This window comes from Callorhinus ursinus, unplaced genomic scaffold (assembly GCF_003265705.2).
Source record: "Callorhinus ursinus isolate GAN/ISIS: 27379988/994484 unplaced genomic scaffold, GSC_fseal_2.0 scaffold134, whole genome shotgun sequence".
Classification (NCBI taxonomy): domain Eukaryota; kingdom Metazoa; phylum Chordata; class Mammalia; order Carnivora; family Otariidae; genus Callorhinus; species Callorhinus ursinus.
In genome coordinates, this window is record NW_027397196.1 from 69,441 (window position 1) to 347,434 (window position 277,994).

At 56.3% G+C, this 277,994-nt stretch overlaps 11 protein-coding genes across 39 annotated transcripts in view; 3 read left to right on the top strand and 8 right to left on the bottom strand.

Moving 5' to 3' along the window:
• ERFL (ETS repressor factor like) overlaps positions 1-9,943 on the bottom strand; it is an 18,153-nt gene extending 8,210 nt beyond the window's left edge. Inside the window, exon 1 of one of the 2 annotated variants that reach the window (XM_073890248.1) lies at positions 9,837-9,943. The gene's annotated coding sequence lies outside the window, so the exon portion shown is untranslated. Of the gene's footprint in view, positions 1-2,475; positions 2,773-9,836 lie in introns of those variants that run through there. The other variant, XM_025850073.2, reaches the window with a different exon arrangement.
• A 22,051-nt stretch (positions 9,944-31,994) lies between these two features.
• RABAC1 (Rab acceptor 1) lies at positions 31,995-34,649 on the bottom strand. The gene is made up of 5 exons (XM_025849977.2): positions 34,485-34,649; positions 33,949-34,161; positions 33,556-33,653; positions 32,325-32,426; positions 31,995-32,241 (listed from the first exon to the last, which is right to left on the bottom strand). Exons 1-5 carry the CDS (start codon positions 34,538-34,540, stop codon positions 32,153-32,155), a joined length of 558 nt encoding a protein of 185 aa, XP_025705762.1. The 5' UTR covers positions 34,541-34,649; the 3' UTR covers positions 31,995-32,152.
• A 3,913-nt stretch (positions 34,650-38,562) lies between these two features.
• Positions 38,563-57,886, bottom strand: ATP1A3 (ATPase Na+/K+ transporting subunit alpha 3). 2 transcript variants are annotated; one of them, XM_025849720.2, is made up of 23 exons: positions 57,736-57,886; positions 53,356-53,445; positions 53,157-53,216; positions 52,628-52,831; positions 51,316-51,429; positions 51,069-51,203; positions 50,483-50,600; positions 50,075-50,343; positions 48,378-48,576; positions 48,191-48,300; positions 47,974-48,108; positions 45,890-46,082; positions 45,417-45,592; positions 45,192-45,328; positions 44,747-44,897; positions 44,497-44,665; positions 41,831-41,985; positions 41,631-41,754; positions 40,693-40,838; positions 40,175-40,305; positions 39,723-39,824; positions 39,159-39,250; positions 38,563-38,980 (listed from the first exon to the last, which is right to left on the bottom strand). In XM_025849720.2, exons 1-23 carry the CDS (start codon positions 57,739-57,741, stop codon positions 38,952-38,954), a joined length of 3,045 nt encoding a protein of 1,014 aa, XP_025705505.1. In that variant the 5' UTR covers positions 57,742-57,886; the 3' UTR covers positions 38,563-38,951. The 2 variants fall into 2 exon arrangements, with proteins under 2 accessions (XP_025705505.1, XP_073746334.1); XM_073890233.1 differs by having other exon boundaries at positions 53,356-53,484.
• A 4,078-nt stretch (positions 57,887-61,964) lies between these two features.
• GRIK5 (glutamate ionotropic receptor kainate type subunit 5) lies at positions 61,965-118,181 on the bottom strand. 5 transcript variants are annotated; one of them, XM_073890242.1, is made up of 20 exons: positions 117,822-118,181; positions 110,422-110,550; positions 109,954-110,118; positions 107,385-107,482; positions 107,123-107,288; positions 105,075-105,253; positions 103,610-103,663; positions 103,347-103,508; positions 101,732-101,884; positions 101,235-101,339; positions 101,019-101,126; positions 94,411-94,614; positions 81,260-81,376; positions 80,956-81,065; positions 80,304-80,477; positions 70,218-70,383; positions 68,707-68,932; positions 66,717-66,845; positions 66,500-66,621; positions 61,965-62,963 (listed from the first exon to the last, which is right to left on the bottom strand). In XM_073890242.1, the coding sequence occupies exons 2-20, from the start codon at positions 110,498-110,500 to the stop codon at positions 62,535-62,537; spliced, it is 2,946 nt and encodes a 981-aa protein (XP_073746343.1). In that variant the 5' UTR covers positions 110,501-110,550; positions 117,822-118,181; the 3' UTR covers positions 61,965-62,534. The 5 variants fall into 5 exon arrangements, with proteins under 5 accessions (XP_073746343.1, XP_073746342.1, XP_025705639.1 ...); XM_073890241.1 differs by having other exon boundaries at positions 117,763-118,181; XM_025849854.2 differs by lacking the exon at positions 117,822-118,181 and adding an exon at positions 113,997-115,001.
• A 190-nt stretch (positions 118,182-118,371) lies between these two features.
• On the top strand, positions 118,372-124,209 carry ZNF574 (zinc finger protein 574). 6 transcript variants are annotated; one of them, XM_025849860.2, is made up of 2 exons: positions 118,372-118,594; positions 121,225-124,209. In XM_025849860.2, the coding sequence occupies exon 2, from the start codon at positions 121,245-121,247 to the stop codon at positions 123,933-123,935; it is 2,691 nt and encodes an 896-aa protein (XP_025705645.2). In that variant the 5' UTR covers positions 118,372-118,594; positions 121,225-121,244; the 3' UTR covers positions 123,936-124,209. The 6 variants fall into 6 exon arrangements, with proteins under 6 accessions (XP_025705645.2, XP_025705642.2, XP_025705640.2 ...); XM_025849857.2 differs by lacking the exon at positions 118,372-118,594 and adding an exon at positions 118,601-118,685; XM_025849855.2 differs by lacking the exon at positions 118,372-118,594 and adding an exon at positions 118,611-118,754.
• Positions 124,210-130,188: 5,979 nt separating this feature from the next.
• Positions 130,189-205,546, bottom strand: POU2F2 (POU class 2 homeobox 2). 12 transcript variants are annotated; one of them, XM_025849679.2, is made up of 16 exons: positions 205,490-205,546; positions 188,898-188,958; positions 157,193-157,258; positions 157,053-157,087; positions 156,853-156,909; positions 153,445-153,627; positions 139,196-139,301; positions 139,007-139,098; positions 137,414-137,575; positions 137,036-137,177; positions 136,799-136,947; positions 136,544-136,720; positions 135,261-135,327; positions 133,805-134,006; positions 133,594-133,667; positions 130,189-133,338 (listed from the first exon to the last, which is right to left on the bottom strand). In XM_025849679.2, exons 3-16 carry the CDS (start codon positions 157,248-157,250, stop codon positions 132,995-132,997), a joined length of 1,848 nt encoding a protein of 615 aa, XP_025705464.1. In that variant the 5' UTR covers positions 157,251-157,258; positions 188,898-188,958; positions 205,490-205,546; the 3' UTR covers positions 130,189-132,994. The 12 variants fall into 12 exon arrangements, with proteins under 12 accessions (XP_025705464.1, XP_073746329.1, XP_025705467.1 ...); XM_073890228.1 differs by lacking the exons at positions 188,898-188,958; positions 205,490-205,546 and adding exons at positions 152,923-153,207; positions 164,448-164,515 and having other exon boundaries at positions 137,414-137,527; XM_025849682.2 differs by lacking the exons at positions 188,898-188,958; positions 205,490-205,546 and adding an exon at positions 164,448-164,515 and having other exon boundaries at positions 137,414-137,527; positions 153,445-153,561.
• Positions 205,547-221,934: 16,388 nt separating this feature from the next.
• Positions 221,935-237,538, bottom strand: DEDD2 (death effector domain containing 2). Its single transcript, XM_025849561.2, has 5 exons — positions 237,398-237,538; positions 236,413-236,782; positions 234,774-234,896; positions 231,403-231,543; positions 221,935-223,138 (listed from the first exon to the last, which is right to left on the bottom strand). The coding sequence occupies exons 2-5, from the start codon at positions 236,738-236,740 to the stop codon at positions 222,747-222,749; spliced, it is 984 nt and encodes a 327-aa protein (XP_025705346.2). The 5' UTR covers positions 236,741-236,782; positions 237,398-237,538; the 3' UTR covers positions 221,935-222,746.
• Positions 237,539-239,011: 1,473 nt separating this feature from the next.
• ZNF526 (zinc finger protein 526) lies at positions 239,012-244,056 on the top strand. Of its 2 annotated transcripts, none has more exons than XM_073890246.1 (3): positions 239,012-239,177; positions 241,177-241,276; positions 241,378-244,056. In XM_073890246.1, the coding sequence occupies exon 3, from the start codon at positions 241,397-241,399 to the stop codon at positions 243,425-243,427; it is 2,031 nt and encodes a 676-aa protein (XP_073746347.1). In that variant the 5' UTR covers positions 239,012-239,177; positions 241,177-241,276; positions 241,378-241,396; the 3' UTR covers positions 243,428-244,056. The 2 variants fall into 2 exon arrangements, with proteins under 2 accessions (XP_073746347.1, XP_025705768.2); XM_025849983.2 differs by lacking the exon at positions 239,012-239,177 and adding an exon at positions 239,202-239,286.
• A 2,291-nt stretch (positions 244,057-246,347) lies between these two features.
• GSK3A (glycogen synthase kinase 3 alpha) lies at positions 246,348-255,893 on the bottom strand. The gene is made up of 11 exons (XM_025849754.2): positions 255,499-255,893; positions 253,438-253,625; positions 251,964-252,047; positions 251,696-251,806; positions 249,995-250,125; positions 249,786-249,892; positions 248,711-248,808; positions 248,541-248,636; positions 248,004-248,190; positions 247,588-247,680; positions 246,348-247,037 (listed from the first exon to the last, which is right to left on the bottom strand). The coding sequence occupies exons 1-11, from the start codon at positions 255,779-255,781 to the stop codon at positions 246,964-246,966; spliced, it is 1,452 nt and encodes a 483-aa protein (XP_025705539.1). The 5' UTR covers positions 255,782-255,893; the 3' UTR covers positions 246,348-246,963.
• A 4,026-nt stretch (positions 255,894-259,919) lies between these two features.
• ERF (ETS2 repressor factor) lies at positions 259,920-270,981 on the bottom strand. 2 transcript variants are annotated; one of them, XM_025849962.2, is made up of 4 exons: positions 270,822-270,981; positions 262,643-262,877; positions 262,145-262,260; positions 259,920-262,036 (listed from the first exon to the last, which is right to left on the bottom strand). In XM_025849962.2, exons 2-4 carry the CDS (start codon positions 262,672-262,674, stop codon positions 260,751-260,753), a joined length of 1,434 nt encoding a protein of 477 aa, XP_025705747.1. In that variant the 5' UTR covers positions 262,675-262,877; positions 270,822-270,981; the 3' UTR covers positions 259,920-260,750. The 2 variants fall into 2 exon arrangements, with proteins under 2 accessions (XP_025705747.1, XP_025705746.1); XM_025849961.2 differs by lacking the exon at positions 270,822-270,981 and adding an exon at positions 267,287-267,453 and having other exon boundaries at positions 259,921-262,036.
• A 4,804-nt stretch (positions 270,982-275,785) lies between these two features.
• The window catches only part of CIC (capicua transcriptional repressor), a 26,839-nt gene continuing 24,630 nt past the window's right edge, over positions 275,786-277,994 (top strand). For 3 of the 5 annotated variants that reach the window (XM_025849594.2, XM_073890274.1, XM_073890275.1), the window contains exon 1: positions 276,575-276,708. The gene's annotated coding sequence lies outside the window, so the exon portion shown is untranslated. Of the gene's footprint in view, positions 275,923-276,574; positions 276,709-276,979; positions 277,271-277,994 lie in introns of those variants that run through there. The other 2 variants (XM_025849593.2, XM_073890273.1) reach the window with 2 other exon arrangements.

Below are 277,994 nucleotides of genomic sequence, written 5' to 3' on the forward strand. Positions count from 1 at the left end.
CACACACCCTCAGCCAAGTGACACACACACCACTGTCACACACAACACACATCACACCGTGTGATGCACACGTCAACAATATCGCATGCAACAAGACTGTAACAACCAGCACACAGCACATAGACCCACACAGCAACCTAGGCTCATGTTCCACCATGTCCTACACAATACGCGGACATACAGGTCCACACAATCACACGCTTCATGACTGTCACACACACACACACACACACACACACACACCAGGATGGCCACAGATATTCACAGAGAAACAGACACGCGGTTCTAGACACACATACAAGACACACACCAATTCAACGCCCCACAGAAACAAAGACACACAATCACCAGTCGTGGACAGAAACCCACTAACGCAGACACGTAAGGACACACTGAGGCTCACAATCAGAGGCAGACCTACCGACTTACAAGCACACGCTGACTCGATGCCACACAGAAACAGACGTACCGGGACACATACCCCAGCACAGCCAAGGCAGTGCCACACACGTGACACACACCGAGGGTCCCACAGACAAGCACCAAAGGCCCGGCGTGCACACTGCTCCAACACACACGGAGCCAGAGATGCCACGTGACACCAATACAGCCACCATGAGACCACAAACACACGTGGACACACACACACACACACACTCAGACCCAAAGGCCAACTGGTTGAAGGGCTGTGTCGGGGTGAGGTGGGCACCGGGAGCTGAAGCCACCGCGGGGCCCCCGCTGCTCCGGCCACCATCTGTGCAGCTGGCTGAGTGCCCCCCGTTCTGTGCACTTCGCAAGCCTGTGTCGGCACGTGTGAAATGGGCACGGGCTCGGGCTCGGGCCTACTTCCGCTGCCGGATCTCCAGGGACGGCGGTCCCCAGCCGCCTTCAGGCCCACTGGGTGCCAGGGTCCCTCGCACGGAGGTTTTTGTTGTCCTCTCTGCCTGCCTCTAGCTCCAAAGATCTGTTTCTGATGTGCTGTGTTTCTTGTCTCTGTCTCGGGGCATCTCTCTCTCTCTCTCTGGGTATCTCTGGCTCTACACGTCTCTCTCTGTCTCTGTCTCCTCACCCCCCATCACCCTGGCCCCCTGGGCTGGGGTTTAACCAGTTGTTTTGATTTCTCTAAGCTGCTCCGGCCGCCTCGGGAGCCGCCTCAGGCCTCACCCCCCCCCCCCACAGCCCCTTCATCCCTCACCCAGTACCCCCTCCCCTTAACACAATCTGCACAAGTGGAATGAAAATTGATTTTTTTTTTAAATTTCATATCTTCTCCAGGGCTCTGTCTAAAGAGGAGAGAGACACGGCCCAAGACCCTTCTCCTGCCGCCACCCCCCGCCCGTGTGCGCGCACGCGCACACACACACCAACAGGCAGACACATCACGCCTGGACACACACACTCGGACACTCATCTGCCCCCACCCCAAGGACACACCCCTCCCTACGCCACACACGCACGTAGGACACAGCTGTGCACACAGCAGACACACAACAGACTCCTGTACACACGCTCTAGACGCCCCCCAAGGAGGCACACATCACACACCTCGTCCCATCTGGGCACACAGAGCACAGCGGCCTGACCCAACATAGTGTGCATGTTCTCACACACACGCACACACACGCACTCCTGTCCCTACAGATTATGGCCACGTCCATGTGCACACAGGCTCAAGGGCGGCCCCACTGTAGGCACCAGGGAGGCCCCTGGGGCCGTCCCGGGGAGGACTGGGTCAGGAAGGTGACAGTGGTTTTCCTGCCTGGACTTGCCCCCCCCGAACCCCTAAGGTCACCCCACTCCCACCCCAGCCTGCAGCAACCAAATGCTCTGGCATGGCCCAGGGCGGAGGTGTCTCTGTGCCTGGGATGTAGGAGTGCCTGTGTACGTATGTACGTACGTGTGTGTAGAGAAAGACACACACACACACACACACACACACACACACACACACACACACCACTCACTACTCCTTTCAAAGCCACACACTGTCATCCCCACAACAGGCTGGTGTATACGAGAACTAGCCCATCCCCACACGGGGCACACAAGACCCACGGACAGAACCACACACACAGGCCCACAGAATCCACACAACACACACAGCAGCACCAAACACGTGGCCGTGCCCACACGTCATCACAGACACGCGGCCTCACGCATCCATCGCCGGGCGTCCTCCGTTCACACAAGTAGGGCACACATGTCCCATCCGACAGTCACACACAAACCCGCAACCGCAAGCACACAAAGCCCTCAGCACCGTCTAGGGCACACGCAGGATCCTTTCGTGTCTGATCCCAGACGCACACAGGAGCCCACAGGCTCAGAGACACAAGAGCAGCCCCAGACCACAGAGCACACCGCCACACCGGCCCCCATCGCCAGCCGTGATGCCCAGTCTGGGGGGGGGGCAGGGATTTTTGTGAGCACACCCCACAGCTGCCCCTTCCCTGTGTTTCTCCCACGCACACTCACCAGCCCGGCGCTTGGGGTCTGGCAGCCCCTTGGTCCTTCCACCACGCCTCCCTCGGCCTACTCGGTTCCTTGCCTGCACACAGGTGCGCTGCCCCGGTCACTCAGACACGCCGCCACAACTCCAGAGTTTCGGGCGGTCACACCGGACGCTCACAGCCAAGCAGCACACGGCAGTCACGCACATGCTCACAGACGCGGCTCAGATGGCTTCTCACGGCCCCGTGGTCTCACGCTCCCACACTCGCTCACCTGTGCTCACACACACACCACCACGGGTCACACCTGCTCGGCCTGCAACACAAGTCCCAGTCACACGAAGACAGTCAAGCCCCCCCCCCCCCCCCCCCCCGCGCAGTGTCACACACACAGTTTTAGACACACCCGCACACACCCCGGAACCTCTGCCGAGGCTGCGCTCTGCAAGAGAGACAGAAGGACAGACTGGCAGACAGACAAGGCACCAGCTTCCCAGCCTGGAGAAGGTGTGTCTGTGACACGCGGTTTGGGGTAGTTGGGAGGCAAGGAGCCAGGGCAGGGATAGAGACCTCCCACCCACCCTCTCCCTGTCTCTGCCTGCAGCTGGTGTCTCTGCCTGTCATGTGTCTCTGGGTCGGTCCCTCTCTCTCCCTCCCTCCCTCCCTGAGTCCCAGTCTCTGCACGAATGTCCCTGGGGCTGTGGCCAGCACGCGGAACCATGTCAGTTGGGGGGTGGGGGGGAGCATCCCCAGGGAGGTGGGAGCCGCAGTGCCACGCACCCCGCCTACCAAACAGCACTGGGGGAGGGGAGGGGAAGGGAGGGGAGGGGAGGGGAGGGGAGGGGCGCAACCATGGATGTGGATCCAGAGCTCAGGCTGCTTCCCTACCCCCTGCCCTTGCTCTCAGAGACCCCAAGAGATGCAGGAAGCGCAGGGGGTGGGGGGGAAACAGAAGGAGAGATATCTGGGGGGGGGGGGGGGGGGGGGGGGGGGGGGGGGGGAAAAACAGGGGGAGGGGGGGGGGGGGGGGGGGGCGCAGAGACAGAAGCAGGAAGCAACACCTACCGGAAGACAGATGGGGAGAGAGACCAGAGAGACACGGAGAAAAGATGGGAGATCAGAGAGTCCTGCGGAGATGGGAAAGAACAAGACCCTGAAAGAGAGACAGAGTGGGGAGGGCGCGGAGCTAGGGAGACCCAGAAAAGGGGAGTGAGTCAGAGCAGCTTGGACAAAGTGGATTAGGGAGTGGAGGTCGGGAAGAGTGCTGCTCCAAGGAGGGACCCCAGTCAAGGAGGAAGGAGGGGCAGAGATGCGGAAAATTAAGGGATTAGGGCAGAGGCAAAGGAGTGGACAGGGAGGGCAGGGGCTGCTGGGCAGAGGCAGGAGTGAGGGGGGAGCATAGGTGGAGGTTCAAGGCCACACCCAGCTGCAGTCCTTGGAGGGGGGTTCGTGTCCCAGGGGCCTGACCCGGCTCCTGGCTGCCACCCCAACTCCTGCCCCTCCTCACCTCCACTTGGCCCATTCCCACCTCCCGCCTCATCCTGAACCCCAATGTCTTCCCAAGGCTCCTCAGTCCCAGCTCCCTCCCCTGGCTCATCCCCACACCCCAGGCCCCACCCAGCTGCAGGGCTGGACCTTTTGGCCCCAAGCCCCTTGTACTAGAGACAGTGACACACGTGCAGGGCCAAGACTGTGACTGGTGGTGGAATCCAGGGACAGAGAGCTGAAGGCAAGCGGGGCCAGCTAATCCCAGGAGCCCAGAGTCCCAGAGCCCCTCTGGGCTGTCACAGCCAAGAGGCAGGGGCACTGTGTATCTTGTTCATGGGGCTTGGCACCGAGTATGTGCCCAGGAAATGTTGTTTAAATGAAATTCAGATCAAAAGAAGCAAGGCCGGGAGACAGAGAGATAGTGAGTCAAGGGGCAGAAAGCCAGAGACCAAGGGATAGCAAGACCTGGGGTGAGGGGCCTAGAGACGGGGGACAGGAGGAGACAGGAATGAAGCAGAGAGGCAGGGGGACGGGTAGATGGAGGACCGACACACGGGAATCAGGGGGACAGGGAAACAGATGGGGGAGAGGGGTGTGAGGGAGGGTCAGAGAAAATGAGCAGATAAATGGGGTCAAAGACCCAGGAAGGCAAACGCAGAAAAGGAAGAGAGCGGTAGGGAGACAGGAGATCGGGGGCAGGGCCTGATAGCCCGGGGCCAGGTGTGGGGCCTGGGCCGGCTAGAGCTGGGAGCCTGGGCTGCAGGGGATCCCATGAGGGCCAGAGAAGGGCCGGGGTCCGGCCGGGCTGGGGGAGGCTCGGGGCTCCAGGGGCATCGCATGGTGCTAATTCAGCTCCATCGATCAGACGGGATGAGAGCAATAAATTATTGTGACAAGATGCAATCCTGGCCCGCGCACTGCCGCCGAGGCGGATCGATCCCTGTCCCCAGCCCCACACCGGGGCCCATGCCCAAGCCCTGGGCCGGAGGCCTCTACCCATCTCTCTCTCCATTCCCCCACCACACACACTCCCACTGACAGCCAGGTGGGGCAGCAGCCCTGGGAAAGAGACGGGGACAGAAAGGGAGCCTTGGCGGGAAGACCAGCCCCTCTCTGTCCCAGGTCCTCTTGGTTCCCCTCACCACCCCATCCCTCACCACGACCTGGGAGGTAGCAGCTACCAGGACGCCCATTTCACAGATGTGAAAACTGAGGCTCAGATAGGGAAAGTAACTTGGCCAAAGTCCCACAGGGGTGGGTGGTGAGGCCTGGACTCAAAAGTGGGTCAGCATGACTTCAAGCCCCCCCCCCCAAAAACTTGCACCGTCAGAGGAGAGAACAAGGGACCAGGAAAGAAAAGGGAGGATGCAGAGAGAGCCTGAGAAAGAGACAGAGTACAGGACACAGAGAAATAGTCAGACACCAGAAAAAGTTAAGATACAGAGACACCGAGAGAGAGAGACAGAGGTGGAGAAACACAGAGAACAAGGAAACAGGGAGGGAGGGAGGGAGAGACAGAGAGACACAGACTCAGCTTCAGAGACAGGCAGCGGGGAGGTGGGCAGCCTGAGGCAGAGATGGAATAGAAGAAGCGAACAAAGGCAGGGTGGGCAGAGAGGAACGGAGCTAGGAAAGAAGCCCGTGGAGGGATGGGTAGTTCCGGAGAACACGATGTGTCTGAGGGGACAGGTGTGTGGTGGCAGGAGCTGGGCTGGCTCCAGGCAGCTGGGAGGGCAGGTGGGAGTGAGCACGCGGATGGCGAGCTTGGCCCCGGGAGTCCGTGTCTGAAAGAGGCCAGGTGTGCGGGCAGGAAGGTGGGGCGTGTCCGAGGGCAGGAGTGGGGGGAGAGGGGGAGGCTGGGGTGCAGAGAGCTGGCAGCGTGATCCAGAGACGCTGCCCAAGCGACAAGGCGGACAGAGGTGTCCGCGAAGGAGGAGGTCACCTGGTAGCCAGGTGTGGAGCTAAGGACACCTGGATGACTGAAGTCAGATGGCCTCTGAGATCGCCCAGTTCCTGAGACCTCCAAGAAATAACTCCACTTCCCCGGGCTCAGTTTCCTTCTCCGTACAGTGGGGCTAAGAGAAAGGACGTGCTTCATATGGTCTGGTGAGGATGAAAGGAGACCGTGGTTAGGAAGAACTGAGAACACTGCCTGTCAGAGAGACAGGCTTAATAAGCAGTAGCGGGATGGGGCGCCTGGCCGCGACTCTTGATCTCAGGGCTGTGAGTTCGAGCCCCATGCTGGGCGCAGAGATTACGTAAAAATACAATCTAGGGGGGAAAAAAAGCACTAGCTGGGAACACGGGCCGAGTAGGTAGCTGCTACTCCAGGGGTGGTCCATGGACCTGCAGGAGCAGCACCTGGACCTTGTGAGGCATGCAGAGTCTCAGGCTCCACCTGGGTCAGACCCACCGCACCAGAAGCTCTGGGGTGAGGCCCAGAGCCGTGTGTCCCAGTAGGCCCTGCAGGGGTTCCCGATGCCCGCAGAAGTCTGAGAACCTCTGGCGTAAGGGAGTCCGTACAATGCAGCGGGCAGGTGTGGGGACGGCTGGGAACAGTTGTCCGGTGTGTTTAACAAATGCTACAGGTGGTACTTACGCCCATCAAGAAAGGTGTTCCCTGAGAGATGGCTGGTGACGTGTTCTGTGAAAAGGGACAGGTATTTCCAGAGGGGAGCAGGCTGGAGACAGGTGTGAGGGACCTGAGGGGTGGGCGCTAAACGTGTGGGGGCGACAGCTTGCGCGAGCAGCTAGTGCGGATGGGCTGAGAGATGGGTACACAAAGTCTGCAAAAGGGGGGCACCTGGCCGTCTGTCAGTAAAGCCTATGACTCTTGACCTCGGGGTCCTGAATTCAAGCCTCGCACTGGGTGTTGGGCTTACTTTAAAAAAAAAAAAATTTTTTTTTTTTAAAGAAAAAGCTATGAAAGGACAAGTTACATGGATGTCATGGGGGGAGGAGCGAAGGGGACTTGATGTTGGTGCACGTCTGTGGGGCAGGAGTGGGGACAGGCTGGGGACACCAGGGGGATGGCAGAGACCCACCGGAAGAGAAGTAAAGCAGAGAGAGATTAGGGAGGGGCAGGTGGGGACGTCTCAGCACCTGTTTGCCAAAGAAATGAGGCGGGGGCGTGGACCTGGAGCAGGCGATGCCTGGGGCAGACAGCTGAGGAAGGGGCCAAGGTGTAGAGAGATTGGTGTGACCTTGGGCAGCAGGGAAGGAGGAAGTGAGAAACATGGGAAATCAGTGGTGTGGGTAAAGAAGAGAAGCAGACATTACCCAAGGGACAGTGTGGGGAAACAGGTATACAGGTCAGGCAGGTGTCTGTGGCCAAGGACAGAGTCCCTGCCCCAACCTGTGTATGTGGGAAGCCGCGTGGTGTGGTTGTGTGTCGTGAGATAGTGAAACGAAGAGAAGCAGAGACAGAGAGACAGTGAGAAGGAAGGAGGTGAGCAGCAAGTGTGGAGGCGAGACAGGGGACTTTCAGAGGACAAGGGCTTGTAGGAGGGGGACATGAGGAAGGAAGATGCACCTGATACCCAGGGACCATGGCATGTGTGAGCAATCAAGCCGTGCTGAGGTCAGGAGACAGGTGGGGCAGGTGCACATGTTGTCTGGGATGAGTTACCTGAAATGACAAGTGGGAAAGAAAGAGGTGGAAGTAGGTACCTCTGTGTAGGGGGATGGGGGCCGGCAGAGGGCACGGGGTGAAGCAGGTGTGTTCCCCGGTGACACGTGCGCGGGCAGCTCCTCGGGAAGGACGGGGCTGAGGGTGGCCCGAGGTTAGCGCTGTGAGGGAGAAGTCTGGGACAGGAGGGGAGGGAGGGGGCAGGCGTTACCTGAGGGCAGATTCAGAGAAGGCACGTGTCAGTGCTTCCGTGCGGAGGGGTGTGTGTGTGCGTGTGTTCGAAGATGCGGTGAACAGGTACTGCTTGAGGCGAGGCAGAAGCGAAGAAATGTGACTGTGTGAGAAATAAGTGTGTCTGGAGCTTTAGAGGACAGGTGGGATGATGCAGGGGCAGGTAGGAAAGGGGGACTATGGCGCGAAATGAGACAGATGCAGGGATTCGAGTGGGAGGGGTAGGTCCTGGAGAACAGGTGTTACCTGGAGGGGCAGGTGAGAGGGGACATGTGTTGTTACCTGAGAGACCGTGGGCATCTCTGGGGCAGGTTCAAGGGACAAGTGTTACCTGGAAAGGCAGGTGAGAGGAAACAGGTGGTACCTACAGGGACAGACGAAGAGGAGAGGTTACCTGCAGGGGACAGGTACAAGGAGACTGTCACCTGCACGTCCAGATGTGGGGAACTGAAAGGGAAACGTTAGTGTGACAGGTGTGTAGATAGGCAGGTGGGCGTGAAAGGTGTTACCTGAGGCCACAGGTGTGTGCAGCATGGCTCTTCAGGGTGATCTGCTGCCTTGATTTCGCTCACTTCCCTCCCCTCGCCTCCCCAGGGGCCAGTTCTGGCGCTGGGAGCCCTCCCCCGGCTTTGGCCCCGGACAGGGCAGGCAGGTAGCTCCCCGCCCATTAGCTCTGGGCTCAGCGAGGTCGGCAGGCCCTGCCGGGCAGCCGGGCTCCTGAGGCTGCTTGGCGATGCGGAGCGCGTCTGGGCCTCGGCGGGCCGGCCGGGCAGGGGGAGCGGGCGGGGGGGCCGTTTAGCCGTGATAGATCCGCGCGCCGCTTGTCTCTTAATCTCCGGAGCGACCGATCGATTCGCTATTTCCCTTTGTTGCCAGAAAATTCGATCCTGGGCCTGGAATTAGGTCCCTGGCTTAATCTGAGCGGAAACCAGCGAGGGGGAGACAGAGACAGAGATGCTGGGAGAGACAGAGAGATAGTAAGAGACAGAGAAAGGCAGAGACAGAGAGACAGAAAGAGATGCCGAGAAAGACACGGAAAGAGAGAGGCACAGAGATCCTGAGAGAGTCCAAGAGTTGGACCCAAAGAGGAAGAGAGAGATGCTTTGAGAGACAGAGAGAGAGAGTCAGAGAAAGAGAGAGAGAGAGATTCTGGGAGTTAGAGGCGGACACAGAGATGCCCAAAGAGACAGAGACACGGTAAGGAGAGACCCAGCCAGGAAAGAGATGGCGGAGGTGGCCCAGCACGGCCCTGGGACGGTTGTGGAATAACAGAGAAGGTAGGCAGCATACTCAGCCACCTGTCCCCAGAAGGACACAGCCCCCCTCGAAGGTCAGGGCTAGACCTGGGCTCCCAGCCCCAAAGTGTGCAGACCCATTTATGTTGGCCCAATGTCCTTCCCACAGGCCCTGTTGACCCCCATACACCAAATATCCAGACCCCAAACATCTAGAGCCAAACGTGCAGACCCTCAGCCTTGAACTCCAGCTCCAAATCCAGACCTCCCAGCTCCACCCCCCCAGCCAAACCTCCATACTGACCACAGCCCCAAATGTCCACACCCCTAGTCTGACCCCCAGCCCCAAACAGCTCTCAACCCTAAATATGCAGTCTCTTGGCTCTGAACCCCCAGGTCCCAAATTTCAAGCCCTCAGTCCTGGCCCCTAACTCCACCCCCATACCCCCTACCGCCCCAGGATTCTAATCCCAAAGGCCCAGACCACCCTCAGGTGTGCCCGCCAGCCGGGGTTCCCCAAACAGACCCGGGTCTCTCCCCGGCCCCACACGTCGCACTCCCTCACACGCTCCTCCGCCCCCGCGTCCCGGCCCCCTGCCCCGAGCGCGCACCTCCAGCCCTCTCCCCCTCCCACCTCCCCGCAGCCGAGCGCGGCCCCTATCCGCCGCCTCCGCCGGGGCCGAGCGACCCCGCCCGCCTTCCCCGCCCCGGGCTCGGCGGCCGGGCTCCGAAGGTCCCTCGGGAGCACCTCCCGCGCCCCGCCCCCCATCCCCGCCCCTGCGCCGGCCCGCGGCGCTCACTCACTTTCCGGGGTTTGCGCCTCCGCTCCGGTCCGGCGAGAAGTGTTTAAAGTTGGGATCCCGCAGCCATGGCCCCCGCGGCGTCCTGGGGAGCGGGCACCGGGGCGGGGGGGGGGGGGGGGGGGGGGGGGGGCCCGGGGCCCCGGGGGGGGGGGGGGGGGAGTGGGGGGGGGAGGGGGGGGGACGGCCGGGGCCCCGGGGGGGGGGGGGCCGCACAGGGACCGGGAGACGCGGAGAGAGGCGCGCGGGCCGCCGGGGCGGGGCGCGGGGGCGCGGGCGGCCGGCCTGCGGAGCCTCCTGCGCTTCCTCCTGCGCTTCCTCCTCCTCCTCCTCCTCCTCCTCCTCCTCCTCCTCCTCCCTCTGCTCCTCCGCGGCGCGCCGCGCGCCTCCGCCCTCGCGGCCGCCCGGCCGGCTCGGCGCGCAGATATATGGAGGCGGCGGCAGCGGCGGCGGGCGCTGCGGGGGAGGGGGCGGGAGCGCGATCGATGGAATATAATTTTCCTCAAACTCGGAAAATAAAGTTCAGAGCTGATCAAATTTGAAAACAGATGTCGAATCGCGACTCTAAATAAGGTTCGATCCCGGGACTGAAGGAGTGGGGGTGGGGGCGGGGTGGGTGGAGAGACCCCCCCCCTCCTCTCCCCGCCCCTCCCGAGGAGGACACGCGGACAAACCCACCGGCGGGCGGGAGGTGTAGGTAGCAATTACGTGGCCGGGACCCCTGCTGGACACGCGGACCCACGGCCTGGAGAGCAGACACAGGCCCACGGACGTCGGGGCGCACGGATACAGTGACCCAGACAGTGCCAACACACACGCAGGATCCACAGCCCAGCGGGCACTGGGACACACGGAGCAGCATATACACGAACAGACGGACACACGAGCTGCACACACACACACACGTACCTCGACCCACTGCCCCACACACTGGACACACAGGCACACACACAACCCTGGTGACGCACAGCTACGCTCCACCTAAAAACACAAGCCTTTGGCGGCACACAAGCCCGGGGCGTACGGACAGACACACCGACATTCCCCTTCACAGGCCCACGCGGTGGCAGGAACTCACCCACACCTGCAGCCACAGGGAAGGGCGGGGATCTGCTCCCCCTGAAATAACAGGGGGATAGCCACTGGCCTCGGGGCTCTGAGGGCAGCACCCCCAGCCCCCCGAGTCAGCCCCCTCCTGACTCCCTGGCCTAGCCTGACCTTCACCCTCCCCATCCACTCTTCCTTCTCTTGTGCCTTCCCCTCCCCTCCCCCCTCCCCTCACTTCTGTCCCCCACTTTTTTCTCCCATTCTCAGGTCAGGCTCTGCCCCCGCCCCAGACCCAGAGAAGCAGCAGCCCTTGGAGTCACCTGCCTCAAGAGGGCAAGTGCCGGGGGCAAAACGACCGTCCCCAAATGAATATGCTGCGTCCCGGGCAGCTCTGCAAGATCACACCAACCCCCACTGACCTCAGCGAGGCGGTGGGGGGCGCTGAGACCGAAGGAGGGAGAGGATCCCCGAGAACCTCAGGCTCCAGCTGCACCAGCCACTGTTTACCATGCACTTGGGCAAGTTACTAAGCATCTATGCATGAGTTAGCAAGCACGAGCCTCAGTTTGCTCAGCTGCAAAACAGGGCAGTAGGGACAGCTACCACCTAGGCAGGCCCGCTCACTGGGTCAAGCGCCACACAAAGCACTTGCCGTGAGCCTTGCTGCTTCAAAATAATCACGTTAAAAATACTAACCTCTGCTAGAAAATGAGAATCCCCTCCCTTGTTTCTACGTGGAACAGCACCCTTCCACGGAGCCAGCAGGAAGCCCCTGCTCTGGGTGTTTCTACCCCTTCATTAGGCCATACTTGAGAACCCCTCAGGAAAGCCACCATCCTCTGGGGGTCTAGAACCACCCCCGACTGTACACAGCACCCTTGGAGATAGCTCACCAGCTAGACTTGTACCTCTTGGGTGTCTGTGACACCCACCAGACTGCGGGGAACACACCACCCAGCACCCACTGGGAGGTAGGACTCCTCGTTTGCACGTGATGCCGTTCGGGAGTGAGACAACAGCCTCCAGGTGTTCCAAGAAAGCTAGAACACTGGCAGGACATCACGAACACCAGCTGGAATGTGTTTAATGGCCATTAAATGCACGGCACAACACCTGGGAGGAGAGAAGGCACACCTGAACAGAAAGGACCCAGTGGAGTATATGCTACACCTGCCAGTAAGAGCCCACCCTCTGGAAAGGCACCATTTTATCACACTGCACACAACACCCTTCTAGAAAATTCAACATCCTTGGGATGTCAGCAAAGAGCACCAGCCCCGAGGGCTTTCACACTCTTTATCTCTAAGCCCCGCCTCTGGGAGAGAGGAGGGCATCCCAGGGTGTCAGATTATAAGTGACCCGTGTGAGGGGCTTCCGTTGTCCCATCAGAGGTTATGGAGGACCCCCGGGGGAGGGGAACTCTGATGCCCTTGGTAGCCAGGGCCAGATCGGCTGAACAACCATGCCCATAGGCACGTGACACACCCCCATCTGCTCAGACTCCCCCCTCTGCACCGCCCCCCCAGGAAACACCTTCCTGATTTCGGTAAGACCTTTCGGGCTGTGCATCTTTGGACAATCCATGTTCCCTCTCTGAGCCCCAGGCGGTTGGGAGGATTCGTGAGGATGTCAGAGTGTGGCGCGTCCTGTAAGCACGTAGGAACTCGAGGGAAGCGAGAGTTCTTACAGTCAAGCACTCCCAGGGAGGGGGGCAGTGACCAAGGCAGCCTCTCCAATCGTTAGCAGAATTGCCAACACCTACCTGACTGAAGGAAGCAGCTCACAGGAGGGGGACCATTAAGCTGCAGTTAACATCCCCAGGGAGGCTGCACTGGTAGACTAGTGTAGTTAACACCCCACTGAGACAGAACACCCTCAGGGTGTTTAATGCCCCCTGGAAAAGAGAGAGAGAGGGAGAGAGAGACAGGGCACCCTCAACCAGCCTGTAACACCCAGTGGACTGAATTCATTACCCAAGAAGCAGAGAACACCTCTGGGGTCCGTAACAGCCATTAGACTCTTTTTAACCCCCCAAGGAGTGCGAGGGCCCCTCTGTTGCGGCGAAAGCCTCCCTTTAGATCGCTTATAACACCCTTGCAAGAGGTGTCCGGGTGCAGCAAATACCACTAAGCGTGACAGAGGGTGACGCCAGGATGGGCATAAGCAGACCGTGCCCCTCAAGAAGCCACCGCCTAACCCTCGCCCTGCACGGCTCTCCCAGAGCCACAGGAGCTCAGGAGAGGGGTGGACAGAACAGGGTCTGTGCGCTGTTCTAATGGCTATGACAATGAACCCTTTACTGGTGTTTGCTTGGGGCCGGGCACTGGCCCAAACCCTGCACGGAGATGAACTCCTCTAATTCTGTCAACGACAACCCTACGAGGTAGGTGCTGTTTCGCATTGTGTCCATTTTACTGATGAGGAAACCGAGGCACAGAAGTCACTTGCCCACCGTTAACACAGCTAGTTAATGGAAGTGGGACCTGAGCCTAGGCAGCCTGGCCGGAGGGGGCGGGATCTGTTTTCCTAACCCCCAGGCTGGCTAGACCACCTGCTGCGTACGCGGGGCGGGGGGGGGGGGGGGGGGCACATGTTAGACTCTGGTCTCCAGCTTGGACCAACATGGCCCCACCCCGGGTCTCCCTCTGCACTTCCTCTGCACAGTTCGACATCCCCACCGGCAGCCCCCGGCTGGAGGCTCCCTGAGGGCAGGGCCTGGGTCGGATTCCTCTCCGGTTCCCCAGTGAGGGCAGAGCCTGTCACTCAGGGACATGGGGAGACCCAGGGAGGGGAGGAGGGGAAAGACAGCAGAGAGGGGTGCGGGGAGGAGGGCAGGGGAGGGGGACTAAAACTGGGCCAGGCCTTACTGAAGGTGTTGGGGAGTGGGAGGGAATCCAGAGCCAAGGGGAGGCAAATCTGCTGGGGGGCTGGGGAGCAGACAGCAGCCCCACCCCTCCCCCACTCCTCCCCACCCCCACCCCCTGGAGGGTGGTAGAGGGATGCTGGCAGGGGATGGGGCAGGACAAACAGACCACCACACGGGCCGACAGGAGAGCAGGAGGCAGCGAGCCAGAGTGTGGGCCTGGGGCGTGGGGTGGGGGGGTCAGACAGCTGGACAAGAGTGGGCTGTTGAGAAGACTGATGGACAGATGGGGGAGGGCTCCCAGGAGAAGAACAGGCCGACTTAGGGCTTGGGGTTGGGCAGAGGGGACAGACAGACAGCAGAAGAGAGTGGCCACGGTGGTGGGGGCGGTGGACAGACGGAGGACGGCAGGGGACTGGCGGACAGGCGGGTGTGCAGGGCCGGCAGGTGCTGCCCGCGGGGCCAGGGCCAGGCCGAGGGCGCGCGCGGTGGCGGCCGGCGCAGGGAGGCGGAGGCCGGGCGAGCGGCCGTGTTTGGGGAGCTGTCGGCTGCGGTGGAATTATGAAAAATAGCAGGCATCGGAGCCGGCCTTCAGCTTCGATTAGGGGAGATGGGACATGACAGGTGCGATCAATACGCAGCCGTTCTATAAAGTGTCAAGTAATGAATCAATTTCGACTAAATTTTCCATTTTTCAGAGGCCGTTCTCCGAGAGAAGAATATCCTCTTTTGTAAAGATATTATTATCGATTTCGGCGGCAATTTGACATCAGGGGTAGTTAATTCCACTCAGAATAAAATTGAAAACACTTGAGAGAGAAAAGAGAGAGGCGAAGAGTGAGACAGAGGGAGAGGGGGGAGGGCGGGAGGGGCCGGGAGGAGAGAGACGGATGGACAGAGAGACAGAGACAGAGACCTAGGGAGAAGACAGACAGCGCGGCCCGGGGAGCCCGGGGCAGGGACGCGTGCAGAGACACGGAGACAAACTGAGAGGCTGCGAAGCGATAGTTAGCGGGGGCGACAGAGACTGACAGACATTCGGAGAGAGACTGGGGGGGGGCAAGACAGCATGACAGAGAGACAGTGTCTCTGAGATGAGCCCCGATGCTAGAGACTTGCCACAGAGGCGCAAAGACGTGGACAAAGACAAATTCAGAGAAAGGGAAAGATGGCAAAAGAGGCAGGGGAAACAGAGAGGGGAGGGAGACAGAAAGTGAGAGCCGGAGAAGGGCAAGTTAGGGGGCTGGGGGGGGCGCCGCTGAGCGACTGGAGGGACAGGGCACGGGGTGAGCGGGGGCAGGGCAGAGGCGAGAGAGGTCCCAGGGCTGAGGGCACGTGCCCAGATGGTGGTCTGCCCCGCTTGTGCTGTCCCTCAGAGTCACTCTGAATGGGGGAGGGGTGTGTGTGTGTGTCACAGTCCCAAACTGTGTGTGTGTTGTGTGTCCATGAGCTTCCCTGGCAGCGAGGGCTCTGACCCAGGCTCCTGGGGTCCGCCTGGGGTTGTGTTGCGGGTAGGGGGGTGCGTGCCCTTGCACGCTGTGACTGAATCTGATGACCTGTGTGTTCCCTGGAATCCTGCGTGTGTCCCTGTCCCTGCGCACGCTGTGAGTGCCTGGCCCTGCAGCCCCGTGGGTCTCAGCAGCAGGCAGTGGTGAACCTGCCAGCCACTCCCCCCCCCCCGCCGGCTGAAATCTCCATCCCCCCAACCTGTCCTCCCCGCAGCAGCTCACAGGCTGCCTGAAGAGAGGAAAGAGGAGGCTGGAGGACAGGAACCCCTGGATTCTGAGAAGATGGCTGGGGACCCCGACTTCTGAGTCGGAGGGGGGAGGGGCTGGTTGGCATGGACCCTCCTGAATGGGATGGTGTGCGCGGAGGCGAAGGGGCTGGCTGGGAAGCTCCTCGGCCACCCCGTCAGCCTCCCCACCGGAAAAGCCTGTGCCTGCTGCCCCCTAGTGGACGTGGAGATTGAGCTGGCCAGGGACAGGGAGCGGACAAGGTCAAGGGAAGGCAGAGGGACAGACCCACAGGGGAGCAGAGACAGATATGGATGGAGAGACAGGTGAACACAGGGACAGTGATGAACAGGGGACAGAGAAGTAGACAGAGGGGCAAGGGTCGGTGGGGCAGAGGACTGATGCTGGCTGAGAGAGAGGAGACTGGGCATGGAGACAGGCAGAATCAGGGGTGGGGACAGAGTGGGGACAGACTGCTGTTGGGCTGGTGTGAAGCCTCGGGTACAGCTAGTTCGAGAGACAGGAGCCATGTGGACAGAAGGACAGTGTGACAGGGGGTGGCAGATAGATCTAGAGAAGGGAGTGAGGAGGAAGAGGAAACCCGGGGAGCAGGCAGAGAGAGGACAGGTGGACAGAGACAAGGACAGACAGGCTCAGAGCGAAGGGCAGAGATAGAGACGGGCGGACACTCATGAAGAATCATAGGGACACACAAAAACAGGCTGACGCACCCAGACAGACAGGCAGACACACACCGGAGACAGAACAAGGCAGGTGGACAGAGGGGTACAGAGGAGCCAGGGCCCCCAAAGCCAAGTGGACACCCCGAGATGGAGCAGAAAGCAGTAGGTGGGGGTGAGGCTGAACCCAGGATTGCGGGAGACCGTGGCCTGGTGGGGGTTCCAGGCTGAGGGGCCTCCCAAGGCACAGCTTAGGAGTGAAGCTGGGGATGGGGCTCCCCTGGCCAGGGTCTTCGCCCGCCACCCCCTCCTAATCCCCCCCCCACCCGGCGGGCTGCCCGGCGGAGGCGACAGATTGAGCGATGAGACGCATTACGCACTTAATCCGCCTGATTGAATGTTTTGCTTTCGCCCAAATTGAAACATTAAACAACACGGGACGAGAAGAGGCGGCCGCAAATCACTCATGAAAGATTCATCTTCTCCGCGGCAGCCACCACCGCCCGCCTCCACCGCCGCCGCCCACCCCAGCCGGGAAGCCTTGGGGTGGGGGTGGGGGCGGGGGCGGGGGCAGTGCCCCTGCCCACTGTGTGGGGCCCCCAGCCCTCACGGCCCAGGGAACTTCTCTCCCCTGTCCAACCTCCATCCCACAGGTGGTCTGAGACTGGGACCTCAGATCCCTGGACCAGCCCTACAAGCATGACCTTGGCCCTGTCCCTCTCTGGTGGGGAACCCTTTCTGTCCCCTCTGGAGTCTATCTAGCTCCCTTCCTGGACCAGCCCAGGACCCCAGGGCATGGTGGGGCCTGCTCAGTGTTGGTTTGGGGCAGGGGGAATGAGGTCTGAGAACCTCGTCTCTGTTCAGGTTCTAAATCCAGGACTGGGGTGGCATCTGGGGTGAGTCAGAGGGTGGTGGCTGTTGTGTCAGGATGAATGGAAATCGGGGGACAGGGAGCCTGTGTGTGTGTGTTCTTCGCCACTTGGAGCTGTGTGTCTCTGTGCTGTGTGTTGACTATAATTTCTGTCGCTGTTCTGCTCTGTTGCTGTAACCTGCCTGTGTCTCCATATGTGTGTCACACCCCTGTGCCTATGTGCCCCTGGGTGTGTGGCTGTAACTCCTTGGGGCCTATGGATGTCTGTCTGCCTGTCTGGGTCCGAGTGTAACTTTCTCTGTGGGCATCCTGTGTGCAGTATTTGGGTGTGAGTGTTTATGTGACTTTAAGGGTGTGACTGTGTGGGACTTCCTCTGTGTTTATCTGTGGGTGCCTGTGTGCTTGGGTCTGTCTGCTTGGATTTGTGTCTATGTGCTGTTTGCTCTGGGTCTGACTTGGGTCTGCGTTTAACTGTTTCACATCCGGGTCTGTTTTGTGCATCCATGTGTCTCTGTGACTATGTTTCTCTCTAAGTCTCTGGGTATTTCTTTCTCTGTCTCTGGTCATGAGGGCACCTCCTGGGGACAGAGACAAGTCACCAGAAGTAGGGCTGGGGTGAGGAGAAGCAGGGGAGAGAGGAGGCAAAAAAGACAGAGAGAAAGACAGGACAGTGGTGCTGCTTGAGAGCAGGGAGCAAGCGTGGGGGAGCTGGGGGGGGGGGCGTAGTGGGCGCCACGGCCGGAGCGGGTGATCAATATTCGATTTAGGTTTTAATTCCGGGGCTTTCGGAGCCTGTCAGCCCTGATGTATGAGCTCACACTGGGGCCGCCCAGCCAGCCACCCCACGGATGCCCATGGCCTGGTGGCCTGTCCTGGCCCCAGCTCCTTTGCCCTGTTGGCTGCTGGCTATGGAAGGGGGAGGGGGGAAGGGCCAGTCCAGAGGCACAGGGAGGGGCTGCACTTTCACGTGAGCACGAGTTCACAGTCAAGTTCACACCTGGTCCCTTACTTACCTAGTACACCTGCTGATCTGCTCCTTCCTGCCTGTGTTGGAGGGAAACAGGAAGGAGACCCAGGCCCTGTCCCAAGGGACCTCACTCCCTGCTGGAGTCCCACAGCCTGCCTCCAGGCACTGGTCACACACGTCCTGATGCACACACAGCCCTGGGTTCAGGCATACCTGTGCATGCACAAACATTACCATTCACACGTCCACACATGCCTCTGGACTCCAACACACATGTGCACACACACTCTGACACACACAACCAGACGTGTATCCTCTGACCTATATGCTTGTCCACATGCAAAATCTGATGCACAGGTGTCCACACACATAACCCCAGGGCACACACTGACACATGGATAAAGGTTACACATGAATGGGAAGTAGGATCAACATGGGGGACAGTGTTCTGGCAAGAGAGCAAGAGACGGGGACAGAAAGACACAAAAACTCAGAGACAGACTGACACGGTGCCAGAGATGGAAGAGACACAGGCAGGTCGAGAGAGCCACAGAGCCAGACTCAGACACTGAGGCAGAGATGTGCGGCGAGAAGGCAGGGGAGGCCGTCAGGACAGGTGGGGACCGCTGGTGGGCGGCAGTCAGTGTAGGAGGGGGATGGGGAGCTCTCCTTTCTTCCCCAGATGCCCCCCCCAAACCCTGTCTCTCTCTCAGGAAGATGGATCCACCGCCCTCCCTGATGACAATGCTGTCTGCGCAAACTTTAATTAACACTTTGAGTTAATTAGTTCGAGATCATTTAGGAGTAAAATGTTTTTATTAGGGAGGCTGCGAGCCTGTTGATGGATGGGGCGCGATTCGCTCTTCCGCCCGCGGGGACAGCCGGTAAACAGAAATCAATCAGGGGCCTCCCAACCCAGCCCCCCCAGTGCCAAGCTCCCAGCCTAGGGCCCCAGAGTCAGGACTCCCAGCCCCCTCTGCCTCCCGGGGCCCAGGAGTCCTGGTCCCCAACCTTCTCCTCTCTCAGGATCCTGAAGTTCATGTCTGGAGCCCACTTGTCTCTCCGACCCAGGCTCCCGCCCTTCCCCCCTCCCCCAGCTCCATCCTCCCCCTCAGACCCACGAAGGCCTTGACACCTTCTGCTTCGGCGGGAGCCCCCATTCCCACTCCCTCCAGGGCTCCCCGGCACAGAACTGGGGGCTGACTGACTGCTGGGGGTGGTGATCGGACCCTCCCCTCGCCTCCCTCCCCGGGTCCCTGACTCAGGCGTCTCCGGAACTTTCTCTAGGTCGCCTTCCGTCTCGCTCCGGCTGCCGGGTCCGGCCCCAGCCCGCCGTCCCGGGTCGGGCTCCCGCAGCCCCTCCCGCCCCGCTGACGGCTTCATCAGGTGTCTGGGCGGCGGGCGGGGAGGCCGGGCCGGGCGAGGGGCGGCCGGGGGGCGAAGGGGCGGAGGGGGCGGAGGGGGCGGGGGCTCCGGGGCCGATAAATCTTCATCAGGCGGCGGCGGGGGGGCCATTAGGCGCTAATGGGAAGATGGAGGGGCCTGTCGGCCGCGCGGGCCGGGCCTCATTTGTCCTGCTTCCCGCTCCATTGGCCGCCGCCCCCGCCCCTCCCCCCGCCGCCGCCGCGCGCGCCCCATTTCCGCTTCAAACCTTTGGAAGGGATGGGAGGGGGTTTGTGGGGGGGGCGCGAAGAAAAAGGGAGTTGGAGCGTAGGGACCGAGTTGGAAATGGAGGAGGGAGCCCAGCACGCGGAGGGGAAGGGGGTTAGGTCGCAGAGGCAGAGTTCAGAACGTGGGCGACTCAGCTGGAAAGCAGGCGGAGGGGGGAGCAGAAGGCTGTGGGGTGGGTCAGAACGAGGAGAAAGTAAATAGAACTCCCTGGAGGACGGAAGAACTCGGGAGGGGGGCGCACAGAACGCGCGGGAGGGGACCTGGACCGCGGGAAGTGGGGGAGGGGGGGCAGGACTGGAATTAGGGGAGAGGGTCGGATCACCCTGCCCCGGCCTGGGGGGCCAGGAGCCCAGGAAGGCGCGCGGGCGGCGTCCCTTGAGGCAGAGGCGCGGCCCCCGCCCGCCGCCGCCACCGCCACCGCCCGCTCCCGGACTCGCGCCCCCCGCGCGTCCACTCTGATTTCTCGGCCCATTTTTCTTCCTCTCCTGTCACTCCGGCGCTCGCCCTCCCGCCGCCGGCTGCCCCGCCGCGCTCTGCTTCCCGCGGGAAGCCCCGCCGCAGCCAGCCCCCGGGGCCGCGGCCGGCCTCTGCGCCGAAGCGCCCCCCACTCCCACCCCGCCCCGGTCCCCTTAGGCCCCATCGGAACCACGTATTCCGGGCATGACACCCCCAAATTGGTGACCCCCGAAAGTGGACTGTCTCCTTGAACACCCACAGGAGGGTCCCAGCCTTGGGGGCAGCACTGGGGGTGGGGACTCCAGAGCCACCGATCAAGTCTTTAGCACTTCTGGTCCCATCTCAGATTCCCCAAAAGGCGGCATCTAGATAGCCACAAGCCTGGTAGGTGAACCCCCACCCCCACCCTCCTTCAGAGATCCCCGTGCAGACTGAAGACCCCAAGGATCAGACCTCTATCTTGAGAAAGGTCACACCAGGCCTCATGAATAGTAACCCAGACTCAGAAACACCAAGGACTGTACCCCCCCACCCAGTCCCAAACACCCCAAAATAAGGATTCTGGGCCCTAGCCCCATTCACTCCAAACCTCCAGCTCAAGAAAATGATAGGGTAAAGGAGATGGGCCTTAGCTCAGTCACCCCAAAATAAGCATCAGCAACTCCACAAGTCATCCCTAAAATATGCATTCGTTCTCCCGGACGCAGTACCCCCAAATTAGGCATCAGGAGGCCCCAGAGTTGGCACACCTAAACTAGACCTTCCTCATTGAACCCTAAGCAAACATGAGGACCCCAAGATAAATCACGATCTAGACAAATGGGTCTTCAGCTGCAGCCATCCCACTCAACATGTGACCCCCCCATTCTCAATACAAACTAGGAAATGGGACTGAAACTCAGTCACCCCTAAATTGATCTACCCCAATCTTGATCCCCAGACTCAATCAGTCCCAACTCTGGATCTGGGCTGTCAGCTTAAGACCCCCCCCCACTAGACGTGTGGCTCCCCAGACTCATTGGTACTACACCAGGATGAGGAATCCCCCAGCAAATCACCCTGACATTAGTCATCCGGGTCTCTACGATCACCCCAAACTTTGCACTGGACTAGGCATTTGAACAACCAGCCATTCAAACAACTATCTGGAGTACCAGATGTTTCCCAACTTGGCATCTAGAACCCCAGCATCAGCTGCCCTTAAAATACACACCTGAGCTTCCCCCCCTCAGAGCTCACCGCCCCCCCCCCCACCCAGTCATAAGGGTTAGGAACTTTTCAGTAAGTTAACCCATCATCTAGGCAGCTAGCCTCCCAACCTCAGACACTCCAATGATAGGACTCTGACACTGAGGCTTAGTGTTCCCCAAACTACCTTTGGTCCCCAAACTTCAGTTACCCCTAGACTAACCATTAGAACCTCATAGGCTCTTATCCTTCCAAAGTAGGCAAATCAAGTAAAAAATCCCCAAATCAGGAGCACCTGGGTGGCTCAGTTGTTAAGCATCTGCCTTCGGCTCAGGTCATGATCCTAGGGTCCTGGGATCGAGCCCCGCATCAGGCTCCCTGCTCGGCGGGAAGCCTGCTTCTCCCTCCCCCACTCCCCCTGCTTGTGTCCCTCTCTCGCTGTGTCTCTCTCTGTCAAATAAATAAATAAAATCTTAAAAAAAAAAAATCCCCAAGTCAGTCATCTGGAGCTGACCCTCAAGGTTGATCATCCTAAACCAAACTCTGGGAGCCCCATAATCAGTGTGACTCAAACTCAGAATTTGGGGTGCCTCTCTCAAACACCCCTGTAGTGGGTTGATGGTAGCCCCCCAAAAAGATACATCCATGTTCTAACCCCAGAACCTGCTAATGTGACCTTATTGAGAAAGGGGTGTTTCAGATGTGATTAAGTGAAGGATCTTGAGATGAGATCATCCTGGATTACCTGGGTGGGCCCTAAATCCAAAGATGAATGTCTTTTTTTTTTTTTTAAGATTTTTGAAAAAGATTTTCTTTATTTATTTGAGAGACAAAGAGAGCATGAGTGGGGAGTGGGGTGAAGAGGGAGAGGGACAAGAAGACTCCCTGCTGAGCCTGAGTGGGGCTCGGTCCCAGGACCCCAAGACCATGACCTGAGTGGAAGTCAGAAGCTTAACCAACGGAGCCACCCAGGCGCCCCTAAGGCTTTTTTTTTTTTTTTATTTTTAAGCAGTCTCTACACCCAACGTGGGGCTCGAACTCACAACCCCAGGATCAAGAGTCGCATGCTCCACTGACTGAGCCAGCCAGGCACCCCTGAATGTCCTTATTAAGAGACAGAAGAGAAGACATGGCGAGAGAGAAGGCCATGTGGAGACAGAAGAGGGAGGGCGGCAGTCACCAGCCCCGGAAGGCCCGAAGGCCCGCGGCCACCAGAAGCTGGATGAGGCAAGGAAGAATCCTCCCCTAGAGCCTTCAGCGGGAGTGTGGCCCTGCCACACCTTGATTTTGGACTTCTGGCCTCCAGAACTCTGAGACAATACATTTCTGCTGTTTTAAGCCACAGGATACTAAGACAGTCCCCACACCCAACCCAAACCAAGCCTCTGGTATCTCTAGACTCCGTGGCCCCCCAAACTAGGGATGTGGGCCCCATAGTCAAGTGCCCCAAACTAGCCTCTATTCCCCAGACCAGGCTTCTGGATCTCAGACCAATTACTCACCATTGTGGCCACAGAGACCCACAGCTGGGTAACAAATTTGTTAACTAGATCCCAAGGCTCATTCCCAAGGCACCATCACCATTAAATAAACCTCGGGATCCCCCATAGACAGTAACCTCCAACGTCTTCACCACCACAGCCTTGACACGCACCTAACATCGAGCTCCTCCTGAAGGGGCAGCTGGGACTCCAGTGTCAGCACCTCCAAAATGAAAGAAGCATTAGAACCCCTCTAGTTGGTTAACCCTAAACTCAGCATCTGGGCCCCAAGGTTAGTCCTCACTAGGTATCAAGACCCCAACTTCAAGCCACCTCTAATCCAGGCATCTAGGCTCCCCAAGGTCTGAGGCTCCATGTCCATCACCCCTAACTACCTGGTTGATTAGCCTCAGACACCCCCATACTAGGCAACAACACCCCGAACTCCATCACTCCTAAACCAGGTACAAGGAACCCCAGTGACAGTTACCTCAAGCCTTGGAAACTAGGCCTTGATGATCAGTAGCCCCAAATTGTATTAAAGTATTAGGAAATCTTCATTAGTAACCCCCAAACTAGGCAGCTAGTCCCGCCTCTCAAATGCCCCTCCAAAACCAGGCTTCTGATACACAAGAATGACAGTTCCCTCCAGGGAGGCATTGGATGACAGAGTCAACCTCAGGTGACCTAGGGAGTCGCCGCTCAAGTTGGCGTTTGGGTCCCGTCCCAGCTCTCACATACAACGTGGACTCCCAGTTGGTCATCTCAATATCTGGGCAGCCTATAGTAGGCACCCTAAACTAGGCATTTGAATGGCTTGTCTTAGCTACCCCCAAACCAGTCATTGTCAATTGGACCACTGAGTCTCCAAACTCACTCCAATCTTGACAGGCAAAGCCCCACAGGTGGGCAGTCCCTTCTGGTCTAGGCAGCTAGGCCCCATGGTCATTGCCAAGGCAAGCCTCAGGAGCCCCCGACGTCCCCGTGCGAGCCCGCACTATCACAGATCCAGAGCCTGGCTTTAGCACCCCAAATCAGGAACGTGGGCTCATAAACACCCAGAACTTGGCAGGAAGGACTCTGGTCACCCCAAATTCAGTATCTGAAACCCAGCATCCCATCTCCCCCCAGGAGGGATCTGGGTCCCCCCATTTTCCTTACCTGCAATAATGAATCTCAACCGCCATAACCATTTGCCCCCTGAACTGAATTTTGACCCTGGGGACCCTGTTGTGTCCGATTAAGACAGCAAAGCCCCTCCCATCCCCCCAGCCAGAAAGCCCTACAGCCCATTGAGCCCTGGCCTCAGAGACCCCTCAGCCTAGCACTCAGGCCCCAGCCTCAACTTATATTGGCTACCTCTACCCCAGGGCCTGTCACCTTCACATTCGTGTGAGGACTCCAGCCTTGAGAGCCATTGACTCTTTGTGCCACTGACACCCCCAAACCCAATAAGGGACCCTCCAGTGGATCCTGGGTCCTGGGGTCCTGAGCCCCTGGCTCCCCAGTTCCAAATGCCCCACGCCCAGCTCCAGTAACCCCTAAACAGGGCTCCACACCCATAGCCACGCCCACTCCAAAGTCCACATGTATCTGGCAGCCCCCACATCTGGGTGCAGGAAACCCCTGACTCAGTCACCACAGGAACACTCAGGCATCAAGCGTTCTCAGACTCAGCTGCATTTGGAAGGTTCTAGGGTGCTGGGCTCTGCACCCCAAACTAGAAGACCAGAATAACAGTCCCTGCCACCACAAACCAAGAAGGGCACCCCCGAGTCTGCGCACCCCTAGCCACACCTCCACTCTCTGCCCCAAGCCAGTCAGCGGCCTCCCGTGTAGCCACGTGCCACACAGCTGGACTCCTGGCCTAATGCCCCACACCAGGCCCTGGACCCTAATCTCTGTCATATGAAATGGGGCTCCCACACCCATCATACCGCCCCAAATAGCACCAGACCCTTGTTATGAAAACAGTGTCCCTAACACCAAGCATCAGCTCAAATCAGGCCATCAGATCCCCACTCTGCTTCTCCAGGCTAGACAACCGAGCTTACTGTCACCCCAAAGTAGATACCAGTCTCTGAGACCAACAAGGCACCCCTACTCTCTGTCATCCATAGGAGACAAGCTGACCCCCATCTCAACTCCTTCAAACTACTCAGTTTCTGTTACCCCGTCCCATCATCACATCATCCCCAGATAGATCATGGGAACTCCAACTCTTCACCCCAAGCTAGATGCCTGGCTCAGTCTCTGAACCTAAACTGAACTGTTGTTCACACAAATTGGCCCCAGACCCAGGGACAGGCAGTCTCTGTCACCTGGAACTGAGAGACTGAATCCCCCATGGATGTCACCCCAAAGCAGGGCCCTCAACATCTGGTTTCATTGCCCCAACCTAGATGACTGATCCCAGTCTCCATCTCCCCAACTGGACAACCGAACCCCCATCACTGTCAATCCACACTGGACAATAGGGCCTCAGTCACTGTCACCCTAAACTAGAAAATAAGACCACAGTTTGTCACCCTATCCAGACAACTAGACCTACAGTCTCTGTCACCCCAAAGGTGACAATGGGGGAATGAAGTCTGTCACTCCAACTGTCTTCACAAGTTAGCAAGCTGAGCACCAGTCTCCCCCCCACCCCGAGTATACAACCAAACCTCCAGTCTTAACTGGTTTGTCACCCCAAAACATCCTGGGGACATCACCTTCAGTCCCATAAAACTAGATAATCAGACGTCAATCTCTGCCACCCCCAAAATATTCTGAGATCTGTCATTATCCCACAAACTAGACAACCTGACCCCCATTCTGTCACCCCAAAACACCCTGGGACCCCAGTCTCTGTCCTATAAAACTAGACAACAAACCTCCAGTCTCTTTGCCCCAAATGCTCCTTAGTACCTCCAGTTTGTCACTCAACACTAGACAACCAGACCCCAGTCTGTCATCCCAAATATCCTCACGGACCCTAATCTCTGTCCTACAAAACTAGGCAGCCAGATTTCCAGAGTCTGTCAACCCAAATGGTCCCTGGGACCCTGGTTTCTTCCCCACAACCAAGCCTTCAGTCTCTGTCAAATATTCCCGGAATCTATTCTCTGTCCCACAGTACCAGACACCTGACCCTCAGACTCTCCACCCCCAGACAAGGCAACAGCACCTTTAGGCTCTGCTATTCCACACTGAGCAAGTAGGTGCACGAGGTTATCACCTCAGACCAGAGCAGGGACCCAAAGCCCCTCTAGCCTTCCTCTTGTCCGTCAGACTCAACTGTTGCCTGAAACTGGACACACAGACCCCTCACCCCTTCATGCCAAACCAGACGTGCAAACTCCCATTCTCCGTCACCCTCAGCTAGACCCTAGAATCCCTGTCGTTTCATCCCAAAGTGCACAACTGATCCCTAATCTCTGTCATCCCAAACTAGACAAATAAGCCCCCACTTATTTTTTTTTTAAAGATTTCATTTATTTAGGGGCCCCTGGGTGGCTCATTCAGTTAAGTGTCTGCCTTTGGCTCAGGTCCTGGTTTCCGGTCCCGGGACGGAGCCCTACAGCAGGCTCCCTGCTCAGTGGGGAGTCGGCTTCTTCCTCTGTCCCTCCCCCCTCTCTCACTCTCTCTCTCAAATAAAATCTTTAAAATATATTTTATTTAATTAGAGAGAGAGAGTGCATGAGCAAGGGGAGGGGCAGAGGGAGAGGGAGAGAGAAAATCTCAAGCAGACTCCTCACTGAGCACAGAGCCCAATGAGGGGCTTGATCTCATGACTTGGAGATCATGACCTGAACTGAAATCAAGAGTCAGACGCTCAACCAGCTGAGCCACCCAGGCGCCCCTGAACCCCCACTTCTTATGTCCAAAACCAGACATCTGGATCTCCAGTGTCTGGCCTCCCCATCAGAAAGAAACCTCACAGTCCTCTGAAATCCCAATCATGACAACCACGTCCCTAATCTCTGCCTTCCAAGCCAAACAAAAGACCCTAGTCAGTCTCACACCCCAGCTAGGCGACCAGACCTATAGTGTCTGCTGCCTCAAACTAGTCAAATGGCCCCCCAATGTCTCTTACCCCAAATCAAAGCCCCAAACCCACTGTCATCACCTAAACAGATAACCAGTCCTTTGGTCTCTATAACCCTGAACTGGACAATTGGCCTGTGCATCCGACACCCCAAATGAGATGACCACAAGCCTCAGACACCCCAGTGGAATCCACCAGACCCCCAATTTCTGTTGCTCCAAACTAGTCACTGAATGCTCAACCTGGCATCCCAAACCTTAAAATGTTGGAATCCTAGCAACTAGATAACCATGTCTCCCCAAACTTGACCTTAGAATCCCAGCCCCCATCACCCCAACCTTGACAAGGCCCCCCATCTCTGACAGCAAGAACAACTCCAGTCCCAGCCTCCCCCAACCAGACAAGAGTCCCTAATCTGTCACTTACAATTTGAGAACCAGACCCATTGTGTTGATTCCTAACTCCAAACTACACAAGCTGACGTTCCCCAAACTAAAAAAATGCAACTCCCCAGTCTCTGTCACCTCACACTAGCCAGTGAGACCCCTCAATCTCTGTTGTCCCAAGTTACACAGCAGGACCCCCAGGCTCTGCTACTCCACACTAGACGGCGTGGCCTGTGTTGCCTGCATCAAGGAGACAACGCACCCGCCTCAGGTCGTTTCCAGCCAAGGGGACACCCTACCTTGTCATCCCAAACCAGGCTCCTAGACTCCCAGGGTCATGCCCCCAAATTTGCCACCTAGATACGCACACCCCTTTTCTATCACCCAAAGCTGGACAAATGACCACCCGTCTCTGTCACCTCAAAGCTGATAACAGATCAATTTCTATTACCCCAAACTAGAAACTGTCACCCCAAATAAGACAACCAGATGCCCCATCTGACACCTAAAATGAGGTGTAGGCACTCCCTGGCTCTGTCACTCTGCACTAGACAACTACTTTTTTTTTTTTTAAAGATTTACTGGGGCGCCTGGGTGGCTCAGTCAGTTGGGCATCTGCCTTCGGCTCAGGTCAGGATCCCGGGGTCCTGGGATCGAGCCCCGCATCAGGCTCCCTGCTCAGTGGAGAACCTGCTTCTCCCTCTCCCTCTGCCTCTGCCTGCCACTCTGCCTTCTTGTGCTCTCTATCTCTCTGTCAAATAAATAAATAAAATCTTTTAAAAAATAAAAAAGATTTTTTTATTTGAGAGAGACAGTTGAGTGAGCATGTGTGTGGGGAGGGGCAGAGGGAGAGGGAGAATCTTAAGCAGACTCCCCACTGAGCGTGGAGCCTGACATGGGGCTCAATCTCACAGCCCTGAGATCATGACCTGAGCCAAAATCAAGAGTTGGATACTTAACCGACTGAGCCACCCAGGTGCCCCTGCACTAGACAACTAGATCCCTTGTCCCTGTCATGCCAAACCTGGACCCACAGGCTCTTTAATAACGAAGTCGACAATCAGACTCTCAATTTGTCACTCCCAACCAGCCAACTGGACTCCCAGGATCTGTCACCAAAATAGACGACCAGACCTTTGCCCCCTTGATGAGACACCAGGCCCTTGGTGTCACATCAACCCCGCAACCCAGGGTCATTCAGGAGGGGTGCACAGGGAATGGGCCTCCAGTCTTGACCACCCCCATAGAAACTCTGGTCTGAGGCATCTCAATAACCCAGCATCAGAATCAGGGACCTGTAGTCAATCACTCCCAGATGAGGCCTCTGGACTGAGTCTCTCTATCCCCCACCATCACCCCCCAGCCCCAGGCTGCTGACCACTTGCCTCAGTGATCTCAGTGCTGGTCCTTGGGCCCCTGGCCTTGTCACCTCCAAACAAGGCAGCCTGACCGCATTCCTTCCAGGCTCGGCAGTGTAAACTGGACGTAGTGACCGCCCACCCTATGGGCACGAAGACTGTCTCCCCCGGGACACCGGCATCTCCATCAGCCGACAAAACGCCTTCCACTACCCCAGAAGTGGGACTGGGAGCCTGGCCTTGTTGTAGACCCAGGGGCCTACCTGGGCCTGGGGATCCCAGATTTTATCTCCCACAAGTCGGCTCTGGCGCCCTCCCTGGAGAAGGTCCGCAGGAAGCACTTTCCCGCCCTCTGGTGGCAGCCACTGGAAGCGTGCCCCTGGTGACTGGGACCAACGTGGACCCAGCCGCCCAGGCCCCCTGGTCTTCCCGTCTTGCTGGAAATGTCTTGCTGGAAACCGAAGCCCGGGGCTCATCCTTGCCTGCTCCCTCCCACTCAGGTCCCATGCACATCAGTCACTAAGCTCCTGGTCCTGAATTTGTCTTCCATGTCCCTGCCTCATCCTCCCTGGCCCCGTTCCCTAGATCTAGCCCATCCCCGCACTCAACCCTAAAGGGAGATTTCTAAAATTCACACCTGGCCCTGTCCCCACACTGGTCATAACCGTTCCACAGTCCACACTACCTTAAGCTAAAATCCAAAGACTTTCTCAATGGCTTGCAGGTCCTGTGTGATCTGGTTCCAACATCCTCCCCACCATCATCTACAGCTATTTCCTTCCCTCCCTTCACCCACCCACAAGCGCTGCCTTGTCACTGAGCAGGCCCCCCCCCCCCCCCCGCCCCGGGGCCTTTGCACTTGCTGTTCTCGCTGGCTGGAATACTCTTCCCCCAGACCCCCAAGGAGCGATCTCCTCCTCATCCCAGCAAGGCCCTGCCTCACCACGCTGAGTGAGCCTTCTCCTTCCACGACTCTCTAGTCTCTCCCGGTCCCATTTTATTGGCTTCACAAGCTTATCACTTTCTGAGATTCCTGTTCACTGGGTGTTTGGTTCGTGTATTGCTTGCACCTCTGCCACTGAACGTGACCCCAGAGAGGGCAGGGGCCCATCTGTTTGCAGGGCTAGTTTGTCCAGCGTGCCATCCAGCGTGTCAAGTAGACTTCAGGGTACGAGGCACAGATGTCACTTTATATTTTCTACCTAATCACATTTTAAAAAGTGAAGAAAAGAGTGGACAGAATAGGAGCGCCTGTGTGGCTCAGTTGGTTAAGCATCTGCCTTCAGCTCAGGTCATGATCCCGGGGTCCTGGGATCGAGTCCCATATCGGGCTCCCTGCTCAGCAGGAAGCCTGCTTCTCCCTCTCCCTCTCCCCCACCCCCTGCTTGTGCTCTCTCTGTCAAATAAATAAATGAAATCTTAAAAATAAAAAAGTGGAAATAATAAATTTACCTACAGGGCGCCTGGATGGCTCAGTCCATTAAGTGTCCAACTCTTGATTTCAGCTCGGGTCATGACCTCAGGGTTGGGAGCTCCTCACTCAGCAGGGAGCCTGCTGGAGATTCTCTCCTCCTCTCCCCCCAAATAAACAGGGGCGCCTGGGTGGCTCAGTCGGTTGGGCGTATGCCTTCGGCTCAGGTCATGATCTCAGGGTCCCGGGATCAAGTCCTGCGTCGGGCTCCGTGCTCAGCAGGAACCTGCTTCTCCCTCTCCCTCCATGCTCTCCCCTCTCTCTCAAATTAATAAACAAAATCTTGAAAAAATAAATAAATAAGTCTTTAAAAAATAATCATAAACTTACCTAGTAAATCCAACATACTACTCTTCCAACATATAACCAGTATAGAAAATTATTAGTAAGACATTACACCATTTCCCGCTAAGTCTTTGAAATCTGGTGTGGATTTTACACTCACGGCACATCTCGGTTGGGGCCAGCCATGTTTCAAGGGCTCAGCCGCCACACGAGGCAGAAGGATTCCAGAACAACGCTGAGTACTCTGTGGGCACTCACTAAAGCGCCTGCTCGATGATCGGCGAGCAGGTGAGTTTTGGTGACAACCTGCGAGGTCGGAGAGGCTAGGGGACTGCATTGCAAGGTCTTGGCGCTGTGGCCCGGCTTAGGCCACCGCACCCACCGCTCTGCCTGTGGCCACCTCCGTGTCCCTCCGGGCTCACAGAAATGTCGCCTCCTCAGAGAGCACTCCCAGACCAGCCCCCTCTGGAGTGGCTGCTCAGAGCCCGGCGCCTTACTTTGTTGTCGCATCTGTCCCGTGTTCGCCCTGCCAGGCGTGTTCCTCGGTCGTCAGCGCTCCCGCACAGCAGACTGTGCGTTATGGTGAAAAGCGGGTTCTGTCCCTCCCACATCACTCAGGGGAGAACCAAAGCCCTCACGGAGGCCTGCTCGCCCTCCGCGTCCCCCCGCGCGTCCTCTCCAGCCACAGGGGCCCCCTCCCTGTACCCTCACCCCCCACCCCGGGCACGCGGCCGCTTCCCGGCCTTTGACCACAACATTTTCCTCCTGAGGATCTGCAGCTGCTCCTTCGCTCAGCGGCAGGGCCTCAGGGAGGCCTTCCTTCACCTGTACCTCAGCTCCAGAACTTTCTCTATGCAGGGGAGTTAACAGAGTAGGCCGTCCTGAGAGAGGGCTGCTGACATAGTTGGCCCTCAGCTGGTGTCTGGGAACCTGGATTCCAGAAGGCCTCTCCCCGGTGTGTCCTTGAAATGAATGACTCACTGTGGCTACACTGTTTGTGCAAATGATACTGTTTATGCCGAACACCTGCCTTCCTTTCCGGGAGTCTGGAATTTCCCTACATGCTAGACCTAGGGTGCTTACGGGGCCACCTCCCAGCAGAGAGCCCGGGCACCGGGGGCCTCATGAGCCTCCCTGGCAGACATCCATACCTGCTGGAGGAATGGAGCACAGCGTGTGGGAGGCCCCTGGGAAGCTTGCGCCTGGCCGTCTCTTGACTTTGCCCCAAGTGTTTTTTACTTTCCCTGATTTTGCCTACTTGTAGCCTTTCATGATGAATTACAGCTGTAGATCCAACTATATACCGAGTTCTTCTAGCAAATCACTGAACACAGGAGGTGGTCTGGGGTACCCCTGGCTCACTCTCCCCCCAGAACTTACCGCCATTTGCCATCCTATCATGTATTTTTAATTAATTAATTATTTAAAGTAGGCTCCACGCCCAGTGTGGAGCCCAACCCAGGCTTTGAACTCACGACCCTGAGATCAAGACCGGAGCTGAGAACAAGAGTCAGGCCTTTAACCGACTGAGCCACCCGGGCGCCCCATCCTCTCCTTTTTAGTGATTTATCTTGCTTACTGAACTCCCCCCACCCAGAGGACCCCTCTATCTTGGTCTCTGCAGCCCCCCCACGCCCCCTGCCCAGGCCCACAGAAGACCCTGGGAGAGATCTGCTGAATGACAACTGTTAACAGTTTTATTTCCATAGCCGGAATCCCTCCCCGGGCTTGGGAAGAGACGGACGCCTTTGGCCAGGACCGCGGGGCCATGCGGGGCAGGGGCGAACAGGGCCGAGGCAGCGGACTCGGGAGGCCCGCGGGTCCGCATGCACCTCACACAGGCTCCATCTGCAGCTCTTCCCCGTCCACAGCCTCGGTCTGGTGGAAGGCGGCGTGGGAGCCAATGACCACGAGGGTGGCTCCTGCAGGAAGATGAGCGGCTCAGGGCCTCACTCCCTCACCTGCTCCCCACCGCCCAGCCCGGCCACCCAGAGCCTGTACTCACCCAGGACCCAGAAGACGGCAGAACCGGCACCAGCCAGCCAGAAGAACGGAAAGGAGACGCCCCCGGCCAGAGCATACTGATGGGCTGGGGTTACCTCTCGGCCTGGGGGGCAGACAGTATTGGGGCAGTTGTTCCAACACACGCGCCCTCTCCCTGAGGAACCCCTGATGTCCCCGCGCCAGTCCGGTGCCACAAGCTCCGGGAGCCTCAGGATCGTCCAAACTCCTCATGCCAAGGCCCCCCAAGCCCTGACCTCACCCATTTCTCTGATGTTCCCACCTGAACAGAGCACACCTTCCTTACTGCAACCCCCCCCCACAACCATGCCTCACTGCTCTTCAGCCCCACTTCTGCTTAAGCTCCCCGCCTCCCACTGCCCCAGACCACGGCTCTCCTGCTCCCACCTGCACTCACATAGACCAGGAGTCTCAGCCAAAGGCCAAATCTGATCAGTGGATGTGTTTCTGGAGTCTGCACAATGTTCCCCAAGAATCTGATTTGTGGCTGTTGGATTAACTGAGTGATTGCACATAATAACGTAAGATTTCTGGCTTCTTGGGGCAGACGGGAGGACCGGGTCTACACGCCCTGGTGGCTTTGCTCCAGGCGCTCCCTCCATGCCCTGTGCCTGCCTGACATGCCCCTCAGGTGCCAGCCCACCCGGCTCACGGACATAACGAACAAGCCTCTGAAAGACTCTGACTTAGGTCTTCCTGTCTGATCCCAGCTCTTCCGTATGGCCACTCTGAACCTTGAGCTTCCCCTGGGCGGAGACTCAAGGCCCCTCTTTCTTCCCGGTGGTGCCCAGGGCCAGTCTGGGACTTCGGGAGCCACAAACCTCAGCTTCCCTCTTGGAACAGTCTCAAGATCTTTCTGGCCCCGCCCCACAAAGCGGGAAAGGACAGGGACACAGATCTAGGCCAGCATAAGGTCGCCACCTGGCGTCCAATATGGGTACGGAAAGCTGGTGCTTTCTGCAGAGAAGTGAGGGAGAATGGACGCGAGGGAAAGTGGGTTTAAAAGACAGAAGCCAGGTGAAGAGTAGGTTCTGGGTTATCTCCAGCTTTGAGAAATATCAGCTGGCGGGGGGGGGTCTGAGATTTTAACGTATCGAATTAGGGGAACTAGTGTAAATCTATGCTTGGGCAGACCGGGGTTTGGGGTCTAAGGCTTATGTTCCAAGACCAGGATTTGAAGGCTCAGGGAACCGTCTGGACAGGGGATTTCTCACCAAAAAGCACAAACTTGGACTGCAACGTGCGCAGGTAGAGGATGTAACAGGCGCCAAAAAAGACAGCCAGGGCCACCAGCAGCATGGGGGACGTCACCCTGGAGAAGGGTAGGGAGGCACCGGTCAGGCAGCTGGGAATGAGCCAGCCAGGGGGTCCCTGACCACCTACACCGGTGGACGGCAGGCTACGTCCCTGAGGCCGCGCAAGACCAGGTCACATCTGGTCACGCTGTGTCCCGGCCAGGCTGAGGGAGCAGTAGGGTCCCGGGCCTTGGGTGAAAAGCTCTGGCCGAGCTGTCCCGTGGGGGCGGGGCCGACCAGGGGGGGCAGGGCTCTCCGGTGGGGACGCGGCCTGGCCGGTGGGGTTGAGTGCGGAGCGGGCGAGGCACTCACACACAGTACAGGATGAGGCCCAGGAACACGAACACGTAGTTGCTCTGGTAGTACTCCACGTTGCGTACGAGGCGCTGGCACAGCTCGCCCAGGTTGCGCGGGCGCGAAAAGCGCCGCTGGTCCACGAAGGAGCCCCAGGGCCGGATGGTCGCGCGGCGCCGCTCCAGCCACTCCCGGCCCGCGCCGGATGGGATCAGTTTCGGCAGCAGGGTCCTGGCGGGCGGCCCCGGGTTAGCGGTGGACCGGGGTAGAGCCCGGACCCCCCCTAGCCCCCCAACCCCAAGCAAGAAGGGGGGCCGAAGGGGGCTGGACTCTGGGGCCCTGGGGGCGGGGGGAAGGGTCCAAGACTCCTAAATCCCAGAGGAGGAGGGGGCGGAGGGTCCAGGCTGCAGAGTCCTCGAACTGGAGAGCAGGAGCCCAGACTCTAGTGTCCGGGGCCCGGATTCCCGGGCCCCGAGGGAGGAGGGGGCGGAGGACCAGGGCTCCCGGGTTTCGGTCCGGGGCGGGGGGGAGGGGGCTACGGCCGGCTTGCTCACGTGGCGCTCAGCCCTTCCGGCTCGGCATCCTTCTGCTGGTCCTTCTCGGCCGCCATGTCTGCGTCCTGAGGGGTAGAACCGCTGTAACGAGCGGCCCTGCAGACCCCCGCGGCCTCGTCTGAGCCCGGCCCCACCCAGCGGAGCCGACGTGGCGCCGTTCGGGAGCCGCCGGGGGCGGTGGTTCTGCCGCCGAGCACTGTGGGAGTTGTAGTCCTCCTGATGCTCGCGAAAACACTTTGGGGGACGCAGTCGCGTAAAGCAACGCTAAGCGCCTCTGGGTATTGTGGGAATTGTAGTTTCAGAAGCGGGGCGTGTGGTGTCGGGGAGCGTGGGTCGTCAGGAGTGGGGGGTGTCATGGCAGATCTAAAGGCAGAAGCAGGCGTTGTGTACTCCCTCCCCTGCAGGGTACAATGTGGCTCGTGGAGAATTGTCGTCCTGACTCTAGGGTGCATAAAAAACACCTAGAGGGCTTGATAAAACACTCAGACGTTCTGACTCCGCAGATTTGGGGTGGGGCCCATTAATCTACATTTCCTACTGTTCCTAGGTAGTGCTGATTCTACTGGTTCATGGACCGCATTTTGAATGGCGAGACTAGATAATTGGTGGGAATCTATTCCTTCCCCAGGGGCAGAGGCTAGTGAGAGGTCTATGATTGCTGGAGGGGGTAGCCGAGGTGGAGAGCAAAGCTCCCCCACCCCCCGCCCACAGACCTTGAGCTCCCAGGGATGGATGAGTTGGGACTAGGGACCTTAGGATACCCCTCTCCCCTCAGATAGCAAGAGGGGAGTTGGGAAAGGGTTGAGAATTAATTATTTATTAGTTAATTTATTTATTGAAGGCAGGGAAGGGCCGAGGGAGAGAGAATCTCAAGCAGGCTCCATGCCCAGCGCAGAGCCCAATGTGGGGCTCCACCTCAGGACCCGGAGATCATGACCTGAGCTGAAATCAAGAATCAGATGCTTAACTGCCTGGGCCACCCAGGTGCCCCCAGGTTTGAGAATTTTTGAAAGAGGGAGTTGTTATAACTGAAAGAGCTGGGATTCTGGAGTCAGAGATGAAAATCTAGGCTGTGATGACCTCCCCCAACCTCAGTGTCCTCATCGGGACTGTGGATATCCTGATAGTACCACACTCACTCATGGGGTAATGATGATTCGGTTAAATGGTCCACGTACGGTGCTCAAAAGAGTCTTGATACTTGATACTCTTCAATAAATGGTAGTCGATGTTATTGCCACCACAATATCATGTTTTGATTATATCTAGAGTTAAACCTTCTAAAAAAATTATTTTAAGTCATCTGCATACCCAATGTGGGGCTTAAATTCACAACCCTGAGACCAAGAGTCCCTTGTTCTGCCAACTGAGCCAGCCAGGTGCCCCTTGCCTTCCTAAATTTAACAGTAACGTTAGGAGCTGCTGGCCCTTTGGATGTCCCAAGGCATGGCTGGTGTCAGAGCCATGGGCCTTTCTTTTCCCTGGTTCCCACAGTCATGGCTCCCTCTCAGTTTTCACCCCTGCCCCTGAGTGAGTTGTGGGTAAACGGCCAGAGTTCTAAAGGGGTGCACCAGAAGAGCCTCAAGGAATCTATCAGGAAGCCTGGGCTCCCTTACATGGACTGGAGTTTCAGGGCTGGGTGGGACTGAAGACTACCCAGGTAGAATATCCAGGTGACTCTTAACCCCAGCTGTCTTCTGAGACCCTCCTTTTGGTCTGGGCTTTGAGGCCTGCTGGAGGGCATTCCCATGGGGTGGGAGAGACAGCCCCTGCCAAAGGGGCTGGTAGAGCGGTAGGCAGGGAGGCCCCCTGTGTGGGGAAGGTCCCAAGCTGAAGCTAAATGAGCCATACTTTGAAGATCAGATTGGCTTGTTACTGTTTATTTCCCCTTGGTCAGCCCCAGGCCTTTAGTAGAATCTTGTTCAGGCTTCCCACTTAGGTCTAGCTAGTTTCAGGAAATCAAAGGAGGGCTGTGAGTGCACAATTAGCCCAGAGCGTTAATGGGAGAGCAGCAACTGAGTTCAAAGCGAGGGGGGCAGCAGAGGTGAGCAGAAGAGCCCCCAAGAGGGAGATGAATCTTGGGGAGCAGAGAGTGGGAGGCTTCCTCCCACAGGCAACCTTGGGAAATTTGGGTTTGGCTTTTGTTAGGAGAGCCGGTTGGGTTTCTTTATAGGAGATATCGAGCAGCATGGGCTCTGGACAGTGGTGTCCAGAGCAAGGATATTGGTGGGGGGGCGGCCCTCTGGGTGGGGTGTGGGGAGCTTTGAATCAGGGGACTTCAGGAGCTGGGGCCTTGGCACAGGGGCATTGCGGGAGAGGAGCCCCTTGAAACAGGGATTGTGGGAGAGATGGGAGGGTCCTTGAGGCAGGGGGATGGTGGGAGATAGGGGGGCCCTGAAGAGACTGTGGGAGATGGGCCCGGGCCCTGTGCTCCCTCCAGTCTGAGGTCTCCTTCCCGCCTCTTGGATCCCCATAGGAAGTGGAGCTGGGAACTTAGGAAGAGCTCAGCACAGTCAGAAACCAGGCTTATATCCCTGCTCTGTGACTTCAAGGAAGTCCCTGCCCTGGGCCTCAGCTGTCTATGTGAGTACAGGTTGCCCCTACTCTCCCAAACGGGGCGTTCCTCTGAAACCTTCCGTAAGCCAAAATGGTGTAAAGTGAAGAGTATCCCCCACTTTCCAGAAGTTCATGCGATGCCACTTCGCTTTTACAGAAGACCCACATTAGCACCCGTCTTCACTAAATGAAAGAAATCCAAAGAGACTTTTCGCTTTTCCGAAAAAGACCACTGTGCACTGACGTGGGTCAGTGTAATTGCCGGGTGCGGCGGGCGCGTGCGCACACTCACACTCACTGACTCCCTAGGCTCGGTCAGGAGGTCGGCCTCAAGCCAGGGGGCTACTGCAGCCCAACCAGGACGTTGGAAGTCGAAGATTAACGATACCGGGTGGGAATGCAGAATGACCCCAGAGCTCTGGAAAGAGTGTGGCTCTTTCAAAAAAAAAAAAAAAAAAAAAAAGAGTGTGGCTCTTTCTACTAAAGCTAAACATAGTGTGTGCCACGATCAGCAATCCCTCGCCTAAGCACGAGCCCAACAGAGATGCACACGTGTCATCACCAGACACTGTTAGAACGATCCTATTTCTAGCAGCTCCCAAAACAACCGATACAGGGGACAACGCGGGTGACTTTCACAGGCGTGCCGAGGACCAGAAGCCAGACACACGACACAACGTGCTTGTAAGATTTCACTTATACCAAGTCCAAGAACAGGTGCAACTAAAGGACGATGACGGAAATCCGAGCAGCCTCTGGAGGGGGACGGGCGCTGACTGGAGAGGGGCACGGAGGAACTTTCTGGAACTTTCTGGGGGAAATGTTCTGTACCTCGATCTGGGTGGTAGTCATGCAATGTAATTTTTTTTTTTTTTTAAGTAGGCTCCACGCCCAGAGGGGAGCTCAATGCAGGGCTCAAACTCTTGACCCCGAGATCGAGACCTGAGCTGAGATCAAGAGTCCGATGCTTGACTGAGCCACCCAGGCACCCCGCGATGTTATTTTAAAACTCATTGAGCTGTACCCTTAAGATGTTTGGACTTCACTTGAAAGTTTATCTCAATAAAAAGAGCGAGAGAATAGCACAGTACTTAGAGGTTGCACAGCTGAGGTTCACATCCCAGATTTGTCACCTCTCAGCTGTGTGGCCTTGAGCAGGTCACTTTCCCTCTCTGTGCCTCACACCTTGTAAGGAATGAATGAGCTGAGGCACGAGAGGGCAGAGCACAGAGTGGGCACTCCGTGAATCACCATCATCACCATTGTCATTGTCACCCCTTTCCCCTTCCTCCTCCGATAGGAGAGGATTCTCAGTCTGACCCCCCTGCTCTCCCCTGTTCTGACTCCATAATCCCCCTGCCTGCTTATTTGAAGCTGCTCTCGCTGTAACCTCGGTTGGGTCTAAAACCCCATGACTCGGTGACTCTGCGATTCCATGGCTCCTGGGGTTATGTGGCTCACCCTGCCACGGGTGCCAGCACCCGGGACGCCACCCGCCCCCACCCCCGGGGCCAGAAAGCAAGCACAACACACACACACGTGCTTCTCTCTCCCCACTGATATATTTGATAATTGTCCAGAACCAGAGATGGCATCAGCCGGGGGGGGGGGGGGGGGGGAGTAAAAAAGAGCCCAGGGAGGGGTGCAGAGAGCGCAGGGAGAAAGGGGTGAGGAGAGGGAGAGGAACAGTGACACAGAAAAGAGAGAGGGGGAGAGGGGGGCCGGGGGGGGGGGGAGAGAGAAGCCAGCCAGAGTGGGGAGCGGGGGAGGCAGGAGATAAATTGAGAGGGTAGGGGCCAAGGTGGGGCCACGGGGAGAGAAGGATCCCCCAGAATACAAAATGGGAGGACTGGTGGGGGCTGTCCTGGGCTTGAGGGGCAGGGAAGAGACGGGCGATGTGGGGGGGTGAGGTCAGTAGTAGGTTTCCTTCTCCACCCAACCTGGAGACAAAGAAAGAGAGAGAGAGAGACATGGAGAAGGGCACAGGACAGAGACAGAGACAGCGAGGAGGGGGGGACGTGGGGGAGACAGAGAGGTCAGCACAGTGCTCCACCCCCCCCCCCCCCCCCCCCGCCCCCCCCCCCCCAGCCTTGCCCTCCACCCGGTGAGCCCCCTCACCCCCCGGGTTCCTGCGCAGGATGAGTTTGCGGATCTCGTCGTAGACGAAGATGAGGAAACTGTAGGGGAAGGCACAGAACCACCAGCTGGGCCTGCAGAGACGGGAGAGCGGGAGGGCGTTGGTGAGGGGTCGTCCCGGGGGGACACAGAGGCTGAGTCCGGAGAACAGGAGGGCCACCCTGGGGGGGATTCTCCCTTGCCCTCTGGCCCGGGGCTGCGGGCTGGGGCCCGCCGAGTGCCCCCCTGTGAAGATGTCCACGGGGGAGGGCTCAGTGGCATCAGAACAGAGACCGTGGGGCGCCTGGCCGGCTCAGTCGGTGGAGCGGGAGGCTCTGGATCTCAGGGTTGTGAGTTTGAGCCCCACACTGGGTGCAGAGGTTACTTAAAGATAATTAAATCTTTGAGAAAAAAAAAAAAAAACAGGGACTGTGATGGGGGGGGTCCCCAAAGAGACAGCGGGAGAGGTGGGGCTTGAGATCCCCGTGGGGTCTGTGAGCATGTCCCACAGGGAAGGCTCCTCGGAGGATCCTGGGGCAGGCAGCGGGGAGGGCGAGGGGCACTCACTTGAGCGGGTACATGCGGAGGGCCACGTCCATCCCAGGGCAGTAGGACAGGAAGGCGGCGAGCGCCGTCTCCTCAAATAGCCCGAAGATCAGGATCTTGTTCCTGGAGGCACAGGCAAGGCTGGACTCAGAGGACCTGACCCGGCCCCCAGCCCCCCAGGGTCAGGCACAGCCAGAGGTGGACGGAGACAGACAGCCCCGGGGTCACATGGACAGAGCGACGAACAGGGAGACAGGAAGATGGCAAGAGAAGAAGAAAGGCAGACTGACAGAGACAGCAACACGCCGACAGGCGTGGAAGGGGGACCCCAAGTGGCACCCTCGCCCCAACACACACGGAGGGACAGGCGGAGAGAATCCACGATAGATGCGACCACTCGAGAGGGAATCACTCGGGGGCAAAGACAGACACGCGGATGGGACGGAACGGAGCCCCGCGCCACCGGCCCTCACTTCATGCCCTGCTGGAAGACCGAGTTCCTCCGGGTCTTGCAGATGATCAAGTCGGCCCACTGGACGACCACAATGCTCACAAAGAAGGCCGTGTGGCACGTGAACTCCACCACTTTCCTCTGCTCGTACGTCTGCAGGAGCGATGACAAGCATGCGGGGTGGCAGCCAGCGTGCCCGCAGCCCAGCCCCAGCCCGGGACTCACATGCCCCCCCATCCCCCAGCTGCGCCCCCTGTACCGGCCCCAGGGCAGGCGGGGGCTCTGTCCCGATGAGGCCTCCCCTCTGTGGCTGGTGGGGCAGAGCATGGCCAGAGGTCACGAGCACTTCGGCGGGCTGGGCCAAGAGCGCCAGGAGGCCCAAGCCCCGGGCAGGGGTCTCGATGCTGCTTCCGGGGCAGAGGGGCCGTCCTAGGAAGCAGCCCCCCATGGCTGGGACAGCAGACGGGAGCTCCTGCCTGCTGTGGGCAGAGGTGCTGACTGGGACCGCCCCCCTCAGTGCTGCAGGGCCCACCCACTCACCCACTGCTGCCCGTAACTGTCCTCCAGGTCATTGACGGTGCGGTCGTCCCAGTTCAGCCGGATGCCCACCAGGTTGCTGGGCAAGAAGCCATTTTCTGCCAGGATCACGAAGTAGGAAAAGAAGCCGCCGAGAGCCTGGATCATTCCTGGAGCGGGGAGGAGATGAGGAGAGGCTCAGGTCGGGGCAGCAGCCAGCCCAGTGCACCTGGGAGGCCCTGTGAGACTCCCACTGGGATGTGGCAGCGGGGGGGCACCTCAGAACTGCGGAGCATCCTCTGAGGCTGGGCTCCCGGCTGGCCACCTGAGAGCGCCACCTGGTGGTGAGCGCCTGCCATGGGCCACCTGGGGCAGGAGCCTCTGGGAAGGGACTCACCTGGAGGCTCTCTCCCACCCGACACAGGCCACCTAAATAAAACCCTGCCCCCCCCCAAGGTTTTGGTCTGACAGGCTCTCCGATGCAGGGATGATCTCCCCGGGCCTCTGACGACCACCACTGAAGCCTCTGCTTTCTGGGACACTCCCAGCAATGGGGAGCTCAGCACCTCCAAGGCTCTGCACATGGCACCCCCAGCATCAGGGTGAGGAGGAGGTGGCAAGGGATGGGGGTCACTCCTGCCCTCAGAGCGCTCACGGGCTGATGTTGTCTTGCCCACCATGGAGGGGGATTGAGCAGGGGGCTCTGCAGTGGCCAGCCGGGCGCCAACCCTGATCTGCCACTCAGTGTCCCATGTGCTCCCCAGATGCACCCCCAGGCCCGTCCTCCACCTGTTCTGGCCCTGCCTTGGGGAGCACTACTCATCTGCAAGTCACTCCTCCCAAACCTCCAGCACCAAATCCTGCTTTCACCCCACTCATCCAACACAAGGTTCCAGAGTGCCCACTATGGGGCAGGCACTGCGCATCCAGCCATAAACCAGGTGGGGTCCCCCTGTCCTCACCAATCTGCCCATAGGCCATGCTGATGAGCCTCTCATTGACCAGCTTGTCAGTACGTGGGTTCCTGGGCTGTCTCTTCATGATGTCACTCTCTGCAGCCTCGTATGCCAATGAGATGGCAGGGACCTGGGCAGGAGAGACCATGTGAGCAGGAAGTGGGGGACCCTCCCCTCCCAGGCCCCAGAGGGTGGCTGGGGCTCACCATGTCAGTGCCCAGGTCGATACAGAGGATGGTGATGGTGCCCAGAGGCAGTGGGATGTTGGCCATGATAAACAGCAAGAAGGGTGTGATCTCAGGGATGTTGCTGGTCAGGGTGTAGGCAATGGACTTCTTCAGGTTGTCAAAGATCAGGCGGCCTGAGGCAGGGGCAGGCTCAGATCCCGTCCCGGGCACCCTGGCCCCCACCCCTTCCCTGCTCAGTCCCCGAGTCCTTTCCAATCCACCCTCCCACCTGACCACCTTCCCGGGCAAACATTCAACCATGGCACCCTGTTCAAACGTTCTTGGAATATAGCCACTTGGGAAGACTGTTTGGCAGTTTGTATTAAACACCCCCCTACTCTATTGACCCAGTAATCCTACTCCTGGAAGTGTTTATGTCCACCAAAAAGCAAGTACAAGAAGGTTCACCATAGCGTTAGCCCCCATCGCCAAAACCCAGCATCGACCCCAATGCCCATCAGCATGGAAGTGGATAAATGAACTATGGTCCTTCCATACAACAGAATACCACTCAGCAAGAAAAAGGAATGAGCTACTGACACGCCCAACTCCACGGATGAATTTCACAGATGTCATGTCGAGTGAAAAAAGCCAGACACAAAAGCACTCATATCGCATGACTCCATTTAGATGAGGTTCCAAACTATTGTCTGGTGTTAAAAGTCAGGATACAGTTTGTTTCTGGGGAGGGAGGTATGGGCCGGAGGGAACCTGACAAAACCCTAATGGGGCTGGAAATGTCCTTTCTCTTGGTTGGGGTTTGGTGGTTACATGGGTGTACAAGTGTAAAAATCCATCAAGCTGCCCAGCTTACTGTACGCATGTCATATCTCAATACGAACTCAATCAGCCCAGTATGTATGGAGTAAAAAGAAGCTAGGGGCACCTGGATGGCTCAGTCAGTTAAGTGTCAGGTCATGATCCTGGAGTCCAGGGATCAAGCCCCACATCGGGCTCCCTGCTTGGTGGGGAGCCTGCTTCTCCCTCTGACCCTCCCCCCTCTTGTACTCTCTCTCTCTCAAATAAATAAAGAAAATCTTAAAAAAAAAAAAAAAAAAGAAGCTAAAGATTAACCCAGCCAGCACCGCCTCCCACCCTCCCGGGTGCGCTGAGAGGCATGAGCAACAAGATAATGTCATTCATGTGGAACAGAAAGGCAGGCTGCACAGTGGTACGAATGGTCTGATCACCTTTGTGTAAACGTAAGACCCACTCTTTCCTATTCCTGCAGGGCATCCTCTGCTTTTCACAAACTAAACTCTCTTCCTAAAGTATTCATGGAGGAAATGATGATTGAAATGTGCTTCAACATAATCCAGTGTGTGTGTCGAGACGAAACAAGATGGGCCATGAGCGGTGATGGAGCTGGGGCATGGGGACGTGGGGGTCCACTGTGCTCTTTGCTCTGCAGTATATCTAGAATTTCCCCTACTGGAAGTTAAACTTTGTGGGGTTTTTTTTTTTTCCCCACCTCCAAGAGGCCTGCCTTGCCCACCCTTATCTGGGTAGGACCATGGTTATTATCTATCATGCACCCCACTTGTTGGCTTCTCAGCACTTGCCACAATTTACAACTATGTTCTGTGAGGATTCATTTGTTAACTTGTCTAAAGCTGCCCCTCCCAGCTGCTGGGGGGAAGGGACCCTGTCTGCTCTGCTCACAGCTGTCTCTCCAGCACCAAGCAAGAGACACAAGGTAGCAGCCCAGTACATGTCTGGAAGGTGTGACCGATGCATCCATAAGAGTGTGCACTGCATACACATAGATGTCTTGGGGAAGAAGAAAGGATTAACCACGATGTCTTCTGGGACAAGGAGGCAAGGGATAAGAGCATTTAATTTGTCACTTAAGGCTCTCTTTTATCATGCATTATTTTTTTACCCTGGGGACATTTCAACTGGGAGAGAGAAACTGGAGGAAAATGCACCACAGCATGAATAGTGATTACTTCTGGATGGTGAGGTTATGTGTGATTCCAATTTTCTTCTTAATGCTTGTCTACATTTCCTATAATTATCGGGAATTGCTTTGATGATCAGAATAAAATTAAATGTGAACAAGCTCCAACTGTGGTCACATCAAGGCCCGTCAGGAGGCGGCGGTGCCCATCGGCTCCGCAGTCTGGACTCGGTGTCCCCGGCCCCAGACACCAGGTCCGGCCCCACACACGGGCTCCCTCACACACACCTTGCCTGTGCACGCTCTGTTCCTCCGCCCGCAGCTCCCTTCCCTGGTACCCCTGTACTTGTACGTTCCGACTCGGCCCTTGGGACTCCGCATAGTGATTCCTATCCACTCTAGAAGCTTCCTTTGCCCCCCTGACCCCAGGCTGGGTGAGGGGCCTCCACAGGGCTCCCGAAAGGACCCTCAGATTCCCCATGGTTGCACTTACAGGCATTTTAAAAATGCTTCTACGTCTGCCTCGCCTGCCAGACTGGGCCCCAGAAGTGAGTCAGCTCAGCCCTGCCCCCAGGGAGCCACCAATCCCACTGGGCAGAGGACAAGCTGCAGGCTCCACTGGGGCTCGGAAGGATTCTGGTGTCTCCCTACCGTGCATTCCGCCACAGCCCTGGCCGGTTCCTCTTGCCTTTCTCGGGGCGTCCGGCAGGAACCCCAGTCTCCAGGGCCTCCCTGGCCAACTCACCCTCCTCCACACCCGTGACAATAGAGGCAAAGTTGTCGTCCAGCAGAATCATGTCCGCTGCCTGCTTGGACACGTCTGAGCCGGCAATGCCCATGGCCACACCGATGTCAGCCTTTTTCAGGGCGGGGGAGTCGTTCACACCATCCCCGGTCACAGCCACGATGGCTCCCTGCAGGGAGAGGGGGTGAGGGTGACGCCCAGAGGCCTGGCCCCAGCCCCCTCCTCCGAGGCGGCCTCAGCCCAAGTGCACCTGTCTCTGGCAGCCTTCCACAATAATGAGCTTCTGCTGGGGGGACGTGCGGGCGAAGACAATCTCCGTGTGGTTCTGCAGGATCTCATCGATTTGCTCCGAGGTGAAGTCCTTGAGATCGGTGCCATGGATCACGCAGGCCTTGGCATCCCTGGGAAGAGCAGAGGGCTGGTCAGTGTGCGTGGGGATTCACGGACAGACGGCCAGGCAGGCCGAGCCCACAAACAGGAGAGGCAGGAGGACCGGGCTCTGAAACCGAGGCTCAGGAGGTGTAAGTGACTTGCCCAGGGTCACACAGCTCGTGAGCAGGGAAGATCAGAGGCAGCCCTGCCCCACGCTGCCGGTGCTCACACGTGGAGGGGGCGCGGGAGCCAGGTGCCGAGAGCCAGAAGGAAGGGGGACAGGCCATCCTGGAGGGCTGGGGGGGGGCGGGGGCGGGCCTCACCGGGGGTTGACCTGGCTGACGGGAATGTTGAGCCGGGCAGCAATGTCCTCCACCGTCTCGTTGCCCTCAGAGATGATGCCCACGCCCTTGGCAATGGCCTTTGCCGTGATGGGGTGATCACCCGTGACCATGATGACCTGCGGGCATTGTTCAGGGATGGTCCAGCCTCACCGCTGGCCCCCCGGGGGGCCCCGCCTCCTCCTCCCTGGCTGCCCCAGGCCACACCTTGATGCCGGCGCTGCGGCACTTGCCCACCGCGTCGGGGACGGCCGCCCGGGGTGGGTCGATCATGGACATGAGGCCGACGAAGCAGAGGTTGTCCGTGGTAAAGTTCACGTCGTCGCAGTCGAAGGCAAAGCCCTTGGGGAACTGCTCCTCGGGCAGGTAGTAATGGCAGAAACCTGATGGCAGGATGGGGTGAGGGCATGAGGGCTCCAGCCTCGGACGGCCACCCTCCCCGCCCACAGCTCTTGGCCGCCAGGGTCCCTGCAGTCAGGGCAGCCCCAGCCGGGGGCATAGTCTGTCAACATTCATCCCCTAAAGATGCCTTCCCCTCTTGTTCATACACACACTCGCTCATTCATTCATTCATGACGCATTCTGGGAGGGCCTATTCTGAGCCAGGCTCTGGACAGCCTCACACACCTCTATACCCTCAAGGGCTCCCCCACCAAGTCAGCCCCACCCGAGGTGCGCACCCAGCACACGCTCGCCCAGGCCGCCGAGCTCCAGGTAGGCGTTCTGGAAGGCCTCTTTCATCTCCTCGTCCAGGGGCTGCTCCTTGCCCTGCAGCAGGATGGTGGAGCAGCGGTCCAGGATGCGCTCGGGGGCGCCCTTCATCACCAGTAGGTACCGGTTGTCGTTGGGGTCCTCAGTCTCGTGGATGGAGAGCTGTGGAGAGCGCGGGGGGCGGGCATGCCTGAGCCTCGGCGGGACCCAGCTGGGGGAGGGGACGGCCCCCACCCTCCACCCAGAGCCATGGGAGCCAGGACAGACCACAGCTGGGGCTCCCCCAGAATGCAAAACTCTCTGCCCTAAACACTCTACCCAAGAGATCTCCATCTGGTTCCCAAAGTCTCTCCCAGAGATCCCGGCTCACCCCTGCCCATTTCTGTCTCTCCATCTCACAGATGTTTCTGCCCATGGGGCTCGCTCACAAAAGTCACAGACATCCTTAGGATACATGGCCCTCTCCCTGCCTTACCCAGATTCCTCTCATCCCACATCTGACCTATCACCAAATCTGCTCAGCTCACCTCTCCAATACACCCAGATTCTGACCTCTTCTTACCTGCCCCCTGCCCTCCCCGTCTGGCCACCCCCATCTCTCATAGGGAATATCACACTGAGTCTCTGTGTCTGCCCTCCCCAGCCCATAATACTTCCTCCCCACGGCAGCCAGGAGGATCCTTTAAGAAACGTGAGTCAGTGGAAAACGGGGCAGCCACTTTGGCAAATAGTCTGACAGCCCCCCAAAAGGCTACAAGTAGAGTTACTATATGAGCCAGCCATTCCCAGGGACACACACACCCGAGACACACAAAGTGTGTCCACACGGAAACGTGTGTGTGAAGTTCCCAGCAGCATCACACACAGTAGCCCGAAGGGGCGAATGACTCCAATGTCCATCAGCAGATGAAGGGATCAACAAACTGTGGACTATGCAGACAACGCAACATTACCCAGCCACAGAGAGGTCCGGAGTACCAACACACACTACAACGTGCGTGAACGGACCTTGAGAACATCACACGAAGTGAAACACGCCAGTCACAAAACACCACGTTATCGTAGGATTCCATTTATACGAAATGTCCAGAATAGGCCAACTCAATAGGCCAGACAAGAACGTAGATGAGTGGTTGCTTAGGAATCAGACGAGATGGGGGAGGAGGGGGAAAATAGCTAAGGAGTGTGAGGCTTCTTTTTGACGTGATGGAATGTTCCATAATTGTGGAGCTGATTGCACGTATCTGTGAATATACCAAAATGCTGAATTACGCACTTTATGTGGGTGATCTATGATATATGAATTATATCTCAGTGAAACTCTTTTTAAAAACATGAGTCAGGTCCCATCTCTCCTCCACACAGAGCCCTCCTGTGGCTCGTGTCCCTCTTAAAAGTCCACACCTGAGTCTTCTCCACGGCCCATGAGCCCAAGGGGACCTGGCCAGGTACCCAGTGCCCTTACCTCCAGCACACTCCCTGGCTCCCTTCTCCACCATCCTGGCTGCCTGGCTGTTGTTCAGACACATCAGTACCCTCCTGCCTCAGGGCCTTTGCACATGCTTATGCCCACTGCCTAGAACACTCTTGCCCCAGACACCTGCAGCCAGCATATTCTGTACTTCTTCATGCTTTTGTCACCATCTGTCTTCTAGCACTAGACTGTCAGTTCCATGTCCACTGTTTCACTCACTGCCAAAGGTACCCCAGCACCTAAAACATGCTCCTGACATGCGGTGGCTGCTCAAGCAAATATTTGTGGAATATTTGCCGTTTGCCGCTCTCCGGCGGGTCCCCGCTCTCTGCTATAAGAAGATCTTTATTCCTCTGCCTCCCACTCTGGGAGAGACCTTGCTCTCACTCCCTGGGTCAGCCTGTTCCTCACCTAACCAGGTGGACACTATCATTCCCATTTCACAGATGGTGAAACCAAGGCTCTGGAAGGTTAGTAACTTGTCCAAAGCAAGGGGGGCAGTGGGGCAGAGGTGACCGCTTACAGGCACGACCGAGACACTGAGGGCCAGGCTAGCTCTCCTAGACAGCCTGGGAGTACCTGGTATTTGTTGGTGGAATTGAAGGGAATCTCAGCCACTTTCTTGTTACGTTCGCGCATCAGCTTCACAGAACCAGACGACAGTTCGATGCACTTGAGCAGGGCGGACTCAGAGGCATCCCCAGCCACATCCCTCTGGGGGTACAGAGGGCCGTCAGAGCAGAACAGTGGCGGTGGCCATGGGCAGGGCCAAGGCGAGGGGGGCAGCCGGACCCACCTTGAGCACAGGGATGTTGTCCTGACCTCCCTTGAAGACGGCGCGGTTGCAGAGTCCAGCAATGTGGGACAGGGCCACCCAGGTGTGTGAGCTCTTGTCAAACGAGGTGCCTGAAGGAGGCACGTGTCCCCTGTCACAGCGCCTCAGGGCCAGACCCCCTCGGTCCCCGCCGGGGCCCCACCCTCACCTGACTGGTCCTCTGTGGTGTCGGCCTCGTGGATCTGGTTGTCAAACCACATGTGGGCGACCGTCATGCGGTTCTGGGTGAGGGTCCCTGTCTTGTCCGAGCAAATGGTGGATGTGGAGCCCAGGGTCTCGACAGCCTCCAGGTTTTTCACCAAGCAGTTCTTCCGTGCCATGCGCTTGGCCGTCAGCGTGAGACACACCTGGGGGGGCGCAGCGGGGGCGGGCCAGTCACAGGGACAGCCGGGCGGCAGGCTTGCACCAGCAATGCGAGCGCCCGCGACCCACCCTGGGTGGCCCGTACAAGGAAAGAGCGCTGCCCCCAAACACCAAGCAGCAACACGACAGACGCACACACAGAAGAGTGTTGCTGTCCGGCAACTCCATCCCATGGCACGGACCAACAAAAGTGGGCTCGGATGCGCCCCCAAAGGCAACTACTGCTCTGTGCACAGCAGCAATCTTCATAATCGTCCCGAATGAGAAACAACGTCTACTAACAGCAGAAGGGGTAAATAAACCGCAGGAAAAAAAAGGTAGAATGATATACAGCAATGAGAAAGAGCAGGCTCCGGCTTCTTGGACCTTCAAGGATGAAGTTCAAGAACATCGTGTCCAGCATAAAACTGAGCCCGAAACAAGGGTTTGGACTCAATTATTCCATTGCTAGGCAGTACAGCGATGCTGCTGGAAGCCAGGGTAGCGGCTACCTTTGGGTTGGGGGGAAGAAGCCGGACAAGGTCTGGAGGGGCTTTCTGGGGAACTCAGTCTGCGTGCCGCCCACCTGCACACGCCCAGACTCACAGCCGGGGATTCCATATGAGTGACCCCACATCTGTAAAAAGCCTTTGACCTACCCTGGCTTTGCACATGCTAATGGAGAAAACGCTGCAGGAGATATTAAGTAAAAAGAATCAAGCAGCAGAAGAGAATTCCTGGGATGGTCTGGTCTAGGTACTGTCAGCACTGAGCCACAGGCTGGAATACGCCCACACCTGCCCCGGAGCGGTGTAGACGATGCACGTCTATGGTGGGGCTGACCGCGGGGCAGCAGGGCAGGGCGGGGGCGTTATTTTATTTTTTTATTATTTAATTTATTATTTAATTTATTCTTTTTTTTTTTAAGATTTTATTTTTAAGTCATCTCTACACCCAACATGGGGCTCGAACTCACAACCCCGAGATCGAGATTCTCACAATCCACTGACTGAGCCAGCCAGGAGCCTCATGAGGGTGTACTTCTTAATTGTGTAAGTTAACTTAGATAATGATAGGACTGACGGGGCGCCTGGTGGCTCAGTCAGTTGAGCCTCCGACTCTTGATTTTGGCTCAGGTCATGATCTCAGGGTCGTGGGATCGAGCCCTGTGTCGGGCTCTGTGCTGAGCAGGGAGTCTGCTTGGGATTCTCTCTCTGCCTCTCCCTCTGTCCCTCCCCCTGCTCACTTCCTCCCCCCCCCCCTCTTTCTCCAAAAAAAAGGAAAGAAAAAAAAAAAAAGACCGTGATAGGTTGTTAGCCCTTCATGCTTTGCAGTGTGCCTCAAGATTTTTGTTTGTTTCGTTAAGAAGGCCTTCTGAGTCCGCAGACCCAGTCAGTCAAGACCCAGGAGGCTCGGCCCTCAGTGTGCAAGCTGTCCTCCTCAGGAGCAGGGCAGTCAGGCCCCCAGCCCCGCCTCCCCCAGACGTGGGGGTCCGGGCCTTACAGTGACGGTGGCCAGCAGGCCCTCTGGGACATTGGCCACGATGATGCCGATGAGGAAGATGACAGCCTCGAGCCAGGTGTATCCGAGAATGAGGGACAGGATGAAGAAGGAGACACCCAGGAAGACGGCCACGCCGGTGATGAGCTGGATGAAGTGCTCGATCTCGATGGCGATGGGCGTCTTGCCCACCTCCAGGCCTGAAGCCAGCGTGGCAATGCGGCCCATGACAGTGCGGTCACCCGTGGCCACCACCACGCCGCGAGCCGTGCCTGGGGGGCCAGAGGGGGGTAGGCTGAGCTGGGGATGGGGTCTCGGCGGGGTTTGGGCGGCCCCGAGTCCCAGATGCACATCCCTCCGTCTGGACCAGCCCTGCCCCAACCTGGGTGCCCCCACTACACCCTGCCGCACCTTCCACGCAGTTGGTAGAAAAGAAGGTAATGTTCCGAGTCTCCAAGGGGTTGTCGTGTGTGCAGTCAGGAGAGCGGGTCTGAGGTTCTGATTCGCCGGTCAGGGAGGAGTTGTCCACCTGAGGGTGGGTGAAGGGACAGAGGGTCAGCCCTGGGGTCAGGGAGCACTTGTCCACAGGACCTGGGGCTGAGGCTGTATCCATGGAGGTCATAAGGAGAGGCCTGGACACCTGGGTGAATGAGTGGTGGCCGGGGGGCTAAAGGTTGGGCTCTTGAAGGTGGGAAGCAGAGGCTTCTTGCCAAGGTCTAAGGTATTGATGCATCTGGGGGTGGGGACCAGGGGCCTGGACTCCTGGATCCTGGGGGAGGTGGGGCTGGGGGCGAGGGCTCCTGGTCTGAGGGAGGAGGGGGCTGGGGGCCTGGACTCTTAGGTCTGAAGGAGGAGGGGGCTGGGAACATGATTCCTGAGTCTGAAGGACGGGGGCTGGAGGCCTGGACTTCTGAGTCTGAAGGAAGAGGAGGCTGAGGGCCTGGACCCCAGAACCACTCCAGGAAGGACAGAGCTGGGCCCCAGGTCCTGGTCCCACCTTGCAACCATGGGCTGAGATGATTCGTAGGTCGGCCGGGACTCGGTCTCCACCCTTGATCTCCACCAGGTCCCCGACGACCACCTCCTCAGCGTTCACCTGCATCTTCTCACCCTCTCGGATCACCAGGGCTTGCTGGGGGCCGAGTGGAGAAGAGCCAGTGCCCCTGCTCTCCACCTGGGCTTGGATGGCACACCTCACCCCCAACCGCCTACTCCCACCTGACTCCTTCCGGGAACCCCCTCACCTGGGGAACCATGTTCTTGAAGGACTCCATGATCTTGGAGCTCTTGGCCTCCTGGTAGTAGGAGAAGCAGCCGGTGATGATGACCACAGCCGCCAGCACGATGCCCAGGTACAGCTGTGCGGGGGACACAGGGTCGCACCTCAGAGCCGCTCCCTAGCAGCCTCACCCCGAGATTTGTGGAATCCGGGAAGGGAACGCTGAGTCAACAGGAGCGGGTGGGGGGGGGGTCGTATTTATGTGTCTGACCCCAGGTTGTGTCTACTTGAGGGTCCATGTGTCCATCTGCCTGTTCACGTTTGGGTCCCTCTTTCCGCACATGGGGTGCGTTTGAGTCTCCAGGTCAGCCCATCTCTCGATTTTGTGTGTCCACCTGTCTGTCTTTCTGCCTGAGTTCGAGAATCTGAGTGTATGCTATTATCCATCCACGTGTCTGTCTGTGCTTAAGTCAGTGTGTCTGTCTGACAGTCTGCATGCCTGGCTTTAAATTTATGGGACTGTTTGTGTTTGAGTCTCTGTATGTGGATCTCTGTCTGTCTCTCTCTACCTGGGTCTAAGACTCCATGTCTATCTGCCTATTTGGGTTTTAATTTTTTTTTTAAGTTTTACTTATTGGGTAATCTCTACACCCAATGTGGGGCTCCAACTCACAACCCCAAGATCAAGAGTCGCACACTTCTCCGACTGAGCCAGCCAGGCACCCTGGGTTTTAATGTCTGGGAATACGATCTGTCCGTGCTTGACTCGCAGGTTTGTCTGTCTGTCCCCAGGCTAGACTTGCAGCTCTATGTATGTCTGAGTTCCTGTGTCTGTCTGTCTACGTCTGTGTCCGTGTCTGTCTATGTGAACTAGGCGACTGTGTCTGAGTCTGTGGCAGGCGTGACGGTGTTGAGTCTACATGTGTGTGCATGTGCGTGTGCAAGGATCTCCACGTGGTCAGGGTGCAGGTCTGTGTTTACGCACACTGTGTCCCCCTGTGTGTCCCCTGCATTGGGGGATGGGTCCTGACAGATCAGCAGCTGGATGTCTGGCTCTCTACACCAGAGTCCTGACTTTTGCGGGGGGTACCTTTCAGGCCATGACCACCTGGTGGTGCCTGTCCTCAAGGCCACCGAGCTCACAAAGCCTTGGGACGGAGCCTCAGCTCACACACCCCACATGGCACACAAGTTACTTGGCTTTGCTTTTATGCAGGTCCGATGACACAGAGCTGGCGAGTGGGCTTTCAGAAGCCAGAAGGTGCAGGAGAAGTGGGGCAGGGTTTTCGTCCCTAAATGTCCTGGCCTTGGTGCAGGACACGGTGGAGGGCACTCACATTGTCGCCCGAGGGGTCGTCCTCTGTGCCCGCCTGGATGCCATAGGCCAGGAAGCAGAGGATGGCTCCAATCCACAGCAGGATTGAGAAGCCCCCGAAGAGCTGGCGGCAGAACTTGACCCATTCTGGGGTGGTAGGCGGTGGTGTGAGCGCATTGGGCCCATCCCGGGCCAGGATCTCTTGGGCTTTGCTGTGGGTCAGACCCTGGGGGACACAGGACTCACACAGGACCCTCCTGAGCCAGCCTGGCACCCCAGTGCTTCACAAGCACCCCAGGCACCCAGGAGTCAGGCCCCCAGCCCCTCCTCCCTCAGACCCAGGAGTCCAGACTCCCAGCTCCCTCCTCCCTCAGACTCAGGGGTCCAGGTCCCCCAGCTCCCTCCTCCCTCAGACCCAGGAGTCCAGGCCCCCAGCCCCTCCTCCCTCAGACCCAGGGGTCCAGGCCCCCAGCCCCTCCTCCCTCAGACCCAGGGGTCCAGGCCTCCAGCGCCCCCTCCCGGAGGCCCCCCTCCTTTGGGCCCAGCCGCACCTGCACGCAGTCCGTGTTGTATTTCCGGCACACCTCTTCCACGGACATCTTGTGCTCTGTCTGAGGAACAAGAGTGTTGGGGGGGAGGCAGTAAGAGCCAAGGCCTTTTGGGGGCTGGGGCAGGACCTGAGAGCCTGAGGCCCAGCCCCAGCCACATCTCCGCTCTGGGAGGTGCGCGGGCATGAAGGGTGGGGCTTACCATGGCCACCTCCTTCTTGAGGTCATCCAGGTCCCTGCGCTCCTTGGTGCCCTTGCTCTTCTTGGGCGAGCCCTTGTCATCTTTCTTGTCCTGCGAGGTGGCCACACGATAGCTGTCAGAGCCCCCAGACTGCGGGCGAGAAGGGGTTACAAGGGGGACACCGGCCTCCCGGGCCCCACCCTCACCCTGGCCTGCCTCCGCCCCGGGCTGGGGGCCGCCGTCTGTCTGTCAGCATTCGCCTGCACCTCCTTGTCTCTGCCCCGTGTCTCTGGGCGGTTGTCTCTCAGAACCCGCGGGTCTCGTCTCTTTGACTGGCCTCACCGTCTCTGGTGCCGTGGTATCTCTGGGTCTCTGTCCCCGAGGGTCTCTGTCCGGGTCCGTCTGTGCTTCTGTCTCTCTGTCTGTTTCTGTGCCTGCCTCTTGCTGTGTCTGTCTTTCTCTGTCTCTGGAGCTGTCCCTCGAGGTCTCTGTCCCCTTCTGTCTTGTTCTTTTTTGTCTGTCTCCTACCTCTTTCTCTCTCCATCTCTGTCTCCCTGCTCTATCTCCTTCGTCTCTTTATGCCGTCTGTCTCTCCGCCTCTGAGTCTCTCAGCATGTGTCTCTAATTCTGTCTGTCTGATCTCTAGCTCCGTACATCTCTCGGTCTCATACAACGTCTGGGGAACAAGACACACACACACACACACACACACACACACACACACAGAGTGTGCATCTCTTGAACCATCTCTCCCCACGTCTGGCTGAGTCTCTGGGAGAGTCGATGTGTCGCGGGATCTCAGACTGTCTCTGAGTGTCGGCGTTTCCGCCCCCGTGTCTTTCCCTGCCCTGCTCTCTGCCTCTCTCTGTCATGAGTCTCTTGTCTTCAACTTTCGAGCTGTGTGTGTCCTCCTCTAGAATGCTCGGCGCGTCTCTCCCTCTCTGCCTCTCCTGTTTCGACAGCCTTGTCTGTCTCTGGCTGTCTTACTCTGCGACCTTCCCGTCTGTCTGTCTGTCCGAGCATTTCAGTCCTTCCAGCTCCAGGTCTCCCCACTTCTGTCACTCTCTCCATCTTCTCTCCCCGGCTCTTTCCCTGGGCCTCTTTCCCCAGTCCCGTGGGTGTCTCAGACTCTGCCTCTCAAAGGACCCAGCTAATCCCGGGAGACCCTACAGGCCTGGTGGGGACAGAGGAAAGGGCACTGCAGGTGTTGGTCACAGCTGGGACAAAAGCCCGGGAGGCAGCCTACTATGCACAGGGATGGCGGCCTGGCTGGACACACAGCCAGTCCCGAGGGTCTTGACTGACAAGCTGGGGGCCCTGGCCTCTCTCTCGGGGGTTGGTGGCAGCCACAGACAGCTCTGAACAGGGGATGGGCAAGGTCAGGTCTCTGGAGGATAGACTAGGAGCTGGCTGGGATTTGGGGTACAGACCCAAGCCCCAGGCCTGGCCTGAACTGGATGTGGTGTGAGGGGGTGAGGGAGGTTCCAGTCTGGGGGGCTTGGGCAAATGGGGAAGGCGGTGTCCCCGGAGGCTGGCAGGAGGGGTGGGGCGAGGCCAGGTGCTGGAAGAGGGCTGCTGACAGATCCTGCGGGCCCAGGGCCAAGCCGGGATCCCAGGCTCAGGCAGCTCAGTGCTAATCCCCTCATGACCTTGTAGCGGGCTGAGCTGCCTGCTGCCGGCCCCCAGACCCAGGGGCTGAGCCTGGGGGTTACTGCAGCCTGGAGGCCCGGGAAAACCCTCTGAGAGGGTTTCAGAGGGTGGGAGGGAGGCTTGGCCCTGGGCCAGCCCTGCAGCAGCACTGCGTCTGACTCAAAAGCACGGAGGCCTGACGACAGGCAGGGCACGTCTCCACTCCCTGTGCCAGGAGGGGTCTTACCTGCCCACGGGGGTGGCCCCATGGATGGAGAGATGTGGAGATAGAAGGTCATGGGGTCAAGGCAGAGAAATGAGGGGGAAGGCAGGAGAGGAGAGAGATGGGGGCCTGGCAGGAGTGGGGGAGAAAACCAGCAGCCCACCCCTGAAACCTTAGGGAAGGCTGGGAGCTGATGCTTGGAGGAAGGAGGGGCTGAGGGTCTGGACCCCTGGTCTGAGGGAGGAGGGGCTGAGGGCCTGGACCCCTGGGTCTGAGGGAGGAGGGGCTGGGGGCCTGGAACCCTGGGTTGAAGGAGGAGGGGGCTGGGGGCCTTGGACTCCTGGGTCTAAGGGAGGAGGGACTGAGGGCCCTGGACTCCTAGGTCTGAGGGAGGAAGGGTTGGGGGGGCCTAGACTCCTGGGTCGGGGGAGGGGGGGCTGGGGGCTCGGACTCCTGGGTCTGAGGGAGGAGGGGCTGGGGGCCTGGACCCCTGGGTCTGAGGGAGGAGGGTTGGGGGGTCTGGACCCCTGGGTCTGAGGGAGGAGGGTTGGGGGGCCTGGACCCCTGGGTCTGAGGGAGGAGGGTTGGGGGGCCTGGACTCCTGGGTCTGGGGCAGGAGGGGCTGGGGGCCTGGACCCGTGGGTCTGAGGGAGGAGGGGGCCGGGACAGCCCCGTCCCTGGCAGGCAAGCCTTGGGTCCTGCGTGCCCTTGCTATGACCAGACTCCCTTGGGGGCGGGCTTCCATCTGTTGGAGGGGGAGCCGAGGCTTTCCCAGTCAAGGCAGGAGGCCCAGATGGGCGCACTGCGGGGCGGGAGCACCTCTGAGGGTGGGGGACACGCCTGTCTCGCTGCAGCCAGTCTCTGCGTCTCCTCACCATTTCCTGCTGTCCGCCTCCCCCTGACACCCGCCAGCTCACGCAGCTTCTGCACCTTGGCCAGCCTCTCGCGGGGCCCCCGTCTCAGGGTGTCTGGGGCCTTCATCTCTGAGCATCTCTCTCTCTCCACCTCCCCTTTTGCTTTCTGCCTCCTCCTCCCACCCTTCAAGCTGACTTTGGTCGTCTCTGGATAGGAAATGTCTGTCCTTGGGTCTCCTAATCGCAGACTCAGTTTCTCTCCTGGTCTCTGTATGTCCCTCCATGTCTTTGTCTCACCATGCCTCTGCATGTCTCTCTGGCCATGTCTCTCTTTGTCTCTACGTCTATGTCTCTTTCTGTCTGTCTCTTTCAGAGCATCTCTCTCTGTCTCTGCCTATTTCTTTCGCTCTTTCCATAGGGTTCTGCCCCTCTTTTTGCAACCCACGTCTAAAGCGCCTCTCTTCTCCTGTCCCCTCTTCTTTTCCTAATGCGCCCTGTTCCTTCCCTGGGGCGTTAGGTCTCAGTCCCCTCCAATCGGCCCACACCTCCCTCGCTCCATTCCACTTACCTGGAGGCCATCACTGGCTCTCACCTCCCCCCCTTCTCTCCCAGTCCTCTCCCGTCCAGTTCTTCTCCCCATCCCCCCTCGCCCACCCCAAGCCACAGATCTGCAGCCCCACCCCCCCACCTCCATCCCTGGGCCCATCAGCCTTCATCCGCCATCTTTCTCCCCATCCCTCATGTTCCCTCTCCATTAGCCGTTCCCATCCCCACCCTCTGTCTTCCTCCTACCCAGCCCACCCCTCTCCATCTCCCACTCTCCCCCCACGGCCCCGCCCCAGACACGCAGGGAGAAATCCAGGGCTGCAGAGGGGATCGGGTGGTCAGCCAGGGAAGGAGGCGGCATCTGCGGGAGAGACTCACAGACAGACAAGGACACACGGACACAGAGGCAAGGGCATAGCCAGACATGCACCCTACACTCCCCCCGCCCCCCACCCCCGACATGTGCACACATGCGCCCTCAGCCAGGCACTCAGTCTCCCTGCCACGGCTCTCCTGCTTCTCCCAGCCGCCCCCCCATATCAGCTTCCTCAGATTAGGGGATGGACACACACCACAGTCCCAGGCCACCCGCCGCACTGCGGAGCCCACCCCCACCCCCACCAATTCAGGCCTGGAAGGAGAAAGAGAGGTCATCTGGTGTTCATCTCATAGCCTGGACCTATCCTCACCCGGCCAGGGAAGCAGAGGGGTTTCAACACCCCCAGACACAAACGCCAGCTCTCAGACACACCCAGACACGAATGCATACAGTCAGACACAACCTGGGCCACACGATCCCTGGCAGACGGTGCTGGCAGGACCTGACAGAGCCAGGAGCTCACACACGCGCACACGCACACATACGATGGAGCGTGCAACCGCACCAGGGCAGGCAGAGATGCCGAGGGCCGGTCGGTGCCCCCACGGACCCCGCACACAAAGACACGCCAACATACGCCACAGACCCCGCGGCCCCAGGCGGCCCCGCGCACACGCTCAACCAGCGGCACAACCAGACGGACGGGCCGGGTCCCGCGGACGTGGCCCCGGAGCGCAGGGGTCCCGGAGCCCCCGCCCCCCGCAGACACCCGATGTCACTGGACCCACAGTGTCGCACACACGCACGGCCCGGCCGGCCCGAGCACCTACCCCCATCTTGGCGGCTCCGGGGGAGAGGGGCGGGCGGGCGGGGCGGGGGCCGGGGGCAGAGGCCTCAGGGCGGGCTCAGGCGCGGGCTTGGGCTGGAGGGCCTCTGCAGCGCCCGCGCCTCGGTCCGCGCGTCCGTCTTGCCGGCAGCCCTCCCGCACAGAGTCTGCGGCGGCCGCCGCCTCCGCCTCCTCATATGCCCGCGCCCGCGGGGGGGCCGGCGCCGGCCAATCAGGAGCGCCGCCGCCCTGACGGACGGCCCGCGGCCCCGCCCCCGGTACTGCAGCTGTCCTCCCCGCCCCCCAGCCTCCGCAAAGTGGCGGCATGGCCGAGAAGGGGGAGCGCTGCAGAAGGGGGGATCCCGGAGACCCCGCAATGAGGAACCTGGAGACCCTCGCAGTGGGGCGCTGAGGGAGAGAGCGCCCCGAAAATCCCCTCACTGTGGGGGTGTTGCCAGAGGCAGAGGGGTGCGCTGGGGGAGGTGGACACCTGGTGGGGGGAAAGCCCCTTAGACCAACAATAAGGCGGGGGACACAGCGGACGGGTGGGGGGGCTGGAGACCTTGTGGGGGTGTCGTTCAGGAGGGGGAGCTGGAGGGAGCCTAAGAGGCAAGGAAGATGCTACAGTTAGGAGGGGTGCTGCAGAGGGGAAATGAGCCTTGAGCCGCCTCACTAGTGTGCCCCCCCACACAATGGCAGTTATACAGGGAGACACAACTGCGAGGGTACACAGAGGACACATCACAGCCTCACACTCACACACAAGCATCACCCAGATAGCCGAGGTGGGGAGGACGCACACATCCACCACCCCATCACACACCAGCACAGTTTTACCATCACATTCCAGAACACACCAGCGTGGATCCTCACACACATACTACACTACCCCATCACATAACCCCAGAGATTCACCAACATGTAGAAGTAAAAGGCACCCCCCCACACACCACAACAGAATTACAGTTGCTATCATAAAGGGCCGTGTAGACTGGCTCACACCCTACGAACACTACATCACAGACATGCACATCACACACTCCACCGCACCTGGCCTTGTACCATTTCACATAGAGACCCACAACCATGCAGCCCGTAAACCCACAGACCAACGCATATTCACACTAGGCACCATCACACACGCACAGGCCTCACACTCCCTCACACACCCCATGAGCCTTTGTGGTCCCTGCTGCAGTCACACAACAGCACACACATAACCACACACACTCCTCCCCAGGGAGCAGAAGTCCACAGGGCACAATTGCCAAAGCGTCACTAATTGTGAATGACAGACAAAAAGGTGCACGCACACTAACGCACAGAACAATAATTCACAGAAACAGATCTCACAACACTGTCCCCCACACTTCCCACACTGCTCACATCACGTATTGCAGTGCTAGACACTTTGCTGCACCTGCAAACACGCCCCAGTGCCCCCACCCACATGCCATGCACACCCCAGGCCCGCCACATACACACCACACCCCAACCGCCACCCATCGAAGCCTGAGCAGTCACAGTCTCTCACCCCCACTCTTTGCTGAGGAACACCTCAGACTTCCCCTGGGGATTATAGAAAGGGCAGAGGGCAAGTGAAAGCCTGTCCCTGTAGCTTCCTCAGAATGTGGGTATCCTCCCCACCTGTGGGAGTGGAGGCGTGGGGGGGACACAGGCAAGGGGCACAGAGTGAGCCTGGTGCGCATGGGGGGTGGGTGGTGAAGGTTAAGGGCCTGATTAGGGAAATATGTGAAAGGCTAAAAGCCAGAATGACACACACACACACACACAAAAGATAAACAGAGAGGAGACAGAGATTCAAAGCTGAAGAGAGACAAACATGGACAAGGAGACAGGACCCGGGAGTAAAGGGGGGCAGGCAGTCAGCTTCCCTGGCTTTCCCCAGCACCCAGAGCCTTGGCCCAATCCTGTACTCTGACCCATACCCATCCCTCCCTGCTGTCCCTTGTTGCCATGGTAATAGGGAGGCCGAATATGCAGCAAAGGAGGCTGGGCCTGCAGACCTGGCCTGTCTCCATGGAGACTGGGGAAGGGAGGGGGGGAGCCACATCTTCTAGCCCAGGTGGTTGGCCCCCAGATCCCCTCTGCAATTCTGCCCCCTTCCTGGGGGTGTGTGTGTTGGGGGGAGGATCTGTCAACATATTTTCTCTCCCCCCATACACCTTGTCTGTTTCTGGCAGGGATGGGCCTGGACCACGGGCAAGGGGGCTGGGGGGACGGAGATGCCTAAAGGTGTTTGGATCCTAGGAGATTTAGGCTCTCTCTCTCCCTGTTCTCCAGTTTGGCTGGGGGAGACCTCGACCCCCCACACGACACCCCGGATACAGGCTTATGTCCCCCTTTATGCACTCCCTCCTCAACATGAGCCTGGAGAGACTGATGACTGTGCACCGTGCTCCCAGCGCGAGGCTCTGCGGAAGTTGGGGGGGAGGAGGGAAGACTTAGGAAGGTCACAGGGATGGACGGGGACAGGGGAGCTTGGTGAGAGAGACATAAGGAGAGACTCAGGAGGAGAAATGGACACAGTTCAGAACCAGGTAGAGGCAGATACAAACAGACTGACAAAGACAGAGAGACAAGCAAAGACAGATGAGAAAACAGATGGAGGGAAGCAACAGAATTACTCGGTGAAAGAGAGAGAGAGCCACAGGGACATAGAAAGCCAGAGAGAGACACATTTGACAAACTGGGGAGACTCAGAGATAAAGACCAGGGAGATACTTGGAGCAGAAACAGGGAGGGGTGGGGAGACCCGGAAATGGGGAGAGACCTCATAGATCAGCTGCATGGTATGGGGACAGAGAGCTGGAGAGACCAGAAATGTCTGCAATCATATTCTAGTCACCTCAACAGACTGAGAGTCCGGCCCAAGGGCAGAGACATTGATTAAAGTCTGTGCAATAGATGTGGGGACAACAGAGACCCTGAGACAAGCTCGCCCCCCCACAGCTGTCCTCGAGGGGCACACACACAGCAAGAGCCAGAGACACAGAAGGGGCCGGGTGGAGACTGGGGGTGCTGTGTACCAGGCGGGGTCTCCTGGATGTGGCCCGCCCAAGCACCGCGAAGGCAGGCCGGCCCCGCAAGGGAGACAGGGCAGGGCGCGCCAGTCCCCATCAGGCCGGTGCTGAACGGACAGCTCCTGGGTTCCGGCAGCTTGCCCGAGGGGAGGGCCCAGCCTCCCGTCTCCCAGCCCGGTCCCACTCTTTCTGGCATTCCTCAGCGCTCCGGCCCCCTCCCCTCTCCATCTAGTTTTCTTTGGCTTCCTATCTCTAGGCTGCCTCTGTCGCACCTCGATCTCTGCTTCTCTCAGCCCCAATTCCCCGGGGTCTCTTAACTTCCCTGCTTCATCTGTCTCCCTGCCTGTCTCAGTCTCTTGACCCCTTCTCCATTCCATCTCACCTAATCACGGCGTCTCCCTCTGCCTCTCCCCGTCCCCCTCGGGCCCCTCCTAGTCTCTCCCCCACCCCTGCCCCATCTCTTCCTCTCTCTCCCCATCTCTGTCTCCCCCTTCTACTCGGCCTCGTTATGGCTCTTGCTGTGTGACCTTCACTCGTCCTTTCTCAGCTGCAGTTTCCAGTGGAAACCTCCAGCGGGGCGGGGGGGGGGGGGGCGGGGACAGAAAGCAGACCCCCCCCTATCCCTGCTCAACCAGCCCTGCCGCCACCACCCCCCCCCCCCCGCACTGGGATTTCCCACTTCCTCTCTTGGGGGCTGGGGAGGCACACTTTCAGCAGAAACACGGGGTCACACTCACAGAGTTGAAGACGGCCTCACGGGCGCACATACACACACATGCCCACAATTAAAAAGTCACCAAATCACCCTGGCCCCAGCACACACTTGTCAAGGTGTGGCCGCCCCAGGCACCGCCACACTAAGCAGTTCACTCACCCTCCCCTCCCCCCAACCCCATCTGGTTTCTGTCTTTCTGTGTCTCTGTTCCCTGGTGTCTCCGCCTCTCCAGATCCCTGCATCTTTCTCCATCTGTCTCAGGGTCCCTGTCACAGTCTCCCTCTGTCCTGAGAGAAGGTCAGTGAGAGGAGCCAGCTGCCAGGACCCGGGCTGACCTGCTGCCTGAGGGCAGGGCCCAAGGGTGGAGAGAGTCCAGGAGTGACCATCCCGTGTGTTTCTCAGCAGACTCTCTGGGGAGCCCGACCCTTTCATGCCCTCACACCCCCAGGAAATGAGACCCAGGTATCCCCAGTTTTGGGATTTTGTTCTTTTTTTTATTCCAACAGGGACTGGGGTGTGGCAGGGGGAGGGATGGGGGCCCAACTGACCTCCTCCCTGGGGGGGTCTCATAGAAATTCCGAGGTTTCTCCCCAAAAAAAAGAGAGAAAGAGAAGAGTTGAGGGGCGCCAAGGGACACCCATCTGCCCAGAGGCCCTCCCCTCCTCCAGAAGTGGGGAGGGCTGTGTCAAGTCTTGGGGAGCCTGAGCAGTCCCAGGTTGGGGCTCTCCTCGCGGACTGCTTTCCGCTTCTGGAACGGCCCCGCAATCCCGGGCCCCCTGAAGTCCTCGGTTCCTGCGCTCTTGTCCGCAGTCGGGGGCGGAGTGCAGGGTCCGCGGCACCCTCTGATGAGTCCACTAGGGGGCGCAGGCAGGCTCCGGAGCCGGGCCTCGGACTTCACGGTGAGCCGAAGGCAAAATCGCGGCGTCCGGCGCACCGGGGGCACAAGTCCCGTCCCTTGTCCACTAGGGAAGCGGGGGCGGCCCGGGCCTGGGGCGGGCCCCGTCCCTGCCATCAGTCCGGCCGCCAGCCCGGCTCCGCCCGTGGTCACTCGTGCTCGGCCAGCTCGCGGGGGCCCGCGGGGCCGGGCCGCGGCCGGGGCGGACTGGTGGCTTCGGCGGGGGCGCCCAGGCCACGCGGGGGCGCGCCAGCCCCGGACGCCCGCAGCGCCTGGATGCGCCGGCACTCCTGGCAAACGCGCACGTGGGTGCAGGGCGTGGGGGCGGAGGGCCGGGCCCCGCCGGGCGGCCCGGGGTCGTCCAGGAGGCGCTGGGGGCCCCCGTGCGCGCCGCCCGAATCCCCGCCCGCGCCGGCCGAGTAGAGCTTGCCGTTGCTGAGGCGCATCTCGCGGACCGCGCGCAGCGACAGCAGGGCCCGGCTCGGGCCGCCCGGGCGCCGGCGCCGACGGGAACGCGACGTCTTGCGGCAAGACACCGCGTGCCGCAGCTCCTGCAGCATCTCCTGGCACACCGACACCTGTGGGCGGCGCAGGGCGGGGCGCGGTGGTCACCGGCCGACCCGCGAGGAGAGCGCCCTCCTCGCCGCCGCCCCCTCGCCCGGCTTCTGCGTCTTCTCTCCCCTCCCGGCCTCCCCCAGCTCCACTCCTCCTCTCCGTTCCTCTCTCAGCCTCGGCTCTTCCCGGGCTCTGCCTGTCTCACCTCTCGGCCTAGCCTCTCCACTCCTGTCTCTCCGCTTCTCTCTCCCCTTCCGTTCTCCGGGGTTCTCCCCGAGTCCGCCCTTACCTCCTATCTAGGCTCCTCTCTTTCCCTCTCTTATCACTCCCCAGTCTGACTACCTCCTGCTTGTCTTCCATCTTCTGCCTCTCATTCACGCTACCATGATTGCAAGACATTTACTGAGCGCCTGCTGTATGCAGAGAACAAAACAGACGGAAGTCCCTGCCCTCATGGAAGTTGATTTCCAGCGTGCAGAGACAAAAATAAATAAATAACAAAGCTGTAAATGTAGGTAGCAGGTTAGCTGGTGATGAGTGCTTTGGAGAAAAATAAAATCGGGAAGAGAGGTGGGGTGACGCTGCATCTAGAGTAGGGACGTCAGGGAACACTCATGGCGAAGAGGAGCTTCACTGCGACTGAAAGGCAGTGCTGGGTGAGCCCTGGAGCCTGGGAGGAGAGCAGGCAAATGCCTGAGCCGGACAGAGGTGCTGGGGGGTGGGGGGAACCACCAGCAGGGCAGGGGGGCTGGAATGGGGGACTCGGGAACAGAGGAAGAGGAGGTCAGAGGAGCAATGAGGCCCCAAGACTGCTGTAAGGCTTTGGCTTTTATTCCCAATCAGGTGGGGGGCACTGGGGAGCTTTGAGGACTGTGGTACTTCCACTGTGTTGAGAACAGACTAGGGAGGCCAAGGGCAAGCCGAGTGGCAGTGGCCAAGCAGGTGAGAAGGGGCTGGATTCTGGGTATGTTTTGAAGGTGAAGCCAACAGGACTGGCTGAGAGCGAGGGGAGAGTGAAGGGTAATCCCATCTTGGCCTGAGCAACGGAATGATGGTGGTGTCTGGTGCATGGGCAGGAGCTCTGCATTGGCCACGTGATGTTCCATGGGTTATCTGTCAGACATCCACGGGGAGGTGTGGAGTATGGGGCTGAGTGTACAAAGCTTGGGTCTGGGGAGAGGTCCCTGTGAGGGAGGCGCCTGCGGGGGTTAAGGCAGGCGGCCTCCAGGGTCCTGCCGTCCAGTGTTCCCGCCCCCCCCCCCGTAGTCCCCTCTGCCTTTGTATCGGGGCTGCTGTGTGACCCTCAGAATACAGCTAGTCAGCTGACTAGTCAGCTGATGTTTTGACCTCTGCTGGGTTCACCCTTGGATCACTCTCTCTGGGGGAAGTCAGCTGCCATGGTGTGAGGACACCCAAGCAGCCCTATGGAGAAGGTCCCTGTGTGAGGGCTGGAGGCCTCCCGTCAACTGCCAGGGGAGTGTGTGTTCCTCCTGTTCTTTACTCTACCTCAGGATGTTCTGACATCTTAAGAACCTTGCTGGCCAGGGCGCCTGGGTGGCTCAGTTGGTTAAGCGACTGCCTTCGGCTCAGGTCACGATCCTGGAGTCCCTGGATCGAGTCCCGCATCTCGGGCTCCCCGCTCAGCGGGGAGTCTGCTTCTCCCTCTGACCCTCCCCCCTCTCATGTGCTCTCTCTCTCTCATTCTCTCTGTCTCAAATAAATAAATAAAATCTTTAAAAAAAGAAAAAAAAGAACCTTGCTGGCCAGGGAGAAACTGGCCCTCCCAGAGCTAGACAATTCTCAGGGAGAGCAAAGGGCTGGGAGCCCACCTTTCATATACAAACCAGCCAATCCCAATACCTCTCCCCTCCCCACTCACTTAACCTAACTCTCACGCCCAGCTGCCCTGAATCACCCAGGACCAGGTCCATACCACTAGAGACCACCCCTCTAGCCCAGAGCCCATCAACATTAGCCACACTGGCCAATTCTGAGCTGCTTTCCCTGCCAGCCCTGCCTTTTCGTGCAGAAACCCCAGTGAGGTCCGAGGCCTAGGCGTTCCCCCAGCTCCAGCTCCCGACAAAGCCCGGTGCTTCCCCTGCGGCCCGGTGCCGTGTGGCATGAGCCCTCCTGGGAAGCGTAAGTGATACAAATCTCCTTTCAATAGCACTGGCCTCTCTGTGTCATCACTTAGTCACCATAAATCAAAATCCTGCAAGTGCATCTGGAGATGGTACACCACCTTGGAAGCAGACCCTCTGGCCCCAGGCAAACCTTCGGCCAACGGCATGACCATGACCTCCCTAGCGACCCTGGTAGCCAGAACCACCCAGCTAAGCTGTTCCCAGATTTCTGACCCATAGAAACTGTAAACTGATGTAAGTGTGCTGTTTGAAGCTGCTAAATTTTAGGGTGTTATATGTTAATAAATAATGCAGGTCATATAGCACATCGGTGGCCCCACAAACCATTTGGCTGGATGGGATCCCCAAGGGGCTGGAGAAAGCCAGAAAAGGGTCCAGGAAGGAGCCCAAGAGCCCCTTGACAAAGGACTGGCCGCAGAGGAAGGGGAAAAGTGAGGCATGAGCCCTGAAGAGAGGGTTTTGAGGACAGTGATCAGCTGTGCTAAAGCCTACTGCCACCTCACATATGGTGAGGCCTGAAACCTGGGCAGTCTGGGACGTGGGTCGCTGGGGTCGAGTGGCTTCAATGCGGGGGTGGGGACGACAGCTGGACGGGCATTCCTTCAAGAGTGAATGCAGAGGGGGAACTGAAGCAGCAGGGAGACATACTCTTTCCAGGCTGTAAGGTTAGGGGAGAAGTGGAGTGGTGTCTGGGAGGGGAAGGGGGGTCAAGAGATAATTCTGGAAGATGGGGGAGATGACAGCACATTTGTATGCGGACAGCCCTGATCCAACACAGAGGAGGAAACTGCCAATGGGGGGAGGGATGTCCTTGGGAGGGCAGGAGAGGAGATGGGGGCACTGGGGAGGGCGCCTCAGCCGGGAGTAACCGACCGGCTTGTGGAGAAAGCAGATGTGGAGAGGCCTGCATGCTCTCCTCAGACTCCTCTAGGTGGAAGCAAGGTCATCAGCCCAGGTGAGGAGGGGGAGAGGCTGGGGGCTTGGGGGGAGGGGAGGTGGAGCTCACAGGGCCAGCCGTGGGGCTGAGAATGGAGGAGTGTCACTGGGCAGCTGCTGAGACCAGCCGGTCATCTTCCAGCCCCACCCACCTCTCATTTCTCCTTGCTTCACCCCCTGCCCCTCCCCCCATCCTCTCTCCTCCTTTCCCCTTCACCCTCACCTCTGTCCCTGCTGCTTTTCCTCCTCTGGCCTTCCTCACACTTGGCTCCCTTCTCCCTTCTGTCTGCACCCACCTCCTCTTGAACCCCCTATGGTTCCACCCCGGGGGGGGGGTCTCTCAGGTCCTGTCCCCTCCCCACTCCCAGCTCCTCGCTGCCTCTGACGTTCCTCCAGGAAGGCTACCGAGGCCATGATCTCCATGCCCCTCCACTGCGGGCACCCCAGTTCTCCCCCACCCCCTTCACCAACCCCCTCACCTCTTCGGACTCCGCCGACCTCCGCGTGGACCAAATGAATTCCATGACCGCCACAAAGACAGCAATGATGAGGCCACAGATGAGCACGACAAAAATGCCACCAATGTTCTCCATGCCCAAACCTGGGGGTGCAGGGGGAGAGCCACGGGGTCGGGGCTGTGTGGGCACGGGGGCTGCAGGGGGCTTCGGGAATGGCACGGTGTGCGGGGCAGCTGACCTTTAGCGCGATGATCCTCCTCCTTGGGGCACCGGCCCCCCTCCCACCACTTGCGCTTCAGGATCTCCAGCCGGTTGTTCTCCTGAAGCTGCAGGATGGCCAAAGTGATCTCATCCCGGAATGGGGAGCCTGGACCAGACACACAAGGGATGGACTGGCCATTGGGGCCCTGGAGCGCTGCCCACCCAAACCCCCACCGTGCCCTCAGCATGGCCCCTTCCTCCTGCCTCCACCACATCCCCGGGTCCTCTGTCCACCTTCGAGTCTGACCACCGCTTGCCTTGACCTCCCCTGCGACCACCCTGGGCCAAGCCCCCACTACACCGCATGTCACATTCGTCACGGTCCCCTCCCTGCAGCTCTCCTCACCACCCACCCAGGCTCTTCCGAACACAGCAGCCAGAGGGACAACTTCAGAAACAGAGTTCTAGATCTCATCTCTCTGGTGCTCAAAATTCTCCAGTGGCTTCCGGATGCAGAGAGAACCCGGTCCTCCTTCCCTCAGCCTAGAGATCCTGTGTTCACTCGCCCCACCACCTGGGGCTTCTGCTCCCCCAGCTGCTCGCAGCTCCGGCCACACCAGCCTCCGGGCTGTTCCTCGAGTCCTCCAGACACAATCCCACCTTAGGACTTCTGCCTGTAATGTTCCTTCCCTCACGGTCACTCAGGGCTCTACTCACATGGTGCCTCAAGGGGTCTCTTCTGATCAACTTCCCTTAAAATGGCACCAAGCCCCCCGCCCCGCCGCCATCAGTCTCATCCCCTGAATTTACTTCAGAGCAGTTGTGACCACCTGGTATCGCTTAATAAAGCCCCGCGTGTTTATTGTCTACCTACTGCCTGTGTCCCTGGTGGAAGGCAGCAGGCTGGGGGCTCGGCGGCTCCCTGCTGTGGGATCCCAGCATGCAGCACTGTGCCTGGCACGCAGCGGGGCATCCGACAGTCTGCTCAGTGAATGAATCTCCTCTGCCTGGCCTCAACCCCTGACCCCCCCTCCTCCTTCCTACCCTCGGATCCTCGCCTTAAACCACCCTTAGGTTCCAAACACCCCACACATGTCCTATCCTGGACTCATTTCTTCATTCGCTATGACCCTTCTTAAGCACCTGCCAGGGGCCAGGAACCAGGGATATGGGTGAGTGGAGGCATTAGTATTTATCAGGCACCCACTATGTGCCAGATCCTTGGTTTACAGACATTAATTCAAGTCTCTCCTGATCCTGGTTATTACCAGGTGTTACCACCCCCATCCTCTGGATGAGGCAGGTGGCATTCTTGCCTAGGGTCATGCAGAGTCAGGGAGGGAGCTGGGATGTGAATGCAGGTCAGTGTGACTCCAGAGCCTGCCCCCAAAGCACCGGGCTACACTACTTCCCTGGCCCAGCACTGAGATAAGCCCAAAGCTGCTAAGATTTGAGGTAATTTGTTACATAGTAACAGATAACTAACACGGCAGTCAGCAGCAGAGACATGGATTTAAAAGCCAAGATGTCAAGATCTGGTGATAAAATTGGTGGGTTTCCAGCACTGGGCCCTGGAAAAGCATGTCCAAGTCTCCCTGGCAGATCCATCCATTCCTCCCTCAGACCTCCCTCCCTCTGTCCATCATCCATATTCTCAGCACTGCGCTGAGCCAGGCTGTGGGTGCCATGCAGAGAACGTGAGGCACATAAAACCAGGTCTTCACCCTCAAGGAGTCCTCAGGCCAATGGGGAAGGTGGCAAGTGTCACGGCCCATAAGTACTGGGTTGTACCCAGTCTCCCTGGGTTCTCCCAGCGGCGACGTAGGGCCGGAACTGACTGCTGCTAGACCTGTGTTTGCAGGTCGAGTGTGGAGGTCCAGGATGGTGACATGCAGCCAGGAGGCCGCGCATGACACGCACGACATACCCAGCCTGCCACAGGGAGGGCCTGGCCCAGCCCCCGGCCCGCCCACGTGGCCTGGTTCTGGCTGCCCCGTCCAGACACCCCCAGCCCCACTGCTCCATACCCAGTGGCATGCCAATGCCGTAGCCCTTGGTGTCGAGGAGGCCCCCGATCTGGGTGAGGTTGCAGTTGAGCCGCCGGTGGTACTCGTTCATGGTGGACTCGAGCAGGAAGGCGTAGCGGGAGTTGAGAACACGGGCGATGCCTTCTTCCGTGCTCTTGACAAACACACTGGGTTGCTTTGACTGCATGTAGTTCCACATACGCTGGTATGTCTGGTACCGTGAATTCTGGCCAGAGGGGGCACAGGGGAAGTCAGGTGAGGGTCTTTCCCCTCAGCCCTGTCCCCTGCCCTCCAGGAAGTTTCTCTCAACCGGAGAGCGAGTGAGGAGACCAGAAGGAGACAGAAAGAGCGAAACGCAGAAAGGGACGAGACAGACAGACGGCTCAAGGCCAGGTCCAAGGTATCCACATGCCCACCAGCCCAGCGAGGACCCTGAGGACCAAAGGCTTGGGAAGAAGGGGCCATGGCGGTCTATCTCCAGCCTGTCCTCTCTTCCACCCATGGACCTGGCTTGGCCTGACACCCAGCCCTGTCTTCCCAGCATTCCCAGGCCTTATACGCAGAAGCTCAACCCCAAATTTACCCAGGGCCCAGCCTGAGTCGGGGAGACCTGCATCCATGCCAAATAGGACAGTTTACTTTCTTCAGGCCCAGCAGGAACCTTCTGGGGAATGCCTCTACAAGCTTTGAGGGGGAGGCATGTGGAGGCTAGGCTCAGGATGACCACCCCCTGCCACTGCTTCCGACACCCCCTGCCCTCCTTCTTTGATCTGAGATCCAGACACTGCTCTCCCTACGTGCCCCGTAGGACCCTCCCCAGGGCTCAGCAATCTGTCAAACCTACTTTTCTGGTCTCGCAGCTGCACACCGGCCCGTGACCCACCTGGGAGGCCTGGGAATTCAGCCATCTTCTCCTTCATGCTTCAGCCAGGGGCCCCCTCCCAACCCCAGCCTCCCTCAGACCATTAGTCTACTCCCACCTGCCCCAGAGGGAACTTCCAGCTCTAAATGGGTCACCCCAGCTCAGTGACCATTCCCACCTCCCCACTTACAGGTTCTAGTCTCAGCCCTATCCTGGCATTTGGGACCTCTGCTATCACGCAGTCACCCAAACCTCCTTGCCAGGCTTGTTTTCCTTTTGATTCCTTCCCACTGCCCCCTAATACATAGGGACAGGCTCCTTTCACCTTGAAGGGCCTTGCCCTCCTCTCTGCTGGCCCATTCTCCCAGGCCTGACACTTCCAGCAGCTTCCATGACTCCCATTTGGCCTGTCTAGCACTGATATGACACCAGATCCTCTATCTGTTCCCTTCTATTCCCTGGGTGAGAGTCCACTTTCCCCAGCCAGACAGCAACACTCCCAGTGACACCCCAAGTGTGTCTTCTGCTCCCCAGCCTCCCTGACTGTTGCCACCATCAATCCCTTTGAGCCAGGAGGCCCTGCCCAGCCCCACCCTGGGCGGCTACACGTGGTGGGGGTACCAAGCCCGGGCAAGGTCAAAGGCCCCACCTGAAAGAAGGTCATGGTGGAGCCAGCATGGATGGTCCCATACTCAATGTTTGTCTGGTCGGCCAGGTCATCGGCTGACTCCACGGGCACCTCCATGCGCTGTACAGTGAGGAAGGCGGCCAGGTTGGCCGTGTAGGAGGAGATGATGATCAAGGTGAAGGCCCACCTGATGGGTAGAAAGAGTGAGCCATAGTCTGGAGCCATGCCTGCCACCCTCCCACTGTGGCCGTACACCCTGTTGGTGGTGTCCCTCTCAATGACCTCGGCATCTAGAAGGCTCAGCGACTGCTGACTTGTGAGAAGGCTGCAAGCACAGATGCTGGGGCCAGACTCTCTGGGTTTAATATTGCTTCCAGAGGCTTCCACTTCCAGAAATCAGAGAATAAGATATCCTGAAAATACCCTCCCACCGTGAACAACTAGAAAACTGGACAGAATATAGAAAACTATTTAAAGACACAGGACAATAGGCATCACAGGGCTGTAATCCCTGAAGGGGAAAAAAAACAAAGCAATGAAGTGAGATGTATCATTGCCCAGGCTGTCTGGCTGAATGTAATTTATAGACTTCAGTGCCAGGAAGGGAAACCCAGTCTGGCCATCTCACTGAGTTGCAGAAGTGGCGATCAGAGAGGCCCACATGGCTAGAATTTGTGGGACAGAGAATCCAAGAAGAGGGAGCTGCACAGAGAGAGAGGGTTCCAGAAATCTACACAGAGTCCCTTTGAACCTTTGGCTGAATATAGATCTGGGTATGCATAGGGTGAAACTCCAAGAGACCAGAGAAGAACTGCTTTCAAAGACAACAACTCGGGGTGCCTGGGTGGCTTAGTCAGCTAAGCATCTGTCTTCAGTTCAGGTCATGATCCTAGAGACCTGGGATCAAGTCCCACATTGGGCTCCCTGCTCAGTGGGGAGTCTGCTTGTGCTCTCGCTCTCTCTCTCTGTCAAATAAATAAATAAAGTCTTACACAAACAAAGACAACAATTCCCAAGGTTCACATAGGGCCAGGAATTTTTTGAGCTCTCTCCAGCCAGAGTAGTGAGATCTCACTGAATATGTGAGACATTCAGCAAAGACCCCAAAGGACAACACATTACAGAGTTAAGTCAGCCCTAGAATAAAGGCCATGCCAGACCTGCCCTCAAAAAGCTGAAAAACAGTCCTGGAAAGAATCAAAATTATCCACAAGAAACTTAACTGCCTGTCAGAGAAAGTCCAAGACTCTTTAAAGTAATACATTCAACAACGTAAACAATGTAAACTTCACAATGTCTGTCATCCAATAAAAAATTACCAGATATTGGGCGCCTGGATGGCGCAGCTGGTTAAGTGTCTGACTCTTGGTTTTAGCTCAGGTCTGATCTCAGGGTTGTGAGATTGTGCCTCGCGTCAGGCTCTGTGCTCACCTTGGAGTCTGCTAAGGTTTCTCTCTCCCTCTCCCTCTGCCCTTCCTCACGCACTCTCTTTCAAATAAATAAATCTTAAAAAAAAAAAAAAAGGTGCAGGAAACTGTGAGAGAAAAATCACTCAATTGAAATAGACCCAGAATTGGCAGAATGATGGAATTAGCAGATGAGGGTATTAAATAGCTATTATAGATATATTCAGAATTCTCAAGGATATAAAGAAAAACTGGAACGCAATTAGAGAGAAATATAAAAAAGGAGCAAATAGAAAATCTAGAGATTAAATATATGACATCTGAATGGGGAATTTTACTGGAAGGGATTACATAGATCAGAAACTGCAGCAGAAAAGAACAGAGAATTGGAAGACAGCAATGAATCTAACCACATTGAAGCCAGAGAAGGGAAAAAGTGACTGAAAATGAGCACAAAGCCTGAGTGGCCTGAGGAAGAATATCAAGTGGTCTTTACCTATGTGATTGGCGTCCCATAAGGAGAGAAAAGGAAGAGCATAACAGAAAAAAGTATTTGAAGAAGTAACGGTCAAAACTTTCCCAAATCTGATAAAAATTATAAACTGGCTGATCTAAGAAGCTCAATAAAACCGAAGTAGGATAAACACACATACACACAAAACACATCAAGTCACATTGTAATCAATCACTGAAAACCAGTGATAAGGAGAATATCTTTTTTTTTTCTTTTTTAGAGAGGGAGTACATGAGCTGGGAGGTGGGCAGAGGGAGAGAGAGAATATTAAGCAGGCTCTGTGCTCAGCGTGGCGGCTGACGCAGGGCAGTCCCACTACACTGAGATCATGACCTGAGAAAAATCAAGAGTTAGATGCTTCACCGACTGAGCCACCCAGGGGCCCCTAAAGAATATCTTAAAAGCAGCCAGAACTCTCTCTTTCTCTCTCAAATAAATACATAAATCTTGAAAAAAGAAAGTATAAAACGGGTGCCTAGGCGGCACCATCTGGTAAGCATCGGACTTGGTTTTGGCTCAAGTCGTGATCTCAGGGTCATGAGATCGAGCCCCACATCAGGCTCCTCACTCAGTGCTGAGTCTGCTTAAGATTCTCTTCTCCTTCTGCCCCTCCCTCCTGTGCTCTCTTTCTCTCTCTCTCAAATAAATCTTGAAGAAAAAAAAGTGGGGCGCCTGGGTGACTCAGTCAGTTAAGCGTCTGTCTTCAGCTCAGGTCATAACCCCAGGGTCCTGGGATCGAGCCCCGCATTGGGCTCCCTGCTCCGAGAGAAGCCTGCTTCTCCCCCTCCCACTGCCTTCCACTCCCCGTTTGTGTGCACTCTCACTCTCTGTAAAAAAATAAATAAAATCTTAAAAAAATAAAATAAAATATATATTTTAAGATTTTATTTATTTATTCATGAGAGACAGAGGGGGGGAGAGAGAGAGAGAGAAGCAGAGGGAGAAGCAGGCTCCCAAGGAGCAGGGAGCCCGATGCGGCACTCGATCCCAGGACCCCGGGATCATGACCCGAGCCGAAGGCAGACGCCCAACCATCTGAGCCACCCAGGCGCCCAAAATAAAATATTTAAAATAGCAGCCAAAGGGAAGGAAACATACATGAAGGATCAAAATAAGAGTGACAACAGACTTCTTGTCAGAGAGTCAGGAGACCACGCAACAATGTGCTGAAAGGGAAAAACAACCTGTCAATCTTGTATTCTATATCCATCAAAAAGATCCTCCAAAGAAGAAAATACACTAGCAAATTTTTCGTACAAACAAAAGCTGGGAGAATTAACTGCCAATAGATCAGCACTTCAAGAAATATTATGGGGGGGTGGTCAGTGCCTGGCTGGCTCAGCTGGAGGAGCGTGCGACTCTCAATCTTGGATTGTGGGTTCTAGCCTCACATTGGGTGTGGAGATTACTTAAAAATAAAATCTCTTTTAAAAAATGAAAGAAATGTTATAGGAAGTTCTTCAGGCAAAAGGCAAATAATACTAAATGGAAATTTGGATGCACATGAAGCAATGAAGAACACCAGAAATATTGGAAGTGTGGGTAAATGTAAAAGACATACTCCTCATTTAAAAAATCTCTTCACATTTTTAAAAAAAGATTTTGTTTTTAAGTAACCTCTACACCCATGTGGGGCTCAAACTCACAACCCTGAGATCAAGAGTTGCATGCTTCACTGACTAAGCCAGTCAGGCACCCCTGAAAAATCTCTTTTAAAAGACATTTATTGTGATGGAGCGCCTGGGTGGCTCAGTTGTTAAGCATCTGCCTTCGGCTCAGGTCATGATCCTAGGATCCTGGGATCGAGTCCCACATCGGGCTCCCTGCTCAGTGGGGAGTCTGCTTCTCCCTCTCCCTCTACCCCACGACTCGTGCTCTGTCTCTCTCTAATAAATAAAACCTTAAAAAAATAAAAATTAAAGAGATTTACTGCTTAAGCAAACACACACACACACATATAAACTTCACATGCCGTGCAGTTTGAAAGATAAATAGAAGTAATACATATGATAAGAGTAGCTCAAAGGATGGGAGAGATGGAATACTGCTGGAAGGATCGTCACCCTTTTTTTTAAGATTTTATTTATTTGACAGAAAGACATAGCGAGAGAGGGACCACAAGCAGGGGGAGTGGGAGAGCGAGAAGCAGGCTTCCCGCAGAGCAGGGAGCCCGATGCGGGGCTCCATCCCAGGACCCCGGGATCATGACCTGAGCCGAAGGCACACGTTTAACGACTGAGCCACCTGGGCACCCTAAGGATCTTCATTTTATGTGAAGTAGTAGCATGTTACTTAAAAGTATTTTGTAACAATTAAAGATGCATATTGTAAACCCAGAGCAAGCAACTATTGAGAAAAAATTTTTTTAAAAGTTTGCTTAATAAGTCAATAGTGGACATGAAACAGAATCCTAAAAAATCTCAGTAAGTCCAAAAGAAGGTAAGAAAAGAGTTGGAAAAGGGAGCCAAAAGAGATGGGACAAATTAAAAACAAGTAACAAGTTGACAGATTTAAACCCCACCATAACAGTAACTGCATTAAACGTAAATGATCTCAACCTGGGGTTGGCAAATGGCCCACAGGCCAAATCTGTCTTGCTGTCTCTTTTTGCACAGCCCACAGGCTAAGAATGGTTTTCACATTTTTAAACGTTTAAAAAGAAACTGAAAGAAGAACAATACTTCATGACATGTGACATATAAAATTCAAATTTCGGTGTCAGTGTCCATAAATAAATTTTTATTGGAACACAGCCACACTCATTCACATATGTATCATCTCTGGCTGCTGAGTACGGGCAGAGCTGAGTAGTTGTGACAGAGACTGGGTGGTCAGCAAAGCCTAAAATATTTACTATCCGGCCCAATATCAAAAAAGTTTGCCAAACCCTGCTCCAAGGCCTAAGTCTATGCTGCCTATAAGAAACCCACTTTAAGGGTGCCTGGGTGGCTCTGTCAGTTAGGCATCTGCCTTCAGCTCAGGTCATGATCCTGGGGTCCTGGGATCAAGCCCTGAATTGGGCTCCCTGCTCAGTGGGGAGTCTGCTTGAGATTCTCTCTCTGGCCCTCCCCTGACTCACACACACACACACTCTTGCTCTCTCTCTAAAATAAATAAATCTGAAAGCAAGCAAGGAAGCAAGGTGGAGTGGCTATATTAATATCAAATAAAGGTAACTTCAGAGCAGGCATGTTACCAGGAATAAAGAGAGGCATTATATAATGACGGAGGGATCACTTCATCAAAACAACATAACAATCCTAAACATTTACGCCCCTAATTACAGAGCTTCAAAATTCATGAAGCAAAAACTGTTAGAACTGAAAAGATTTCTCCACAATTATGGGTGGAGATTTCAACACCCCTCTCCCAATAATTGATAGAACAAGCAGACGGAAAATCAGTATGGACAGAGAAGCCTGGAATAACACCGTCAACCTCCTGGCCCTAATTGCCATTTACGGCACACTGCACCCACCAACAGCCGCACAGTGAGCATTTACCAGGACAGACCATACGCAGAGCCATAAAACAAGTCTCCATAAATTTTGAAGGATGAAAATCCTACGGAGAATGTTCTGACCACAGTGGAACTAAACAAGAAATCAATAATAGAAAGATCTCTGGAAAATCCCCAAATCCTGGCTCTCTCACTGCCTCGCCGTGTGACCTTGGACTCATCTGCGGTGCAAGTACCACGGCGGGCCGCCCCACGCAGGGCACTTGTAAGAGTGTGAGCCACAGCTGGCATGGAATAAGAGCCGTACCAGTGGATGTGCTCACTGTCTTGGGGACTTGGGAGAAGAGGCACCTGCTGACTGCGCCACGGAGCCCAAGAGCAGCAGCTTGTCTTACCCTGACCCTCTCTGTCCTCCTGCCTGGCAGGTGAGAGTGGCCAGGCTCCCCGCAGACGATACAGATCTGTGGGGCATGAAGACAGTGGGAGAAGCTGGGAGGGCCTCCCAGACCACCCACTCCCAGGGTGGATCATCATGAAGACAGCAAGCAGCTAACCTTCGCTGAGCACACATGCACAGCGCCAAGTTAGGCCCTGGGGTGGGGATGGAATGGAGGACAGAGGGATGAATAGACAAAACTATTCAGTGCCTGGTACAGAGGCAGGCACCACCTCGACCCAAAGGATACAGTGTGGCTGACCGGTGGTGGTGATTGCAGGGGAGGGGGGGGGGGAGGTCACTCCTCGTGGGGACAGAGCAGGGGGACACAGAAGGGGGGGTCTGTCTTGGAAGCAACGATGTATGCTTTGTTTTGGACAAGTTGTTTTGGGGATGTCTGTTGGACATGCATGGGAAGGGTCTGGAGGGGAGGACTCGGTCAGTGTCATTCTCGAAGCACAAGGGAAGCCCCCTGGGAGGTGTTTGAGGAAGACACTTGGTTAGGCATGGGGCACCCTGATGGCTCCTGGTGTCAGTGGATGGGGGCAGGTGTCCAGCAATGCAGCCCAGTCTAAACAACAGGGAAAATCCAGTACATGACTCTCTGAGCCTAACTCCTTGGTACATAAAAACTAACAATGTTTTTGCATGGTTATAACAGAAACCAAAGTTTCTAGAAACGCATCTGTTGTTCAGACTGAGGAACGACTGGATGTTGTGCTGGAAACTTTGCCAAGAACCCTTCACCGTTTGGAACTCGGGTCTCCAATGGCAGCCGTGCTCACGGTTTCTGAATCACCAAATCAAGACTCTTGGAAAAGTTGTATTAGGAAATCACCACGCTCATGGTGATTTGTATTTGTATCAACACACTCAATTACTAACCATTTTAAAGTGTCAAGTCTCAGGTGTAGACACAATTCTATTAAATGGTTTCACTTCTCCTCATTCCCGATGCACCTGCTATAAGTCGGTGCGGCTGTCTGACCCCTGCTTCCTGTCATTCGGGATAGCCCCTCCCAAGCATTGATGCATTGCTATCCTATTATTCTACCATAGATCACTTCCCTTTCTCTCCCTTGTATTGCAATCAGGGCATGTTACAGATTTGTTTTTAATCATGTGTAGGCAGGTGTGTAAGTAGATATATTACCCTTGAATTTCATCAGGGTAGGAAAGCAGATGTTAGAATATATTTGTCGCAAAACAAAAGTGCTGGGTCTTCAGGCACTGACACATCACCCATGTGGAGGGAGGAGCTCAAGTGAGAGAAGGCAAAGGGCAGTCACCTGCTGGTGCAAGGAAACAGGGTCCAAAGAGGAAGGACGGAACCAGAAGGCCACAAGAGCCTGGAAGCGAGGAGTTTCTAGAAGGAGGGTAGCTAATAATATGTATTGGACACATCGTAAAGGGGTCCCCAGTGACCTGGGTGGAGCTGGGGGAGGGGGAGGGGGAGGAGCAGCCAGGCTAAGGACTAGATCTGAGGTTGCCGGGAGGACTCGGAGGACCTGAGGAGGAGTTGAGGACGATGGCTAAAGAGTGGCTGAAGGCATGGCCTAGGAGCCTACCTGAGGTGGACGGACCAGAAAGCAGGCAGGTTTCAGAGAGCAGGAAAGAGGGAGGTGCAAGGAATACAGGAGTGCCTGGGGGCAGGGGGGCAGGGAGGGTGGGGCTGCGGTCAGGCAGAACCTCAAAAGCATTGACTTGGAGGCGGGGCTGTCCTGAATGCTGCCGAGCCCTTGGGTCCGGCTGTAGGGGGCTGTGGCCCCAATGGGCCCTGAAGACGAAGGGTCCAGGAGGCAAGTTCGGGCCCCACTGGCAGCCAAGTCCCCTAGGCTAGTGGTATTGGACTGCTGTGTCATCATGCTGGGGACCCAGTTAGAGACTAGGAAACATCTGTTGAGACCTCCACTGACCGAGTTACCGAGTAAAGGTGTGGAAGGACTTTGGGTGGAGAAGAGAGTGAGCTTGGGGTCAAAGTCCAGTGGGATGGGTGTGACTGGAGGCTTCTGGGGTGATGGTGATGGGTACAGGCAGAGAATGCCCGGCAGGGGAAGGGGTCCCTGATGGAAGAGCAGAGGGGACGGTCTGCAAAGAGGAGGTCACCAGTCCGCCACCTGACCTGAGGACTCGGCCAGATTTGTCACAGCAGGGCCACGTGCCTCCATAGACCGTCTGGAATGCTCCTCCATCTCCTGGGCCTGGACGCCTGTTTTAGCCTTTAGCGCTCAGCCTAGATGTCATCTCCTCAAGGAGGCTTCCCTGAGCGCCCACACTCCCTACTGTTCTCTCCCGCGTGCCCTGTTTGCTTTAATTGCAACCGGGGTATGTGGTAGGCAGAAGGACCCCTGCCGCCAGAAATGTCTCCATCCGAAGCCCTGCAACTCATGAGTACGTCCCCTTACAGGGTAAAGGGGCCTTTGCAGATATGATGAAGTTAAAGAATTTGAGATGGGGAGATTATCCTTGATTATCTGGGTGGGCCCAGTGGTATCACAAGGGTCCTTATAAGTGGAAGGAGGAGGTCAGAGCCAGAGAAAGCGGCCATAAGCTGAGGAATGCAGGTGGCTTCTAGATGCTCGAAAAGTCAGGCAAACAGATCCTCCCCTAGAGCCTCCAGAAGGAGCCAGCCCTGCCCCCACCTGGACTTGAGCCCAGTGAGATTTCGGCTTTCTGACTTCCAGACCTGTAAGAGACTAGATTTATGTTGCTTTAAGCCACTAAACCTGTCTTACTTGTTGCAGCAGCAATAGGAGACTGATACAAGGTACGTGACACTCAGAACGATGCCAGTCCCGAGATGTTAAAAAAAAAATGTCATCAAGGGGCGCCTGGGTGGCTCAGTCATTAAGCATCTGCCTTTGGCTCAGGTCATGATCCCGGGGTCCTGGGATCGAGCCCCGCATCGGGCTCCCTGCTCGGTGGGAAGCCTGCTTCTCCCTCTCCCACTCCCCCTGCTTGTGGTCCCTCTCTCGCTGTATCTCTCTGTCAAATAAATAAAATCTTTAAAAAAAAAAATTTCATCAAGACTCAAAAGGTGCAAAGCCAGTGGACCAAGCGAAATGCCAACAACTTGCTCTATGGCAGTCAATCCCACTTAGTGGGCAGAGCAAAACCTGCCACCCACTCTACGTTAGTCTTGAATGGGTTTTGAATTAGACACTGTCTTTGGGCTTCATCTATTCTTGGGATCAAATAGGATGTTCCTGTGTTTATCTGTTTAGCTCTTTCTGCTCGGCTTGTCTGCCTCTTGAGGCCGGATTCTTCACCTGAGTGCCTGGCACCAGGAGGGGCTCGAGAAGGTTCTGCTGCCTGGCTGTTGAAGCATGAATTCTCAGGGATAGGGATGAGGTGAGGAAGAAATGCTTTTCAGGAAGGGCCCGGGGAGCAGGGCAGGGCTTGGGCGGCACTAGAGCGAGTGGCCTGGGGGGTGCCTGGTCTCAGTGCTCTAATGCATGAACCCGGGAGAATGCCGGCTCATCTGGCACTACCGGAGCCCCCGAATTTTTTTTTAAAAGATTTTATTTATTTATTTGAGACAGAGAGAATGAGAGAGACAGCAAGCACATGAGAGGGGGGAGGGTCAGAGGGAGAAGCAGACTCCCTGCTGAGCAGGGAGCCCGATGTGGGACTCGATCCCGGGACTCCAGGATCACGACCTGAGCCGAAGGCAGTCGCCCAACCAACTGAGCCACCCAGGCGCCCCGAGCCCCCGAATTTTCAAGAAGAGTGAGAAATCTGGATTTGTGAGTGAATTTGCCCAATTTTTAAATGCTGCTAATTCAAAATTCTAAAAAAGTGGTGGGCCAAACAGACATGAGTTGACGGTGTCGGCTCTCCGACATGTGGCTTCTTGGAGCTCGGGGATAAAGTACGCTCTGTCCGAGTTACTGGGGTCCCCAGTGGACTTGAGGGAGCAGGTGTCCCTGGACAGCGAAGGCTGCCCCAGGTCTCCGTGACCGCCAGGGCACATGCAAGCCAGGAACAGCCGTGCTTGTGCCGTTCCAGGTACAATTCTCATGTCAGCAGAAGCACTTTTGCATAACATCCCAGCTGAATCCTTACAATCTGAGACATGGGCATTTCTATCCCCATTCTTCAGGTGAGGAGACTGAGGCATGGGGAGGGGACGTGGCCTACCCAAGGTCACAGAGCTAGCAGGGGGCAGAGCTGGGGCTCAGCTCTGCCCACCCCATTCCCTGTCACACAGCTGACGGAGGGGGACCGGAATCCACCAGGCCTCAGAAGGGGCCCTCCCCACCCAGGGTGGGACAGACAGAAGGCCGCTCACCAGACTCCACTGACGCAGCGCGTGGACAGCGCCCGGGGCATGATCTCCGAGCCCTGCTGCATGAAGCCCCCCACGGGGAACCAGAGGCTGTTGCCCAGCGTGTACTGGTTCTCCAGGATGTGGGGGCGCGCCCGCAGACATGGGTGGGGGTTATACCACTCATAGGGGCTCAGCCTGTGGAGAGACATGTGAGTGAGGGGCGGATAGAGCCATGGTAGAGAGAAAAAGGAGAGACACAGGGGAAAGAGACAGAGACACCAGGATGAGAAGAGATGGGGGACCGGTTAGGAAAAGGAGGGAAAAGAGAGAAGAGATGAGCAGAAAGAGACGCACACAGAGATATGAGGTAGAAAGAAACACAGAGGCTGAGAGACACACATACAAAGACACACAGAAAAGGCAGAAAGAGATGCACAGAGCGATACAGAGAAACAGAGGAAGAGAGAGAGAGTGGGAAGGGGACAGGCCCAGAGAAAGAACCGCAGAGCAAAAGTCAGAGCCACAGGGTGAGACAGGACACACAGACTGGGAGAGAGGGACAGAGGAGGGCCTGGGAACCCGAGGCCCGGCGTGGAGGCCAGGACAGAATGTGTGGGTCGGTCACAGATGCCCCAACCCGTGCCTGTTCCTGGGCAGCAGGCAGTGGACTCACCTTGCGGCCAGGAACAGGACGCAGCTGACGGCCAGGTAGGCGAGAAGCATGAAGAGCCACACAGCAGGGGAGAAGGGGTCCAGGAAGGAGAAGTAGCCAGGCTTGCGACCCTGCGGGGAGAGGGCGTGAGGCCCAGAGCCACCCTGACCTGCGTGCATCACCAACCCGTGCCCCGCCAGGCGCCCACAAGCCCGAGTGGCCCATCGCGGTCCAGCCTGCAGCCTCTGCTTCCCTTGGGGACAGAGGCATAAGCCCCACCACCAGCCCCTGCCCTGCAGCCTCCACATGTTCAGGGGAGTCGTACCATATGCACTCGGTAGAGGATGCTGATCCCCAGGGTCATGAAGGGTTTGGAGAAGTCGATGACCTTCTCCCGCTCGGCCGTGATGGTGAATGCCGCCACCGCCAGGTCCGCCTTCTGCTGGAGGGGAAGCAGGGCGGGGGCAGTGGGGCGGGCCAGGGAGACAGACGGGCAGTTAGGGAGACACGCACAGAGAGAGCTCCCGAGGGGCCGGCAAAGAGAAAGGAGGGGGACTGAAGGGGCCGGGAGCCCGCACTCGCTCCAGAATGGCACCTTGGGCCCAGAATCGGGCCCCTGTCATCTCACGTCTGCTGGACGAGGCTCCTGTGGTCCTTCCCTGCCCAGCCGCCCCTCCTCATCCTGTCAAGTTCATTGTGAAGGCCCTGCTGTTTAAATCCCCCCACGGACCTGCATAGCTCCCACCTTCCCCACCACCAGGTCGTGGGGAGAGCCTGACGTGGGCGCGGAGATGCCAGGACGCTGACCCACTCAGGGCTCTCTTCGGGCCTTGGTATCCTCTTCTATCTTGACAGCTTACGACATGGAGCATTTACTACGCACGGACTTTGCCCCAGGCTCTACGCTAGGTAACACTTTCTATGGATTACCTTGAATCCTCCTTCCAACAGCTCACGGAGGGCCACTACTAGCCCCATTTTATAGATGGAGAAACTGAGTCTCAGAGGGGCAAAGGCACTCATCAGTGAAGCCGGAGCTGGGGGACTGTAACGCAGAGATGGGACCTTGACTCCCCTGCCACCAGTAGGCCCTGGGGACGTACACATGTGCATAGACACCCCCCAGACACAGGACTGGTGCCCAGCTCAACCGAGAGAATGACCTCGGGGGGAGCTGCACGTGGTCTCAAGTGGGGGAGGAGTGCCTGGGGTCCAGGTCTAAGGTGGTGAGGGTGGGGAGCGGGTGGGGTGGGACAGAGAGAAGGGTTTGGGTTAGTGTCTGCCAGGCATACCCAGAATCCCTCATCCAAAAGGATCATTTCGCTCCAGCTCAAGTGGACTTAGCTGGCCTTGAGCTGTGGGCCAGACAGAAGATGGGGAAAAAGCCAGCACTTCACACACTGTTCCTGCCACACACGGCACACGTGGGCACTGTATCGGGTCCCATGTATGCCACCGCTGACTTGTGCTCACCACACCACACCCACACACGTGCTAAGACACAGGCTGGCCCAGTGATGTACCAGGCATATGGGCGCAGGCAGACAGACTCATGCCCTGGACACAGCGTAGGGAGGAGCGGAGACACACGGGGGAGGGGTGTTCCCTCGAGGCACGTGCATGACCGAGCAGGCAGGACAGGTCAAGGCACTGGAAAGGGCCCGGGGCGGGAATGGGGAGCTCCGACTCTGCCCTGAGTTTGCTGGGTGACCTCGGGCAGGGGTTTCCACGTCTCTGGGCCTCAGTTTGTTCATCTGCAAAATGGGAATGGGGGTTGGGAAAGATGTTTCACACAGCTCTCCTGGTCCTGGCGTTGGAACCTGGCTCCCAGGAGACCCCTTCCAGGCATATTGACTATCCCCCAGGCCTCTACCAGACCCCAGAACTGACTCCAAATTCAAGCAGAGATGACCCATAGGGCTGAAATAAGAGTAGAGGTCCTGGGGGCGCCTGGGTGGCTCACGAGGTTAAGCATCTGCCTTCGTGATCCCAGGGTGATCCCAGGGTCCTGGGATCGAGCCCCATGTCTGGCTCCTGGCTCAGCGGGGAGCCTGCTTCTCCCTCTGCCTCTCCCACTGCTCGTGCTCTCTCTCTCTCTCTCTCTCTGTATCTCTGTGTCTCGAATGAATAAATAAAATCTTAAAAAAAAAAAAAAAAGTAGAGGTCCTGTCTCACCAGCCTGGGAGGAGACACACACTCACAGGGAAGCAGCTGAGACAGAGCACACGGGGTAATACAGGTGTGGACAGAACTGGGGCACGGGTCAAACAGCTACCATGGGGTGAGGGACACGGCACCAGCCCCAGTGTGACTTGAGCGCAGAGAGCGGGCACAGCCCCGAAGCAGAATCCAGAGGCGGCAAACTGCGGCATGGGCCCAAAATGTGGCTGGCTTTGGGGCCTACCCTTGCAAATTCCGGGGTGGTGAGAGTAAGGAGCATCTTGCCCCTTCTTATGCACTTGCTACTCTTATGCCTAATATGTGAACTGCCAGGAACGACATCAGCTAATACAGGAATCCTATTACTTTGATGCACCCACAGGAGGTGCGCCCCGGGGAATGCCTTCCATAGGGGCCTGAGTCTCCCCTTCAGAAAGCAGGAGGCAGTGGCTTCGCAATCGGGGCTCAGGGGGGCGCTGCGGGTCCCTAGGCCCAGTGCCAGGAGCCCACTTCCTCCCTAAAGGGCTCCCAGCCCCTTTCTGTTCCCTCCCTTGCTCTGCTCCCTGGCCTCCTCCCCCACTCTAGACACCTGGCCTTGGGCCAGCACCTAGGCCTAACCCACTTCTTCCCTTTCCCGAATTCTCCACATCTCCTCTAGTAGCAAGGGCAGCAGCTCTGCTAACAAAACACAACTCAGATCTGTCCACTTCTGTCCATCCGCCCGTCCAGGCCCTGACCATCAGAGTCTCTCTCCTGACAACAGCATCAGCCACCTCACCGGCCCCCCCAGCCACTACTCAGAACCCCACAGTCCAAAGGGAAAGTCCCCTGCTAAAAACCCCTGGGTGGCTTTGCACTGCACCTACAGCAAAGCCCTTTCCTGGCCAAGAGGCCCTAGGTGATCTGAGACCCACCTGCCTGCTGGCCTTGCCTCATGCCCTTTTCCCTCAACCACTCGGCTCCAGCCACAGTGGCTGTCTTTTGCTCTTCAACACAGCAGGCTCATCCCCCACCCCAGGGCCTTTGCATGTGCTCCTTCATAGCTCTGCCTCACCATTTGAGGCTTAGCTCACACTTCACTCCTTCAGCCCTCCCCACGGCGGCCTCCAGACCCCACTTACCCTGACCCCAGGGTCCTCTCACTCGTATTACCCATTACCCTGTTTCATATCCTGCTTTGTGCCTACTAGAGATGACCCTGCTTGTTTGCTCATTAATGGACTAGCTTTCCTACTAAATTACCAGTTCTCTGCCTATCTGGTTAAAGGTGCACCCCAGAAGCTACACAGGGGCTCCCAACAAACACTGCTGGATTTTGACCAAGCTTGTCCTCTCTGACCGGCTCCCAGGGCTGCCACCGTTCCCCACCATATTCCTGGGCCTCAAGCCGTCTCACCCAGCTGTTTTCTGGCCTCCATATCACTGAACAGGGCCTTTGCCCGGGGCGTCCCACTCTGCCCTGCAGAACTGGATCCCACCCACCCCTACAGGGTCCCTTGCACCCTCCATCCTCTGCGGCACCTTCTCTGGACCCCCCAGTCTCAACACCCCTGGATCTACCACTGCATTTAGCTCAGTTTGGAAAACATCTGTTCGCTTCTCTGCCTCCGCAACGAAACCTGCAAAAGCAGGGCCAACTGGATGCATTGTGTCTCCTCTGCTGAAGAACCAGGAATGTCCCCCCTCCTCCGGGGGCCTCCCAGAGTGTCCCGGACAGAGAAAGGTCTCCTTCCCTGTGCTTCACGGAACCTCGCATGGGTGCAGAGGCTCCCCTCACACAGCATGTACGTACCTCGTGGCCACCATTTCAGGGTCCCCCCCCACCCAGAGTAGCTCACGTAGTCCCCAGAGCAACCCTGTCCGAGGGACCATCCTTCCCACCATTTCACACATGAAGAAATGGAGGCACAGTGAAGGTAAGCCCCTGGCTTCTAGCTGACCTTGGGATTCAGAACCAGTGCCCCTCTAGGGGTTTCGTCTGTCCACTGTCCCCACCCTCCATGGCCGGGGGCACTGGAGGTCAGGTTTCAGGTGTGTGACTCCTCCCTGGTCCCCCGGGAGCTCGGGAGATGGGCGCTTTGCACATGACTAGAATGAATGGGTCCTTGAATTCCTCATCAACACACAGCAAACTCAGCCCAGAACCTGTCCCCCAGGGTCATCCCAGGCGGAAGCCTCCACCCTTTCCCCAGCGTCATCCTTGACACCCCTCTTCCCCTCACCGCTTCCATTCTCAAGCTCTCCTGATTCTGCTCCCCAAATGCCTCTGGAGTCGATCACCTCCTCCACCTTCGCTGCCCTGCTCCTGCCCCAATCACCATGTCTCAGGACTGGAAAGCTCAGCCAGTCGCCCGAGGGACCCCAGAAACGACAGCCTCGGTCACAGCAGCCCTGCTTAAACCCGGCAACAACTCCCACTCTCCTTACACTGTCATCGGTACTCCTCACCCGGCCCTCAGAGGCCCCTCCCCGCCCAGCCCCCAGCCCACTGCCACATACTGAACGTTTGTGTCCCCCCTACAAACTCATCTGCTGAAACCTTAACCCCTAACGTGATGGTGTTAGGAGGTGGGCCTTTGGGAGGCGAGGAGGTCATGAGGGTGGAGGCTCATGAATGGGATTTAGTGCCCTTATGCTGTCCCATCCACAAAGCTCCCTCGCCCCCTCCACCACATGAAGCACAGCAAGATGGCCGTCTACGAACCAGGAAGAGGCCCCTCACCAGACACCCAATCTGCTGGCACCTTGATCTCGGACTTCTCAGCCTCCAGAACTGTGAGAAATAAATTTCTGTTGTTCATCAGCGCCCCCAGTCTGCGGTATTCTGCTACAGAAGCGCAAACAGACTAGGACACCCACCACCTTGCCCTGCATCCCCCCCCCCCCCGTTGCAGTCACTCTGCCCATTCCGTTTGTCCATCAACCCATTTACCTACTTGACAAATATTAGCGGAACACCCACCACCGAAGAAGCCCATGGTTCTAGCTTTGGGAATCCAGTGTTGAAGATAAACATAGAATGGTGGGTGGTGACAAGTGCTATGAAGAAAAATAAGGCAGGGCAAGGGGATCGAGACTGCTGGAAGATACTAGTTTGGCCGTACTCCCCGCTGCAGGGAGGTCTTGAGAACAAATGTGAAGGAAGTATGGAGCAAAGGAAGGGGGCTGGATTCTACTCCAAGGACAACAGAGGACGCCACATCGGAGGGTGTGAACGGGGGGTGACGTGATCTGGCCACCATGGGAACAGACCACAGGGGCAAGAGTGAAAGCAGGGGCCTTGGGGACCAAATGAAGTCCATGGAAATACTTGGGGTGGGGGGCTAAGTGGTTGTGGAAAGAGGTGGTCACATTTGGATTTCATTCCGAAGGGAGGGCAGACATTCCTTAAACCCTGCAAACTCCTTCTAAGGTCCTCTTAGAGCCTTTGGAACTCTCCTTCCTCCTCCTCCTCCTCACCCGAGATTTCCTATCAGAGTCACCTATTTCTTACAGAAGATTTCCCGGCACAGGGGGGATGCTGACATTTAATCTCTGGAATGAAATCAGGAAAAATCCAAATGATGAGCTCTGTAGAAATGATGGGGCGGGGAGACTGTCTAAACGCCGAAAAGCCAACTAGCGCGCTCGTCAGCATCCCCCAGCCCCAGACTCGCCCTCTATCCCAGCTCTGTGCAAACGACTGTTCTGCTTTGCCATCAGCTCCCTGTCAGACTCTGCCAGTAGGGGGCGCCAGCAGGACACTGCAAGGCGGGAAGAAGGCGAAGGCTCGCCTGCCTCGGTGCTGCACCCCCGCGGCCGCGGTTCCTCCTGGGGCAGCAGATGAATCCAGTTTGTGGCTTCCCTGCACCCGCAGAGCCGGCCTCTCAGAGACCCTCGGAGAAACTGGTGCCAGCCAGCGAGCACCTTCCTCTCGAGCACCTTTCTTTAAGTTTCCAGTAGTTTCCACTCCTCTCACTGTTCCTTCAGAACTAGGGAAGCAGCCATTTCCTGCCTTGCCACCTCCGCAATAGCTGAGAGTGAGGGTGTGCAAACTGTGGCCCTCAGACCGAGTCCAACGCCGGATTTTGTGAATAAAGTTTTATTGGAACACACCCATGCCCATTTGTGTAGGTATTGTCTATGAAGGCTCTCCATCCAACAAGAGAGTTGAATAGTGGTGACGGTATGGCCTGAAAGCCAAAAATACTTACTATCTGGCCCTTCGCAGAAAAAGTTTGCTGATCCCTGCGTTGGAGTTCCACTTTTACCCTCTTCGTCACCATGTTAACAACTTTATTCCTAGAAAGTAATGCTCTTCATTCAAACCTTTGGCATGCCTTCTCTCCTGGCAGGACCCTGACTCGTGCAGAAATGACAACAGGCCACGTGGGCACTCACTGCTCGGTCTCTAGGAGGGCCCAGTGATGAGCATTTTCTCAGAAGGAGACTAGTGAGCTGCAGAAGAGAGCACAGTCCGCTCCCAAACCCCAGAAGTCTGCACTGTGAGTCACCCCTGGGTGCCCATGTCCCTCTTTGCCACCAGCACTCTGCATATCTCCGGATCTGCTGGGTCATTGGGCCCAGGTGGCAGATCAGCTTGCACGCAGCTGGGATTTGCTGCAGAGCCTTCATGCACTCCGGGCCTCCCTCAAAATGAAAAGCCGTGTGGGTTGTTTGGTAGGTGGGTTGGAGCCACTCACAACTTAACATCCAAATCCCCAAGTCACCAAACGTCACCAGTACCAGACAAACAGTGGCCCCTCCTCAGATGCCCGAATTTCAGCTCCATGAGTCCCCTCATCTGAGTCTCTGAGTTTTTACCTTTCCAACTCCTTCCCCCGTCCCCTTAGGCCTCAGGGTGGTGGTTGCTTCCTGCACCCCTTACCTGGTGATCCCTTACTTTGCTTTCTACTCTTTCAGTCATCTGGTTAACCACTTGACCTTCTTTGTATCAAATTCACTCTGTTCAAGTAGCTGCTGTGAGTCTATTCAAGTGGCTGGTGCTATTTTTGTGTCCAGATTGGACCCTGACCCACAGATTTCAGCAGTGGGTTTCCTGCCAACCCCTTTAAATGTGACTTCCCAGGGTAGTGGACCAGCACGACCCCAGGTGCGCCGTCAAGATCAGGTTCTCTGCGGCCTAGGTGACGGCGGAAGGCGAGACGGAAGGCTTCCGGTGGGCCCCAGAAAGCGGGCTGGAGAAAACAGCGTTTGCCAGGTCAGTAGCTCAAGCCAGCTGCCAAGGGCTGTGTTGACTTGTTCCAGTAAAGAGACTTCATCTGGGCCAGGGACTGCAGTTGGAGTCACCGCCTGATTCCGTTTACAATAATCCCCAGTCATCGTCCAAGCTCCGTCTGCCTTCTGCACAGGCCGAACCGGCTAGCTGACCGGGGGTGAGATCACCACCTCTGCTTCTTTCAAGCTGTTCATGGCAGCACTGATCTCTGCGATGCCCCCAAAGGCCGCAGAACTGCTTTTGGGTTACTATCCTGGCAAAGACAGGGAATTCTAAGAGCTTCTGCTTGGTTCTTTTACCATAATGGCCCCAACTCTGCTGGGAGCCACGCAGTTCTCTTCCAAGTATACAAGTAGGATCTGGGAAAACTCAGGGTGGGTCTGTGGACCTCTCAGGCCCATTCTGAGTCAAACTTGGACTCAGACTCCGTCTACTGCCTGACCACATAAGGTCCACTGCGGTCCACCACGCAAAACAGGAAAAATCAAAGTGATCTGCCATTTATAAAAATCACCAGGGGGTGGGGGGACGGGTGTCTAAATATCTAAAAACCAACCGAAAACCTGCATGACCTTCTCTGCATGAGAAGGAGCCTGTATAGAAACCACTGCAGCTTTTCTGGAAAACGGTTCGACGATCTATAACAAAAGCCATACAGAGGGCCCTCTTCTTTGACCTAGTCACTCTATTCAGAGCCTCGGTCCTAATCAGCTTTCAGGCAAAGCTTTTGTGCATAAAGATGTTTGCTTATGGTTGTTTCTAACAGCACAAACAAATAAAAAAATGCCTGGAAGCAACTAAGTACAAAACCACTCTTTGATAAATTACAGTCTGTCCGCATGGGGATCAGTATATGCAGCCAGGTAACGTTCTGTTTAGGTGGGAACAATAAGGTATTATTTTTGGCCTTTGAGATCAGCAGAGGTTTTTTTTTTAAAGATTGATAATACCTCTCGTTGGCAAGAGTGTGGAAATGTGACATTCTCGTGCACTTTTGGTGGGGATACAAATCGGTGGAACCTTTCTGAGCATCCATTTGGCAGTCTCTCTCTGCTTAAAAAACATTCATACTCTCTGACCTGGTGCTTCCAGGGTTAGGAGTTTCTCCTTCAGGAATACGCCCACAAATCCACAGGCCCAGTGGATGGTGGCATTGTCTACACCAGCAAACACGGGAAACCACCCAGACAGGGGATGAGTTAAATAATTCATGCTCAGCTGCACAATGAAATCCATATTTCTCCTCTCGAATTTTGGATCGTCACCTCAAGCGATCCATGCCCAGAGACAATCCTTGTTTCCCCAAACCCACCAAACTGCGCCTCCCACTTCCTCCACAGGGTGGAAGCCAGCCTCACCACCCACCCAGCTGCTCAGGCCACGCCCTACAGTCACCCCTGATTCCTCTCTCCCTCTTGAGCCCCACCGCTCAAGTCTAAGCCCCCATCTTCTGTCTCCTGAACCTTCCGACAGACTTCTAATCTTAGCATCCTGTTTCTACTCTTGCCCCACTACAGTGATTTCTCCAGAGAGCAGCCTGAGTAATCACTTTGAATGATTTAAAAATTAACCAAGGTCATACGTCCATACAGTGGAGCATTATTCAGCCCTAAAAAAGAAGGCGGTAACTGGTCCATGCTACAACATGGATGCACCTTGCACACATGATGCTGAGCGAAAGAAGCCACACGCAGAAAGCCGCGTATCGGATGATTCCATTTATAGGAAATATCTAGAATAAGTCAACCATGGAGACGGAGAGACTGGCAGCAGCAGATAGCAGTCTGGTGGTTGCCAGGGGCTGGGGAAAAGGGGAACAGGAGGGAGCTGAGTGCTGAATGGGTGTGGGGATTTCTTTGGGGGTCACGAAAATGTTTTAGCATGAGGTAGAGGTGATGGTGTGGCACAACATCATGAATAGACTACCTGCCCCTGAATTATACACTTTAAAATGGTTAATTGTATGTTATCTGAATTTCACCTCAATAAAAAAAGAGAAAACAAATTAAATCACAGCACATCCCCTGCCTGAACCCTTCCACTGGCTTCACACACAGTGAAAATAACATCCCAGCTCCTTACCCCGCCTGGCCCCCCGTGATCCAGGCTCCACTCTGGGACATCGTACTTTCCTTCGCCCACCCTTCACCCCAAACTCTGTGAGGGAGGTAATATCATCCCCATTTCAAGAGGTGACACCAAGTCCAGAGAGGGGACCTGGCTTGTGGGGGCCACATGGGAATGCAGGCAACTGAAGCCGGCCCTGCCTGACCCACAACGAGCTCATGACTGTCGTGGCCATGGCGGATGGAGGCTGCTCAGATCCGCCCTCGGAATAGAGCACTCATGGCCCCAGCTGCTGAGCATGCTGGTGGCCGATCGCTCTCAGCTCGGTGGGTGGAAGAGCCTCCCTGAGGACGGCCCCCTCCACTGACAGGTCGGTGGGGCATAGAAAGGCCTACCCCCTCACCTCAGCTCCAGAGCTGCCTGGGGGTCAGCTGACGCCCAGTTGTGGCTCCATTGTAACTCTGCTCCTTCCTCTGCCCAGGCCTGCTCCTTCCCTCCCTCACGGGGCTGGTTTCCAAGGGGGCCTCCTGCCTGCTAATCTCCACCTCAGAGTCTGCTTCCCTGGAACACCCTAAGATAGCTGCTTTGTCCTTGAGGGTGGGGCCGGAGGGCACAAATTTTTATCCCGGGGGCGGAGAGGCGCTCTGGTGACAGCGCGTGAATGACAGGTCAGACTTGTACTGTGGAAGATCCTACTGGAGGACAAAGAGAGGTGGGAGGCCAAGAGGCCAGTGAGGAGGCTGGGAGAGGGGCCGGAGCCTGAATTCACGCAGTGAGGACAGGGAGAAGGCCAATTCCAGCAGTGGCCACTGGGGGGAATAAACGGACCATAATTCAAGACTGGCCTGGGGACGGGTGGGGTGACTGGGGAGATTCCGGTGCCCTGGGCTGGCTTCCATCTGGAAGTCACTCGTCAGCTCCAGGCCAGCCTGATGGGGGCCAGCCCTGGCTCTACCAGTCACTCGCCATGTGGCCTGGACACGGTACCTTGGTGTCTCACTCTGCATTAGAGAAAACTGGGCTAACACCAGGCCCTCCTCATGGGGTGGTGTGCATATGGTTCAGAATGCTTGGGCAAGGCCCTGGCATGGGGTGAGTGCATCATCCTGTCCGCCCTGGGCTTCCCAAGTCCCTGCTGGGGGTCAGACACACCTGGCTGCAGCCCCGCGGGGTGGGGGGCAAGTCCCTTTGCCTCTGAGCCCCAGGGCAGCAGTGGGAGGACAGTGATCCTCAGTCCCTTTAAGTAACACTCGAAAAGCCTCTGGCTTGTCAACAAAGGCAGCTGCTGCCGAGTACCCCCGTGAAGCTCCGTGTACTTGGCCATCCCACGGCAGGCAGGCAGGCAGCTGAGCCTCTGCAGGGCCAAGCCCCGCCCATCCTTCGCGCTCCCAGCCCGCTCCTCCTCCAGTGTTCTCTCCCTAAATGTCATCGCCATCACCCAGCTGCCCGAGCAACGGAGAGGCTGTCCTCTCTCCCGTGTCCCCCGCCCCAGGCTGTCACCAAGCCCTGGTGCTCTCAGCCTCCCCGTGTCCATCCTTGCCGTCCCCCTGCACGGCATCCGGCTGCCACCCCCAAACCCACCGACTCTGGTTCCTCACTTGAGCCAGTTTGAGACCTCTGGGGGTGCATGCCATGAGCCCCCTGCCGACAGCCAAGTCCTTTACCCCGCTCAGTTAGAGCAAGGCCAGGCCTGGCTATTGCCTCCCCAGGGTGTAGCACAGGGCCTGGTATACAGCAGGCCCTCAGTAGATGCTAGCCGGCTGGAAAACAGACCCGTGAATGTATGCGTATGCTGGCCGTGCTGGTAGAAATAACATTAATGAGAATGTGGATAGAGCACATGCTTACAGTACCCGCTACCTGCCGGGCACCCGTCCTAAGCCCAGGGAATAACTCGTTTTGTGCTCAAGACGGCGGTGAGTTCTAGCTCCTATTATTTCTCCAGTTCTACTGTTGAAGAAGCGATGTCACAGAGAGGTTAAGGAACTCGCCCAAGGTCACACAGCTGGTAGGCAGCAGAGCCAAGATATGAACAGGACTCAGCATCACAATCACGCAGCGCATTAGGAAAGCTCCCGGCCTTGGTGCTGTGCTTGCCCCAGACACCATCCTGCCCAATCCTCCAAACCCTCTGCCCAGCTGCGGGGCAGGCTTGAGGCTCCTCCCCAAGGTCATGCAGCTGTAAAGAGGACTATTCCATTACTTTTTCATTGATGAAGAAACTGGCATCCACTTTAGAGTGACTCTGGCTAGGGGCTACTCTCCCGCCGTCAGCCTGCTTCCGGGGACCCTGATGAATGCTCTGAACCCACGTGACTGAGGACTAGGATGTGGAAATGGAAGTCACAGGGGCAGTCAGCCAGTCGGGTGGGTGCCGGGCCGCCTGCTCTCCGTGCCCCTGGCCTTCTCAGATTCTGGCTTCGGGCCCTTCAAACCGACCCAGAACAGAAGCTTTCAGAGAGGCTGGCAGCCGCGGGGCGTGCCTCGGGCCTGCTCATGGGGTAGGGTGGGAGAGGCCTAGCCACCAGGACCCCAGGGACCCCCCCCCAGCCCTCCCTCCACCAGAGCCATTCTGCTTTGTCCCAGCTTCTGAGGGTGCCTTCAATGGGGGGGGGCAAAAAAGGTTCTGCAGTCAAAACAGCTTCTGAACATCAGTGCCCTAAGGAATAAATGCCCTTGTCATACAAAGTGGCCTTCTCAAGTCTACCCTGGTGACATTCGTGGGCTTGGATGCAGTGAATTCTGGGACAGAAGAGACAGGAGAGTGAGGATCCCTGATGCCCTCAGCCAAGTCCGATGTCAAGGCTTCCCTGAATGTTCGTGGCCCTAGGTTCCTACTCTGCACACCTGCCCTGGTTGGCTAGGGCCTGTGTGTCTCCCCTGGCACAGCCCTCCCTCCAGGCCCTTGCCCACATGGTTTCTCCTACCTGGAATAAAAAGAGGGACTGCATATTGAGATCTCCTGCCTCTGACAAGCAACATGGGTGGTGCTGTCCCTATTCCCTGAAACCCTCAGGACAGACCTGAGAGGCATCATCCCCATGCAAGGGAGGAGAAAAGACAGGTAAAGGAAAGAGAAACAACTCGCCTGAGCATTCAAACCCAGACTGGCCTGACTCCAAAATATTTTTTCCACACCACCCTCACCTCCCACCTCCCACACCCCTGCCTCTCTCCCTCCTTCCCCTTCATCCAAATCCCACCCACAATCAGGGCTCTTCCAGGGCACCCTTCTCTCTCTCACCCTGACTCCCCTTCTGTAAATGCCATTTACTCTGCTCTGAACACATACTCCTGCTCCCATACCCCCTTCACCTTGCTGACTCCTTCTCACTCTTTGGGAATCTATTTGGGGGGTCACCTCTCCTGGGAAGTCCTCCCTGGACTGGCTGGGTCAGGATCCTCCTCTGGGTCCCTCCTCGGAGTTTCCCCCATCACAGCCCTGAGGGTATCTTGTGGTCATTTGCTTTCTGGCATCCTAAGGACACCCTAACCTTTTGAGGGCACGGTCCAGGTCCACTGTGCTCACCATTCTATCCTATGCCCAGCATGGTGCAAGGCACACAGACAGTGCTCAATCAACACCTGAGTGAGCGGACTTGTGAGTTCAACAGGTAGCCTCGTTGTCGGCAATGTGCCAGGCCCTCCTGGTGGGTGCCGGCCACAGGGCACAAGCGAGCACCATCCCCGTCCTCCCAGCAGAGCCCTGCCTCCGATAGGAAGCCTCTTTCCACCTCCACAGTCTCTGTCCAATTCTAACTCCGTGTCTTCTTCGTCCACCCAAAAACTCCCTGAGCACCAGCTGAGCCAAGGGCATGCTAGGAGAGCATGTAGCAAAGCAGGGCACAGGAGGTGAGGCGTCGTCTCTCGTCCCCCCGGCCCTGAGCCAGCCCCGCGGCGTCCACCAGGCCCAGGAACACACAGCACCTGTTATGTGCCAGGCTGTTTGAAGCGCCGCAGGCTGCTCGCCAGCCGGCCTCCCCACGCCCACCTGGACCACGGCCCCTCCCCGAGACCCGGCCCGGCCGTACCCGGTTGATGAGCTCGCCGACCATGCCTGTCCAGGAGCCGTTGGGCTCCGGCGCCCCGTACAGCCCGTCCTCCACCAGCCGCAGACGGTAACGGAAGCGCAGGAGCTCGGCCAGCTCTCGCAGCATGTCCACGCAGAAGCCCTCGAAACGCTCGTTCCCAGACAGGGCCTGGAAGTTCGGCCGGCGCATGACGTACGGGTTCTCCTGGGAAGCAGCCGAGAAGCGAGGTCAAAGACTGGGCAGCTAGGGGCTGCTTGGGGAGCAGATCGGGAATCTGCCTCCACGTGGGACAGAGTCACTGCATCCGTTCCTTGCCTACAGATGCTCGGAGTGGGGAGTAGGCCTGGAAGCTGCCGGACACAGTCTCAGGAAGCCCCCCCCCCCCCCCCCCCCGCCCGCCGCAGATGGCTGGAAGCTGTTTTCATCTCCGCCAGCCAACCTGATGCTCTGTTGTCTCAAACTCAAATGCCTACCAGGAGGCGAGTAACCTAAGAGTGAATCACACTGGAGGGAGATTATGCCAAACTGGAGTAGGGACTTTCAAATTTCTGACCATGATCCATAGTAAGATACATATTTTACTTTGCAACGCAAGTCATCCACACGCATGCACTTAAATACTTTGTTCCTCAAAAGAGTCCTTACTCTTAGGGATTAAAGGCAGCAGACCCTGATTATTTTCTGTCCTGCTCTACTTCACTTTTTTTTTTAAAGATTTTATTTTTAAGTAATCTCTACACTCAACACGGGGCTCGAACTCACAATCCCGAGATCAAGAGTCACATGTTCTACGGACTGAGCCAGCCAGGCGCCCCTCTACTTCACTTTTCTACACGACCAGTAGCACCCACTGAACTGATCTGATGAGCTAGCAAGGGATCACAGGGTCTGCCCCACCAGGATTGAGTGCCAGCCAACACCACTACAAGGGAAGCAGGCCTGAGATGCCAGATGGCCCGACATCAAGAATTCTGGAATCCTCGGCTGTTTTGCAAAATGTCCTGATTATAAAGGTTAACAACAATTCACATTCTAAGACGATTCTGGTAATGCTTTGCAGGATAAACAAACACCTCAGACTCCGTACGGGTTTGCTACCCTGATGCTTATTTCTGAGGGGTTCCAGCAAACCTTACCAACCCCCAATGCACCAAATGAGCACAAAAGCAGGGAAAATGTGCCAAAGGGTTAATAAGATGAGGCATTATGAATTTGATGTCAACAAAAGGGAATCTTAATCTGGACACAGTTATTGTCTAAACTAGTGTTTGTATAGTGTCACTTCGGACTGAGGAACAAAGGAAGTCAGGACTTAGAACACAGTGGGGAAGGCTCTGGCAAGAATATCCACAATGGTGGCCATGCACTGAGTACCTGCTGAGTGCCAGACCCTCACTCCGCCCCTCGAACAGATCCCTTTAACTCCTGGCAGGTGATCCTACACCAGAGGCATTATCAGACTCATTTTACACATGTGGAAACTGAGGCTCACGGAGGTCAAGTGAGGTGATTTGTTCCCCAGTGACAGGTACGGTGAGGCCAAGTCTCAGTATAGGCTGTGGATTCGTGGACCACACCAAGCCCCACAGCTGAGGGGTAGTGGGATGGAGGGAAGTCAGTGAGTGCTTCTCTCTCTCCACCAAGCCGCCTTTCCAAGCCCCAAACTGTGGAACGGGGAGTAGGAATGTGAGATGATGCTAATAATAGCATCAGTAGCTAGCATTTCTTGTAGGCTTGCTGTGTGACAGCTATTCCGTCAGCGTGGGAGGTCGGTATTATTACCCCTGTTTCAGAGATGAGGACACCGAGGTCCAGAGAAGTGAAGCCGTAAGTGGCTGAGATGGACAAGCTGGGCTGACTCCAAAGCTCTGCTCTGAGGCCCTGTGCTAGATGGACCTCAAGTGAACAGAATCCCAGAGCGACGTGTGAGAAACCAGACAGACAGGGGACCCAGGCCGGGTATGAAAGCTGGAGAATCAAAAATCAAGACTTCTCTAGACAGGCACCAGCGTTAGAGCTGGAAGGTTCCCCCTGCAAGCTCTCTCGACATACTGAGCAGGAAACCGAAGCTCAGGGAGGTCAAGCATCTCGTCTGAGGCACAGTGGAAGCAGGGCAATGGCGAGGGGAGATGGGACAAAGCTGGGACTCCAAACCCAGTTGCTGTGCACTGTGAAGCCCTTGGTCCTTCCACCAAGGCCCAGCTGATCTCCAAGTCCAAGGCTGAGGCACTTGGGTTGAGGGTTTGGGTTCAAGGTCTCAGCATTGGGGTCTGAGCTTATTGAGGCAGAAATAGGGACTGGGGCCCACGAACAGAATTCAAGATCAGAGAACAATGATGGCCCCAGACCACTGGAACCAAAGGTCTGACGGAGCCTCTCATCCAGGGTTTTCCGACTTGTTGAGAGAGTCTTCTGCGGAAGTACCGCAGACAGTGGGCTGGTGCTAACTCTGATTCTAAGAATCCAACCCACAAATGGCCATGCATCTGTATGCAAAATGTACGCCCAACGGAATCATGGCAGGATGGCTCCTAGAGGGAACAAAGACTGAAACTGCCTAATTTGGGACAGGTTAAAAAGATTATTGATGTCATCAAAGACTCCTAGGCAACTCCTAAAATAACAAGTTCTATCGGATATATTAAGAGGAAAAAAAAAAAAAAACCCAAGCTACAGAACAATGTGTACAATATGCTACTCTTTGTGAAGGAAAAAACGAGGATGTGCTTGTATATATGCATAGATGTTTCTGGAAGGATGTGGCCTCTGAGGAAAAAAAATGGGTGCCTGAAGGGGAAGGAGTACTTTGGAATCTATTTTATGTAAGTTTGTGTTAATTTCTGTGTCTCCCCCAACGTGAATTTTTTTAATTAAAACTTTTAATATTAAATATTAAAATATTTAAAAATTTTTTGAAGCAGAGTATGTAAGTTTATACAGAAATGTGAATGGTCAGGAAGAGCCAGAGCAATCCTAAAGAAGAAATTGGAGGATCGACCCTATGAGGTATTACTACTTAGTTTAAAGCTATGGTATTTGAGACAATGTGGTATTAGAGCAAAGACAGATCGATAATAGAACAGAGAGCTTGGGGGGTTGGGGGGTTGGGGGGTTCCTGGCTGGCTCAGTCAGAAGAGATGTGACTCTTGATCTTGGGGTCATGAGTTCGAGTCCTACACTGGGCATAGAGATTACTTAAAAATAAAATCTTTAAAAAAAAAGTCCACGTGAAATAAATGTGTCCTGCCCCCCTACCTCACATGGTACATCAAAATCAATTCCAAGTGGATGGTAGATCTCACTGTAAAAGGTACGATTAAGTTTTTTGAAAACAAATAGAAAACTTCGTGACCTTGGGGTAGGCGAAAAATTCTTAAATTCTAAAAGCATTAATCAAAAAAGGGAAAAAATCATGGATAAAATGGACTTTAGTAAAATTAGATATCTTTTCATCAAAAGATTGGGAGCGCAGAAGCAAGCCACAAAGCACAAGGTATTTGCAAGACATATATCCAGTGACGACTGTAACCAGAATATATTAATAACTCACAAATCGATAAAAAGGTCCTATGTCCCAATTTTTTTCAATAATAAAAACTCAAATAGAGGACTTTCCAAAAGAAGAGTGTCAAATGGCCAAAAAACCAAAAAAGGTGGTTGACTTCCCTGTTAGGGAAATGCAAATGAGAAGCACAATGTGGTTGGTCTGGGGGATCATCCGGGTACCAGGCTCAGGGCGGCTGGGAAGACCGGATGACACAAGCAGAGGGCCTGGCCCGGCACTGAGACGTCAGCCTCGGTGGGTGCTCGTTTATCCAGGATGCGAGCTCAGGAGAGCATGCCTTCTGTGCTGGGAGGCCAGGTGGCTTTCTTACCGCATGCCATACCCCCACAGCCCTTCAAGATGGGATTTTACAGATGAAGGTAAAGGCCAGCTGAAGTGGTAGGGGGCAAAGTCATGAAGAGAGCGAGGTCCAGCCAACCCCAGAGCCACCAAAGAGAAGGATGAGAAGTCCCAGCGTGATGGAGACAATCACGGGGACCACGGAGTATTCTGGGAAACCTCTGCAGGAGGGAGCAGGGCTGGAGGCTGAGGGAAGGCCCCACACAGCCTCGCCTCCGTGGGCCTTCTTTTGCACCCTAGCTTCCTTATGGGGCCTCTGTCAATCTTGGTCCCAGCCACCCTTTCGGCTCCAGACCAGTGAGCTCCACCCCAGAGATAGCTTCACCCTTCCCCCATCTCGGACCTCCCCCTGCGCCCTCACTCCCAGCCTCTCTGCCAGCCTCAACACCCACGTCAGCTTCCCTTCCCTCTCCCTACAGCCCCTACATGCTCAGGCCTCGCCTCCCGACCTGGAGCACCTCTCCTCTCTGGAGCTTTTCTCACATCTAGGTCTGCCCCTGCCCCTTCCTGCTCAATACTCTCCAAAGGCTCAGGGAAAGGATAACTGCATCCTCCAGAGACACTCCCCCCTCTGCAGCCCCGCAGCCTCTGGGCCATAGAGCTGGGCCACAGCACTTACCACCCTCTGTGCTTGCTAGGTGCCAGGCACTGTTCTAGGCCCCTCGGACAGAGTAGGGAAGAAGGCAAAGCCTGACCGCCTTTTGTCCCAGGCACCCAGTTTGACTCATGCCAGAATCCCTAAATGCCCGACGCAAGCCCTGCCCGCAAATCCAAGTCAGAAAACATCAGTGAACAAATGGGTATGTCCCACTGTGCAGACAAGGCCGCTCCCTCCATGTCCGGTCTGGCAAATGTCTCCTAAGGCCCCTGCTCTTAAAGCTCATGCTTCTTGGCATGTCCGGCCCTTCCTTCTCTGTGCATCCAACTCCTACACAGCTTCTAAAGCCCTGTCCAGTGCCATCTCCTTTGTGAAGCCTTCCTCAAACCTTCTAAAGCTGAGTCAGCCCCTCGTTACCCTGTATTGAATGACTGTCCAGGTTGATGTCCTCCATCAGACTGGCATCCCCTCCCCCAGTGCCACTCAAGAGTAAGGAAACCACAAGACCACCTGTGACTATTCACATGTATCCAGCATTTGGGTTAGGCCTGGTGCACAGTGGATTCAGTAAATATTTGTGGAATGAATGAATGAATGAGTGAATGAATCCATCCATCCAAAGAGCAATGAATGTCAGAAAGAGAACCACATTGGCTCATGGGTCTTGGGGAAAAGGGGAGACAGGTGTGAGAAGGAGAGGAAGCCTCCAGGGTCATGGCTTGCCTCTCCTGACATCCCCTCCCTGACCTCTGTCCCTGCTCCCCACCGGGGACCCCATCTCTTTTGGCCCCAGGAAGCTTCTTGGTCTGGCCACACTGCCACAGGCATGGAGGTGTGACTTCTCCCAGCCAGCCTGGCCTGGCCCTCGGGGCCCCTCGGGGAGGCTGTTATAAAGCGTCTGCCTGTCTGCAGGCCATCTGGCCCTCCCCAGCAGGCTCACTGGCCCTTCTCCAGAGGGACACGAGGTCCATGATAGGTGGGGAGCTCCTCGGGGACTGAGAGAACAGCCTCTGGCGTCCTGTGACACCTGTAGTAATCCCCTCTAACCTCAGCATCCACAGCTGTGAGCCAGCGCGGCTCCCACTCTCACTGGGGGGCTCCCACAGACAGCGGCTGCCAGCACGCCGGGCACTTGGCTGTTCTGCAGGGAATGGCTGCCTGGCACACTGGCCTCCGGGCCCAGCTACTCTGGGCAGCCTCCTGCTCACCAGGTCCTGTGCGTCACCCCCGTCCTGACCTCCCGGCGACCCGTTGTGCCAGGTGGTAAGCGGCAGGGTGCAGGGGGAGAGGGCACAGGCTCTGAGCATGTCCCTCAGCTCCAGCTGGGATTCACCCTGTGGCCTGTTCTCCTCGCCTTCGAAATGAGGAAAGTAAGACAAGCCTCGTGGAGCGGCTGACAGGTTTATAGAGCAGCGCCTGGAAAGGGCCCAGCACAGTGGCTGGTGCAGAATGGGGCGCTCCGTGCGTTTGCTGCCTCATGAAGGCCACCTGGTCTCGGACCTGGTTAACTGCAGGAGCAGCACACACAGAGGCTCCAGGACCATGTCCCTGGCTGGTGCTCAAGTTCAAGTACGAAGGGACTGCGGGTGCAAAGCACAGCGGCCACGGCTCAGGCTCTGGAGCCTCAGGGACATGACTCCTGCCTGGCTCTGCTGTGTCCTCGCCATGGGACCCGGGGCAAGACGCCTCACCTCCCAGAGCCCTGCTTTCCACAACTTTAAGATGGACATGGAGTGGTCACGTGTCAACACCCTCAGGTGGCAAGTGTGGCCAAATGACTACTCTAGTGATGGTGATTTTCGGAGGTCTACCCTGGACCAGACACCGTGGGTGGTGCCCTGCCTGCGTGGCCCCATGGGCTCCCCATGACACCAGTCATTGCCACGTCTGCCATGTGACAGCCGGTTGGCAGAGCCTGTGTCTTCCCTCTTCCAGTGGCAATGAGGCTGCTGACACCCTGGCCACAATCAGGAGTTGCTGGGTCACATTCCCTGCTGGTCTGTGTGCTGCGTGAGCTGAGGCATCCCCCTCACCAGGACTGGGCTGGGGCACTGCTCAGGAAAGATCTCTCCACCCACTGCCCGGCCCCCCCCAAGTGCCACTCACCAGAATGGTCGTGACCACCAGCGTCTTGTTGGCCAGCGTCTGCGACAGGTTGATGTCCAGGGTGGTGGCATTCATGGCCAAGGTCCGGTTAGAGTACCATACCCCGATCTGGGGCAGAGAAGGGGCCATCAGCACGAGCCCGGCCTGAAGACGCCTCGGCCTGCTGGGCCTGCCCCCACCGTATCGGGACTCTGGACGTTCCCCTGGGCCGCTCACCTCGCGGTGGCCCTGCCGGGACTTCTCCAGGATGCGCAGGGTGTAGTTGGTCCTCTGCCCTTTGCTGTTGAACTCGACCCGCCCAGTCAGCCCATCATACTCTACCTGGCAGGGTGGGAGGCGGGCAGAGGGGGGGTGGCAGGGGGCCCAGAGGCACAGGCGGGAGAGGCCCAGAGGGGAGGAGACAGAGAAGGAAGAGACAAACAAGAGAGGGAGAGGGACCAGGGAGGACCACAGTTAAAAGAGAAAGACGATGTGCCAGCAAAAGAAGGGAGGTGGGGCGAAGCAGCAGGGAGAGGGCCGCGCAGACAGGCAGAGGAAGGCCAGGAGGGGAGGGGCCGCGGAAAGGAGGAGGAAGGGGCCCAGAGAAAGCAGGAGGGGGTGGGGTTGGTAGCAGGGGTGGGGAGAGGGCAGAGGGGCCACAGGATGGACACAGTGAGTGCCCCGGCCTGAGACGGACGGCCCTGCCCCCTCAGCCCGCCCCACTCCCAGCTCACCATGCGCAGGTAGTTCATCAGGCTGGTTCCGTGGGGCCAAATGTTGGCCGACGTACAGGCCAGCGGCTTCACGCCAATCTCTTGGCTACGGTTCAGCTCCCGGACGGCGCTCACCACCACGTGCACGGCATCAAACATCAGGGCCGCCGACAGCTAGGGGGTGGGGTGGGGGGAGGGCGGGGGGGAGCAGGACGGGGAAGAGGCAGCTTAGCCAGGGCACCCCGAAGCCCTCAGACAACGCCCGTCCCTCCAGGAACGTGGAATCAAGCCGGCGAGCAGTGAGGACGGGTCTCTGGGGGTCTTTCTCAGGGAAATCAAGTGGCAGTGGGGAAAAATGTGTGTGCTGCCCATGCCTCTGTGGGAGCAGCTCTCCCCGAGTCATGCAGGCACATGCCTGTTTGGGGACGGGCACGTCAGAGAAGGTTTGCCTGGATGGCCAGCTGGGTCACCTCCACCCGGAGGTGTCCACGGGCCTGAGGGTGTGTCCCAGAATCTGTGTCTGCGAGGCTGATGCAGGTGTGGGAAGAGGGCCTGCTGGCGGCGGAGGCGGGGCTTATGCATGCAGGCTGGACACACGCGCCTGTCTGTCTATACACGGGGTGGGTGTGGCATCTAGGGATTTAGGTGAGCGTCACGGTTGTGAGCCTGGGCCCCGGCAGCAGGCAGCTCTGAGCTGGAGGCCTGGCTCTCCTATTTCCATCTTGGTTTCCTTCCCTGTAAAATGGGGATAACTGTACCCTCTGCCTCCACGTTCTAGTGTGGGGATCAGACAAAGTAACACACGCACGAGCTCAAAACCGCCCGGCGCATGGTGAGTGATATACCCAGGGCGTCTGTGCACATGTGTTTTCGAGAGTGCATCTCCGCTGCATTGGTGTGAGGGTCGGAGGGGCTGTGTTGTGGAGACAGGTGCAGGGGTACACATGAAAGCACCTCTGCCCAGGTAGGTCTGTGACACCCGATGGCCCGGCTCCGTGACTGCGTGTGTGTCTGTTCAGGAAGAGTGCCTCCATGTCTTGGCATATGACTACGTGTCTGGGAACAGATACGCATAAGTACGCATCTTTGGTATGTCTGCATTTATTCAACACATATTACTGGACCCCTACCCTGAGCAAGGCTGATTCAGATGTTGGGGACACAACGGTGAACAAAGCAGAAAGAAACCCCTGCCCTCGTGGAACTTAAGTCTGTCTACTTGTATCTATGCCTTATCAAACTATAGAGCAACCGCATGGTGATTAGATATGCAAGGATGGTTGCTATGGAGAAAAATTCAGTAGGGAAGGGTGCTAAAGAGTGGGGAGTTTCTCTTTTTTAAGATGGGGGACCAAGGAAAGTCTTATCACTGAGGGAACATTGGAGCACTGACTTGGCAATGAGGGAGTGAGTCACTAGTTCTCTGGGGAAGTACAGGCGAAGCAGCGGGAGGAGCAAGTGCAAAGGCCCTGGGGTGGGCGTGTGGCTGGGGCAGCATGGGAGGTGGCACGGGAGGCCTCGCAGCATGTACTCGGGAAGCGAGTGGGGGCACCAGAGGGTTCTGAGCACCATTGGCTCAAGGTCTGAGGGGGCCCGCAGAAGTGTCTGTGTGCCCGGGAGGAGGGCAAGTGCTCACCGCAGGACCTGGGTAGGTGCTGGCTTCACAGTTCTCCCTCCAGGACATGTTGAGGCTGCGCACAAACTCGGGGTAGAAGGGATGTGAGGTGTTGAACATGGAGAAGCCCAGGATGTTGGAGGTGTCCTCCACGATCCCGTCCAGGTGCAGGATGGGGAAGTCCTGGGACCAAGGGGAAGAGGTGACGCCTGGGGCCGGGCCCCACGCAGGACAGACACCACGAGACGGGTGTGGGGGCTGGAGGGGCTAGATGGGGTACGCACCATGGTAGTGAGGATGTACTTGTAAAATGCTGAGGTCATCCCCAGCTCTGAGGCCTGGAGGACACGGGGCGGTGCGGAGGTGGCGGGAGAGGTGGAGACCCACGGGCAGAGCCGAGAAGACGCCGAGAGAGGAAGAGAGATTTAGAGACAGGCCTAGTGAAGACACCCGTGGGAAACGCAGTAAGAGACACCCCAAGACAGAGACAGGGAGAAGGGGACGCGTGGGGGCAGGGGAAGACCTCGGTCCCTGATGTCGTGTTGCATGGACCGGTGCCCCAGGTGGGATGAAGGTCTCGGTGGAGGAGCGAATGGCAACCTCAGATGCCCTCATTCCTCTTTAGGGTACTCACAAGACAGCCTTCTGGATACAGGCAGGCAAAGGGATGCCTTAGAAACAGGGCAGGCTGGGAGAGTACCCTGAGCCTTAACCTTCTCCCCACACTGCCCCAAAGCCCAGTGTGGGCTGCTACTGTGTGCGGCTCAGCCTGGTCATAGGCCAGATAACCACCACCTCCCCACCCACCCCACCCCCACCGCCGCAATCTTTAAGGGCACTTTGCAAGGCTTCAGCTGGAATCTCAAAATTCAAGTTTGGAGCCCCCTTCTTCCCAGTCCTCGAGGAGAACAAAAGGAGAAGGCCTCTCTCTACAAGGGGTGCGGAACCCCGTCCCCGCTACGGTCATTAGCACGGTAAACGGCATCCCAGCCTGCGTTGCCTGAGGGGCAGGAGTCATCATCGTGAGGTCAGGAAGTGCAGGCTCAAGAGGAAAGTGACCGCTGGTCACTAGGTTCACAGGACCCCAGCCCCGGCCCGCCTCCCTTCCAAGCCCGAAATCCTTTCTCTAAGCTTTCCTGCCTCAAGGGCCCTGTGGATTCTGTCCACACGTCTTCCTGTACGCTATGATCAGCAGTGACACATGGTTTTAATTAAAAAAAAAAACAAACAAAACTGGAAAAAATACATAATACAGATCAGATTACGAGGATGAATTAAGAGCACGGAAGGAATGAATGATGAATGAATATGGGTCACCGCTGGGGGGCATGTGGCGGGCCCGTGGGGCAAGGTCTGGGCACTATACCCCGTCTGGGTGCCCTTGAGCCAGCCCACCCCGCCCCCAGAACCCCAGCTCCTTCAGCCACAAAATGACTATCACACCCACCCCGCACGGTGGGTGGGAGCCAAATTCAAGTGCCTCCACGCAGCAGGACCGGCGCTCAGTGAAGATCATGGGGAGCTCCCAATGCAGTGACCCACCGAGGCAGAAACTGTGCAGAGAGGGGAGGGGACTCTCCAGGGCCCGACCAGGGGTGCAACCAGGAAGCAGCCGAGCTAATCGTCTGCACGTAGGAAGCAGGTCTCCACATCCCATGGGACCACTGAGGCACATGGGCATGGGGTGACTTGCTGTCACGCCACGTTTCCACCCCAACCCTGTAGGGAATCAGAGACTGGGGGACCCACCTTACGGAGGATGAGGTGGGAGATAGACGCATTGGCGTCAATGATGATGGTGGACACCTTGTCGTCGCGAATCTCCTTGAGCAGCGGTGTGGGGTCCCGGCTGTCGTCCAGCATCCTCACCGACAGCGTCTCCTTGGAGATGAGGAAGCCACGCACCAGCTCTTCCAACCGCAACAGGCCTGGGGGAGCCGGAGGGCCTGGGTCAGAGTCCCATGGCAAGTGCCCGGCGTAGGGGAGCCTGGGAGAGGACGAGGGCCACACCGCCTGGAGCGCGGTGGCTCTCTTGGGGGTTCTGGGCCCCGGGACCCCCTGCTCAACCTCCACGCGACTGTCTCCTGCCACCTTTCTGTCCCCCTGGGACGTGTGACAGGGATTTCACAGTTGGCTCGTGCAAGCCACATTCCACTCCTGCTGCCCAAGCCACCAGCAGCCTGCCTGGGGCTCAGGCCCAAACCCTGACAGCAGCCCAGCCTCCCCCACACTCTCTCTCACCCACACCCAACAGGCCCAGGCTCCACCTGCAGAACTCGGCAGAGCCCAGGGTGCCGGCCCCACCACCACCACCCTGACCTGAACCACTGCCTTCCCTCACCCACTACGACAGCCACACCTGCCCCCCACCCCGAGTCTGTCCCCTTCACAGCGGCCACAGGCAAGCACAGCAGAGGTGTTCCTCCTCGTGCCCAAACCCTCTCATGGCTTCTGGCTCTTTCAGAGCAGAGGCCCAAGTCCTCATAGCTTCTGAGCCCCACTCCCCCTGCCTTCTCCGTCTCGCACACACCTAGGCAGCGCTCTTGTCCTGTGGCCTTTGTGCTATAGCTGCTCCCTCTTGACCCAGATGCCTGCACAACTCCCTCCCTCACCTCCTTGTCACCTCCTCAAAGAGGTGGTCACCATTCCACTTCAGATAGCACCGCCTTCCTACTTCCTAGCTCCTGCCACAGAAAGCCTTGGCAGGCCGGGGGTCCTGGCCTGGCTGGAGCATGCACTGCTCTATCTCCAATACCAAGAACAAAGTCTTGGCAGGCGTTCCTTAAATATCTTTGGAAAGACGATTTCTCCTGGAGGTTACTGAGCATGCCCCGCCCCCCCTCCAGCTGCACACCCACAAAGCCACCGGCCTACCCGACACCTCCACTTGATGGCCACAAAGATGCCTCGACCCCGACGTGCGCCTCGACCTGACTGCTCCCTCCTTCTCGGGCAGGACCCAGTCATCACCTGTGCAGCACCTCTCCCTTTTCCCTCAGGACTCTCCCCAAACCCCTCGTGGCCCCTCTCGAGCCCACTGCCACCACCAGACACCTAAGCAGCATCGCATCACCCTGCCTGTCGCCGGCCTCCCAGCCACACCCTGTGGCCCCTCCAGTCCGTTCTCTGTGCTGGGGTCAGGGCTCTTCCTGCAGTGCACCCGGCCGTGTCCCCTGCCCCACCCTTTGTGGGAACCTTCCAGGGCCACAAGGCTGACACAAGGCCCCAAATGAGCATGCCTCCTGTACGTGCTGCTTCATGGCTCCCACACTCGGGCACCGGGCTCGCCAGGAGCTTCCTTGAGCCTCTCACTGGGGCCACACTTCCCCGGACCCTCAGCCTCTGCCCTGCCACACACTCCCCCTTCTCCCTGACCCCAACTCCTCCCCAACCTTTAGGTCCCACTCAGAGGCCCCTTTCTTGGCGACACGGGCTCTGAGGCTTCTGGACCCAGGTAGGATTCCCTTCTGTGTGCTCTGACAGTACCCCACAGGGCCACTGACAGAGCATGGATCACTCTGCGTCACAGCTGCTCGGCTGCCGTGTCCCCCACTGGCCCTGGAGTGACCTCAGGGACCACACCTAGTGCGCACCCACCAGGGCCTAGCAGGGGCCTTGCACACAGGTGCCAGTCACTAGCTGCTGACCAAATGATCTCTTTAAGGAGGTGGGCGGGTCTGGGTTCCTGAGGGGGAAGGATGGTGGGGGACGACGGGAGCTTGTGCCGTGTGGGAGACTAGAGCTCTTGGGCAGGGGAATTTGGGGGAATACAAACAAAACATCCAGTTCTCCCTCACACTCGGCCTTGGCGCAGATGAGGCTGGCCGAGGGGTAGTTGAAGGACTTGAGGATGCGGGAGACCGCCAGGCTGACGTCCTCATTACTGGGGTACAGGCTGACGGACGCGAAGCGCAGGTACTGCAGGCGCGGTGTCTCCTCGGGACCCACCTTGATGTGGGGGATCTGGACAGAGAAGGAGCCTTTGCTTCTGCCCTGTTGCTGCCTCCCCAGCCTTGCCTCCCAGGGACCCACCCTTACCCTGCCCTGCACTCGGCTCACCTCCTTCTCCCCACAGATATGGCTCACGGTGGAGGCAGACGCAGGGCTGGAGGAGGGCCCCAGGACGGACACGACCCCCTTGGGCAGGATCTGACACACTGCGAGGGATGGGGGGAGACAAACGGCAGTCAGGGGCCCTCCTTTCGTCCCCCACCTGGCCCGGGAGCACCTCTAACGCTTGGAGCTGCCCGATCCCCTTTGGCCACTCCAGACCCAGAGGCCCAATCCCCGACCCCACCCACTGCATTGGAGAAGACAGAGAGAGATGGGGAGAAATGGCAAGAGGGGTGGGTCAGACCAAGAGAGAAACAATGGAAGGACAAAGAGGAAAGAGCAGGGCCTCCTGGCTGCAAAGCTAGCACCTGCCTCCCCAGCCTGTCTTGCTCCTCCTTTCCTACCGTGCTACAGTCTGGGGTACAGCCCACAGCCCCTCCACCCCAAACCCACAGCCGAGGGCCCCTCTCTGCCCCACATCCCAACACAGTTCTCCTCTTGCATTCATTTGCTCCTCTTTCTTCTGATTTCTTTCCCCTTAAACACGTGCGCATCTCGACACTGGGAGGTAGAAGCTGTTTTTGCCTGCCTGGTGCCCATTCTCATGGCAAAACCCTAACTTCTCCTCAGGGAACCGTAGGTTTCCCAGGATTGCCCGGCACCCGAGCCAGTATCAGAACCACGCTGTCCTGGCCAAAGTGATTGGCGCAGAGATGGGGATGGGTTCAAACCAGGCCATCAAGAGCCTTCCCCAGGTTTCTGCTACATTTATCACTAGGTTTGCCATCCTGGTAAGATACAAGTTTTGAGCTGTTGGGCTGGGATATTTGGGAGAGTATTCCTGAAAATGAAACCAACTTAGAGGAGATCAGGGCCCACAGATGAAGACACAAAGATACCCGGGATATCATTTAAAGTTCCTGGATCAAGCCATGCCTGAAACAATCCTAGGCATCATTTGAGTATCTGGATCAAGCCATGCCTAAAACAATCCTGGGACATAATGTGAGAACCTGGATGAAGCCATGCCTGAAATTAGTCCCTAGGCCTTCTAGCGCCATGAGCGGATAAGTTCTCTTTTTCCCTTAAAGCAGCTCAAGTCGGTGGGTGCCTGGGTGGCTCAGTCATTAAGCGTCTGCCTTCGGCTCAGGTCCTGGGATCGAGCCCCGCATTGGGCTCCCTGCTCAGTGGGAAGCCTGCTTCTCCCACTTCCCCTGCTTGTGTTCCCTCTCTCGCTGTCTTTCTCTCTGTGTCAAATAAATAAATAAAATCTTAAAAAAAAAAAAGCAGCTTGAGTGGGGTTTCTGCCACATCCAACTAAAAGCATCATAGCTAAATACCTTACCTTCTAAACTCGATTCTTCTCTGCCTTCCACATTGGTGAAGGCCCCATTTCCACAAAGCAAATGCTTAGAAACGATTCTTGCCTTCAAGCCTTCTCTCAATAGGCAAATTAGTCACCAAGTCCTGTCTCTTTTTTGTCCTCAAATTTTCTCACATCTGTCCCCTTCTCTTTGACCCCCTCCTCCCCTGTCCTACTTTAGGGCTCTCACCTCAGGCATGCAACACCCTCCTCACTGATCACCCAAATCTAGCCTCCAGATTCACCTTCCAGAAGCCCAGCTCCCTGGCCTAAACCCATAGATGGCTCCCTTCTGCCTAGAGGTGAGGATGGCATCTTTCAGCCTGCTACTGTAGGCCTCCTTGAACTGATCTGCCCATCTGCCCAGCCTCACCTCCCATTGCTCTGTCACACTCCAGCCCAAAATTCTCTCACGATCCCTCCAAACATGTCCTGAGTCCAGGTAGTCGGGACAGGTGCAATCCCACACCCTGTTCCTTGACTCCATATACCCACCTCCTCACTATAGTCATATGCCTGGAACACCATCTGCCTCCTCACCTTCCATCCCAGCTTCTCCCAGTTTGTGTTCTGTGCTGCACCAGTCAGAAAAGTACAAGAAACACTGTACCCCATTCTTCCTCTCACTGATTTAAAACAAACATGAATATAACAAAGGTTCTGATAAGGCCTGTAAGAAATCAACCAGTCTGAAACACTGAAGGCAGCATCTCCTGAAGATGTACAAACTCAGCATGTCTGTTCAAGAGATACCTATTAACATTCGCTCGGTCTATGAGAATCCAACAAATACTTATGCACCTCTACTATATGGCTCCAGGGCATACTTTGAGCAATGCCACTCCTTCTATATCCTGCTCAACTTTCAGAGCTCAGAACTTTAGTTTAGCCTTCTCCAGAGTGCCTTCACTGTCCCTGCTCCTGAGGCTCCCTGGCCTCGCTGCCCAGGCCTGTCATTACTCAGCTCTGGGGACTATGTCCCTGGCCAGCTTATCTTTCAAATGAAGCCCTCAGCTCCTATAAGGGGTGAACTGGGGCTGGCGCTCTCCCCACCTCCCCATGCCCAGCAGCACCATCTCTAGGAAGGGAAAGGCAGAGCGGACATGAAGGAAGGAGCAGGTAAAGCTAGAAAGAAAGCAAGCAAGCTGAGGAACAGACTGAGGGCTACCAGCCTGCCCTGCCTCACCCCACGCCCCCTGTGGCCCTGCTCACTGGTGTCCGTGGTCTCGTACTGGCTGTCCCGCTGAAGCTCAAAGATATCTACTTCCACCCGGGCCTTGGCTGGGACCTCGATGATCCCGTTGATCTGCTCCCGGGCCAGAGCCAGGGCCAGACGCTCACCGCGGCCGCACACCGTCTGGTCGTCCAGGATTGCAGCTGAGGGGACACAGGGGTTGGGGACCAGACTCTGGGTCCTGAGAAAGGAGAGGCTGGGGTCCTAGACTCCTGGGCTCTGAGGTGGGAGTGGGGATGCTGACAGAGGGTCTAGGCTCCTGGATCTAGGGTTGGACAGAGCTGGGGGTCTGGACTGCTGGGTCCAGGAGGAAGAAGGAGCAGGGGGCTGCTCTTCCTTGTTGCTGAGGGAAGCTGAGACCTGAAGCCCAGACCCCCAGGGCCTGAGGGACTGGCATGCTCAGGGAGGATCTCTGTGGAGGCAGGGCAGGGGCTGTAGGGCCTCACCCATGCGCAGCGATGAGAGCACCTGGCAGCTGGGGCTGGCGAAGGCAACAATCAGCAGCAGCAGCAGCTCAGCCGGCATCTTCCTCCCCTCCTCATGGGGACGCAGCTGCCGCGGCCCCCACTCGCCACCTGCAGGGAGCCCCCCCCCGCCCATGGCGGTGGGGGAGACGGCCGATATGGAGGGGCCTCAGAGCCCTTGGGTGACCACAGGCCCCGGGCCATTGTGGGTGAGCTCTGAAGGGCCCTGCCCTTGTCAGAAGCTGACGATACTGAGGGCATCGCCACGAAGGAAGCTCGGGCCCTGACAGCACTACCAGTGAGGAGCTCCCAGCACTGAGTGGGATAGGTACTGCTGGAGGACATTCACAGCTACCAAAACGGGAGGGATCTCAGGTTAAGAGCGAATTCCAGGGACCATCCCCACTGCAACAGGAACCCAGGAAGTGCCACCCCCCTCACCCAGTCCCGCCCCTGTCTCTGGGCAGGCAGCTGTTACTAGGCAACAGAAACTGGCTGGAGAGGATGCGGTGGTTGCTAGGCAACCCCATCCCAGGCCTCACTTGCCACCTTCCTGACGTCCCTGGTTCCCACAATCCCATGGGGAGAGAGGCCTGGACATCCGGGGTCTGGAGGGGAGAGTATCCGGGAGTTAAGAAAACTTGGAAAGAGAGGGAATGATGGAGAGAGACGGAGACACACACAGAGACACACAGATGGAGACAAATGGATGGACCTGAGGCAGCCAAGGGGCTAAATAAAAAAAAAATTAGAGAGAGAGAAGGGAGAAACAGAAAGACAAAAATAGGAAGAGAGGCTGAGGCAGAGAAAATACAAAGAGACCCAGGAAAGGGGAAAGAGAAAAACAGGCAGAAATGCAAGAGAACAAGAAGATAAGACAGGAAAGGGAGGGCTAGAGATGGAGAGGACAGAGGAGCTTCTGGGAGGTAAGGACAGGGCGAGGAGGAAGAGGGAAGAGGCAGGAAGGGAAGGCAGGGAGCCACGGGGGTGGAGAAAGGGCAGGGCGGGGAGAGGAGTGTAGGGCAGGCAGCAGAGAGGGAAATCAAGGCACAAGAGACACAGAATAGGCCAGGGAGACAAAATGGAGAGAGGACACAATCCCACTTAAGATGCCACCAGAAGTAGCTGGAAGAGAAGAGTAAGGCAGGGAGGAAGCTGTCTGCCAAAGCAGGTGCCACACTGCAGCCCCCACCCTGCTCTGGGGAGCTGAGGAGTAGGGGGAGACAGTGCAACTCTGCTCCCCAGAATGGCTCCATCCCCAGGGAGTTAGAGTCCTCCAGGAGCCCCAGCCTTCTGTGGAGCACCCTGACTCCTTCCCCTTCCCCCACAACCAGGGAAGGAATGAGTTCGGCTAGATGCACAGCTTCACCTGGCCAAGAGCCATGCCCCAGTGGAAGGGACATTGGGTTTCCAGGGGAGAGGGTTACTGTGAGGCTCAGAGTGCTGTGAGGTGAGCTTGGAGGGGGTCTCCCTGCACCTAATCTGATCCCCATAGAAGAGGGGCTTGAGCTAGTGAGATGGCAGAGTGAAACCTGCCAGGGGAGGGTGGAGGCACAATGCAATGCTTCGGACCATCCTTGCGGCCAGGAAAACCTAGGCCAGGGCAGCAGGAGACCCTATCAGTCCCTGCTCTGCCCTGACTCCCACCTGACCTTGAGCAGGTCCCTCTCTCAGCGCCTCTGCAAAAGGCAGGCTGGGGGTGGGAGGGCATCCTGGACAGGCTGGGGGCTGCAGATGGTCATTTGGATCTAAAGTGAAGGCTTCAAGGGTGGAAGAGCGAGGCAAGTTGGAGACCAGGAAGAACTCTCAGGGGGAGGGCTGTGGGGGGTGGGGCTTGGAGAGAGGCAGGGGTGAAGGGGGGGTCATCCCGAGACACCAGGAGCTTCTGGAGGCAAATCGGGGAACAGAGACTGGAGGACAGGGAAGCCCGAGGGAGAGACAGGGGCCAGGAGGGCAGGGTCCCACAGGTGGCAGACACAGGTAGGAGCAGAAAGACAGAGTGCGGGGGCCAGGGTTGGGGGCAGCGGATGGACAAAGACATACAGGAAGGCAGAAAAGACAGATAGACCAAAAAGAAGTAACTGGGGCTAAATGAGAGACAAGGACATACACACGTTGTCTAGAAGTGAGACACAAGAGAAACAGAGACAAGACGGCCAGGGTGAGGCAGGGAAGCAGGCAGCCCTGAGCCCCACAGGCCCAGACACTTAGGCAAAGCCAAACAGCTGCCAACTGGACAGAAGGAGCCGAGAGAGGGGCCCTGCCAGGGGAGGGAGACAGACAAGAGGGTGAGCAGGAGACATGGCCAAGGTGAGAAGGGAAATCGGTGAGTCAAATGGGGTGAGGAAGAGGGCAAAGGAAAAAAAGACCACAGGTGCAAGGATTGCAGGGAGGGGGAAAAAAATCACAAAACTCTGAACAGGAAGAGGGCTAGGTGGAAAGAGACAGAGAAAAATGAATGTCAGAGCCACACAGCAGATGTAGAGGAGAGGAAGGGGCCAGTGGGACAGACACAGACTAGGGGAAGGACAGTGAGGGAAGTGAGGGGAGGGAAATGAGGTGGGGAGGAAGAGCGAGTAACCGAGAGGGGCACAGGCAGGGACGGGGTAAGTGCCCACATAAGGGGGCCTGGTCCACACTGAGGTGCATCCACCCAGGGCGTCTGGAGGAGGGTGGTCGATCCCCGGAGCCCACAAACCCCAAGGCATGGGGAGGGATGAGGACCGACAGGCCAGCAGGATGCAGAAATGAGCAGAGGATGGGGGGGAGGGGTGAGACCACCAAGGAAAAGGCAAAGTGGACCCCGGAGTGGCCAAGGAGACAGGAGTGGGTTTGCGGGAGGAGGGCAGAAAAGTGAACAGGAAGACAGCCTCCAAGTGCAAGGGCAGAGAAGGAGGCTAGGGGAGCAGGGCCACAGGCAGAGCAAAGAGTGGACACAGAGCCACACCTGGCGGCGTGGGCACCACCAAAAGAGCCAGACAAGAGACAGGGGAGTTTTGAGAGAGAGAGAGAGAGAGAGATCAACAGAGAGACCAAGAAAGGGTTGGGCCAACGGCAAAGAAGACAGAAGTTGGACAGAGTCAGAGAGAGGCCCAAGAGAACACCAAATGGAGATTGTAAAACGGAAAGACATCTCCAGGAGAGAGAGAGCGGATGGGATAGGGACGGGCCCGTGGCAGGCGGAGAGGATGAGCCTCCGAGGAAAGAAGAGAGGCGGAAAGAGAGGGAGAGCAGAGCCGGTCACCGCGGGACCGCGGCTGGAGAAAGCAGGGGCGGAGACTGGCCGGGAGTCCCAGACAAGGAGTGAGCCCTCAAGTAAGAGCCAGGCAGCCCCTCAGGACCCCGGAGGCGGGGAGCCGGGGGTAAGGCTGAGCTGTGCACCCAGAAGAAGGGTGAGGAGAGGCTGAGGGGAACGACGGTTGGGAGATGGGGGACATGAGGGGGGGCCCTACTCAGGGAGAGGCAGGGGGACGCGGGGGCCCCACCAGGCGGCCTTGAGCCCAGCCTTCCAGGACCCAGGCTGGCCCCAGCCCAACCCCTGCCCCGCAGACACTCACGGATCCTGGTGGGACGGAGGGCTGGGCTCCCTCGAGGCCCGAGAAGACAGCGAGGAGATGATCTGGCGCTGGGTGGTGGTGTGGCCGGGGCGGGGGGAGAGGGCAGTCCACAGGGCCCCCTCCCCCGCCGCCGACAGTGGCCCCCAACTAGTCCAAAACGGAGGCACCCCGGGAGCAAGGAGGAAGGACAGGTGGAACCGGAGAGGGTGGGCCGGGGCAGGGAGGAAGGGGAAAGGAGAAAATGGAGGAGAGAAGGGAAGAGAGGAGAGGGGGAAGGAGCAAATGGAGGGGAAGGAGGGAGGAAAGGAGGAGAGGAAGGTGAAAACGGAAGGGAGGGGGGCACAGGCAAAGCCGGGGGAGGGGGAAGCCGGCCCAGGAAAGGGCCCCCACCCCCTCCCCTAGCCGGGCCGGCCTGGGGGGGCCACTGGGGGCGAGGACTGGCTGGAGACCAGGAAGCCGGCCATCAGGAGGAGTGGGGGAGGGGAGGGCTGGATTGGGGGGAGGGGGCCACCCCTTCCCCCCTCCCCCCTGGAGCCTTGGCCCTGCCCTGGATGAGGCTAGGGCCTGGAGTCCTCAAGCCCTCAGCCCCCAAGGGAAAAGCATGCTAGGGGCGGGGAGAAGCCGAGGGGTGGAGGGGCCGGGGAGGACGGGGTGCTGGGAGACTCAGAGAGCTGAGACGGGGGCAGGCGAGGTGGAGGGATGGGGAGGAGGGAGGGAAGGATGGAGAGGAGCAGGTGGAAGAGGAAGGCGGAGGAGGGTGGGGTGTCCCGGGGGCGCCCCGTGCAGGGCCTCAGTGGGAGGGCCTGGCCACGGACTCCTGGTCCCCTGCGAGGCACAGCCGCCAGCTCTGGGTCCCCAGCTGGGCCTGCCTCCCTGCCGCTGGCCACCGCCGCCACCGCCGCCAACACCACCACCACCACCACCTCCGCCGCCGCCACCTCTCCTTCTCCCCTCTGAGGCCGCCGCCTGCCTGCCCGCCCGCTGCCCGCCGCCCGCCGCCCGCGCTGGGTCCTGGAGCGCGGGGGGGGGGGGGCAGGCAGGGAGGAGGGTAGGCAGGAGGAAGGGAGGGCAGCAGGCGGAGGGAGGGGAGTGGGGGGGGAGGGGGAGCTCGTATTGGTCGGGGCTGGGGGGCCCGCGAGGAGAATGCTGATGAGGGGAAGGCGCTGCATTGGACGGAGGGCCCACCCCCGGGCCACCCCCTCCACCACCATGCCACCGCCCTGCCCAGGAGCCCACGGAGATGAGAGACAGGGAGAGCTGAGAAGGCCATGGAGCTGGTGGGGAGAGGGCTACAGAGATGAAGAAAAATGCAGAGGAATAGCAAGACAGCCATCAGAACTCACAGAGGTGGGCCAAGGTCCACAGACCCCCACCAGGACAAGGACAGGGAAAAGCCCAGAGAAAAGAGAGAAAAAGCCCATGGAAACATGGGAGCAGACCAGAGACACCTAAGGACCTCAGTGACAGACGAGGGCAGCTGGTGGACACAGAGAGCCCCCCAGGAAGATGGAGAGAGGCCCATGGGAACAGAAAGCACTCCTCAGACATGGGGAGTGGTCCATGGGGACGGGAGAAGGCCACAGAAATGGGAACAAGGACGGACGCATATCACAGAGACAGGGAGGTGGGCCAAGCGAAGTAGGAGGAGGTCACAGAAATGGGGATGGGGGGAAACAGCTACCAGGAACCCATGAAAAAAACGATGTGTGGACACAAGAGGCCCCCTAAGGCAGGAGGAGCCAGCCCGTGGAGATAAGGAAGAAGCCCCTAGAAGTAGAAATAGCCCCTATGGAGGGGAAGGGATGGGTGGGGAGTATGGCAATTGTCTATAATGCATTGAGAAATCCTTGGGCCCCACAGACATGAGTGGGTGGCATGAAGAGGCTCTCCTTCTCAAGCCACCACCTGAGCAGAAAGGCAGCGGGAAAGGGCAGGAAGCTGGAGGGCAGAGCCAGCAGAAGTGGGAGACTCCCTCTCAGGGAGCCCATGGCAGCTTCTCAGAGGGAACTGAGCAGGACAGGGGGATGGAAGACAGAAGCAGTGACACAGATCTTAGAGTGGGGGTGGGTGGTGCACGGCTGGGTGGGGGATGAAATTTGGGGGGAAGGAACATGACAGTTGGCGCTGAAGGCTGAGCCCGTGACTCACCACCACCCCCAATGCTCGTGATGGGGAGGAGATACTGACACACTCACGTGCAGCCCCCCAGCACACGTGACCATATGCCTTCACACACACACACACACACACACACACACACACACACACAGCACATGGCAACCCTTCCACCAGCCTGGCATTGAAAGCCCTCGTCCCACATGGAGCATCCCTGACATACGCCTGACACATACAATGGACCCGGAAGGACCATCAACTTTGCACACACCTCCTCACCCTACGTGGGCAACACCCATGGTCCCCCAACACCTACCCTCAGCTCCTGCTAAGGCTGAAAGTCTAGACTCTCGCCAGTCTCTAGGCCTTTGCTTATGCAGGGACCCCAGCAAAGAATGCCCCTTCTCTCTAAAATAAACCTACCCCAGAAATCTAGTCTCATGCCACCACCTTCACAAAGACTGATCCAGGCCTCAGCTTACTCCTGTATCATAAGAGAAGGAACCGAGCAAGTCAACCCGGATAAACTGGGAAGTCCAAGCAAAAGGTCTGAGCAGAAAGGGGCCTGACACACCAAGATGGACCCTTGCATTTTCAGGTGGAAAAGGGGGCTTCAGCAGGAGTGAGAACCTGCCCAACTGCATGGAGGCTATCAAAGGCTGAGTCTAGCTTCCAGGTTCTCTGGCTCCCTCCCCAGTTGATTTCACTCTGACGGCAAACCCAGATGACTAGCTTTAGAGCTCACACATTCCCACCAAGTTCTTTTCTCTACTTCTTGCGTTCATCCATTCGACATGCCAAAAGGGACAGGACATCCACCTGCCAGGCAGTAGTAGAGCCTGGGGGCCAAGAGCATAGACCCTGGAGTTGATTCCTGGGTTGGAACCCTGGCTCTGTCTCCTCCTAAAGATAGGCAAGCTACTTAACTTCTCTGGGCCCCAGTGTCTTTGTAACGTGAGAACAGTAACTCCCCCCTCCTGGGGTTGTTGAGATGATTAAACTGATAAAGTGTACAAAGCACTAAGCACAATAGTTGGCACATAACACACTCAGGACACATCAGCTATCATCACTGAGCTCCTTGAGGTCCTAATAAAAGTAATTCTTACATAGCGTTTACTCTGTGCCTCACAACCATGACACAGGGGCCATTATCCTCATTTCACAGATGAGGAAACTGAGGGACAGGGGAGTTACCTTGTCCAAGACATTAGCTAGGAAGTGGCCGGGTCAGGATTTCAATCCAGACAGCCCGGTTTAATTACACTGGCTTGGCGTTAGGGATTTTAATTTAGTGGAAAGTTAGGACACCCAATTAGAAACCAATTGAAGGACACAGCAAAGGTGCTGACCGAAGAGTCCGACCTAGGGTTGCCTAGCAGATTTTAGCCTCAGGAAAGCTGAGACTCAGTTTACTCATTTGAGAAATGGCAGGGCGGGGAAGGCGGGGGGGGGGCGGCTAGAGAGAACAAATGAATCTCTTGCCGCTCCCCAGCTCCCCTGAATTCAGAGGGTAGCTCTGGAAACATAACAGTGGGCTGCCAACGCCCTGAGGGCCAGAAGGGGAGATGAGCAGGGATGGGCAGGGGCCCTTGGACACATGGAGACTCCACGGTCCGAGGGGCCCCGGGTCAGCCCAGAAGGAAGGCACCTTGGAAGGCAGCAGAGCAGAGTCCCTCTGCTACAGGGTCACTTTCTGCAGGTTCTCACCCTAGTTGTCCTTCAGGTCTTCTACACCACCCCCCACACTTTCCGTTTCTTCCAGCGAAGCTGTCCTTGCTTTTTCTTTATCCCCTCCATTTCCCATTTCCTCCCTTCTTCAAGTTTTCCTCCTTCCCTCAGATCCCCGCGCTCCTTGCTTCCCTTTTGACATTTCTCCTTCCCCCTCCCCCAAGAGTCCCTCGGTTTTTCTCCCCTTCCTTCTTCCTGCCTCCGTTCTTCTAATAAAAGGAGTCTGGAGCCTCAGTTTCCCTTTTTACTCCCTCCACGTGCTTCGTGTTGCAGTTTCCCCTCCCCGCTTCGCGCTGACAGGTGCTTCACTTTCTCCCTTCACTCCTCGGGGGTTCCTGCGCCACCGTTCCCCCGCCCCCACCCTCTGGGTCTCGTGTGCCTCAATTTCTCCGACTCCCCCCCCTCGACCCCGACGCTACTCCCGCCCGGCGCCCCCAAGATGGCGCCCGCAGCCTCGCTCCGCCGCCTGACGTCACCGCGCTGCCCTCCCTTCTTCAGGCGTCAGGCGGAGTCGACGAGCAGCTGGAGGAGGAGCATCCTCCACAGGGCTTAAGGAGGCGGACACTATCAACCCGGGGGCCGGCCGGTGAGGGGACATCGCTGGAGCATTGGTTGGACACTGCGGCGGATCCCGACGCTCCATCCTATTGGCCCGAGGCTCAGAGACGTGAGCCTCGATTGGTCAAAAGGCGGGAGCCAGACGGACGCTGATTGGGCGCGTTCGGCCGTTCACGGAGCGGCCGAGGAGGAAGGTAGGCGGGGCGTTGCTGAGGGCGATTGGGGGCGAGAGCGAGGCTGCGGAGCAGCCAAGAGGCGACGGCGGGAGCTAGAGAGGGCGCAGCGGTAGGGTGGCCGCGCGAGGGGAGCGGCGGCCCGGGCCTGGGCCCGGGGCGTGCGAGACGGCGGAGGCGGGTGAGTGCGGGCGGGCGTGCGGCAGGCCGGCCCGGCTCCCCCCCTCCCCCGCACCCCGCCGCCCCACGCCACCCCGCCTGCGCACTGAGGACCGGAGGGGGCGCGCGCCGGGCGGGGAGGGCGGAGCGGCACCAACGGCCGGCGGGGCGCGCGGGCGGCCGGGGTGGGGGGCCGGGCCGGGAGGGTGGGTGGGGAAGGGGGCTAGAGTCGCGTGCTGGGCTGAGTGAGGAGGGGCGGGGCCCGGGCCGGGGGCTGGGAGGGACTTGGGTGGCAAGGCAGGCGTTAGAGCCGCGCCCCCGGAGAGTGTCCAAGCCTCCAGGGGGTATCGGGGCCCAGGCCTGGTGGTGGGGCCGACCAGGACCGAAGCGGGGTGGACGGTTAGAGAGGGCTTGCGTGTCCGGGGAGGGGGTTAGGGCGTGAGAAAAGAGGTAATTAAGTTAACATAAAGAGATAAACCTGGGTAAGCCTGGAAGGCATTAGACCAGTGAGAGGGGCTTGGTGTGAAAAGGTATTAGCAAATGAATATCCCTGGAGGGAGGATTTGGAGCTGAGGCAGAGGTCCGGGTATTGAGAACGGGGTTGCATTAATGTGAAGGGAGTTCGGGGGGAGGGGGGCTACCGTTGGAATGGGTCGAGAGGAGTCTCTGTGCAAAGGGTTATGTTATGTGAAGAGGGTGTCTGGGTGTCCCTAGGATAGGTTGGGTAGAGGTAATGTTTTTGAAAAGTACAGGGAATTAGGTCAAGGTGAAGAGTGGTAATTGGGTATCCCTGGAGAAGGTTAGCGGGGTGGAGAGGTCCAAGTACTAAGTGGGCGAAGGTCTTGGTAGCGCTGGAATGAGAATGAGCTGTTAGGCTGACAAGAAGTTGGGGGTTTGGGTATCCTCAGGGTAATATGCTGGTGAGAGGGGTCTGGGTGTGAGAAAGAGGGGTCTGGCTATCCTCTGTCTAGCTTGGGGGGGGTGGAGGGGTTCAGTGTAAGAAGAAGGTAGTGTCTGGGTGTTCCTAAAGGGGATTTGGGGCAGGGCAGGGTGGCATATGTGTGAAAGTTTAAGCCTTTGTGAAGGGTAGTCTCGATCTCCCTGGATTGGGTTAGAGCATGTGCTGGGATCTTTTTGCAAAGGAGAAAAACTAAGTTGTTAGGAAGAGGGCGTCTCAGCACCCCTGGAATGGGTTAGAGCGGGGTTGGGTCTTTCTGCAAGGAAGAGGGGTTTATGCTGCTATGAAGAGGGGATCTGGGGAATCCCTAGAATGGGCTAGGGTGGGAACAGGTCATTTTGCAAAGAAGAAAAGCTTAGGTATTTTAGTAATGGAAAGGGGGTCTGGACGTCCCTGGGCATGGGTTAGGCACAGAGGTTTGTAAGGAAGGGTTTAAGGTGATGTGAAGACCATGTCTGGGCATCCCTAAAATGGGTTAGGCTGGGTCATTTTGTAAAGAAGAGGGGCTGAGGTTGATATGAAGAGGCACCTAGGGCATCCCTATAGTGGTTGGGGTAGAAGAGGGGATCTGGGTACCCCAGGGGGGATTAGAATTAGGTGAGGTCTCAGTGTAAAGAATAAGTAATTATCGTGAAGAGTGAGACATGAGTTGGGGTGATGGGTAGAATATAGGTATGAAGAAAGGGTTAGGCTTTTGTGAAGTGGGGATGGGTATTCTGGATAGGGGGTTAGGGCTGTGGGAGAGGGCTTTGATTTGTAGAGAGGTAAGCACTTTGAAAAGGGGGATCTGGGTATCATGGACAAGTGGTCTAGGAGGGGAAAGTGTAGGTATAGTGGTGGGTTAGGCCAGCATGAGACAAGTTGGTTGAGGGAAGGGCAAGTTTGATGTGAGGGATCTGGGCACCAGAGGGAAAGACAGTGTATAACAGGCGTACGTAAAGGAGAGGGGTTGTACCATGTGAGGGTGCAGAAAGTGGCGGGGCCTTGGGGCAGTTTGAGTCCTCCGGTGTAAAAAGATGTCTGGAACCTGGCGGAGGGAACAGAGGAGCAGGGAGGCTGGGAGAAGTGGCGGCGGTTAGGGCCTGCGAGGACTCCCCCAGGTACCCGGGAGCAGGAATGGGGCAGGGAGTTGGGAAGGAGAGGAAGTCAGCGGAAGGGGGCTCGAATGGAGAGGACACAGGTTCCTTGTGATGCGTGTGGCTGTGGGCCAGCTGAGAGGCATGGGAGGTGAGGGGTTGGACAGGTTACGAGCATCTGGTGGGTGGAGTTTGATGTGCATCGATTCAGAGGTGAGCCTTGGACAGATTCTGGGAAGGGACTGCTGGGAAGGTTCTATGCTTGGTAGTCTCATGTGTTCAGGAGCGGAAGGACTGCTGGGGGTTGGGGGTGGGAGTGGGAAACGGAAGCAAGAAGTTAGGGGGTAAAATACGTACAGGGTCTTGGCGGGGAGTGCTAAAGGGAAAGAACTGTCCGTCAGAAGGATGGAGGAGACGGCAGTTTACTGGGATCTGTCCCCACCTCTTTGTTTCCGCAGCCCAGGGCCTCGCTGCCGCCATGACCGAGGAGTCCGAGGAGACGGTCCTGTACATCGAGCACCGCTATGTCTGCTCCGAGTGCAACCAGCTGTACGGGTCCCTGGAGGAGGTGCTCGTGCACCAGAACTCCCACGTGCCCCAGCAGCACTTCGAGCTGGTGGGCGTGGCCGAGCCTGGAGTCACGGTGGCCACAGAGGCAGCTTCCGGCACGGGCCTCTACCAGACCCTGGTGCAGGAGAGCCAGTACCAGTGCCTGGAGTGCGGGCAGCTCCTCCTGTCCCCTAGCCAGCTCCTGGAGCACCAGGAGCTGCACCTGAAGATGATGGCTCCCCAGGAGGCGGTGGCGGCCGAGCCACCAGCCAAGGCGCCTGCGCTCAGCTCCAGTACCATCCACTACGAGTGTGTGGACTGCAAGGCTCTCTTCGCCAGCCAGGAGCTCTGGCTGAGCCACCGGCAGACGCACCTCCGGGGCACTCCCGCCAAGCCTGCGGCCCCCGTGATCCTGGGGTCCCCAGTGGTCCTGGGGCCCCCTGTGGGCCAGGCCCGTGTGGCTGTGGAGCACTCCTACCGCAAGGCAGAGGAGGGTGGGGAAGGGGCAGCTGTCCCTTCCGCCGCCGCCGCCACCACTGAGGTGGTCACCGAGGTGGAGCTGCTCCTCTACAAGTGCTCTGAATGCTCCCAGCTCTTCCAGCTTCCGGCCGACTTCCTGGAGCACCAGGCCACCCACTTCCCTGCCCCGGTCCCCGAGTCGGAGGAGCCTGCCTTGCAGCAGGAGACCCTGACTCCGTCACCTGCGGAGGTGCCTGTGTCCCAGCCCGATCCCCTGCCATCCTCTGACCACAGTTACGAGTTGCGCAATGGTGAAGCCGTTGGGCGTGATCGCCGGGGGCGCAAGGCCCGGAGGAACAACAGCGGAGAGCCAGGCGGGACGGCCACCCAGGAGCTCTTTTGCTCCGCGTGCGACCAGCTCTTTCTGTCACCTCACCAGCTACAGCAGCATCTGCGCAGTCACCGGGAGGGCGTCTTTAAGTGTCCTCTGTGCAGTCGCGTCTTCCCCAGCCCTTCCAGTCTAGATCAGCACCTCGGAGACCACAGCAGCGAGTCTCACTTCCTGTGCGTGGACTGCGGCCTGGCCTTTGGCACAGAGGCCCTGCTCCTGGCCCACCGGCGAGCCCACACCCCGAATCCTCTGCACTCGTGTCCGTGCGGAAAGACCTTTGTTAACCTCACCAAGTTCCTGTATCATCGGCGTACACACGGGGCGGGGGGCGTCCCCCTGCCCACCACACCGGTCCCCCCCGAGGAGCCGGTCATTGGGCTCCCCGAGCCGGCCCCGGCAGAGACTGGAGAGTCCGAGGCGCCGGAGCCTCCTGTGGCCGAAGAGAGCTCAGCAGGGCCGGCTGCCTCGGGCACCTACCGCTGCCTGCTGTGCAGCCGCGAGTTCAGCAAGGCCTTGCAGCTGACGCGGCACCAGCGTTTCGTCCATCGGCTGGAGCGGCGCCATAAGTGTGGCATCTGTGGCAAGATGTTTAAGAAGAAGTCTCACGTGCGTAACCATCTGCGCACGCACACGGGCGAGCGGCCCTTCCCCTGCCCGGACTGCTCCAAGCCCTTCAACTCGCCCGCCAACCTGGCCCGCCACCGGCTCACGCACACGGGGGAGCGGCCCTACCGCTGTGGGGACTGCGGCAAGGCTTTCACGCAGAGCTCCACGCTGCGGCAGCACCGCCTGGTGCACGCACAGCACTTCCCCTACCGCTGCCAGGAGTGCGGCGTGCGTTTTCACCGCCCCTACCGCCTGCTCATGCACCGCTACCACCACACGGGCGAGTACCCCTACAAGTGTCGCGAGTGCCCCCGCTCCTTCCTGCTGCGACGGCTGCTGGAGGTGCACCAGCTCGTGGCCCATGCCGGCCGCCAGCCGCACCGCTGCCCATCCTGCGGGGCCGCCTTCCCTTCCTCGCTGCGGCTCCGCGAGCACCGCTGCGCTGCTGCTGCGGCCCAGGCCCCCCGGCGCTTCGAGTGTGGCACCTGCGGCAAGAAAGTGGGCTCGGCGGCCCGGCTGCAGGCGCATGAGGCGGCCCATGCGGCTGCTGGGCCGGGCGAGGTCCTGGCCAAGGAGCCCCCGGCCCCCCGGGCCCCCCGGGCCACTCGCGCGCCGGTTGCCCCCACCACCACCCTGGGGGGCGTGGCCCCCGCAGCCCCCACAGTCCCTGCCCGACGCCGGGGCCTGGAGTGTAGCGAGTGTAAGAAGCTGTTCAGCACAGAGACCTCGCTGCAGGTGCACCGGCGCATCCACACGGGGGAGCGGCCATACCCGTGTCCGGACTGTGGCAAGGCCTTCCGGCAGAGCACCCACCTGAAGGACCACCGGCGCCTGCACACAGGCGAGCGGCCCTTTGCCTGCGAAGTGTGCGGCAAGGCCTTTGCCATCTCCATGCGCTTGGCAGAGCATCGGCGCATTCACACGGGGGAGCGGCCCTACTCCTGCCCTGACTGTGGCAAGAGCTACCGCTCCTTCTCCAACCTCTGGAAGCACCGCAAGACCCACCAGCAGCAGCATCAGGCAGCCGTGCGGCAGCAGCTGGCCGAGGCCGAGGCCGCCGTCGGTCTGGCCGTCATGGAGACTGCAGTGGAGGCGCTGCCCCTGGTGGAGGCCATTGAGATCTATCCCCTGGCTGAGGCCGAGGGGGTCCAGATCAGTGGCTGACCCTGCCTCTCTTTCCCTCTTCAGCACCACCAGGCCCTGTTGCTGAAGAATGTCCTCGAATGTCCCCTTAAGTCCCTGTAGATATTGTGCTCCTTCCTCTACCTCTCCCAGCCGCCATGTAAGTTCTGTAACTGGATTTATTCTCTCTTCCGAGGGGGGAGCTCTGGGGCCCTTGATATGCATAAAAGGCACCCCGCCCCACCCCCACCTTCCACCTGTTAGTGCTGGTGGCCCCCGACATGAAACAGTCAATAAAGACTGAATTGGACATTTATGTGTTTTTGTCTGGCCCAGCTGTGTGGGGTGGGATTTGGGAGCTGGCTTTATGGCTTTTTCAGCATCCAGAACAGGGCCTGCCAAGTAGTAGGAGCTTAGGAGACATTTACTTAATTAAAGAGGACCCTTAAAGAGGACCTGGAGTCCCAGGGCCTGGCTCAGAGGGCAGGGACTTCACTCTGGTGCGGGATGGGAAGCAGTGTGGCTGTCTTGCCACTAGAGGTCTCCACAGCCCCACAGAAAAACCTGAAGCTGTTTTAAATTGGTGGCAGGAACATTTGGAAAAATCTTCAGATTTTTTTCTCACCACTTCTGGCCCCCACCCCTGGCCTGATATGAACCATCTCCCCTAAGGCCATCTGGTTTTCTCACTATGGATCCCTGAGGGCAAATGCAGGTCTGGGAAAGGCATGATCTCCAGGGCGGTAGAGGAGGGTGGCTCCCGGGACCAGACCCAACTGTGGCGTTGGAGAAGATGCCGGGGGTAGGCAGCCTCATAACATGAGAGCTACCTTGACGCCCACCTAGAATTCTGGCTTAGCCAACAGACGTGGGGAGAGGGGTGGTTGGAGTGGCTGGCTGGTGTTTGTCTATAGTTTGTCTCAAGAACTAAGGTTTTTATAACAATTGTCACACTCACCTATGAGAACATCTTGCAGGGAAGGAGTCTGAAGTCAAGCAGGGAGGTGATTTGCCCACAGTCATTCAACCCGCATAGGCTAGAGCTTGAATTGAAGCCTAGTTTCATCTGGTTTAATGGCCCGTATGCTTCCTCCGCAGTCTGCTGCCTTCTACATACTTAGGGGCGGGTAGTCAAGAAGATGGTGACTGGTGGGAATGCTCAGTTGCTATGCTTGTGTTGTCTCTAAGAGTCTCAGCCCAAGAAAAATAAGCCCCGCCAAGGTTACTGCATACTCCAGTCTTCCTGTTGGAGAAAATTCATACTTGGACCCCTAATAAATGAGAGGTGAAGGGAAGCTATTTGTATTGAAACCAGGGAAAGGGAGGCCTGAGAGTCTGTTACTCTCGGGCCCTGTCACCAGACCTGTAGCATCTGGCACCGGGCTTGGAGACACACTGGTTTCGCCTTATGTTCAGGTGAAAAATGGCTCGAGAGGGCAGACTTATCAAGGCCACAGGCGGTGGACCAGGACTAGAAACCAAGTCTCCTAACCTGTAATAGAAAGTTTACTACATAAGGCTTATTAAAGAAAAAGATCACCTGTTTGATAACCTGACCTAATGAAGAGCAATTCTCTGTTAAGCAGTTGCTTTCCAGCAGTGTGTGCATCATGAGCACCATCTTTCAGTGCCCTCACACCCTGCCAAAAGGACTCAAGCCATCCTGGCCCTGCATGCCAGATCCCCTTCAATCCCCAGGTAGAGATCCATTCTCAAACTGCCTCCTCCCAAGAAGAGCAGCAACGTCCTGAAAGTCGTATCAAATAAATGCTTAGAACAATTGAAGGAATTATCCTTGCCAAACCAGATAAAAATAAGGTTGAATCAAGAAAAGGGACAGGAATAGGGGAAGGAGGAACCCTGAGGGTGCTGGTTGACTCCCAGGTTCAGCAGAGAAGAATGGCTCTGTGACAGTGGGGTGATCACCCTTCCTCAACGGTGGTTCCTTTTTAGAGCCTCTAATGAAAACTTTAGGCTCCCACCCTGAGAAAAGTTGACGTGTGCAAACACTATTGATGAACAAGACTCATTGTTCACCATCACCCCGCTGAAACTTGATGGTCCGCAGTTGAACCACAGTCCTAAAAAAGGATGGCACGAATCAAACCCATGTTGGATGCTGGGGTTTAAGTCGGACAGACAAAGGTTCTTGAACTTTAATGTTCGTTAGGCAGTTCCCCCAGAGATTCAGATCCAGCAAACGTGTCTGGATGAGATCCAGGAATCTGCATTTTCCTTTTTTTTTTTTTTAAGAGGGAGAGAAAGAATCCCAAGCAGGCTCCACACCCAGCACAGAGCCTGACTTGAGGTTCAATCCCACTACCCTGAGATCATGACCTAAGCAGAAATCAGGAGTTAGATGCTTACCTGACTGAGCCACCCAGGTGCCCCCAGGAATCTGTACCAATTCTGGGGCACCTGGCTGGTTCAGTTAGTAGAGCATGTGACTCTTGATCTTGGCGTTGTGAGTTCAAGCCCCACGTTGGGTGTAGAGATTACTTAAAAATAAAATCTTTAAAAATAAGGGTGTCTGAGTGACTTCACCGGTTAAGCATCCTACTCTAGATTTGGAGTCAGGTCATGATCTCAGGGTCGTGAAATTAAGCCCCGTGGCAGGCTCCAGGCTAAGATTCTCTCTCTGCCTCTCCCGCCCCCCACCCCTGGATAAACAAACAAACACCAATTCTGACGCAGGTGACTTGCTGACCCCTCTAAAAAGAGCCTTGCTTATCCTATTTTTAGTTGGATATGGAAGCTACATAAGCAGAAGAAAAACCAAGGGAACACAACAGTGGTCCACTAGAGCCCAATATGCTCTTGACAAGAGGAGGCCCGAGGAAGGGCATGTGGAGCAGTTGGACACATTCATGGGGCTGCAAGCGGATGCTCTCAGATGTGCCGTCTGTGCTTGTCACAGGATGGTCTGGGTGACAAGGAATTCAGGTCTGTATGGTTCTGACCGCACCACCGGAGGGGGCTGGACAAATGACCTTCCTCTATACCAGCATCCCACTTTCCCATCCCTACTGACCTGTCTTGAGAATTGGGGAGGTGCTTTTTTTCTTTCAGTCTTGCCAAAACGTTGCAGCGCTAATACTTCTTATCTAAGTGATCCAAACCCTCTTCCGTTCTTTTACTTTCTCCTGTCTCCCCCATCCCTTCCTGTTGAATTTGCAGAATCCCAGCACCTGTGTGCCAAGCATACATCAGAGGGATGTAACAGTGACAAGGAGACACAATGCCAGTGAGAAAACCCAGTTGTCGACACCATTTCTGATTTTCAGTGGTGAGGTCTCGGGGATCAGCCCATGGCCTGGCCTCTAAGCCATTGTTCTTGTCAAATGACCTAGTCAAGCTGGGCACAAAAATTTGAGTGAGTGAGAGTTAATGTCACTCTGAAAAAGAGTGTACAACTTCAAAGTCAACTGTTTTTCAAGGGTCTTGTTAGTCCTCTGAGGATGGAAGTGGGGAAGACTCACTGGCTTCCTGGATTTCTCATAGTTCTCATTTATTGAAGACAGTGTTGCTAGAGATCTGTCCTAAGCACTTACCTCGTCATCTCATTTAATTCTTGCAACCCCATAGGGTTGGCATTGCCCACGTTACAGATGAGGACATTGAAGGTCAGATATCAAAAATCACACAAGCTATAAAATGGCAGAACTGAGATGTGAATTCAGGAATTGGAATTCATCCTAAATTCTGAGACCTGGTTCTGATGGGTGAAAACACGGCTCGGGCCTCACTTCTGAACATTTGTTCTGTGTGAACAGAAGCAAAGCCATCCCCCACCCCCCGTCGTCCACAGCGCACACATACCCACCATCCTTACCGGAACAGAGAGGAGACCACAGGAGAGCAGAAAGCATTTCTCTCTGTACATTTTTTACTTTTTTATTTTTTGATGTTGTTCAGATGAATGACACACTCAAGTTACAAAAACGGGGCCTTAAAAGAAGCACATTGTACAATGAACAAGCAGATTGGAGTTAAGAACACTGAAACGCTAACCCGCTACCACGAGGAGACAGGGAGGGGGTACAGGATGGGTGGGGGGGGCTACCAACACAGGGGTCAGACGGAACTGAAAGTGGGGCTAACTTGCTGAGAACGGACAAAAGGCAGGTCTCCTCCAGGCCTATTCAATTTCCAGACACCACTTCATGGTCTCCCTTGCCCGCTCCTCGCCACTACCTCCCCTCCCCATTCCAACCTGGTCATCTGAATGAGTGGGTGGGAGACACCCACCCCAGAAAGGGCTGAGCCACTCAGATCTTTACAAGGCGGGTGGTCATCTTGCTCTAGTGCAGGCTTGGATTTGGGAGGGGACGGTGGCTGCAGTGGGATAGGAAGCCAGAAAGGAGCTAGCGGAGAGGAGTTGATCCGAGATCAGGTCCCTGCTTTTCCCCCAGACTCCTTGCCCCTTCCCCACCCTACCATGATCCAAAGGTCCTCTCTACAAGTGCAGAGAGGCCCCCAGTCACCCTGCAGTCATGTAAATAAATAAATACTGAGCCCCTGGGCTTGGAGGACGGGCTGGGGGAGGGGCAGCAGGGATAGAGGAGAGGAAGGGGAGGAAGAAGGGAGGGGTCACAGACATAGTAAATAGTTGTCTCCGTCCCAGCAACACTTCTCTCTAGATTTTTCTCTCCTTTTTGTGTTTGTTTAACAAGGAGCTAACATTTCAAGGACAAATACTTAAAAATATACATTATTTTTTTCTTCTTTTTCGCCTTTGTCATCGTCATCTTGCTTTGGAGACTGCTGAGGTCAAAGTTCAAACCGCATGAAGGAACTGCGGCTTGGAGTTTTTGTGTATTTTTTTTAATTTTTATTTTTTAATTTTTTTCACTTTTTTTTCCAACGTATAAAAAGGTAGCGGAGTTGTCTGTGGGTTTTTTTTTTTTTTTTAATGGTTAAATCTTTGGTTTGTTTCTTTTTTCTCTTGGAGGCCTTTATCTCTCGCACTTGCCTTTCCCACTCGGAGGCCAGTGGGGGCCCGCGTGTCTCAATCTTGCTCAGTCGGTCTCACTCTCTCTCTCACTCAGTTCCCCCTACCCTGGGCTAAAAGGGAGAGAGAGGCACCCTGGGATTTGAGTGGGCAAGGAAATTAGTCAGGTCATCACCTACGTACAAGGCTAATCCCTTAGCCTGTCTGCCCAGGGTGCGGGGCTAGGAGACCCTCTCTTGGCCTTCTCCAGGGAGGAGATGTGCGGGGGAAACTCATATCTTTCCCTCCCCTCCTGATCTTAGCCCCAACTCCTACAGGGCTTGGGTTCCCCATCTCCACCCACCCCCACTTATACCCCCAGCCCCTCCCTCCCACGTCCAGCCCCCACCCTCCCAGAAGAGAACAGAGAGGTTTTTTAGTTACTGGCATTTTTTTTTTTTTTTTTTTTTTTTGGCACAAAAGGCCCACCATTAGGGTAGACCCATTCTCTGTCCCTCCCTCGAGTAGGAGGTCAGGGTTGGGGAGAAGAGAAATTCAGAAGGCTCCCCCTTCCTCCAGTCCACTCATCTTCCTCTCTTTCTAGCCCAGGCCGCTGGCCCCCCCACCTCAGACATCTCACCTAGCCCAGAGCCTAGCTTGGGGTCTCCCTCCCCATCTCCCACATCAAGTCCCCCAGCCCCCCAACTCTCTCGCTCACACACAGACACACGGACACAGGCTCTGTACAGACCACAAAATAAAAACGATGAGATAGTTTTGTTTCCCGGAGTCGAGACAGAGGGTACTGGAGTGGAAGGGGCAGAGCGGGGTGGGGGGCATGAATTCCCCCATCACCTTCCCAACCCTGGCTCCCTCCAGCCCCCCAGCCCCTTGCCCTGGCTGGCCCCCAGCCAACGATATTTGGTTTCCTTTTTTTTAACATTAAAGTTCTATGAGGTATTTGGTGCCTTATCTCGAGTCCTCGGGGAGGGGGGCCCAGGGGGGAGACCTGGGGCACACTTGCCCCTCCCTCCCTCCCACCCCCTTCCAAATATTTGGTTTCACAGCTGTAGTTAAAGCTTGGGATTTGGTTATTTTTCCCCTCCCAGGAATTTTCTTTCTTTTTTTTGTTTTTCTTTTCCCAGTTATGGGGGTTGGATGGGGAGAGTCCCCCCACCCCCGGCTGCACGGGGGTCCCTCCACCAATGTCAGGGCATCGGCCCCATCCCTGCCCCTGCTTCCTCCTCTCCTCTCTGCCCCACTCCCCCCACACAGGGGTGCGGGGTGCGGGGTGCGGGAGAGGTCCCCAGTGGCAGGACTTGATGGGGAGGAAGCAGGATGAAGTGGGTGGTGGTGAGTCCTGGATTTTCTTTCCTTTTTTTTTCTTTTTTTTTCTTTTTTGTTTTTTTTTTTGTTTTGTTTTTTGGTCTAGAATCATAGTTTCTGAGTCATCTCCACCATGCCTTCCATGCTGCCTGTCTTCTCGGAGGGGTATTTGGTCGTAATTCCTTTCACTTTGCTCTGCTCAAATGTCTTTCCTATCTGTTCAGGAGCCCTTGGCCCCCTCTCCACCCTTGGGCAGGGGCCCAGGCCCTCTCGCCAGTCCCTTCTCTTCAGGAAATAAAAATGGACAAACTCAGAGGTAGGGTAAGGGCAGGGAGTCGGTTCAGCGGAGATGCTTACATTCTGGCGAGGATGGGTCGACGGCATGCCAGGCCCCATCAGTGCCAGGGCGGGAGGGGCGGCCACTCCACGGCTGCCCAGACAAGGCACCCCGAGACCCCCAAAACAGCCAAGTCTCTGCTGTCTCCGTGGCCCAGCCCAACAGTTTCATTTCCCGGGTGGGAGAAGGGAGACAAGAAAGAAAGAAAGAACTCTGAGGCCTGGGGAGGTGGGGGCCCAGCGCGGGGGCCGCCTCTCCTCGGAGCGGCCAGCAGCGCGGCTGGCTTGGGGCTCCGGGCTCCGGGCTCCCGGCTGCTCTGCCCAGCGGGGGCCAGGCCTCTGATTTCAATGGCTCGAGTCCTTCACAGCAACACTTTGGTTTGAGGAGAGACACAGAAAGACGGGAGACTGGGAGGCGCGAGAGAGAAGAGCGAAGGAAGAGGGAGAGGGAGGAGCAGAGAACAGACTGAAGAGAACAGAAAAAGAAATCAAAGGAGGAATCAAACCACCCGAAAGTTTGTTCGTTTTCCTTCGTCCATTCTTTTTGCTTTCTTATTCCTTGTTTCCTGTTTCGTTTTTTTTTTTTTTTAAAGCTTTTTCAATGGATTGGGGGGCAGGGAGCTTGGGGCTCTCCACCCCTGCCCCTGCCCCCCCTCTCTCCGCCCTGCCCACCCGCTTCCATCCGCCCTGGCTGAGGGACAGGCCCTGCCCCAGCCTCCCCCTCCGGCTTTCCCGAAGACGACGTCCATGAGGTATTTGTGAAGAGAAAGAAGCGTCTGTCCTTCCATCCGCCTTGGGGACCAAGGGCCTGGACCACTGGCGCAGGGGCTTGGCTCCACCTCGCGGCTCCTTCTTATTCTTGAAGAGTCCTTGTCTTCTTTCCCTTAAATATATATATATATCTATAAATTCTTTTTTTTTCTAGTTTTAATTTATTGTTTGTTTGGTTTTTTTGTTTTTTGTGTTTTGTTCTGTTGGGTTTTTTTTTTGTTTTTTGTTTTTTTTTTGGTTCAAAACTTTGTTGGCCTCCACAATAGCAGGAGGGCAAAGTGGCTCCCAGCGGCGTCTCTCCTCTGTCCATGGAGACGGGTCCAGGGCTGGGCAAACATGGGGTCCAGCCAAGACTCGAGGGAGGTCTCGTGGGGGTGGTGGCCGCCACAGTGCCCTCTCAGATGGGGACCACAGGTCATGGCACTGTCCCCGCCACATGGACCCTGATGGGGATGCCACCTTGAGGAACCCCACCACTGGGGTGCGTGCGTGTGTACATGTGTGTCGGGTGGGGGGAGGAAGAGGCATCTGCCAGTATCAGAGGGACACAGGGCGGGAAGAGCGAGGTGAGTTCTCTTTTTGGTTTCTGGTCAATGTCAAAGAACGTGAAGGATCCCACGGATAGGCACTGGAATATGAATTTTTTTTTTCAGGGAAACTGACAGACGAGGATGGGAAAAAAGACAACTTGAATGCCTTCACCTCATCCCTCTTGCCCGAAACTTCCACCTTCCCCTGGGCCAGGGAGGGGGTGGATTCCAGAGCAGAGGAGGGTGACAGGGTTGGGGGGGGGAACATGTGAGAGCTAGAACTTCACAAACCGGCCTAGCCCACCCTTCAAAGGGAAAAGGGGGAGGTACGAGGGGTGAAAAGTCATCCCAGGCCTGCCCCTGCACTCTCCCCTGGCTGGGGGAGGGAGGAGGTTAAAGCGAGACCCCTTGCCCAGGTGGGGAGAGCCGGGGCCCAAGGGAGAGGGGGACACATGGTAGGGACACATTCTGTTGAGCGTAACGCTAAAAATTCTGTACATCCTTTGGATGAAGCTACTGAATATTTGGTGTAAGGTTGTTCACGCCCCTTCTCTTTCACCTTCTGGAAAAGAACATTTGGCGGGTGGTTCTGAGCCCACCCCGTCGGCCCCAGCCTGTGCCCTGTCTTCGCTGGCCCAGGGCTGGGGGCTGGGGCTGGAGGCTGGCACATTCTCTTTTGCCTTCTCTGGCCCCCACTGGAGGAGGCAAGGTTGGGGGTTGGCCCCCCAGCCAGAGGCTCGGCGAGAGGTCCGCCCTGCCGAGGCTTCTCTGCCCCTGGCTGGGGTTCTTATTTGGTGTCGTAGCAGTGAGGGTGAGCACACTGAGGTCTGGCTCGCAACTGGTTTTTGGTTTGGTTTTGCGGGGTATTTTTTTTGTTTTTGGTTTTGGTTTTTGTTTGTTTTTCACCTCTGGTTCCTTTGGGGCAGCTGGTTTCTGTTGTGATTATTTTTGGTTTCTTTTTGTTGGTTGGTTTCTTTCATTTTCTTTCTTTCTTTCTTTCTTTCTTTCTTTCTTTCTTTCTTGTTTTTTTGTTTTGTTTTGTTTTGTTTTTTTGGTTAGTTGGGGTTTTTTTTTTTGGTCTTTCCTCCCTTGTCACTCCAGCTCCAAGGACCCTCTGCACCACCACTGCTGGCCTCCTCGCCCTCTTCCCAGGCGGGGGGGGACTGAGGTGGGGGTCGGAGGAGTAGGAGGGGAGGCAAGGCGGGCCCTCACTCGGGCTTGCACCCTGCCTCGGGCCCCCCGGGGCCTCCAGGGGTCTGTGCTGTGGCCTCGCTGCAAGTGGAGGACGAGGAGGAGGAGGAGGAAGAGGAGGAGGAGGAGGAGGAGGAGAGGCCCGGAGACTTGCTGGAGATGGAGGCCGCCACGGCCGCAGCGGCTGCCGAGACCAGGCCCACGCCCGGCGGGGCGCTGAGCAGGGGCAGCCCGGCGTGGTTCAAGAAGAGCGGTGAGGTCACCAGGCCGGGGCTCCCCGGAGCCGCGCTGGCCGCCCCCAGCACCAGGTTCCCGCTGCCGTCAAGGCTGGTAAGGGGCAGGGTTCCACCAGAGGCCAGGGCTGGTGGGGAGAGAGAGAGGGGCTGGGCTGGGGGCACCTTCCAGCATCCTGCCCGCAGTGCCCCCTGTCTTCCCATCGGCCCCACTGACCCCCATCAGCAGCCCTCACACCTTCCCCAAAGGAGAAATGGGTATGAAGAGGCGAGCGATGCAGTGAGCGGGGCAGGATGGCATGGCTGGAGCAGCAATGGGGGGAGGCTCGAGGCCCCAGGGGGCCAGGCTGGTGGCGATGGGAGTGACATGAGGCAGCACGCACCTTGGATAGTGGCCAAAGGGTTGTTGCTCATGAGGGCTGGACTCAGCCCGGAGCTCAACCCCACCATTGTGCTTCTGCAAGAGGCAAAGCAGAGGCGTTAGCAGGGGCAGGGACCCGCCGGCGGCAGAACTGGGGCGCGGCTCCCACCCGGGAAGCAGCGGCGACCCTGCTTCTCTCCCCACAGCCTCCCTAAGTGCAACTGTCCACTTACCCCGTGCTGGGGTTCAGGCCCGACAAGCCGATAGCCGAGTGGCTGCCTTGAGGGCTGGGATTTGTGCTGTTGGTGGTGGCCGGGGGTGGGGGAGTAACAGAGGGGATGGAATTGAGGGGGGGCGCGGCTCCGCCCCCGCCCCCACCCCCTCCGGCTGTCCGGCTGGGGTGGAGCGTCCCCACAGCTGAGGATAAGGTAGTAACTGCCAGAGAGAGACAGAGAGACGGAGACTTCAGCTTCCACTCGTCCTCCACCGGGGAACCCGGGGTCCACCCCTGCTCGCCTTCCCGCCCGGCGCGCACCCTGTGGCATCTCCTCCGGGGGAACAGACTCAGGCCTCCCACCGGCTCTTCTCACGGCCGCCGTGACGGCGATCACAATAATGGCAGCGTGCGCAGCTGCCACCCCCGGAGCCGAGCCCCGTGCCCGGGTGCGCTCACACGGCGCGAACCCGGCCCTGAGCCTCGGCGCCGGGCGCCTCTAAGACTTCGCCCTGTGGCTCCCTCTAGGGGCCAGGCAGGGGGCTGCGGCTGTGCGCACCGAGGTGGAGAGGACTCAGCGGCCGGACGGCCAGACAGCCACGGGCCGCAAATTCCTGCCTGTTCCGCCCCATCTGTGCCCTTGGGAGAGCACCTTCACCTCTCTGGCCTTCAGTTGCCTAATCTGGAAAATGGGGATAATAACAGGGCCTACTTTATAAAATGAGTGTGAGGATGAGATGAGTCGATATTCTTCAGAAAGAGTTTAGACAGTGCCAGGCACACACTTATAACTTTATAAGCTTCCACTTCTTATCTCTTAATCTGAGAAAAATCAATATCATGTTTGTTTTCTATTCTTTTTTTTTTTTTTTTTTTTAGTTTATTTATTTCAGTAATCTCTACACCCAATGTAGGGCTCGAACTCACAACCCCAAGATCAGGAGCCACATACTCCACTGACCGAGCCAGCCAGGCTCCAGTTTTCTATTATTCTTATATGTGGTGATACACAGGCCCTGTCCCAGGAAGGGAGCAAGGGGACCTTTGGGCACAAAAGAGCATGTATGTGTGTGTGTGTCGGGGGGGGTTACACAGACATACACACTCTTGTATGTATATGTTCATGTATATAGCTTTTGTATGTATTATACATTCACAATAATTTTATAAAACCTGAGGCTCAGAGAGGTGAAGTCACTCCTGGAGCTCACACAGTTTATAAAAGCCAGGACCAGAACCCGAGTACATCAACTTTTAGCAAAAAGCCTGTGCTTTTCTCATAGGAAATCGTAGAGCAGATGAGAGCCGAGCTGCTCCGGCAGGGACAGGTGAGGCTGCCCTCTCCTCTCTGTGCCCCCTGCCTCCCTCATCCCCAGGCTCAGCCTTGAGGCCCACAGATGCCCTAAGCCACTAGAGAACCTCAGGCCTGTACTGGGCCTCCCAAAGCCCCCTCACGGGCTCCTGCCCGCCCTGACCTGTTGTGCTCAGACTGCTGGAAGCTTGGGACAATGGCAAGGTCCCGGCGCCCCCTTGGGGTGTGACCTGGGGAGAGAGGAAAGAAGGCATGGTGAGGCCACTGTTTCCCAGTAGCCCCCATGATGCTCCCTGTGGGTAAGACCCCCATTCATCTGCCCTCAGGCTGAGGGGAGAAGGGACTTTGGGCACAATGCTATGCTTGTATTATGCTAGGTTCTTTCCATCGTATCTACGTTAACATTTACCCAAAGTGATCCTGAACCATAGGTGGGAAAAAGTAATGCCTAATTGAGTGTTCTCCCACCTCTCTGACACCATCCAGTTGCAGGGCTAAAGTGTGTGTGTGGAGGGGGGAGTATTATGATGATAAGGGGCGTCTCTGCATCAGAGTGTTGGGATGTCCTATTGCTTGATTTTCTGGGACCACCCACCAGCCTCCTTCTTGGCCTCCCTGCCTCCATCAGCTCCAATAGCCTCACTCTTAATGTGACCCTGTCCCTCCCCAGCTCAAAACTCCTCCTTAGCTCCTCACTGCCCGTGGTTCACGTTCAAGCTCCTCAGCATGTTACTTGAGAGTCTGGCCCCTGCCCAGCCCCTACCCCCATACTCATTCATATACATTCCTGCTCCAACCACATTTAAATTGCACTGGAGTTCATCCGATTGGGCTCAGCACACTCCGGCTTCTAGGCCTTTGGGCACGGCAGTCTTTAAGTGGCTGGCTACCTCTCCCTTGTCCTTTAGAACTCAGCTCAGGTAGTCTCTTCTTCCTCCATACCAGGGGCCTCGGGGGCTCCTCTCTGTCACGTCACAGCCCCTTTCCACATGAGATGCAATAAAGGGGTGTCCCAGTGCGTCTGATCCCAAGCAGGTCTGCATGCAGCTGTGAACCTGAATGTACACCCAGGGACATAACGCTGTCCCTGCCTGTGTCTGTGTGTGTGGCTGTGAACCCGTGTGTGTGTGTATGGGGGGGGTACCTCCATCTCCTACCTGGGATCTCTCTTCATGTGGCCATGCACTGTGAGAACTATTTTTGGCTCTGTTGGTATGTGTCTGTGGATGCTTGTATCCCCCACATAAGACCACAGTTCCCTGGAAATTGTGTCCCCGTGTGACTGTGCTCCAACCTTGTGACAGCCTGTCCCCAAGGGTGAGTCTCCCTGCCCCTGTGCCGGGCACTGTGGACAACCAAGTAGACTGTGCTTCACAGAGGCACCTGCATAGGGGTGGGCTGTTGCCAGAGCTTTATGCCCCCCACCCCCAGAGGGGCTCCTGGTACCAGATGGGGGCTGTAGCTGGCTGGCTTCCCCGGGCTGGGCAACATGGGGGCTGCGCTGCAGGGGTTGATGCGTTTTTCCTTCTGGCGCCGGTTGCAGAACCAGACGCGGATCACTTCCTTCTCCATGTGCAGCTGCTCTGCAATCAGCAGGATCTCCTCTGAGGTAGGCTTCTGGTTCTGCGGGCAGAGGGCTGGTGAACCCCAGTTCCACCCCGCCCCCCCACCTCAGAACCTCCCAGAAGGCCGCGGCCTCACCGCTAGAAAACTCTTCTCTAAGGCGAAGCGGACGTTTGTCTCGATGCTGGTCCTCTTCTTGCGTCTCCGGCCAGGGAGCCCGTCGAAGCCCAGGCTGGGGCTGCTCAGCTGGTTGGGGCTGGGCAGGCTTGAGTCCACAGACATAGTCTCTGTGCCCGGGAGGAGACGGGGGCATGAGAGGGAGCCTCCGGGGCCCACCACCGGCCGCCCGCCCTGGGAGCCCCGGCCCAGTCCCACCTGCGTCGTTGAGCCACTTCTCCAGGAGGGGCTTGAGTTTGCACATGTTCTTGAAGCTCAGGTTGAGGGCCTCGAAACGGGAGATGGTCGTCTGGCTAAAGTCGTTGCCGTAGAGCTTGCCCATGGCCAGGCCCACATCACCCTGGCCGAGTGGGGTGGGGAATGGGGCGGCCGTCAGGGCGCAGGTCTCACCCTGGTCCACCGGCTGGCCACACCCCTGGCCCCGCCCACCGGCCGGCTGCGGTCTCTCGCCCCCCCCCACCACTTGGCCACGCTCACTGCCCGGTGCTGGGGAGAGGGAGCCCGCGCCCCGCCCACCACCTGGCCAAGCCGCGTCACCCTCAGGCCCACCGCCCGTGCTGCCGGGTGGCCCCAGACCTGTGTGAAGCCCAGCTTGATGCGGCGTTGCTTGAAGGTGCGGGCGAACTGCTCCAGCTCCTCCAGGTCACTGGGCTCCTCGGGGTGGGATGGTGGCTCCAAGCATTTGGGGGGCTGCGGGTGCGAGAGGTGCGGGTCGGGCAGCGTGGGGCGGGTCACGGCCTGGTAAGGTGGGCAGGGGTGGGTGGGGTGCAGGATCGAGGACCAGGATGGGGCTCAGCAATGGCTGCGCAGTCCTCCCTCCCTCCTTCCCTCTCTGCCATCCCACCTCTTCCTGCAGGCTCTCCTCTACCTGTCCCCAGGAGGCTGATGCACACTCATTGTCAATCCCCATCAAGGGGACACTCTGCTGCTCCATAGAGACCTCTCACTGCCCCCAACTCTCTCTCTGCACATTCCCTCCCAGCCTGCAAACTCCCAGGAGTAGCCAGCTCCTTTCAACCATGGCTTTTTCCCTGGAGCTGGGGGCCATGGTTTTATCCTTCTCTCAGGCAGGGAATTAATGACTGGCTCTGCTACCGAATTGTTGGGTAACTCAGGCAAGTTTCTTAATCCCCCTGGGCCTCAGTTTTCCCCTCTGCAGAATGGAAACAATCATGGTTGCTCCGCCCACCCCATGGGGTTGATGGGAGAATCCCGTGAAAGGTTGCAGATAAAGTGAAAGCATTTTTAAAAGTAGAGGAGGAGGGTGCCTGGGGGATTTACAAAGAAGCAACAGGTCTCTCTGAATTGCTTTATTTCCCTAAAAATATCTGAAACAGGTGGTGAGTGCAACCATGTTGGTCACATAAGTCCTTGATCCATTTTCCAAATGCTGGGGCCAGATGGGTTTTGGAATTCAGAAATTTTACAGATTTTAGAAAGCCTACACAGGTCACAAATAATGTGACTCCCCCCATCAGGGTCGAGGCATCACCCCATCACTGAACACATTAACAGCTCTCAGCAAAGCACAAATATCACATGGGAGGGAGAAAGGAAAGTCATACTCCTAGCCTTAGGTCAAGACAGGTTTTGCAGCCACATGACTTCTGGTCTCACATTACAAAAACAACTTGGTTTTCCAAGCATTTTGGATTTCAGAATTCAGCTCAGCCCTGTATTAGTCTCTAAACTTTTTGGGTTAAATAGTTCATATTTTTTGAAAGGGCTGTTAAAAAAAAGTGGGTAGGAAGGAACGTCAAAATCCATAAAGAATCATGAAAGATTATTATTGAAGTCTAGAACCCAGTCAGCAAACTGAAAGAAAGGCCAGGCCACAACCTATAGGTTTTTTGCACGTCTGCATTTTGGGGTAGTGGGGGTCAGATCAAAATCTTTCGTCAAATTCTCAAAGGAGTCCACGTGTCTGAAAGGGTTAAGAGCCCCTGGCCTGGCTGATTCCCCTCCTTCTATAGAGGAAGAAGCTGACCCAGACAGGGAGAGTGGCTTGTCTAAGGTCCCATAGCAAATCAGTGGCAGAGCAGGGCTGGTCCCCAGGTCTCCCAACTCCTATTCTGGCCCCTATGGTCATGGGGAGGGTTGAAGGGAGCAGAGACCCTCACCCTCCCACCCCCCCTTCACCCAGCCTGGCATATCGGTGGACATTCTTACCTGTGGGGGCAGCCCGGCTCGGGGCTGGGAGGTCAGAAGAGCTCCCTGGGTTTGCTGAGGTAGCTGGAAGAGATTTGGCGTCGGTAGCAGGCCTGGGGAGACAAGGGGATTGCACAGGGTGAGGGAGGACGGAGAGTTCTGTGGAAGCATCCTCGGGGAGGGGAGGCCATGGGGTGGGTGGGGCCTTACCTGGCTGACTCTGCTGGGCCTGTGGCAGCAGGAACTGAGCAGGTGGCTGGAGGTGGTGGCCTGGCACAAGCACCAGCTGCTGAAGCTGGAGGAGCTGCTGTATGTCCTGGCAGGGAGGGGGATGGACAGAAAGCCTGAGTCCTGGCCCAGCTCCCTCTGCACCGTGTGAGCCCTGAGGGGTTCCACAGAGTGGGCGGGGAGGGATGGAGCACGGTCTGTGAATGGCTTCCCTTAGGTAAGGGCCCACAGGAGGCTTCTCCCAACCCCAGGCTACCAGAGCATCCTATCTGGGCTGACCCAGGAGGGCTCGCTCTTGATTTACCTTCTCTTTCTTGAAGAAATATTTGCCTTGTCTTACACTGAACCACAGAACAAATAGTATCGTTTAAAAATGTAAATCAGACCAAGTCTTCCCTTCTCTTAAAACACTTGAGGCAAACGATACCATGTCTGGAATTAGCTTTAAAATACTCCAGCACAGCAAAATAAAATAAAATAAAATAAAATAAAATAAAATAAAATAAAATAAAATACTCCAGCACAGTAAATTGGTTCAACAACTTTGGAAAACTCTTTGGCACTGTTATGGTTTGAATTATGTCCGCCCCTCAAAAGATATATAGGAATCCTAACGCCCCAGAACCCCAGAGAGTGGCCTTATTTGAAGATAGGGTCCTAATCCAATATGATGGATGTCCATTTAGTAAGGGGGAATTTGGACACAGAGACAAGCATGTACAGAGGGAAGGCACTGTGAAGAGACCCAGAGAGAAGATGCCCAACCCTACCAACACACTGGCTTCAGACTTATAGCTTCCAGAGCTGTGAAAGAATACATTTCTGTTGTTTAAGACAGCCAGTTGGTGGTTGGTTGTTATAGCAGCTCTAGAAAACAAATACAGGCAGTATTTACTAAAGCCAAACATATACCTGTCTCATGACCCAGCGATTTCCCGCCTGGGTGTTAGCCACTGTAAGTGCATACATGTGTTCACCAAAAGACACGTGCCACAGTGTTCACGGCAGAACCATTTGTAATGGCCCAAACCCAAAGAAAGGCCAGGTACCCATCAGAATCGAAATGGGTGAGTAAACTGATTCACTGGAATGCTACAGCAATGAGAAGGGGCAGTCTACACTCTGTAATGGCACACAGCAAAATAAACTTCCCAGACATGATACATGGAAGAAGCTAGACATGATAGAGAGCATCCTATATGGTTCCATTTGCATTTGGGGAGGGAGAGGCTAGAAGGCATCCCCAGGGGCTCCTGGGGAGCTGGCCATATTCAGTTCTTGATCTGGCTGCAAGTTACATGAGTATGCTCAGTTTGTGAGCATCACTGATCTGTATATTTATGATTTGTGCACTTTACAGTATTTGTTATACTTCAATGAAAAGATTTTTTTTTTTAAGGGAAATGAAGCAGGGACAGAGGGAGAGAAAAAAACATCCAGCCTCTCCACAAAAAAAGTGAAGGGTATAGATGAAACAGGATTGGCAAAAGGTTGGTGTCTACTGAGTGGGTGAAGGCACGTACAGTTCCTTATATCATACCCTCCACTTTTAGGTTTGAACATTTCCAAAAGAAAAAGCAAAACCCCCTTAAACACAGACACAGACACAGACACAGACACAGACACACACACACACACTCCAGTGGCTTCTCATAGCCACAGTAATACAATCAAAACCCCTTACCTGCTCTCTAAGGTCCTTCATACCAAAGCCCGTGCTAGTCTTCCTGACCTCAACTCCTACCTCAGGGCCTTTGCACATGCTGTTCCCGCTGCCAAGCAGTTCTAGTTCTTATACTCCTGCCTAGGCCCTTCCTGTCACCAGGTCTTTACGTAAAATCACCTCTTCAGGGGCGCCTGGGTGGCTCAGTCAGTTAAGTATCTGACTCTCGATTTCAGCTCAGGTCATGATCTCAGAGTCATGAGATTGAGCCCCACGTCAGGCTCCATGCTGGGCGTGGAGCCTGCTTAAGAGTCTCTCCCTCTCCCTCTGCCCCTTCTGCTTGTGGCGCGCTCTCTCTCTCTCTCTAAAATTAAATAAATCCTTAAAAAAAAAAAAAGATTCTCTCTCTCCCTTTGTTCCCCCTCCTCAGGCACTCACATTCTCTCTCTTAAAAAAAAAAAAAATCACCTCTTCAGAGATGCCCTCCTTAACCACCTAATCTAAAGCAGCCACCACCACCCCTCTCTTTGTTATCTCCATTTCACCTCGTCTGTTAAGACTTATCACTACCTCAAGGTATCTCTCTGTTTACCCTTTCACAGTGCCTCTCCCTCACCTGGTATGTCAGCTCCATGAGACTGTGATCTTGATGGTTTTGGTCATTAGTATAATCTCAGCATCTAGAATATCTGGCAGCCAGTAAGTGCTCCACATATATTTGTTGAACGAACCCACACTGATGCTTCATAATTTGCTCAGCAACTTTTATGACAGTTGAAAGTTATGTTACTTAGGGTGACATTCTTTTTCCTTCTGGGAAATTGAGGCAGATGACATATGCCCTTCAATTCCTCCCAATGCTATCATTATTCCAAAGACCAATTTAATGTCCTAGGAAGTGAACAAACTGAGGAAAAAACATACGCAACTTGACACAAAGGGTTCGTTTCTTTAACATATAAAGAGTGATTACAGATCAATAAGAGAAAAACTAACAATTCAGTAGTAATCTGGCCAACATAGGGCTGGTGAGTGCCCAGCAAAGGAAATATAAACTGCTCTGAATGAAAACACATTCAGACTCATTCACAATAAGATAAACAGAGCTACAACTGCACTGAGATACTATTTTTACATATCTGATGGGCAAAGATAACAGCAGTGTATAACACGCTGTGTTGGGGCAAATGGGGAAACACACACTCTTGCACATCACTAGTGAGAAGATAATTTGGCAATGTCTGTCAGGATTACAAAGGCAGGGCAGAAGACATGAAAGACATTTCTCCAAAGAAGACATACTAATGACCAACAGACACATGAAAAAATGCTCAACATCACTTAGCATCAGGGAAATCCAAATCAAAACCACAATGAGATACCACCTCACACCAGTCAGAATGGCTAAAATTAACAAGTCAGGAAACGATAGATGTTGGCGGGGATGCAGAGAAAGGGGAACCCTCCTACACTGTTGGTGGGAATGCAAGCTGGTGTAGCCACTCTGGAAAACAGTATGGAAGTTCCTCAGAAAGTTGAAAATAGAGCTACCCTACGATCCAGCAATTGCACTACTGGGTATTTACCCCAAAGATACAAATGCAGTGATCCAAAGGGGCACTTGCACCCCAATGTTCATAGCAATGTCCACAACAGCCAAACTATGGAAAGAGCCCAGATGTCCATCGACAGATGAATGGATAAAGAAAATGTGGTGTGTATATATATAAATATACACACACAATGGACTATTATTCAACCATCAAAAAATGAAATCTTGCCATTTGCAACGATGTGGATGGAACTAGAGGGTATTATGCTGAGCAATGTAAGTCGATCAGAGAAAGACAATTATCATATGATCTCACTCATATGTGGAATTTTTTTTCTTTAAAAAAAGATTTTTTAATTTATTTATTTATTTTTAATTTTTTTATTGTTATGTTAATCACCATACATTACATAATTTGTTTTGGTGTACTGTTCCATGATTCATTGTTTGTTCATAACACCCAGTGCTCCATGCAGAACGTGCCCTGCTCAATACCCATCACCAGGCCAACCCATCCCCCCACCGTCCCCCCCTCCAGAAACCTCAGTTTGTCTCTCAGAGTCCACCATCTCTCCTGGTTCGTCTCCCCCTCTGACTCACTCCCCTTCATTCTTCCTCTCCTGCTATCTTCTTCTTTTTCTTTTTTCTTAAAATATGTTACGTTATTTGTTTCAGAAGTACAGACCTGTGATTCAACAGTCTTACACAATTCACAGCGCTCACCGTAGCACATATCTTCCCCAATGTCCATCACCCAGCCACCCCATCCCTCCCACCGCCCCCACCACTCCAGCAACCCTCAGTTTGTTCCTGAGATTAAGAATTCCTCATATCAGTGAGGTCATATGATACATGTCTTTCTCTGATTGACTTATTTCACTCAGCATAACACCCTCCAGTTCCATCCATGTCGTTGCAAATGGCAAGATCTCATTCCTTTTGATGGCTGCATAATATTCCATTGTGTATATTTAAGAAATAAAACAGGATCACAGGGGAAGAGAGGAAAAATAAAACAAGACGAAATCAGAGAGGGAGACAAACCATAAGAGACTCTTAATCATAGGAAACAAACTCAGGGTTGCTGGAGGGGAGGTGGGGGGGAGGGGTAACTGAGTGATGGACATTAAGGAGGGCATGTGATGTGATAAGTACTGGGTGTTATATAAGACTGATGAATCACTGGGCGCCTGGGTGGCTCAGATGGTTAAGCGTCTGCCTTCGGCTCAGGTCGTGATCCCAGGGTCCTGGGATCGAGTCCTGCATCAGGCTCCCTGCTCCTTGGGAGCCCGCTTCTCTCTCTCTCTCTCTCTCTCTCTCTCTCTGTCTCTCATGAATAAATAAATAAAAAATCTTTAAAAAAAAAAAGACTGATGAATCACTGACCTCTACCTCTGAAACCAATAATATATTATATGTTAATTAATTGAATTTAAATACAATAAAATTTTTAAAAAGTAAAAAAGAATTACAAAGGCATATACCCTTTGACTCAGCCATTTCACTTCTAGGAATTTATCTTAGAGATACATTCACACGTGCAAAATGCTCTCTCTAGAAGGGTATTCCTAGCATCATGCAGTGTTCAGCAAGAGTGGAAACAAGCTGAACACACAGCAGTGGGGAAGAGGTAAATGAACTAGGGTGGATCTTTATGACGGAATACTATACATTCATCAGAAAGAATGAGGACACTCTTCGTGTCCTGAAATGGAACAATCTCCAAGATGTCCTGTTGAATGGAGAGCTCAAGAGACAGAACACTGGGTATGATGTGCTACTGTTTGCATTTTTTTAAAAGTATTTCTAGGTATTTCCTGCGTATGCATAGACTATACCTCGGAAACTATACCAGAAACTGGCAACACTGTAAATCCTTCCATATCTCTTGAGTTTTGAACATTTACCTAGCCTAAATAAATAAAGATGTCCCACCCCCACCTACCCAACCGAACACTCATTTCTGCCCGACATCTCTGTTTTCCCAACCATTCATGTTTTGACTGTTCAAGGCTATTTCCCGTCCACTGCAAAGGCCTCTGCCTTCTCCCTGTGCCTCAGAAAGTGGACAGAGTACCCAGATGCTCCTGACCTCTCACTTCTTTTCTCTAGTTACTCGTCATCTAAGAATACAGCTTAAGGGGTTTGAAGTCCCAATACTCTATCCTTTGAAACTGTGTCCATTCTTGCCTTGTCTTCTGAGCCTCTCCATCTGATCAATCACATGGTGGTGTCCCTTCCACATGAGGCCTGGCCACGATGTGAGTGAAGCCTGGATTTCAGGCCCCCCACCCCTTCACAACGGATCCTTCCAAGTCCCCGTACCTAATTTTGGTCTCATAATTTTGTCTTCCTTTTCTCTAAAAAGACCTGCACACTGTATAAAAATCAGGCCCCACAAAACTGAACCCACCCTGCTCTACCCTGCATTTCTCGCGATGCAGTGCATTTGCTTATGTACAATTTTTCTCTGCTACACTATAACTCTAGAAGGCAGAGGCCAGGTCTTACTCTGCTCATATCCCTAACCCTCAACACAATCTGGTCAGCCCCCATTAAATGCCCACTGAGCTGAATCAAGGAATAAAGCCAGATATAAAGACTTATCACCAACGTTTTTCTGACTAGCTTGCTGATTAAAGTATTTGTTAACTACTGTCTCTCCCTAGTGTGACTCTCAGTGAAAACTCCCTTTCTCCCCAGAAGCCTAAAAGAGAGGTGTCTGCAGATTTCTTTCTGCATCTCCCCTGGAGAGGAAAAGGGTGGGGAAAGTGCATCCCGATTTGCAGAGGGCCTCATGGTGAGAAGTCCACATGAAAAACCCAACCACACCCCCACTCACTGTCACTCAGACCAGAAACTTAGGGGGCAGTCCCGATACCCTCCATCCCTTCTCTCCCCCATCCAACACATCTGCAAGCCTGAACAAAAAAGTTCTAAATTTTTTCTGTGCTCTGAATTACTTGATGTCTGACAAAACCTACTGCCCCCTTCTCAGAGTTAAAGAATGGGTAAAATAAAATGCATAGGATTTCATATGAAATCAACTATATACGAAAAAGTCATCCAACATCTTGAATTGTGATAATAACCTATGGGTTTCTTTATTAGCCCATTAAATAATAAGATCAAGCAACACATCTGATGACTACTGTAATTTCAAAGCAATGATGAGTAAAAACAATATTTTGAGGTCTCTGTGTATAGAAATACCTGTGGATTCCATTGGTGACAGAGTCCCGCTAATGCTACTGTGGTCTATTCATAATAGAAGGAAACGTAACATTTTCAGTTAGAGGATAGTAAAAGTTGAGACATAATTTTCTCCCATCCAAGTTCATGGACTCCCCTGAATTCTATCCACAGACGCCTCCAGGGGTTCCTGTTCTGAAATGTTAATCTAACCATAAAGCCTCCACTGGTTTTCATCACACTTGTAAGACAATTCAACTCCTTGCCATGGCCCTGGATGACCTGGCCTTCCTCGTCAACCAGGACTCTCACTCCTTGACTCGGAGCGAATCACACTGGTCTCCTTCCTGTTACTGAACTCGAAAAAGGTCCCCACCTCAGAGCCTTTGCACATGCTGTTGCCCTCCCACTTCTTGATCTGCACATGATTGGCCCCGCCTCATCATGCAAGTCTCTATAAAACGCCCCCTCCTGAGAGAGGCCTCCCCTGGCTACCCGCTCTGATGAGGAGTCTTCCTCTCCTCAATCTCTCTCTATTACATTATACTCTTTTTCTTCCTTCATAGCAATTGTCAGCTATGGGTAGGTGCCAGCTCTGGGAGGGCACAGGCTTGTCTGCCTTATTCCTCACTGTATCCCCCTTGCAAAAATGTGCTGGGGCATGGTGGATGTTCACGAAATGTTTGCTGACTAAAGAAATTGCAGAATGACAGAAGATTCTGGGTGCTGTGCTGGCTCAGGACTGGGGTTAACCAGTAGGAGGCCCCATTTCTCCATAATCTACAAGCAGCATGCAATCTGAAGCCACTTGGGGGCGCATTAGGACCAAGTCAAGATGGTGGAGCAGTCAGAGGAAGTGGAGACACCGGGGAAGGGCCCCTGGCCAGGATATTTAGTGGATCATCTGCTCCGTTCCTGACCTGTGAGAAAAACGGGCACAGAGGGCTTAGCACATCCCACTAGAGCTGAGAAGGGAAGAGACCGGTTCTCGTTCATCGCTGGATTCTGATCACCCAACCCCAGTGTGGGCACCCAGCAGGCGATCAATGAATTTCCAGTGAATGAATGAGTGAAACCTAGGACTGATTGGTGGGGTTTCAGGCTGTACTTTGCCGCAACTGGGATCTTGGCCACAGTCGGGCAGAAAGACTGACGCTCTATTTACGTGACACACGGGTGAACAGGAGTATAATTGTCCACTTTCCCATCTGGGCTTGGTTCCACCTGAGGGTCGGGGGAGGGTGGTGGTGGAAAAAAGCCTTTAAAAGGAACTAGAGGAGGCCTGGCCCCTGCTGTGGCCGCTTGGGCCCAGGTGCAGCGCCTCACTCCAGCGCACAGGGCAGACTCCCCACCCCCCCCAACTGCAGGCCCCCACACATGCTCTGGCAGCCACCCAGACTGGGATGGTGTCTGCGTGACACTCACCGGCCATCCCTGAGATGGCAAGCTATGACCAGTTTTGGACACCCCATCCCAAGACATGGACAGTTTAGAATTAAGTCCAGGGCGGAGAGAACAGGAAGGGGGGTGTCTGGGGGACCCCGTAAACTACATTGTCATCAGTTGCGTTCAGAGTGAGGACGGGCTTCCTTACTCTCTGAGCCATGACAGGTGGCCCCGTGGTGGAGGGGGCTGCCTGGGAAGGGAGAGAGCACCTGTCCCAGGAGCCACCTGGGAGAAACGGCACCCCGACTTGCCCAGAACTGTGTGGAGGGAGCTAGGTGGGAGGGCGGTCAGAAGAGTGCCAGGGTCCCTGCCAGCTGGGAACCTTGGGGGTCTGAGCCTAGGCCCTGTTGCTTGCTTCTCGCTGCGTGACTCAGGGAAAGGCAGCTCTCTTCTGGGCCTTGGCCTCCCTAACTGTAGAGGGTAACAGTGCATGGTGTCCTGGAGACGGCCAGACACCCGGCTGTCCCTCACACAGTTGGGGGACTGTGGGCATCCCTTACCCTGTTTACGCCTCCATTTCCTCGGGTGATACCACAATAACTCTTACCCCCTGGGGCTATTATAGGAATTAAATGCAACACACGTAGCATGTTTAGCCTGGTCTCTGTTCACTCGAGTGGTCCTGCATAAATGGTAGTCATTACTACTGAGTCATAGCTCTCTCGGGGCTCAGTGTTCTCATCTACAAAATGGGGATAAGAATGTCTGACTCTTTACTGGATTGTACTGAGGCCTGAGTAATATTAGTATCTGCAAGGTGTTTGGGAAATCACAACATACTCCCCCAGCACAAGCATCTGCTGCCCCTACACCCTCCTGTCACTCCCCTGCTGTCACCCCCCTCAAGCACAAAGCTCTCAAGGGCGGGAGCCCCGTCCTCTGCCTGACAACTCATAACTGCCAGTCCCCAGCCAGCCTCCCCGCTGAGCTCCAGCCTCAAATGCCCGTCTACCTATTTGATGTCTCCACTTGTATGGTGAATAGACTCTTTATCCCCTGCCACGTCCAAAGGGAAACTCCTGCTTCCCTACTCCTGCCCTCCAAAACACCCTGTGCCCCCCCTGCCTTCCCCAACTCAGGAAATCACCTTACCACCCTCCGGTTGCTGAAGCCAAAATTCTAGGAGTCATCCTTGATCTACCCTATCCATATAAAATAGCACTCCAGACCCCCACCATCACCTTCACCTCCCTGCCTGGATGCCTGCCAGCATTTCCCACTGGGCCCCTTGCTTCTACTCTGGTCCCCCACAGTCCATTCTCCCCATGGCAGCTGGAGGGAGCTTTGTAAAGGGTCAGTTGGCTCATGCCACTCACCTGTTTAACAACCCCCCAACAGCTTCTCATCATACCTGGCATACATTCCAAACCTCGATCTATCCTAGAAGACCCCTCACCTCTTACTTGTCTCCTGTTAACTTGCTCTGCTCCAGACATACCACTTTTCTCTGGGCCCTGATGTCAAGCTGCCTTCCACCCCAGGACCTTTGCACTTGCTGTTGCCTTTTCCTCAGTTTTCCCCCTGGCTTCTTCATGACTGACTCATTCAGGCCTCAGCTCTCAAAGGCTACCTCCTCAGTGAAACTTTTCCTGACCACCTCCCTCGAAGACACCAGCCTATTTCATTTTCTTCAGGACACTCACTCTAAAACAGTCTTGTTCGTTTGTTTACTTGTTTACTGTCTGTCTCCCCACTAGAACATGAGGTCCTCAAGGGCAGCCACCCCTGCCTTGTTCACAGCTGTCCCCTTGGGGCCATGAATAGGCACCTGGCATATACAAGGTGCTCAATAAGGGCTGGATGAATGACTATGTTATTCTAGTCATTTCACTAGAGGAAGCCCTAAAGTTTGGGGGGGGGGGCAGGTGGTATGGGCAGAGGTGGCCTGTCTCTAGCAGGAGTTCTTCTATGTGCCTCCTCCCCCAAAGGTGACCCTGCCACATGGAGCCCAGGAAGTCCCAGCGATTGGGGCAGAACACCACAAACCAAGACCCACCCAACAGGGAGCAAAAACGACCTCTGCACATTCTGTTACATCCCATGCTACTTCTTCATGTTAAAATGTCAGGATAGATGAGCAACAGCAGACCCCAATCCCGCAGTTGTGGGGCGACTGGGATGCCCCAGCCCGGCTCCTGGACTCCAGGGCCTGTGGGCACACTGACGACGCGCCTCCAGGTGTGGCGGACCTGGCACCCACTGCCCCTTCCTCAAGCAACAGGATCCATCTCTTCCTCTTGGGGACTTGCCCTCCCCCATTCTCAGGTCACATGGTCCAGGGGGGCTGACCCTACCTTCTCAGGGGTTGAGGACACTAACTCAACCCTGGCCGGTGGGAGGGTTTTATCTCCCCGGGTACAAGTGGCTGCAAGTCGAAGCGGGCAGGCGCCCATTTTGCCTGCCTCAGAATGAAAAAAGAGACAGACCCCTGGGGCCAGGCCCCGTGTTCCAGGCTGGGTCTCTTCGGTGATCTGAGCCAAATACCCCTTTCCTTCTTCAGCCACCTGGCATGGAGTTTGGTCCAGCTGCCACCCCTCCTAGCCCATCCTGCTCTGTCTTCCACTGCTGGCCCCCGGCCCCCCACTCCCAGAGCCCACTGCACTCTCAGATTATGCTCCATGCCTGGAACAGTTTTCTCCACTTCGTAAACCCGGTAAACTCCTACTTGTCCCTGCTCAGGTCAGATCCCACCTCTTCCAGGAAGCCTTCTCTGATTCCCTCAGACACAGGTCACCTGTCTTCTCCCACACTCCTACCACATCCAGTAGGTTTCTCTGGGAAACCTGTACTCACTAGGTCCTGCCCGCCTAAAAGATTTTGTCAAGCTTTATATGCCACAGTCATATTATGAAAATAGGGATTTTTCTTTTCTCTCCAAATACAAAATGATGTTTTAACAGTTAATGTAAATTTTCAATCAATGCCTACCGCTATCCCAGACATTCTGAATTACTCCCCCGGAGAGATGTCTTCCCCACCCTGATTGAAAAGCTGCAGCAAAACATCCCTCATTGATTCAGTAAATATCCACGTGCCCCCCCCTTGGTGGAAAGCATCGTGCTGAGCACTGGACACACAAATTATAGAAATGTGTTATAATCATCCCTTTCTCTATACGAGTTAGGAAAATGCAGGGAAGGTTCCTGCCAAACGGTTTAGCTGACATTACTTTGGAAGCTGGCATTCGAGGGACAGATGGGGGACTCTCCCTTAGTACTTTATGTAATTTTTAAAATGACAGGTCTAGGGGTGTTTTTGACTTTCTTAGTATTGTTCAAGTAAAACATTTCTTAGTGGTTCGTTGGTGTGTCTGTTTCCCTAGAAGACTGGGAGCCCTGAGGGGGCAAGGAAGGGTCTGAGTCATTCCTAAGCCTTTAGCTTCCCACCAGGGCCTGACACACGGGAGGCCGGCAAATGTCTGAAATGACCACAGGACAGAGCGGAGCGGGCATGGGAAGCAGATGGGTGGGCGCAGGACACGGGCTGAGGAAGAGAGGGTCAAGCCCAGGGGTAAGACAGCTGGAGCTGCAGTGGGCAGCTAAGGCAGGAGGACTGTGGTACCCACTGCAGCTGGTTGGCACGGTGCCTAGAGCTCTTGGTGGTACGGGAGAAACATTTGTCTGTTAGGGAAATGAGGTCACAGGGTGACAGAACTCCCCGAAAACAACCTTGGCCAAGCTTTGCAGTTGCAAAAGGCAGACCGGAGCAGATGGGAGCTGGGAAGGGAGGAGCGAGAGGAAGGGGTTGGAGGAGGCCTTGAGAATCGGTCTGGGCTGGACAGCAGGTGGCAGGGAGCTTGGAGGAGGTGGTTCTAGGAGTGTAAGAACAGAAGGAATGCCTGCTGCTGGCCTGCACGAGGCTGCTCTGTCCCTCCTCCCTCCCTGGAGTCGTTGTCCCTTCCACAGACACTTCCTCGGGCATATGTGGACTCAGCACTGGTGATTAGGGCCGGAAGCAAAGGAAAAGGGCTGGGGGCCTCTGGAGAAGGCAGGAGGCAGGAAATCAAACCAGCTGGAGGGAGGGAAGTCTTGGAAGACTTCCTGGAGGTGTGGGCTCCCAAGCTGAGGCTTAAAGGCTGAAAAGCCGTCCAGGTAAAGGGAGGGAGCCAACTTCCAGGCAGACAGGAGAACAGGAACAGGGGCAGGGATACTTGAGACCTGGGGGAGGGAGGAGTCCTGAGCGTTGGGGTTGCTCCATGGAGAGCTGTATGTGCTGAGAGGCATTTCCCTGCTGCTGGGCTCTCTGGGGGGTGGTGGTGGGGGGAAGTGGGAAGGATGGCTTCAGCCTGCTGAAGGACGGCAGCAGCCCCAGATCATGTGGTCCGAGCCCTAACTCCCAGGCTGCTCTGCCCCTTGGGGTGACCTCGCCAGGGATGAGGATTTGTGGATTCAAGGTCACTGTTAGCCTGCTACAAAGGCAGCACCTGCCAGACTCTAGTTACAGTTACCGTGGCGAGCCAGGCACCACGGGGCTAAGTCTGGAAGAGCCGTCACAGAGCAGTGGGCACAGATTGTTCTGTGTGTCTCCGCAGAACCAGGCCCAGAAGCGGGAAGCTCTAAGGAGGCAGACCCAGCTCAGCGTTAAGGACAGTCTTCAGTGGAAGAGCTGGTCAGTAGTGGAATGGGCCCATTGGAAGCTGAACTCTGTCAAGGGACAAACTTGTGGGCACTGGACACCTTCTCTGTGTAGACAGCATCTGCCCCCGGGGTTTCATGGAAGGCGGTGGATAGAGAGAAAGAAAAGCGATCCAAAGAGCAGTCATTGTGGGGAACACAGGGTTAAGGGACGTTAAACAAGGTTCCTTGCTGCAGGACTTCTCAGGACCTTCACTGCGCTGGAACATGGGCCACAGACTCAAATGCTTACGGAACCCAGGCAGATAGCACAAGTGGGTGACAGGGAAAAGTGTGGATGGAGAGAGCAGGCCCAACAGGAGGGGATGCTCTGTTCTACCTACTCTGTTCCACAGACTATCCTTACAGGAAATTTGTGGGCCACTATCTTGGGTTGAACTGGGTCTCCCAAAAAGATGTGTCGGAAGTCCTAACCCCTGGTGCCTGTAAATACAACCGTATTTGGAAACATGGTCTTTGCAGATGTAATCAAGTTAAATGAGGTCATTAGGGTCCGCCCTAATCCAACGACTGGTGTCCTTATAATAAGAAGGGGAAATGTGAACGCGGAGACAGACAGGCACAGACAGAGGATGGCCCTATGACCAAAGAGGCAGAGATTGGAGCGATCCATCTAGAAGAATGCCAAATATTTCTGGCACTACCAGAAGCTAGAAGAAGCAGAGAGAGATTCTCCCTAGAGCCACCCAGTTTGTGGGGCTTTGTCATGGCACCCCGGGAAATGAATACAGCCACGAACTCATGATTCAGTATATGCCAGAAGTCTCCAGAATGGCCAGAGCAGATGCAGCATTCCCTGACCCAGTGGCCAGGGGCCCCTTTTCTGAAAGAGCATCTCTCACTGGATACGCCAGAGCACACATTATAGGGCACTGGCTCAGAGTCTCAGCCTTTCCTTCTGGGCCCACATGGGCACCATTCCACGGAGGTGACTCCTCGTTTCCTCAGCCGGAAACTGAGGATAATGGGCCAACCTCCCAGGTGGCTGGGAGCCCTCAGTGAGATACACAGAAAGCGCTTAGCCAGGCACACCATCACATGGAGGACATCCTCCCTCTGAGCATCAATTTACCCCACGGAGACACGGGTGGCAGCATCCCCCGTGGCTTCCTGGCACATGACCGGCCTTCAGAAGAGTCCACGAAGACCGGTCAGCCCCCTGCACACCGTGCTTCTGCGGGCCCTGCTCTGGGGCCTGCCTGCCCCCCAGGGCTGCCCTTACCTGTGCTGTGAGCTGGATGGGCTGGGAGAGAGTGAGCTGTGGGGTCCCAGGGGGCTGGCTGGCAGGCTGTGGAGGTGGCAGGTCGCCCCCCCCAGAGGAGGCTGGGGGCTGTGAGGTCGAGGAGGAGGCAGAGGAGGCAGAGGAGGAGGAGGAGGAGGAGGAGGAGGAGGAGGAGGCGGCGGCGGCGGCGGCAGCGGCACTGGATTGTTGCACGGCGGCGGCCAGGAGCTGGGCCTGGGCTTGCTGCAGGAGGAGCTGCTGCTGAGCTGGCATCAGCGCTGTGAGCTGTGGGGCGCGGGCGGCAGGGCCAGAGGAGGGGTGGGGGCGGGGGAGCAGAGAAGGCAGAGAGGGGTTAGTGCCCGAGCCAAGCAGGGCAAGTCCTCCAGGAGGCCTGAGGAGGGCAGGAGGAGGGCGTGAGAGAGTGGTGGTGGCCCTGGCGGGACACCCCCTGCCACGGGTCCTGTAACAGATGGGAGGCGGCTGGTCGAGGCCCACGTTCCCTGTCCTTCCCCGAGTACTTACCCCGGCTAGCTGGCTGCCCGTCAACATGAGTTGGGCCTGGGGCAGATGCGGCTGAGCCGGCTGGGGAGGCGGGGGTGCTGCTGGGGCTGAGTCGCCACTGGGGTCTTCAGCCTTGATCTGGGGGGGAGAGAGGCAGGGTCCGGGACCCCAGAATGTTAAGTGGAGGCCAGAGAGAATGCCCACCTGTGAACCAAAGAGAGGGCACGTGTGTGGCAATGGCAGCCTCGGGCCGGCACAGGAGGAGTAGGCTGGTGGGTGTAGAGGCAAGGCCCTGCGCCAACCGACTGGGGATCTTAGGCCCCCCCTCTGTCCTCAGGTTCCTCATCAATCAGTAGGGCTAACACACCCCCCTGCACCAAATAGGAGAGGGGCACCTTTGGAGAGCAGTTTTCCCCTCTGGGGGTGGGGGTCAGTTTCCCCATCTGTAAAATGGGGAATGTGCCAGCAGAGGACTCAGGGCATCAAAGAATAGCGTTCTAGGTCCCCATCCCTCATCTGCTTTATTTTTTTTTTAAAGATTTTATTTATTTATTTGAGAGAGGGAGACACAGAGAGAGAGGGAACACAAGCAGGGGGAGAGGGAGAGGGAGAAGCAGGCTTCCCACTAAGCAGGGAGCCCAATGCGGGGCTCAATTCCAGGACCCTGGGATCATGACCTGAGCCGAAGGCAGATGCTTTAGCCGGAGGTGCATCTCTCATTAATGAAGTAGGACTTCATTGGAAGAACAGGTCTTAGGTTATGAAAAAAAAATCACCGCCTTGGAACCTGGATTGGAATTCAAATGAGTATGGAAAGAGGCAGACAGTGCAAACGGGTGGCATGGGCAGACGAGGATGAGATGGGCTGGTGGCATGTGTGGCCCTCCTGAAGGGGAAGCTTGCCCAGCTCCTCCTCTGCTCCCACCAACCACTCATTTCAAAATCTAAAGCAAAACCCAAAAACAACCTAAAAAAAAAAAAAAGCGTGCCAAAAACTCTGGCAGGACCAGCCAAGCACATACATAGGCCAGATATGGCCCAGAGGCTGCCAGCTTTCAGCCTCCACCCCATAAGGCCCCTGAGCCCCTCCTCATCTCTCTGTGCAGAATGTAGATGCACCTCGCATCAAATACATAGGACAGACCAGCATAGAGCAGTCCTGGCCTTCCTCCTCTCCTAGACAGAAAGGCCAGACCATGGTGGGCTTACTTGAGAGGTTGGCTGGTAAAGGACATGTGGGGCTGGGGGGAGGCATGGCTTGCAGAATCACACTCTCGGGCCCAGAGGGAACACTGGGCTGAAGGACAATCCCTAATCCTTCAGCCCAATGTCCCAGCACCATTTTGCAAAAGGGGGTCCAGAGAGGGAAAGTGACTTGTGCAACATGACACAGCAGCTTGGCGGGGGGTGTAGCATTTGGAATTCAGAGATGAACAGAGCCCTGGAAAAGGCCAAATCACAGAGGGTGAATGGCATGCCCCAGGGAATAGAGACAAATGTCAGAAAGTTTACGGGATGCAGGGATGCAGCATCCCCTGGTGGGGAATCAAGGGCCCCTGGAAGTCTGGTTGTGTTCTGCCTCTTGATCTGGTGTGGGCAACGTGGGTGTTCAGTTTGTGAAAATCCACTGAGGATCACCGCGTGTGTCACATTCCAATTAAAAGTTAAAAAACAAAAAACAACCAACATGGTGAGGATACTAGTCCTCTTTCAGATTTCTTTCATTCCTTCTGGTTCTCTTGAGAAAGCCTCCACTAGGTGCTAGGATGGTTCTAATGTCTCACCCCCAACACTGCTCATCTCCCTTTCTAACAAATGAAGGAAAGACCTCAGGCTTAGACCCATCAGCAGGCAAGAGTCTCTGGGTACATTTTAATAATCATTGTGTTGGGGCACCTGGCTGGCTCAGTCGGTGCAGCACAGATGCTTGATCTCGGGGTCGTGAGATCGAGCCCCACGTTGAGTATGGAGATTACTTAAAAAAAAAAAAACATTGTATTTATTTCCATGGCAAGAGATTCTGGTTTTCCATTCATGAAATTTCCATTTAAAAAACATTTATTTGAGCTGCTGAAAAAGCAAGCCAGTTCACAAGCTGAAAATTGTTGAAGCTGATAGATGGGTACCTGGGGGCTTATTTTCATGATACTCTTTTTTTTCTCCTTTTGTATCTGCTTAACATTTTCCATAATAAAATGTTTTTAAAACTGAAGCCAATTAACACAATTGTGATGTAAGTAATTGTACACAGTGGTGTGTGGATGTGTCTGAAATCGTGACGGGAGCACATGAATCACTGCAGTTGGGGAAAGCAGAGGCTGCCCTCGAACAGGACGAGGTGTGGACAGAGGCCCGGAGTCAGAGGTCAGCGCCCTCTCTGCCTCTGGTTTTCCCGAGGAACCAGGGTCCAGGCCGGGGAAGGGCGGCAAGGACCCTTCCTTCCCAGGGCTCCCCTGGTTTCCCCACAGAGAAGCAAGGCTGCCGTGGGGCTGGGAGAGGCTGCAAAGACACAGCTGAGGAAGGAAAGGGTCGGGACAATGGGCACTCGGTCTGCTCTGAGGCCTAAGGCCAGAACTGCGCCTAAGATCAGAGGGAAGGAGGCCAGAGCCAGAGCCCTCCTCCCCTGGGCCCTGGCCAAGTCACTCAGTACAAGATACCCACCCACTAAGCTGCATCAGGGCACCTGAGAGGCCATCGGATCTGACAGCCCCCCATGCTAGAGAAGAGGAAACCGAGAAGCCCAGCGGTAGTGGGGCGGTGGGGGGCGGAGGGGAGTGATTTTCCCAAGGTCATGGAGTAGTTCCCGGCCCCCAGCCCCATCCCTTGCAGAGGACCCCTCTGCCCCTGCCTTCCATGCTGCTTTCAGGCCTCTGGGCCTGCGGCTGCCCCCACCAGGCTGGAGCATGGAGGCCTGGGCCCCAGACACCTCAGGAAGCCCAGCAGTGCCCAGAAACAGGCAGGGCCCCATCTGGATTAGGGATTTGTTCTGTCTGGCCACTTCCAGCCTCCCCATCAACCTCAGCCATCCTCCCTGCGTCTGCCCCCCATCCCATACCCCCCTCTACTGGATGGCCCCTGAGTGTGTGTGTTGGGGGGCAGGGGGTAGGGCAGGCCCCTGTCAGGGAAGTTGGGATGGGGGCGGGGCCCTCAGCTTCCTGTTGTTCATCGCCCTGGGGCTCTGGGGGGGATTTCCCTGGCCACCCCCACCCCCCAGGGAAGGGGAAGGAGCCTGGGTGAGTCACAGGCCTGGGGCAGGAGCCCAAGTGTGAGAAGGGGCGGGAGGAGCCTTGTCACCAAGGTGTCGGGGCTCCGGGCCCCCCCCTTCAGGCCCTGGGCCCACAAAGGTGTGCGGGACCCTCTCCCAGATGCCAACACATCACAGGACACCCTTCTCGTTCCCCTGCCCTGGCTGTTCTGATAGGTTCTTACCTTGGTGCTGGGGCCAGTTGGGGACACGGAGAATGGGGAGGTCTTATTCTGGGGGTTCTGGGAAGAAAAAGTTGGGGTGGGGAATGGGAAGGGTGAGGTGAAGCAGTTTTTGACACCATGCCCCTCCCCCACAGGGGCCCCCCCCGCTCTGTTCCCTTCTCCCCCTCCCAACCCCTCCTGCTCATCCACTCCCTCCTGACCTGATGGTTAGTGTCTGGTCCATTTCTTTCAGTGTCTGCAACGAGAGGGAAAGAGTGAGTCGTCACCTGTGCCCCCCACAGCCCCGCAGCTGCCTCCACCCCACAGGCCCCCTGCCCTCCCTGCTCCCCTCCCCACCCACCTGTGTGCTCTGATGGGGAGTCCAGACCTTGCTTCTCGGCCTCCAGGGGCTTAGACATTCTTATTTCTGGGAATAGAAGAGGGGTGTAAGTGGGGTGAGGGAAGCCTGGGGGGCTCTTGGGCCCAAATCCCCCGCACCCCCTGCCACCTTGTAAGTGCCTCTTTCCAGGAGACATGCCCTCCTTACTGGGCCTCTGCCCTCCTCTGGCAGGACAAGAAAGGGATCCTTTTCACCCCTGCAGAAGGTGGCACGGGGAGGGCCACCTCCAGTGAGGCCCTGGGGCAGGGTGGGAGGTAGCCGGTGGTCATGAGAAGGCTTCGGTGCCCAGGAGGAGGTGGGTGATGTTCCACAGGAGCGAGTCAGCCTCGGGCCTCCTCCCGAGGCGCGCCCGTCCTGCCTCACCAGGTTTCGGGTGAGACATGTTTTCCACTCTGAGTGGGGCCTGGGGGTGTGAAGGGCTGCAGCATCCCCAAAGGAGTGAGTCTTCTCATCTCTGCGTGGGATTTGGCACCCCCTGCCCCTCCCGCAGCCCACAATGTTCCTGTCCACACCTGACCCCCACCTGGCTTCCCGGCCTCCTTTCTCACATTCAGCTCACAGGCCCGGCAGCCCCACTTGCCACTTGGAACTCCGACTCCAACACCACTTGGCTCTGCCCCTAACCAGGTCCTCGGACTTAATCCTAGGCCTCACCCAGGACTTAAGCCTTGAATCCCCACTGCACACCCAGATCCAAGCCGGGTGCCCCAGCCTACAAATGCAATCCCCTGCTATCGTCCGGTAAACCCAGGACATGAGGAGAGGGGGCAAACAGCAAGCTGGCCCTGGGGCCACAAAGCATTGCTCTGCCCTCACAACACTGTGATGCTGAGGAGGGAAAGGTGAGCACTTACCAGTGCTGAGCACAGTGTTAAGTATGATTCAGAGCTCACAGCAGCAGTTGGTGCTAATATCACCCCCATTTTACAGAGGAGGAAACTGAGGGCCCGAGAGCACAATGAGACAGCAGAGGTGCCCCGACTGGACACCTGTCTTCATGACTCCAGAGTTCCCGCTTCTAATCAGGACTGCTATGGTCTAGTGGGCCCCCTGCTGTGACTTCCACCCACCTCATCTCCAGCTGTCACCCCTACTCAAGTTCACCCTGACTGACGCCGACTCGAACCCAACCCTTTCTGGTCCTACACCCCACACAAACCTAGGCTTCTTCCCTAACCATTCTCAGTCCCCTTACCCACCCTGAATCCCAACTCCCACCCAGATGGTACAAGTCCTTCATCTAACCCTGACTCCTAGCTTGGCCTCAGACCTTACTCGTGACCCTGATTCTGACCCCAAGGTCTCCCCCACCACTCACTCCACATCCCTGCCTAAACCACGATGCCCTATCAAAGGGGCTGTCCAATTCAAGCGCGTTCTGCACCCAAGATATTGAAAGAAGGTCAGCTAACAAGAGCTAGGACGTCCTCAGCAAGTGGGAAAAAAAAATGTCCAGGAATTTTGCAATTGAGGGTTACCCGACATGAAACGCTGCTCTGGTTTAAAACTCTTGATTAAAAAGCCGGGTCACACACTGCTCGTGGGAGTCTAAATCGATATAAGCACAAGTCAGGAAAACTGACTAGGTGCCCCCTCCCTAGGACCCAGCACATCCACTCCCGAGCATCCTGGGGAGACAGAGGAGCGTCCTGCCCCCCAAACCCATGGGCACACAGCAGCCCCTTCCCCAAACTGGAAACAAGTCAAGGGCCTATCAGCGGATGGACACAATGTGGTATGTCCATACAATGACACGCCCCACAGCAAGAAAAGGAAGAAACTCCTGCATCACACGCACCACTGAATCTTGCAGGCACGACACCAAGGGAAAGACATCAGACACAAAAGCGGACAGACAGTAGGATTCCAATTACAGGAAGCTCAGAAACAGGCAAGATGATATCAGATGGCCAAGGTCAGATTATGGGTAACGTCTGGGGGTTGCTGACGGGGAATGAGGGTGAGGAGGCCTGCAGGGGGTTGGAAATATTCGGTATTGTCATCTGTTTGGTGGTTATGTGGTTCTATACATAGGGAAAAATGCATCAAGCTGCACCCTTAAAATCTGAGCACTTACTGTAGGTATGTTTTCACATAAAAAAAGAAAAAAAATTGAAAGCTTAAAAAAAAAAAAAAGCCAGTACACAGTACTATTAAGGCATAGGCTGGCGAGGGTGGTGTGGGGAGCAGGGGCCCAGGATGCTATAGGAGCTCAGGCCCTGCTTCTAGGCGCTAGGATGGTGGTGAGTGGCTAATGATCATTTGAGGCACAGGAGGAGGGCCCAGGTCCTAGTCCCAGGTAAGAGACCACACTCCTGACTCTGGGACATCAAAGGCAGGAGTCCTGCCTAATTCCGCCTCTAAATGGCCCAGAACTTGGCCCAGCTCCCGGCAACTGCTGATGCGAGTGGGGTCCTGCATCCCACCCCTTCTAGCATCCCTGAGACCCCTGCTCCAACCCCCTCCCCGGCCCCTCCTCCCAGCCAGTGTCCATCTGGCCCCAGGGAGATCCTTCCCACAACCCGGCCGTGAACCTTTCCACAGCTCCCCATCTCCCCAGGAAAAGCCCAGATAGGGTTTTTAAAGAGGTAATCAAGTTAAATGAGACCATTAGGGTGGGCCTTAATCCAATATGACTGGTGTCCTCATAAGAGGAGGAAACTGGGATGACATAGACACACAGAAAGAAGCCCATGTGAAGACACAGGGCAAAGTCAGCCCTCCCAAGCCGAGGAGAGAGACCTCTGAAGAAACCACCCCCACTGCCACCTTGACCTTGGACTTCTAGCTTCCAGATTTCAGGAAAATTAATTTCTGTTGTTTAAGCCACCCAGTGTACAGTAGTCCGTGACGGCAGCCCTGGGAAAATAATACAGCCTCCCGCGGCCCTGCCTTCCCACTGTCCTAGCCCTAAGCCCACAGGGCCGTGGGCTTCTGTGTCGCTGTCCTTTCCCACCAGACCAGGGAGCAGGCCTGCTCTGACTCACTGCTGGCCCCCTGGTGTCCCCCAGCTCAGAAGAGTAGGTGCTAAATGTTGGCTGAACGTCCCTCCCGGCGGCTCTCTCTCTACTTGTTCCTGCCTCGGTCTTGCTGTCTGTCTCCCTCCTCCTGGAAGGCTGTCCCCCACTCTGTCTGCCTGGCGACCTCCTACTCATCCTTCAGGCCCCAGCACCCAGGCTCTGTCCTCTATGACGGCGGCTCCCTCCACTCTGGCTCCCGCTGGCCCGGCCCTCTCCCCTGGCTGTAGCCATCTGGGCCCCAGTACATCTCCCCCATCAGACTAGGACCCCTTGAGGGCAGGTCTGACTCATCTCGGGGTCCCCAACACTGCCCAGCCCAGGACGTGTGGGTTGAGTGCACAAGGGTGCCCCGAGGCTCTGATCTCCCTCCACCCTCCAGGCCTTAGCCTCTGCTCTTCTCCCTACCTGGCGACCTTTTCTTCTCCATTAGCAAACTCCTGCTCCTTTTGACAGTCCCAGCTCATACATCACCTCCTCTGTGAAATCCTCCCTGACTCCTCAGGTGGTTAGTGTCTCTCTCATCTGGGAACCCCCTGCCTCTGCCCCCCTAACACACCCTGACCCTCTGAGCAATGGATTCCCCCTGCCCCAGACTGTGAGCTCCTTAGAGCCCAACAGCTCTGGCTGGGACTGTGTCTTTGGAATGAATGAATGCATGCAAGAATCCCTAACAGACCAGGACCCAATCTTGTCCCAGACAAGCCTCTCTCCCTGCTGCTACCTGCCACCTTGACCTTGAGCCCCATTCCCCAAGCAACTCCAACCTAAACCTTTAAAGTAATTTCTGCAGGGATAGTGGCTGAGGAGGCAAAGGTGGCATGAGAGGAAATCTCCACCACTCTGTTTCCCTTGTTCTCCCTAATTCTTCCCCCCACCCCAGCTCGCACACAGCCCAGGCACCCCTGCAGCATTTGGCTGGGTCGACAGCAAAATGGCCAGTGTTGCCCTTCGCCCAAGCCTGTCTTGCTTTTGTTTCCTCCTGCCCCCATCAGAACCCAATCTGAGAAAAGGGTGTCATATCATCCCCACCAAGGATGAAGAGGGGACTCCATTTCCACCACAGATCCAAAGCCAAATGATGCCTTCGCATCTAAGGGCACTGGCAATCCCCTTAAGAGGCCTGCTGAGGCGCCCGTCCTGCAGGCTGTCGGCCTTGGCCCAGGCCCCTCTCTCCTGACTCTAGAGAAACACTGACACCTATTCCCACCCAGACACTCTGCTTTCAATGGGACAAGGGAAGACCTGGATATCTGGATTTTGAAAAGTCCCCACCCCTACCCCCACCAGGTGATCTAATATGCTCCAGCTCCCTGGCGCCTTCCGAAGCTCATTTCAAGGCCTCGTTCACACAGAAAGGCTGCTTGGTTATATGACCATAGTCACCCCTCCCTTCTCCCATCCCAGGTGGTATATAACTCTTTAGAGGGCCCGGCAGGAAAAAGCAATGCAGAATTCTACCGGGCCCCTTGAATCCCACCATCCTGGAGTCAGACACACCCAGGGCTACCCACACCCTTGGGGTCACACTCGCTTGCCCCACTGCCTCAGGCCTGGGACTCTGGGTCCCCTCCGCCCTCCCCACCCCTCCCTAGCCCCTCCCTCCCCGGACTTTCACTTCTCCTCTGCATTTCCCCCAGCCGGTTTTAGCAGACTTGGGCCAGCTTCTCGTTAGCACTTACCGAAAATGGGGCTAAATATAGAGGGCCCAAGGGCTGCCCCTCACCCCTCCTGGCCCCTCTTGGCCTGTCCCCTGGGTCTCCTGCCTTTAGAGCCGGCTTCAATCAAAGCTGCAGCTTGGGAGCCCCTGTGGGCAGTGTTTGCACTGCCGGGAACCTCTGTGGGCCCAGCTGGCCCAGTCCCTGCCTCCCTAGAAGCAGCACCTCACACCCCCACCGCACCACATCTGTCCCTGGGTGGCCTCAAGGGAGTGAACACTTCTGAGCCGTCAGGAGGGAGGGATGGAGAGAGAGGCAGCAGACACAACAAGAGAGGGTGGCCCCACAGCTGTGCCAGCAACAGGTAAGGGCTGCCACATCGCACACACACCACAGCCTCAGCCAGGCAGGGCTCAGACAAGGACAGAGACCCACAAACACACACAGGGACAGGTGTGCACAGACCTCAGGCAGGAATGGTTGTGGAGAAGACATACGCCCAGACACAATGACATTGGTAGAACACACACCCAGACATGTGCATGCACACCTGCACTTACACACACACAGACCCCAAATCACGCCCCGGAGTCACTCACAGATACACAAACAGACGTACATGTACATACACACATACCCAGGTCACTCAGATACACAGACACCTGATTTACTCACAGACAGACATACAGATAGATACAGATGTGCATACACACATACACTCAGGTCGCTCAGCTAGACATACACAGACACACGTACAAACACACACACACACAGTTACTCAAATACACACAGATGTGCACATACACATCCAGAGTCACTCACAGACACACAGATTGACACAAATAGGCAGACACACACATACCCAGGCCCCTCAGACAGATATACACACATATGTGTGCACACTCACACGCCCAGAATCAGCTCATCTTGGGAGACGGCCAGAGTGGACCCATGAACCCAGTTCACAGGTGCGGAGCCTGAGCCCAGGCAGGACGAGTGATCTGCCCAAGACCATGCAGTGTATTAATTCACATCCAGGCAGGGAATGCAGGTGGGCCTCCCAGGCAGGGCAGTTCTGTGAGAAATCCCCAGCCAGGGGTCTAATTCAGTACTGAGCACGTACGAGGCCCCCATTCAACCCCAGACAGGGATGAGTCCGTGGTGGAGCAGACGGCATGCGGGTGCAGATACCCCAGATCTCTGGGTCTACACTGCTATGTGTGCACATACACACAGTTGCATATACAGTCACCTCAATAAGTAATCACGTGCCATCCTGCATGTAGTCTTCCCTCCATCACAACCCCCTCCCTCATCTCCTTTGCCTTGCTCATAACCACTCAACCTTCACATCTCAGACCAGACGTCCCCTCCTCCAGGAAGCCCTCTCTTACACCTCACTGGCTCAACTGGGCTCCCATGGCTCCCTGTGTCTCCAGCATCCCACCCCTGACCCCTCTCCCTGTGCCTCCTCCACTGTCTGGCAACAGGTCTGTCTCCCCCGACTGGGAACTCTAGAAGGATGGACCCGAAACTCCCTTTTTTAGTTGTATTTCCAACACCCAGCATGGAACTGCTCAGTAAATATATGTTGTTGAAGGATCCCAGGGATGCCCCCGCACACGGATGCAGATAGGATGGCCCACGGCAAACCAGGACTCATCCCCACAGACACTCACGAATGTGACACACACCAACACTCACGCCTATAAGGCCGCAAACGAAACAATCACGCAGTACTGACGCTTGTTCTGTTCCAGGCACTGTGTTAAGCATCTACACACATTACCTCATTTAACTGTCCCATCAACACTGCTGGGAGATGACTATCATTATGCACAGATAGACACATTTTACCAAATGAGCCAACAAATACAAATCATCTTGTATGGTGCCTGGCACCCAACATCCACTCGGTGAACTGATATATGATACATTTTCAGGCGGTGATAAATGCCATAAAGGAAAGACAAAGCAGGGGCAAGGGGACTGAGAACGGTGGGATTGGTTGCCAGTCCAGGCACAGAGGTCAGGGAAGGCCTCCCTGAGGAGGTAACATCTGAGACAAATGAAGTGAGGCAGTGAGCCAAGAGATCATTGCCAAGGCGAGCCCACAATGCCACACACACATGACAGGCACACTCGGAGGGCTCAGATCTACCACTCACATACACTCACATACACACGTGCACAGAAACTCACACACACTGAAAAGTGCTGCAGTTCAGTGTTCCCACCCCTTTGCAGCCCCCACCCAAGAAGCCCACCCACTGATCCTCCATACAAGAGCTTGCTACCAACACCGGGGCTCCGTCCTCCCCGCCCCCCAGAGCCCAGAACACTGCAGCACAAATGAGGGGGGAGATGAGAAGCCCCCAGGTGTCTGGAGTGGAAGGGAAGGGGAAAGAGGAGCTGAGGGTGGGGACCGGACCCAGGGTGGGAAAGGGGGAGCTGCTGAGGTACAGAGTGAAAGCAACTAAGAGGAGACAGCTAAGGAGGAAGGGCAGGGCAGGCAGAGGGCGCTGGCCCCAGGCCCCTTACCTGGAGCCCCCATGCTGGAGTGAACCATGCTGCCCGCCCCGCAGGGCTGGGGGAACAACTGTGTCATCTCCCCGCCCTCTCTGGGGGCCAAGCCCTCTCAGCCGGAAGTCACCCGGGGAGGAAACCACAGGGTCCGCCCCCTTCAGAAGGGAAAATACTCTGGCCCAAAGGCCCACCTCAGGAGGTGGCGGACCCCAAACCATGTGTGTGTTGGGGAAGTGGCGGTAGTGGGGCACAGGATAAACAGACTCTCTGGGAGGTGCTGCAACAGCAGCCCCAGCCCTCCAGCGGCCTCCACCAAGGCAAACACATCTGGAACAGGGCATATGGGTCTGGGAGAGAGGGTGGGCCCATGACAACACCAACAACACTTAACCCTGGCTAGAAGTTTTTTTTTGGGGGGGGGGCTTTCCCAATGCCAGGCTTGACAGGCGCACTTGACAGGCACCATCTCTTGAGGTGATCACTATTTGCCCCGCTTTACAGACGAAAAGACTGAGGGTCAGAGAACTGAGGTGGCCTTTCCGAGGGCCCAGAGCCAAGAAGTGATGAAGCCAAGAAGCAGAGCGGGAGGAGACGTTTGTGGTGGGCGTCCTGCAAGGCTGTGGGAGGGGAGGTACCCAGCCACGCACCTGTCGCCAGGTGAGGCGTCCGTCCGCTGAGAGGAAGCGGTGCCCGTGGGCAGTGGCAGTGCGGGAGACGGGGCGGGGCCTTGGCCCAGAGTGGCAAGACGTCCACCAGGGGGCAAATGCGGACGCCCGAGGCGGTTCGGGTGAAGAGAGCCCCGGGTCCCCTGACTGCCCGCAGGCCTTTCTCAGAATTGCGTTCCCGGCCCAGCATTTCCCTCCGCGCCCGCCAGAGGGCGGCAGCGCCCAGCCAATAGGCCGGAGGGCGGGGCCGGTTGCGGAGGAGAAAGCCCCTCCCTCCGCTCCCCTCTCCGCCCCCCCCCGCCCCCGCGCGCACACCTGCGAGGGTCACACAAAGGCGCAGGACTCCCCGCGCACGGCGGCGCAGACAAAGGCGCGGCCGAGTCCTCTGCCCTCTTCCTCCTGCCCGCGCCCGGTCCGAGGCTGTCAGGCCACCTGGCGCCTCCAAACAGCCCGCCGGCCCGCGCTAGGCCCCGCAGGACTCGCCGCGCCCACGCTGAGAGACACCCCCAAACTACACGCGCGCACACGGACACCTGGACTCACCCAGACAGACACATACACTCAAGTATTTACACACATGGGCCCCAGAACTTCACACACACGTGTGCACACGCAGACACACGGGAACCCTCCGCTATGTGCCCAGGGTCCGACACCAACCCTCTCTACCCACCATCCGTGACTCCTGTGTACAGAAACCCCTCTGCTCCCTCACGTGGGCACAAGGGCACATCTACACGTGTGTGCCCAGGCGCGCCTCCGGCCACGTGTGCCCACGCTCACACCCATGCACACTCGGACAGGACAGAACACACAGGCAGACCTTCATGAGTGCCCTTCCTTCTGCACACAGGCCCTGTGCACCCAGACACGCCCAGGCAGGCAGGCGGGCCCACTCATTGGGGATGACCGGCACATTTTACATCTGTACACAGAGGGGACAGTTCCCAGCCATCTACACTCCACAACATCCCATTTCATAACAGCTGTTTCAGTGAGGAGATCCTGAGACCACACAGCATCAACCCAGCTTCAAATCAGACCTCCTGCCTCCTAGTCCACCCCATCTCTCTTTCAGATGCAGGGTTTCTGTACATGACGGCTTTCCGGACAGCAGTCTGGCTGGTGGCAGTGAGTACTGGAGTCTTGTCTTGACCCTGTAAGGTTCTGTTTTGATTTAGGATTTATATCTTGAGGGGCTTGGAAATTAGGGTCACAAGGACATTATGGGGGGCCAGAACCCTACCAAGCCACCCCCGTGGTCCACCATGGACATAGTCAATGTCATCCATGTCAAGTACACGCTTTTGGACACGACTGGGTGTCAGCCCCTGAGGGTGAGCACGAAGAGAAGTACCAGCCATTTCTGGCACTGCCCTCCCAGGTCTGTAGCTGAGTGGGGAAATGAGGGAAGGCCTCAAGCCCTCCCCCAAGGGATAAAATCGCCCTACACCTCTTGCCTCCCAGGCCGACTGAGTCCCTGAGCTGGAGTCAGGAAGTGAAAGAAGAATGGGTCTGAGATGTCTGCCTGCTGGGAGAGGACAGAGGGATAGGGTTTGGGGCCACTGGGTGGGGAAGGCCTGGCAGCCAGGAATGGGAGGCCCAGGCAGGGTGGGTAGTGGCCTCTCAGCCAGAGAAGAGGCCTCAAGCCATGTTGAGCAAGGCAGGTAGAACATGGGAGCTGGGGAGCAGTGGGGGCCTCTCGGGGTGCGGGGAGCCTGGGAGGGAGGCGGTGTAGGGGAGGCCAGGCTGGGCTCAGGGCTGAGCGGTAATTAAAGGAGACGTAGGGGGCTCCCCAGGGCCAGCGGGGCTGGTAACTGACACGCGGGCCCCATTGCTCTGCTCATATTTCTCACCGGATCGATACGTTTGACTCCCGACAAGACAATAATCGCTTGTACGCGGCCGGCGAGTCGATCAAATACATTATTAGAGCGAGGTCCCCTGGGGGCCCGGCGGGGAGTGGGGGGGGGGAGCAGCCAGCCCACCGGGGACAGCAGAGCGGGATTCTTCACCCCTCAGGGCCCCCAGCCATGGCCTCTTCCTCTCTCTTGCCTCTGGGGACCCTCTCTGTGGCTTGGTTCCCCAGCTTCTTTCAGGATTCCCACTGTCTCTGGTGACCTCTCCACTCAGCCCCCAATATGTCCCTGCTCTGCGTGGGGACCCAAGGGGTCTTTCTCCACAAGTGCTGCCTCATCTTAGGGCTGCGTGTGTGGGAGCTCAGAGAGGCCCCTCAGACCCCCAGCTTGGCAGGAGACAGGAAGACAGGGATGCAGGCCACACTGAGTCAAGAGCTGGGCCAGGAGAGGAACTGGTGATTCATTGATACCAACCTTCCTCTGCATCTCAACAGTCGGCCTTCAGCAGAGAACAGGCTGAGCAGCCTTTGGGAGGCGGGGGGAGGGGGGGTGTCAGGGAAGACTGGCTTAGGGACCCAAACACATAGGAAAACAGGATAAGGAATGGCAGACAGACGCAGAGACAGAGAGGTGTCTGGCTAGTCCTACTGCAAGGCCGTCGTCCAGTGGGCCTCAGATACTCTCGAACCAAACCGAGCCTCGTCCTACCCTGGGCACTGTTTGCCCACCTCTTCCCCCACCTTCCTGGTGTCTGGGCTTGAGCCTTCATTTTCTGTTTACACACCTACTTCACCCTCCACCCTGCCCTCAAAACTGCTTCTCCAGTGGCCATGAGTCAAGGTCAAGCTGCAACCACCCCATGATCTGCTTCGCAGCACCCAGCATCCAGGGACTTAAAAATATTTCTTCTTCACCATCATCATTGCCACCAGCAGCAGCAGCAGCAGCAGCAGCTCTGTCTACTTTGTGCTCGTTGAGCCAATACATTATTTCTAATTTTCATGACAATTTGAGAAAGTAAGGTCTATGATCATCTCCATTTTACTGATGAATTAGAGCTCAGAGAGGTGAAGGCACTTGCCCCACATCACACAGCATGTGAATGGCGGAGTCAGGATTCAAACCCAGACCTGTCCTCCTCACAGCTTGCTCTCTCTCTCTACTGCATCATGGGCCTCCTTCGAGCTTTGAAATGCTCCCCGTCCTCCAGTGGACAGCAGGAAGCCCGCTCAGGAGCACCAAATCCCATCACGGCCCACAGCCCCACTCCCGCAGCCCTTAGTCTTGATATTCAACAATGCAGTGGATTCCCTCTGACTCATCAGCTCCTGGCTGAAGGTAGGCCATCCCTTCCATGTCCTTCGATTCAGACATTTCCTGTGTGTCCCCTGGTGCCAAACCCTGGGCTAGGGCTGAGGACCTAGAGATGAGCTGGGCTGAAAGCTGCCCAATAATCTGATGGAAGACAGAGGGTGGTGTGGTACAGAAGGCTTGTGAGGAGGTGGCATTTATGCAGCAGTCAGGTCTTCTTGAGGCAAAAATGTGGGGAAGCGCACTGCTGACAACAGGAACAGAAAAGGTGGAAAGGGAGGCGTGGATGGCTTGGTGAAGGGCAGACAAGGCGGATAGAGGAGACAAGGTGGAGAGGCAAAGCCAGACCCCAGGGCCTTGCAGGCCAGGCACGCATTTTGGATTTTACTGCAAGCACAGCGGGATGCCACCGAGACGGTCTTAAGCAGGGAAGTGATGTGGTTCTGTGAATGTTTTGTGGACAATTCAGGCCACTGTGGGAGGCCAAAATGAAGGGCTGGAGTGTGAGGGAGGTCAGCCATGAGGAAATGGGTAGTGTCCACGTGAGATGGAGGGGATGATGGCTGGGACCAGGGTGGTGGGGGTGGGGGAGAAGGAACAGGTGTTCCTAGAAGCAATTTTGAGAGTAGACCCAACAGGATTGGTGATTTGCTGAAGGTGGGGTGGGTGGGAGTGGGGGGAGGAGTCAAGGATGAAGCCCAGGAACGCAGAAGCACCTTTCCCCACCTTCGAAAGGTTGAAGAGAAGGGAGACCTCAAGCTGGGATGAGAAAGATCTGGGCAGGGTGCCATACATGCCTTGAGGCTGGATTTGATGTTGTAGGTGGAAGACTTTTGAGCAGGGACAGCGTGTGTAAGAGAGATCCGTGGCATGAGGACAGGCTGGTGGGTGGAATCTGGAGACAGGATGAGCAGAGAGAAGACTGGGACAATGGGCGAGATGACAGGGAGGTTGGAGCCGTGAGGGTCCACGTTCATGCGAGATTCTACAGGACTCTTGTGGGCCTGTGTGGACGACTGGGCACGTGGCTGGGTAAATACTGAGACCATCACCGGTAGACAATGGGAAGGAAAGCAGATGCCCAGGTCAGTGCCGGGGGCAAGATTGGGAAGAGGCGTGTCAGAAGCAGCGAGGTCTACGGACCAGGAAGCCGGCAGATGCTTAATAAATTCACATGGACACAGCATTCTTTGCTGTATCACCCTCAACCTCGTGACGCCAATTTCCGAAAACCTGCCAGAATTCCCAAGAGTTCACCTCAAATAAGAAGAAATCAAGAAGCACTGTGATATGACTTCAAGAAGACAAAAGTCACAAGGCCAAGCAGATCCCTATCTGAACTGGCCATTTGGTGACCTAGGGCAGCCCCTTGCATGCTCTGGGCCCCAGTTTCCCCATCTCTAGGTGGGAGGTGGGCTGGAGGACCTCACAAAGGCTTCTTCCAGCTCTAACAATCTCTGCTTGAATGAAACAAGAATGAGCAAGATAATCTGATGGCTCAACTAGCTATAGGACAAATACAGGGAGACAAAGGGAATGTATTTCAGGCTTATTCTAAGGAGGACCTGGTTGAGGATACACAGGGCTCCACTGACTTCTCACCTTTTATTAGGGTCTTTTGTTATCCCCATTTTAAAGAAGTGAGGGAAAGTGAGGGCCATGGTCACAGTTAGGCTGGGGAACACACACAAGCTCTTTGACCCCAAAGCCTGTGCCTAAACTGCTGTGCTGAGCTCACTGCTCCTCCTCCTGGCTTGTACATGTCTCTCTGAGATTGTAGGTCCTCTGAGAATAGGACCCTTGGCATCTATCAACACGTACCCACCAGGGCCTCCAAGGAGGCTAAAGAAGCAGGTGCCTGGCCCAGGGCCTTCCCCTGACAAGGCACCGCCCTTGGCCCAGGAGCCCTGACCCACCCCCATGCTGTCCACACCAATCCAGCCCAGACTTCCCATACTCCAGCATGACTCAAGGCCACCGCGATCCCACAGGCAGGGTGGGAGCTGTCCAAAGGCTGAAGCACAAGGGTCACTGTCCTTGGTCCACGGGCTCTCCAGTCTGCCCTGCCTTTGGGACAAGCCCAGTCCCTGCACCATCACAGCCTCCTGGGCCCTGCAGGCCTTCACTTCTCCCCCATGGAGAGAGAGAGAGAGAGAGAGAGAGAGAGAGAGCGCACCTCACACCAGCCACACTGGAGGAAGCTGAGTCTGTCTCCACCGCGGGACCTTTGACCTTGCTGAGCCCTCCCCTAGAATACTGTTCCCATCTCTTCCCATTCCTCTTGTCCTTGAGAACTCAAGTCAAAGGCTGCCTCCTCTGAGAGGCCCTCCCTTCGTCTCTCTCCACAACATCACCTGGTTTCACTTTCTTCGTAGTGCTCTCTGGAACTCAACTATTTTCCACTTGTTTTACTGTCTGGTTCCCCCTCTGAAATGGAAGCTCTCCGAAAGCAGGTGTCTTTGTCTTGTTCATTGTAGTATTCCCAGCCCCTAAAATAGTACCTGGCACATAGAAGGTGCTCCAGCCCTCTCTGTTGAATGAATAAATCCCTCTGGGCTCCCAAAGCCCACAGAATGAAGTCCAAGGCTGGCTCTCCAAGCCCAAGTGGCTGAGGGCCTCTGCCATCCTGGGCAGCCATTTTGCCCTCAGAGCTCGCCTTCTTCCTCTGGTCAACACCTTGGATTCCCCTACATTCCCGGCCTTCCTGCCTCCTTTGTCAGCCTCAGCTCAAATCTCACCTCCCTGGAAGCCTTCTCTGACTCCACCAGAGGCCCAATTAATAGTAAATGACCTCATCTTCCCACCGTCCAGGCAGCATTCTGGGCTTTAGCAGCAACGGCACTGCATTGCAATTACTTCCCAATGAGGCTGCCCCACAGGGCAAGGCTTGACGGCAGGGTGGGGTCCGATCCGTTACTGTGGAGTCAGAGCCCAGCACTGGGCCTGCAGGCAGGCAGGGCACCAGGGATGTTCATTGCATTAGGGCACCCACCCTGCAGACTGTAATTATCTGTACAGCATAGATAAGCCCTGGTTTAGGAGTCAACCATATGAGGATTTGCAAACTGGTTCCTCCATTCACTTGCTGTGTGACCCTGGGCAAGTGAATTCACCTCTCTGAACCCAAGCTCCACCTCTCTGAAATGGGGGCAGTACCATGGGCTGACAGGAACATCATTAATCTTAAATGTAATACTTGCCACCATTCACGAAGAGTTCAGCAAGTTCACAAAGTGTTCATCACATCAAGGTTTGAAAGAGAGGAAAATCAGCAACAACCTGGATGCCACCAATAGGACAGTGGCTGAGTAAATTAAAGTATATTCATCCTCAGTATGTGGTCGTGAAAGACAATGACATAGACCTCCAGATGTAGACCTGGAAAGTTCTCCAAGCCACTGCTGAGTGGAAAAGCACTTTGCAGAAGGATTTATACAATTTAATATCATTTATGTGAAACGTCACAAACACTGCCACACATTTTCTGTGGGTGCGCAGGTAGTGACAAATGAAGAGAGAAAGGTCTGAAAGTAACTGACTAACGACAGTTACCTTTCGTGGAGGACCAGCCCCGGGGGAAGCAGAGTGAGGGGACCAGACTGGGGAAGAGGGTTTTTAACCTTTTCTGTTATGGTTTTGATTTTTATAATCAGATCGTATTCATTTTTTTAATTAAAATTAGAATACATTAAATGAGACATTGGTGGCTAACTACAAAGGAAAAGCAAAGAAATGGTTATCCCTAAAGTGAGGACAGTCGTTACTTCCAGCAGGGGTGGGGGGTATTGTTGGAGAAGGGCCACGTAGGGGTGGGGGCTGCTGGAAGCTGGCGGGCCTTCTTGATCCCAACCCAAGTGGTGACGGCAAAGATGTTTGCTTAATAAAGATTGATTAAGCTGTACGTTTATGACGCATCCGCATGACTGTGCTTCCTGAGGGCAGGGGCCAGCTCATACACATCGTACTATCATCTGCTCCCCACCTGCCCCTAATTCACTGCGCAGAAGCAGACCTTCACACAAGTCCTTGTTCAGTAGGGTGCGCCCCATAGCTCCGAGTACCAAGCCGCTGTCCAGGGTACTAAGGGCCCAAGCCTGGGATCTGACCAAATAAATATGCCAGCTTTGAGACTCCTTATCCTAACTGGCCACCGCTCAACCCTGCCATGTGACCCGACCCCAGCCTGCCTCTACCCCATCACCTTCCATCGTGCCTCTGTTGTGCCTCAGGACCTTTGCTCGCGCTCTGCCCCTGCCTGGTGCCACCTTTCCCCAGATGTTCTGTGGTGCATTCCCTCATTCCTGGATTCCACTTACATGTCTTTGACACAGAAAGATCTTGGTCACCTCGCCTCATGTTAGCCTTTCCTCTCTTCCCTTCTATTCTCTCCCAGCACTTCTCGCTGCCTAACACTCAAGTTTTCATGGGTTATGTGCTTGTTTATAATCTGCCTCCTCCCACCTGAATGTCCATGCCAGGAGGACAGGACAGCCTGTCTGTCCTGCTCGGTTTTATGTTGCCTTTTAAAAGGGCCTCTGCTGCCCAAAATTGCATTAATCATAGACTTCGGTTCACCACATACTCCCACTGTTGGCTGGGCAATCCCCCTGCCATTATTTATTTGCTTATTTCATTTATTTTAAATAATGTGTTCCCATGAACTCGCCATTCAATATTCAGATTGGAACCATGCAAATAATCACTCTGACTCTTGCCTGACTTGTTCATTCTATGTCCCCAGCACCTGCCACATAGGAGGCACTCGGTAGCTACTTACTTAAGAATAAGCTAAGGGACAGTGACCTCCACACATGCAAAAGGTAGCTAATGGGAGTGCCTGCCTGGCCTCCCAAGGGGACGGATGGGGGTGGAGAAGAAATCAAAGGCCAGGCCCTCCACTAAATTCCCCTGTCCTTCCTGGTGCCCCCAGCCCCTGCTCAGCCTGGCCCAAAGCCTCTTCTGTGCAATTCAGCTCTACACCTTCACGGAGGGCCCACTGTGCCAGGAACTGAGGACACTGAGCACATCAGCCAGGGACCCCGCCCGTGAGGAGTTCTCAAACCACCGTGCAGGGGGCCCCCCAGGCGGTCTGCTGCTATCCTAAGCAGTAAGACGAGCCAGCTGGCGCCTGCTTTATGCAGGCATGTGCTCTGTGCTCCCCTTGCATCATTTCTTGGCATCTTCCCAATGAGCCAATAAAGCAGGTGCTGTTCCTTTCCCCTCTTTCCAGAGAAGCAGCCTGAGGTGGGCCAGAGTGGGCAGGGACTCGCCCAGACCAGGAAGGGGCAGGGTGGATTTCAGAGCCCGGCTCTCCTTAACCCCAGGCATGTTCCCTGCATTTCTGCAAAAGCAACTAGCATGGTGGAAAAGGTGTCCACTTTGGAGTCACATAATAGGTGGTAAGGTAAGGTCCCAGTGGCGGGGTTCAGTGAGGAACCGGCAGGGGTGTCCCATGGGCCAGCTATCCCTTTCACAAAGGGCCTTATTGAACAAGACTCCCATTTTTGACTTTACAGTTGGGTGCCACTGCCAGACCACACGACCTGGGGGACACTAAGAATTTTGTTTTACTAAATCAAATAATTTAATACATGACCTGGCAAATATTAGTTATTTGGCATGTTGTTGTCATTGAAAGCACAAGTCTATAAGTCCATTTTGGTGTTCCTTTATTCTCAGCATACTGGGAAACCCAAAAAGTAGAAGTGGGTCCTGGGGTTCTCTCAGCCTCTATGAAACTTGCTGAGTCCTTGCTGTGTGACTTCAAGTAAGCCACCCAACCTCTCTGAGCCTCTCCTGGAACTGTGTGGCCTCTGTGCAGCATCCACAGAGGGCCTTGCCTGCAGGAGGTGCCCCACAAACATTTATCCAGAGGTGTTTAACTTGATGGAATCGGGTTGGCCCACATTGTATGAAACAGTCCCTGCCACAGTGGAAGCAAACTGTGAGCTCTGGACACTTGAAGGAAAGTGAAGGATCAAGGGACATGTGTAGGTTTTTGGTGTGACAACCATTTACCGATTTGGGACGATTTCTAGGGAGCTCAGTGTTAAAGGAGGTATCCTGCACCCACTGGTTAGAAACACTTTCCACTCATTTTCTCATTGAATATTCTCACTGAGGGGTTCTACAAGAGAACCATATCAACATGCCCATTTTATAGATGAAGAAACTGATGCTCAGCAAGGTCAAATCATTTCCCTGGGCTGATACAGATGGAACCAGGGTCGGTACCCAGGCAGTTGGACTCCAAAGTCTTGTCGCCATCCACCTGCTTTACCTCTTTCCAGACCCTTGCCCACTTCTTCTTCCCTTTGGCCTGGGCCTGCACTTGCTGTCTGAGACATCCAGGTGCCTCCCATCCCCGTCCCAGTTATGGCCTCCTGCCAATAGGAGCCATTCACTAAGAGCTTCCATGTTGGTTGCCTTGCCGAGTCACAGGGACACTGGGGTGCACACTGAGCAGTGTCCCCGGGGGCCCCAGTGCATTCTCCAGGTTCACACAGCAAGGTCAGCTGTGAGGACAGCAAACACTTGTGGACCAACTTACCCCTATACCACCTTGCTCAGAGCTTGCCACCTCCGGGCAGTATCCTAAGAAAGGCCTCTCGGTCACCTCCATGCAGGACCTCTGTCCGGCAGTGAACTTCTCCTCAGTGGCTGAAAACAGCAGACACTTTGAGGTTTGTGTAGAAAACACTTAATATGCAACCCAGGATTCTGCCTCCCAGAGGCTGCCCCTGGCCTCCTAGAGAAAAAACTGCTCTGGTGAGACGAGAGGCTCAGGGCTGTGCAGGGTCAGACTATCACTCTGCCTGACCAGCCGTGCGACCTTGGATTGGCAGCTCCGCTACTCAAAGCCTCTATATGAGCACCCTCCCGAAAGCCCCCTCTGATTCCTTTACACCCCCAGGGTGGCGCCATCTCCAGCCTCCTCCCTGCAGGTCTCCCTGACCCCCGTAAGTCTCCTCTTGCCCTGGCACCCTAAGAGGGTCTTTCTTTTTTTTTTTTTTAGATTTTTATTTTTATTTATTTGACAGAGAAAGACACACCAAGAGAGGGAACACAAGCAGGGAGAGTGGGAGAGGGAGAAGCAGGCTTCCCGCCGAGCAAGGAGCCCGATGTGGGGCTCGATCCCAGGACCCTGGGATCATGACCTGAGCTGAAGGCAGACGCTTAACGACTGAGCCACCCAGGCGCCCCCCAAGAGGGTCTTTCTAAAACTTAATCAGGCCGTCACTCCCTTGCTTAAGACTTTAGGAGCCTCCCTGCATTGGGGAAATAACCCAAACCCCTTAACCCAGGCCACAAAGTCCTGTGTGATCCGGCTCCTGCCCGCACCTCTCATCTCTTCCCTTACCACTCTCCGCTTTACCTACCCCGCACTGAGCCACACTGCCTCCTCTCTGTTCCTCAAACCAAACTCTTTGCAACCCCAGGCCCTTTGCATGTGCTAGTCCCTCTACCTGGAAGACTCTTTGTCTAGTTAAGTCCTATTCCTCTTTCAAGGTTCCACTTAAATGTCTTGCCCGGTCTCTGTTGGCTCCCTATAATTGTCTCTTCTTTGGAGTAATTTATCACAATTTCTGATTTTGCATTTCATTGATATTTACTCTTAAAGATCCACATCAACTCTGAATCGTCAACTCCACGAAAAGTAGACTGTGTCGGTTTTGTTCACTGCTTTATCTCCAGTGCCCAACAGGGGGCCTGACACATAGCAAGGGCTCGGCAGAGGTGTGGAATGTGTCAGTTACATGGATCCTTTATGGGGACAAGCAGCTGAGGCAGGACTTGAGTTTTCTGAGCCTCAGTTTCCAGTACTATAAAATCAAGATCATAATTCCTCCCTTACAGGGCAGTGAAGAGGATCTAAACAGATAATGAATATTGACAGTGCTTTGGGGGAAAAAATGTTCTTCAAATATAAAAGCTTGAAAGAGCTGGAACCTAGACTGGCAACATTCAGAGAAGAGTGAGAGAGAAGGGCATGGCCATTTGTCAAGTAACCTTATCTTCCAGACATTTTACATTTCCTCGTTCACTGACTTCTATGAGATGGTGGTTATGGCCCAGAGGAGGGAGCTGAGACTCAGAGAGGAGAAACCACCAGCCCATGGTATCACAGTGAGTCCGTGGAAGAGCCCGGATTTGAACCCAGCACCCAGAGGCAGTCACGTATCCCATGCATCTCCAGCAGAACTTGACCTCTTGCAGTGGGCTCTGGACAAATATTTACCGGTTGGATCAGTGAAAAGGGCCAACCAGAGTCACTTGGGCCTGAATGGCTGTCCCGCCCGGGTTCTGCCACTCACTGGCTGGTGACCTTGGGCAAGCCACTCCCCTTCCCTAAGCCTCAGTACCCCACCTGCAAAGTGGGAATGATGAACTGTACCTGCCACCTATGGTGGTGGTCGCCAGGGGGATTCAGCCAGAGCCCGCAGTTCAAGCACTTAGCACAAGGAATCATGAGCAACTGTAGGCCTGTTATTCTTGCACAAGAGGGAGCAACATGAGGGAAGGCTTGGGGGCAGGTTGGGGGAATGATGAGAGGGCCGTGGAAAGAGGGCCCATCAGAGAGGACCTCTCAAAGGAGGGGCCCCTGGAGCCAGAGAGCATGGGGACTCCCAGGTCTGCACACAGCTGTCAAGGGCAGTGGAAAGCCTTGACATATCCTGCAGTCCAAAGAGGGGGCCCCTGTCCAGGGCGGGGGTTCATCCTCAAGCAGCCAGGGAGGGGGCGAGATGGCCACCAGTAAGGGATCTTCCATCTCTGCCCCTTCTCTCCACCCTCTGTTCCCCCTCACCTCCTTCCAGGTCTCCAGGCTCCCCCCCAGAATCCCATACATCTCAATCACCTGCCAACCTGGTCTCCATGCCAGGGTCCAGCCCGGCCCCAGCTCAGGCCAGTCCTCCCCACACACAGAGGGACTGTTCTCTCTTCTGTTGGGAAGGCCTTTTACTAATTAGAGAATTATCATCTGAAGACGTTATAAAACATTTCCCAGCGGTGGAAAGTAAGGGCTGTTTTAGGTACAAGCCAGCATGGGACACGTGGGTCAGAGTATGTGTAAATGCACCACATTTCTTTTTTTTTTTTTTTTTTAATGCACCACATTTCTAACACAAACTGCCTCTTCCCACCTGCCAGAGGGTCCCAGACACAGCTCCTTCCTCCCCTTCACAAGCCAGGGAGCTGCGAGGCCTGAGGGGAGGAGACGGTAATGCTGCACCAGTGTAGGAATTTGTTGCCTGCGGGGTCACTGAGTCCCTAGGGGAAGGATGGCGGCTTGGAAAGGAGACTGGGGTTCATCCTGGAATCCTCCCTCTCCCAGGTGCCCCTCTATCTGTCAACTTCCCATCGGTTCAACCTAGAGATGTCTGAATTCCCCTCTCCTCCCTGCTTGGTCCCCAGCTCTGCCCCAAGCCCAACTCCATCTCAGCTCCCCTCTTTCTCTCCCTGCCACCCCCACCACCACCATCGCTCAGGCTCCTCCTCCCTTCCTTGCTTGCTTACCCACTCCACAGATACCTCTCGAACCCCGTGCATGTGGCAGACGCTGAGCTAGGAACAAGTGACGTGGTCCTCGGAGCTGACGATGGGAGTGGGACCCGGGGTCCTGAATCCATGCCCTACACGATTCCCTAAAGAACGACTCTGGTCAGGTCACGCCCCTGCCCCCAGCCAGAGGAAAAGTCTTGGCATCCTGGGCTTTCTCTGGCTTCCCCTTCCCAGCCGCCAGGAGAAGGTGAGAGGGCAGGTCTGCAGCGTTGAGACTTCACTGTAGGCCATCTGGATGGAGTGGTGACCATGCCCGGCAGCGGGACCCTGCCCCGTTGCCTCCCCAGGAGCCTGAGAGATCTCCAGATTCTCAAGGCCCCAGTCATGCCCATCTCTGCAGGAGGAGGAAAACTGAGGTGCAGGGCAGGCAAGCAACAGGAGCAAAGCCCCAGGGCACATGGGTGGGACCCAACCCCCAGTTCTCCCAGCTCTGTCTCTGCGGGTGCCGCTTCATTCGAACTCCAGACACTGACGCCCCCAGAAGAGAAGAGAGGTTTGAGATCTTTTCTCTGCACTTCCTGCTGACGTTCCAAGGGCCTGGGCCTCTGTTTATTTTCACTCTGAGGGAGCGGGGAGTGGGGGGATATACCAAGAAACACGGGCAATGAGATGAGGGATGTGGGGGCAGGCAGGGTAGGCAAGGGGGGAGGGAAAGGCAGGTAGTAGGGCCGAGAAACAGGGAGCAGGGAAAGAATGACCAGGAACTCTGCGAGTAGAACAGAGAAGGGTGTGTGGGTGCTGACATCCCCGGAGAAAGTCGGAGTCACACAGAGACAGAGACAGACGCAAAGAAAGAGAGACAAAGAGGAAGAGAGAACAGAAAAGGGGGGGGCAAGAGCAAGCCAGGGTGGGGCTCCAGGGGCCTCCTGTAAACTGCTTCCCTGACATCCCGCCTGATGGGGCCCAAGTGCTGCGTGGAATAGGGAGGTGCAGGTTCTGGAGGACTGCAGCCGGCTAGCCCGGGGCCCGGCCTGCCTTCCCCCACCTGTTCTCATCCCCTGCGCTGTTCTCCTGACTTGGGTCCACACCTCCCTCAACCTGTGGCCATCACCTCCCTGCCTGCCCACCCTGACACTGTCTTGTCCGTCCCCATGCCCCCCCCCCCAGACAACTCATCCACAGTCCACCTTTCTGTTCCCCCGCAGGTTTGGGGTTAGGGCGGGGAGCCCAGTAGCCTAGATGGGGAGGGGGCTATGTGGATTATTGAGGATGTACTGGACTGCGGCTGACACGGAGGAGGAGGAAGAGGAGGGGGTCTTGGTGATGGACGATGCTGGTTCTGCGGTGGGGGGGCAGCGGGGAGGGGGTGGAGGAGGGCTGGGGGAGGGGTGGTGAGGAAGCGGGTTGAGGGGGGAGCAGGACCAAGCTCACATTTGGCATTCAGGGCAGCTGACAATAAAAATGCTTTATTGCCAAGAAACTGGATCGATCGGGGCTGGAGGGGGCCGGCAGGGGGGACGCGGAGGGCTCAGCGCAGAGGCCGGCGGCCGGGCCTCCGCAGCGACCAGGGCCCGAGCTGCCCTCCTCCCTGCGCCCCCCTCCCCGCCTCCTGCCCTTTCTCTCTCCTGCAGCCACCGCTTAGTTCTTATTATATTTTTTCTTATATATTTTTTCCCCCAGCTTCTCCTGCTCCTGTTATTTTTTTTTTCTTTTAATTTTTTTTAAAACTCGCTGCGCTCCCAATGCCGAAGGCCGCGTGGGGGCAGGGTGGGGGCGTCTGCCCAGGCCAGGCCCCTACCCACGGGGCATCCAGAGCTGCTGGCTCTGGGCTGAGCCCCACTTTGCCTCCACATACCCCAGTTCCATCAGTCTTCCCCCAGAGCCTGCCTCCGTGGGTGCCTATCTCCCCTGCCATTCATCCTAAGGGTCTCCCTCCACCCACGAAACACCCCTCTCTCTGGTGGGCTCAGGGCCCTGGCCAGGCCTTCCTCCCCTCCCCCCTACCTGGCCCCCTGCTCACTCCCAGAGCCATTTGGCTGATGGTCAGAACTGTCCGTCAAGGGGGCTCTGAGCCCCTGGGGACCCAGATGGGAGGAGGGAAGGGGAGAGGTCGGGGGTCAGGCCACGTCCCCTCAGCTCAGCTCTTTCCCCTCCCCCTTCCTAACAAAGGGAACAGCGGCCGTCGCTGGGTGGGGGCGGCCTGGTACTCAGGGAAGCAGGGAAGGGAAGGACTGTGGGGATGGCCACGGGCAGGAGGTGGGGGTGGGGCTCGCCTGCCCCTCCTCTGCCCTCCCCCTCGGGTCAAGGCTAAGGTGATTCCTCAACCTCACGGGGAGGCTGGGCTGGGCTGGGCGGGGAGGAGGATCTGGACAGACAAAGAACTGGAGCCCCGGGGAGTTGGGGGCTGGGGGGATGCACCTGGGACCCAGGCAGCCCCGGCTGAGGGAGGGGCAGCAGGCACCCCTCAGGCCTTGGTCTCACCCTCCGCATGGCCCTGCCTCCCATCTGCACTAATCCCTGCCCATCCCAGAGCCACATGGAGCCTTTGAGCTTGGGCAGGGTTAGATGGCGACCGGGGAGGGGGGGGGAAACTGAGGCCCAGAGAGGGAAGACTGAGCCAGGGCTGGGATGGAGGATGGAGGCACAGCTCCAGGGTGCTCAGTGTTGTCTGGAGCCTCTCCCTTTTCTCTACTCCTACCTAGGGAGACATCCCTCCCTTCCCTGCCCAGCTCTGGAGAGGTGTAGGTTGGGGGCAGGTGGTAGAAAGTTCTACCTAGAGGGGAGAAGAGGGAGAGGCTGAGCTGTATTCTCTCTCATCTGAGAAAGAGGCGGATGGGGAGAAAGAAATTTTAAATGTGGTGTGTCTCTAGCACTGGCCTGGCACAGCTCTGAGATGGAACTTCAAGTCGGAAAGGGCAGGAAACCAACATGGATAGGGCCTTCCTGAGCGCCTGGCTATCAATGACTGGTGAAGAGGCCACTCAGAGAGATTCTTTCTCCTGTCCACCAGCACACAGCAAAGGCGGATTCTCACTCCAGCCCAACACTGCCTCAAACCTCCCAGCTGCCCAGCCCAACTGTGGAGGGCAGAGGGGAGCCAAGGCAGTGAACAGCTTTGAGAACCCCCCCACCTACCCCACCACTCCCCCCAAACCCCGTGCTCACAAGAGATGATGAGCTGCCCGAGGCAGAAGGAAATGGGGGAAATCCTCTGTGCTTACATTCTTCTACCAAGGTGGCTCTCGGGGAGAGGACCACAGCCAAGGGGAGGTGGGGGAGGATACAGCAGGCCTCTTTTTAGGGGGGTGCACTGGCTGGAACACGGCCCCACAGCCCGCCAAGGAGGCCCCAGATGGGCCAAGGACTATAGGGGTCCCGCTGCCCTCCCCCAAACCTCCCCTCCCTTCTCTCCCTCTTTCTCGGCTGGCTATCGACCGGGGCTGTGACATGGTAGATCAATACGGCAGGGATATAAAGCCGGCTGGCTGCCTGCCTGCCTGCCTCTCTCCCTGCTTGCCTTGCTTCCCTTTCTCAGAGCCGCACCCAGGTCCCCCACCCCCCCATGTCCCCCTTACCCACGCCTCTGAGGGGCCAAGCCCCCCTACCCCGCCAACCATCCCCCTACAGCAGGAGAGCTTAGGGAGGCTGAGAGCTTGGACAGCCAGGAGAGGGGGTGAGTATGGGAGTGGGCAGGGAAGCAGATGGGGACGGGGATCACACTGGTAAGGTAAGGGGGCTGGGATACATTGAGGGACAGTCCCCCTGGAAGAAAGCAGGCATCCCCTCAGTTGGGAGCAGCCTGGGGAGATGGGGCCCTTTGAGGGTATGGGAGGGATGGACCTCTGGGAGATGCGCAGGGGGTACCTGGGGGTGCTGGGGAGACACTGTCCTGAGCCCATGGAGTGGGGGCAGGCCTGGGGACATGCTGGAGTAAGCTAAGGTGAGTGGATGCCCAGAGCAGCGGGGCAACCCCCAGGCAGCCTGCTGCCCAACCACAGAGCCCCTGGCTGCCCCATCCTTGGGTCTCTGTGGGCAGAAGCTGCCTTGTCCTCGCCCCAGGGCCTGGCCTGCACATATGTGTGTGTGTAGTAGGGGCGGCTGGGGGGTGGGGGTTGTTGTGAGGCTTCGAACAGGAGGTTCCAGGGGCGCGCTGCGGCGTCTGAGTTGCCATATGTATAGGGTGCGTGAGTGTCCCCTATGTACCTGGGTGGCCGTGTGTCTTTGAGTCCTTAAGCTCTGCTGTGGAACTCGAGGACTGTGTGTCCCCGCGTGTCGCAGCTACTGAGTCATGTCTGTGTGACCACGAGTATGTGGGTGTGTCCCTGGTGGCTCTACGTATGTGTGTGCTTCCATGAGTGTCTCCCCGACTCTGGGCTTCCCCAAAGGTCTGAATGCGTGTATGCAGATCTGTCTGATCCCTGGGTGGGGGTGGGGGGTGTGCATGTATCCCCAGGAGCACCTCAGTGACCTCCTGTGCCCATGTAATGTAGTGGTTGTGTGTTCTTACGTTCCAGGAAATCTGTGTGTGCAAGCCGCCGCCCGAGTGTGTCTGAGTGGGGATGTTTCTGTGAGAGTGGGGGGACCATGGAGCGAGTCCCCATGTGTCCGTTTGTGTGTGGATTCTGTGCCTGTGTCTGTGGGTGGTTGTAGGTGTGGTTGCCTCCGCCTGTGATCGGAGCTTCTTTCCTTTTGAAAGTCAGAGATCTGGTGTGCCTTCTGTGTGCCTATGTGATGCCACGGGTCCCTGTATACCGAGGGCTGGGTGTATTTCCACGAGCGGGCTGGAGGCTCTGGGTGTGTCCCATGTGTGTCCTGGTGACTCGGTGCATCTGACAGTGCTGGGGAGGGGTCTCTGAGTGGGGGAGGGTGGCAAGGCAGCAGAGACTGCCACTGCAGAGCTGGCTGGCCTGGTCTATCGCTACAGCTACATCACCTCCAAACCCAAATGTGAGGGCCTGCTGCCTTCTCGTCCCTGCTAGAGGCCCCAGATCCCTGCCAGGACGGGCCCAGGGCCCCCGCCCCCTCCCCCCTTGGGCTCCGGACCTCTGCTCCTTAGCACCCCCACCCCCGCTCTGGTGGACGCCACCTCAACTCCACCAAGCGACCTCCGTCCCTCCCAACCCCCCCAGCGCCACCCGCTCCCCCCGCCCTCCCCCCACCACAAGTCCAGTCCAACCCAGACAAAAGCAATTACTCCTGAGGTAGGATGTGAGTGTGGGTGTTAGAAACAGAAAAAAGGGGGGGAGGGAGGGGGAGCGAGAGACACACACACAGAGGCAGGGATGGACAGCCAGAGACCCGGAGAGACAGGGATGGGAGAGACAGGATGAAAGAGACTGGAAGAGACCCAGACACAGGAGGCGACGGAGGAGAAAAGGAGCAGAGGAAGGGCAAACGGGCGGTGGAGAGACACACAGACACCGGGACCAGACAGACAGAGAGAGCGTGCGCAAGGCACAGAGATGGAGGCGTGCAGATTAAGCGAGGATGGGGGCCGGAGATGCAGAGAACTGAGGGGTCAGGAAGGACTGGAGTGATGCACAGAGGGACACAGAAAGATTGCCACAGAAGACCGAGACAGACAGGAGGAGCGAGAGAGAAAGGCAGAGACCGCGGGCGAGAGACCTTGAGAGTCGGGCAGCTGGAGGTGGAGGGAAGTTGGGAACACGGGAGACACTGAGGCCACAACGCTAGAGAGGAGCTAAGGGAGGCCTAGTGCAGAGTGGTCTCTCCTGCAAGCATGTGCGCTCCCACTCACACTCACACACACACACACACACTCGTGGCTCTCTTCCCATGCTCTGCCCCTCCCCACCCCCGCCCCATCAGGGATGCCCAAGCCCTAGGGGCCCAGGTCCTCCTGTGAACCAAGGCAAGGGACAGGACAGACGGAGGACAGATAGGGAGGAGTGGGAGCAGACTGAACTCCTGGTGACATGGCGGGGGAGGGGGGCAGTACCTCCCTCCTACAGTCCCTGCCGTCTCTCCCTCCACCCACAAGACGCACACACCAGGGACCTTGGCCAAGTGCAAGTTGCTTACACTCTGTCCCAAGGCAGCCTGGTGAGGGGTGGAGCCACAGACACCAGGCGTGAGGTGCATCTCCCAGTGCCCCCCCCGCCACCGTTGCGTCTCCAGGCTGGTGGCCCTCACCTCTAGCAGCTCACTTTTGCGCCCTCATGTGCACACTCTTTCTGTCTCTGAGCCCCTTGCTCTGCTCTCCTGGCTGACTTTTTGCTATTTCCCGGTCTCTTTGTCTACTCTTCTCAGCTGCTCCCCCTCTCCAGGCATTTCTCTGTTGCAGGGTGCTCCCTGAGCCTCCCCGGTCTCCTCTCCCTTTTTCAGGTGACCCCTCCGGCCCTCCTGTCCACACATGCCCCCAGAGGAGGGCAGATGGCTGTATGGGGCCCTCAAAAGCTGTCCTGCGGTGGTGAGGCCGGGCGAGAGGGGGGCACCTCCTTTCTTGTTTTTCCCTCAAGCACCGTTTTTCCTTCTCTCTTCCTCACCCTGCCCCCATCCCCACCAGGTCCACATCTCCGTGTGGTTCCCTCTGGAGACAGAAAGCTAGATGTGGACCTGTACACACCCTACTTGCAAGACTGGAAAGAGATCCAGGCTCCGAACAAGGAGGGAGCAGGGCAGAATGGAGAAGCCAAAACCCGGATGAAACCAAGCAAAAGAAAAAAGAAGGGGAGAAGGGTGGAGCCCCAGGATGAGGAAGAGGAGAGGAAGGAAGCCAGAAGCAGAGACAATGTGAGCTGGACAGTGCTGGGGGCTGGGCTGGGAGTGCTCACCATGACTCCAAGAAACGTTGCTAAAGCTACACAGAGTCAGACTCTGGCCTGCCCTCTGCCTACCAGTCCCCTACGTGGAGTTAGGGCCAAGCGCCTGCCCTCAGCCCCTGGGGCTTCAAGCCCACCAAGATGGTGGGCACTTCAGCCTTCGCTTGCTCTGGGACGGGGATGCCTGGAACCCAGCGGTCCCTGCCAGAAGCTGCCGCCAGATGAGAGCCATTTGCACCTCCTCCGCATCTGTTCAGCCCACCCCATGGCTGACAGACACTCCCAGTCCTGGCTGGGTGACAGCTCTCCCCACCCACCCAGTGACCTCAAAGGCAGCCAAAGGGATTGAATGATCTCTTGACACCTCCCAGCATCCCATCACTACCACAAACACCCAGTGAGGAGCGCCACTGTCCTCTGGACCACTCCCACGCCCCACAGTGGGACCCGCCCACATCCAAGGAGCCGCCCCCATACTGAAGCTCCTTCCGGCCCACCCCACCCCCAAGGCCCATTTGTAACAGCACACACCCAATTCCTGTAGCCTAGGAGCTGGCATGGCCTGCCCCTCTGCAACAGAGGGGTGGCTGACTGGGCCTGGGGCATCCAAGCAAACCCCCAACCCCACCTACTGACTTCTAGGTTCTGGTCTGCAGAACACCTACAATGCCACTCAGGCCTGCATTTCGAATCCTGGAGCCTCCCACTGCCACACCCATACTCTCGCCCCAGGGAGGAGGCAACCCCCTTGCAGCTCCATGTCCCCGCTTCTTAAGCAGCCCTGGGTTCTAAGACCCCTCACCAGACCCAGCAAGAGAAGCCTGTCAACCACAGCTGCACTCCTGTGTCTGAGGCAATCCAGATCTCCCTCAGGGTGTGCGGGCACCCTGGGCATGCCCTAGTGCTGGTGTCTGAGCCACCTGTGGGATTCCAGGGCCTCATCGACACCAAAAGCCACCAAATCGTTTTGTGGAAGGGTGGAAGGAGACAAGGTGGGGACACACCTGCTCCCTGCCCAGCACTGGGAGGGCCTTGGATGCCCAGTGGACAGTAGCTGGCCGTGGGGACTCAGGCCAGGCCAGAATCCATGGTCCCCAGTACTGACCCACCCACTGGAACAGTAACTTACGCCTTGGCTTCTCCTAACCCTTCAGGAACCCCCCCACCGCCTCCTCCTCTCAAAGACCACCTGAGGCGCCCCCCAGGCAGGTCAATCACATCCCGCTCTCTCCTGACCCAGTGCCTTGCAGACCTGTGGGTTCGGGGTAGTAGTGTTTATGCCTGTGTCCACCAGCCTGGAGCCCCTCAGAGGCTGCACAGGTCTGCCTCCTCTGAGACACAAGGCCTGGCACACTAGAAACCCCCAAAAAAATGTTGGCTGAAGGAATAAATGGATGGATGTGGGTCTATGTGTCTGTGTGCTCACTTATTTATTCTTTCAACAAATCCTTACTGAGCATTTACACTGTGCCAGGGACTGGGGGTCGACAGCTTACAGGGGGTGGGGGAGAGATGTTACACACACAATATATGACCAGATATGGTAACAGTGCTCAGGAAGGAGGAACAGGGTGGGGGGCAATGCAACCTTGCCGGGGGAGGGTCAGGGAGCCTTAGGAGAGCTGAGGGAAGCAGAGGGAAGGGAAGGGGAGGAGAGGGAGCCCCGTGGGCACAGAGGCCAACCAGCACCCCCAGGGCTGAAGGAGGTCCCCGCACTGAGGAGGCCTCCAGACACCTATGGGGAAACACTCACCTTCCAAGTGCAGCTATAAGGGAAAGACAGTGGGGGTGGGGGCAATGTTTATTGTAGTTGTTGCTTTGTGACAAAATTATATACCTAAGAGAGTGTGGCCTCCTTCAAACACGTCTCCCTGAGGGGACACAAACTTTCTGGTGAACCACTCAGATATTTTGGTGACAGCCTTCAGGGCCTGTTCACAGACTTCATCAGCCAAACATCTCCTGTTTCTATCTGTCTCTACTTTCTATCAAAAACAACAAGTAGTCCCAGTATTATCCAACCCTGCCATTGCTAAATTTATCAGAGTTGGCACCCAGTAAGACTTCAGGGCTTTCCCCCAAATCAAGTTCCTCCCCACCCTGCCCAACCAAGCACAAGGATCCAAGGACCAGCCACCCCGAGGAGATTCCAGTCACTGCAGTGGGTTCTGGTGAGGTCGGAGAGAGCTCGCAGATCAGGCGGACCTGAACGCACAACCTGCCTCTACCACTTACTTGCCTGAGGCCGTTTGCCGCCTCCCTCTGTGCCTCAGTTTCTTCTCTGGCAACAGGGGACTGCCATCCACCTCATAGGTTTGCACTGAGGATTGATGCCAAATGCCCAGAGTAGGCCCTGGCACGGAGGCGGCCCCTAATAAGTATCAGTTTCCTCATTAGGATGCAACAGCTCTTGGCACCTGTTGCCAAATCTATCAGGTATATGTCCGTGAAACCTTGGATACTTAACAAACATCTATTTGAACACAAAGAGCTAAAATCAGAGACTTGATTGCAACCTCCACCAGCTCTGAAACATAATTCCTTTAACAGCCTCTTATTTCAGCCTGACTTTCAGGCATTCCTCAAAGCCAGCCTCTAGCCGCCAAACAAATTCTGCAACCTGGAAGCTTCTTGACCCTCTTATTTTTATTTTTATTTTATTTTTAAGTAGGCTCCACGCCCAATGTGGGGCTTGCCCTCATGACCCTGAGATTAAGGGTCACGTCTTCTACCAACTCAGCCCCTCCTTGACCCTCTTTTCAATGTCAAGAGCATCGGGGACGCGAGTGTTCCTGGGAAAGCTGCAATTCTGGCTCCCCGGAGAAAGCACACATCCTATATTCAGACCCCTGCATTCCTTTCCAGTCAGAATGGGGTCCCTGGATGGGCGTCAGGGAGTCTGCGAAGATTCCGAGTTGAAGCACAACTGGGGAGATATAGGGATGTGTCTTCCGGGGAGGAAGTCTATACTAAATGCTGTACAACTAGAAATCTACGAGCCACAGATTACCGGAAGCTGTGTGGTTTGGACCACAAGGAGATTTGTGAAATTTTGTTAGTAGCCAACGTTTAAAGATTGGGAGGCTTCACACAAAATTCTGGCTTTCTGGCTTCTTTTGGAACACTGGCAGATCTGGCAGGCGGCGTTTGCATCTCTGCGGGAGACAGTGACTGGACCTGCAAAGCCGGTTCCCACCCGGATGCATTCTGTAGCCCACCATGGTCCCTGCTACACCAGGTTGCAAAGCCGGAGCTACAGCTTCCACCTGTGTCTTAAAGTGAGCCTGGGACTCCTGCTGCAGTGAGGATGCCCAGGTGGGATGCCTATGAGGGCAGCCAGAGGCCTCCCCAGACCTGATGCCCATCCAGAGACCCCATTCTAACTGGTAAGGAATAGAGGGGTCTGAGTACCGGATGTGCGCCTTCTCCGGGGAGCCAGAATTGTCCTGAACCAGAACAGTCCTGCGGCCTGTGGGTTAAGCTGCTCTGGTAGGAAGAGGGGTGGCAGCATGTACCCCACCCCAGAGCACCCCTCTCCAGATGCTCACTGCCAGGGCCTCATCAAGCTGAGTGGAGCAAACCACCAGAGCACACACCCAGAGCCCCTGTTTCCTTCTGAGCCGAGCAGCTGAAGAACTCCGGCTTCTGTTTAGGAGTCTCAGCGGGCGCCAAGGAGGGGGCTCACCAATCCTCACTTGTTCAGGGGGATCTTCCAGCTGTATTTCGAGCTCCTGCTTCCTGAGGCACATGCTTCCATGGAGGAACTTCTTTTTCATCCTCACATCCTCTGTGTGGTGGGTGCTGTTATCACCCTCCTTTGATAGATGGGGAAACTGAGGATCCCACTGCTGGCACAAGGTAGAGCTGGTGCCGTCCGGCTCTGGAGCTGGAATCTGAACTGCCTCACTAGCCTTCCAGCCTCAGGACGGCACTTAGGGAGGGTTGTTATTATTCCCTTTAGAGAGGAGGAAACGGAGGCCCTGACTATCCCGAGTTGCTCACAGCGAGGAAGGGAAAGAAAAGGGGTTCAGACACAGGTGTTCCTGCCCCAGGCTGTGATCTGAGCCACCAAGTCACCCATCTCTCTCCTACCGAGCGTGACACTCATCAGCACAAGCCCGCACGGTCACCCACACCCAGAACCACCAGTGTGGCCAGAAAGCCACAGGACACACAGAGGCTGAAGGCGCAAAGCAGACTAACCTTGTGGAGGGCAGAGCAGAGCAAGGGAGGGCGGCACTCCTGGGGTGCAGCCCCGGGGAAGAGGATGGGAAAGCGGGGGGCTTCTGAGAGGGAACAGGACCCAGAGCACAGCCGTAAGCAAAGCTCTGAGGCCGTGGCCCTTACCTCTTGGGCAAACGCAGCGAAGCTAATACATTCAGGCCACCAACCCGGTCCAGTTGAGAACCTGGAAAGAGAGGAGAAGAGAGTCAGCCTCCCGGGGGATCTGTGAAGCGTCTCTAACTCAGGCAGGATGAGGCGCTCCTCCAGGAGAGGGACTCTGCTCCTGCCACAGCATCAGGAGGCACAAACCGGCAAATGTGGACTCGGGAGCTGCCAGGCACTTGTTGCCCTCAGTGGTCATTTCCAGGCTCTGAGCCTCAGTGTCCCCATCTCATAAATGGGCATCCCCCTGCCTGCCTGCCTTGTTGAACATCTGTTTTTCCCATCGGACTGGAAGCCCCTGAAAGGGCAGGGGCTGTGTCTTACAGCGTTAGCCTTTGGCAGAGGGCCCTGCAAAATAAGTCAATAAGTCAATGACGGGTGAGGAGTGAAGGGGTGGATGGACGGAGGGATTAACTAACTCACAAACTAAATATCCCAAAGGATGGCTGGGAGGATCAGATGAGAAAGACATCTGAAAGAGTTACTCATTATTGGGTACCTGTGTGCTGCGAGGAGATGGAAATAAAAGTCCAGAAAAGATGGTAATTCTGACTTGTGTGTTTGTTCATTCATTTATTCGCTGGTAACCCAGCAGATACTGAAGCGTGTCCGAGCTGGGTTCTGGACCAAGTGTGGGGGTACAGAGGTGGATCAGACAAGGCCCCTGCCCTGTCTGCCGGAGGGCTTACAGCCAATTTGGGGGGGTGCTGAATAAAGACCCAATGCCAACATGCTGGGGTAAGCAGAGGGTGCTGCAGGAATCCCAGGGGAGGTCAGGGAAGACCTAAGGAGGGTGCCACCCCCGAGCCAAGCCCAGCAGACAAAATAAACTTTAGTCAGGCAGAGGGCCAGGTGGGAGGGACGAGCAATGTCAGGCCTCTACCTGCCCAGGGGACAAGGAGGAAGTGGGAAAAGACGAGGCTGAAGAGACAGCAGGGGCTGCACCCCATAGGGCCTGGGCCAGGCACCTAGGCGGAGGGACACGCTCCACTTTGTCTTTAGGGAGGTCCCTCTGTGTGCTGTGCAGAAGATGGAGAGGACATGAGGAGACCTGTCCCCAAAGAGTGTCTGCTGAGCCTGCCCCCCACCCTGTGGCCTTGCAAGGAATCAGTGACAGATGGTATCAGCCCCACTTTACAGATGCAGCAGATGAGGCTGAGAGATGTGACTTTCCCAGGGTCCTGCGGAGCTGGTTAGAGAGTTAGGGCCATGTGCCTCCTCCCCTCCTGAAACCTGGTTTCCTGCCTTCTGGGAACATGGTCTTCCTGCAAAAGGAAGCCACGCAGAGACCACATTTGCCCCTGCTTGCTGTGGGCTCTCAGAGAAGGCTCGGGGACCGTAGGCTAGGGAGAGACTTCCCAGAGGAGACAGGATGTCAGAGAGACCTTCCCACCAGGAGGGGCTGATGAGTTCACAGTGACAAGCACCCCTGTGAAGGGAGTTAACGAAGCCAGGGAGCCCACAGCTGTCTCACACCTTTGCTGCCCTGTGGGTGCCGTCCCGAGAGGGGAGACAACAGGGCGACAGGCAGGATGGCCACGGACCTGGAAGTTTGGCACACGACTTTCCTATCTCGTGGCAAATATGCTGGCACAGATGGGGAGACTGAGGCCCAGGACCAGCCAAGGACACAAAGAATTAGTGGAGGCTGGACAGGAGTTGAGAAGGAGAGAAGAGAAAGAGAAAAAGATGGGCTGAGACAGTAGAGAGAAAGATGATGGATGGATGGATGGATGGATGGATGGACGGACGGACGGACAGAGAGATGGATAGGAAAGAGAAGAGAAGAATGGGGAGACATAGATAGAGAGGAGGAGGGGAGGGAGCCACAGGCAGAGACCAGAGAAAAGCCCAAAGGAGAAAGGAAAAAAGGGGTAAAAGGAGCAAGGGGTCCACCCCACTCCACCCCCCACTCCCCCTCTCTCTATTGGGGCTCCCTCTTCAGGGGTGGGAGGGGACCAGGACCCCTGTTCCCTAGGGGGAGGGAGGAGCTGGGGTTTCTCCCCACTCAAGAGCTGCTCCCCCCCACCCCCCCACCCCTGCCCGGAGCTAATCAGCGGCTGTCATCTCCACAGTGAGGTCTTGGTTAAGGAGATTTAGGGCTGGGATCAATAGGAAATTTAAAAATCGATGCAGCGCGCAGGGCAAAATCGATGGCGTTTAATCGCCTTGCCGATTCCCAGTCAAAACAATTAGCCGCGCTGAGTGTTGAACACGGTGGCGACACGGCATTAACCGTCAATATTGGTGTAAGTGATGGCGGGCGGGCGGGGGAATCCCTGGGCCTCTGAGAGGCCCCGAGTCAGACAGTGCCCGAGGGCTGGGGTCTTCCCCAGGGCAGCGCCCCGCACCGGCTCTCCCCTCCGCACGCTGCCACCCTCAGCTGTGATGCCCAAGGCTCGTGGGAGCACTACCCCCAGCCTGTCCTCGTCTCATCTCCCAGCCCCCGTGCCCCCATATGTCCTCTGACAGACCCCTCTCCCCAGTAGATAACATCTCCCCTGTGCAGCAGACAGCTCTGTGGGAGCTGGGAGCCGCCTGCCCAGCAATGCCCGGGGCCTGGAAGATGGCAGGAGCTGTTTAGAAGACGCCTTCTCCCCATTTCACAGATGGGGACTCTGAGGGACAGGGAGGGGAAGCAGCCGGCCCGTAGTGACCTGGCACAGGAAGCAGAGGAACTGCGCCTTGAATCCCAAATCCTCTGACTCCAGACTATATTCTTTGTAGCTGAGCTCTGGGAGGGTAGGTTGGGGCCTGCTCCTCTGGGGCTCCCCAGCATTACCTAGTACAGGGTGTGGCCCCAAGCTAGAGCTGGGGACAGGCCGGAGGATGCCAGTGCCCCTTGGCCCCAGGCACAGACTACCCACCTACACTCCCACCAAGGGACCGATGGGCGGAGCTACTGACCCCCACAAACAAAGCAGCTCATAGTTTCAGCCAGAGTGGCCCTCGGTGAGAACAGCTGGTGTTTCCTGAGCACCAGCTACAGGCCAGGCTGCCAGGCATGCTTAGTTGCTCTGTGGACGTGATCTCACAGAATCCTCACGACCTGTTTGGTGAGGATCATCCCCAAAACACAGACGAGGAGGTGGAGGCTCAGAGAGGTGAAGTCCCTTCCCAAGGTCACACAGCCAAGAGGGGGCAGCTCCACCTGACTGGACTCTGAGAGACACAGGACATCAAGCAAACAAGATCTCCCAACAGCAAACAAGAGAATGTGATGTAAACAGAGGGTGCAGGAACCTAGCACCGAGACCGAGGACCTGGAGGGGCCCCCATGGGGTGGGGGAGACAAGGCAGGGGCAGAACCGGAGATGGCACTCTGGGCTCCAGACTAGCAGGACCACGATGGGAGATGGTGAGGCCAAGGCTGGCTCTCACCTTCTCCGAACTTGCAAAAGGGCTCCCGGTCCTGGGGTGCTGCATAGGGGAGGGCAGAGGCTTCTGCCGCCGCCTGCGCCCTAGAGCGGAAGAACAGGGCGGTGGGGGGGGGCGTGGTGTGGGCAGGGGAGGAGGCCCATGAGATGAGCCAGGGATTGATCTGACAAGGTCCTAATCAAATGGTCAATATCGCTGACCTGACCACTTAACCTATTGATAAGCTGGCAAGGATGGAGCAGGCAGTGAGTGGGCTCAGGGCGGGAGACAGTGAGAGGGCTGGGGGGAGCCCGTTGGGGCAGGGCTCAGGTCCACAGCGTGCCTGGGTCTGGGGGCCTGGAAGAGGGTGGTCTCCTCCTCAAGTGCCCCCACCACCTCCCCTCTGACAGCTCACATGTCTTCTGTCTGGGCGCTTCCACCCAAGCTGCTTGCTCCGCTCAGGGCCCCTCAGCCCTGCCCTGAATGAGACTGGGAACCATCCCCAGCACCCAGGACACCCCCAGCTCTTCTTGGATGGTGCCTTAGCTTTTCATCCATGGGAGGGACTTCTCCAGCCTCGATGTCCTCACCTATTAACTGGAGTTAATTGTAATAGGAATGCCAGGAAACAACCTAGATGTCCTAGGACCGGGGACCGGAATGATAAACCCCAGTACAGCTGCCAAAGAGCGGAGGATCGCAGGCTTGTAGAAAATATGCTCAAAATAAATCCATTGACAAGGGAGTGAGGCTCATAGTCCATTGTTAGGAAGAAAAAGGCGGGTTATAAACTGGTATGTCACATAAGATCTCCTTTGTATGAAACACATACACATACACTTCCCTCCCACCCCTGAAAGAAAGAGGTTCAGAACAGAAGTCAGAATTCTGAGTTTGGTCCCAGGCATCTGAATTTGAATAAGTTCTTTGGGTAAACTCATAGGGATCCTCCTGTTTGAGGAAAAAGTAATCCAGAAAGACAGGCATCGAGAAGTTAATTTTTTCTCATTTAACTAGATTATCATGGTGGGTTTTCCCCTCAACTCTCTGAACATCTGCATTTTCTCTTTTTTTCTACAATGAGCATGTGTCACATCAGTTAACATCTGTAATTGGAAAAAGTGGGGCTGAAGCCTGAGTGGCTCAGTCAGTTAAGCGTCTGCCTTCAGCTCAGGTCATGATCCCGGGGTCCTGGGATCGAGCCCTGCATCAGGCTCCCCACTGGGCTCCCTGCTCCGTGGGGAGACTGCTTCTCCCTCTGCCTCTGCCCCTGCTCGTGCTCTCTCTCGATCTCTTGCTCTCTCAAATAAATAAATAAAATCTTTTTTTAAAAAAAGTGGGGCTAATGAACCCTGCATTGGCAGGACTGTGGGGAGCTGCTCAGTGGGCTCAGAGTGAGCGTGGTTTCTCTGGCCCTCTTCGCTCTCCTGGCCAGGCTGCTCTGATGTCCCCACTGCATCCAGGCCCAGCAGAGTCCAGCGCCCCCCAAAAGGTGAATGAATCTAAAGCCTACTGAGCAGAGAAGCGTTTGCTCCTCTAACTTTCTCCTCTATCAGAGAAGGCAGGGTAGGCCCAAGCCAAATTCTGTGCCTTGTGCCCTCATCAGGAAACTGGCCGAGGGCTTATAGACAGGAGGGACAGCTGGAGGGGAAGCTACAGCTCAGAGGGGAGGAAAGAATCTTGCCAAAGTCACGGAGCTGGTTGTGACAGTGCTGGGACCAAAGCTGGGGCTCCTGACTCCTGGGTCATGCCCTCCCACTGCTGGGAGGGGGACAATCGCAAAAGAAAGTGTTCATGCAGGCCAGAGGGCTCTCAAGAAAGCAGAAGAGCATGGTGGCCAAAAACAGCTCTGCCGCTGCCTCGCTGTGTGACCCTGGGCAAGTCACTTCACCTCTCTGAGTTTGCTCAAACATACAATAACAATAATAATAACATCTGTCTCACGATGTTGGTGTGAGAAGTCAACAAGGCCAGGCTTATAACAAACTCAGCAGAGAACCTGATACAGAAAGGTCAAGGGAGTGATGGAAATGATACTGGGATCACCAGCCACCACTGACATAACATGAGTAGGGTGTACAGCAGGTGGAAGGGGCGGGGCGGGGGGGGCGGGGAGGAGGGGAAGGGAGAGGGTGTGTCCTGGCACTCTCTCTTGTGGTGAGCAGATTCAATGAAGGCACCTGCCTAAATGTGTTCCTTTGTTCATTCACTTATTCATTCAGTAAGCATTTCCTGAGGCCAGTTCTAGGCCAGACCCTGTGCCAGGCCCTACAGTCCAGATCCAAACAATGGAAGCTCCCACTAGGTTAGGGAAGGGGATTTAGGGACGGCTGAGGCTGGTCTCTCCTCTGAGAGTTGCTGCCTCGGTGGCCCCTGGACTATCCCTGGGGGGCTTCTGCTGCGAGGGAGCCGAGTCCAGGAGCACAAGCCCCCACCGCCTGACCAGTGTGGCACTTCGGGCATGTGCGTGTGCGTGCACACTGGAATAGTAAGCTCTGTGCAGAAGGGTTATGTTCACCTTTGTGATTCCCAGCACCGTGCACGGGGCCTGACACTCTGGGGACACACCATGCTCAGGGTTTTTTTTTTTTTCCTCCGTTTTTTTCTAATGAAAAAAAAGGTTCAAAGCACCTAGCACAATGCCTAACACCTGGCAGGTACTGGATAAATAGCAGCTATTATTAGTACCATCATCACACGAGTGCGCTCACTCTTCATCTCTACAAAAACCTTATTTTGCCGAGGAGGAAAGTTGAGGCTTGAAAAGCGTGATGTGATTTGCCCTTGGCCTGGGATGGGACTGGAAGCAGGGTGTGTGGACCCCACAGTCTGGGGTCCCCTCCAGATGCTAGGGGGCAGGGCTGCCAGGGTGAGTGCTAGGTAGAAAGGACGAAGAAGGGAGGCAGTTGGGGAGTGGGGGTGAGCAGGTGAGATGATGGGGGACAAGGATGAGTTGGCTGGGGTGTGCGGAACGTGGTGAGGGAGACGGAGTAGAGCACACGGGCCCAGGGTGACAGGTCTGGAGTCGGGCTGCTTTGGGGTTCAGGCAGGCAGGGGCCTGGCTTGCCGATACCCAGGTAGGTGCAGCCCCCCCGCCCCAGGGAAGGTGAGCTCCTTCCACCCTTCTTCGGCACAGCAGATGCCCACCTCCCCCATGCATTATGCCTGGCAACTAGGATGACAGAGGACTTGCTCCTTATCATCTGATAAGCATACACTGGGCATTTACAGTGTGCCGGGCACCATTCTAGGCACTGGGGATACACCTTCAAACAAGACAAAGTCCCTGCCCTCACAGCATTGACCTTCAGGCGGAGGGAGGAATACAATAGACAAGAATACAAACCTAAGAGCTAAGAAGGAAAATAAAGCAGGTGAAGGCACAGATTACAAGAGAATGTTTCTTTAGACTGAGAGGTCAAGAAAGGCCTGGGGGGGAAGGTAGGTTCTGAGTAACAGCCCAAATAAAGTGTGGGGTAGGAGCTCTCCTGGCGAAGGAAACAGCAGGTGCAAAGGCCCTGAGGCAGGACCAATGTTGGTGTGTTTGAGGAACACCAACAAGGCCAGAGTGGCCTGAGCTTCTGATGGCAGGAAGAAAGGAGTAGAGGGACACCTGAGTGGCTCAGTCGGTTAAGGGTCTGCCTTTGGCCCATGGCATGATCTCAGGGTCCTGGGATCAAGCCCCGTGTTGGGCTCCCTGCTCATTAAAAGAGCCTGCTTTTCTCTCCCCCTCCCCCTTGGCCCTCCCCCCGCCCCCACTTGTGCTCTCTCTTTCTCTCTTGCTCTCGCTATCTCAAATAAATGAATAAATAAATAAAAAAGAATAATAATCATGTTGGGGGGGAGAAAAAAAGAAAGGAGTGGAAATTGAATAGGCAGGCAGGCGTCAGCTCATAGGGGACTTCTAGGCTAAGGAAGATGTCCTAAGTGGAGAGGGGGGATGACAAGCTTTCTCACTGTGGCAGATGAGGGTTGGTCTCACCTTCAAAAACCAGGCTCCACCCTCACCCTTTTCCCATATACCCTTTGGGGCCTCCTAACCCATTCACTCTCTAAGAACAAGCTCAAGAAGCCTTCAATAAATCTGTGGAGTCGCTGACACGGCTTTGTTAGGGGACTAGGGACTCCCCTGGAGCGGGGAAGGGTCTGGCTCCTCCTTGTGCCCTGGCACGCAGCTCAGGCCTGGCCACAGGAGGCCTCAGAAAACAGTAGCCTACAGGCAGTCACTAAGAAGACACTAACCCTTGACCTCCAGCTCCCAGCAAATCTCCATGTGGGAGAAGTTGTAGGTTGTTCAACTCTGCCCAGAGGCCAAGAGATGGGACTGGGAGCAAGGGGAAGATAGTCTGTGTCACTTCGCTGGCCAGGCCTTGTCCAGCGATCCCAGAGTGGTCGGGCAGGGCAGGAGGTCCCTCCCTCCAGGTCTTGTCTTTCTTGTCCTGTCCCTCCTCCACACCAGGGGATCCTCCAAGGGATCCCTGACTTAGTTCCCAGCTCACATCCTGTGGAGTCTCTCCTCAAAATGCTTCCGGGCTATGTGGTTCACCTAGAATAAATCCCGAGCCTCACAGACCTTCCCAGTGATGTCAAGCCTCGTCGCTCTCTCCTCCCTGCACACCCCTGCTAATCCAGCGACTTCCCACACTGGCTCACACCTCTGTGCCTGTGCACAGGGAATGCCTCCATTTGGAAAGCCCTCCACCTCCCCTTTTTCTCTAGACCCCACCCACCCTTCCCCATGTCACCTCTTCTGGGGAAGCCACCGGACCCTCCCAGGCAGCCTGCCCTCCTGCTCAGCATGGCCTCAGCATGTTTTGTGTGCCTCTGGGGGCCCTAGCCAGTAGGGGAGAGCCCATTTCCCACCAGAGAAGTTTTCTAGAGGGGGCAGTGAGGCACAGCGGAGGGGTGGGGGGGGAGGAATCTGTGTCCTGCATTGTTTATGCCTGTGTGGTCTTGGTGAGTTTTGGGAGGGATGCATGTGCACATTTAGAATCTGTGTGTTGTGTCTAACGCTCAGCTTAAATGTCACTTCCTCAGAGGTGTTCCACCTGACCCCCCAATCTAAACTAGGCTCTCCCATGACCCCTCCCACAGCCTCTTGTTTCTTTCCTTCCTAGATGTTATCACCGTTTATAACTAACTATACACTGAGGCCCGATCAGTGCCCATCCTGTTGGCTCAGAGCTCTTGGAGAGCAAGGCCCAGGTCTGTCTTGTAAATCATTGTTTCCCAGCTTCTAAGACAGGGCCTGGCTCACGTAGGGCTCAGTTCCTACATGATGAGTGGATTTACTCCATGAATGTTTTCAGACTTAAGCATCTACCCATTTTCATTTAGCTCAAAGGGGATGAGTCTAAAGTGGGAGATGTTTATTTCTATAACTCAGAACACGACCCTTCCATTCACCATGAGTGTCTTCCCCGTGGGATCTCTGAACATGGCCTACGTACACCCATGGGCATGGGGGCTGGGATGCTACCATGTTTTGGTATCCATGTTTGTACCTTTTCTGTTGAAAAAAAAAAAAAACCTCTAGGGGAGGCACCCTGGCGTTTGGATATGTCTTGCTCTGTTGGTGTCTCGGTATATACGTGCATGCACGAACATCTGGGTTTTCCTACCTGTGTGTATGTGCCTCCCCTTTTCAAATCTAGCATGTCCATTTCAGCCTCTCCGGATACGTATGCACAAATGTCTGTGTGGATCTGTAGGCTTTAGAACCTATGCATTTTCTAAGAGAATCTCTGGCCAAGGGTCTATGCGCCCAGGTCTCAGGACCCACAGGTGTACATGGCCAGCATGTGTCTGAGAATCTATGTGCGTGTCCGTCTCAGCACCACCGCATATGTGTATCTACTTCAAAATTTGCATGTGCATCCATTCAAGACTTATGTAGCCTCTGTAGTTTGGAGGGAGAGAGAATGTATGTGTATGCGTGTTGTGTGTGTGTGTCAGGGGTGACATGGACATTTGAATACCTGTGTGCCTCTCTCTTCCCCTGGAAGCTGCCGCTTCCCCAGGCTGGATGAGTACCTATTCTCTATCTCTCTCCCTCACACCCATCCACGCTCATGTGTGTGGTGCGGATGGGGAGGGGGCCGGGGTGTCGGCGAGCTCCTGTGTCACAAGGTTAATTTCTCCGCAGCCAGGCAGGCTGGGCCCTGAGGGGAGTGGTGGGGGAGGGGCTGGTCCCCACAGCCCCTCTGATAAATATGTATTTGGGGCTGCTGTGCTCAAAGGTCATGGGGGGGAGGAGGAGGAGGAGGGGTGGTCCGCACTGTGCCGTGCTGCTGGGTCCCAGCCCAGGCCCAGTGTGGGTTGTGTGTGATCACCTCCAGAGAGATGATGAGATTCAGGGAGATGCCCCCCTCATCCTGATCTGGCCTACCCCACACACAGCCATGCTCAGTGGGAGATGCTGTTGTGGACACACAGATATTCCAACTCTGGAGCAGGCAAGCACACAAGCCCACGCCCGCCCATATCCAGACAGAGGCTCAAGCGGATGCACAAAGACAGCCTCGTGAGCCACCAGATACACAGATAGCTGGGAGCCCAGAGCCAGACCCACAGCCTTTCTTCCTCACCAACCCATCACCCCAATGCCAAAAAAATACAAGCCCACAAGAGTGCAGAGAATCTCACAATAAGAAAAGTCCCCATGCACTCAACCAACACACGCACACTTGAGCACAAAGGTGCACGGGGCCCAATGAGAAAGGTGCCCGGACACTTTGTGGATGTGCATGTACACACACAAGCAGGTGTGTACAAAGGTGCGCACACAAATGCATACCAAGAGTCCTGAAGACACAAAGTTCTATGCAGGTAGATGCACACTGACAATTGCAGATAAACGCGCGTGCGCACACACACACATCCACAAGCACACGCTCATGCGCGCACACAAACACATACAAAGACCCCAAAACCCACACACCAGGCAGGACGCATGGCGAAGCCAGGCTGGGAAACCCACCCTGCTGCGGCACAGCCCGCACTGGCCCTTTACCCACTGAGGTGAGAATGGCCACCTGGTCTCGGGTCTCTGGCCCCCTGGCCAGCTCCAGCCAAATGCGCCATCATTTGTCCAGCCCGGATCACATCAATTGTTGAGCGTCCCCTCCTCGCTGACCAGCCATCTCGGCCATCGGCGGCCTCGGCCATTAGCCGGCTCCCGCCTCTGGCCTGAATGTGTTGAATCTCCCTTACCTGGCAGACCCGTCCAGACCAATGGAGCCCTTCCAGGGTGGTCTCCCTGACCCTTTCCTCAAGGGAGGCTGAGGTCCCTGTTGTGTGACCCACGGCCCCTGGCTCAGCGCGACCCCCCCCCTCGGCACACTGCTCATGCTGTCATTCTTCAATGACTGCTGGCCACGGTGGTTCTGGTGGATCGGGAGGCTGTGTGTTTGAGTGTGTGTGTGAGAGTCCGTTTGCAGGCATGTGTGTATGGGTGATGGGATGGTTACAGCTGTGCTTTAAGTCAAAAGGAGTGTGTGTGAGTGCGTGCGTGTGTGTGTGTGTGTGTGAGTGTGTGAGTAAGGGGTTAGGACACCAGCAGCTGTGCTTAAAGTCAAAGAGTGTCTGAGTGTGGTTGTGCATATGGGGAGTTGGGACGTCAGGGGCCAGGCTTCACATGTGTGCACACGCATGTGCGCACGGGTGTGTGCTTTAATGCAGGGAGTGACTCCGTGGATAGGGCTAGCCTTGGCACGGGGGGCCAAGAGGGGCTGTCTTGGGCACGGGGGGCAGCACAGCACAGGGGTCTGCTTCTCAAGCACTTGGGAGCAAGTGGAGTATGTCTCTTTCAGACTCCGTTGCCTGTGTTTGTGAAAGTGACAGATGCTGCCTCCCTGGCCTCACTGCAGCGGATTAAGTCTGTGAATGCCACATGAGTCCGCACCCCAGTGGGGGAGGGTCCCCCGCCTGCTCTTCCGCGCAAATGTGTGGCCACAGCCCTGGACAGTATAGGATCCTGGAGAAAAGGGCTAAAGTTGGTTGCTGCGAGGGAAACTGTGTCTGCATGGATGCCAGGGCAAAGGGCTCTGCGTGTGTGTGCGGGCGCCTGCGCTCATGCTCACATATGAGTCCACGTTGTCCAAGACACATTGTCGCGAGACACACACATGTGCCTGGGATCGCACTAGCGCTAGCTCTTCACAGCTGGCCAGATCAAGCCCAAACTTCCCAGAGCCTCCACAGAGGGGCCCTGCAACGCTTGTGCCAACCTCTGCTCCTTGGGCCACACGCCCCACCTGGGCTGTGTCCTCCCAGGTCCCCTCGGCCAGCGTTCTGTCCTCCCACCTCTCCCACTTCCTTCGTGCCTGAACATCCTCAAAGACCCACCTCCCTGTTTAAACCCATGCCTCCCTCCTTGTCCAGATTCCCAGTGGCCTGGAAACTCCCTCCAATCTCACAATCCAGGCACCAGAATCTTGTCTGAGGCTGGGATGGAGTCCACTTCAGAGTCTATGGTTGGTGTCCAATAATTGCTTGGAGGAAGGAATGATGGTACCATCATCACCTGAATCCCCCAGGGAACTGTACTTCATTTTCTCAGTGACTCACACTGCTCAATAAATACCCATCGAATGAGAGGACCTAGTATGTGGGGCCACCACCTCCAGCCTCCTTCTGACTGTGTCAGAGCTGGAAAAGCTGCCTGCTCTGAGTCTCTAATGAAAGTGGGGCTGTGGGCAAGTTAGGGAAGGTGCACCTGCCTTGTAAGGCCACCATGTGCATCAGGAAGGTAACTGTGCAGCCTGGGGCTCACCAGCGGGGGTTGAGGGGGCAGTTAAGCTCATCGGTACCCAGGCCCAGCCCCAAACTGTCACCAACAGAATGGGCTCTTGACCTTGCTCATTTGCCAACTTTCCCTTCAGGATACAAAGCAAGACCCAGGTCCTCAATGCCCTCACTGAGCCACGTAAGGCATCCATCCACCTGACAGGTCCTGGGAGACAGGTCTGTGGGTGGACGTCTTAGGGGGCAGGGAGTAAGCGGGGAAGGGGCTGAGCCCAAGAAAGGACATGGTGCTGGGACAGCTAAAGGGAGGGGGACAGACCTCTAAGGACAGACCAAGTTTGGTACCAGGAGTCCAAAGGCCTCGGTGCTAGCACTGCTTGGTAGCTTACAGACAGTAGGATGGTATGGACTGCAAACCCTCATCTGTGAAAGGGGCACCACCAGGGTTGCTATAAGAGCTAGGTGGATGTAAGAGGCATATCATCATCATCATCATCATCATCATCATTATTAGATCAGGAGGTGTTGGGCCCAAGGGGAAAATGATGAATGATATATATATTTAGAAGAAAGAACAGACCCCAGTCTGAGGAGACCCCACACTCACTCTCTCCTCGAACAATTCTCCATACCTGGGTTTCTCAAGCATTTCAATCCTGAAAAGAAATCCTGGAAATTAACCAACACATCAGACACGGAAACTGCTCCTTTTCCCCCATCGAGGTCCAAGCAGCCCCTGGCGTGGCCACCAGGCCTGCATCATGCCCCCCACATTAGGATTATAAGCCTGGGCTCTGACAAGCCCTAGCCAGTGGGGAGCTGAATTTGAGGCCCCTAGCTTGGCTGTCACACTAGGAGGAGAAGAGGTTCTGGCCTGTGGCTCCTATGCATAAGGAGCTACTGTGTATGAGCCCGAATGGAGGTGGCCTGAGGTGGCCACTGATGGATCCACTGGAAAAAAAATCTGGCCAGCATGCTGTCTAGGATATATAGGCTAACCTCTATGACACACACAGCGTGGGTGTGGGCACGCACACCACACACACACACACACACACACACACACACACACACACACACACTGTGGCCAAGTTCTTTCCCTATCACGGCCCCTGTCGCAGACACCCTCCATTTTCCCTGCAAAGACTGACAGAGGGTAGTGAGAGTAACCAAGGCCCTCAAGAACGGCACTGCAACCAACCAGAGGGTTGGCCAGTAGCTCAGGGGAAATGAGGATGGGGATCTGGACCTCTCGATGGACACAAATGGGCCTCTGTCCAGCGTCACCCAGAAATCAGGAAGTAGACACAGAACTGCATTAGCAGCAACTAGAGATGCAGACTGCAGCCCTGATCTGCTTCCCTTCTGGCCTGCCTGCCACCCCCTTACACGGGACGCTTTGTTACCAGGGAAGAGCCAGGGAAGATTTCTGTGGGCTGGCTGACTTCTGGGAGGGGGCATCTTTTCTTGTTTGTTTTCTTGAACCCAGCTTCAAGGTTGCTGTGCAAGCATGCCAAGCCCACCCATACGCCTGTGACCTCTGCACGCATCTTTCATCACTGTACCCAGACCCTGCTTCGTAAGCCCACCCTCTCCCTGACCCAGGACCCACAGAGACACCTAACAAAAACAACAGTAATAATAACAATAATAATAACAGCTCTGTCCAGCAACAGTACTTTCACATGTGACTTTATTTAACACGGATCCTCGTGTGCACGCACCACCTTCGGACCTAGTACACACACGCAGAACCTCTACTCCAACCACGCTGCGCGTACGCACTGACGCACCCACTGCCAATGGCAGACTTGGCACACAGAGCTGCACACGCGTGGATGGCTGCCGTGCACAGAGCCAGCGAGTGCCTCCCAAGTGCACACTCAGCAAGGGGCCCCTGAATGTCCAGACAAGGGAAGAACTACGATAAATGCATATACTGCCCACAATAGGGACCCCCGGTACCCAGCTCCCTGCTGAACACACATGTCGTGATTCTACACCTTTGGCTCCTCACTCTGCCCAGGCTCCCGAGCCCTGCACATAGTCAGTCCAACCACACGGGCCTTGTACACACACACACACACACACACACACACACACACGCAGCTGCCATGGTCTGAGTCCATACACACCAGCCCCCCATTGCGCAATGACGCTATAGTCTCATGCCCTGGGGGAGGGGGGCAAATTCACCACACAAGATGGCAAGAGACTAAAATCTACGGACTTAAGCAGCTCATGGGTTTTTTCTCTAAATCTAGGACTTGCTCCCCAACTCCGCAGGCCCCAGGAGCTAGGGAGAAAGTGGGGAGTGGTCAGCAGGCCAGAGGCTTTCTCTTAGGACCTTTTACTTGGGACTCAGAAGCTCTAAAGACCCTCTCAGATGGTCCACCCCACCTCAATTTTCTCCCCTTTTCACTTCCCACTAGCCATCCGTGTCATTTTCTTCTCTGTCCACACCCTTCTCTCTCAGTGGGGCTGAGTCCACAGCCATGAGCCCTCACTTAGGGACTTCTCTGGGAAGCCAGAGGAAATAGGGGGTGGCGCTAGAACCCCAGGGCAGACCCAGGCCCCCAGCAGGGAAAAAAGACAGGAGAAATACCTGGGGGGTATGGAATGGGGTTAGACTGTGGTGGGAACTCGGGGGATTGTCTTTGCACAGGGCCCCTCTCCCTGGCACCCAGCTCAAGGCCAACGCTACCAAAGTGATGCACAAATGAAACTGAGGGGGGGCACAGAAAGGACAGGGCAACAGGGAGAATGAGTGGCAGGGAGGAAGAATGAAAGAAAAGCGGAAAGGGGGGAGGGAAAAGGGAGAGAAAAAGAAAGGAAGGGGTGGAGAGAAAGAAGATAAGGAAAAAAGAAAAACTGAGTGGGGAGGAGAAAGCTTTTATTGAGAGGAGGAAGAGACAAACTGGAAAACAGGGAGAAAGAGAACCGGCAAGGAGATGGGGGAAAAGCGGACAGAGAGAGGACAGGAGAGGAAGAAAAGAGAAGGGGGCACAGAGGCAGCAGGAGGCCGCCAGAGGGGTTCCCCAAGTTACAGACTTTGCCCAGAGAGCTGAGGGGTGCACCCTAGCTCCCCAACATCACTCCGTGGCCCTGGAGCTCCGCTCCCACCTCTCCTCCTACCAGAAACGCCGCCGCCTCTCCGCGCCCCATCCCAGCTGCTCCCTCTCCCATCTTCCACCCTGCCGGCAGTCCAGCGCACCCCGTTTCCTTCTCTCGCCCCTCCTTTCCACCCCCAGCCCGTTCTGGTCCCCCATGCCCTCTTACCTCACCCCCCCATGCACCCTGCTTGCTTCGGAGCTTCAGACAGCATCAGCAACCAATATCCTCACCATCATCACACTAAACCGGCCCCCACACCCCCAGGAAAGGAAAAAAAAAAAAAAGAAAAGAAAAGAAAGCAGGCGGTACCACCACCAGCCCTGACCCCCTCTCGCCTCATTTTCTCCACAGTCGCCCCTTCCCCAAATGCAGGGTCAAAAATGGGGATCCCGCCCAGCCTGGGGAGCCTCTCCAAAGCGCCCAAGCCAGCCGGGAGCGGATGCCACCTCGCCTCTCTTCTCTGCACTCGCTCCTTTTTGTATACGACGGCCCCGGCTGCGATGTGTTTTATTTTCATCGGCTTTTTATTGGTATTAGTGTTTTTCTCTTTTTCTTTATTTTTTGCCTGGAGGCGGCAGCGACGAAGCGCCCACCGCCTGGTCTCCGTCGCCAGCTCCCGGCCGTCGGCTCTTTCTCTCTCTCGGCGCTGCTCTCGCCTCCCTCCTTTCTCTTCTCTGTCTCCGCTCGCTCCTTCGTCCTCTCGGCTCCGTCCTCAGTCACTGGGCTCTCTCCCCTCTACGGCCTCCCGCCCCACGCCTCTCCTTTCCCGATCCTTCTTGCCCCTTCTCCCCTTTTTCTCTCCCTCTTCACCTCCTCTCCGTCCCCATTTCTTCCCATCCCTCCCCCCCACCACCACCACCAACCACGCACATCTCCTTTGGTTCCCTCGCCGCCACCGACAGCAAGCCACCCCCCTCGCCCCCAAATAATAAAAATATCCAGCCGGGGGCAAAGCCCCGACGCCGGGCGCCCGGAGGGAGGTGAGAGGGCCGGGGCCGCAGCGGCGGCGGGCAGCCCGAGCGCGGTGCGGAGCGAGCGGCGCCCGCCCGGCTCCCGCCCGGAGAGCTCTCTGCAATAGGCCGAGCCGGCTGCATTAAGCTTCTTGCAATCAATAAAGCGCGGGTCAGATTATGCAAAGCGCAGATATTAATATGCAAAGTTTTAAAGATTTTTAAATGGAAGGGCGAGCGCGGCGCGGGCGGGCGGGCAGGGGCTGCGAGGGGAGAGGGAGGAAGGGAGGGCGGGCGGGCGGGCGCGCAGGCGAGCTGGGGAGAGGAGGAGGCTGCCCGCCGCCCGCCCGCCCGCCCGCCCGGCTGCGCCGCGCCGCCTTGCCTTACCGCTGCTCCCATCGGTAGGCGCCGCTGTCTTCGCCATGCGCGTCAGCTGCACGGCTCCGAGGGGATGGCCGAGGAGGAGCCGCCGCCGCCAACGCTACCCCCGCTCCCGCTCCCGCTCCCGCGCCCGCTCGCTGCCTGCTGCTGGCGCTGCTCTGGCCGCTGCTCCTCGCCTGAGCTGCCGGCGCGAGCCCAGGCGCGCGCCATCCCCGGCTCCCACCTTGTCCCCATGGCAACCCCGGGCCCAAGGATGCTCAGAGAGAGAGCGCGAGTGAGAGAGCGAGGGGGGAGAGAGGGAGAGGGAGAGGGCGGGGAGCGCAGGGGACACGGAGGCAGGGAGAGGCCCGAGACCCACAGAGACACAGAGACACGCAGAGACGGAACGACTCAGAGATACGCAGAGATGGGCTGAGACAGACAGAGACGCAGTGACAGAGAGAGGGGAGACGGGCAGGGAGCAGAGGGGGACACCGAGACAAGGAGAAGCCCAGAGACGCACAGAGATACACAGAGACACAAAGAGACACAGAGACCCAGAAAGAGACAGAGGGGAAAGGGAGAGGGCGGGGAGCAGAGGGGGACTCAAAGGCAGAGAGAGACCCTGAGGCACAGAGACACCCACGGATTGAGAGACATCCAGAGACAGAGAGAAAAGGGAGAGGGAAGAGGGCCAGGAGCACAGAGGACACAGAGGCAGGGAAAGACTCATAGAGACAAAGAGATGCCCAGAGACAGAGACACAGAGACACACAGAGACACACAGAAACATATAGACCCAGGGACAGAGAGAGAGGGATGCGGAGCAGAGAGAGACTCAAAGGCAGGGAGAGGCTTCAAAGAGACCCCAAAGAGACACAGGAGACACAGAGACAGGGAGGAAAGCAAGAGGGGAGAGACAGTGGTACAGGAGACATGGAGGCAGGCAGAGACTAACAGAGGCAGAGAGATGTCAGAGATACACGGAAACATAGACACAGGCTCGGTGCAGGGGGTGAGAAAGAGAGGTGGGGAGCGGCAAACGGGGGCACGAAAGCGGAGAGGCACCAGGAATTACAGAGACACTCAGAGACAAAGAGATAAGGAGAAGAGGTCCATGCAGAGAGAAAAGAGATGAAGGACCAGAAAGACACCACAGAGAAGCAGACACACAGACAGGAGATAGAGTTATATATCTATATCTATAGACACAGACATATAAAGAAAGAGTCAAAGAGATAGATGCAGAGATAAGAGACCCAGACATGCAAGAATCAGAGATAGGAGAAAGAGCTGCACTCAGAGTTGGAGAGATACAGAGACAGGAAGACAGAGACAGAGAGACAGACACGGAGATAAGAGAGACATGCAGAATCAGGGAGTATGAAGACAGAGCCTTTGGGGGGGATGAGCAAAGCCAGAAAGACATGGGCAGAGACCGAAAGATACAGGGATAGAGGCAGGGAAGAAGGCACAGAGACAGAGACACAGAGACACAGAGGCAGACAAGAGACAGATTAGTGAGAGGTGGGCAGAAACACAGAGAAATAGGGATTTTGAAAGAGAAACTAAGAAACAGAAATAAAGAAGGAAATGTGCAAAAAGAGACACAGAGGCCAAGACAGAAAAAGAGACAGAGACAGTGAGAGACAGAAAGCAAAGACAGAGATTTTGAGAGTCAAAGTGCTGAGCAGAGAAACACTGACAGACAGGGACAGAGGCTGCAGGAGACAGGGAAGGAGACACCAAAGGAGGCAGAGAAATGGTGACACGGAGACAGACAGACACCAGAAGAGGCTCTCTGGTGGACAGAGATCCATGGGGAGATACAAGACAGAGACAGCAAGAGACAAATGAAGAATCAGAAATTGAAACTAAGACCTGGAAGAGGAGGGGGGACAAAGAGACAGAGCCTAGGGAAGGCAGAATGGGGCAGGCTGGGGGGAGCAGAGACCAGGAGAGTGACAACTGGGTCTAGAGGAGCACCCACAGGGAGAGAGCGGGGCGGGGGGGAGCCCATGAGAACAGGGGGGATAGAGAGGGGAGGGGAGGACGGAGGGCAGTATTCGCTCAGTGAGCACCTCCCCTGTGCCAGGCACAGTAAGGCCCAGAGGGAGAGGAAGGAAAGGGGGACTGAGGGGTAAGGAACCCTGGGCAAGGGAAGGTCGGCTCTGGGTCTGGGGAGGGCACGTGGCTCCCGCCCCAAGTCAGAGGGGGGCGCTGCGCTGCGGGGAGGAGGATGGGGCTGCAAGTGGTACCTAGACCTGACGGGGCTTGGGGGAGGGAGGAGGAGGAGCATCGCGGAGTCTCGGCTCCGCGGCCGCAGCTGCCCGACGCTGCTTTGTTACCCACCCTGCTGCTGCCCCGTGAGGACTGCGTGGGCACGCGGGACCCTGGTGACATGTGTGTGAGAGAAACACGAGAATCACTAACTGCCCACGTGTACAGAGAAGGCTCCAGGGACCTACACTGCAAGCGCAGAACAGAAATAAATACAGGAAACACCTACCCCGCGGGCGTACAAAGTAAGTACACGGGACATGTGCGGCGCAGAACAGACTCGGAACTACCTCCTAACCCTCATACTCCGCAGCCTCTTGGGACCCACACTGTGTGAACAACACAGGTAAATGCAAGAAATACCTATCCCGTGTGCATACAAAGTAGGTACGGGGACTTAGGCAGCACATGCATGAGTCGTGGAACCACTTAATAATATTCCCAGACAGAGCAGGGCCCCAGACTCCACATGCTTGTGCACAACACAAATCAATACAGGAAACGCCTGTCCCACCTGACAAACTAGGCACACAGGACCTATAGGGCATGAACATAAGGGACATGGAACCACATAACAAGCAACTGCCCGGGACCCACACTGTGTGTGCACCACGTAAATAAACACAGGAAGTAGCCTATGGCTTGTGCCTAGAAAGTAGGCGCACACCTAAATATTAGGACCTCCCTGGTGTGAACATGACAGACACCATGAGCAGGTTCTGGAGACCCACAGAGTGCATAGTACACAAATAAATATAACAAATACCCACCCTGTTTGCCTACAAAGGCACAGGGGCCCCACTAATGAGGAGGGAACTCAAAAGGGGTGTGTGTAATGATAACACAGGAGCAGCCCACCCTGGAAGGACCAAGAAGGACCAGTGGAGCCTGCGATGAGTGTACCCAACAGAGTCCGGAGCACCCCATTGTGTGTGCACGGACACCCCAACGCCTGTTAGAAGGGAAGCTCTGGGCCAGGAGTAAGGCCAAGGAGATCCCGTTCTCTAGCTCACCCCCAGCACCTAAAAGGACCCGAACGTGGTGGGAGCTTCTCCCCTCCAAGAATGAGCAAGTAGGCAATAATTATATATATGATGAGTTCACATTAAAGTACTGATGTTAATGATCCAAAAACGTTGACTGGATACATGCGAAGTCCTTATCAGACGCTTACTGGACAGTATGCCGAGCGAGGGTGGTCTGCTGCCGATATATAAAAGGCGCCTTTTAATTATCCAGAATACCCCTATGAAGCAGCGGACGCCGCTGACACACCACAGGCAGATCCAGAAGGAGTCTCAAGTGAGCCATGGGGGCAGGTTGCCCTAACTGCTCTCAAGGGCTCCACACGCAGCCCTAAGTCAGGACCCCACAAGGCTTGAGGCAGCCACCAAGCACACACAAAGATGTACACAGTACACTGCACACAACACGGGGAGAATGTGCATATTCCCCCTGCTTCTGAAGGAGCCCCAATTCCAGAAGTACTGGATTCCTGTGAGGAGCATGCGGGCATGTGGGTCTAGGTGAGGCCATATCTGGGGATGGGTGTGCAGCATGTGTACAAATAACAGTACCTGGTGTATATTAAGTGCAATATATTGTAAGCTATCGGGGCGCCTGGGTGGCTCCATCGGTTAAGCGTCTGCCTTTGGCTCAGGTCATGATTGTGGGGTCCTGGGATCAAGACCCATGTCGGGCTCCCTGCCCAGTGGGGAGCTTGCTTCTCCCTCTCCCTCTGCACCTGTTCCTTCCCTCTCTCACTCTCTCTCTCTCACTCTCAAATAAAATCTTAAAAAATATATTGTAAGCTACGGATACTCTTTTTTTTTTTTTAAAGATTTTATTTATTTATCCATGAGAGACAGAGAGAGAGAGAGAGAGGCAGAGGCAGAGGGAGAGGGAGAAGCAGGCTCCCCGCCGAGCAGGGAGCGCAATGCGGGACTCGATCCCAGGACCCTGGGATCATGACCTGAGCTGAAGGCAGACGCTTAACCGACTGAGCCACCCAGGCGTCCCAAGCTACGGATACTCTTAATCGTGTGTGTACATCTGAATGCACGTCTAGATGGATGCACGTGTTCACTCATGCAATGTGTCTGTCCATGCGTCTGTGGCCACCTCTCTGTGTGAGTTTGCGTGTGTAGACATCTTTGTGTCTGGGTACCCAGTCTTGCATCTCCCTTACAACCTGAGGATAAAGGGGGTAAGGTAAGGGAAATTGAGGCACACAGAAGGAGGAGGGAAGTGGACAAGAAGAGGGAAAGAAAAAAAGACTCAGCACTGTAATAGGGCCTAGGGAACGAGGAAAGGGGGCCCAAGGATGGAAGCAGTGGGAGAGGGTATGTGAGGAAGGAGGAGAATGGGTTGGGAGGAAGAGGGAGACTGGCAGAAGGAGAAAGGGAGGCGAGTGGGACCCACTGGAGAAAGAAGAAGAATACGGAGGAAGGTGCCCAGAAAAGGAAGGGGCCCAGGGATGGAGGGAGGGAGGCAAGGGAAGGAAATAAGAGAGAGAGGTTTTTCTGGTCTGTACAAAATTTAGAGATTCCCCCAAGGGTCTCTCAGGGAAGGTGTCTGAGTGGGGGATGAAGGGGAATGGCAGGAAACGGAGGAGAAAAGGGAAGAGAAACCATAATGTAGCTCCCTAGAATGGGACAGCCAGCTGCCACCAGCATCCTAAAAGGCGCTCAGGAGAGAGGGGCCCCTGAGGCCCAGAGAAAGAGGTACACAGAACACGTCAGGCCAAGGCTTAGAGGCATCTGAAGGGGGGGGGGTCCCACAGGAGGTGGGAGGAGAGTTGAGGGACTGGCAGACTCAGGGAGGCCAGGGCTCAATGGTGGAGACTTCCAGAGGCCAGAAGAAAGCTGGGGTGGGCAGGAGAGGGGGACAGAGGACCAGGTGGAGGCACGAAGCAAGGGGCAGAGGAGCAAGGACTTATAGACTAGAAAAGTCTAGGGCAAGTGGAGGAGCAGCTGGAGGGCAACTTGAAGACCTGAAGGCCACGGACACCTGGCAGATGAGCCCTGCCTTATGCGCATCCAAGGTCCAGAGGCTCTCCTAGGTGGTCTCTCCCAGAACATTCGATTGAGTTCCATTTAAGAAAACATCTACCAAGTGCTCGTGTGTCCTAGTACTCTACTGTGAGTTGAAGATACAGAGATGACCGAGGCACAACTCTGCCTCACAGAGACCTGGTCTGGGGGGAGATAGACAATAAACGTGCAGTTACTGATAGAGGCAGCAACACAGATAAATCCCAGAGCAAAGGGAGAGAAGCTGGACACAGAAGAGTACATACTGTAGGATCCCATTTACATGAAATTCTACCCAGAGCAAAACTATAGCAACCAAAAAGCAGATCAGTGGTTGGAAATGCTGCGAGTAGGGGGGGACTTATGGGGTAATGGGCAGTTTTGCATTACGACTGTGGTGGTGGTTACATGACTGTGTGTGTGTGTGTGTGTGTGTGTGTGTGTGTGTGTGTGTGTTGGGCGGCGGGGAGGGGGGCTCATCATACACTCAGAACTAGTCAATGCTGTATTTAAATTATACCGCAATAAAACTGGCCAAAAATAAGTAAATAAATAAGTAATTATAAGCCAGAACATTAAGACTCAAGATAGGGAACACTCAGTACTCTGCAGGAACCAAGAGAAGGTAGAGGGGGCAGTGAGGGAGGGCTTCCAGGAGGAGGTGATGCCTAAGACCTGAAGGATAGCAGTGAGTGGCAAGACATTTCCATGGAGGAGGGACTTTCACATGAAAGCAGGTGAGAACTGGAAAAAGTTCAGTATGTCCTTTTTTTTTTTTTAAGATTCTTTTTTTAAGTAATCTCTACACCCGACGTGGGGCTCAAACTCACAACCTGGCGTTCAAGAATCATGCGCTCCACGGACTGCGCCAGCCGGGAGTCCCAAAAGTTCAGTATGTCTTCAGCCCAGAATGCAAAGTGGAACTAATGAGAGTAGAGAAAATCGAGGTCCCAAATACAAACCCCACGACTGCTGGGAGTTGAATAAGCTCCCCTGGAGCCCCAAAGGCCCACAAGAGGGAAACTGCAACACAGGACTGGGGATTGTGAATCTGCCGGTCTACCTCACAAAAAGGACTTCCTTCCTCTGCCCTTCCAGAACTTCTTTCCTACTCCCTTCACATCAGGACCTCCCTCCTCCTAGGAAACAGCCTCTGCAATGGGTCAACCCCCTAATCTCTGCCACAGCCCACAACAACCCCACAAGCTGGCTGGTCACAGTAAATCGCTCCAACCGGGATTCCGTGTGGCCACTGCCCCCTGGTGGCTAGAGCCATGCATTACTGAGGATGAAGGGACAGTCCCAAAGCCAGGCCTAGTCTCTGCCCCTCCAGGGCCCATCCAGGCCACTCCCATCCACTCCCTTCACTGTCCCCTTCCCGGACTGCCTCCTTAGTAAATCCAACAGGCGCTTCTCAGTCAGTCCTATGTGACTTGCCTTGTCCACAGCACATGGGCACAACCGTCTTTTAAAAATCCTCTTTTCATCTAAGAAACCTCACTCTCTTGGTTCTCCTGCTCTGTCTCAGCTGCTCTCTCAGGGTGAATTTTCCCCTCCCACAACTGCCTTCTCTAAGCTGGTAAACCCAAGTATTTCTCCATCTTATCCTTCTTGCCTAAGCTTCAGACCCAGATATCCAGCCACCTCCTGGAGGTCTCAAAGGCACCTCAAAATCAAAATGTCCAACCTGAACACACAGCCTTCCCCACCATGCCCCACCCCCACCCTCATGTGGTTTTCCTCTCCCCATACTTGCACCTCCATCCGATCCAGCAATCAAGTCAGAAAAATGGCCCCCAGCCTTGACAGCCTCTTTGTCACGTTCACCTCCAAGTCAGACTCAAAGTCCCATCCAGTTCATTTACCTTTTAATATTAAGATGAGCCATATAAAAATTGCCAGTAGTCAATACTGGCTTTTTCTTACAAAACAGCAATTTCGTAGGTTTCAACCTATTTCTCAAATCTATCCCCTCTTCTCTTCCAGTGACCCCCGCCTCCAGGTCCTCATTCAGGCCTCCACGCCTCCTCCTCGGCCTGATGCACCTGCTTCCCACCTGGCCTCCCAGCCTCCAGTCCTGCCCTTTCTAGTCCATCCTCCACAACTGGCCACTGGGGCGATCTTTCTACAACACGGCTTTGATGAAATCACTCCCTGCTTCAAACTCTTTCAGGGCTCCCTGTTGCCAACAGGATGAAAGCCAAAACCTTCCTAAGCCAGTTTTTCAGGGCTCCCCTCCTGCTCCAGTCAGCACCCACTACGCACTGTATACGCCAACCAAACCAGACCAGCACCACTTCCTTGAATTGGCTTCCTCCAACTTCCTACCCTTTGCACATTCAGTTCTCTGTAACTGGAATGTCCTTCCCCCTCTTCTCCCCCTGGCTAACTTCAATTTGACTTCAAGAACCATTTCATAGGGGGTGCCTGGCTGGCTCAGCCGGTAGAGCATGCGACTCTTGATCTCCGAGTTCAAGCCCACGTTGGGTGTACAGATTACTTTTAAAAAATAACGCTTTTTTTTTTTTTAGAAAGAACCATTTCATATATCCTAGGCTATCATAAATCTCCCGTTTATACATTCATGCATTTAATACACACAGCTGGAGTACCAATATAAGTACGACCTCCATGGAAGGTGCTAGGGAGCCAAGAGGGAGAGAATACAATTCCTGCCCTCAAGAGTTCATGGTCCAGTAGGAGAGACAAGCACATCAATAAATCAAAACAATGTGGTGTGCTGGGACACAATACCAGCCTGGGAAATTTTTCTTGAGTCTTAAAGGGGAAATAGTTCTCCTGAAGTTGGAGGGGCATTAAAATCAGATAGGACAGTATGAGCAAAAGCCTGCATGTGAGGAAGAGCAGGTGGTATGCAGGCAGGCAGTGGGTTTGCTAACGTATAAACTGTGACAGAAAGATGCTGCTGGAAAGGCTGGATGGGGCCCTATCATTAAGCATCTTTTGATCTCAGAGGCCATGGGGGTTTTCATCAAGGGCAGCTCTGTGTTTTTGAGAGGGCAAGAGTAGAGGCAAGAAACACCAGGAAGCTGTTGCAATAACCCAAGCAAGAGGAGCTAAAGGCTGATATTGTGACATTGTTATTAGCAATACAGAGCAGGTGACTGGTTTGAAAAACCTTGAGGTAAATCAAGTCAGCAAGGCTTTATGTTTGGATGCGAGGGGGAGGGAGAAGGTGGTGTCAAGGGTGATGGCCATGTTTCTCCCCTGGATGACTGGGTGGACAGAGGTGCCATTCATTGAGACAGGAGAAAATACGAGGAGGCACAGAGCTTATTCAAAAAGGTTCTTTTCAGAACCTCTGATGTCTGAGGTGCCCACGGGACATGTGCTGGATCCAGCAGTCTATATTAGCTCTGCAGTCGATATGAGGATATATTCATGTGCAGTATCATGGAGAGAGCCTGGGCTGAAGGTTTGGACATCATCAGCATACTGGTGATAGCTAAAATCATGTGGGTGGATGATGTCTCTCAGGAAGACCGTGCAGAATGAGAAGAGCTATGGGCCAAGAAAGGAGCCTGGGGAAGAGCCACATTTCAAAGATGTGCAGAGGAAGAGGAGTCCCTATATGGACCAGAGAAGAAGCAGTCAGGGAGGAAGAAGAACAACGAATATGCTAGGTCATGGAAGCTGTGGTAGGCAGCCTCTAAGAGGCACCCAGTGACCTCTGACTCCTGCCTTGTGTTATCCCCTCCCCGTGAGTGAGGCCTGGACTTAGCGACTCACTTCTCATGAACAGACTATGGCAGAAGTGATGGGTTGTAACTTCCAAGATTAGGTTATAAAAAGACCACAACTTCTGTGCATGCCTGCACATCTTTTTTCCCTTCTCTCTTCTCTCTCTCCTTCCCTTCCCTAATCCCTCTGTTGGATCACCCACCCTGGGGAAACTATGGCATGCTATATCCCCCCACACACACAACCCGAGCCTTCAGACAAGATCACTACCCCTCCGCTAAGCCGCTCACGGATTCCGGACACACAGAAACTATGAGATAATAAATGTCTGTCGTTCTTGAAACACGAAGTTTTGCAGATCGATTTGTTACGCAGAAGCCAAGGGAGGAAAGATTTTCCAAGAGAGAGGTACTGGTCAGTGGAGTCAGATAAAGACTGAAAAATGTCCTTGGATTTGGCAAAAGGAGGTCACCCACAAGCTCAGTGCAAATGGTTTCAGTGAGTTAAGGCTCAGATAGGAGATGAAGGGTGGGCTGGTGAGCAGGAGTGCTCCTCATCGCAGACATCCATTGTTTCTGCCTGCCCAGCATCCATTTCCCCCTGTCTATGACAGCTCCCTGATCTTTCTCTGAGTAACCACCCTTGGCCTCCCAGATACGATTCCATCAGACTGTCCGTCAGGATGCCCAGCTGTCCACAGGCCAAGAGGAGGCCACGTGACTCAAGCCGCACCAATCAGAGGCTCTCCCTGGAATTTGAATCGTGAGCTTACGTGACCTGCTGCTGGAACCTGGTTGGAGCTGATTCATGCGGCAGCCAGGGCCCTGAGGAAACTGTTATTCCTTCCTGCTGTCTCCATCCCTGCCACTGCCCTGGTTCAAGTCCTTTCAGAAGCGGGGCTCTTCAGTCTCTCCCTCCATCTTGTGAGCCACCCTCATTTCCTTCTAATCAATTTCTTTCTTGCTTAAGATCACAAGTCAGTCTCTGTTGCTTGCAGCCAAAGAACCCTAACTCATACATATCTTTTCAAGAATTTTGGATGGGATGAGGAGGAGAAAAAAGGACAAGCACTAGAGGTAGAAGGAGGTAGAGGCTCTTTGTTAGTTTTTAAGGCAGTAGAAACTTGGACATATGAATAGGCAAAGAGGGAAGAGAGAGCAGGAAGGACTGTCGAAACAGAGAAGGGAAGGATGATGGAGTGATGCTCTGGGAGTCATGATGGGCTGGGCGATGCATGGGTGGAGAGGCCGGCCTGCAACACAGCCTGGAGAAGTGAAGTAAATCTGGGTGTGGATACCTATAGGTTTGAATAGGAAGCTGCAGGAAATCACGACTGATTCGCCTTAACTGTATTTGTTGAGACTGAAAGGGTAGTGTCAGGGGTTCCTTGTGGGAGAGTGGTGACAGAGAGAGCCTGGCCAAGAAGTTGGCCTACTTTGCCACCATCCTTCTCTGAACAGGTCACAACCACCTGGACTGAGGCTAGGGATATGCTGCTAGATGAGGCAGAAGGCCCCCACGTAAAGCAGTCAAGAGTGTGCTGGTCATTTTCCCTTTGCCCTTCCAGGTCCACTCTCCACCCTTCTCTACCCATATGGACAACATCCTCTGGGGTCCCTTGCCCTCTGACATCTAGCTGGGACCTCCACAGAGGCACCAGCAAGATGTTAAGAGTGGGAGAAGAAAGCACCGTTCTGGATATTTCTTCTTCTACTCCCAGCTCTGTGTCAGTACCGTGGTTCTGGCCGTAGCTGTACCTTTCACAACTTCAGTGCCTCTCAGGCATGTCCCATGGCTCTTGCTGGGCTCCAGTAGTACCATTTCCTTTCCTCACCCCTGCAGACCTAAGGGTGGTCACAGCTTCCTGTTGCTTTCACCTCCCTTGTTGGTTCCCTCAACCCTGCCCACACCTCTGCAAATAGTTCCTTCATTAAATTATCTTCGAAATCCCAGCTGTGATGCCCTCTGTTTCCTGCTGGGACCCTAACTATTAGAGAGCTAGCAAGAAAGATCAGATAGTCTAATATGAAGCTCTGGCTGGGCAGGGAAGGGAGAGAAGCCAGGAGGGGTCTGGCCAACTGGCCCCATAATCTACAGGTGTGATGGCAGTGGGGGCCTGGAAGGCAGGTGCTGGGATCAGAGTGCAAGATACTGGATTTCAGGCATGGAAATAGTAATGGGTTGTGGTTAAAACAAGGGCTTTTTTTGTTTTGTTTTAAAGATTTTATTTGTTTTTAAGTAATCTCCACACCCAACCATGGGGCTTGAACTTACAACCCCAAGATCAAGAGTCATATGTTCTACCAACTGAGCCAGCCAGGCACCCCTAAAACCAGGGCTTTTTAATGTGAGACCCAGAGAATCCTGTGTAGCATCCTAGCCCTGCCGCTTCACTGCGCGTCAGCCGGGGAAGTGACTTCACCTTCCTTACTGTGCATCCTCACCTTTAAAATGAGGCTACTAATACCAACCTTGCAGGTTTTTGTGAGGGTAAACCCATGTAAACCATTTGGCGCTGTGCCTGACATGTGGTATGAATGCTCAGCAAATGTTTGCTATGTGCACTGCACTTCCAAGTAATGACTAAGTCCAAGGTGTGGTCACGGGAATGAATGGCTGGAGTGGGATGAAGGTCAACAGAGATGAGGTGGAAGGAGACCAAGAGGCTAGATAATTGGAAGGCTGAGTCATCAACCTCCCTCCAACCAGGGAGGTTAAGTATTTCAGTAGGACAGTGGAATGGGATGCAGTCTGTGAGGAGGTGCTAGAGTCTTCAGGAATGAGGGCAAGTGACCAGAGAGTCAACAGATGTCAATGAGGAAGTGGCATTGAGGGTGGTAGAACCTGAAGACATAAGCCTCAAGGAAGCCCGAGTTCCGTGAAGCCAGATTAGAGTCAGTGTGTGCCCCTTCTGAGCTTCCACAGCCCCTTGTATGTCCCTTTGAGATGCCCCCAGTGATCATGTCCCCCACCAAGCCAGGGCCTGTCAAGGGAGGGGTTGGATCTGACCCATCCTGTAGTAGCCAGAACAGACAATGGGCAAATGATTGTTGAATGATTTGGGAGGTCAGGAAAGAGAAAAAGCACAGTTCTGGGTGACATTTAGTAAAGTGGTAGGGCCAGGATGCTAATGCAGGACTCTCTGGGTCCCAAATCAAAAAGCCCTGGTTTTAACCACAACCCATTACTGTTTTGCGAGCTCAAAATCTGGTATCTTGAGCTCTGATCCCAGCACCTGCCTTCCAGGCCCCCAGGTCCCCACTGCCATCACACCTGTAGATTAGCTCACAGAGAGCTCCACTCCCCTGATCTCTCTGTTTGGGGCCAGTTGGCCAGACCCCTCCTGGCTTCTCTCCCTTCCCTGCCCAGCCAGAGCCTCATATTGGACCATCTTATTTAGGTTTGACTTTGTCCCATTTATCTCTCTGCATTCTCTTTTAATAACCTAGTGCCTTAAAAAAGACCTCTTATTCAATTTAAACAAATGTTCCCTGAGGGGCACCTGGGTGGCTCAGTTGGTTGAACATCCGACTCTTGATTTCGGCTCAGGTCATGATCTCAGGGTCAAGATCGAGCCCCACATCGGGCTCCGCATTGGGTGTCTCCCCTCTCCCTTTGCCTCCACCCCTCACTCGCTCTCTCAAAAAAGAAAAGAAACAAAACGAAAAGAAAAGAAGACAAGGGGCACCTGGGTGGCTCAGCTGTTAAGCGTCTGCCTTCGGCTCAGGTCATGGTCCCAGGGTCCTGGGATCGAGCCCCACATCAGGCTCCCTGCTCAGTGGGGAGCCTGCTTCTCCCTCTCCCACTCCCCCTACTTGTGCTCTCTCTCTTGCTGTGTCTCTCTCTGTCAAATAAATAAATAAACTCTTTAAAAAAAAAAAAAGACAAATGTTCCCTGAGATCTCATACATTCTATTCCACCTATCTGTAATACCCTTGCCCATTCTATCCACCAAAGACTTCCTACTCGTCATTCAAGAATGAGCAGAAATTAATCATCAGGGAGAAGAAAAATAAACCACAATGATACCACACATTCATCAGATTGGCAAAATTAGTGTCTGACAATACCAAGTGTTGATGACGATGTGTAAAGAGAGGTTGCAAAAAGAATTCTCATTCAGTGCTTGTGGGAGAGTAACCTGGTACACTTTAGAAAAATAGTTTGGCAATGTGGCAGTCTGCAAAATGTCCCCCAAAAGGTGTCTACGGCTTAATCCCTGGAATCTGTGAATGTGATCATGGATGGCAAAAAAAACTCTGCAGATGTGGTTAAAGTAAGGATTTTGAGATGAGGAGATTATTCTGATTATTCGGGTGGTCCCTAAATGCCATCACATGCATCCTTATAAGAGGGAGGTCGACAAAGGAGATGTGACTCAGTCAGAAGAGGAGGCAATGTGATCACAGAGGCAGAGATTGGAGGGATGTGGCTGCAAGCCAAGGGATGCTGGCAGCCACCAGAAGTTGGACGAGGCAAAAAGCAAAATCTTCCCTAGAGCCTCTGGAGGGAGTATGGGTCTGCTGACACCTTGATTCTAGCCCAGGGAAATTTTTAGACTTCTGGCCTTCAGAACTACAGAGAATACGTTTCTTTTGTATTAAGCCATCAAATTTGTGGTAATTTATTACATCAGCCACAGGAAAGTAACATAGGCAGTATCTACCTGAACATATGCATGTCCACCAGTTTCCCTTCCAGGTATATCCCAACAGAAATGTAGGCATTCATTCACCAAAAACCGTGCACAACAATGATCGCAGCAGCCTTATTTATAACAGCCGCAAACTGGAAACAACCTAAATGTCCACCAACAGTGCAATGCGTGAAGTATTTGGGGGATGTTCATAAAAATGAGTTAACTACTAACAGACATGTGGAGGAACCTCACAAACACACCACTGAGCAAAAGAAAGCAGACACAACAGAAGATATATTGTACGATTCCATTTATATCAAGCGCAAGAAGAGAAAAAATGAACTACATCATTGAGGAACATAAAACTAGCAAAAAAAAAAAAAAAAAAACAAAGAATTTTAAGAAAAAAAAAAAGGAAAAAAAAAAAAAAAAAAAGCAAGGAATTATTACTGTAAAATGTGGGATAGTGTTCCCAGCTAGGGGAAGCAGTGGTGGTCGGGGGGAGGGGGTTGTGGTCAGGAGGGAGCACACGACAGCCAGGTGTGGGGTGGTGAGGGGCTTCTGGGGTGTGGTAAGGTATTTCTTAATGTGGGAGGCACAGGTGTTTTACAACGCACTAACACCATCTCTCCGTTGTCCGAACTTTTCGGAATGTTCTATTTCGCAGTTGAAACGTACGATGGTGGTGTTGATTCTAAACAGAATGAACAGGGGTCCGATCCACGAGGCCTTCCTGGGGCCCTCCATTCATGTCCTCTGGGCTCCCCCGGCCTCTGCTGCTTCTTCAGGCACCGCCCACCCTGGGCTGAGACCCGCGGGGGGCCCGGGGGCCCGGCGTGGCTCGCCCGCCAGCACAGGAGCTGCGGACCCGGGGCCCGCCTCACTCTACCACCTTCTAGCGTAATCGTACTGTCACTGTCATCGTGGCCAGCCCGAGGGGGGGGGCAGATGGCCGCTGTGCCAACGAGGGGGTGTCTGACTCCGCACCGCCACTTACCTCTGACTCTGCCTGTCCATCCGTCTCTCCGCACCCCGTTCGGTCATGTTCCCTAAGGCCTTCCAGGGAGCCGTTCTCTCTGCTGGAGGACCCCCTCTCTGTCACTCTGTGGAACTCCTACTCATCCTTCAAGAGCCAGCTCGGGGCTCCTCTCCTCTGTGAAACCTGCCTTCCCCTAAGCTCCCACAGGCCCCCAGTTCGCCTGGCCGCAGCCTGTCCATGCCCGGCCCCACAGAATCCTTCTCGACTCCTGAAGCTCTTGGATCTCCCTGGCTTGTCCTCATGGCTTGGGTCTGACCCACTTCTGGGCCTCAGGAGTGTGTCGGTCACCTCGGTGTCCGGCGCGGGCTCTGGCAAGTCCAGGCCAGCTCCACAGCGCACGCGCTCACGGAGGCTCTGGAGGCGAGAGACATCTCCTCAAGGTTCCCGCCACAGCCGACTCCTGGCACGCACTGCGCCTGCGCGGGCTCCGCTGCCTCGCGGTTAGGCGTCTCCACTTCCGGCACGCGCGTGCCGGCGAGAGAGGCCGACCCCCTGCTGAAGAGGGCGGGGTGGGCGAGGCGGGCGGGGCCTCGAGGATGGGGGAGGGCGGGCCATGGGCGGGGCCCGTGTCACGGAACTGACGCGCGGACAGGGCCTGAATCTCTCCCCGCAAGGGGGCGGGGCCCCTCATTCATAAGGGGCGGAGAGACAAGCCTCAAAGCCTGAGGATGAAGCCGACTCCGCAATTCAGCCCGGCGGAGGCAGGACCAGCAGCAGCTCCCACCCCCAAGGATGGAAAGCCCCAAACCTTGAAGAGAAAACCTACTCCCGCCCAGACCAATCTCCCCAATCGGAGAGAAGGGGCGTGGAAACCCCCCACCTGCCTCCCCAACCTGCGTCCACTAGGGGAGAGAGGCTCTGGAGCTCAGTGCTGCTCTATCCGCCAGGCAAGTCACCTCCCCCCTCTGAAGCCCATTTCCTGTCAAAAATGGGGGTAGAATCCATACTTCACACAAGCTAAGCATTAAATAGATCTTGAGGAGGTGCCCGGCGGACCTTAGCTCCCTTCCAGAGAGAGTAAAGGTATAGTCTGAAGTCAAAAGCAACTAGCTAGACCAGGTCTTGACTCCAGTAAATGACTCAACCCCTAGACTTGCCACAGTGTCCCTCTACACCAACACCGGCCAGGGGTCTAGGTTCCCAGATGTGGGCAGGAGCACCCGGAAAGGCCAGCAGTCCCTGCCCACCCCCTCTCACCCACCTCCATTCCCCAGCCCGGCTCCCTTCCCCCACAGGAAGGAAAACCTTGGTTATTGTGTAAGAAACCTGAGTTCCTAAGCCCTTAAACAAGGGGTGGGGAAAGGGGCCACAACCTCCGGTAGCCACAAGGCAGCAGGAAGCAGTGGTGGGCTCGGGAGGAAGAATGCAGGTCCAGATTTAAGACGTGACTGTCCAGAAGGCATGAGGAGCCATCTGGGGAGGGATTCCAGGCAGAGAACTGTGGCTCATGACCAGTGTGGTTTCCAAAGCTTTGGGCTAGATAGCTGGCACCTCAGGGAATAAAATAAAAACACTAGTACTCCCAAGAACCTAACAAGAGCAAAGTATGTGCAAATGGGGTTGGGACAGGTTATGACTCCAAGGCAGTATTTCGACAGATGAGGAAACTGAGGCCCAGAGAGGAGGGCAGGCCTGTGGTAGCAGTGGCAGATGACGCTCCAGCATCCTGCCCTTCCTCTAGCCGGATACTGGGCCAGGAACCCCAGGATTGGTAATGGGCCCAGGTCCTCATCAGCTCCTTCCTCCAGCCCATAAAGAGAGAGTCCTAGGGAGCCTTAATGCCCACCCTAAGCCCCAATCCAGGGCCGTTTTATTGGCGCCACTTATAAAAGACCTTTCTCATCAGCCCCAAGCCTTTGCCTTCCCTTTCCGAGAAGGAAGTTGGTTTCTGATCCTGGCCCCATGGGCAACACACTTGGTCTGATGCTGCTGCAATGCACGTGTGACACTCCGGGTGCAGGTCCTTGTGCAAGTCTGCGTCCAACCGTGGAGAGCAGGAGAATGTGGAGAGCCAGGTCTGTGTATGGAAGCTGGGCAGAGAGCCCTGGCTGGCTAGAGAGATGAGTGGGCAAGGTGAGCAGGCCCCGTGTGCACCCTAGCCCCAGTGCCCAGCGTGGCTGAGGTCCAGGGTTGGGGAAAGTAAAATCAGAGATCCTGAGAGAGAAGCCCTTAGGCCAAAGACATGTGTGGAGCAGGCCAGGGCAGGAGCCCAGGGCAGATTCCAGGGGGGGCAGTGTGCATGTGTGCACGCAGCCCACAGTCAGGAACACGGTGTGCAGGGGGCCTTTGGTGAATGTGTAGCTATGCCTCCCTCCCGTTCTGATCTGCATGCCTGAGTCCCTGGCCTCCTGAAGCTGAGGGAACACACCAGAGGGTAGGGTTGGGAGGAGGCTGGGAAGGAAACTCAGGTGGAAGTGGTTTGGGCCTCAGAGCCCACATCCTGTGGGAGAGTCTGTCAAGGGGCCAGGACATCTGTCCCAGTCCTCAGGGCTGCTGGAGTGACAGTCTTCTAGGGGCAGAGATGGATGTCCTCCGGGGGGAAAAAGTGGCCCGGAGGCTAGGAGGTGGGTTCAGTCCTGCCAGGTCCAGAATCAGGAGGCCTCAGTTGGGCGTCGTCCTCCCTCCTCCTCCATCAGCAGCAGGCGGCGCCGGCCAGCCTCGTAGTCGGCCTCGTCCACACTGACCAGCAGGCGGACAGCCTCCCGGCCCACGGCCTCGCGAAGGGCCTCAGTCAGGAACACACCCCGCAGGGCCTGCAGCAGGGCGCCACTCAGGTAGTCGCCCCAGAAGGCGTCCAGATAGGAGAGCTCGGAGAACTTGATGTCGCACACCACGGAGCCCAGGTCCCGGGAGCGCAGCACCGCCGTGGCCTGCCCAAACACGTCCAGCTGCCGGGCCAGCGCCTGGGGCCGCCGGGAGGCCACACCCTGCTCCAAGGCAGGCCCGTGCTCACAGTACTCTGCTCGCACCCTGAGCCGGATGTCTGCGGAGAAGGAGGGACTGGTCAGGGAGGGGCCAGCACTCCACACACGGCGGCACAAGGGACCGGCGCAAGGGACCAGGGCCCGCAACCCCTTCCTCCCAGCCCGAGCCTCCTCCCACAGGCTCCTCCCACAGGCTCCTCCCCCTGCCCCATGGGTTGCACTGCACCTACCCACATCCTTCCCCCTTGCGGTAACCACACCCAAGTACAGTGACACCCTCCCGTGGCTTCTCTCCTGGGGCCTGGCCTCTGTTACCTCCTGACCCGGCGACCTTGGCGACCTCCTCTCCCCTCACGTGCTGCACTCCAGCCTCAGCACCCTGCTGCACCCCTACCCACCAGGCAGGTTCTGCTCAGCCCTGCCTCTCCTTCAGCTGGGGATGCTCTGGCCCGCCCCGCAGCACTTGCTCCCTCATTTCCTCCAAATGCCACCTTCCTAATGAGGCCTCCCCTAACCTCCCAATTTAAAACGTCACCACCACCACCCCAGCCCCCGGCACTCCCAGTCCCCCAGACCCTGCTCCCTTTCTTCCCAGGGCACTTACCACCTTCTAATCTCGGTGCTTTCCCTTATACTGTCAGGCTTATCACCTGTCTCCCTGGGTGAGCCCCCTGAAGGGACTGTTTTATTCAGTGGCGTAGCCCTGTGGCACACAGTAGGCGCTCGATATATATTTGTGCAAGAACCCATGCCTGGACTGATGGACTTGCCTTGTGGCAACCAGGCTCCTCGTCCTGCCCTCAGTGAGACTCCTGCGGGGCCACCACACCCAGCACGCGAGCGCCGCCCAGGGGTCTCAAGGCTGGGACCAGGCCAGCTCTGCTGGCAGCAGGTGCCCTCTTCCCTCAGAGGTCGCTAAGATGATGGACCCCAAGCCCGGAGCTGCTGGGGGCACTTGGCCAAGAGGGGAGAGCATGAGGCCTACCCGGGGTCAAGACAGAGAGGAAAAAAATGAAGTTCCTCACACGAGCCCTGGAACATCCAGATTCTCAGCCAAGATCGATTCCCTTTTTGCTCAGGCCAGTCTGAGCTGAGTTTCTGCTACTTACGACCCTGCCCACACCTGCCCAAATGAGGGGGCAGCTCTGCACAGAGCACAGGACCCAGGACTTCCTAGACTGTCCCTGTAAGTGTGACCTCGGGCGGATCACCTCCGTGTGGGATTACTAAAGCTCCACCTGTGACTCAGGCTAACAGAACCTCCTCTCAACACCACACCGGCTGTGAGGGTCAGCTACAAGCTGGAAAGGACAACAGGCACTACCCACATATGAACTCATTTAATCCACGACCGCCCCGTCAGACAGGCCCTACTATCACCCCAATTTACAGGTGAGCAAACGGAGGCAAAAGAGAAGGGAAGGGATCTGCCCAAGGTTGCGCGGTCAGGGTGTGGCGAAGCTCCACAGACGTCACTGAGCGTCCTGTGCCCCAGGGGGCAGCTTCGGGCCAGTGGAGACGATTCTAACCCAGGAGCCTTTGGGCACTGCTGTGTGACCTGGCACAAGTCAGCACCTCTCTGAGCCCAGGTTCTTGCTGGAACCTGGGAATTCCACTCTGAAAGGCTGTTGAAAGGATTAAAGCGAGAGCAATGACGGAAAAGACGTGGCTAGCACTGCAAACAGCGCCCAATGGGTGCTCCAAGAAGGGCCGCCGCCAACAGCTCCGATGTGCCAAATGCTTCACCCCCGCCATTCAGCCAGACCAGCCCTGAGGGGGCGGGGGCCACAAGCAACCCAGTGGACAGATGAGGACACAAGCTCGGGAAGGGGAAGTGCCAAGTGCCTGACTCCCTTTGCCTTCCACACACGGTGTCAGCAGCAGAGCACAAGGTGGAAGGCAGGTCCCCACTCTCCCAGATGACTTCTCAGTACCACCCACTTCCTCCTCCCACCCCAAACCCTTCCTCTTTCTGCGAGGGAACCTCACCCTCTCCACTTGAGGCCCAGGGAACCCAACCTGGCCTTGGTGCCCAGGACTTCCCGTGGCACTCAGGCCTGGCTCCCTTCGTGTTAGGAACTACACAAGACCTTCAGGCCCACAGCCTAGACTCCCCTGAGTGTCTGACCATGCCCTCAAGTGGTGTGGACCAGGGAGCAGGGAATTGGGAGGGGCAGCACCTGTCCAAGGCCACACGGGGCAGCTCAGGGGCAGAGGCACAGAGCCAGGTGGCGGAGTCCGACAGACCTTGAGGCGAGTCCCGGCTCTGCCACTCTCTAGCTGTGGGGCCTTGGGCATGTGACCTCACCTCTCTGAGCCTCAGTTTCCCCATCTGAAAAACATAAACAGACAAACAAGAGGTCCCTGCTGCATGGTGCGGTCATGAGAATTCAAAAAAGCAACTCATGAAGCACTCGCCAGGTCCTAGGACACAGAAGGCACCCAGAAACAGGAACTGCGATTTAGACACCCATCTCTCTACCCCATGGCCCCTGCCCAGGCCTGACCCTCTCTCACTTGGGCCCCTGAGTCAACCTCCTCCCTCAGTCCCGGCTGCGTTCTCCCCTGCCCTGCCTCCAGTCACAAGGGCAGTACCCCCAGCACAAGCCTTACTCACTCACACGATGACCTGTCCACCTCCTCTGCCCAGAGCAGCCCCACTCAGTTACCAAGGCCCAGCTCACAGGACCACACATCCCGAACGGGTGAAACCCCCCCCCAGATGGCCTTCCCCCTCGGCACAGGTAGGTACTCAACCTGTGGCAGAAACTGTTCAGAGCCTACCCCCAACATGGGGGTGGAAGAACGAAAGGACCAGAATGGACTGGTGTGTGTCCCATCCATTCTTTCATCCAACAGATCTATTTACGAGGTGCCAGGAATGTGGGGTGACATGCGTGCCCCGCCACCAGTGGGCCTGCAATATACGGAACCCCAGTTAGGGAACACCTCTCATGGGCTAGGCCCTGCCCAAGGGCTCTCCCGATCTTCGGCCCTAAATCCCCACAGCACTTTCCTTACCCCCACTGACAAATGAGGAACTCCTTCCCCAGACCACAGTCCAACCTCGGGTCGGGAACACAACAGCGTGGCATACACAGAAAGAACAAGGAACTCCATGAGGGAAGAGGAGAAGACCTGTGTTACTTGAAGCCACCCCGCCACCCCTGGCCAGGAATCAGGGGCACCAAGCCCCATCTCTCCTTTAGTCCTCAACAAAATGACCAAGGAACAACAGGTGACAGATATAGAGTATTTACTGCAGACTGGCACACACGTCACATTTACTGACCCCTTGATTCTCCCTGCAACCTTCTAAGGCAATGCTATTACCTCCTTTCTGCAGATGGGGAAACTGAGGCACAGGATGAGTCACCTGCCCAAGGGCACATAGGCAGGAAATGGCAGAGCTGGAATTCCAGCCGGGGTGCCTGGCTCCAGAGCCTGAGCTCTTAACTCCCCCGTCCTGTTTGCTGCCTGTCACACACACAATCACAGAAACCTATCATTAAAAGAAATCCCAAGGGCCACAGGAGAAAATTAGAGACAGCGAGGTGTAATTTAGATTTCAACGATGAGACGGAACCTCTCTAGGAATGACACTGGAAGTAAAATGTGAAGAACAAGTAGGTGGAAAGAGAAAAACAAGAAGGAAGAGCAGCCTTCCCAGAAAAGAGAACAGCCCGCATGGAAGTCCAGAAGTAGAAAATGAACTTGAGGCATTCACAGGCTAGGGGCCAGGGTGGCCGGACCACGTGGAGGAGAAGGGCATCAGGCGATGACTGGAGGTACGGGGCCTCACGAGGCAACCACACCCCCGCCCCCGCACCTCAGCGGCCTCCTTCGTAAAACCTCACCCCAGGACCTGCTCTCAAGGGGTCACTTTGGGGCTTACACCGCTGGCTGCAAGTAAAGAGCAAAGGCCAGTGCCTGGCATATAACGAGCCCTCCGAGGGCCTCAGGAAGGACGTGAGCTCACGCCGAGGTGACTCGGGGCTGCACGGCGGAAGCGGCAAGGCGGCAGGAACAGAGTCAAGGCAGGGGTCAGGGAAGGTCAAGGGGCCAGGACAGATGCAGCAAACATGGAGACAAGTGGACAGACTGGCCCACGTGTGTCCGTGAGGAGCAAGGCGGGAAGAGCGCCTGGCCCCCGTGTGACCCGGGCTGGGGGCTGGCTGAACTGCTTCCTCTGGCCAGGAACACCAAGCATTTAGCAACAGTCCCTCCTCCACCTGGGCAGCTGTGTGGAAAGGCTCCCTGTCCCCAGGACGTAGGGTTTGGCGATGCCTTCCCAGTGAGGACAGCTGTTCTTGCTCCTGCACGCAGTTCGGCCCCAGCACCCTCTTGTGCCCCAACCCCACACACCTCATCCCTCTCTCTTCTAGGGCAGAATGAGAGGCAGAGGGAAATGGGCAGGGGTCCCCAGTGGGGGGTCAGGGAAGGGACAGGGACAGGCACAAGGGGAAGAGAGGCAGCCAGAATGCTCTGATGGAAAGACCCCTGCCCCTCCAGGGCCAGCACCACCCTCCTCTGGACAACAGCGGCACCCAACCCCTGCTTTAGTCTCTTCCCCGGGACACGGCCAGCGTCGTCATGTCAAATATAAGGTTCGACTGAACTAAAAGATAGAGGCAAAGAGGAGACGCTGCCACCAACGTCAGAGAAAAATAAGCAGCCACTTGCTACCTGCTTCCCGATGGAAAGCCACAATACCACCTGGGAAGTGAGCTTGAAAATAAAACATCACACCAGAATCTGATCAAGCCTCTCCAGACCAACCACCAATTTTCAGGAAACATGGATAATAGGGGACCATATCAATCAACTTGACTGTAGGATGCAATTGGCAAAATCAGTTTTTAGGAAACGCTATATGGGGCGCCTGGGTGGCTCAGCCGTTAAGCGTCCGCCTTCGGCTCAGGTCATGATCCCGGGGTCCTGGGATCGAGTCCCGCATGGGGTGCCCTGCTCCGCGGGAAGCCTGCTTCCCCCTCTCCCACTCCCCCTGCTTGTGTCCCCTCTCTCGCTGTGTCTCCCTCTGTCAGATAAATAAATAAAATCTTAAAAAAAAAAACTACAGGACAACTACTTTCAACAAATACAAAGCCAGGGGGATAGGGGAAGGAGAGCCGACATGGCGGGGGAAATCTCAGAGATCAGGAGACTTACGAGAGCCAGCACTGCGGCGCCTGGGTGGCTCAGTCAGTTAAGCGTCAGACTTCCACTCAGGTCATGATTCCAGGACCCGGGGATCAAGCCCAGCATTGGGCTCCTTACTCAGCGGAGAGTCTGCTTGTTCCTTTACCCCTCCCCCTGCTCGTGCACTTTCTCTCTCCCTCTCAAATAAATTTAAAAAGAGAGAGCCAGCACTTTTTTTTTAAGTTAATTTCTTTTTTATTCTTTTTCTTTAAAGATTTTATTTATTTGACACAGAGAGAAAAAGAGAGCATGCACAAGCAGGGGGAGCAGCAGGCAGAGGAAGAGGAAGAAGCAGGCTCCCTGAGGAGCAGAGAGCCTGATCCATCCCAGGACCCAGGGATCATGCCCTGAGCCGAAGGCAGATGCTTAACTGACTGAGCCACCCAGGCGCCCCATAGAGAGCCAGCACTTCTGAGACAATGGGACAACATTAGAGCATTAACTGGACATTTGACAGGAAGAACTTAATGTTTTCAGTGCGGTAATTTTTCCAAGAATTCTGATCTTTTAGAGGTACACAGTGAAAAATCCACAGACGACATAACAGGATCCCTGAAAGTGACTCCAAGACACCGTGGATGGTCCAACAGGATCATCCACGAGCTGCCAAGGGCTGAGGCACAGTGAAGGGGGGACCGGGTCATCACGCTGGTGTGCCTGCCTCTGTCCCTCCTCCAGAGAAACAAGGTGAAAAGCAAAGCTCATCCTGTCACTCAAATCCTCTGGCTGCTTTCCGTCACGTAAAGCAGTGAAAGCCCTGGCCCCCCGGCCCGCAGGACAGGCCCCCCACCTCTCCTGCGCTCACCTCCCAGCAGCCCCCTTGCTCGGCCAGCTTCCTCACCAGCCCTTCATCACCACTGGCTCACTCCTACTTGACCTTGGCAGCTGCTGTCCCCAGATCTAGAACACTCTTCCCCAGCCAACCACACACTTGTTCTGTCTCTTCCAAGAGGGCTTCTGAGACCACTCTACCTTGAAAATACATCCAAAACTGCATTTTCCCTCACTCCCTCCCCCCTTGCCCTGCCTTCTCTTCTCAGCTGCCCTCTGAAGTTTCTGTCCACTTTCTCCTCCCACCAAAACACCTGCTCCGTGAGGACAAGCGTCTCCCATCCCTGCTGTGCCTAGCGCGTAATAAGCGCTCTAAGAACACGCGTGGAGTAACAGCATGAACCAAGCCTGCCACTCTGCACAGTGGGGGCTGTCACCCCTACCTCAGGGCTGTCTTGAAAACTCTGGGCCAGGCGAGTAGTGTGCCCAGCACATGGCCCGGTGGATGGCCCTGAAAGGGATGGGGAAACTCAAGAGGCCCTGTGTCCAAACCCGGGGTACTCCGGACACCCTTCCCCTTCGGAAACCCAGAGTTTGGTCCAATTCTTCCCCTCTGGGGAGGGCAGTTGACTAGGGGTTAAGCCCCACAGCTATCACACACGAGGGGGCAAGAATGGCAGGTCACTCCGGTCTGAAAGAGCCTCCTTCCACCCCTGGTCTTGGGCCTCATCAAAGGTGAGGCATCCTGGCTTTCAGAGGGAACCACCAGGGCCCTACTGGGGAGAGCCTCCCTCCAGCCCCACCCTGCCTAGTGAGTCAGCAGTCAGACCTGCTTACAGTCCTCCCAGCAAGACCCAGGCACACCCTGCGTAACAGCCTCCCTGCCACAGCCCTGCCCTCGGGGAAGAGACCTGAAGCCTCCACAGGCAACAAGACCCCTCCCCAGCCTCAGCTCAGCAGGCTCCCTAGGGAGGCAGGGACTCCCTCTGCTGCCCAGCCAGCCCCGTGGCTCTGCTCATGACTGCCTGCCTGGGGGAGTCACACCGGGCAGCTGAGGGTTGTCAGAGGACATCTGCCAGCCCTATTGGTCTGTTCCTCCCGGCAGCACCAAGCGGCTATCTGCAGCCTCATTGGTGGAGTGGATGGGACACTCAGAGGAGAGGGAGCCAAAGAGGTGTGGGCTGAGTGAGAGTGCACCCACCCATGCCCGTCTATGACCCTCAGGGCCACGTGGAATTTCCCAAAGGCAAGGTCAAAGCACGAATCTCTAAAGCAGAGCCCACAACCCACCTGGCCTACCACACGTGCAGGCCCAGGCAGCCCTGTTAGTCCCCACCTTCTCCCCAACAGAACTTTCCCGGGCCAGACCTCCAGGCTCTCCTGCTTGGGCTGTCCAGCCTCTTCACTCCATTCCCCGCTTCCTTTTTGTTTAATTTACTTACACACACACCAGGCACGGCACATACTACATAAATACATATACCTAGCGCAGTTCTACGTACTTTATAAATCATCATTAACTAATTTTCCAGACGAAGTCAGAGTTCCATCAAAAGCAGGTGTCAGATCAACCTTGTTCCCCTGCAAAAACCCGAGGTAACACTTGCCATATGGAATAAAATCCACACTCCCATCCACTCCAAGGTCTGCCAGGCCCAGTGGTTTGGCTCCTGCCGGGCTCCTCCACCCACTCCCCACCCTCTGTTCATGGCACTATCTAAAGCGAGCTTCAGTTTCACTGATCTGTCACCCTACTAGAAGGTCGCCTCCCCAAGGGCAGGGCCCCCACTGCTATTCCTGTCCCAAGCACACTGCACAGTAACAGCAAAAAGACGCACCAACTGGTACATAGCACATAGCATAGGCCTCAGGCCAGGCACTGGGGCAAACATATTACCAGGCTAATTCATTTTCTCTCTCAACAACCCCACGTGGGACGCACCCTATCAGCCTCCTTTTACACCAGAAGGGTTCAGTCACCTGCCCAAGGTCAGACAACCTATCTAAATGCCAAGGCTAAGGGGTGAATCCGGCAGCCTGCCCCAGGATCCTCATTTTTTACCCGCATGTTACTCCACTACAGAGTAAGTAAACCTATAAAAACGTTTACTGAAAAAAATAGACAAAACTGAGAGCAAGAGGTCATCAGGAAAAGCTTCCTGGAGGAGGTCGCACACGTGATCCTTCCACGACACGCAGGACGGAGACAAGCAAGAGAGGATGATGAATGGAAGCTGCCGCCTCCCCACTGGGTGTGCCACACTGCGCACGAGTGTCCGCGTCTGCCCCCCTCAGGCTCAGCAGCCGGCTGCGGGCACCATCCAGGCATTCGCTGAGGCCCACAGACACCTACCACAGGTCACTTTGCCTTCTGAGGCAGGTCTGGCTGGCTCCTGCGGCTGCTGGGGGGCGGCGGGGGCCCCTCTCCGCCGCCGTCGGGCACCACCACTGGGCCGGCCCCGACTCCGCCGCTGCCGCTTGGTCGGTGGGGAGCCTGAGGAGAGAAAGATGGGGCACACTGAGGACCAGGATAACAGGTAGAGCACGGAGGCAGGGGCCTGCAGAAGAGCTCAAGGCTGGTCCCCATGCCATGAGACCTGGGTGAGCCCCTCTGCTTCCTGGGCCTCAGTGGCCCGGTCCATAGGATGAGCGGTGAGTAGAACCTAGCGTCATCTAAAAGAGCACACCCCACCACCCAGCAGCCCCACTCCCAGGTCTGACCCTGAAGAAAGCCCTGCACAGCCACGCCAGGAAACAAGCATGACAACAGACCACTGGGGCATTGTTCATAACTGTCTAAATGTGAACACAATGTAAATACCTGGCAAGCAGCACACAGGGTAATTCCCAGAGTAGACTGTTTAGTGAAGTAAAAGCAAGGTGCAAAACAAGTGTCTATGATTTGCTACATCTTACATTAAAAAAAAGAATATATACAAACTTGCTATTTTTGCAAGACAAAACACTGTAAAGACAAATAGGAAATGAACGAAATTAGTTACCTACTCACTAGGGACTGGGGACCAGTGGAAATGATCCTTCTAAGAACATCCTTCTTACATATGGTAGTTTTGACTTTTGAGTCATAAAACTGCTTTACATACTCAAAAAATTAAAGAGACAAAAAAACACACCAACTATAGAATTAAACAGAAACAAACGAACCTAGCTGTATATAAAATTGGTAACGCGAACTAGAGAAGAATTATTTCCAGTAACTTGGAAGAACATTCTGACTGTAAACTCTCGGTGGGATATGCCCCTAGGACAGGAAGAACCACAAATAAATGGTATGCTTCATTCAGTAGATAGTCGGCAGCGGTACTGAACTTTCAAAGCTACAACTGTCATAAAACGAAGCAAATAAATCTGTTATCTCAAAATTTTTAATAAACAACGTTTTTAGTGTACAAAAAACACATCTTTGTATATTAATTTTGAAAACACTAAGACGAATTTTTTTTGGGGGGGGATAGAGGAAGTGCGCGCAAGAGCAGGAAGGACAGAGGGAGAAGGCGCAAGAGAATCCCAAGCAAGCTCCACGCCCAGCACAGAGCCCGACATGGGGCTTGATCAGAGATCATGAGATGAGAAAGATGGGGCACAATGAGATTACGACCTAAGCTGAAATCAAGAGTTGGATACTTAACCAACTGAGCCACCCAGGTGCCCCAAAAAACTAATATGAATTTTTTTAAAGCAATTTCTAGGTCTGTTCACTAAAAGAGCTCAGGAACCACACACATGCAGCACCCAGAGCTTGGTCTCTAAATGTCAGTGCCTCTAAAAGGAACCAGGCTTCCTCTGGAAATAGCTGATTCCAGGGCTGGGGAAGGAAAAGTACAAGTTGAGTGCAGGACATCTTGCAGTGCCCGGAGCAGGAAGCCCAAAGAATGATGGAGCCACATCAAAAAGACAGTAGGAGCTAGTCAATTCGAACCTCAGGAAGAATGACTAATGGATTCTAACACAGTAAATAAATAATTATACAGGAATCCATAGTGCTGCTCCCCCTCCTCCCAAGGAGAGAGAGGGAAAAAAAAGAAAAGTCTCGAAAGAATGCCAGCTAATAGACACTGGAAAAGAATAAGAAAATCACCATTTTGTGAACACCAATGTCATCACTGGTTCAGGAAGAGATGACCGATGCCTGCTAAACCCACTGGGGATGCTGTTGGGGAACAGTATGTGCCAAGTGTCATCCCACAGACTGACTAACCATTAAAGGGGGAAATGTCCCTTTACGGAGGACAAATATGGCAGACACCACCTTAACCAAGTGTTCAAACTTGCCCACTCACAGCAAGAAAACGAGACCGTCAGCCTCTTGATGTGCTCCAATGCGAAGCACACAGCATCAACCAAGGAACATTCCTGCCAAAACACGTAACCTGAATCTCATCAAACCTCCTGACCCACTTTTTATTGTACCTTACTCTACTTCACTCAACTCTCAGTCCTGGAAATTACTCTCTTCTGGCCACACGTTTACAGGGTTTTTGAGTTTCGAGTCATAAATTAGAAACAACGCCCAGTGGCTGCTACCGTGCTTGTCTCTTAGGGTGAGGGTGTGGGGGCTCCCCACTTCACGGGAGATACACCCGTTCCAGGACCCCATGAGGAAATGATCGGACACTTCCAAAACAATCGTGACATTCTACAAAACAAGTGGCCCGACAGAGTCAATAAGTCAACGTCATGGGAAGAAAAGCAACAAATTTGGGGCAGGGGAGGAGTTTGGGTTCTCAAGTAAGAGGTTAAGGAGACATAATAAATGAACACAGGAATGCTGGGTGGCTCAGTCGGTTAAGCATCTCCCTTCGGCTCAGGTCATGATCCCAGGATCCTGGGATCAAGTCCCAACGTTGGACTCCCTGCTAGGCGGGGAGCCCACTTCTCCCTCTCCCTCTGCCTGCCACTTCCCCTGCTTGTGCTCTCTCTGACAAATAAATAAAATCTTTTTAAAAAAACCAAGATGCAGAGAAACTCAACTATGAGTGGATCCTGAGAGTGGAGACCATCTTGGGGAAACGTGAAAATGAAGCATTAGGGTATCAGAGGATTAGTATTCATTTTCTTAGGTATGATAATGGTCTGGAGATGATCTAGGAGAATCTTCTCATTCTCAGGAAATGCCTGATGATTTAGGGATAAAGTATCCTGATGGGTGTAACTTACTTTCAAAGAGTTCAACCGAAAATCCATTGTTACATATACACACACAAGTAACAACCAAAAATCCATTGTTAAGTACATACACAGTAAAGCTAAAGTGGCAAAATGTTAAAATTACTGAATCAAGGTGGAAAATAGGAGCATGCTCACTGCACTTATCTTTCAACTGCTCTGTATGTTTGAAATTATGTTTGAATAATTTAGGAACTAGGGAAAAGAAAACAGCCTAAATGAACTGGCAGGGCAATTAAAAGAAACAAATTAAAGGTACCTGACGTGAATAAATCTCAGAAATGTGTCCAGCAAAGCCAGCCACGTGAAGACTACCCACCGTGTGATGTCATTCAGATGCCCTATAAAACCACCACAAACAATTCCATTCGTTGCTTCCGGACACATGCTTTTGTAGAATAAACACCACACATAAAGGAATGTGGACACAGAATAACCCCTCAGGCCCCTTCCTTGATGGGCCGGGATGGAGAGGGTTCATCAGGGCTCAGGAGGAAGAAAGGGACGCTGCCATCACGCCCACGCAGCGAGGCTCACCTGTCTCCCACTGACCCTGCTGCGTGTCTGAAGTACTGCTTGACTGCCGGCGGCGGCGGCGACTACCTTCAGTCCTTTTGGAAGAAGAGCTGGAGGTGCCGTAGTTGTAGCGTTCCGGAGACACTTCAGAAGGAGAAAAACGGAAAGAAGTATTCCCAGCCTCCAGCCCCTCCCCAGCCCAGCCTCAATTCCCAGCTGGAGATGGACTCCGGCCCCACTAGGTGCCCGAGTTCCCCAGAGCCCAGAGCCCAGAGCCCAGATAGCTGCTCTCTCTCAAACGCTTCCTGCCCAATGGTTGTTGTATGCCTACAGAGAGAGAGGGACTTGTGACCTCCTGGGGCTGTCCAAACCATGTCTACAGCAGCTCCAACTGTCAGGGTTGGAGTCTGTAAGCCGAGTCGTGGTCAGGATCCCTGCAATGTTGCCCACCCCCCACCCCCGGCCGCCTCGAACTGCCCCCAACGCTCCCTGAGCCCCCAAGGGGTAAGCAGGCTCCCCCAAACCTCCCTTCCATAGCCTAACCTCCACGTATATTCTTCCAAAAACACGGCCGGTTCTTCTCTAGTGATGCCCCTCTCCTGGTTATCCAATTGCCAAGGGCTTCCTCTGGGCAAGGGAAGTTCGGAATCCCCCTCCGAAACCAGCCACTGCACCACTAATGACCCAGCCAAGGCCTCAACAGCTCGAGGCCTAGGCACGCACAGGACTCCTGTCCCTTAAACCCCAGGGTTCCTCACCTCAGAACTGCTCCCCCAGGAGTACTTCCCTCACAGGACTAGGGGCATCAGCTCGGAGCCAAACCTTCTACCTGGGTCATCTGCAAGCCCCTGTGTGAAGTGGCTTCTTACCTCCCTCTCTGCTCTTGCTTTGTCAGTCTCCCCTGCTCCTGCCACACTGGTCTCTGATGATACCAAACTCATTACTGACTCAGGGCTCGAAAAGCTTGTCTTTCCCTCTGCCTGGCATTTTCTCCGCTGAGATCTATGCACAGCAGGAGTAGAACCTCCGTTTAAACGTGGCTTTTTCAGAAAGGTTTTGACTGGTTATCCAATGGGGGGGGGGTTCCTTCACTATGAAGCGCTCCCTACTCTCTGTATTCTCTTAACTTTGCTTTAGTCTTTCTATAACCCTATACAAAAATAAGCTATCTGCCCCAATGGCTACGTCCTCCCCACTAAACATAAGCTTCATGAACAAACACTCTGTCAATCCCAACACCTTGTATCTCCTGTGCGCAACACGCAAGATTCAGTTCTTACATGTGGACAAGCTGCTTAACTTCTCTTAACCCTGTTCTTTTCCCTGTAAGATGAGAACACTAACAGGACTTCCTCACGGGATTACTGGGAGGATATAAGGCGACAGTTCACACGAAGGGCTTACCGCTGTGCCTCACATGAAATAAGCCCTCCATAAACAGTGGCCACAAACACCACTGATGTGGCCAAATTCCACAAGCTCACCTCTCCCAAAGCCATGCCTCCTCCCTGTTGTGTTCCTCATTGATACTGAGAGAAGGGGAGGAGCGAGTTGGGACACAGGCTGATACGGTGCTGTCTGTATCAGGCCACCATGGAGGCCCAGCCAGGACAAGGCCCCGTCCCCACCGGAAGTCTGTCACCCTCCCATTCAACCATACCTGGCCGGCGCCTCTTGCGCGCCAGGTGCGGCAGCAGGTCGTGGCGTGCCAGCACGCGCAGGAGTTGCCCCAGCAGCCGAAGGTTGCTCTCGTCGCACTGCCCGCGGCGCTCCAGCTCCAGCAGCAGCTCCAGGCCGCTTCGCGCGCGAGCCAGACCGCCGGCCGCGCCGGGGGCCTCGTCGAGCAGGAAGGCCAGCAGCTCCAGCTCGCACTCGGTCAGCTGCCCGCCCACCACCTCGAACATACGGTGAAGCGACAGCATCCCGTAGTAGTCCAGGCATTCATCCTCCTCCCAGCTCGGGGCCGGGGTCAACCCGGACAGCGCCATACCCAGGGGAGGGAGGGGGCGGCACAAGCTCTGAACCAGGGCCTAGAACCCACACAGCGGGGAGGGGGCAATGGTCAGCGACGCGGGGACCCGGACCCCGCCCCCGCCGGTGCGTCTCCCCCGCCCCGTCCTGCCGGGCAGGGCCACCTTCGCACCCCAGGCTTCTCTGCCTCTCCCCTTCCCTCAAAAAGGAATGGTACCGCCCGAGGTCCCCTAGTAACAGATCGAGACGCTAGACCCCGTTCGTCCTCCCAAGAGTCGGGCCGACCCAGCCCGAACGCCCCTCCCCAGGTGGTATGCCCCGAACCAGCCTCCGGACCCGACCAAGTGATTCGGTCCGAACCAGCGTGGGGGCCCGTCCCGGGGAACCCTGCCAACTGCCCTTTGACTCTGGGCAGCACTGACCGGACGTGCCCCTTGGCTCCGTCCACTGGTACTGTCCGATCAGCGCCGCGGCTCCACCCAAATGGTAGCGTCCGAAAGTGACCCTCTGCCCCCCACAAGTGGAACCGACCAAAGCAGCCCGTCGCCCCACACAGGTGGTGCTGTCCGATCCCGACCCCCTCGCCCTGTTAGGGCGGTACCGCCTTCCCCCCAACACCCAAGTGGTTCCGTCTACCCGCCACTAGCCGCCCTCAGGCCTCTCTGGATCCTCACCGGATTCCGGCGTCTGACGACTCCTGGGCGACGGCCGCAGCCACTTGTTTTGGATCTTTCTGGCACCTTCTCTATTATTACGCCTGCGTCACCTCGCCCCTCCTCCTTCCCCCAACTCGCGCAGGTGCGACCGCCACGCCCCTTAGGCGCAAGCGCAGAGTGAAGCTTCCAAGCCCCACCCCTCCGGGCCCGCCCCCAACCGTAGCGTCTTGCCCGCCAGTGCTGCGCCTGCGCAAAGCGAGAGTGATTTCCGCGTCTGAGTTGGATCTGTTACCTGGTGGCATGCAGGGTTGCTTCTGTCCGCCCGTGACTTAAGCCGCTGGATCCTTGTTGCCGCACGTCAAGCCCTGTTGGAAATACTCATCTCGTGGACTACAGCCCCATCCTAGACAAGATTTAGACGCCCACATTACCACTGCTCCCAGCTGCCCAAGGCAAAGGACCACAATAGCAACCGTCCTGGCTTCAAATAGCTCCCAGACCCCTTATGATCGGGACTTGGACGCTCCTCCGTCAGCCTGCCCCTTACTCCTCATGGCAACCAGGAACCTACGTCACAACCGTGCCATCTCATGACCCCAACTGGAATCTCCTTTCACCCAACAGAAGCCCCATCTCTAAGTTCCTTCCCCTGATCAAGACCAGGAAGCTCCCCCATCTCATGTTAGGAACCAATACCTCCTTCCCGATTGCAATAGGCCCCTCCATCCTGACTGTTCACTACCTGATGGCATCCATCACAGTCTCCTATTACAGACAGCCTCTTCCTGTCTCAAATGCCCCCCACCCACCCAACAACCCTTTCCAATCTCTGCCCTCCAAAGTCAAGGAGCCTCCCAATACCCCCTCTCTAACCTGCACGTACAAGTTTCACTCTTGCGAGGGCAGGTCCCTATCAAGAGAGCTGGAGTCCAGGCTGCATATCTGAGCAGCTCCCCTGAGGCGGAGCCTTGGGCATGGTGGCCACCCCCCCCCAACACACACACTTAGGTGACTCAAGGTCAGGGCTCGCACATACCTTGAAACAAGTCTTCCCGGAGTGGTTCCCACCCTTGAATTATCTCCCCTTGAAAGGGGGGGGGGACCTAGGTCCTGCTTGGCACTGCCTCAGCACTGGCTCTGCCTCAGCACTGGCTCTGCTTGGGCTGCAGCAGTGACCTTGGAAGACTCCCTCTCTCTAATGTCAATTGTCACCTATTGAGACCTACTCCTGGGCCAGACACACAGTAGGCGCCCGATACGTGATTACCGTTAAATCAAGTGAAGAGTGGGAGGGAAGGGAAAGCAATTTTACAAACTGGGAAGGACTACGTCCATGTTAGATGGTTTATAGTGAGCATCCACAGTGTATCAGTGCTGAGCGCTTTTACGTGTCTGATTTCATTCAATCCCCTCAACAGCCTTCGAGATGGATGTGATTCAAGCCCATTTTACACAGGAGTAAAAGGCCCTGAGAGAAGTACCCCAAGTGTGTCTGGCTCCAAAGCTATTCTCTCAGAGATGCTCAGCCTTTTCAGCTACAAAATAACACCTCCGTCAAGGTCTCCCGCCACCCAGTTCACTCCTCGCCTTCCAACGATGCCCACTTCTCACCACTTAACTCATGTTTGGCAGGGCAGCCCAGAAGAACTGCGCAGGCGCTTGCCTGAGCCGCACCCCCAAGCTCCGCCCACAGGGAACAGTTGTGTGCGTGGAGAAACTCGCCGAGCCCCGCCTGAGCGTCAACACGCAGGCGCAAGGGCGCGTGCCCTTCGCTGACGGCTCTGATTGGCTGCCACGGGTAAGGGCAACGCCCAATGGGAGGCGTGGATAGTGAGGGGTCCCGCACGCCTGGAGCAGAGAGGGTCTGTGTCAAGAGCGGCGGGGGCTGCAGGAGGCGAGAGAGACGGGTGAGGGCGCCGCGGGGCGGGCGGGGGAAGAGAGCGCTGGGCGTAGGGAGAGGGCGGAGGGAGAACGAAGGGGACATCGGGGGACGAAGAGCCCTGGGGCCTGCGCTAGGGCGGGAGCGGCGTGGAGTGGGAGGACAGCGCTCCTTCCTCTGTGCCCTAGAGCATTGATTGCACTCCTGCGGCGTGCAGGACTCTACCCTGGAGCCCGCCGCCCCCACCCCTTGCAGGGTGCTCTAATGCAGCGGAGTTGCTAAGTCTGGTCGGTGAAAAGGGACGTGTAGCGGAAAAGTTGAACTTCCAGGCCCCTGGTGGGTTCTTTCCTGGAAGGATTTATTGGTCTACCGTGTAAAAAGCCCCTATCTCCTCCCCACCAATGGTACACAATCCCACAATTGGGAAAGGAGGAATGTAGACAAAAAGTCCAAATTTTAGATTGCCTGGGTCACCTTCCAGAGGGACATATACTGGGTGCCTACTTTGTGTGTAAGCCTTACACCAGGCCTTGGGCCTCGCCCCATGGGAGTTCTGTTTGGAGTGCGGCTGTAAACAAGGAAAAACTAAACTCTGGGGATCCGGGCTGACTCCTTCCAGGAAGATCCTTTATTGGGTGGCTGTTGTGTGCAGGGCCATGGCAATTCAAATATTAGTGAGGGAGTAGGAATAGGTAGTTAGGAAAAGGTAAGTCCTGGGCTTTTAGTAAATCATTTATTCAGGGAGCATGTATCGGCATCATGAAAACAGAGTCATGTGCTGGGCTGTGTTATTGTGGGAGTTCACTGTCCATGGGGAAAGTTGGTCTGGTGGGAGAAATGGAATGGGCACAGGGAGAGTTAGACTCTCATGGCCTCACTTCCTGGAGGGAGCATTTTTCATTCACAGCATATCTACTGAGTACCTGTTGTGGGCTAATCATTGTTCTTGGTGCTAGAAATATATCAGTGATGAAGAAACTAACTTCCCTGCTCTCTGGGAGCTTAATATGAGCAACTTTGCCTGCCTGGATGTAAGCTGAGCTCCACCTGCCCTCTGGCACTAACAGATGAGTTAAAGAAGAGATGGAGACAGTGGAAGTTGGATTCAGAGACTAGGCTGTAAGGGGTGCAGTCATTTGCTCAAGTGGCTCAGAGGCCTGGGTTGTGTTGAGCCCACACATGTAGAAAGGGAGATGGGGGCATGTAGAGGGAAGTACAGAAATTTTAAGATCCCCGTCCCAGGTCCGTGGTTTTGTTGGTGACATCAGCACCTACAGTGAATCAGGCCTGCCATGCCTGCATGCTCAGTCTGAAGAGGAGCACAGACTGCATCCCAGGCTCGTGATATTGGCTTTGCCAGAGGTGGCACAGATTACCATAGGAACCCCAAGGAGGCAGGAGTGGACATCCCCCTGAGGATGTAGAGATGTTGTCAGAAAAGGCTTCACAAAGGAAATGCTGGGTACAGTTTTGCTAGACCAGAAAAGGAGAGAACTTTCTCGGCAGAAGGAATAGCAACAGGAAAGACTTCGGGCTCGGGAACAACATTTCTGGAGAACCACAAGTCATGGTTCTGTCTGACCTTTCTCGGGCACCGGGGCCTTCGTGGTCAGCACTACTTTTACTCCCTTTCACGGGTGACAAAACAGTGTCAGAGAGAGGAAGTTAATAACGTGCTGGTGCTCAGATTCAAGCCAAGGGCAGTCTGGTCCAGAAGCCTGTGCTCTTGAACCCTTTGCTGCTCTGTATGTGTCCGTATAGTAGGAGGAAAGGTGGTGCCCAGTGAGGAAACCATCCAGGCAAAGGTCAAGAGGCGTAAAGAGACATGTGTTCTTAGAAAGGGTGCGGGTGGACCTCTGGGTAAGGAGGGACGGTAGCATCGGGGGCCAGACGGAAGGGGGATGTCGCTGTCTTACAGATGTCTGGCACCATGGGGCATGCATCCGCTTCGGAGTCACATGTTCATTGAAAACTGAGGCACCAGCACTTGATCCAGGCTTGCTGATTGATAGAGGCTGGTGAGTGAGGGGACGAGCGGGGAAGCTCCTGAGCCGCCCCCCACCCCGCCACCGCGCCCCTGGGTTCCTGATGTCTCACCAGCTCCCCCTTCTTTCTCCAGGCACCGCCCCCCCCCCACCATGGCAGAGGTGGCGGCTGAGGTGGCTGAGCTGCCCGCACAGATGTCGCCAGGGGCGGTGGAGATGTCAACACCGATGTTCGGGGAGATGTCAACAGAGGTGACCGAGATGACACCTGGGGAGGCGCTGGCCTCATCCCTTTTCTTCCAGCATCACCAGTTCATGTGCTCTGAGTGTGGCAGCCTCTACAACACGCTGGAGGAAGTCCTCTCGCACCAGGAACAGCATGTGCCCACTATCACCGAGGATGAGGCACTGGCCGCCCAGGATCCTGGCCTGGAGCCAGAGCTCATGGCAGGGCCTGAGGAAGGGCCTTTCCAGTGTGGGGAGTGCAACCAGCTCATCCTGTCCCCCAGCGAGCTCCTGGCCCACCAGGACGCCCACCTCCGGGAGTCTGCAAGCCAGATCCAGTACCAGTGCGGGGACTGCCAGGAGCTCTTCCCCTCGCCTGAGCTGTGGGTGGCTCATCGCAAGGCCCGGCACCTTTCTGCTGCAGCCACCGAGCCGCCAGGGCCGCCCCCGCTGCCCCCGCCGGCGCCGCCCCCTCCACCCCCCACTCCACCCGAAGTTAAGATGGAGCCCTACGAGTGTCCCGAGTGCTCTACCCTCTGTGCCACTCCCGAGGAGTTCTTGGAGCATCAGGGCACCCACTTTGACTCCCTGGAGAAAGAAGAGCGCAATGGGCTAGAGGAGGAGGAGGAAGAGGAGGAGGAGGAAGACACAGAGGAAGACACAGAGGAGGAAGAGGAGGTGGCGGCAGAGGTCGGTGAGGATGCTGCGGGAGGCGACAGGTCCACAGCCGCCCGGGCCCAAGGCTGTGCGGATTGTCCCCAACCCTGGACGGCCGCGGAGGCGCGCCGGCGACACCGGCGGGCCTCCCGCGGCCCGGCATCGGCAGCCCACCCCTTCCACTGCAGCCAGTGCCAGCGCAGCTTCAGCTCAGCCAACCGGCTGCTGGCGCACGGGCGGGCCCACGTCGGGGGTACGCACGAGTGTACCACCTGCTCCAAGGTCTTCAAGAAAGCCGCTTCCCTGGAGCAGCACCTGCGGCTGCACCGCGGCGAGGCGCGCTACCTCTGCGTGGACTGCGGCCGCGGCTTCGGCACGGAGCTCACGTTGGTGGCCCACCGGCGGGCTCACACCGCCAACCCGCTGCATCGCTGCCGCTGCGGCAAGACATTCAGCAACATGACCAAGTTTCTCTACCACCGGCGCACACACGCCGGCAAGAGCGGGGCGCCCCCCTCGGCGGCGGCCTCCCCGGTGCCTGCCGAGCCCGCGCCCCCGCCGCCGCCGCCGCCGCCCGCCCCGCCCGCCCAGCTGCCCTGCCCACAGTGCTCCAAGTCCTTCGCCTCGGCCTCCCGGCTCTCGCGGCACCGGCGCGCCGTCCACGGGCCCCCCGAGCGGCGGCACCGCTGCGGCGTCTGCGGCAAGGGCTTCAAGAAGCTGGTCCACGTGCGCAACCACCTGAGGACGCACACGGGCGAGAGGCCCTTCCAGTGCCACTCGTGTGGCAAGACCTTCGCTTCCCTGGCCAACCTCAGCCGCCACCAGCTGACCCACACGGGCGTGCGGCCCTACCAGTGCCTGGACTGTGGCAAGCGCTTCACGCAGAGCTCCAACCTGCAGCAGCACCGGAGGCTGCACCTGCGGCCTGTGGCCTTCGCCCGCGCGCCCCGCCTGCCCATCACCGGCCTGTACAACAAGAGCCCCTACTACTGCGGGACCTGCGGCCGCTGGTTCCACGCCCTGGCCGGCCTGCGGCTGCACCAGCGCGTCCACGCCCGCGCCCGCCCCGGGCCCCCGCCACCGCCACCGCCACCGCCACCACGATCCCCACCCCCTGCCCCGCCGCTGCCGCCGCCCCCCGAGCCTCAGCAGACTATCATGTGCACCGAGCTCGGGGAAACAATCGCCATCATCGAGACGTCCCAGCCGCTGGCACTTGAGGACACGCTGCAGCTGTGCCAGGCGGCACTGGGGGCCAGTGAGGCAGGCGGGCTCCTGCAGTTGGACACGGCCTTCGTGTGACACAGCTGAGGAGCGGCAGTAAAGGAGTTGGGTTGCGACAGCCGTTGTGGGCCCCTCTGGGGAGCAAGGGGAGTCCCACCCCCACCCCCGCAAGCCGCTCTGGCACCCACCGGGTGCCAGGATCCACCCTGGCCTCTTACCCGCGGACTCCTCACAAGAGCCCTGTCCAGGTGTCTCTTGCCACTTTTCTCTGCCTATGGGGAAACTGAAGCTCTGAGGCCTGATGTGATCCGTCCCAGGTCACCCCACTGCGTTGCAGAACAGGGCTTGCCAAGACTCTTGGCTCTGCATCCATCACCCTGGTGCCCAGCAACCCCGACCACGTGCCAGATCGGTGCTGGGCACTGTCGTATACCTCTTCAGGCTCTTGCTCGTCCCCAAGCCCTCCCCTCCCCTGGACCCCGGGGCACCCGGGACTTGGCTCTGCCTGGTAGAGAAAGGTACTTGAGTTCTCTGGGCTTCCTTAAGCTCCCTTCTGACAACGTCGAAGGAACTCTATAGGTACCCAGGTACTCCGCTGCGCGCTGAGTGATGCCAGAGCCCCAGGAATGACTCAGAGCCAGGCGCTGCCCCAGGAGGCACACGGTGGGGTAGGAGGAACACCCAAGTACAGATGGCCTTGCTCTCTTGAGTGTGTCTTGTTGATTCATTCAGCCTGGGAGTCCTCAGGCCTCCCTCACACATGCTGGGCGATGCTGGGGGCTGGAGAGGAGTCAGGCCTCTGCCCTGCCCCTGGGCAGCAGGCAGATCTCAGCCCCGGGATCCTCAGGGCTGTGATGGGGATGTGCAGGGACAGTGGGATCCCAGAGCAGGGAACAACCCCTCCTCTCCCCTGCCCCCGCCCCAAAGGAGGTAGTCCTTGAGGAAAAACTAGGAATCTGCTAGCGACAGAGGAGGAGAACATAGGCAGAGACAGCACCGCAGAGGAGGGTGAGTTCTTGGTCGGCTTGGAGACGGTCCAGTTATTCACAGCTACAGTAACCGCGAACGCGGCTGCCTAGCCGTGGCAGGCACGCGGTTAGCACTGTACGTGGATTGTGACCCAGCAGGCCTGTGAAGCGATCTCAGTGTTAGCCCTGTTGTACGGATGAGAAACCAGGGACAGAGACTCACCCAAGGTCTCACATTAGGCAGCGGTGTCACGGAGATTTGAATCCAGGGGGTCCGTTGAGCCCATGTCTCTAAGCAGTACTGTTGAGCGAGTGTGACCTGAGACTGGGGGGAGGGGGGCAGCGTCCAGAGGAGGATTTGCTACGGCTGGAAGAAAAGTGAGCTGGTGTCACAGAGCAGTTGGGGTTTGTTGGGGCCCTCGAAAGATCAAAGGTCTTAGGAACAGGAAGGGATCCCCAGCCTTTTCAAAGGTTACCTAAGGTGGCAGTCCTACCTTCTCCAAACAGAAGCAGATGATTTATGGCAGGTCCCTGGGGCAAGCTCCCGCCAAGCCTCCACAGACCAAGGTGTTCAGGCAGGGGAGGCTATGGCTGAGAGTTGTCTGGGAGGGAGGCAGGCCCAGACGTGGGAAGGCAGGGAGAGCCTGCCCCAGAGGTTGGGGCAGCGGGGGATAGGGGGAAGAGAGGGTCGAAAGTGGGGCTTAGGGCTTCCTGGCATGAAGGTGGGGCCAGGGGGAGGCCGGAGATGGTCTAGGAGGGGAAGGATGGGACCAGACTAGGGCAGAAGCCACAGGAGTGGGAGGGAGGGTGAGCGACCACCTCAGCGACCTCGTGGCTGAACAGTTGTGAGCAGCAAGGGAGGCAGGGGGACCAACCCTGCTCCCGTCTCTGGTCTCCTTGCTCTACGTATTCATCTTACAAGGTGGCATCCAGAGGGTATTAAGCAGGGAAGGCGAGGGATTGTTCTGGGCAGTATACAGATACCCCTGGGGCTGGCCTAAGCAGACTGGAGAGTCCAGATGCCACAGGAACAGGCCCTGAACTCTTGGGACATGTTCAGAATTCCCCCTTTTGGGGCCCCTGGCTGGCTCGGTCAGTAGAGCATGGAACTCTTGATCTCGGGGGTCGTGAGTTCAAGCCAAGTGCGCCGCCCTCCCCGGCCCGCCCCCCCCCCCCCCCCCCCCCCCCCCCCCGCAATGGACGTAGAGCTTACTTGAAACAACAAACTCATTCCCTTTTTCTTCACAATTGAAGTCCAATGGAGGACATATCATTTGCTCCTCCCCAGGCCTCCTTCCACTTCTGGGGCCTCCTGCCCTCACATACCATTGGCACCACATGTAGGAGATGCCATTTCCCTCTGCCCGTGGCCCCACCATCTGGCCCCAGCATGTTTTTGAAGCAAGGGAAGAAGCCAAGTTCTCTGCACCAACCTTCCCAGGCTTGTCACTTCTCAGCATCCCTAGATAGGGGCCAGGTACGTGCCCTGTTTGAAACAGAAATGAAAGCTTGGACATCTGTTAGGGTTTAGGGACCGCTTCGCTGCCCACGTCCGTGCCCACTAAGAGTCTACATCCAGGCTGTTTTGGCCTGAGTGACTACGTGTCATCCGGTGTCCCGTGAAGCAGCAGGTAGCTCGGGCTGTGGGACACACAGAGCCCTCTGTTCAGGTCTTGACTCTGCCACTTTCTGTCTGTGGCCTTGATCCCTGATCCCCGGTTCTCAACTGTCACCTGGGGAGGACAGTGCCTGCCTGCCTCCTGAGGCAGAAGAGGACAATGGCGGGGTCCATGAGGCCGGCTCCCCTGAGGCCTCTGCAGCGGAGAAGCCAGACTCTGTTCATCACATGTGTGAAGGAGAGCGGAGGCCCGGGGGGGCTGGGCACGTGAGCCAGGGCCAGGACCCAGGCCTCTGGCAGCCCAGCCCGGCTTCACTCTCAGCGGTGCCCCTGCCTGAGAGGTCCTGTCCCAGCACAGCCCCTCAGGGCAACCTCCCTCACCTCCACTGAAACAAGGCAGCCAAACAGGAAGCAGGTTTTCATGCCAATAATTTATTGAACGGAGGTCTGTACACAGGCAAACCTTACTGTGGAAACTAAGACATCGGGAGCTCCCCCACCCCCACCCCCTCAGCCCTCCAGGGTGGGGAGAGGAGGGAGGAGACCTTAGGGGCAGAGGACAGGAGGGGGGACACAGTTGTAGAAGGGGGACGGGCCAGGTTGGACGGTGTGAATCGACGTTTTCTTTAAGAAAAAAATTATAACAATCTATTTACACCCGGGGGGGCGGGCAGGGAAGGGAAGAGTAGACGGGCTGGTCTGGTTCTATTTACAAGGGACACAGGAAGGGAGAGGGGTTGGAGGAGTGTAGGCCCGGGAGGAGGGGAGGGGGCCGAGGGGGTAGGAGGTCCTCATGCCTCCAACCCCCTGTCCTTCCTTCTCTTCCCTCCCCACAACCAGTTAAAATCCTCTTAAAAAGCCCACCACAGGGTGAGGCTGGTGAGGGAGGGACTGGAGGTAGGGACAGGGACTCATTTACCTCTGCCCTCTAGTCTAGGGGCCCAGCCAGGTCAGGAGCTTGATGGGCTATGGTCCCCCTTCCCAGCCCCACTGGGGGCTCCCAGATGGAAGAGTAGTTGGTGGAGCCCTCAGGAAGAGTTAGTGAGGGGAGCTGTGGCGTCGGGTGACTGCCAGTCCGAGCCGGTCTGAGCCTCACTTAAAGCTGAGGGGGAGGAAAAAGCAGACAGTTACCCTTTGCCTCTCAGACCTCCCCCAAGAGCAGGAACCCGGTGGGGGATGCCACATCAGAAACGGACAGCCGCCACTCTAGGTCCAGCGCTGCGTACTCGAACACCAAAGGGGCAGGCTGGTCGCTGAGTGACTCACCCGACAGCCGGGCCCCACCGAAAAGAGGGCGGCTGGAACTTGGCCCCAACTCACAGCACTGCCCTGAGGAAAGGCAGGCCCAATGCTGCCCAGTCAGATTTTCTTCCCCAAGAGACATAGGAAATCTGGATTTGTAACACGCAATGGCCTCAATTTTTAAATACGGGCAACAAATTTAACGTTTTGTTTGTTTGTGCATGCCAAACATAGGTCTTTGGTTTTCCAGTTGGCACTTAAACACAAATATAGACAGTCAGGCCCGATAAAGGTGGCTGTTCACACGTACGCTATCAGATGTCAACAACTTCCACACCCGTGCGGGGAACTCGGGGGCTGTAGGCACAGGCTGGCCTCCCAGGCTGAGAAGCAGAGGGCCCTCAACTTACCTTGTGAGGATGGCGTGAGGGAGGCAGTGCCCGCTGGGGACCTCAAGTGAGGAGGGATGAGAATGGCGTTGAGAGATGGTTGGATGGAGAGTTCTAGAGACAGGATTGGACATGCCCGGTCAGCAGGCGGGGTGTTGGGAGACGGGGTTGGGGTTAGAAAGGGGCACCAGGTAGCGACCCAGCTCTTGGCAAGGCCGGCTGACACGTGTAGCTCCTGAATGCTTTAAATGACAAACCAGAAGGGGCCCAGCACAGGTGACCGCAGAGCACAGGTGAAGCAGCTTCGGGGCTCCTGTACTGGGGGCATCTCCCGAGCGCCCCTCCCTCAGCATCCCGCTCCTATCTCTAACACCAAGCCCTCCTCCACAATCTTTGCCTGCCCTTCCGGCTCCCTGCCTCCCAAGCTGTGCCCTCACCTCCAGGACTGAAATTGAAGAGCGGGGGAAGCGGGCGGTTGTTGGGGAGCTGGGTTCCGTGACATCGCAGTTCATCAAAGAAGCTGTGGGCGCAGGCTTCCAGAGGGGAGAGCCTTGAGGACGGTGTGTACTCCAGCAGGCTCGAGCAGAGCGCGATGGCCTCCGGCGGCGTTCGAGATTTGAACACCTTAGGGGGTGGTCAGGAGGGTGAGCCGCCCAGGTACTATGGACTCCCGCACCCCCACTTCCCATACGAGGCACAACCACTGAGGGGAAACCACGTTCTTTGGGGTGAGCAGCTCGCGCGGGTCCCATCGTGGTACAGGCCCTGCAGGGAGCCTGTTTCCCCAGCAGAGAAATGGCACTCAGACTTACCGTGGACCCTCAACTTCCAGAGGATGGGAGATGCCATAAACTTTGAAATCTGATGAGTTACGGCCCCATTCCCAAGCCCTGACTCTATAGCCAGGTCCCCAGACCAGCTGGCCTCCAAAGGGGACCTCGGCCATGCTGCCTGAGCCCCTAGCCCTGTCCCACCTTTGTCCAGGGGTGAGCTTTAATCTGGGGAAACTTGAACTCCGTGTAGTTGGGGTTCATCTCTCGGATCTGTTCCCGGGTTGGTGTTCCCAGCACCTGGAGAAGGGACAGGTCTGAGCCAAAGCCCCTATCCCTCGGCCCCAGCCCTGCCCACCCCGCCGTGCCCTCACCTTGATGATCTCCACCAGCTGGTCTACCCCACTGTCCCCGGGGAAGATGGGCTGGCCCAGGAGAAGCTCGGCCAGTACGCAGCCAGCTGACCACACATCTGAAGGGGAATGCGGGGAGGGTCAGGGCTGCCCCACCCATCCCCTCACAAACGCTTCCCTACCCCCGCAGTCATCCTGAGGGTGCCCGGAGGGAGCCCCGTTTTCACTCGGCCCCAAGAAGCAGCACCCTGCTCAAGGTCCTGCAGGGTTTAGGGACACGGGAGCCCGCTGCTGAACCTCCAGGTGTGCCTGACAGCGCCGCACTCTGCAATCCAAGTGTTCGCCACCTTCGTTGCCTCTCTCCCCTCAGCGACCCCAGGAGGCCCCCGCTCTACCTCTAGGCTCCAGACAGCCCAACGTACCTAGCACAGGCCTCTGTGTTCTCTGGGCCTCGAGAAGTTCCAGCCTGAAGTCCTGGGCCCAGGCTCTATCCTGCCCACGGGAAGGGCTACAGGCTGGTACTCTCACCCCGACCCTGGCTTGTACCTCGACCCCCCGAGGCACAAGTTCACCCCTAAGGACCACACAGTTCACACTGCCGATGAGTGTTCTCTCCCAACCCCTTCACGCCCTCTCCTCAAGCCTGGAAGGTAGCACCGTCATCCCCACCAACACGGAACGCCCCCCGCCCCCCAGAAGGCCCGAGCATGTCACACCTTCAGGCTGGCAAGCCTCGGCTCCAAGGTCACCGGCAGCCCCTCCCCGCCGGGGCTCAGCCCATCCCCCCAGGCCGAGAGGAGAGGGCAGACTGGGAGGTTCCAGAGCCCAAGTGGACTCTGGAGTCAGGTCAGCTTTCAAAGCCCAGCCCTGCCCAGCCCCAGCGGTGCGAATGCAGGCAGGCGGCCTCAACCGCTCTCCGCCTCAGCCTGCTCGTCTGTGAAGCGAGCAGACGCCAGCATCGCCCTCCAAAGTTTGGGAGGACTGGGTAAAAGAACACAGGTTAAGCTTGTATCACCGAGCGCGGCCCACAGCCCACAGAAAACGCAAAAGCTGCCGCGCCGGCCGCTCCCCACCCCCGCCCTCCTGTAAGTCTGACCAATGGATGAGGTGTAATCAGTGGCTCCAAAGATCAGCTCCGGGGCCCGGTAGTAGCGAGAACAGATGTACGAGACGTTGGGCTCCCCGCGGACCAACTGCTTTGCACTGTGGGAAGAGAGGGGCAGGAGTAAACAGAAGGCAAGGGTTGGGGTCCCCCCCGCCCCAGCCGCCCCTTCGGCCAACCAGCGCACTCCAGGTCAGGCCCACCTGCCAAAATCGCAGAGCTTGAGGACAGCAGTGTCGGGGTCCACCAGCAGGTTCTGGGGCTTGATGTCGCGGTGACACACACCCTGGGAGTGGATGTAGGCCAAGCTCCGGAAGAGCTGGTACATGTACACCTGGGAGGGGCAGCGGACGGCACAGATGCAGCCCGGCTCCGCCCGCCTGGCCTCCAGGGCCCTCCCGCACTCCTCTCCCTGGCTCAAAACCTCTCCTGCTGCCCCTGGGCCCTCAAGCTTTAGTATGTGCCAGAATCACTGCAAGAGCTTGTTAAAACAGGGACCCCTGGGTCCCCCTCCCAGAGTTTCCCCCTCCCGTAAGTTCAGGATGGGGCATCTGCAACATCCGGGCCGCTGCCACTCCCCACTTCGAGAATGCTACCTCGGCCACACACCTCAGCAGAAGCCTGACGTCAGGAAGGCCTTGTGGGAGCCAGTCACTCAGCTCCAAAACCACCGGCTATAGGAAGGGCTCAGCCTCCTTCATCTGCCAGTCAAAACCACCCACGGACTAGCCTCTCTCCGGCTGGATTTTCCTGCCACTCTCCCTCCCACTGATTACAACATAAGTGCCAAGAGAGCAGGGATCTTGGTGTGTTCATCTCCGCCGCCGCGTCCCCCAGGGCCTAGACCAGTGCCCAGCACGTAGTAACTGCTCAGGCCAGCTTCCCGGGCCCCCCTCCTCCTCTGTTTCTGCTGCCCTTGGCTAGAGATGCCGCTTCCTCACCCTGCACCTGATGAGCTCCGGGAAGCCTTCCTTGATCCTTCTTATCCCCCAAAGCAGGCAGGCCTGGGGGCCTGTTTCCAGAATTCCCTGTGCTCCTTCTAATATGGCAGTTGCTAGTCGTTTTATAGTTCTTTGTGACAACAGCTGTCCGCTTGGCTAAACAGAGCTCTCCCGGCACAAAGTCTGGGTCTCAGTCATCTGGGCTTCTGGAATCGCTCGGTGCTGGGTTCAGCACACAGGCAGCCATGGTAGGGATTCACCAAACCAGAGGACTCCCCTCCCGGGAAGCAGGGTCCCCCAACACCAACCACCGGTAGAGCTCTGTGGCCCACCTGGGCCCAGGGTTCTTAAGGCCGGCAGGAGGAACGACCTTCATCAAACCTGAACCCACCCACCTCCTCCCGATGCTGAAGGTAGCTGCAGCCTCTACGCTCCACATCAGCCCTTGGCTCACTGATCCATTCACCCATTCATTCAAACACCGGCTAGGATAGTAACACCGGGGCCACAGCACCAGGCCCTGCGGAATGAGCCTGCACAGATGATGGAGAGGCATGCTTTCCTCCAGCCCTGCCTCCTCCCCACCCCCTTCTGCCAAGGCTCCGAAGGCCAGGACTCGGACCTCAGTGTCTCTCCCTTGGCATTCTCAGGCCCCAGCCCAATTCCGCGCTAACTCCACCAACACCAGTGGTGCCCCCGGGCTCCCAGCATGGACCCGAGCAGGTCCCTTGCAGTCTCCCCAGACCCCGGTCAGCCTGCCTCCCTGATTCAGTCGGGCCTCAGGGTGGCCTGCCCAGCACTGGGCAAGCTCCATCTAGGGCAGTTACGGAGACAAGGACAGGCAACAGAAAGCCTGTAGACGGCAACATAAATCTGGAGAATGAGGGAACCCACAAAAGACAGGAGGATCCAGGGTCCCTGGTTTTGTAGGCCTGGGTCCCAACAGCCTGCCTGCCTGCCCACCTTGACATAGATGATAGGGATGGTCAACTTGGCCTTGGTGAAATGGCGGGCCACCCGGTACACTGTCTCGGGCACGTATTCCAGCACCAGATTTAGATAAAGCTCGTCTTTCTGCAGAGTGCAAAGGAGAGGTGTGAGGCACTGTGAGGAACGGGGCGGGGAAGGGGAGGGAAGGCTTGTGGGGGTAATGGGGGAAGGACTAGCAGTCACAGGGAAAAGGCAGGCAGGAACATGGGTGGAGGACTCCCCCGCACACCCAAGGTCTCACCTTCTCCCCACTGGAGTAGAAGAAGTATCTCAGCCTCACGATATTGCAGTGGTCCAGCTTACGCATAATCTGAAGCTCTCGGTTCTTGGGAGCAAAGGGAAAGTGCCTCAGACAACAGCTGACTCTCCCTGCCGCCCCTTGCCACAGCCCTGCTCCTCCACTCCTGCCAACAGAGCCAGGCACTGACTCCTTGCATCCCAGCTCCAGAGCCCCTCTGGGGCAGCCCCGAATTCCTCACCCCAACCCATTCCCCTCACACACACGCTGGAGGCCTATGGGCTAAACCCAACCTACAGATGGGTTTTTTTTTTTCAGCCCACCATTCAAAAGTGTCCAATTTATTGCTGACCTTTGAAAATCAAATGTCTTCATATATAAATTCAGTTTTCCAGCTTGTCTTGAATAATCAGATGACATGGCCACACAAGGCCTGAGTGACAAAAGACAAGTACTGGCCACCCAATTCACCCTGGTCCCCACTCCTCTCTATTGCTTCCCCTAGAGGCATCCGGGCCCTTGAACCCTGACTTGATTCTGAGTCCCAGGCTCCAGACTTCCATCTTCCCATAGGGGGTCCGGCCTCAGCCTCTTCTCCGAGACACGGTCCTGGTCTCCTCCCTATTCTCTGTTCCCCTGAGTTCTGGCCTTGGGAACTCCTGCCCTCAGATCCCTCTCACTTCTGGGACTCAACACTAATCAAATTCTGACCCACACTCTGGAGCTCCTCCTGCCCGAGGGTTCTCACTGCCAAGGCCCAGGCCCTGACCTGGTTCCCTCCCAGCTTAGGCTTGGGTCCTTTATATCCAGACTAGCCTACGCTCCAAAACGCCAGTCCTTGCAACGCCAAGTAGCCCTCAACCTCCACCTTTTCCGTCTCCTCCTTGCTCCCTGGGCTTCCGCTAGGTTACAGGGCACAGCTGTATAAAGGAGGAAAGAGCGCCCCTTCCTCAGGGAGACACAGCCCCACACCAAGGCACAATGGTTTGGTGAGCATAGGGCGGGCTGGATTTCACCCTGCACTTGCCAAGCACCTGGGTCAGAGCATGACCTTCACAAACACACTCATTACCTCTACCAGCATCCTTCCCTCTCTGTGCAGAAGGGTAACTTAGTGGGTAAGGTGGGAGGCTTCAGGATCAGACAAGCCAGAGTCTAGTCTTGCCCTCAAGTTAATTCTCTAATCCGAATCTCAGTCTTAGCAATACACCAATACCTGCCCTCAAAAAACCTTCACGTGAATTAAACATGAACTTGCCTACAAAGCACTTCACACCAACCCAAAGCCCAATAAACATCAGCTCTGGGCTCTCTTGGAACCCGTACCCCCATCTTCCACACAATTCACTCCCTTCTCCTTCCATTCTCTGGCCTATGTTCAGAGCCCTGTGGAAACCCAAGTCCAGCACTCTCACTAGGGCCCTCTCGCCCATCATGCCTGGTCACACTTCCTTGTCCCCATTCGCCCCCAAGCTACCTTGAACCTCTTGTCCTGGAGAACCTTCTTGATGGCCACCAGTTCCCTGGTCTCAGCCAGCCGTGCCTGGTACACGACCCCAAAGGAGCCATTGCCAATCACTTTGATGTCTGTGTAAGCCACCTCCTGGGAGCGTTCCGGGCCTTGGCCTAGAGTGGCTACCACTGTGGTCACCTTCCCGCTGTCACCTGGGGAACAAAGGGGACACACGATCCACTGACCTTCCCCTTCTTGCCACCACCCGATCACAGGGCTGTGGGAGGGAGGGAAATCACTACAGGATGCTCACTGGGGGCCTCCTTGTCCCTTCCTTGTCTTTGAGCAAAGGTGGGTGTTGGATGCCTCCAGGCGCCCTTTCTCCTCTTCCCTTCAGGGAACCCTAAATCCTGCCTCTTCTCATGTGGGAGGACAATGACAAGTAAACCTCTTGCTGCTCAAGTGTTGATAAGCCGTAATTTCTATCTCTAGTAAGCAGTAAATCACTGGTCCCTCTTGGTTTGAGGACATCCTCACACTCCATCCACTCTTGAGCTTATTGGCTGCTGGGGCCCCCTCCTGACTGGGGAAAGCCTGACCCAGTCTCTTCCACTTACCGGAGCAGTAACCCTGAGATACTTTTGCTTTAGGAAAGCACTAACCCTTCTGACAACTTGGGGGAGAGTGACCTCTAAGTCCTACTTGGTAGAGCTGGTAACCGCCACTGGGTTTTGGTGGCAGAAAGGACTCCTCCAGGTGTGAGTGCCCAGGGCCATGGCTCTCACCTCTGGGGGACAGTTAGCCCCTCCCCCAAATACTTCAGGGTTAGAAAAGGTGCTGACCTGACCTCATCGGTGTGGTCCAGAGCCCCAGACCCCTTCATGTATTTGGGTAGCCCCCAGTGGACAAGTACTAAGTGGTGGGAATGGTGAACCTGACCTCCGTTAACAAGGGGCTATCCAGGCCTCAGGCATTTGAAGGAAAGTTGTAATTCCCAGTTCCGTTCTCTAGACAGCAGCAAACCTTTATGGCATTCTTGGGGAGGAGTGATCCCTTTTCTTTGGGGAACCTTTCATCAGTTCCCCAAAGAAAAGGGGTCACTGATAAATCAAATCTGCTTTGAGGGGATCACTATCACCTTCTTTTGGAAAGAGACTATCCTCCATAGCTATTCTTCCAGAGCCAGTGACACCATATCTCTGGATAACGAAGGGAATTTAACCTCAGATCCATATTCTATGGGGAACTGTAACCCTTCCTGATTCTGTTCCATTTTTGTGGAAAAAGACCCACCATGACAAGTTTTTTTCTTTGTTTGTTTTTTAATAAATTCTACCCCAAACGTGGGTCTCGAACTCATGACCCCAAGATCAAGAGTTGCATACTCTACCGACTGAACCAGCCAGGTGCCCCAAGCCAAAGAAAAGTGACTATGGACTTAATCTGCAGGATGCACTGATTCCCAGCTTGTCCTTATTTCTAAGAAGCAGCAACCATTAATTCCTACCACTGGGGATACAGTTCTGTTATAGATGGGTGATGGTAACAGATCTTGCGTTTTAAAAATCACAGGTTGCCTGGATACCAGGTTTGGGAAGCCGTGACCCTATCTTTTAGGGACAGAGTAAGCCCAAATCCGTTTCTATGTGATATTCATTCCAAATCCCCATCCTCTAAAGGGAAGCAAATTTAGATCCCTCTCCTTTTGGGGAGATGGTGATCTTATTCTTTTTGGGAACAATAATTCTCTAGCCCCATTTGCAAGCGACGATGACTCCTGATCCTGTTGTCTAATGGATGGCAACGTCAGATTCCTGTTTTGGAGGCTCAAGGACCCAAGACCTCGGTACTGGAAGAACAGGAACCTGTGACCTCTGTTTTTTGAGGATTACTAATTCTAATCCTAAACTCCAATTGATGGTAACCCCTCAATCCCTTTCTCTGGGAGGGGGAGAGCTCAGATCCCATGTTTGGGAAGCACAGTGAGCTGGAGCTCCTATCTGGGCATATGGAAGAACCAGATCGACGTCTGAAGGGCTTCAGGAACCCCGATCTCCAGCCCCCACGGACGCCGCTAATACTCACGGCCCAGCTTCACTCCCGGCGGCGGGAAGCTAGTGCCCGCACCGGGGCCGCCGCTGCCTCCTCCGCCGCTGCCGCTGGGGCCGCCCCCGGAACTCGAGGCCCCCACGCCCCCACCCATGGCTCCGACCGACGCCTTCCCACCGCCGCTGCCGCCGGGGCCGGAGGCCGAGCCCCCGGGGCCGCCGCCGCCACCGCCTCCGCCGCCGCCTGGCTCCGCGAACGAGCTGGTCCGCGCCCGGCCCGAGCCCCCAGGGCCGCCCCCTGAAGGCGCGCCGCCGCTCATGGCGCCGAGCGCAGGCCCAGGCCGCGGGGCTCGGGGTGCCCGGGCTGCCCCCGCCGCCGCCGCTGCCGCCGCCTCCCCCTGGCTCTGGCCTCTTCCAGGCCGCGCCGCTCGGGCTCCGGCTCCGGCCCAGCGCCCGCCGCGGGGCACGCCGGGAGATGTAGTCCGCCTGCCCTACGCCCCGCCGTCGCCGCCCTCGCTCCGCACAGAGAACCGCGTGGCACGCCGGGAAATGGAGTCTGCAAAGGCCTCAGAGCCGACCACGGGGAAGGACGGGTCGCGCTGCACGTCAGGAAATAAATCAGGGGAATGTGTCGACGGCGGACTCTGAAGCACTTTGGAAAGTGGAGTCAGAGTCACACACTCACTCCACTGCAGCAACTGCAAGCCCTAGATGTGTTTCAGAAATGTAGTTGCAGCCACTCTTTCGGTGAGCTTTGTAGGCCTGATGCACGCCGGGAAACAGAGTCCAGACGCTCATTTAGTCTATTGGCTATTTATGTCGATCGGCGCCAGGTGCACTGTGGGAAATTGAGTCGGCGCCGGTGTATTCGCAGATATACGGCCGTGAGGCAAGCCGGGAAATGGAGTCGTCGCCACGCCCTCACCGCATTGCAGGTGTAACGCGACTTCCAAAGCACGCCGGGAAATGGAGTCCCATGTGCTCCCCCAGCCCCAAGTAGACACTGCAATTACGGAGATAGGCTAGAAAATAGAATAGGTAGGTACGGCGTTCTTCTGTCCTCCTGTGCTAGGCCGCAGTCCCTGCCGGGAAATGTAGTCAACACCAAGGCTTCAGAGTAGTTGCTACAGAGAGCCTTTGTATCTTCTGGGAAATGGAGTCCAAGGCAGGCTCTCCGTTTGAGGGGGAGGGATCTACCGGGAGCCCGGAGCATGCTGGGTAATAGTCCAGACCGGATCCTGACCCTTTATGAGACGAGGCTGCAGAGGCTTGCTGGGAAGTGAAGTCCAATCGGTACTTTTGGGAAAGCGAGAGCCAAAGGTGAGAAAGACATCACTCCCTTGGGGTAGACTGCGGAGTGTTCAACGCCTCCTTCCCCTCCCCAGGCCCCAAGAAAGAGCTGAAGTTGATCAGGGGCTGCAGGAAAATGGGAGTTCAGACATTCCAAGTTCCAAGTTTCCACAAATCAGGAAGGAAAAATCCCCCTCAAACAATTTGGGGAACAAAGTTACCGGTGGTCTCTCAGAACGATAGTCCTCAAATACATTTTAGCTTTTTCTACCGACGTGGGTTGCACCAAGAGGCTGAGACGAGCATTAAAACAGGTGAAAACAATTTCTGTTTTGAATCCCGTTTCAGCTTTTTGCGTCCTCCCGCTTCCTAAGTTTACAGGATCCAGGAGGGCCCCAAACGAGGAAGCCGGCTGTAAGGAGTAGCCTCGGGTTTTGTGCATGGACTAGGTCGCCCTATTTATCGATTAATACCCGGAAAGACACTATCCTCAAAGGACGCTGGGAAACGGAGTTCGTGGGAGCGAGCGTGTGTGTGTGTGTGTGTGTGTGTGTGTGTGCGCGCGCGCGCGTGTGCGAGTGTGTGTGTCCCGGAAATACTTGGAACTAGATTGAAATCATCCTCAGCCCCTCCTACCTCGTAGAATAATGGGAAATGGAGTCTCTAGACTTTCCCTTAATCTGAGTCTATGTTCATACTAACTGTCCTGCCCTTTCCGAAGCCTCAAGAAAGTCTCGTCCACTCGGTCTGACTGCAATTCCCAACGGACCCACAGACCCCTGGGGCCGGACAGTCTCGCTGAAGCCTTCTCGGACTACAGTAACCAAAAGGCAAAGCGCGGACATACTTCCGCTCCCTTTTCAATGAATGCTGCTGCGTTGTGAACAGTCCAGAGCGGGTGTTTCTGGGAGCTGTAGTTTTTCAGCCAAATGGTGGTTACTGCCCTCTGACGGCAGCTCAGGGATGAAAAGCAAAGATCTGAGTCAATCCCCAAAGCTGGGAAATCCTACACTGGACCAACAAGGCCCAAAAGAGCAGCGGAGCGGGGGCGGGATGGGGGCGGTTACTTAACGGACAGAACTCATGGCACACGCGCAGTGGACGGCTCGTGGGCAACCGCCAAGAGGGGACTGGGGTCCGTGGGAGTCTGAGGGCGACCATCTGAGGGAATCTTACCAGGATGTTTGCAGGGGCGAGAACGTTTGTTGAGGGGTGCTAGGGCAGATAGTAAGTGTCTATGAGGGGCCTGTGGGTGTCTGGAGGTGCTCAGGGGAGTCCGTGGAGAGGTAAGGGGTCTTACTGGGGTCCAGTGGAGAAGTGACTGGGGATTTGGAGCGTTTTTAAAAGGTCTGTGGGATACCAAGAAACTACTGCTGATTGAGGGGATCTCTGAGGGACCCGAAGGGGTGAGCGATGTTTAAGAAGCATCAGGGAGGAGCTTCGGAGGCCTGGGGGGGCTGGGGGAGGGGAGTGCTGGGGGTTATAGGCATGAAGAGAGTCTCTGAAAGGATGAATTAATTGGTGAAGCGTTGTGAACTCTATAAAGGGCTTTCTGTTTGGAATCCGAGATCCTGGGATGTAGAAGGGAGCAAGGGTGTGGTCTTGCAGAAACTGAATAGGCTTAGGTGAGTCATTAAAGATTAGAGGAGCCGCTGGAGTTTTCAAGACGGGGGAGATGCCACCTGTGACATCCCACTGGGTCAAAATTGGGGGCAACAAGTCTGGCTGGGCTGTGGTCTGACCTGGAGAGCAGTTCTGGAGCTGAGCACTTTTTAATCCGCATTAGACCTGGTTAGAGGTGCTCTGAAGGCACTGGAATCGGGCTGAGACTCCTAGTCTGGGTCCTCCCTCCTCCCCCCAGTGATAACATCCCCCTTTCTCCATCACACCACCAACCACCAACTCCGTTGCATCTATGTTGCCAGGAGACATGCCTCATCCCAACTTCCAGAAATAGCCCAGTGGCCCCCACCCCAGGGAGTGACTTACATCACCCAGGAGAGGGAGCAGTTGCCCGCAGCCTGCCAAGGGAGCCTCGGTTTCCTGCCAGTACCCCAGCCCTGGATCCTCTCTTCACTGCCAATCGACATCATCTGGGACCACCCACCCTGGGCTGGCAGGAAATGAGGGTGAAGCCTGAGTAGATAGGAGCTGCCAGTTTCTTCCCCCTCAGACTTGTGCAGGGTGGAGTTTCTCCGTGAAGCCAGTCCAACAGGCCTGAGTCCTCAATTCCCACTCCATTTCTTCACTGTGTGGCCTTAGGGAAACTCCTTCCTCTCTCTGGGCCTCTGGCACCTCACCTGCTCTGAAGGGGTTGGGCTGTCCCTAAGGACCCTTTCGGCTTGAATTCCTCCTGATTCTTTCATCCCTGAAATCAAGCTCTCCAACCTGCGCTGCTAGCTTTAGGAGCTCACCTTTCAGAGCCTATGATCTGGAGACCTTTGTCTAGATCCAACCATACTGGCCTTAGGAGGAACATGGGCTTTAGAAACAGACCTCATTTCGAGTCCTGCCTGGGCATAGGGCCTTGGACAAGTCACTTAACGGAGCCACTTGCCCCCACCTTGCTGGATGTGGGAGATAAGACGCTGCAGCTAACTAGGTGTCAGGCACTGGGCACACAGCAAGTCAATCAGTAGCAACTAGGATTAAACCTGTCCCTTCTCAATTTGCTGGCGGACGACGTTCGACAGAAAGACGACTAAGGAACGGTGGAAGCTCTACATTTCAAGAGACCCTGCAGGCCTGTTGGCCAAAAGTCCCACTCCAAGCCACAGGGACACAGACAGGAATACACAGCAGCAGAAAGGAAAGGCAGTTCAGGTGATCAGAAGAGCAAGGGCAATAGTGTGGTTTCAAGGACCAGGGGATCCCCACAGAATACGGGAGTGGTCAGAGGGCCAGAGGATGCCTGAGACCTTTATCATCAGGCCCTGGGGGTTATGTGCCTCTGGGGTCAGATCATTTCCCAGGCCTGGATTGGACCATTCAGATGGGGTTAGACCCTCTGGCCATAGATCCCCTGGAGGGCCAGTCTAGACTCCTGTCTCTGAATCAAAGGCTGAGACCTCGTGGTGATTGTACCCAGCACCCAGGACAGATCACCTCATCCAAAGGTCCAAAGTTTTATTGTTTTGAATACATTCTCCAGCAGCCCCCCAACTTCCCTCCCCCCCACCCTCCATCCCCAATACAGAATAAGGCTTGACCACAGACCCCCACCCCAGGGGCCCCAGCTAGGAGGCAGAGGGGGCTTCCAGTTTGGTTTCAGGGCACCCCCTTCTCACCCCCCCCACCCGCCTGCCTGTGGGCTAGTCCTAGGAGCAGCTGGGGGTGAAGGGGTTGGACCAGTGCTGGGGTAGGGGGTGGGAGAGGAATAGCAGGCACTTGTAGAGATTTGTGGCCTATGGGCGGCACCCCTCCCCCTCCTCTACCCCCCACCCCCCAACATGGAATTTTTGGTTCATCATAAAATGTCCCTCCCTCCCCTGCTGCAACCCTGTGGGGTATGAGAAACCCAGGCACTCAGGGCCCCTGGAGGGGCAGGGAAGGCAGGATCGGGGCTGAGGATGGCCGGGAGTGGAGAGGGACAGGGACAGGGACAGGAGGCAGAAAACAGGGAGGGAGACAAGGCTTTTACTTCCTAAGCGATTGTAATAAAAAACGTTCCTGGGCATCGAGGCCAGGGCCTCAGTTCAAATATAAATTCCCCAGAATGGAGGTGGCCCCCTCAACTCCCCCCCCCAACCCCCCACCACCACTTTGCCTGGAGCTTAGAAACCCACAGATAGGGGAAAGCCCCCAGCCCTGGGCACCCACCCACCCTCACCATTAAAAAAAAGAAAATTAAAAGTTTTATACAAAACGTGGGGGCAGGAAAGGGGAGGAGGCAGGGAAGACACCAGAGCTGTCCTCACCTCCAGGGCTTGGGGGGGGGGGGGTTAAGGCAGCAAAAGAAGCATGGGAGGTGGGGGGACCCGGGCCCCCTGCCCACAGCCCTCAGGAATCTCGATGCTCCAGAGAGAGCTGGGCTGTAGCATGCTGGAGGTCAGAGCTCACTCGCCTCGGGGTGAGGGGTCCCCCGGCCTCCCCGGGCCCCTCCCCACGCACCTTCTTGTCCTCACCCTCATCCTCCAGGCCCCCAGTGGGGCCCCCACCCCCCTCCAGGCGACAGTCTTCGCTCCAGCGCCGCTTAAAGCGCAGCTTGAGGGGCATGCACTGTGCTGCCCCGGGTGCCTCGCCAGGCTCGGGCTTGGGGGGTGCAGGTGGGGCACGAGGGGTCTTGAACACCTCCCCATCTTCCTCATCTTCGTCACTGATGTCAGTCACCTCCACTTCCTCCGACTCGCCTTCCGAGATGGGCTCCACCTTGATCTGCGGCGGCGGCGGGGCCAGCGCCCCCGCCCCGGCACCCTCGGCCAGCCCGCCCGCGCTGCCGCCACCGCCGCCGCCGCTCTTGTCAGCACCCACCGGAGCCTTCTCCCCGGCCGCCCGCTGCCGCCGTCCCAGCGGGGGCGGCTGGAGCTTAAACTTGAATGGGGAGGAGGAGGAGGAAGAGGAGGACGAGGCTGAGGAGGGGACCGGTGGGGTCTCGGGCGCCATGGGCGGCAGCGGGCACTTGTCAGGGCGCTGGGGCTGGGGCACCACCAGCCCAGGGTAGTGCAGGAAGGCGCGGGGACTGAGGTGGTAGTTGTAGACGCTTTGGGTGTGGGCCTGCAGGTACCGTTTCATGTCCTCAGGGCTGAAGGAGAAGTGGGAGCCTCCCCCTGAGCCGCTGGGGCCCCCGCCACCACTGGGGTACATAGGGCTCAGCGTGGGTGAGGGAGTGTAGGCCAGGTGAGTGGGTGTCATGGGCAGAGCCGGTGAGAGCTGAGGGGGAAGCAGGGAGCCAGGCCCAGCCAGAGGCGACACAGGGAAGGGACTCAGGGGCTCGGGGCCACCCCGGGGCCGGGGGTAGACGCGGAAGACGCCAGGGTCATGGGGCAGGCGTGCCAGCGGGGGCCCGCGGAAGGCCCCCAGCTCCGGAGGGCCTGGCGGCCGGGCCCGGGGGTCCTCTCCCAGCGGCTCTTCCAGCTCTGACGTGCCATCGCTACAGTCACTGACGGAGCCCCGGCCCAGGCGCCGGGCCACCACAGCCGAGAAGAGGGAAGACGAGGAGGAAGAGCAGGCCGGTGGTGAGCGGGGGTCCTCGGTGGGGGACAGCACCTCGGAGGGCGTTGAGGGAGGGAAGCGGAAGTGGCTGCCACCCGACGGCACTGGCGGGGCACTCTGGGGCACTGCCCCCCCTGCGGGAGAGGGGAGACGTCGTTGTCAAGGCCCGTGGCCCAGCCTGGACCCAGAGGCACATCCCCTTCTCCCTCTGAGGCCCAGCACACCCGCCCTAGTTAACTCACCAGCCAACCCCACATCGATGAAAGGGTAGTTAACCAGCACCAGTTTGTTGAAGTTGAACTTGTAGGTGAACCGTTTCCCCTTGGTCTTGTGCAGAATGCGTTTGTTGTAATAATAGCTGTGGGCACAGAAACACATCGGATGACTGGTCACACCGGACCCCAGTCTAGACCTCATTCCTTGACCCGGGTCAGGTGCTGCTCACAGAGAGGGACCAAGAAACCTGGGCCACGCAAGAGAAACCAAGGACCCGGAGGAACGGACCTAGCTCTCCCCTCAGGTCTGGGACCAGACCAGAGGCCACACCCAGGACTGCAGTCTCTCCTCAGGACACCTCTATGGGACAGAGGTGCTCAGAGGAGGCTTAGGACTTGCCCATCCATGGTCACACAGCTATGATTTGGCAGAGGATCAAACCCAGAGCCTCTTCCCATGGGTTACAGGCTCCCCAACCAGTGAGGGCTACCCGCAGCTGCCCAGGGGCTTCGGCCCCTCCTCACCGCAGGGCCCGGCTCAGCTTGTCATAATTCATCTGAGGCTTGCACTTGCGGACGCCCCAGAGCCGAGCCACTTCATCGGGGTCCTTGATGACGAATTCCCCGTAGTCGCCCTGCCAGGCGATGACCCCCTGGTACTCCTCCTTCCGCAGCAGCTCCAGGATAAAGTGCCACAGCTGGATCTGCCTCGAGCCAGGGGACGACTCCGGCTTGTAGGCCCAATCCGGGAAGGCAAACCCTGGGGACAGGAGGCAGGGGAGTGGCCCCGGGTCAGGACGCCAAGTCCAACGCTCCGGGTCCCCTCCCAGGGTCCACCCTCCTACCCCGCCCTCCACATGGGGAAATCCGTCTCCCCTCCGCCAAGTCAGGACCTGAAGTTAGAGGGAGACAGTGTGTGTCTGTGTGTGAGGGGGCTAGACAGGAGCTGGGGGGGAAGGGAAGCTGGAGCCTGCTCCAGCGACACCGGGAGAAACAGGAAACCGTCGGCGGCGGGTCCCGGGGCCAGTGCCAGGGGGCCAGGCACCAAGCCAGGCCGGCGGGCAGGCCTGCCAGTGGGGGAGGGGCAGGAAGGGGCACACGTGGCCAGCCGGGTTGGGGTGCACCCCCCCAACCCCCCCAACTCCCATTCAGGGCCAGTTATACCCCTCCCCCAACTCACCCCACAGCTCCAGTCCCCTCCTGGGAACATAACACTGTCTCCCTCCCAAAACCTACCAGAGCCCTACTCCCACCCCAGGACCCAATGATTTTTTTTTTTTTTTTCTTAAAAGGACCAGGAGGGGTGGGGTGGTTGGTTGACGATGAGGTCAGCGCTTGCACACACAGAGGCTTCTGTCTTCCCTGGAGAGTGAAACCCAGACTGTCTGAGTACAGCCCCCCCCCCCCCACCAAGCCCTAGACCCTCTGTGCAGCACCGCCCTCCCCGGACCCAGGCACACGGACACAACCTGGCTGGAAGGCCCCAGCCCGGGCCTGGAGACTGAGCAGGCAAATGATGCAGCCTGTTCCCCCCTTCCGCCTTCTCATTCTTCGCTTCTTCCCTGCCCACCTGCCTACCCGCCCCCAGCATTAACCTTGGGTAGAGGTTGGTGGTGGGCTGGCTGGTCCCTGGAGGGGGTGGGCAGCCTGGGGAGGGGGGGCTGCGGTTGTCATTTCCCAAACCCCCGGGTAATCAGGGGCCATCAATAATTCAGCACTAGGCAGCCGGTAATGGAGGGGTGGGAGGAGGGAAGGGGAGGAAGAGGAGGAGGGGGAGGCAGGGCAGGGGCCCTGGTGCCACCAGAGGGAGAAGGCCAAGGTGGACAGCTAAGGATGGGCGGGGTCCCTAGTCCCAGTCAGGCTGCACGGTGAGCCTCTGGCCCCTGGCCCTGGCTCAAGCCCCAGCTCAAGCAGGTACCAACCAGGCCTGGGGCAATGCTAAGCCTCCCTCAAAGACTCCACCACAGTCTGAACTCCCAACAGGGGATCCTTCCCCTTGGGGACATGGGTTCAGCAGTTCTTACTGCCATAGGGACGACTCCTTCTAAATCCAGAGCTGACTCTCCCCTACAGTGACCCAGCTTCCTGAGCCCTGGCCTTGGATAGAATGGGATGGCCAGCATTCCCCACATAGTCCCTGCCCAATTCAGAAATCCCAGCCTCAAACCAGCCCCTTAGGGCTCCAAGGATATGACCTCCAGCTGGTCACAGACCCAGAGTCCCACACCAGCAGCCCCTGTTCCATTCAGAAGTGACAGCCCCCAACAATGCCTTTCATAGATCCCAGCATCCGTAGCCCCATCCCTCTCACAGGAATCCAGGTGTTCACCCCATTATCTTCACCCTGCTCGAGAATCCAGGTCCCAGGGTCTTCCTCAGAGCTCAGAGGCCCTTGGGAATCCAAGTTACCAAGTCACTAGCTCCATGTACCCTCTGAACCCTCCAAAAAGCTCCTACCCCCCACCGAGGGCACCAAGCTCTGTGCTTCTCCCACCTAAGCCCCAATCTGGCTCTCAGACCCAGGAGTGTGTGTGTTGGGGGGGGGGGGGAGGCGAAGCCCCTGAGACAGCAGTCTGGAGTTGGGGGGGTATACTGACTTCCATCCTCCCCCCCAAAATTAAAGCCACCCTTCCCAGCCCACCCGCCCCAGCCTCCTTGTCCCGGTAACCAGGCAACGTGTGTGCAGCGACAGTCCTGGGAGCGGGGGAGCAGGAGGCTAAAAATAAACTTTGCAGAAGAGAAGGAGTGAGAGAGACTACATGCAACACAAAGGGAACTCGAAAGGGAGGTGGGGGGCTCTGGAAAGGCCTCACGCTGCATTCCGGGGGCTGTCCCAGGCCACCTTGTTAACCCCCCCTCCCTGAGGGAGACCCCCTTCAGGGCTACGACCCTGGATCCCACTCCAGGCAGGGACCCTCGCCACTCCCAGGTCCACCCCAACCCCAGCTTTCCTCATCGGACATGGCATACATGAGGGCCTGTTCCTGGCTTTGGGGGGAGAAGAGCGGGGGTGACGTCAGGGTGTCTCAATGGGGCTCTGTTCCCCAGGCCTTGGAGCCAGGAGCCAGGCACGGGCAAGGGGAGCATGTGTGAGTGTGTTGTGTATGGGTCCACGTGCTTAAACAGGGAACCACCGGGCCTGCACCAAGAAAGCTTGGGGGAGCAGGACCTCTGGAGCATGGGGGGCCGGTGAAACAGGGAGCAGGCAGCTGACACAGAGAGGTCCTCAGGACATTTTGAGACAGGGTGGAGAGGCGGCAGCAGACAGACAGGAAGGGTTGGGATGGCAGGGTCCCAGAAGGCACACCTGGGTCCCAGAGGCGGGGTAGGGATTCTCCCAGACAGACTGGAAATGAGGGGGGGGGAGAACTCCTGGGCACCCCCCAAATTCACATGACTGGCCAAACTTTTTTTAAAGAGACTATGGGGGTCGGAAGGGAGGGGTGGTGGTAGAGGAAGAACACGCCGACCTCCTGGGGGGCCCTACCACCTCCCCCACTCCAGGCAGCCCTCGGTGGCGCCAGAGCCGGGAAGAAAACAGGAAGTGGGAAACAGCCGCGGCAGAGAGGAGAGGGGCCGGGATGGAGGATCAGATGGAGGGGCGTGCGGACGGACAGACGCACCGATGGGTCGATCGGGAAGCCATTCCAGGCCCCCGCCCCTTCCCCCAGCCGGAGAACCCACACACGGCTCGGCCCCAAGACAGGGTTAGGGGAGCGGCCCAGCCGGTCCCACCAGGCGAAGGCCCGTAGCAGGGAGGGAAGACGAGGCGGGGTTGTCTGGGCGCCTAGGCCCCCTCCCCGGGCGAGGGGAGGCTCCTGCTGTCCCCAAGGCCCAGGGGCCCTGGAGCCTGTGGGAGCCAGAGAGTATGTGGGACGCACGTGACTGACCCTACAGCACTCCGCACCCCTGCCCCACCCCCCTGCCCCCCTCCTCGGCCCCAATCCCCAGGCGCCGGAGCACGGCTCCGAGCCCTTTAAGAGCCGCCCCCACCCGCCGAGCGGAGGGGGGGCGGGGTGGGTGGGCCGGTCGGGGCACACACCCGCACACAGGAGCCCTAGCCGCGGCCGCCGCCGGGGGAAGGAAACAAGTTTGAACAGCGGCGCCCGGCCCCCTTCCCCCTCCCCCGTCCCCGCCCCGGGCCGGATTCCGACGGGGTAGACGGGCAGGGGGCGGCTGGGACCCCTCCCCCCAGCGCGCCCGGGCGCAAAGTCCAGCCCGCGCGAGCCCGGGGGCGGCGGGGGAGGGGTGGGGGGAAAGTCCGAGTGGGAGGGGGGTTAATCCCGCTGCCCCCCGCCCGCCGACGGAGGGGGGGAGGGGAACCTTGGCCCCTTAAGGAGGAGCAAGTTGGCGGGGAAGAGGGGGGGCGGAGAGAAAAGACGGCCGGTTGAAAGACAAGCGCTGGATGAGGAAGGGGGGGTGAAGGGGGAGCCTCCGCGTCCCCCCCCACCTTCCCCACCCTCCTCAACCCCGGGGCCCCGGCGGCGCGGGTGGAGGGTACCCTGGTCTCCCCGGAGCCACCTTAAAGCCGCGCGTTCTAAGGTCGGAAACAAAAAGTTCCTTTTTCGAACGTTCGGGCTGCGCTTTGGAACTTTGCGACTCGGCGCGGGCGGGGGAGCGAGGAGTCGGCGGAGACGGGCGGGGGAGGGGCGGCGCAGCCCGGACCCCGAGTCTTGGGCTCCCCAATCACGCCCTCCTCCTAGAAGCCATCCCGTATCCCCTTCTAAGCCGGTGCGGGGCACGCGCCGCCGTGAAGGTCATGGGCCGGACCACGCAGCGCGGAACCGGGAATAGCGGGCCCCGTGGACAGGCCCCCCCACACGCCCCACACACGTCCCGGCCCCCAGAGTGCAACGTGACAGAGCGGCGGGGAGGGACCCCGCCACCCCCGTGATCCCGGGAGTGGGGGAGAACCCAGCTTTCGGGGTCCAGCAGGGAGAGGACCAGGACTCGTAGCACCCACACCACTCCTCCCGGACCCAGAAATTGGGGGTCCCGTGCAGCACCCCTCGCTTGCGCCACGAGAAGCAACAGGTCTCGAGTGCTCGGGGGTCCCCCGGAACTGGGGATCACTCGGGCTACCCCGGAACCCCCCAGCCCCCCCAAAGTTTCTCCGCCTGGTTTCCCGGGGCAACAAGTCTCCCCCACACGTGCTGCCCCCGCCCCCACCTGTGTCCGCCGGGGTCTTCATGCTGGGGGGCCCGGGGCGAGGCGCCCCGACTCCGGGCCGCAGCTCCCGGCGCCCGCGCTGCCCCGTCCCGTCCCGCGCCCGTCGGGCCGCCCTCGGCGCTTCACCCGGCCTCGCCTCTCAGAGCCTCTCCCCTCCCCGCCGCCGCCTCCCGGGTTAATATCGCACTCCGGGGCCGGGACGCCCACGCCCCCCGGCCGGCGACGTCACCGCCGCGTCGCCATGGAGACACTGCGCCCGCCCCCTCCCCGCGCACTCACACACACACTCGCCGGCGCGCAGCCACTGAGGACCGGCCGGCTCCGGGCTTAAAGGGGCCGCGCGGCGGGGGAGGAAGGAAGGAGGGGGCGGGGGTGGGATGGGGTCCTGGGGGTCATGACCCTTTTCCGAGGCTCCAAGTCTGCAGATAACTTAAGTCCTTGGCACTCGCGACCTGCCGCCCCTCCTCCTCTCCTGCCCACTGCAGAATCCAGAGTTTCTTTTGGGAGCCTGTAAGAGGGCGGGGTGGGGGGGCATATGGAGGGGGGTCAGAAACTTTTGAAAGGCCTGGACCTTTCGGGAGGGGGCAGAATCTTCACTGCAAGGGGGCGGGGTCAAGACCTTGGGGGTTGATCAAGACCACAACATTTCCCACCCCGGCCTTACCCTACTGCCCCCCCCCCATAGCCCTTAGCCTGAATGGGGGCAGCTGTCCAGGGGTGGGGTGGAATGGGTGGGAGGCATTTCCCAGAATCGGAAATGGGGAGGCGGCTGTGCCCTCCGTTCCTCCGGGGATGGGGTCTTGGCCTTCCAGATATTCCCAGTCCCAGCTGCGGAGGAAGTGACCTGAGAGAATGCATTCGGTAGCATCCCCCCACTCCATCCCCAGGCTGCAGCTGTTCTAAGGACGCGGCTGGCGTCAGAGGTACCCCCACCTCCACCACCAGCGCAGGGGTTCCGGAGGTGGGGCCAGGATGCGAGGGGGCGACCAAAGTCTGAACAAATGTGCTCCCAAGGGGCACTGGGGGGTCGCCAGGAGAGAGGAAGGTAGGGCTTAAGGATGAAGGCCAGTGCGTAGGGCAGTGTTAAGTCTGTTCTCCGCAGCAGGGAGGGATGGAAGAAGGAGCCTGAGGCTTCAGGAAACAGGAAATCAGCGCTGATCAGATGGCTAGTTGGAGCCGGCAGCAGGGTAGAGAGGGCAAATAGAAGCAATATCCACAGACCGAGCGTGGAGACAGAGTTTCAGAGAAGACTCCGAGGTACCAAAGGAGGGGAATATTGCAGGGGTTGGGGGGTGATGCTCAGAGAAACTGAAACTGAGAAGATGGGCCGGGAGAAACAAGCCACAGGGAGGGAAAGCCAGCAGGGTCAGACTCTATCTTCTTAGGGCTCTAACCCACGGCGGGTTCCTAGATGCATTAGAACAGTCTCTCACCATCGCCTCAGAAGAAGTCTCTAGCCTCTTCCTCCGTGGAGACCAAAGCCTCCAGAGAAGCATCACCTCCCTGGGGAATTATGTAACCTTGCCTACGGACAGTGCAGCTCCCCCACGGATATTGTAACCCTCTGGGAGCACTGTGGTCCAGCAATAATAATCACCATCATTGTTATTATAACAGCTCCCGAATTCCTAGGGCTCACGATGTGCCAGGCACTGGGCCAAGCATTGTATGGGGCATCTTGTCATTTGATGCTCACAAAACCCCAAAGAGGGAAGTTACTATTGTTATCCCCATTTACAGATTAAGAAGGTGAGGCTCAGAGGGGAAATCAGTCTGCCAAAGTCCTACAGCCAGGAAGCGTTGGGAGTCAGGATTCAAACCCGACCTATCCCATTTGAAACCACCACCCTTCGCCACTATGCTTTACTAACACCTCTACTGTCCACCCCCCCAAGAAAAAGACAATGCAGAGTTTCAAAGATAATAGGTCTGTAACAACTTCAGTGATCCCACACTCCCACCGAGAAGAGAGACCTGTGTTGCAACCCTAACTTTGCTATTTCCTGTCTGTGACATAGAGCAAGGGAGTTTGCCTCTTTGAGCCTCAATTTCCTCATCTATAAAACGGGAATATTATTAGATCCTACATGACCTTTTTTTTTTTTTTAAGAAATTGGGGATGTGAAGTAAGTATGCAGTAAATACTGGTAATAATCAGTAGCAGAGGGCGCCTGGGTGGCTCAGTTGGTTAAGCGACTGCTTTCGGCTTGGGTCATGATCCTGGAGTCCCGGGATCGAGTCCCGCATCGGGCTCCCTGCTTGGCGGGGAGTCTGCTTCTCCCTCTGACCCTCTTCCCTCTCGTACTCTCTATCTCTCATTCTCTCTCTCTCAAATAAATAAATAAAATCTTTAAAAAAATTAGTAGCAGAATGAACCATATACCCCATGGATAATGTAAGCACAACTCACCGTATAGAGACTCCCAACTGTACACAATAAACAGGGTAGGGACAGTGTGAAATGGCTTCATCCCACCCTGACCCAGTCAGATAATTCAATCCTATTGTTTCTATGAAGTACAATCATGGATGGTGGGCATGCCTGGTGGTAGAGTCTGAGCCATCACAGAGAATGGGCATCCCTGGTGAAAATGTCCCTTGGGTTGTGTGACCTCTGGTGGTTTGTGAAAACCTATCCACAGATAGTGTAACCAACTGAGCGATTGATGATGCGACGCTACCACAGAAATGTGGACCCTTTTGGATAGTTCACTTGCCTCGTGAGCGCTGAGAGCAATCCTCAGGGAAGGTGGACCCATCACCACTGGTCATTCCTTAAAGATATGCCATCCAACCAAGGCCATATCAATTCCAATGAACAAAGGGACACTCCACTCCCTGCTCCCGTTCACTGTGAAAAATCTCCACAGATCCCCCCTGGGGCTTGTGAAAAGTGCAGTCTCTCACGAAGACCTAAGACATGCCTACAGTAAACAGTGTCACGCTCCGGGGAGAAAAGAACTCTTTCTAGACAGTGAAGGCACCCTTGCTCCCATGGACCTAGCACTTCTTGTTCCAGTTTACCATCCTGACACAGATAACACTTATCCTGTTGCTGTCAGGCTAAGGCATGGACAGAACCTGTCCCCAGAGAAGTCCCAACACTCCACAGACCTCACTCCTGGAAAGGAAACTGTACGGATGATGAAAATCATAGTTGCAACCTACCTATCACCTATAATAAGCAACACTGAGCCATCACTACTGCGTAGTGATGTATTGTAGTTCCCTTCGAAATAACATGAATCACCCTATATAGAGAGTGTAGCCACCTAAATAGAGTGACTGCCCCCAAACAAAAATGTAACCCCATTAGAGAGTACCACCCCTCTTCAGCTCCCTGACTTGAACTGCCAAAGGGCTCCCGGGCTCAGACCTGGGTCCTCCTCTCTCCTCCATCTATTGCTCATTCCCTTGGTGATCTCCACCAGCGCCATGTTTTCACATGCCATCTCCATGCTGATTCCACCCAAATTTCTCTTTCCAGCATAGGACTCACCCCTGGTCTCCAACCTCACACATCAGGCTGACTCACCGGTGTCTCCATTGGGATTTCTCAAGCTTGCCAAGTCAAAACGGTTTTCCTCAGCTCCCCCAAACTGTCCCCACCTCAGTCTTCCCCATTTTGGGCGCCTGCAGCGCCATCTTGCAAGTTGCTCAGGCTGAATTCCCTGGAGTCCTCCTTGACTTTCCCTCACCCGTCATCTGATCAGAAAGGAACTCCCATGTGCTCTACTTTTCAGCTGCTTCAGAATCAAGTTCCTCTTCACCACCACCACCACACCCCTGGTCTGGGGACTCCTCACTCTCTCCTGGCTGCCACCAGCCCCTATGGTTTGAGCCCCACCCATAGCCAAAGGGGTTCTAGTAAATCACATGATGTCCCTGTGCTGCCCCAAATCCTCTGTTCCCTGGGAGTAAAAGCCAACTCCCTGTAGTGACCAGCAGGGCCCTTCCTCCCTGATTTCACTTCCCACCTTTCCCCTCCATTTCTGTGCCAGCTTCACTCCAGCCTCTTTGCAATTCCTTGAACAGGCCAGGCAGATGCCTGCCTCAGGGATTTTGCCAGGGCTGTTCCATTTGCTCAGAAGGCTCCCCCTCACCCCAGAAGTATCCATAGCTCTGCCCTTCATCCCCTTCAGGTTTTTACTCAGAAACCACCTTCCCAATACCTGACCACTCTGTTTTAAATTGGAGCCCCCTTCCTTGACCCCTCTGTCCTTTCTATGCACTGTTTTTCTCCATAGCACTTTTTCTCAAGTGATATATATTACTGTAATGTATTAGCTAGTCATCTGAATCCCTCCTCCATCCCTGCTTTATCACCGGAGCCTACACCGGGGTGGGTCATAGAACAGTCTGGTAATATATACCTGCTGAAATGAACTGAGTCCCTGTGCAGCTGGTATAACCCCACAATCAGAACCCATCAGACAGACAGAACAATGTCCATAACTGATAGAAACTCCCATTTGCAATGTGGCTCTCATATGGACAGTGGAAACCCCAAATAGTGCAATGCTCAAAAACAGCGTGAACCCCAGTAGAGGCAGCACGACCCTCATAAACCTCATACAGACAGGGTAACCCTCATAAATGATAGGAGCCCCATTCAAACAGCCCAGCCTTCATAAACTTTGTGAGCCTCGTATAAAAGGGCAACCCACATAAATGGTGTAAACCTCATATTGCCAGTGTAACTCTCATAAACAGCGTGAGCCCCATATACATGGTGAGGCAGCAAATAAACAGTGTGGGTCCCCCTACAAATAGCGTATAGTCTCATTAGTGTGCCCCACCATAGAGGCAGCGTGGCTTGTTGAACATGTGAATTCCTCTATCGACAGGGTCAACTTGTACAACCTGGGTAAACCCATATGCACAGTGAAGACAAGCATATAAATAGGGTCGTTTCTATAACCAGTGTGGCTTTTCATGTGAACAGTGTAGCCCCATAGTCACATGGCCTCATGCAGTGTAACCCATGGGCACTGTGCCCTCACGTGGACAGTGCCGCCTGCCTCAGTGGACCACTCAGTGAACAGTGTAGATTTCACAAGGATTGCAGTAGGGGTGCCTGGGTGGCTCAGCTGGTTAAGCGTCTGACTTCAGCTGAGGTCATGATCTCAGGGTCCTGGGATCGAGCCCCATATCAGGGTCCTGGGATTCAGCCCCACATCGGGGTCCACGTGGGGGGTGTCTGTGCTCAGCGGGGAGTCTGCCTCTCCCTCTCCCTCTGCCCCTCCCCCTGCTTGTGCAGGCACCCATGCATTCTCTCTCTCTCTCTCTCAAATAAATAAAATCTTTTAAAAAATCCAATGGCTGCAATAAACCTCAATGTCACTATGTCAGTTTTAAGTCATTGATAATGTAGCCCTTTTCCATAAACAGGGAGAAAACCCATGTTCCATTTAAGCCCCCTAGGCCTTTGTAACCTTCATAAAATTATATTATCCACCCCCCTCCCCAAAGTCCTAATTCTCCCATTAAAAGTTACCCAACTGTCCTTCAACACACACATGTATTAAGACAGTAGGAGTCCCTGAAGCGTGGAGTAACCTGTCACAGGACAAAGAGGTCCCAAATAAAGACAAAGAAATGGTGAATTCATGAATGGCAAGGATTTTCCAGGGCCCAACACAGGATAAGCCACATAAAAAGCGCCCGTCTGGGACGCCTGGGTAGCTCAGTGAGTTGAGCATCTGTCTTCGGCTCAGGTCATGATCCCAGGATCCTGGGACCAAGCCCCGCATCGCATCGGGCTCCCTGCTCGGCGGGGAGTCTGCTTCTCCCTCTCCCTCTGCTCCCTCCCCTGCTTGTGCTCTCTCTCTCTCTCCCTCTCTGTCAAATAAATAAATACAATCTTAAAAAAAAAAAGCACCCCTCCTATTTACTGAGCACTTACTATATGCAAGGCTCTGGATTCAACATCTGATTTCATTGTCACCTCAACTTTATCAGGTAGGTACTCCAATGATCCACATTTTTCAGAGGAGGAGAGTGAAAGTTAGGTTCCAGGCAACACAGTTAACTATGGTGACAGCTGGGACATCAAGTACTGGACCGTAATGCCTCCCGATAGACTGACAAATGCCCCAAAGATATGCGGAACCCTGAAAAACCTCCCCAAAACACTGCCGCCGCCACCAGCAGCACCACCAGCCTACAAACTGCGCACAAGGTGACCAGTAAGACTGAGACAGCATAAACTCTTCAGGCAGGGATAACCTCCTGAATACTAACGATCACACTGACAGCCAAGATTCTCTGCTGGAGACACTGTCTTAAATGCTTTGCACACATTAATTCATTACAACCCTATGCCGAGGTGGGTTGTTTTTTCTTTTTTTTCCCAATTATCCCTGTACAGATGTAGAAATGGAAGCACAGAGGGGTGAAATGACTCGCCCAAAGTCACACAGCTGGGGAAGAAGCCCACCTAGCTGGGTTTGACCCCAGCAGCCTGGCTAAGCCTGTACTACCCTGCTTCCTGCAACATCACCCCCCACCCCCGCCCGCCGCTTCGCGGGACAGTGTAATTGCAGTGAACTGTAGAACTAAGTTAACTACAGTTTATGTAATTCTCCCAGGGGCAGGGCACGGCTCACTGTGCGCACCTTTCCTTGATGACAGGGAAAATAGGCCTCAGACAGTATGAATTCCCATGGACAGGTCTCCTTCAGGCATGGTGTTAACTCCAATAAACAGTGAGGATTCCTCTGTGGACACTGGTTTTTGTGGGGTTTTTTGGTAGATTTTATTTATTTACGAGAGAGAAAAAGTGAGAGAGAGGAGCAGAGGGAGAGGGACAAGCAGGCTCCTCACAGAGCACGGAGCCAGATGTGGGGCTCGATGCCATGACCCTGAGATCGTGGCCTGAGTGGAAACCAAGGGACAATTAACCGACTGAGCCACCCAGGCGCCCCTCCTCTGTGAACACTGTAAACTCACCATAGCCAAGACGTTCCTGAATGGGACAGCAGAGGCCCCTCTCACTACAGCAGAAAATACTCCCTGGGCAGGGTGAGTTCCTTCATGGCCAGTACACACCTCCCCACCGACAGTCTGATTCTCCCGCACACCCGCTGTGAACTGACTGCGGACCGTGAAACACCATCCCCATCAATGGAAGTCTCCCTCTAACGCAATAGACTCTCCTATGGGCAATGAGAACTCCCACCCAGTATGTGGTTCCGGTGGACAGTATGATGTCTCAGATCCATGACAAAGTTAACAAGGACAGGGCACATCGCCACGTATGGGCAACCTTCTGCAGCTGCGGTGAACCCCTTTTGTGACAGTGTGAACCACTCTCCAAGGGTCTACCTACGTACGCAATGGGAACTCTCTGATGAGTATAAACTTCCCTCAGACCCAGCATCTGCCCAACGTACCCAGTCTAAACTGCCCTGTGAAAGTTCCCTCAGAGCCCACTCAATGTTTAAGTGTAAACTCTTCTAGAATGTCATTAAAACAGTATAAAGTAGGATGGTTATAAAATAGTACGTGCAAGTCATAATCTAATACTGTAAGTAATTGTGTAAGATTCCTTCCCAGTGGAACTTGCAGACAGTGAAATTTCCCCCTCTCTCAAAGCAAATCTCCCGTGGACCGTGGCCAGTGCATAACGCGTATCACCTTCAAACTCAGTGAACCCCACTGGACAACTGACATTTCTTCCCCGCCCCGCGGTGAACTGGCCATATGTCACAGGTCGTGGGAACGTTGCACAGCATATGCACCTGCAATAGGCTGGGTGTGTTTGCTCCACAACTGGTGTGAATCCTGTGTGCATACCGGGAACCCACCACAGGCAGCGGACGCCTCGGCTGAGGCCAGCGTTCACTGCTCCCCATTACCCTCAATCTAGGGCAAATCCAACGGGGAGAGTATGGAGGCACTGCAGACAGCTTCACACCTGGGGTAAACCCCGTGTCTGGGCTGCAGGAATCTACGACTGGCAGGGCATATCGCTCTCCTCCCTACCCTGTGCGAACAGCCCCCCCACACACACCCCGAGACCTTAAAAAAGTCTCGCTCCCGCCAAGTGCGAACACCCACAAAGTAGCTCCCCACAGAATGTAGTGTGAAGGGAATTGTGGTGCGAAGCGCCGCCTTTTCCCATCTTGTGCCCCGACAAGCCTAGGGGGGGCTGTCAGAAAACTGCATCGCCCTACATGTCAAAGTCTTGGAAGAGAGGACTGGTCCCCAGGGTCCCCTAGCCCCAGGCCGCGCGCGTTCACTCCACGGCAGCGCGCGCCTCCCCACACGCGCACGTTCTCTCCCCTCCCGGTGGCAACAGGGCTTTCCGCGGGGCCGCGCCGGACTTTCTGAGGCTGTTGATTGGTCATAGTCCCGGCCACCCTACAGCCAATCAAGCGGGGGAAAGGTGACATCACTCGTTCTCCTCCCCTCCCCCCCCACCCCAAACTTCCCTACTCCCGGCTACCGACAGCAACAACCACGTGGGGGAGGGGTAACAGAGTAGAACCCGGTGAGGTCATTGCACCGCCCCGGCCGCTGCTGATTGGCTGTGGGGCTTGCGGGTGGCGGTTGGCTGCTCCTCGCACCTCCCCCTCGTGCCGCTACCGCCGCCACTGAGAGGAGCCACGGCGACGCCAGAGCCGGGAATCCGGGTGAGTCGGGGCCCTAGGTCTAAGATGCTCCCGGTGTGCAGGGAGACTTACAGGAACTGCTCTGTCCGACTTTTTCTCCTCGCCCGGGTTCTTTGGTGCTCCAGCACTCTGTCACATGGGAGTTGTAGTCTGCTTTTTACTATCGACTATGGGCCGGAGACGTAAGAAGACTACCGTTCCCAGCAGGGATTGCGACTAGCCGGTCAACAAACGCTCAGGCCACGCCTTCTCAGCCTGCTTATTGGACAGCCTGTCCCTTAGCCCTTCCTTCTTGCACCTCATTGGCTACTGTCCCTCACAGAGGCTGGGTTCCGGCCTAGAGTGCAGGGCGACTGGGTACTGTATTCGTCAGTCTGCACTAAGACGGCCTGCAATTGGTCAAGGCTGATGCCCATCACTTGTTGTGGGGCAGGGCCCTAGGCAGATCAGGCGGTCGTAGGCTCAGGTTGGTGTCGGTCCCAGAGGGAGGCCGGTCTTGGACTTTGGCCCCTCCCCCTGGCGCTGCCGGGTGGGCGGGATTGGTCCTGGCGAATGTCGCTCGTCGTGGAGAGGCGGAGCCGGCCAGGCTGCGGATATCTATTGGTCTAGGACGGCGCCGGTCAGCGGGGTTGTGGCCGGTGATTGGCTGGCTGCTCCAGCTGTTGCAGGTCCATTCACCATTTTGTGTGTTGGAGTAAAAAAAAAAAGGGAGAATCGAGAGGGAGAGCCGGAGGGGGGGCGGGGAGGGACCGGACCGGACCGAGCCGGGGCCACGGCCCCCCGCCCCGAAACCCCGCCGAGCCCGAGGTGAGGGGCGGGGCCAGGGATGACACGGGCAGGGGGGATTTGGGGTGCTGGGGGCCGAGAGGGGACAGGTGGCAGGGACGGGGAGGGGGTACAGGGGGAAAAAAGGTGGGTTGAATGGTGGGAAAGGGGGGTAGAGTGGACGAAGTGGTGGGGAGAAAGAGTGACAGAAAAGGGGTGACGGAGAGGGGATGGTGGGCAGAGAATGGTAACAGGAATGGAGGGGTTACAGGACTAGATCAGGGTGACAGGGAGAGGGAGGGGACAGAGTTGGAGGGGTGACAAGGAGAGGTGATGGAGAGAAAAGGTGACAGGTCCAGAGATGGCTGACAGGAGAGTGACTGGGAGGAAGGGGTGACAGAGAGAGATGAGGGGGACAAGGATGGGGTGGCTGAGGAGGGGGCCTAGGGCCTGTGAGGAGAGAGGCAGAGGTAGAGGTGGTGACAGGACGAGAGAGAGAGTGGCAGAGAAGCTGGTGCCAGGAGGGCTGATGGGAGCAGAGGGCACGAGACCCTGAAGAACCAGGGCCTGGGCTTCAGGAGTTACTGCTTGGATTCTGAAGGAGGTGAGGGCCCACAGGGCCTTGGGTGGGAGTTATCCAAAGTGGGGTGGACAGGAAGGGAGTAGGCCCCAGGGGAAAGAAAAAGGCTTGGCTTCTGGGGTGAAGAGGCAGGACCAGTCGGCAGGGTCCAGGGGTGCCAGGCCATATGGTTGTAGGCCCTGGGTGGGGTATGCAAAGGTTTGTGTTTGGGCAGCACTGGGGCCGGATCTCAGTCCCCAGGACGGTGGCCCAGCGGGTCAGTGGGGAGAAGGTGGTGGCAGCTGCCCAACTCCTGGGCACTTGGATGCCTGCCCCAGTGTGGGAAGCCCCGGGCCCTACAGGCTCTGCCCGCGAGGACCCCAGGACTGGCCCAGAGAAGGAGCAGCCTGGGATTGGAGGGTCCACGGGAGGAGCAGGCCCCAAGTAGGAGAACACAGGATCAGGGGTCCTGGGGGAGCTTGCAGACTGAGTCAGGGGTGTCTCTGATTGTGTTTGGGTTATGGCCCTGGGTATCCGCACCCTCCCAGAGGCCCCCTTTTGGCCTCTCAGCTTCTCTTAGTCACTTCAGAGTAAAGTTTTTTCCCTTTTCTTTTCTCAGGGCAGCTTGAAAGGGGGCGGGCAGTAATGACTGTTCAGGAAGTGGGTGAGGTTGGCCTGCTGGGCTTGCCCTGCTTTCTTTGACCTTCTCCCACTTACCCCCACCTGGAGTCGGAGGGCATATTTGGGGGCCCCAGGGGGCCGGGCCATC

Coding starts and splice junctions, on each gene's coding strand:
- POU2F2 (XM_073890228.1), bottom strand. CDS start 164,514: ATGACACAGTTGTTCCCCCAGCCCTGCGGGGCGGGCAGCATGGTTCAC. Junction 157,088..157,192: donor CTCCCCATCAGAGCACACAG/GTGGGTGGGGAG, acceptor CTCTCGTTGCAG/ACACTGAAAGAAATGGACCA. Junction 133,339..133,593: donor CCCTTTGGCCACTATCCAAG/GTGCGTGCTGCC, acceptor TCTCCCCACCAG/CCCTGGCCTCTGGTGGAACC.
- GRIK5 (XM_073890242.1), bottom strand. CDS start 110,500: ATGCCGGCTGAGCTGCTGCTGCTGCTGATTGTTGCCTTCGCCAGCCCC. Junction 81,377..94,410: donor TCGGCGAGCTCATCAACCGG/GTACGGCCGGGC, acceptor CTTCCCCTCCAG/CAGAAGGCGGACCTGGCGGT. Junction 66,622..66,716: donor GGAGGATCATCGCGCTAAAG/GTCAGCTGCCCC, acceptor CTGCACCCCCAG/GTTTGGGCATGGAGAACATT.
- ZNF526 (XM_073890246.1), top strand. CDS start 241,397: ATGGCAGAGGTGGCGGCTGAGGTGGCTGAGCTGCCCGCACAGATGTCG.
- RABAC1 (XM_025849977.2), bottom strand. CDS start 34,540: ATGGCGGCCGAGAAGGACCAGCAGAAGGATGCCGAGCCGGAAGGGCTG. Junction 34,162..34,484: donor CCGGAAGGGCTGAGCGCCAC/GTGAGCAAGCCG, acceptor GCCGCCCGCCAG/GACCCTGCTGCCGAAACTGA. Junction 32,427..33,555: donor GTCCAAGTTTGTGCTTTTTG/GTGAGAAATCCC, acceptor TCTGCCCCCCAG/GCCGAGAGGTAACCCCAGCC.
- ERF (XM_025849961.2), bottom strand. CDS start 267,308: ATGAAGACCCCGGCGGACACAG. Junction 262,261..262,642: donor AAGCTGAGCCGGGCCCTGCG/GTGAGGAGGGGC, acceptor CTGTGCCCACAG/CTATTATTACAACAAACGCA. Junction 262,037..262,144: donor CATCGATGTGGGGTTGGCTG/GTGAGTTAACTA, acceptor CCTCTCCCGCAG/GGGGGGCAGTGCCCCAGAGT.
- GSK3A (XM_025849754.2), bottom strand. CDS start 255,781: ATGAGCGGCGGCGCGCCTTCAGGGGGCGGCCCTGGGGGCTCGGGCCGG. Junction 249,893..249,994: donor AAGCTCTGCGATTTTGGCAG/GTGGGCCTGACC, acceptor CTCTTCCCACAG/TGCAAAGCAGTTGGTCCGCG. Junction 247,681..248,003: donor CTTCAATTTCAGTCCTGGAG/GTGAGGGCACAG, acceptor TCCTGTCTCTAG/AACTCTCCATCCAACCATCT.
- ATP1A3 (XM_073890233.1), bottom strand. Junction 41,755..41,830: donor TCGACCTGGGCACTGACATG/GTGAGCCCCAGC, acceptor TCTCCTGCCCAG/GTCCCTGCCATCTCATTGGC. Junction 39,251..39,722: donor CTCCGCATGTACCCGCTCAA/GTGAGTGCCCCT, acceptor CCGTCTCTGCAG/GCCCAGCTGGTGGTTCTGTG.
- DEDD2 (XM_025849561.2), bottom strand. CDS start 236,740: ATGGCGCTGTCCGGGTTGACCCCGGCCCCGAGCTGGGAGGAGGATGAA. Junction 234,897..236,412: donor GCGCAAGAGGCGCCGGCCAG/GTATGGTTGAAT, acceptor CTCCTTCTGAAG/TGTCTCCGGAACGCTACAAC. Junction 231,544..234,773: donor GCAGGGTCAGTGGGAGACAG/GTGAGCCTCGCT, acceptor TTCTCTCCTCAG/GCTCCCCACCGACCAAGCGG.
- ZNF574 (XM_025849860.2), top strand. CDS start 121,245: ATGACCGAGGAGTCCGAGGAGACGGTCCTGTACATCGAGCACCGCTAT.